This window comes from Loxodonta africana, chromosome 18 (assembly GCF_030014295.1).
Source record: "Loxodonta africana isolate mLoxAfr1 chromosome 18, mLoxAfr1.hap2, whole genome shotgun sequence".
Classification (NCBI taxonomy): Eukaryota; Metazoa; Chordata; class Mammalia; order Proboscidea; family Elephantidae; genus Loxodonta; species Loxodonta africana.
Genome location: NC_087359.1, coordinates 50,727,544 through 50,996,161, shown reverse-complemented (window position 1 = coordinate 50,996,161; position 268,618 = coordinate 50,727,544). Strand labels below are relative to the sequence as shown.

The 268,618-nt window shown below is 40.2% G+C and overlaps 2 protein-coding genes across 9 annotated transcripts; one reads left to right on the top strand and one right to left on the bottom strand.

Moving 5' to 3' along the window:
• The first annotated feature begins 37,019 nt into the window (after nucleotides 1–37,019).
• Nucleotides 37,020–45,124, top strand: CA4 (carbonic anhydrase 4). Its single transcript, XM_003414364.4, has 8 exons — nucleotides 37,020–37,159; nucleotides 40,948–41,001; nucleotides 41,887–42,042; nucleotides 42,745–42,890; nucleotides 42,977–43,075; nucleotides 43,356–43,419; nucleotides 43,612–43,778; nucleotides 44,749–45,124. The coding sequence occupies exons 1-8, from the start codon at nucleotides 37,102–37,104 to the stop codon at nucleotides 44,938–44,940; spliced, it is 936 nt and encodes a 311-aa protein (XP_003414412.1). The 5' UTR covers nucleotides 37,020–37,101; the 3' UTR covers nucleotides 44,941–45,124.
• Nucleotides 45,125–62,951: 17,827 nt separating this feature from the next.
• USP32 (ubiquitin specific peptidase 32) lies at nucleotides 62,952–268,414 on the bottom strand. Of its 8 annotated transcripts, none has more exons than XM_023553508.2 (35): nucleotides 268,266–268,413; nucleotides 221,647–221,774; nucleotides 193,756–193,914; nucleotides 180,953–181,058; nucleotides 177,489–177,607; nucleotides 170,610–170,769; nucleotides 154,175–154,306; nucleotides 152,439–152,546; nucleotides 150,674–150,789; nucleotides 149,318–149,380; nucleotides 146,183–146,266; nucleotides 136,037–136,098; nucleotides 124,985–125,087; nucleotides 114,576–114,771; nucleotides 112,167–112,342; nucleotides 111,326–111,466; nucleotides 108,711–108,870; nucleotides 102,755–102,909; nucleotides 100,933–101,014; nucleotides 99,824–99,898; nucleotides 99,158–99,296; nucleotides 98,772–98,877; nucleotides 97,239–97,412; nucleotides 96,305–96,479; nucleotides 94,459–94,610; nucleotides 92,273–92,384; nucleotides 90,942–91,153; nucleotides 84,366–84,550; nucleotides 79,116–79,202; nucleotides 78,099–78,219; nucleotides 72,249–72,440; nucleotides 68,317–68,605; nucleotides 66,717–67,141; nucleotides 65,666–65,758; nucleotides 62,952–65,188 (listed from the first exon to the last, which is right to left on the bottom strand). In XM_023553508.2, the coding sequence occupies exons 1-35, from the start codon at nucleotides 268,321–268,323 to the stop codon at nucleotides 65,015–65,017; spliced, it is 5,019 nt and encodes a 1,672-aa protein (XP_023409276.1). In that variant the 5' UTR covers nucleotides 268,324–268,413; the 3' UTR covers nucleotides 62,952–65,014. The 8 variants fall into 8 exon arrangements, with proteins under 8 accessions (XP_023409276.1, XP_023409277.1, XP_023409278.1 ...); XM_023553509.2 differs by having other exon boundaries at nucleotides 108,753–108,870; XM_023553510.2 differs by lacking the exon at nucleotides 268,266–268,413 and adding an exon at nucleotides 239,299–239,397.
• Between the last annotated feature and the right edge of the window lie 204 nt (nucleotides 268,415–268,618).

The following is a 268,618-nucleotide window of genomic DNA, read 5'->3' as shown; positions in this document are numbered from 1 at the left end:
TCCAAATTCAGGGTGTCAGCTTCAGGGGACGGCTTTCTCTATGTTGGCTCTGAAGGAAGATTCCTTGGCATCAATCTTCCCCTGGTCGAGGGGCTTCTCAGGCACAGGGACCCCAGGTCCAAAGGACATGCTCTGCTCCCAGTGCTGCTTTCTTGGTGGTATGAGGTCCCCAACTCTCTGCTTGCTTCCCTTTCCTTTATATCTCAAGAGATGGCCTCAAGACACAATCCAATCTTCTAGATTGAGTCCTGTCTCACTAACACAACTGCTGCCCATCCTCCCTCATTAACTTCATAGAGGCAGGATTTACAACATGTAAGAAAATCACAGTACGGGGAATCATGGCCCAGCCCAATTGATACACATATTTTTGGGGGAACATAATTCAATCCATGACACCAGGGAGGTGAGAATACGTATGCACTTAAAGTTCCCCTGCCTGTTCTCTGATGTGGGGTCACAACAGTGGTAGGATCGGTTCCATCAACATATTCTCTTGCATGTAATAGGTTGAGAGCATCAGTCCCATTTTATACATAAAGAAATGGAGGATCAGAGAGGGGACAAGAGTTAGCCAAGGCCAGCCAGTGAGTAGATGCAGAGACTGCACCTGAACTCTGGGGTTCTGCCTCCAAGATTATCGCTGTCCTTTTTTGGCTGCCCAGAATATACAATATGCAAACATTGTGGCCTTCAAATGTTTACCCACCTGGACATGATTTCTTTAGTTGGAAAGGGAACAGAGTAATAGAATTGGAAAAAACAACTAAAACAGCAAAAGACATGGTACCAAATACAATGCATTTGAGAGAACAAGCTATCGACAAATACAATACTCAGTTCTCTGGAGGTGGGATTAATTTCAAAAATATTCACAGGAGATGCCAAAATACTTAGCCAGCAGGTCTGAAGAAGTGAAGCGAGTGGCAGAGCCAGTATTTAGATTTGGTTCGGTCTGATGGCCTACCCTTCCTACTCTAGCTGGACAGTCAGATACTCAGGGGGGAAACAGCGTAGAGGCTGGAAAGAACTAAATCTGTGGATCAGGCTGGAGGCTTCTCCTGGCTCACCTAGATGCACAATCTGGCAAAACCCAAGATCGGTAGATCAGACAGCAGACCTTTGGCTCACAGGCCAAGGAGGCAACGAATCCTAAGATTGGCCGGTAAGCTGCTAGCTCAAGTTCCAAGAACCAGAGGTCAGATGAGGATCCAGAGCAAGCAAAAGCCAGTGAGCTTTGCCAGAGTCCACATATATTGGACACAGGCCACACCACAAGGAAACTCCCCTTCAACTGATTGGCTGCTCACAGCAGATCTCATCATGAGATGATTACATTATATCAGATCTCATTATGGAGGTGATTACACCATTACGTAGCTGCCAAACTACATCATAATTGCCAAACCACTGAGAATCATGGCCCAGCCAAGTTGACACACAACCTTAACCATCATAGCCTCCATGAACAACTATCTCCTTTACCATGAGACCAAAAGAACTGGATGGTGACCAGCTACCATTACTGAACATTTTGATCAAAGATTCTACAGAAGAATCCTGATCAAAAGGGTAAAAAATGTAGAACAGAATTTCAAATTCTCATGGAATCCAGAATTTCTGGAGCCATGGAGGCTGAATGAACCTCTGAAATGATTGCCCTAAGATAATCTTTAAACCTTAAGCCAAAAATAGCTCTGGAATCTTCTTAAATCCAAACAATCGCTTATATGAAATAACAAGAATAGCTAGTAAAGAATGTCTGCCTTGAGCATTGTGTTCTTTTAAGAACTATCTATATGGGATCAAATAGACAACAGCAACTCAAAAGATTAGATTGGAACCTTAAGGGCAGTGAATTTATGTTAATGGAGGAGGAACAACTCTGAAAAGAAGGGTGAGAATGGTTGCACAAATCGAATGTAAACAGTGTCAATGAATTGTACACGTAGAAACTGTTGAATTGGTGTATATCCTGCTGTGTATATTCTCAACGACAGGAACAAAAAAAATAAATTATTAAAAAAAAAATCCTCACATAACCTCGAATAAGTAGCTGAAAATCCCATATACTGCTGGTAAGAAGGCAAAATGGGATAATCACTCTGGAAAAAATTTTGCAGTTTCTTTAATGTTAAACATTAAAATTTTAATGTTTATTAATGAACATTGAACATTAAAATATTAAACACCACATGATCCAGCCATTCCACACCGGGGTATTTATTTACCCAAGGGAAATGAAAGTATATGTCAATATAAAAGTTTATATAGCTTTATTTCATAGCAGCTTTATTTGAAATAGCCAAAAACTGGAAACAACTCAAATATCAGCGGAACAGAAAAACAAATTGCGGTATATCCATATAATAGGATACTATTCAGCGATAAAAAGGCATGATCTATTGATACTCACAACAACATAGATGACTCTCAAAATAATTATGCTGAGTGAAAGAAGCCAGACAAAAAAAGATAGTATGTATGATTACGTCTATATAAAATGCTAGAGAACACAAACTAATAAACATGACAAAGCATACCATTGATTGCTTAGGAATGTGGAATAGTGATGAGGGGTATTACAAAGGGCCAGGAGGAAAATTTCAAAGCCATGGTATCATGGGTTGAATTGTGTTCCCCAAAAATATGTGTATCAATTTGGCTAGTCCGTGATTCCCAGTATTGTGTGACTGTCCAGCATTTTGTCACCTGATGTGATTTTCCTATGTGTTGTTAATCCTAGCTCTATGATGTTAATGAGATGGGATTAGTGGCAGTTATTTTAATGAGGTAGGACTCAATCTACAAGATCGGATTGTGTCTTAAACCAATCTCTTTTGAGATATAAAAGAGAGAAGCAAGCAGAGCAACAGGAGGACATTATACCACCAAGAAACAAGAACAGAGTGTGTGCTTTGGACCCAGGGTCCCCATGCTGAAAAGCTCCTCAACCAGGGAAGATTGATGACAAGAACCCTCCCCTGGAAAGAGAAAACCTTCCCAGGGAGCTGGTGTCCTGAATTTGGACCTCTCGTCTACTAGAGTGTGAGAGAATAAACTTGTGTTTGTTAAAGCCATCCGCTTGTGGTGTTTCTGTGATAGCAGCACTACATAACCAAGACACACGGATATACGTTTCCACTGTAATAATAATAATGATGGTTTCACAGACACACACGTTGTCTAGTCCTGCTGTAACAGAAGGAGCCCTGGTGGTCAAAGCATGTGAGTGCTGAGTGAAAGGTCAGAGATTCAAACCCCCCGGGGCTCTGGGGGAGGAGGATGTGGCAGTCTGCTTCCGTAGGGATTTACAGCCTCAGAAACCGTGTGGGGTCTCTGAGTCAGAATCGCCTTGAGGCAGTAAGTGTGATTTGGTTGGTGTTATCACAGAAATCCCTTACGTGTCTGTCAGTTTGTCATACTCTGGGGGCTTGCGTGTTGCTGTGATACTGCAGGCTATGCCATCGGTATTCAGATACCAGCAGGGTCACCCATGGTAGACAGGTTTCAGCTGACCTTCCAGACTAAGACACACTAGGAAGAAGGACCTGGCAGTCTACTTCTGAAAAGATTTAGCTGTGAAAACCTTATGAATAGCAGCAGAACATTGTTTGACATAGTGCCAGAAGATGAGCCCCTCAGGGTGGAAGGCACTCAAAAGACGACTGGGGAAGAGCTACCTCCTCAAAGTAGAGTCGACCTTAATGACATGGATGCAGTCAAGCTTTCAGGACCTTCATTTGCTGATGGGGCACGACTCAAAATGAGAAGAAACAGCTGCAAACATCTATTAATGATTGAAACATGGGCTGTACAAAGTATGAATCTAGGAAAATTGGAAATCATCAAAATTCAAATGGAACACATAAACGTTGATATCCTAGGCATTAGTGAGCTGAAATGGACTGGTACTGCCCATTTTGAATCAGGTCATCACATGGTCTACTATGCCAGGTGTCATGGATTGAATCATGCCCCCCCCCGCAAAATGTGTGTATCAATTTGGCTGAGCCATGATTTCCAGCATCGCGTGGTTGTCCTTCATTTCGTGATTGTAATTTTATGTTTAAAAGGATTCGGGTGGGATTGTAACACCACCCTTACCAAGGTCACATCCCCGATCCAATGTGAAGAGAGTTTTCCTGGGCATGGCCTGCACCACCTTTTATCTCTCAAAAGATAAAAGGAAAGGGAAGCAAGCAGAGAATGGGGACCTCGTACCACCAAGAAAGCAGCACCAGGAGCAGACCACGTCCTTTGGACCTGGGGTCCCACACCTGAGAATCTGCTCAACCAGGGGAAGATGAGGATAAGGACCTTCCTTCACAGACGACAGAGAGAGAAAGCCTTCCCCTGGAGTTGATGCCCTGGATTTGGACTTTCAGCCTACTTTACTATGAGGAAATAAATTTCTCTTTGTTAAAGCCATCCACTTGTGATATTTCTGTTATAGCAGCACTAGATGACCAAGACACTGGGAATGACAAATTGAAGAGGAATGGCATTGCATTCATGGTCAAAAAGAACATTTCAAAATCTATCCTGAAGTACAATGCTGTCAGTGGTAGGATAATATCCATATACCTAAAAGGAAGACCACTTAATACGACTATTATTCAAATCTACTCACCAACCACTTAGGCCAACGATGAAGAAATTGAAGATTTTTACCAACTTCTGCAGTCTGAAATTGATCTAACATGCAATCAGGATGCATTGATAATTACTGGTGATTGGAATGTGAAAGCTGGAAACAGAGAAGAAGGATCAGTAGTTGGAAAACATGGCCTTGGTGATAGAAATGATGCCGGAGATCACATGAAAGAATTTTGAAAGACCAATGACTTCTTCATTGCAAATACTTTTTTTCAACAACATAAAGAGTGACTATACACATGGACCTCACCAGATGGAACACACAGGAATCAAATCAACTATGTATGTGTAAAGAAACGATGGAAAAGCTCAGTACCACCAGTCAGAACAAAGCCAGGGGCCAACTGTGGAACAGATCATCAATTGCTCATGTGCAGGTTCAAGCTGAAACTGAAGAAAATCAGAGCAAGTCCACGAGAGCCAAAGTATGACCTTGAGTATGTCCCACCTGAATTTAGAGACCATCTGAAGAATAGATTTGATGCGTTGAACACTAATGACCGATGACCAGGCGAGCTGTGGGATGACATCAAGGACATCATCCATGAAGAGAGCAAGAGGTCATTAAAAAAAACAGGAAAGAAAGAAAAGACTAAAATGGATGTCAGAAGAGACTCTGAAACTTGCTCTTGAATGTCGAATAGCTAAAGCAAAAGGAAGAAATGATGAAGTAAAAGAACTGAACAGAAGATTTCAAAGGGTGGCTCAAGGAGACAAAGTAAAGTCTTATAAAGAGCTGGAGATATAAAACCAAAAGTGAAGAATACGCTCAGCATTTCTCAAGCTGAAAGAACTGAAGAAAAAATTCAAGCCTCGAGTTGCAATACTGAAGGAATCTATGCGGAAGATATTATACAACGCAGGACGCATCAAAAGAAGATGGAAGGAATACACAGAGTCTTTATACCAAAAAGAATTGGTCAACATTCAAAGATTTCAAGATGTAGCGTATGATCAGGAACCAATGGTACTGAAGGAAGAAGGCCAAGCTGCACTGAAGGCATTGGCGAAAAACAAGGCTTCAGGAATTGACGGAATACCAATTGAGATGTTTCAACAAACAGATGAAGCACTGGAAGTGCTCCGTGGTCTATGCCAAAAAAATTGGAAGACAGCTACCTGGCCAAGTGACTGGAAGAAATCCATATTTATTCCTATTCCCAAGAAAGATAATCCAACTGAATGTGGAAATTATTGAACAATATCATTAATATCACATGCAAAGGAAAATTTTGCTGAGGTCATTCAAAAGCAACTGCAGCAATATATTGACAGGGAACTGCCAGAAATTCAGGCCGGATTCAGAAGAGAACGTGGAACCAGGGATATCATTGCTGATGTCAGATGGATCTTGGCTAAAGTGGAGAATACCAGAAAGATGTTTACCTGTGTTTTATTTACTATGCAAAGGCATTTGATTGTGTGGATCATAACAAATTATGGGTAACATTGCAAAGAATGGGAATTTCAGAACATTTAATCGTGCTCATGAGGAACCTTTACATAGATCAAGAGGCAGTTGTTCAGAAAAAACAAGGGGATACTGCGTGGTTTAAAGTCAGGAAGGGTGTGCATCAGGGATGTATCCTTTCATCATACCTATTCAATCTGTATGCCAAACAAATAACCTGAGAAGCTGGACTATATGAAGAAGAACGGGGCATCAGGATTGGTGGAAGACTCATTAACAGCCTACGCTATACAGATGACACAAGCTTGTTTGCTGAAGTGAAGAGGACTTGAAGAACTTACCAATGAAGATCAAAGATCACAGTCTTTAGTATGGACTATGCCTGGACATAATGAAAACAAAAATCCTCACAACTAAGCAACATCATGATACACAGAGAAAAGATTGAAGTTGTCAAGGATTTCATTTTACTTGGATCCACAATCAACACCCATGGAAGCAGCAGTCAAGAAATCAAAAGACACATTGCATTGGGTAAATCTGCTGCAAAAGATCTCTTGAAAGCATTGAAAAACAAAGATGTCACCTTGAAGACTAAGGTGCGCCTGACCCAAGCCATGGTATTTGCAGTCGCATCATATGCATGTGAAAAGTGGACAATGAATAAGGAAGACCGAAGAAGAATTGATGCCTTTGAATTGTGGTATTGGTGAAGAATATTGAATATACCATGGACTGCCAAAAGAATGAACAAATCTGTCTTAGAAGAAGTACAACCAGAATGCTCCTTAGAAGCAAGGATGGCAAGACTACATCTTACATACTTTGGACATGTTGTCAGGAGGGTTCAGTCCCTGGAGAAGGACATCGTGCTTGGTAAAGTACACAGTAAACAAAAAAGAGGAAGACCCTCAGTGAGGTGGATTGACACAATGGCTGCAACAATGGGCTCAAGCACAACGATTGAGGGCATGGCACAGGACCAGGCACTGTTTCGTTCTGTTGTACATAGGGTCACTACGAGTCTGAACTGACTCGATGGCACAAAACAACAACAACAATAATAGATATATTTGGGGCCCTGGTGACACAGTGGTTAAGAGATATGGATGTTAACCAAAAGATGGGCAGTTCAAGTCCACCAGCTGCTCCTTGGAAACTGTATGAGGCAATTCTACTCTGTCCTATAAGGTCAGAATCAGCTCCATGGCAACGGGTTTGGTATAACAGAGTTACCACAAGTGGGTGGCTTTAACAAATAGAAATTTATTTTGTCACAGTTTAGGAGGCTGGAAGTCAGAATTCAGAGCACAACCTCCGGGGGGAAGGCTTTCTCTCTCTATGGGCTCTGAGGGAAGGTCCTTGTCTCTTTTCAGACTCTGTTCCTTGCTCCTTGGCTTCATGTGGCATGGCATCTATCTACAGCCATCTTCCTTCCTTGCTTGTTTAATCTCCTCTTTCCTATCTCAAAACAGATTGATTTAATACAAGCCCTACACTAGTACTGTCCATTAACATAACAAACAAAACTCTATTCCCAAATGGGATCATAACCACAGGTACAGTAGGATTTACAATGCTTTTTTTTTTTTTGAGGGGGGAGGGACACAATGCAATCTATAACACGTGTTAAATTTATCAAATGGTACAGTTTAATTATGTGGTATAATGTATGTCCGTTATCCCTGAATAAAGCTGCTCTGAAAAAATGCTCACATGACCTGCTTATCATGCCTAGATCCGCACTTTATTTGCATATGCATTTACAGTGTTACCACATCACGGGCAAAATCACTTGGGCATTCTCAAAGGAGCAAACAAAAAGAAGGGAGACAGTGAAAAATCGTTTCAAAAGGTGCGGGCAGTCCACACCCCCTCCCATTCCCCGAGCAGGCGCCCTGGCCTGAGCCTGCACTGGTGGCCGGGCCTCGCCGGGCCTCGCCAGTCTCGGCTCCTAGAAGGGCGGGTGGTGACGTCGTGGAACGTGGCGGTGTAGGGCGCCAGAAGCGGCCTCTCCACTGAAACAGCCATAAAATGGCAAAGATCGACAAATTCAGCTCTTTTGGAACTCTGGAGTCTAATCCGAAATTTACACCAAGCCGGGGGCTGCTTAAGAAGAAAACGGGACCTGCATTTCGGTAAGAGAGGGTGGTGACGTTTTCGCCATCTATTATTATCCCCCAGCGCGGCAGCAGCCCAAGTTCCTGGTGCCAGAGGACTAATACTGACCTTGTTCCTAAAATGCTGTGATTGTGGCTTTAGGCCTGTCTGGTGGTTCCCTGAGTGATCAGCACAGAAGCTGACTTAGTTTCACCCCCACCCAGTTCCCCTTCTTAGACTGGAGTGGCTTCCAGGCTGCCGCTGATGAGATTTCAAGTCATGCACATCGCCTGCCCTCGTGGGGCAGGGGCCCACAGACTGGACTAGTAGCTGATAGAATCCGAGGGCCTGAGAACCTGGGAGAGAGTTATTGAGGTAAAAGGACTCAAAAGGGCCACCGCCTAAACTGGCGGAAGTGTGCAGTGTGCATGCCCAGGTCCAAACGTCTGGAAAAGTACTGAGGGGTACCTGGGTTTCCACCTGTGCTAGATCTGTGGGCTCTGGGCAAGCAGAAGGTGAGGGCCCGGGCACAGTCATAGACGGCCTAGCTTCACACCGAGGAGGGTCCCAGCTCAGAGTCAAGCTGCAAAGACCCAGAGAATAATTTTCTCTCTCTGTTTGGCTCTCAGGGTTAAAAGAAATCCGTCAGGTCACCGGCTGACCACTGAGATAACGGAACTCTACTGGCCACACACTACAAGGAATACACCCTTTGCAAAAATACTTTGGAAAGGCCACTAAGCACACAACTAAGCCATGGAGATCCAACAAGAGCAAACCTCAGGGAAAGGGGAGAATCTGATTTCCAGAGTTACCACACTATACTATTCAAAATGCCCTGCTTTCAATGGAGAGTTACAAGGCATGCAAGGAATCAGGAAGGTATGGGCCATACACAGAAAAAAAAATAAATCTACACAAACTGACCCTAGTTTTCAAGGAAGAGTTACAAGGCATGCAAAGAATTGGGGATGGATGGCCCACTCACAGGAAAAAAAAAAATCTACAGAAACAGAGGCCAGCTATTGGAGTATGGACTATGGTCAGACAAAGCCTGGAAACTAGATACTGTAAACATGCTCAAAGAGATACGGGAAAACCTGAATGAGTGGAAAGCTTGGCTGAATGACTAAAGGAAACCAAGGATACACTGAATGAAAGTTAGGAATTCATCAATTAAAAAAAAAAAAAAAAAAGCCATTCCCATCAAGTTGATTCTGATCCACAGCAGCCCTAAAGAACAGAGTAGAACTGCCCCATAGGGTTTCCAAGGAACTGCTGGTGGATTTGAACTGCTGACCTTTTGGTTAGCAGCTGTATCACTTAACCACTGTGCCACCAGGACTCCATCAATAAAGGGATAGATATTATAGAAAGAAACCACATGGAAATTCTGGAGATGAAGAGCAGACTAACTGAAATGAATAATTCACTAGAGAGGTCCAGCAGACAGGCAGAATAAAGATCTTTCCCGCACAGATTACAACAAAACCAGCCTCCCTCCCATCAACACCATCACCATGCCTGCACTAACATCTTAGTGAAGCCCTCCCCAACTCTCCTTTTTGTTTCTAATAATGTCGGCAGAAAGTCAAGGGGAGATTAGGAGGTACTCCTTTTTGTTATTATAAACACCATTTTGCCAATCAGAAAGTACAAATTCACTGCTCCTACCTACATGAGATCTACTCCTTTACCTTTAAAGCTATGGTGCAAACTATTCCTCCTTTGTATAGAGGAACAATAGGTATTCTCTGAAGGAGCTTGGAGTTATAGCCAAGTTTACCAGAACATAATTTAAAAAACACATACATTAAGAGTATGAAAAAGCAAGCCACAGACTGGGAGAAAATATCTGCAAAACATGTATCTGTGAAAGGTCTTGTGTCCAAGATATTCAAAGAACCCTTAAAAACTAAAATAAGAAAACAACCAAATTACAAAATGGGAAAAAGATCTGAACAGACACCTCACCAGACACACAGATGGTAAATAAGCATATGAAGAAAGCTCAACATCATGTCATTATGGAATTGCAAATTAAAACAACAATGACAGGGGGGCAGGGCCAAGATCGCGGAGTAGTCACACACTTCCGGCGATCCCTCTTACAACAAAGAACCCCCCAAAAAGTGAAGCGATTATATTTATGACACACGAGGAGCTCTGAACATCAAAGGCAAAGTTAGAAAACGGACTGAGTGGCCAGGGAAGGGAGAGATGGTTCAGAAGCAGAGAGGAGCTCCTAGACCTGAACTGCCAGGAACCCTCAGGCACCACTCCCAGAAGCGACTGCAGTGGGCTGGCGATAGCATTCCGACCGAAGTTTCCTCAGGAAGAAACAGCCAACCACACAGCCTACTCATCGCTGGAACCAGAGAGCTGCTCTCTCAGCAAAAGCTAACTACTTGTGTATATTCTACCGTGCCCCCAGCCACCAAGCCAGCTTCAGTGGCTGTTGATTTCCGTAGGCACAAGATATGCCATGCTGAGCACCATGAGCCATTCTCCTGGCCTTGGAGAAGGAATAAATTCAAAACTGGGGGAAAAGATAATCTGACAGATCCACTAAGCAGGGAAGCTCAGGGCAGAATTGACTCCTGTCCAGGCATAAATAGCCCATGGACTCTGAATACCTTCCCACCCTGCACGGACCTGTGTGGACCTATTTCAGGAGAATAGGCCCTTGTTAGCAGACTGCAACTGTTTCAGCTGTGCGGTGGAGAGGTGGGTGTTTGATGTTTGACACCACTTTGCCTATTATACGGGCCTCACTTACCCACATCAGGGGCCTAAGGACTGGTGGCTCCACTCACATCACCCAGCCACCTGTGACAGGGGTCCAAGGATAACTGGTACCTCTCTTTAAAACCAAAAGGTTTGGGTGCCCATGATCCATCTGCAGAACCCACTCACCTGTGTGCTCTAAGGAACAGGGACACGCTTTCCTCACAGACACTCGAGGGACGGTTTTCAGCCCCCTGCCTTGTTGAAAGCATGACCCCTGCTGCAATCAGATACCTGGATATACACCAGTCACCCCTGCCCCTCTAAGACTGTAGGACAGAGCCTGTACCACACACTTGATGATCAACTACCTGGACACGTGAGCTGAATCCATACAAGGAAAGTGAATGGACTCCTAGGCTCATATACCTGATAACAGCTCTAGCCATCTGGTGACAGGACATTAGAGCTTCAAAGGCAAAAATAATCAAGCTAGCTCATACAAGCAACCTATCTGGGCATATCAAAACAACAAAGCAAGAAGCTAGGCTACAGTAAGCACACATAAACTAATAACGATAACTTATAGATGGCTCAGAGATAAGAGTCAATATCAAATCACATAAAGCAGCAGACCATGATTGCTTCAACAAGCTCTCAAAACAAAGAATCAAGGGATCTTCTGGGTGAAGGTACCTTTCTGGAATTACCAGATGCAGAATACAAAAGATTAATATATAGAACTCTTCAACATATCAGGAACGAGATCAGGCAATACACAGAACAAGCCAAGGAACACACAGATAAAGCAGCTGAAGAAATTAAAAAGGTTTTTCAAGAATAAAATGAAAAATTTAATAAGCTGGAACAATCCATAGAGAGACAGCAATCAGAAATTCAGAAGATTAACAATAAAATTACAGAATTAGACAACTCAATAGAAAGTCAGAAGAGCAGAATTGTGGAAGTGGAAGCCAGAATTAGTGAGACTGAAGATAAAACACTTGGCACCAATAAATTTGAAGAAAAATCAGATAAAAGAATTTAAAAAAATGAAGAAACCCTAAGAATCATGTGGGACTCTATCAAGAGAAATAACCTATGAGTGATTGGAGTACCAGAACAGGGAGGGATAACAGAAAATACAGAGAGAATTGTTGAAGATTTGTCGGCTGAAAACATCCCTGATATTGTGAAAGATGAGAAGATATCTATTCAAGATGCTCATCAAACTCCACATAAGATAGATCTTAAAAGAAAGTCACCAAGACATATTATAATTATACTTACCAAAACCAAAGATAAAGAGAGAATTTCAAGAGCAACTAGGGATAAATAAAAAGTCACCTACAAAGGGGAGTCAATAAGAATAAGCTCAGACTGCTCAGCAGAAACCATGCAGGCAAGAAGGGAATGGGATGACATATATATATATGTATATATAAAGTACCTACGGGAAAAAATTGCCAGCCAAGAATCATCTATCCAGCAAAACTGTCTGTCAAATATGAAGGTGAAATTAGGACATTTCCAGATAACAGAAGTTTAGGGAATTCATAAAAACCAAATCAAAACTACATAAAATACTAAAGGGAGTTCTCTGGTTAGAAAATCAATAATATCAGATTAGAACACAGGACAGAGCAGCCAGATGTCAACCCAGATAAGAAAATCACAAAAATAAATCAAGATTTTAAAAAACGCTCAAAACAGGGAAACAGCAATGTCATTATGTAAAAGAAGACAATATTAAAACAATAAAGAGGGACTAAGAAATGTAGTCATAAATCTTTCATACAGAGAGGAAGACAAGGCAATATAAAGAAATATGTTAGGTTTAAACTTAGACAAATAAGGGTACATATTAAGGTAACCACAAAAGAGACTAACAATCCTACTCATCAAAATAAAATACAAGAAAAAAATAGATACTCAGCAGAAACAAAATCAACTACAATGAATAAGAGGAAAAGGCAATATACAAAGATAAGCTACTCAGCACAAAAAATTAAGTGGGAAAAAGAAACTGTCAACAACACACAAAAAAAGACATCAAAATGACAGCACTAAACTCATAAAAAAAATGGGCAAAGGATATGAACAGACACTTCACTAAAGATGACATTCAGGGAGCTAAAAGATATATAAAGAAATGCTTACCATCATTAGCCATTAGAGAAATGCAAATTAAAACTACAATGAGATTCCATCTCACTCCAACAAGGCTGGCACTAATCAAAAGAACACAAAATAATAAATGTTGGAGAGGTTGTGGAGAGACTAGAACACTTATACACTGCTGGTGGGAATGTAAAATGATACAAACACTTTCAATTTGGCACTTCCTTAAAGAGCTAGCAATAAAACTACCTTACGATCCAGCAATCCCACTCCTTGGAATATATCCTAGAGAAATAAGAGCCTTTACACGAACCGATATATGCACACCTATGTTTATTGCAGCACTGTTTACAACAGCAAAAAGATGGAAGCAACCAAGACGCCCATCAACAGATGGATGGATATATAAATTATGGTATATTCACACAATGGAATACTATGCATTAATAAAGAACAATGATGAATCCGTGAAACATTTTATAACATGGAGGAATCTGGAAGACGTTCTGCTGAGTGAAATCAGTCAGCTGCAAAAGGACAAACATTGTATGAGACCACTATTATAAGAACTCAAGAAATACTTTAAGCAGAGAAGAAAATATTGTTTGATGGTTATGAGAGTGGGGAGGGAGGAAGGGAGAGGGGTATTCACTAATTAGATAGTAGACAAGAGCTATTTTAGGTGAAGAGAAAGACAACACACACTACAGGAGAGGTCAGCACAACTGGACTAAACCAAAAGCAAAGAAGTTTCCTGAATAAATTGAACGCTTCCAAGGCCAGCATAACAGGGGTGGAGGTTTGGGGACAACGGTTTCAGAGGACATCTAGGTCAACTGGCATAGTAAAATCTATTAAGAAAACATTCTGCAGACCACTTTGGAGAGTGGTGTCTGGGGTTTTAAACACTAGTAAGCGGCCATCTAAGATGCGTCAATTGGTCTCAACCCACCTAGAGCAAAGGAGAATGAAGAACACCAAAGACAGAAGGTAATTATGAGCCCAAGAGACAAAAAGGGCCACATAAAACAGAGACTACATCAGCCTGAGACCAGAAGAACTAGACGGTGCCCGGCTATAACAGATGACTGCCCTGACAGGGAACACAACACAGAACCCCTGAGGGAGCAGGAGAGCAGTGGGATGCAGACCTCAAATTCTCCTAAAAAGACCAGACTTAATGGTCTGAGACTAGAAGGTCACCAGAGGTCATGGTTCCCGGGCCTTCTGTTAGCCCAAGACAGGAACCATTCCCAAAGCCTGCTCTTCAGACAGGGATTGGATTGGACTATGGGAAAGAAAATGATACTGGTGAGGATAAACTTCTTGGATCAAGTAGACACATGAGACTGTGTGGGCAGCTCCTGTCTGGATGGGAGATGAGAGGGCAGAGGGGGTCAGAAGCTGGCCGAATGGACGTGAAAATAGAGAGTGGAGAGAAGGAGTGTGCTGTCTCATTAAGGGGAGAGCAACTAGGAGTATATAGCAAGGTGTATATAAATTTTGGTATGAGGTATCCCTACACATCTATTAGAATGGCTAAAACTGAAACACTGACAACACCAAATGCTGAGGAGGATGTGGAGAAACAGGAAGTCTCATCCATTGCTGGTGGGAATGCAAAATAGTACAGCCTCTTTGGAAGACAGTCTGGCAGTTTCTTACGAAGCTAAACATAGGCTTACCATATGATCCAGTAATCCTGCACCTATATAGTTACCCATCAAACCCATTGCCATCGAGGCCATCTCAACTCATCAACCCTATAGGACAGAGTACAACTGCCCTGTAGAGTTTCCAAGGAGCAGCTGGTGGATTAGATGTGCCAACCTTTTGGTTAGCAACAACTGTGCCACCAGTCCTTACTTACCCAAGGGAGTTGAAAACATGTCTACACAAAAACCTGCACAGGAATGTTTATAGCATTCCTTTACTCATAATTGCCAACATTTGGATAAACTGGTATGCAATGGAATATTAATCAGCAATAAAGATAAATGAGTTATCAAGCTGCAAAAAGACAGGGGTGAATGCTAAGTGAAAGAAGCCAGCCTAAGATAGCTACATACTGTATGATTCCAACTACATGGTGTTGCAGAATAGATAAAACTGTACTAAAAAGGTTAGTCTGTTGGCAGGGGGAGAAAGAAGGGATAAATAGATAAAGCACAGCGCCTTTTTAGGAGAGTGAAACTATCCTGCATTGATATTGCAATGGTGGATACATGACATCATGCATTTTTCAAAAGCTATAGAATTGTAAACTCTAAACTATGGACTTTAGTTAGTGAATCAACATGTGTCCAACATTTGTAGCAAGTATAGCACAGGAATGCAAGGTCTGCAAGATAGTGTAATGGATACATGAAATGCATTTGTCAAAAAGCTGAAGAGGGGAGAGTATATGGGAACTACTTTCTGTGCAATGTTTCTATAAACCTAAAACTGCTCTAAAAATTAGTCTATTTAAAAAAAAATGTGTACTTCTGCAAGCTCGAGGGCACTTTCAGGTGTTTCTTGAAGAAACTGTTGCTGTTCGCGCTGCGTGCAGAACTTACGCTTTATGGAGAAGCACAACATACCCTTCATATTAAAAAAAAAGTGCATTATACTTTTAATCGCTGCTGGTGTCACTTCAGCAACAGGTTACTGAGAGCTCTAATAACACTGGTTTTGCTCCCTTTTCAGTTTCTCTCTGTCTTTTCTAACACTCTTACTAAGATGCCCACAGTTCCCCATGGTGTGAGTTGTCTTTTGCTACAATGAGTTGTAATAAACCCACCTGTTTCAATCACAGGCAGATTCCTGGTTTGTTTGGGCTGGAGGAACTGCCCGCTGATTGGCAGGTCAGGCAGGGGCACAGGAGGAAGGACCTAGAACAAGAGAATGCCAAATGCAGGAGCTCTCATCTTTCTCAAGACCACTGTCTCACAGCAAAGTCTACATTGCCGTGGAAGGAAAAATCTGTATCTGTGTGAGAGGGCTACCGGCAGCACCACTAACCCACCCCAGCCAACGTGACAACAGGAACACATACTTTTTAACAGCCCACCCCGACCCACCGCCCAAAGAGGGCAATACTCAAGAACCAATGCACTAGGTGCTGGATTTTCCCTATGCGAGTGTCCTGGCCAGATCTGCATTTCCAGAAAAATCGCCCTGGCAGCGGCCACACAGTGAAGAGCTACTTACAGTCCTGGTTTTCCAGAAGGGCTTCGCAGGGCTGCAGTGAAAAAAAGGGTGTAGGGGACGTATCCAGGAATCCACCATCCCACCCCAGCCCCGCTTTTAGGAGAGAAGGACCATTTGCAAAATATTTCTTTGCAAGATAAACCAGTAGTTGAAAAACTACTGCTTCAAAATGGAAGCTAGATGTTTTGGTGTGTATATTTTTACAATAAATAAAATTAAAAAACGTTCTCTCAAAAGGGTGCTGGTAAAAATAAAGTGTTTCATCCAAATAGTGAAGAAAAATCAATACGAGGACTAGAGCGGAGGACTAAAAGACTAATAATGAGTTTAATGACAAAGTCAAAAAAACGCTGAAGCCCACGAAGGGCCGGAGGACAGAGGGGCGGGTCCAGATTGGCGGAAAATTTAAAACGCGGACTAGGCAAAGCTAAGTAACCGATATGTTGTGAGGGGTGGGGACGCTCGCTCCTCCAGCCCGTGCCCCGCCTCGGGGGCTCACTACAACGTGTTTGGGCTTCTTCAAGTACATCACGCAGACGACAGCGCTTTTACTGCGCGACCCCCCCAGGTACCTGCTGGAACTGCTGGGTTCCGGGTGCGAGTCCTGGCTTGACAGCTCACCCAACGCGCAGGTCTTCTTTTAAGCTAAGCCCCAAACCAGAGCCAATCAGCGCTCAGCACTGCGCGGCAGGAAAACCAACAGATAGATCCGGCTTGTGTTCAAGACCTAGAAGTGGAGCGTCGATGTACTCGATCGGCGGACGGACCAGGCCCAGGCGCATTACTGAGTGTGCTGAGTGCAGTGATTGCTTCGTGAGTCGGGTTTCCTTAGCATGGTAGGAGGTTGTCCTGGAGCAGCTGAAGTCGCGAAAGAACACTGTTTATTCCTCGTCCTGTCTCTCCCTCGTGCTGTTGCCTGTGACAAGTCATCTATTCTCTCGGGGTCTGTTGCTTCACCTAAATAAAAAGGAATGTATGGTTTGAAAAATGAATGAGTGGTACTAACCTATCTAAGCCTCTCTAAAGCGCCTGGTTTATCCGGGTCCTGGAAAATCAGGATCACTGCCAGTGTCTCCGTCTTGTGTCAGTGGTCTTCCCTAAGCAGGGTGCTTTGCCCGCAGTAACCTGCACTCCAGACTGGCGCCTCTCAGCTCGGGACACCGTCGCTGAGGAAACCGAGGCATGGGAAAAATAAGGCTTGTTCACTGAAAAATATTTCTTGTGCTCCTGCTATGTGTCTGACACTGTGCCGGCGCTGAGTCCTCAAGGAGAAACAGAGGCGGCTTTCCATAGACCTGGACGCCCCTCTGACACCCAGCCCAGGCACCAGCCCACTGTCATCCACAGATCTACAAAGGAGCTAGTGCAGAGCAGAGGCTCCAGCAGAAGTGAGCTGTCTTCTCCTGACCCCCCTACTCAGAAAGGACTGTGGAAGTTTGGGGAGCCCCTTCCAGTACTGTGAGCTGACTGGAAGGCACCTGACCACCCTCTGCAAATGTCCTTTATTCCCCAGCCCTGCTGCTCAGCTGGAGCTCTTTTGCAGAGATTTGTCTTGAGATGACCAGGGAAGACCTGTTCCACTGGCCCTGAGGCCCCATCAAAAAAATGTCTGCTTGGTCAGAAGAAGCATCTGAAGTAGACTGCCTTGGTTCCCGTCCTGAATTTCCCCTTTCCAACTGTGTAATCTGGGCTAGTGATTTAACCTCTCCCATCCCCATTATTTGGAAACCCTGGTGGCCTAGAGATTAAGAGTTACACTGCTAGCCAAAAGGTTGGCAGTTCAAATCCACCAGGCACTCCTTGGAAACCCTATAGATCAGTTCTACTCTGTCCTATAGGGTCGCTATAGGGTCGCTTTGAGTCAGAATCGACTCGATGGCAGTGGGTTTTAATGGAGCCCCAGTGTTTAATGAGCATCTTCACAGCACACACCTCATAGATTATTGAAAGCATTAATTGAGATGATGCGTATAACTCGCTTACCTCATGCCCAGCAGAGACATTTAGTAGGTGAGCAATAACTGGGAGCTACTGTTATTATTCTATATCATGATGATATTCAGCAGAGGAGGGCCTCCCCTCCCAGGCTAGGCTCCAGCCCTTGGTGAGAAGGTGCCCACTTCATGCCTTCTCCTGCCCCTGTTCCTCCTCTTCTGCCATCAGGGAAAGGGAGTAGGGTGGGAGAAGAAGTAAAGCCCAAAGGTGCCAGTGAAGTTTGCTGGTTAAATGGTATAATGAATACTAGGCACCAACTAGGCTCATGAAACCAGGGGCCTTGAACAGGATTTGACATGGAAAATGTTCCTTGGGAGGTGATTTCCAGCAGCTGGGCTGGTCCTGACAGAGGCAAAACCAAAGGATTCAGACTCAAATTGGGCCTTAGTGCCCTGGGCTGCCCTTCATCCCTCACTTGGCTTTTCCGCCTGCCCTGGGCTCACAGAGGGGGCAGAAAGAGGGTATGGGAACCATCCTGGGTGTGTGTATGGGGGAGGGGTATTGCCCTGCACACTGCTTAGCATGATGGTCCTCAACGTCATCCCCAGATGCTCAAGGTCATGAGTTTCTTCTGGCTCATGGTGGTCATGTGTAGATGCCCAGACTGGCAATCATTTAATTTGGTGTTGTTACTCTGGGCTTCAGGAAAACCCTTTCCTGGCAGCCCTCTGCTGTACTCACTCTATTTCCCCCATTCTGCCAGGCTTGCTAAAAATATTTGGATTCACATTCTTCCCCAGCAACAGCATGGCACAGCTGTGGATCAGCTACTGCAGGGAGACACTAATGCAGCCTCCTGCTCCTCACTGAATGCTGTTCTTGTGCTTGTGAATGTCAGGGCAGCCAAGTGGTGGCATGTTGTCCCTCAGGCCACAGGTGCCTCCTGTCCCAGCAAGAGGATTATGCTGCTGAGGGCAGGACAACCAGAGCTGTTTGGATCTGACCCAGGGCCCCCATTAACATCTCCTTGATGGATGAAGTGGGGCACAAGAGACAGGGAGAAGGTGTTACAATGAGTTGAGTTGGCCATTGGGCTTTCTCTGGGGGCCTGTCTCATGCCCTCTTTGTGCTTCTGACTCCTGATCTGCCTAATGTGATTGCTAGTACCCACTATTTCTGCCTGTCAGGGTCGCTATGAAACTCAGGGCGATGTTTGTTCCTAATCTGGTGCCACGGGGGCCACAGTGTGGGGCCTGTGGTTGCCTTCCCACTTCTGTCCCACACAGTGTCCCCTCAGTGGGCTAAGCAGTGCACCCATCTCCAGACATGCACCCAGGGTGCACTGCAAGCAGCCCCTTTCTGGGCCAGGACAAGCTTTGCCATGAACCCAGTTTCCTTGTGGTGCCCTACTCAGGATCCATGTGGATCCACGTTGCAGGCCTGGCAGCAAAGGTCAAGGCAAAGGTGTACCTGGCCCTGGGCGGGGGCGGGGGGTGAGGTGTGAGGGCAAGTCTTGGAGAGCTCTGAGATTCAGTGCTGTGCTGCCTGTTGGGGGCAGCTGCAGGAACGATGGTGTTGCAGTGTGGGAACCCAGGTTCTGTGGTTGGCAGATCTGTGTGCCCTGAGCAAGTTGCTTCTCCTCTCTGAGCCCCAAATTCCACTTCTGTAAAGTGGGGTACGGTATGAAGTGAGATGCCTTTCTTTATTACTCATACATTGTAGTTTCCAACCATGCATTCTTTACCTCGTTCTGAGCACCCTCCCATAATCTAGGATCACCAACTGGGTTCCACCTGGCTGAGATCTCTGCCAATATAGGCTTGACCTCCCCAGAAATGGCCCGTGTTAGACCTGGTCTGTAGGCTTCTGTTTTTGTAAGAGACCAGCTTCTGTCTTGGACTTGGGCTCTGCCCAGCTCTCCCTTCCTGGGGGTTCCTGTCCCTGGCATCTGGGCGGCAAGAATAGAAGCCTGCAGGCAGCCCTCGGCGGCAGCTCAGCCCATGCTCATCTGCTGCTCTCCACTCTGCCTATTGGAGCCAATATCATCAAACGGGATAAATTGGACATGGTTGCTGCTGCAGTCCCTGTGCCAGATGCTGTTTGCTACAGACTCCAGAGATAATTCACAGGAGAAGCCTTTGGTCCAGAACTGGGCCCCGGTTGTGACCATGGTATCCAAGTTCAAGATGGGTCTGGTGGCACTGACATGAGGTGCTTATGTTCACTCTTTGATCCCACAAGTTTTATTCTGTCCAGGCTGTGTTTCAGGCTCACTGCTGGTTAGGGGGAGGAGGAAAAATAGTAAACAAATTAGATATGGTTTTAGATCTCATGGCATTTATATGGCAGTTATATGACAGACGTGTGAAACATGCAAATAGACTCTCAGTTGTAACTGATCCCAAGGGGCTGTGGGTTACACACAGGGAAGGCCCCTCACCTCTGCTGATGGGGTGGTCATTAGAATGCACCAGTTAAAAGGCCATCTCTCAGATTACCTCACAAATTCTAACTTGGGTCCGAGTAGATTTGTGGCATGTCCAATATCCCATGCTATGTCCTTTTTTTGAGCCTTTGCACATGCTGTTCACCTGGAATGTTCTTTACCCACTGCCCCTTCTTCTAATCTCAGCTTATTATCAGCTCCTGTAGGAGGACCTCTCAGGACACCAAGACTCAATTAGCACCCTGTGTCTGCTCTGGCATCAGCCCCAGGCACACCTGCTGTGACCCATTAGGCTCTGAGCTTTGAGAGAGCAGAGACAGCTCCTGTTGTGGTCCCTAGCACAGATTCTGGGACACAGGAGGGACTTAATAATAGTAGACAGTGCCTGAAGGAATGGCAGGGGCATCTTGAAGTTGTTCTGTCTTAGAAAGATTGCACGGAGGGTTGATGGTGAAAGGGCACAAGACCAGAGGCAGGACCAGTCAGCTGGAAGGGCCACAGGGCCACGTGGAGAAGCAGGTGGGGAGCATTTGGAAGTCGGCAAAAGAGTGAGCCTAGGGCCCTTCACAGTGAGAGCCTTCTATGGTCATTGAGTGAGGGAATCCCAAAGGCACATGAGGATCCTATCAAGGGGTCCACAATCTCAAGGCTGGAAGGGCCCGTGTCTGATCAGTCACCAAGCCCCCAGTTCAACCTAGTCTGTGCCTGAGCTGTGTTCTCTCCCCTCTGCAGGCTTCCATGGGCCATCTCCTGCAGGTCCTGCACCACACCACATCCCACTACATACTCCGCACCAAGTCCAACAGCCAGGACCATGAGGAGTAATAAACATTGGGTCCTGGCCTCTCTGCACAGCGACTAGGCTGGCCACAGCCCTGGCCTGATGAGGTACCGAGGCCTGACACTCTAGAGAGCTTTTCTCCCCTGTTGTGGGAGGAATGCCAAGTATGGTGGTACAGTCTGTGCTCTGCACAAGGGCCTAACCAATGAAACCATTGTGAGCTTCAACCCAGCCTGCCCCTAGGAAGAGGTTCCTTTTCCAAGTAGCAGAAAGGCCCCTTATCAAACTATTTACAGGGTCTGTGTCTGACTGGAGGGGGCAAGTTCTCTGCCATAGGCAATCCCAAAAAGAAAGGCCATACACATTACCAGTTGCTCCCATTTCCCCCCAACACCACCACCCCAAGGCAATCAGTAATTTACTTTTTGTCTCTATGGGTTTGCCTATTCTGGATGTTTCATGTAAATGGAACCTTAAAACATATGGTCTTTTGCGACTGACTTTCAAGGTCCATCCATGTTGTAGCATTTGTCAGTACTTCATACTTTTGTATGATTAAATAATATTCCATTCTATGGACATGCCACCACCTTTTACGTATCCACTCATCAGTTGATGGACATTTCAGTTGTTCCCACTCTTTTGCTGTTACGCATAATGCTGCTGGGAGCATTCATATACAGGTTTTTTGTGTGGGGATATGTTTTCATTTCTCTTGTGCATATACCCAGGAGTGGAATGCTGGGTTATACGGTAACTCTATGATTAACCTTTTGAGGAACTGCCAGCAGTATTTGTGCTTCCAGGATAGGTCACCCGGACAATGGTGTAACAACACAGTGATGCTCTGTCATCTCCAACGAACAGTTCTGCTCAGTTTGCACCCTTCCCAGGCATCTGCCCCATGCATGTCTTGGGACCAATCCACACTCATCATCTCAGGGCAGGCATAACCAACAGATTGATCCTGCTGGTCTTCAAGACCTAGGAAGTAGAGCATGGTTGCACTTGATCTGCACCTGGCCCAGGACTGGGGGCCTGGGGTTAAATTTGGGAACAGAGTTTGCTGGCTGTTTCCTGGGTAGTTGGATGACTGAGTTCTGGGAGTGGAAAGTGTTAGAAAAACTCTGATGTTGGCCCTGCCCATACCTCCTTATGTGACTTGAGACAAGTCACAGCACCTCTCTGAGTAGTAGCCCAGTGGTGCAATGGATTACTTAATATGGCCCTTTTAACCATAGCATTTGTAACTCTCAAATGATCAGGCGTAAGCATGCTAATAAAGTATATGGAACCCTAATGAGGGGATTGGTCCATTTTACCATCCTGCTAGCCTTAAAATGAGACATCCCAGAGGCAGTAAGAGAGGATCTCACCACCACCAAGAAAGAAGAGCCAGTAGTGGAGCACATCCTTTAGACCCAGGATCTCTGCACTGAGAAGCTCCTGGAACCAGGAGATGGAGAGAGAGCTGTAACACTGAGGGTGGTGAGAAGTGGTGGTAGAGACACAGCAGCAGGAGAGACCACCAGGAGATGGCGCATTGGGCTTCCCGGCCCAGGAAGTGAGAAAACTGAGCACCTTTGGGCAGGAGGCTTGCTTGAGGAGTAGGGTGCCTCTGGGCACTTAGTGGAGCTAGGTTTGCTAACCCACAGAGCTAGAGCTGAATGCCTTCAGGCTGAGGCTTACTGGTGGAGTGGGGGGGTCCTCAGGCACTTATCAGCAGAGTTAAAAGAGCTTTGTAACACTTGACCAAGCAGGGCAGAGGCCGAAGGCTGAAGAGTGACCTGCCTGTGGGAATGTCTGAGAACAGGCTGTTCTGATGGAAGAGCTGTATTCTGAGCATGTCTAAACATGAACTGTAACCTGTTACTTCCCTAATAAACCCCATAATTGTTCTGTGTGGCCATTGCAATGAATTATCAAACTCAGCAAAGAAGTAGAGAGTGCCGTGGGAGGGATGGTTGGTGTCAGAATTGGTAAAAGTGGTGAAGAGAGGAGATATATCTGACCTCCACCTCACAGGAATCAGCCTTGGGCTGTTGATCTTGATTCTCCTTCCTCCTTGTGAAGTTAGAGGAGGTCAGACACCCCCACCACACAATTTTTACAAGCCCAAACTGTGAAACAAAATTCAGAATTACTGGAGATCCTGGGGTTCCCCCTGCCCACATCATTTGAATAATACTGCCAATACTGGTGTTGCATTCATCGTCAAAAAGAACGTTTCAAGATCTATCCTGAAGTACGACACTGTCAGTGATAGGATAATATCCATACGCCTACCAGGGAGACCAGTTTATACAACTATTATTCAAATTTATGCACCAACCACTAGGGCCAAAGACGAAGAAATAGAAAATTTTTATCAGCTGCAGCAGTCTGAAATTGATCGAACATGCAATCAAGATGCATTAATTAATTACTGGCGATTGGAATGCGAAAGTTGGAAACAAAGAAGAAGGATCAGTAGCTGGAAAATATGGCCTTGGTGATAGAAACAATGTCGGAGATCGAATGATAGAATTTCGTAAGACCAACGACTTCTTCACCAGCATAAACGGCGACTATACACATGGACCTCACCAGATGGAACACACAGAAATCAAATGGACTACATCTGTGGAAAGAGATGATGGAAAAGCTCAATATCATCAGTCAGAACAAGGCCAGGGACTGACTGTGGAACAGACCATCAATTGCTCATATGCAAGTTCAAGCTGAAACTGAAGAAAATCAGAGCAAGTCCATGAGAGCCAAAATATGACCTTGAGTACATCCCACCTGAATTTAGAGACCATCTGAAGAACAGATTTGATGCATTGAACACCAGTGACAAAAGACCAGAGGAGTTGTGGAATGACATCAAGGACATCATACATGAAGAAAACAAGAGGTCATTGAAAAGACAGGAAAGAGAGAAAAGACCAAGACGGATGTCAGAGGAGACTCTGAAACTTGGTCTTGAACATCGGGCAGCTAAAGCAAAAGGAAGAATTGATGAAGTAAAAGAACTGAACAGAAGATTTCAAAGGGCGTCTCGAGAAGACAAAGTAAAGTATTATAATGACATGTGCAAAGAGCTGTAGATGGAAAACCAAAAGGGAAGACCACACTCGGGGTTTCTCAAGCTGAAAGAACTGAAGAAAAAATTCAAGCCTTGAGTTGCAGTAGTGAAGGATTCTATGGGGGAAATATTAAACAACACAGGAAACATCAAAAGAAGATGGAAGGAATACACAGAGTCATTATACCAGAAAGAATTAGTCAGTGTTCAGCCATTTCAAGAGGTGGAATATGATCAGGAACCTATGGTACTGAAGGAAGAAGTCCAAGCTGCTCTGAAGGCATTGGCGAAAAACAAGGCTCCAGGAACTGATGGAATATCAGTTGAGATGTTTCAACAAATAGATGCAGCACTGGAGGTGCTCACTCATCTATGCCAAGAAATATGGAAGACACCTTCCTGGCCAACTGACTGGAAGAGATCCATATTTATGCCTATTCCCAAGAAAGGTGATCCAACTGAATGTGGAAATTATGGAACAATATCGCATGCAAGCTAAATTTTGCTGAAGATCATTCAAAAATGGCTGCAGCAGTATATCGACAGGGAACTGCCAGATTCAGAAGAGGACGTGGAACCCGGGATATCATTGCTGATGTCAGATGGATCCTGGCTGAAAGCAGAGAATACCAGAAGGATGTTTACCTGCGTTTTATTGACTATGCAAAGTCATTCGACTGTGTGGCTCGTAACAAATTATGGGTAACATTGAGAATAATGGGAATTCCAGAACACTTAATTGTGCTCATGAGGAACCTTTACATAGATCAAGAGGCAGTTGTTCAGACAGAACAAGGGGGTACTGATTGATTTAAAGTCAGGAAAGGTGTGCGTCAGGGTTGTATTCTTTCACCATACCTATTTAATCGGTATGCTGAGCAAATAATCCAAGAAGCTGGACTATATGAAGAAGAATGGGGCATCAGGATTGGGGGAAGACTTATTAACAACCTGCATTATGCCAATGACACAACCTTGCCTGCTGAAAGTGAGGAGGACTTGAAGCACTTACTAATGAAGATCACAGACCACAGCCTTCAGTATGGATTACACCTCAACATAAAGAAAACAAAAATCCTCTCAACTGGACCAATGAGCAACATTATGATAAACAGAGAAAAGATTGAAGTTGTCAAGGATTTCATTTTACTTGGATCCACAATCAACACCCATGGAAGCAGCAGTCAAGAAATCAAAAGACACATCACATTGGGTAAATCTGCTGCAAAGGACCTCTTTAAAGTGTTGAAGAGTAAAGATGTCACCTTGAAGACTAAGGTGCGTCTGACCCAAGCCATGGTATTTTCAGTCGCATCATATGCATGTGAAAGCTGGACAATGAATAAGGAAGACCGAAGGAGAATTGATGCCTTTGAATTGTGATATTGGTGAAGAATATTGAATATACCATGGACTCCCAAAAGAATGAACAAATCTGTCTTAGAAGAAGTACAACCAGAATGCTCCTTAGAAGCAAGGATGGCGAGACTGCATCTTACATACTTTGGACATGTTGTCAGGAGGGATCAATCTCTGGAGAAGGACATCATGGTTGGCAGAGTACAGGCTCAGAAGAAAAGAGGAAGACCCTCAACGAGGTGGATTGACACAGTGGCTACAACAATGAGCTCAAGCATAACAACAATTGTGAGGATGGCTCAGGACTGGGCAGTATTTTGTTCCGTTGTGCATAGGGTCGCTGTGAGTTGGAACTGACTCGACGGCACCTAACAACAACAACAACAACATACATTCTGCAACTGGAAAAACTTAGATCTGTACCAGCAGCTGGGTAATGGTACAGTCATCTCACCAAGGTGAACCCTTGGAGATACTGAGCCAGAGGCCAGCAGAAACCTACCTTTCTGCCCAGCTTTCCAAAGCCCAGGTCACCCATGATGATTAAAGCAAGATAAGGCTAGTTCATCACGAAATATTCATGGAACTCCTACTGTGTGCCTAGTACCGCTGCTGGAGAAGCCAGCGTGGTCTCTGCTCAGGGCCTCGGGTTGTGGGGGACTGAATAGGGCGGAGACAAGAGATCCACTGAGTGATGTGCGCCAGGAAGTTGCAGAACCTGGGCTGAGGGCCCTGAACTGGAGGTGTTGGGATTGGGACTGTTCAGGCCCAAGGGGGCATACAGCCGGATCTGTGGCTTGACCAGGAAGGGAGGGGAAAGGTGTTCCAGGTAGATGGAATCAGAAATCCCTCGGAAACTGAAAGAATGAGAAGGTGAAACTTGACACCTGGCCCCAAGAGCTGCCTGTGGAGTGAGTGAGGCTGGAGATGGGCTGGACAGGTGGGATGTGACAGGCCTTGAATGTGAGCTCAGTAGATGATGCATTATATATAGACAGAGTAAGGCTTTAACGGGAGCCCTAAGCCACATCATGGGCTGGGAGGGGCGGCCCCACGTGTCCGAGGTTCCTAAACCAGTACACTTGATTGCCCAGGGTCTTCAATTGCCCCTGTCCCCAAAGAGCCTCCCCCTCTGTCTTTGTTCCATCATTCCCGGGCCGTGCTTGGACATTGGTGCACCATGAGGCACTGGGGACCACAGGGCAGTGGGTGCCCAGGACAAGCAGCAGTTATGGTGTGCACAATCCTGGATTGCAGTCTTGGTTTAAAGCCCTCCGGAATGTGTGACTTAGAAGGTTCTGTACCTTCTCGGAGTTCCCGCATCTATTAGAATAAATATCAGAGCCTACTGTTCTGGCTGTTGTGAGGCTCAGAGGACACTGTGTGTAAAAGGCTACAAAGGAACATTTACATGGTTCCTAGAAACCATCCATAACCTCTGCGTCACCATGTCAGCACAGCCAAACTGTTCTGACTCCTTTCCTTCAAACTGCCCTCCTGCACTTCCCTGTCCCCTCAAACCCAAAACCCCAAACATGTTGCCATCCAGGTGTTCTTTGAAGGCCCGGGTGGTCAGGGCGAATGCAGGGCAGTAGCCCTCGGTTGGCCTCAGCCGCAGCCCTTCCACCGGCCCAGTGGGAGATAGGAGTGAGAACAGGTCAGGGGCAGAGGGCATGGCATAGGTAGCTACCCAGCTCAGGACCCTGCCTGGGCTCTGTGAGGGCCAGTGGCCCCAGTGCCTACAGTTAAAATTGAGGAAGTAAAACATACAATGGGACTTCAAAGAATGAAGAATCGTCAATGATTAAGATGATGTAGATCAAGCAGTCAACGATTCAAAGGAGGAAAGTGAGCTCTTGGCTTCCGGGCCTCAATGAGATGAGTATTCTTATCCCCCGTACCCCTTTCACAAATGACAATCTGAGGGTACAAAGCAACCCCCAGCACCCCCCCCCAAAAGAAAACCCACTGCGGTCCAATGAATCCCGACTCAGCAATCTCATAGGACAGAGTAGAATGGCCTCACAGGTTTTCCTAGGCTGTAATCTTCATGGAAGCCGACTGCCACATCTTTCTGCCGCGGAGAGGCTGGTGGATTAGCAGCCCAGCGCTTAATCACGGTGCCACAGGGGTTCCTCCTATTCCCTCAAAGGTGCCCTTATTCTGGCTTTTAACTCGGGTCGGGATTTGAGGTTGCGGTGGCAAGCCTGGGCCTGTAGGTGCCTGAGAATGGGTCGCAATAAGCTCTGGCACCAGCATGCACACTGGAATTGCATGCGAACCGGAAACTGCCTCAAGGGGCGTCACCCTGGCTTCGCTTTCAGCCCCCGGCTCTGCAGTCCTGGGATAAAAGCCTCCCCAGGTTAGCTCAGCCCCGGCTTCCTCCTTCCTTTTGTTGCCACCCCAAGCTGGGCCTCCACCTCCTGAGCACAGGCTCCAAGCCCTACACAAGCTCCGATCCTCAATATCCGGGCCGGAGCTTGGGCTCAGCCCCCACAGCCCCTCCACCTCCTTTCCCTGGGTAACGCCAGCGGTGGAGTGGTGACCGCCCCTATTGGCCTGCTGCTGCCGCCTCTAGGGTGCTGTCCATACCGTGGTGCTGAAGCTCCCCACGCCCCTTCCGCCTCCTACGAGGAGGCTCATCACTCCCTGCAGCCTCCATTCAGGATCCCGCCTAGACTCCAGGGCGCGTCCACAGTCGCCCAATAACCCGCAGGGATCATCGCCCGCCTCAACAGTTCAGAAAACCGCTGATCTGAACTGGGAGCTCCTGGGAGAAGGCTCAGCAAAGGCCGGTGACTTGCTCAAACCCGCAGTGTGGGAGAAGTGGGCAGCACTCGAATCCCAGGCTCCACCCTGGCACTGGTAGGAATTCACGCATTATGGACATAGTCCTGCCCACTCCCGACCTGTCATATGAGCTGTGTGGGGAGTCTGGGCCCGAAGAAAGATTTCCTCAGTTTTTAGGGACTCAACCACCTTCCACAGGCCTGCGTGGTGGTTAAGCGTTGGGTTGCTAACCAAAAAGTAAGCAGTTCAAATCCACCAGCTGCTCCTTGGAAACCCTATGGGGAGGCTCTACTCTGTCCTACAGGGGCGCTATGAGTCGGAATCGACTCGATGGCAACGGTTTTGGGTTTTTTGGTCCACTCTAGGTGGCCCCCAGCTAGTGTGAAAGTCTCCATCCCTTGCTTCCCAGAATCCTAGCAAGGTGTGCGGTTCAGCTATTCCCAATGAAGGGTACCACAACTTCGGGTCCAGCTTTTTACTCCTGAGGGTGTAGATGACTAGGTTGCCCAGCAAGCTGAGTGATTGTAACCACAGTAATGATGGGAAGCACGAAGGAGCCGGGTACACCTCCTCGGAGCAGGAAATAGTCCAGCAAAGACAGCCCAGACGCACAATGGACGGCCAGAAGGCGGCTCTTACGCGCTAGGCCGATTTCTGGAAGAGGCCCGCCGCCCCTTGGCTCCCTCCATGCCCCCGCACAGCGCCCTAGGGAGGCCCAGGGTCTCCTCGCTACTCCTTATGGTCAGCCCCGGGCGCCACGCAAGACTCGGAGGGACACCAGACAGTAGGGGCAGAAGGGTCTGCTGAGCTCGGCTGCCGGTTAGGCGCCCTCCAGCACGTTCCAGGCGAGCCTAGTCGGCGCTCAGGTCGACGCGGCGCACAGCGAGCAGAGCCGCGGGGGACCGAGCGACACGAACGCGGATGTCCCCCCAGCGCCGGAAAGAGCAGGCGGAGCTCGGGAGGCCCAGGCGCGGCCCGCACCTCTAACTCTGCCAGGCTACAGGAGTGACCTTCGAGGGCACAGGGGCGGCAGTGGGGCGGTCCCGTGGACTGTGCGCAAGCGAGCTTGGACCCTTTCCTGCGAGGAAACCAGAACCTGTGCTAGCCAAGGGCTCCACAAGAGGCTGATGGTCCACAGGTTTTCCGGAGGCTCCCAACCTTTGCCTGCTCCTGGTCAGCTCTGGGAGGGAGGAGAGCCAACCAGAAGCCAACCCCCTACCCACCACCACCCAGTACGTGCTAGAAAATGAAAATGCGAAGCTCCGTTTTCAAAAATTAGTAAGGCTTTCCAGACGGCGACAGCAGAGCATTAAACCAAGTGAGGGGTCCTTCTTAGTGCAGCCCCTGTGCTACTACACACGCCTTACACCCAGAAGCCGTTCCCACTCGTCCCACACTTGGGGGACTTTGGGGTTACTTACTGTTAGAGGTTGAATTATGTCCCCCCAAAATGCATTGTGAAGCCTAACCTCTATGCCAGTGGTTATAATCCCACTTGGGAATGGGTTGTTTTGTTACATTAATGAGGCAGGGTTAGTGTAGGGTGAGTGTATCTTGAGTCAGTCTCTTCCAAGATATAAAAGAGATTAAATCCAAGCTAGCAGAGGTGAGACAGGGGAAGAGAGATGCCAAGCACATGAAGATCGCCCAGGAGCAGGAGCTCAGAAGAGACAAGGACCTTCTTCCAGAGCCCACAGAGAAAGAAAGCCTTCCCCTAGAGCCAGCACCCTGAATTTGGACTTCTAGCCTCCTGAACTGTGAGAAAATAAATTTCTGTTAGTTAAAGCCATCCACATGTGGTATTTGTTATTGCAGCACTAGATGACTAAGACACCGTATGGAGAGCCACTGCCCACACCTTCCCCAGTTGCCACAATAAGAGAGGGGGCAAGGCAGGAGGTGAGCTGTCTTTCTGCAGCTTTTTAACACCCCACACCTCCCTAGGGCATAGGGAAACCAGGGCCACACCTGGAGAAGGAAGTGGCTAGGATGGGTGTTTAAGGGACCTGCTACTTCATTCGCATCTGTTTGCCTCAGTTTCCCCTCTGGTATCTAAGAGAGACTAGTTCAGATGTTAAAATGAGGTTGCCCATGATAGTGTCTGGGAACTCAGCTAAAGGAAGCTGAAGGTTCTGGGTACCGGGTGTGGACCTAGGGAGCTGGTTTTCAACTCCCTGAATGCCATTTCACTGTTGTTAAATGATGCCCCACTCCCTAACTGAAAAAGAAACTCTAGGCAAGGATAGACTGATCTACAGTTACACAGGGGAAAGAAATCCCAAACTGTAAAGTCCTGAACGGTTGGAAGGGCAAGGACAGCAGAGGGCGCTGTTGTTACGCAAACACACTTGAGGTTTTTAGTTGAGGTGGATTCCTACTTGTGGAAACCCACTGCCCTTGAGTTGATTCCAACTCATAGTGACCCTATAGGACAGAGCAAAACTGCCCCATAGAGTTTCCAAGAAGCACCTGGTGGATTCGAACTGCTGACCTTTTGGTTAGCAGCCATAGCACTTAACCACTATGCCACCAGGGCTTCCTTCCTACTCATGGAGACCCCATATGTGCAGAGTAGGATTGCTCCATAAAAAAAAAAAAAGCTCCATAGGATTTTCAAAAGCAGATGGCCAGATCTGTCTTCCGAGGGACCTCTGGGTCAGCTCGAACTGCCAACCTTTCGGCTAGTAGTTGGGCATTTTAACCACTAGCACCACCCAGGGACTCCTACTCAAGGAGGAGGCACCCACAAAATGTTTTTTTTCTCATACCCTCCTAACCCCACCAATCCACCCAGAAACCACACCCCCAACACACACACACACACACACACACACACCACACACACATTCTACCTTATAGACACATCAGAGGTCAAGTGTCGGGACTCCAGACTGGGATTCTCTAACTGGCCTCTGTGGGTCCCTTGGAGTGGGGAGGTTTCTCACAAAACTTCAACCTTAACCACCTCCCCCAAATCCATTTGTATGAGCCTGTGGTAGCTCTCCTAGGTGAGGAGCTGGGAAGAGGAACTGGGACCCCAGGTTTCCTTCCGCCTCCTGTGGCCCTGTTCCTCAGTGGGAAGATGTTGACTGCAGTGTTATTTATAATGGAAATTAAACAGGGAAATGGCTAAGTAAATGATGACACAGTCCTGGGAATACCATGGAGCCATAAAAAGACAGTTGTGAAGACTATGCAGTAACATGGACTTATGTTAACACTGAAATGTGAAGGTTAAAAAGCAGGACACTAAATTTTTCACTAAGTCAATAGTGTGTTTTGCATACCGATAATGACTGAAAGGGAACAGAATAAATAGATGGATTAAGGTGGGGCAGGTGATTATTTATTTTTAAAGATTTTTCCCTTAAAAATATGTCAAATTATGAAATGGTTTGCTGGTGGGAGTTTTTTTTTGTGTGTGTGTGTGATTTTTCCCCCTCCTTCTTTTTGAAAGGAACCCCTGTGGTATAGTGGTTAAGAGCTACGGCTGCTAACCAAAAGGTCAGCAGTTTGAATCCACCAGGTGATCCTTGAAAACACTAAGGGGCAGTTCTGCTCTGATCTATAGGGTCCCTATAAGTCAGAATCGACTTGACTGCAGTGGGTTTGGGGGTTTTTTTTCTTTTAATTTTCAGTGAGCAGGTATTATTTGGATAATCAGGAGAAATGAAGTTAAACACAAACACACACCTGAAAGTGATCCTTCCCTTAATGTTGCCACAATGTTAAGGAGGGGAATGTTCCCTTCTCTATAACTGCCCACCAGATTTCGCCCTCCTCATCCTCTTTAGACGTCCCTCCACCACAAAACTAGAATGTAAGTGAGTACACTTGGAAAAGCCACAGAAGCTCTGGTCTCAGCCTCCTGCTGGTAAGCCTGGGTTCCTGTGGCTGAGACACTGGGAGGGGAGGAGACAGTCCTGGGGGGAGTTTTCCTGAACTTTCTGCGGGGGAGAAACAACATATGTCATCTCCATCACTGGATTCTTTCACACTTCTGTTGTTATTTCAAAATGTTCTGGACAGAAGGTTCACCACCCCCTCCACCAAGGAGACCCCTACCCTGCCCCAGTGACAGTCTCCAGTTCTCTCTCTGCCCTCCTCTCTTCACTCTCCCAGGATTCTCTCCACAGTCTGGGGAAATAGGGTAGGCATAAAGAGGAGGGAAGGGGAACTGCAGCCTCCATGGGCGCTGGCAGAGAGGCAGCTTTATTGTCTTTGCTCCTGTGTGGCAGAGATCCAGGTTGGGAAGTGGTGAAGCCCAGGCTGTTGACTAAGCCTTGTTCTGCGTGTGGGTTTAATCTCAACAGACACTCAGGGGCAGGAAAGCTGGGAGTCTCTGCAAATCTTTCCTTGAATTATCTGCTAATCAGAGGAGATTCTGAAGGTGCAGAAGGCAAGGACAGATGGAAGCTGGGACTCCCAATGCAAGGAGGTGTGTGTGTGTGTGTGTGTGCGTGCAGGGATGAGATGGCATAGCAAGAAACCATAGTTTGAATCCCAGCCCTGCTCTCTCCCTGCTGGGCAACTTGGGCGAGTCGCTGCCCTCTCTGGACTTCAGCTTCCACTTTTGTATCTCAGAGTAATTGAGCTAAAAGATCTTTGTCCCCTTCTGGGGTCGAGTGACCCTCTCTGAGGATGTTTCTTTGCCTGTAAAACTGGGATCCTGATTTCTACAACCCCACTCCCAAGGAAGGATCAGGCCAACCTCCTAATTGCAAAAAACAAGTTCTGTTTGTCTGACCCCACATACCTCTCCAGTCTCTCATCTCTCCACACTGCTGCCTCTCACTTGATGCTCCTGCACACCCACCTCTGTGCTTTTCTCATTATTTCCTCTGCCTGGATCACTCTTCTTCTTTGGTTAATATTACTTGTTTTTTAAGACTCAGCTCAGACCTCCTCTCCTCCAGGAAGCCTTCCCCAAAGTCTTGCCACTTGCTGGGTTAGGTGCCGCTCCTGTGGGCTCCCGGTCCTTAACAGTTAATAATCATAGCTGAGGTTTATGGAGCACTTAGTAAGTGCCTGACCCTCTATCAGGCCCTTTACACAGCTCACCTAATGGAATCCTAACCATCACTACGTGAGTGAGGTACTGTCTTTATCGTCATTTTCCTTATGAGGACACTGAGGCTGAGGGAGGTGAAGGGACTTGTCCCAGTGTTGGGATTAGAATGCGAACCCAGGGCAGCATTTCTCCAATCTGCCTGATACTCCATCTGCTCGTCCCACCTCCTGGACATCTGGCATGGCAGTTTTCTGTTTAGGACTACGTATTAGACATTTCCCTGAGCTGTGAGCACCAGGAATGCAGGCTCTCGCCTCCCTCGTGCCTCTGTTGCTGTTGTTGTTATTACCTGCCATTGAGCTGCCCTCCAACTCATGGTGACCTCCTGTACAACAGAATGAAACGCTGCCCAGTCCTGGGTCATTCCCTAGATCAGTTGCAGACTGGACCATTGTGATCCAAAGGCTTGTGCCTCTACTCCGCACATGCCACAGTCCCAGGAGGGACTAAATCTGAATCTCACATTTTCAGATCTATGCAATTTGGGTTCCCTTGGGCTCCCCTGTGCTCCTCAGCCTTCCCTACCCCTTCCGAGGTCTCGGGGGCCCAGAAAGAGCCTAGGATGGGCCAGAACCCCTCTCTGGGCCTAGCCCAGTGGCCCCTCCCACCGATGCTACATCCATGTCTCCCTACAGTTAGGTTTCATGTCTGGTTAGAGACTATGGTCACACGTGCTACTGTGCCACAACTTGGGCCAACCCTCTTCAGGCTTCAGCTCGCTAAATCCTTACAGAAACTCATAAGGGAGAGAGGGGTACCAATCCCACTTTACCGATGAGGGAAGCCAGGGCCTGGCTAACATCACAGAGCAAGTGAGTGGAGTCAGTAGTGCGCCCAGGATTGTTTGATGTCAAACCTTTTAGCTTCACCACTGCCCCCTTTCTGTTCTGGACAGGGTAGAGTGAGAAGCCTCAGAGAACAGAATTGTGATTCATCTCCTAGTCTGCCGTGGGCCAGCAGTTGCATCAGTTGTGAAAGTTTGGGCTGGGCAGGTCTTGGATCACAGCAGGTTCCCAATAACTGTTTATCAGGCAAGATCAGCAGGGCAGGGATAATCCTCCCCCATTTTATAGCTGAGGAAGTTGCAATCAGAGAGGAATAGGAAGGTTGCTCAAGTTCACTCCTGAGTCAGGGGCAGAGCTGGGACTTGAACTCAGGACCTTTGAAGGCCCCATGCCAACAAACAGGAAGGAGACTGCTGGGCCTGGCTTTCCCAGTCAGGTCGCCTGGGTGGGCAGCTTTATGGGCCTGTAAGTCACTGGGACATGCCAGTGCCCATCCCTGCTCTAATACCTTCTGGGGAAGCTGGGCTCAGGGTGGCCTACCAGTGGCAGGTGACAGGTTTATGGCAGGCCAGGAGTGAGATCAGGGCTGGGAGATAAGGCTGGGAATGTTAAAACCAGGAGTGGAGGCCCCACCTTGTGCAGCCATGGGGTCAGTGATGGCAGGTAGAGCTGGAGCTACTTCCTGACTGCCCTCATGGCAAATTCACAGCCTCTGTGGTACGTGATGAAGGTGCATCTGCATGAGAACATGCACCCCAACCCCCCTCACCTGGTGCCTCAGAGGAGACACCCTGGTGTGGCCTGGTTTTCCCATCTTGCTGGCCCCCATGACACCCGGTGTAGATAGGGGTGCTGATGGCAGAGGTGAAGAGTCGCTGGGGGAGAGCGCTCCCTCCTACTTTCCCAGCCCCTGAAGGGGCCCCAATGCAATGGACTTTGAAGCAGGCCCAAAGGTCACTGATCAATACCCCCTTGGACCCACCAAGGGATTTCAAGCCTCTCCCCTACCTGTCAGGGGGGGAATTTGTGGTCACAGGGATCCTCTGGAGTACTCGCCATTCCAGGAACTGACTTCCTTCCCGCCCCATACCCCAGCCCTGAAAGGTACATTTTTACAGCCCTATTTAGGAACACAAATCCACTCCCCAGACAAGCCCATTGACTGCTATAGTCTCAGGCTGATAATTAAATTAGACGCCAATGCAGACAATAGCCTGGTGTGGATGCCCCGTCCCCTCCCAGTCTCTCTGTAGGATCAAAGTGGTTCCTTGAGGCTGTGTGATCCTGGGCCAGGAGGAAGGGTCAACCAGGACTCTAAGGAGGAAGCCCCTTTGCCTGGATTGTTCTGGGGGAGGCGATCCCCTTCAGTGGTCCCTAGCCCAGGTTCAAAGTCCAGTGGGGGCTGAGAGGTTGGCAGCGGATGGGGAAGTGGTAGACCAGAAAACCGGGGCTTCCTGTTGATGGAGGGGGCCCAGGCTTCTCCCCCGAACCTGATCTGAGCTTTCCAAACTTACACGGAAGCCCCCACTGCATGTGGGAGAGAAGGTAACTGCAGCCACAATGTAGCCTAGGGCACTGTGATAGGGGACACAGCCAGGAGAGGGAGCATCCCTCCTGAGACAAGGGACAGCTCCCTCCCCACTAGACCCCTAGCCCCATATTCCCCTGTGCTGGGGTCTCCCTCAAGGGAACTTTTCTTTAGACCCCTGTGGAGATGCTGGCAGGTGGAGAGAACTAGGGGTCCATTCAGACCCTGGCCTCTTCTCTTCCCATCTCACCTCCAAGGGCTGGGGGCTCTCAAAAGGACGCAGCCCCTCCCTGAGTCCCTTTGCAGTCCATTTCTCAACTCTACCCCTCCAACATCCTCCTCACCCCCCCCCGCCCCGCCCATCACATAAACACAAGTTCAGCGATTTAAGAGCCGCTTTGCTCTGTGTTGGAAGAGGGGTCTTTGGTCCACTTAGAAATTACCTTTGGAGCAGCCTGGGGCGGGGGGCGGGGGTAAACAGAAAAAAGAGATGAGACCCAGAGAATCAGTGAGCACTGCCTGAGAGACACAGTGAGGAGACCTCCTTCTGGGGCCACCGATTCAACAAACCCCATTGAACATTCTTCAGCTGCCTCTTCCCTTCAAGGCTCTGACCACCGCCCACCCCTCATCTCGTGCCAATTCCGAGGCTCGGCCCGCTGCTCCCGTACCGGTCCCGGGCCACAGAAGCCTTCTCCGAGGGCTGCCCGGAGGGAAGTGAGAGCGCTCTTCAGTGGTCGGCACCCAGACAGTAAGGGCTGAAACCCAAGGACCCCGCCTCCGATGTGGGTTAAGCACCTTGCGACGTCGCTTCCCCGTTTCCAATCCAGGAATCAGGGTGGAGGCGGGGAGGGCGCAACTTCTGAGCGTAAAGGACGCAGAGCGGGTGCGGGGTCTCTGGCACCGGGCCAAGAGGTGGCGGGCGGAGGATTTCAGATCAGGGACAGGACGAGGGGAGGGCAGGGGAGGCGCCTCTAGGGGGAGGAGCCGCCACCCGCATACCGTTGTCGGGGCTCCCTCCGGTCTCGGATCCGCTATAAAATCCTAGCCGGCATGACGGCGGCACTCCCGGCGGTCTCCTCCGTGTGCGATCCTCGGCTTGGCCTCGGCTTCTTTGCCTCCGCGCAGGATGCGGCTGCTGTTCGCTCTCCTGGCCCTGGCCGCGGCCCGGCCCTTGGCCCGCGCAGGTGAGCGCCCGCCCAGCGCCCGGTGCCCGTCGGGGACCCCTCTGCGCCCCTCGCCCCGCGCCACCTGCCGAAGCCGCTCCGGTGGGCGGCCAGAGTGCGCTGCTGCGCGTCGGTGCGCTGGCTGGGTGTGCGCACCCGGGGCGGTAAAGGGTGCGGGCGCAGGGGGCCGTGCGCGAGCTTGTGTGCACACACGCGTGTCCCTTGCGGGTGCATGGGTGTGTGGGTACGTCTGTGCGCGGCGGCGGGGTACAAGCGTGGCACAGCATCGCTCGGGGAGGGGAGCGTGCGGGTCTGTGGTAAGGATGTTCCTCTGACCCTCCTCGACGCATGCCTCCGTTTCTAGTCCTAGTCCTCCCGCAGTCTGTCATTGGGTCTCCGTCGGTCCTAACCAGGGCTCAGTCCTGGGTGGCTGCTCCCGGCGCAGAGCAAGGGCCGCTAATTGGGTGTGGCGGGGTCCTGGTATTCCCGCTTCGCGCCGGGGTTCCTTGTCCCAGGGCCTGCCAGCTCCCCTTCCCAAGCTCCCAGCGCTGTAGGGGAGCCTGGCGGGGGGCACCCCGGACCCGAGGTCCTGGGTGAGCCGGTCTTTCCAGCTAGGGTGATTTTCGTTTAAAGATTAATGGTGAGACTGAGCTCTTAATTATTCGCTTAGGTGGGAGGTGGCAGGAAAGGAGTGTTAATATTTGATAAGGAGCTGAAGGCTGTGTGTGCGGCTGGACACAGGGCCCAGGGAGGCACCTTCTCCTCTACCCCACAGAGACCAGCTCCTTCGCAGGAAGCTCGACGGACCCTTTCGACGGTTCCCAGCCCGGCCATCCGTCGAAGGGACTGGGGTCTCCAGGTTCCTGGGCCACCCCAGCCAAGCCTTCTCTCCAAGTTAGGTGCTTGAAGTCACGGAGTGAGGAGTGAGGGTGTGTGCCTCTTTTCAGGAAGGACTTAGCTTGCTGGCTGGGGGATTGAGGGGCATCTCTGGCAGCAACTCTGGGGGCCCTTCCCAGGGGAGGAGGAAAGAGAAAAGGCAAGAAGTGAAAGAATTTCATTTGCAGGGCTGAATGTTTGAAACCTCCTAAGCAGCTGAGCTTAGTAGAAAGAGAAACACTTTGAGAAAAGAGAAATGCTTTGCGATTAAGTAGGCTGCTTTGTAGCTGTGGAACAACAACAAAAAAAAATTTGTTTTTCCCCCCACTGGTAGTACCCCCCTCCACCCCGCCCCAGCACAATTATGGGGTTTATTGGGGGAAGAAACATTACAATTGAAGATCATGAATGACTCAGGATATAGTTATCCCATCAGGACAGCTTTTTCTCAGCAGTGCCTGCCCCCAGGCCTCTCTCTGGCCCTCAGGCCCCTAGGCCTCCTGGCCTCAACACGGCTCTGCTTGGACCTTGGCTTGAATTCAAGACCTATGAGTAACCCTGCTCCTTCCCAAGTCCTCTTGGAGGTGGCCTGGGCCAGTGGACTAGTAAGTTCCAAAAGGGTGGCCCTCCACTGAGCAAGTACAGGAGCCTGGGGTGCTTGGTGCCCCTGCCACCCTTTGCCTGAGAACCAGCCCCCACCCTCACCGCATGGTCATAGACCTGGTCCCGGCCTTGGCCTCAGCCTCATCAACATTAAGTGTTCCTGGTTCCTGCCTCCTGAAGAGAGTAGTTACAAGAGTGTTCAGCTAAGCGGGCCAAAAGTCTCTGTGATTAAGACAGTGGATCAGAGGTCACCACTACAAACCCAGGAGCCAGAGCCAGAGTCAGGGAAGAGCAAATTCCTAAGAGAAGCACTGTCTGGGCCAGAAGGACTCCCGAGAGGCTGACAGGGGAATCCACCCTTTAGAGCTGTCCCCTGAGAACTCCCTTTCCCTGGAATAGCTTATCCTCAGGCCTCCAGTCCCAAGGAGGGGCCAGCTGGACCAGGGAGGCCCCTTTGGCCTTCAAGGCCTCAGAGGGGTGGGGACACAGGAGGGTTATAACAAAGAACCTCTCCTGGGTACACATGACCTCTCCTCCATCATCTCCTTGAGCACTGGCCTGGGAGTTCTGTGGGACAGGGATTATCAGTGCTCCTCTGATTGAGGAGGAGCGTGAGGCTCAGAGAAGTTAATTGACTTTCCTGGAGATATTAAGCAAGAGGCAGAGCCAGGGCTGAAAGCCAGGCGAATGAACTCCACCTTAGGTGTTTCAAGGAAGGGGCCTGGATGGAAATTTACCGTTGCCCTTTGCAGAGTTGACTCACAGGGGGGTCCCCCCTGATGTAGCAGCTCCCAGGGGCTGCAGAGCCCTGCCAGGGCAGGGGGTGGACTGGCACGGGGAAGATGCTGCTGCAGGGCTGTCCATCTCTGAAGAAGGCTGTGCTGGCCGCTGGCCAGGTAGATGAAGTATTTGATTCAGAGCTGGGAAACTCCAAAATCCAAGGTGGCTCGGGGGGCCCAGAAAGTGAGAGGCCCATTTCCTGTGGCTGCTTGCTGTCCTGCTCGCTCACCGTCCTGCTCTGCTTGATCTTCTGTCCTAGAGAGCCCCACCCCCACCCCAACAAGAGGCTGACCTTCCCAGGGCTCTCTCCTCACCTGTCTTCACTCCAGGAACCCCTGAAGATCCAGGCCTGAGAGAAGGTTGGAGTTGGAGGTGGGGGGCAGCCCTGGACAAGGGAGGGAGCAGAGAAATGCACTAGAAACCTCAGCCAGGCTGAGCTGGGAGCTGTGTTTTTCTTAGGAATGTTCTTTCCTGAGTTCTTTCCAAACCACTTCATTCTCTGCCCCTCCTGGGTTTTGGCCTTCTGGCTACCAGATGGAGGCGGGTGGGGGGGCGGTGGGAGGGAGCGGGAAGAAGCCTTCGATGAGACTTCAGTAGGGGCCAGGCTGCCTTCTTCTGGAAATGCTCTATACCATTTAATCCATGCCACAGCCCTATGAGGTGGATATTACTAGTCCCATTTTACAGGTGATAAAACTGAGGCTCAGACAGAGTAAATGATTTGCCCCCAGACTCACAGCTCCTAAGTGGCCCAGCCAGGATTCCCAGCCCTGGGTCAAATGTTTTGTCCACTCAACTGGTGGAGTCTTTTTCAGAGATACTGGCTTCTACTGGCCTGAGGCAGAGCCAGGATTAGAACCCAAGTCTGTCTGGCCCCAAAGCCCAGGACTACAGGGTGGTGGGGGCGGAAGGAGGACAGGGGTAAAGGTCTGGTTGCCTTCCTCGCTGTGAGAGGTTAGCCAAGAATGGGTCTTAGTCACACAAGGTGAGGAGGTGTTCCAGGGCAGGGCTGCCTAATCTCCTCCATCATCTCGAATCAACTCTGGGAAGGCAGCCAGGCTGAAGCTGTAGGTTCCACTGTCCTAGGAGGGGAGCTCTGCCAGTCTCCTCCTCCCGTTTCAGCAGAGCCTCCCCTCCTGAACTGGGGTGAGAGGAGGCAGGACAGGAGCAGGAGGGTGATGACCAGTCCATGGAGAGAGCCCAACCAGCCCTGTGTTAGAGCTGACCAGTCTCAGAGCACCTGCCCCTGAGGACTGGCAGCTGCTTTGCTCTGCTTTATCCAAGATGATTTGGCTGCCTCTATCACCTCTTTCCTCCATCCCTACACTTTCTTCTTAAATCTCCTTCCCTTGGGCTCTCAGTCCCAGACCCCAGGAAGGCTCCATTCCCAACCCAAGGGAGGGCCTGACATCAGGAATTTTCCCAGCCTCTGATACACACACACACACACACATAGCGGTGTGCACGCACACAGTTCACATGGGTTCATGAAGCACAGATACACACCAAAACGTGTGCACAGGCCTCACCTCTTCCACTCTCTGCTTCAGAGTCACACTGGTGCTACGAGATTCAAGCCAAGGCCTCCAATTACACCTGCTTGGGTGAGTACCCTCAGCCCTGGGGACAGGGCTTTCTGCATAGGGGGTACTGTCGGGCTGAGATGGAGACCCAAAGATGGAGGGAAAGATAAGGGGCGATGGTGGCCCCTGAGCCAGATACAGGTCCCCCTACAGACACACACACAAACACATGTACACACACACTCTCCTGGTGCTCAGGGAACGGGCGATGCAGACTGACCTGAGTCTTCCCTGGCACTTCTTGGAATAGCAGCAGCAGCATCAAAGGGAGAAACACATTTCAGCCCAGCAGAGACACTTTGCAGTTTATAATATTTCTCACAAACAAAATAAAACAAAAAACTCTCAGTTCTGTTCCAGTGACCCTACTTGTAGGTGAACCTGGGAGGTCATCTTTTGCACTTTTCACTCAAATGCAGACCAGGTCCATTGCCCCAACCTCGCTCTGAGGGCTCTGCTGGAGGGTCCGGTGGTGCACAGAGCCCACGTGTGCTGCCTGTGGAAGGGCTGCCACAGCGGCTTCCAAAGCCCTCTCTCCTTCACCTCCTCCAATCTTCACAGCCTCCCTGAGAAACAGGAATCACTGATTCCCATTTTACACAAGAGGAAACCAGGGCTCAGAGAGGTGCAGTGATGTGTCCAGCATCTCTTGGCTGTCCCTGGTCCCAGAGCTCACAGTCACCAATTGACTGCCCTGTTCCCAGCCTGTCCCACACTCAGCCTGACCCACACACGTGTGTCTGTGGAGGAGGAGAGAGACCCAGGGAGGGTGAGGGCCTTCCAGCCATTCCTAGACCTTGCCCGTGTAAGAGCTGGGTGCTTGGGCCTGACCTCAGCAGGGCCAAGGAGGCCAAACCTCAGTGCCAGAGACCCCCTACCCTCAGCATGCCCTCTCTCCCTGCTCAGCGCCGAACCGATGGGGTGAATACTGCCAGAGCAGCCATCAGTCCCCCATCGACATTGTCACCAGCAAGGTGCAGGTGAACCACAGCCTGGGGCCCTTCTCCTTCTCTGGCTATGACAAGAAGCATGAGTGGACTGTCCAAAACAATGGGCACACAGGTGGGTCACAGGTGACCAGGTGGGAGATCCAGGAGGGCATGGGTACTGGGCCCGGGGACCCTCTAAGAGCCCTGAGGACAGGGAGGGGAGAACTCCTCCTGAGAAGGCGCACCAGGCCCAGTTCCACATGTGTGGCGGGGAGAGGTGCGGGAAATAGGGTTTCGGAGAGGAGGGAACGTGCTAGCAGTTTTCATCAGACCAGCCTGTGCTGGGGGAGGGTCAGCATTCCAGAAAGAACAACACGTGCAAACGCGTGGAGGCGTGAAACAGCTTGGGGTGTTCAGGGAACTGCAAATGGTTCCATATGGATGAAGGACAGAGTGTGGAGCTGGGAGGGGCCAGAGCTAAGGCCCAGGGTCAGCTGGGCTGGGGCCCAGGGCAGGTCACCCGGCCTGAGGAGTTTGGACATTACCCTGAGGACACCTGGGCACCATGGAGAGGGTTGAAGCAGGGGAGGGCCCAGGGCCCAATGGTGGGTTTGGGGTTGTGGGGGATGTGCAGGAGAGGGGAGACAGGCAGTGAGGCCAGGAAGGAGGCCAGGGGAAGGGTCTGGGGCTGTACCACCCTGTCTCTGAGACCCTCCCTGAGCGCAAGAAGGGTGGGAGCTACCAGAGAAAGTCCTGCCTGGGTGGGTGTGAGGGGGGCTGGGAGAGTCTGAGGGGAGATGGGTGCGAGGACCATCCCCCCTTCCTCTCCCCCCAGTGATGGTGTTGCTGGGGGATGAGGCCACAGTTGCAGGAGGAGGACTAGCCACCCGCTACCGGGCCAAGCAGCTGCACCTGCACTGGTCTGAGGTGCTGGATGAGGGGTCGGAGCACAGCCTTGATGGGGACCGCTTTGCCATGGAGGTGAGGCCCCTTCCCAGGGTCTGTGCCTACCTGGGCTCTGGGTGATCCAGCCCCTCAAGGGTCCTTTCTCCACCCCCCGCCACCAGATACACATAGTACATGAGAAAGAGAATGGGATATTGAGGAACAAGAAAGAGGCCCAGGACCCCAAAGATGAGATCGCAGTGCTGGCCTTCCTGGTGCAGGTGAGGCCCTTCCCCTCCGTTTCCAGGGAACCAGAGTTTGAGGCTGCTTCTTAGGGACCCAGAGACCTGGAACTCCAGCAAGGCAGGAGGGGGCTGGAGAGGTCCTGGGGTCCCCTTTGTTTCTCTGTGCCTTGTACACCCCCAGGCCATTTGGGGAGCCCAGAGCCTCAGGGCCTCAATCTCAGAATTGCACACCCCACCTCCTGATCAGGAGAATGAACTGTAGGTCACCATGGGCTCCCCACAAGCCCCTCTCAAGCCCCCTTTGCTCCCATTCCAGGCTGGATCTGAGAATGATGGCTTCCAGCCCCTGGTGGAGGCGCTGGCTGATATCCCCAAACCTGGTGAGACGGGATGGGGAGGAGGGGGGGCCCTGAGGGTGGTGGGAGAGGACTTCTTCCTACAAAGGAAGGAGGGCAAGGGTGAGTGGGCAGCCTGGGCTTTCAGGGCGAAGTGTATGTGTAGGGGGGGGGGTGTCAGAGCCACAGAAACCCCCTCCCTGTCACTGACAGGATCTTCTGTTCCCCCGCCCCCAGACATGAGGACCACAATAAAGAAGAGCAGCAGCCTTCTGGACCTGCTCCCCAAGGAGGAGAAACTGAGGCACTATTTCCGCTACCTGGGCTCGCTCACCACGCCGGGCTGCGATGAGAAGGTCGTCTGGACTGTGTTCATGGAGCCCATTCAGCTTGACAAAGACCAGGTACACAGGGCCCAGGGTGTAGCCTCCCACTTCCTAGCTCCCCAGAAATTGTCCCTCTGGATCCTCCGTAGAGGTCTTCTGGGCCCAGGGTGGGGATGAGGGGCCCAGGGTGGGGATGAGGGGCCCAGGGAGCTGAGATCAATGGTTCAATCCCTGAGGAGACAGATAAGAAACGTCCCAGCAGTTCTGCCCTGGTATTGAGGGTTGGAGGGGAGGCACACGGGAGGCTGTGGCTGGGGGTGGTCAGAAAAGGCCTCCAACAGGAAGTAGGTGGGAGTCCACCAGGTAAGGATGGGAGTCACTGTCCTAGGGAGAGAGGCCAGCATAGGGGATGCTAGGGATGGCCAGAAGCAGCTGAGAGAGGGCCAGAGGGCTGCAGTAGGAAGATAGTGCATTCATTCAACAAATTCTAATTGAGTCCCTGGGTGCTGGGCTATGGGAACATGGCAGTGAACCCAAAGGCCGCACACCTCACAGCACTTTCATTCTACAACAGTGGTTCTCAAAGTGTGGTCCCCGGACCACTGGTGTCAGCATCATCTGAGAATTTGCTAGAAATGTGAATTCTTGGGCTGTACCCCAGACCTTTTTTTTTTTTACCCCAGACCTACTGAGTCAGAAACTGTGGGGGTGGAGCCCAGCAATCTGGGGCCAAGGCCCCCCAAGTGATTCTGATGCACACTCGATTTGAGAGGCACTGTTTTCTAGTAATGGCAGTGATAGTGGTAGTAAATGTCAGCCCTCAAAACTGTGAGCTGTGTGTCCACTCTGCTTAGAGAAGCTGAGGGTCACTGAACCCCCTGCCAGGGTCAAGCACTTTTTCTTTTCATCTGCACGACAACGTGGAAAGGGAGGGTTCTGAGCTCTTGTTTACTAGTGAGGCTCAGAGAGGGGAAGTGACTGGCCTGAGGTCACCCAGCAGGGAGCCCAGCTGCACCTGCTCCCTGGCTGAGTGCTGGCCCTTCTGCAGATCCTGGCATTCTCCCAGAAGCTGTACTACGACAAGGCCCAGAAACTGAGGATGACGGACAATGTCAGGCCCCTGCAGCGCCCGAGCCATCGCCAGGTGTTCAAGTCCCAGGCCGCGGGACCACTGTTGCCCTTGGCACTGCCTGCCCTGCTGGCCGCCACGCTCTCCCTGATGGCCGGCTTCCTCCACTGAGGACTCATTTCTGGACACTTGACCTCTGATCCTAGCCTTTCAAGGGCTTGGGCCTCTGTTCCTCATTTCTTGGCATAGACTTTGGGGATGATTAAAATATGGTTATATTTTTGGAGAAACCTTTCTCAGGCCTGTTTTCAGTTTCTTGCAAGTACTGCTGCCCTGTTCCCCTTGCCATCCTTGTAACAGGGCAGGGCCCCTAAGGCCTGGTGCTTTCTTCCAAGCAGGAGCCACCAGGTGCCCCCACCCGTGCCTACACCCCACTCCCTCCTACCCTCATGTCAGAGAGATTTGGAAGGCACCTGGGAGCGCCAAAGGAGCAAAAGCCACAGGTGTTCCAATGCAGTCTCTTCATTCTCTGGGCGGGGCGGGGCGGGGGCGGGGAACTGAGGTTCAGAAAGGAGAGACAGGATGGAGACCATACAGTGAGGCTACGGCAGAGCTGACTGAGACCCCAGCCCAATGCTTTCTCCTCTGCACTGGGGTGGGGGTGTGTGAGGGTGCCACCTAAGAGAGGTTCATTTATTTGCTCAAATATTTCTTGAGGTCAGGGAAGGCCTTGGTGCATCCCAGCAGACTTGAGGGAGGTGGGGGGTACTTGGAGAAAGAGCACCCCAGGTGAGGACAGGAGGACGCTGCTGGAGGGACAGCAGGGGGCCAGAGGAGGGAGGGTAGGCGGGAAGGGAAGGAGGCAGTGAGTCAGAAGGTCAGGTTGTGCAGGGCCTCAGAGGCTGCTGGGGGCTAACAGGTCATACTGCTGCCTTGTGCAGCAGGGACTGGAGCAGGGAAGGCAGAAGCAGGGGAATAGCTCGGAGACTACTACAGTCATCTAGGAATGGAATTTGCTGGTAGGTCAGAAATGGGATGTGAGAGAGAGCAGTTGAGGCTGAAGCCAAGGCGTTTTGGCCTGAGCGCTCGGGACTTGTCAGATGGTGAGGCCAGGTCCAAAAACCCCAGGGGAGAAAGGGCCAGACTGTGTGGGGCAGGGGGCACCCTCAGGCCAGGGCTGGAATGTGAAGGAGCCTTGAGAAGTAGGGAGGGGGCAAAGGATGGGACCAGGTCTCTGGCTCAGTGTGAGGACAACCTCTTCTAACAGGCTCAACTGTCTCAAGCTGGTGAGCTTCCCCACAGGGAGGTGTGCAAGCCAGGCAAGTCCTCTGACCAAGAGGTTCCATTACCCAATTCTGCTTACCGTTGGTGGTAAGAGGGGAGCTGGTTGGTAGAGGTGACCGCTAAGCTTCTCCTACCCTGATACCCTTGGAACCCCCGGCCACTCCCAGCTAAGCCTGGGGAGAGGGAATAGGGCAGTTCCCCCTTCCCTTTTGTGACCAAGGATAAGCATGCTCCAGTCTCCAACAATGACCACACAGCTGTCCCCAGCAGGGGTGGGGGTGGGACACTGCTGTCTCCATGACAACAGCAGGCAGTCTGTGTCAGCTGTGGGGGTGTGGACACTGAACCTGTTCTCACTTCTTTCCCACGCAGCCTGGGGGGGACTTAAGCTGCTGCCCTTTCAAGGTTCAGGGCTCTCAGGAGGTCAGAACTGGCCCCCTCCCTCCCCACTTGACACCCTAGTCCCTACCCTCAGGCATCTTTCAGTGAACAACATGGCACAGAACCAGGAAGTACAACTCTTTGTAGAAGACTGAGACGGTGTCTTTTTTGGGGAGTCCCTGGCCTCTTCAACCATCAGCAGAAGGCCCATGACCCTCCCCCAGCCTCCCTGACCCTGCAGTAATAGACCTAGGCAGTAGGGGCTGGAATGGGCACTGCTTGCCCAGGGCCAGGGCTCAGGCCTCCTCCCTGTGTTCTGCCTGCCTTGCCTCCCAGCCGGAGCAGGCACTGCCAGCATCCGGCTCTCAGCAGGGCCACCCTGGGGCCCATCGTCCAGGGCCCAGCACAGCTGCTAGTCCCACGGCCCCTCCCTCTCCCTGAACTGCACCCCTCACCACGGATGGGCATTTCCTGTATTTGTGTTCATTTTTCTTGGTAAACCCCACTCCCTCCATGCTGCCCCCATGATCCTCAGCAGTCTCCCTATTCGGGAAAAGATGGTTCTAAGTTCCTTGTGCCAGCCTGACGTGGCTTCTGAGATAAGTCTCTCAGGAGGGTTAGGGCGCTGCCAATGGCCTTTTATTCACAGAGGGCCCAAGCTGGCCCCTTGAGGCCCACATCCATTCACTTCTGATGTTCCTTGGGTCACTGCATTGGGTGTGCACACGTGCGTGCGCACACACACACACTCACACAGAGTACCGCAGCTGACCGGGCCGGAGCAGAAACAGTGGCTGGCAGTTTGGGCCGGACCTGACTTCTCTGAGGCTCACTTGCTCTATTCTTGCAGGCTGCCAGCACAGAGTGTGATTCCTGTTTGTTGAATGCCTACTGTGTGCTGGGCAGGGGCAGTGCCTTTTCTTTCATCTTCACTATAACCCTGTAAGCCAGTTGCTATTGCCTGGACTCCAACTGTTATGGATTGAATTGTGTCCCCCAAATATATGTGTTGCAAATCCTACCCCTATACCTGTGGTTATAATCCCATTTGGGAATGGGTTTTCTTTGTTATGATAAGAGGTCATATCAGTGTAGGGTGTATTTTAAACCTGTCATCTTTGAGACATAAAAAAAGCCAATCAGGCGCAAAGAAGCAAGCAGACATGGGGGGAGATAGATGCCAGGCCGTGTGAAGATCACCAAGGAGCCAAGAAATAGAAGCTGAAAAGAGACAAGAACCTTCGCCAGAGCCAACAGAAAGTCTTCCCCTAGAGCCAGTACCCTGAATTTAGACTTCGAGCTTTCTAAACTGTGACAAAATAAATTTCTGTGTTAAAGCCACCCACTTGTGGTATTTCTGCTATAGCAGCACTGGATAACTCAGACATCAACTCATGGCAACCCCACGTGTGTCAGAGTAGAACTGTGCTCCGTAGGGTTTTCAATGGCTGATTTTTCAGGCCTTTCTTCTGAAGTGCTCCTGAGTAGAACTGAACTTCCAAACTTTCAGTTAGCCTTCTAGCACGTTACTCATTTGCACCACCCAGGGACTCCACAACATTATAAGGACAGTATTATTTCTCCCGTTGTATGGATGAGGAAGCTGAGGCTAAGAGAGGAGCTAAGGGACCCATCAGAACGTGGGTCACATCACACCTCCTTGGCTCCCACTGCCAGCTTTCTCCCTTGAGAATCATTCCAAGGAGACAGACATCTATGACCGGGGCAGGGTGGGGTCTGCAATACCCTGTCCCACCCTGTCTCTGCTGGCTGCTGTCTGTCTCTGATGGGCCAGCGAGATTTGGCATCCGGGTGGGAGCCAGAGGCTAAAAATACTCCCCTGTGTTTAGATGATTCTTGGAAAATAAACTTCCCCATCTTGGCTCTTGGTTTGTACACTTGCTGGCCCGGCTTCCTGTGGCTCTGATATGACTGTGTAGGGGTGTGTGTGTGGTGGGAAGGAAGGAGAGGGACCCAGGGCTCCCTCCCACCCTGGGAGCCCGAGGAAGGATCTGTAGGGCTCTGAGTAGGAGCAGTAGAGGCGGGAGTTGTGGGGCAGGGGCTGAGGAACAGAGGGGGAGGGTGTGGCCGAGCCTGGTGGGGTGTGTGCGCACACACACACACATGCACATGTATAGGCTGCTGTGTCACAAAACGCCGGGGGTCAACTACGCAAAGACAACACTGCAAATGGTGCCCAGGTGGGGTATGACCCAGAGGCCCTCAGCTCATGTGTGTGTTGGGGGTGGGAAGAGGCAGGGAAGCTGGATGTCCTGCTGGCATCTTTCATTCTATCAACAGAGGCTCTGTTCCCCTGCTGGGCCTCGGTTTATCCACCTGCAAAATGGGCTAAGCTTGGCCCTCCCATCTTCAGTGAACTAGCTGTCCCCAGGCTCCTGGGGTGACCTCAGGCGGAAGGCCAGCCTATCTCTGTGGGTGGGGTGGTGTCCTGCACCTCGCAGTGCACACCGCCAAGCGGTTATGCTTGTTTATCTGATTGGGGACAAAAGCACCATCTCCTTTAGGGATGCAGGGGATGTCACAGTTCCAAGTGGTCCTGGGGAGGGGCTTCCTCTGGAGGAGGGCTACAGGACAGACAAGTCACAAGGCAGTTCCTTCCGCAGAGCCCTGGCCTGGGCCAGCCTGCACACTGTGGGGGCCCGCCAGGCTGTTCCATGTTTCAGCTGCTTCCAGGCCTGGGAGGTCAGGGAGAGGCCCAGAGGAGCAAGGAGCAGGGAGGGGACATGACCACAAAATCTGGAGCAAGATTTGGTCTTTCAACAAACATTTATTATTTTTTCTGTGTCCGGGATGAAAGATTTAGGAAGGAAAGACCCAGTCTGAGCCCTGAAAGATGCCCCAGTGAAGGGCAGGGTGCTGGGCATGATAGTACCAGGTCCATAAAATACAGGCTGTGAGACGGGTGCGGACAGGTGGGTAGCATGGGCCCCAGAGTCCCACAGGCCTGGGTTTGAGTCCTCCTTCTGCTGCTGACTAGCAAGGTGCCCTTGGTTATTTAGTCCACCTTCCTGAGCCCTAGTTTCTTCATCGGTAAAATGGAGATGATGACAGCATTTAGCTCATAGGACTGCTGTAAAGATGAACCAAGATACTTGGCCAAGAGGACAGGTTCCACACTTTGTAGCTATTATTATGGCTGTATTTATTAGAGAGAGCTTTGAAGAATGGCTAGGGCCTGCAGACTGGGAGAAAGTGGCTGCTTGCAGGGATGGGAGTAGGGAATGTTGGGTGGGGGGTGGAATTTTAGGAAGTGGGGCACTGGCTTACCTCTTCATAAGGAGCAGATGTGTGGTGTGTGGTGGGGTGGCAGTCCTGCTCCTGTCCAGGAGAAACTGCAAGAGCCTATGTGAGGCCCACCTCTCTGCTCAGACACCCAGGGACATGCCCCAGCACTCTGTCCCCAGCCACATACATAGCAGCGGCTGAGGCAGACCTCTCAGCTAATCTTTGCCCAGAGTTGCTTAAGGTCACTCAGAACCTCAGGGGCAGCAAAGGGGACCAGCTGGGGCTTAGGGGCTACTCTGAAACTCCCACATCCCCCCCTGCCTTGTTGGGTGGGGGTCAGGGTTGAGGCCAGGCTGAACCCACCTTTCTGGAAGAAAAGCTTCCCCCAGCCAGGGACCTGCCTTCTTCCTTGCTGTGGGGGATTGATTGAGCTGGGGATCAGTTTCCCATTTCACTTTCCTCTAGCCCTTGCCCTCCCCCTTCCCAAAGAGCCAGAGGATTACCAAGTGTGTCCTCTGTTGCGTCCATCTCTACATCACAGGCTCCGTCTTTGGCTCTGTCTGCCAGTAGGACTCTCCTGTCTGGATTTACTGCAGGCTTCCCTCAAATCATTTTTTAGTATAAGTATATCCAAAATAGTACATGGGACATACTTATAATACTAAGAAATTACTTGTTTATTTGAAGTGTAAATTTACCTGGTATCCTGTACTTTTATCCACTAGGTCTGGTGACCCTACCTTCATCCCACCTACCTCAGGGAAACTGAGGCTTACAGAGAAGGATGGACAAGAGAATGGGACAGATGGACTGAGAGTGCCACAACCACTTCCTCCTTTCAGCCATCAGAATCCTCTCTCCTCTTCCCACCGGCTGCACACTCCTTCTAGGAACTGATAGCAGATGGGTCAAGGGGCAGCAGTGGTCCAGGGGTTTTGCATTCCAGGTGATTTTGGAACTGGGCTCCCTCCCGGCATGCCTCAGAGAGGGCATTGGAGCTGGTCCTTCTGCCTGTGGACTTTCTTCCCACAGTTATCCAGTGACCCATGAGAGGGCCAAAAAACAAAACAACACAAAAACCAAATCCATTGCCGTCGATTCCAACTCATAGTGACCCTATAGGACAGGGTAGAACTGCCTCATAGGGTTTTCAAGGAGTGGCTAGTGGATTTGAACTGCCAACCTTACGGTTAGCGGCCGGAGCGCCTAACCACTGCGCCACCAGGGGAAATCTCTTATTTCTTCTCCCTTGGTCTCTGCCTGCCCTCTGCCTCATTGAGCTAGAGGCTCCAGGGCTCCCTTCCTGGATCCCAGCTCCCACTCAGTGTCTCAGCCACATTGCGGAAGGGTACCCCTGGGCAGCACCTGGCTGCAATTCTTGGGAGGAGTTAAGAGGGGCCTGATGCCAGGGTTTTATTTACAAACGGAGGAGGGATTCAAGAGGTTCAGGGGGTGGAGCACCCTGTTCACGTCATAGGTGGGCACGCAGGAAGGGCGGGATCCGGATACCAGAAGGGAGCTGAGCCCCATCTGTCCAAATTAGGCCTCTTCCTCTGATCTCCCTGGTCTACTTAACTACCCTTAACTATCATTATTTGCTCACTTACTATGTTATGCCAGGCCCTGTGCTAGGTACTTTACACCCATTATCTCATTTAGTCCTGACAACAACCTTTAGAACATAAGCTCCCACTAAAGCAGACCCCCAGAGCAGCAGGGATTTTGCCCTGTTTTGTTCACTGCTTGTGGTGGACACTGAGCAAGGAGCCCCCTGTCCCAGCTGCTGTGAGTGCTGTTGGAGTGAGACTCCTTCAGTTGTCAGCCTCTCCAGGGAGACAGAGCCTCCCCACTCGAGGTCACGCTCCTTTCTGGGGCAGCCCACAGCCTGTGACTGATTGATGTAGGGTATAAAGGTCTGGACACAATGGGCCAACTCCAAAGAGCCCCTCCACACTCAGACCTTCCTGTGGCGTCAGTCAAGGTTATCATTGGACCTGTGTAGCAGTCTGATTTCTCTTTCTTCTCAGTCTTGCTTCCTTCTCCACCCTTCCACAGTGTTAGTCCTCAAGACACTCCCTAATAAACATCTTGGGCACTAAGTTTCATCTGCTTCTTGGGGAACCCAGCCTGTGAACACATAGTTCAGCACAGAGCACACAGTAGGCCTTAATCAGTATGGTTGATTGGAAGAACATGCGGTAGACATTGGCATTACCTTCTCTACCCATATAATAGTATGATAATAACAGCTAATATTTACTAAGATAAAACTATTTGAAAAGCTTTATGTCTCATTTAATCCTCAGAATAAGCTTCTGGGAAGTTTTCTCTCTATTTTTCTCTTCATTGTCAGGTGAGGAAATGCAATATCCAGGACCCACGGCCAGCAAGTAGTAGAGCCAGAATTTGAACCCAGACAGTTTGAAGCCCAAGCCTACTCTCTTAAAATCACTATGTTCTGTCACTTTTCCAAGAGAAACTGAGGCTTAGAGAAGGAACTTGTCCCTTGCCAGCTAATGAGTGACTGAAATGAAAACCGAACCCAGATCTTCAGTCCCCGCAGTTCTTGTTGCTTCCTAAGCCAAGTGCTGTGGGTCTGAAATTATCTCTTGGGAGTCCCCACTTAGAAGGAAACTTGGATGAAGAAATCACCAAGGCAGCCCAGAAATGCTGGGAACACATGCTGTTCCCCAGACCGGCATGCTCTCTCTCTGCCCCGTTCATCTCTTCTGTCATGATTCCTCTCATAAAGCCTACACGCCAGCCAAGACGCGGCTTAAAAACGACTTCCTCTTCAAAGCCTTCTATGACCACTGCTCCCTGCTAAGGTCCAGCAGAGAGGGGCTGGGGGAACAAGTCTTAGTCATCAGGGTATGGAAGGGCCCACGCCAAGGATGATCACGCAGAAGGGGGCAGGCAGCAAATGTTTGCAGGATGAATGAATAAAAGGAAAAACAACAGCTAAGAGCAGAGTTACCAGGCACAATTCCAGGGCTGGGACTAAATATTTACCTTGCCCATTGGACAGTCCTGGGAGAGAAGTCTGGTTTTCCAAGCTTTATTTATGCCATCTTTCCTTCAGTGACTGACACAATCAACCTGGTTTTGTTACAGTTTGAACAGCTGTTTCCACATGTGGGGCCTGGGTGTATGAGGTGCTTGATCCTTGGTGTCCGCTGTTCCCCAGGCTCCATGTGTCCTCTTCAGGGAATCTACTTCCCAATCCTTGGGTCCTTGGTGACTTTGCCTCTCCATACTCTGGGCCTGGCCAGGCCAGGCCAGGCCACACTCTCCATGAGGATGTAGATCAAATTGGGGTTTCACTCTAGGTAAAGCCATGGGGTTCATTACCCTATTGGGTTTGGAGGGTGATGGGATGGAATTGCCAGGTCAATGCTATCAGTGGCTGCAGCACCCTGGGAGACACCTCCCTTGAAGGAAAGGGGTTAGGCATGACCCACTGGGCCCAAGTAAAGCTTCAGAACTGTAGTGGGGGACGAACTTAGAATTCAGAGTGGAACCTGTCACTCAGCCTCTAGGATTCTCACATACGGGGTCATAAGGAGGACAGAAGTGGCGTATAAAAACCAAACCAAAAAACCCACTGCCGTCGAATTGATTCCGACTCATAGGCATATAAAAACGGAAAGAGCTATTTCACCAAAACACTAGCATGCGGGGGACAAGCTGCTCTGCTTTGGGGACACTCTAGTGGAGTGTAAGGAGTGCTGAATAACTCTGGACCCTGGTGCCCAGTCTGGGGGGCGATGTCTAGAGGAAGCAGTGGAGGCACTGTTGGATAAGGGGTACCCAGTAGATCAGGTGGTCCTGCCCAGCAGATAGACATGGCAGCTGAAAGGACTAGTTTAAGAGTATGTTTCAGCTACCCTCTGCAGGCTGCCATCAATATTTACAGGGAGGGTAAGAGCAAGGTCCAGTGAAACTTGAGTCATTACACTGAGAGACTCCTCGCTGATCTTGAGCCTGCTGTGGCCAGGACAGTGCAGCCAACATAGGAGAAGCTGTTTCACGGAGACACTACTTGTAATTTGGTGGTGGTTCAGGGAGTTGGGCCGAGGCTGGCTTGTGCTCTAGGCAAGGGAAGCTTTCTTCAAATTACACATGATTACAGAGGAAATGTTTCATCCAAGGCTTTGTCAGGAGGGGTGCCCATCAGCCACTTTCACAGAGGTATTATCTGGGCATTGTGACAGGTCCTTGAGAGACTTCAACATTTCTGTTCAAATCAGTTATGGAGTTTAAATTTTCCTCCAAGTTTGCACTGCTTTGGTGGTACAGTGGTTAAGAACGTGGCTGCTAACCAAAAGGTTGGCAGTTCGAATCCGTCAGTTGCTCCTTGGAAACCCTATGAGGCAGTTCTACTCTGTCTTATAGGGTCGCTTTGAGTCGGAATTGACTTGATGGCAATGGGTTTGGTGTTTTTGGTTTCTTTTCCTCCTTCCCTCCTTCCTCTCCCTCTCTTCCTTTTCTCTGTCTGTTTCTGTCTCTGATATACATCAGTTTTGAATTGAGGCCTAGCATTTCCATTACCATCAAAAGGGAGAGATGAGAAAACCAAAGTTGGGCTCATAAACAGAGGGAAAAGACAATGGGCTGCCTCTTTGGGGCTCACCACAGTCAGGACTGAATGGAAGGATGGGAGGGACACAGGCAGCTGGGGAGTTGCAGGCAGCTGGGGAGTTGCAGGCAGCTGGGGAGTTGCAGGCAGCTGGGGAGTCTGTCTGCTCCATAATGGGCCTGCGATGGCGGCTGGATGGACATGTGTTATTTGGTTTAGAGCCCAGGCTGCCGGGGTGCAACCACCTGGAATATGAGATCAGGCTCTATTGTTCTTCCTCCCTTCCTAGGAAAGGCCAGGAAGGAAAAGGCTGCTGCTAAAGGGAGGTGGCTTTGTCCTCAGTGGATTAAGCATCATCATGTAGCCCCTGGTTTGGCGGGGGGGCCGGTGGGAGCACAAGAATCTCATGGCTGTTGGGGCTGGTGGCAGCCTTCCCAAGAACAGTTCAATAAACCTTGTCTTTCGGATCCCATCTCTGGAACTATCATATCCTTGCTTCCCTTAAATACCTGATAAGATATTGTCAGACACTCCAACATCCAGTTTGGAGCTGGAGACCTTGACCTGACCCAGAGTCTTTTCTTTCTCCCTCCATAGCCCCTCCTCCCCCTCTACTCCCCATTTCCTCCCTCTGTCTAGCATCTAAGATCCCTGGGTCATCAGAAGTGAGGAGAACAAGCCTAGGATGTTAGTCTCCATCCTGAGTCACTGGGTGGCTCTCTATTTGTGGCTCTCTATTTGCATCTGAGGGTTGCTCATCTTCCAGGAAGAGAAGGAGGAGCTGGAGGAGCTGGAGGAGACCTCACACGCAGCTTTCAAGAAACTCTGCTTCCTCTCCTATTGTCAAGGATTGAATTGTGTTCCCCTAAAATGTGTCACCTTGGCTAGGACATGATTCCCAGTACTGTGTGGTTGTTCTCCCTTTTGTGATCTGATGTAATTGTTCTATGTATTGTAAATCCTAACCTCTGCCTGTGATTAATGAGGCATGATTAGGTTATGTTTGTTATGTTAATGAGGCAGGATTAGAGTGATGTGCAACACCTTTACTCAGGTCACAGCCCTGATTAGATGTAAGGGGAGTTCCCCTGGGGAGTGGCCTGCCTCACCTTTTATCTTACAAGAGATACAAGGAGAGAGAAGTGAGGAGAGAGGGACCTAATTACTATCAAGACAGAAGAGCTGGGAGTGGAGTGCATCCTTTGGACCTGGAGTCCCTGCTATGAGAACCTCCTAGACCCAGGAGAAGATTGATGCCATGACACATGGAGATCTTCAAGGAACATCGAGTCCATGGATATTGAGACAAGCATCTTCCCCCAGAACCAACAGAGAAAGAAAGCCTTCCCCTAGAGCTGGCACCCTGAGTTCGGGGCTTCTAGTCTCCTAAACTGTGAGGGAGTAAATTTCTGTTTGTTAAAGCCACCCAATTGTGGTATTTCTGTTACATTAGCACTAGATAACTAAGACATCTATGTAATAGTAATACTTTGCATTTGCACAGCTGTTATTGGTTGCTAAGGGTTTCATATTCACTTTCTCATTCAGTGCTTATCTCAACACTATAAGGTAGTCAGGGTCATAATGATCACTCCCTTGTCAAGGACAGGTCACTGAGGCACAGGGTGATCGTCTTGCCTAGAGGTGCCAAGTGATGGATCACAGACTCCAGTTTGGAGAGGGATGGGATGGTACACGAGAAGCCAGATTAATCGGGTTTGAATCCAGCTCTGAAATATCCCATTTGGGTGACACCTTGGGCAAGTGACTTAACCTCATTGAGTCTCAGTGTCCTCATCTATAAAAATGGATGATAATGCATCCCTCGTAGAGCTGTGGTGAGACTAAATAATGAATGAAACATGCATAGCATGGCGTCTGGCAAATAGATGTCCATCAAATATCTAAGTACTTACCCAATTAGTGAAGAGGACTTGAAGCACTTACTGATGAAAATTAAAGACCACAGCCTTCAGTATGGATTACACCTTAACATAAAGAAAACAAAAATTCTCACAACTGGACCAATAAGCAACTTCATGATAAATGGAGAAAACATTGAAGTTGTCAAGGATTTCATTGTACTTGGATCCACAATCAATATCCATGGAAGCAGGAGTCAAGAAATCAAATGATACATTGCATTGGGCAAATCTGTTGCAAAAGACCTCTTTAAAGTGTTAAAAAGCAAAGAAGTTACTTTAAGGACTAAGGTGCGCCTGACCCAAGCCATGGTGTTTCCAATCGCCTCATACGCATGTGAAAGCTGGACGATGAACAAGGAAGACCGAAGAGGAATCGATGCCTTTGAATTATGGTGTTGGTGAAGAATACTGACTATACCACATACTTCCAGAAGAACGAACAAATCTGTCTTGGAAGAAGTACAGCCCGATCACTCATTAGAAGCAAGGATGGCAACACTACATCTCACATACTTGGGACATGTTACCTGGAGGAGCCAGTCCCTGGAGAAGAACATCATGCTTGGTAAAGTAGAGGGTCAGCGAAAGACATTAAGATCCTCAATGAGATGGATCGACACAATGGCTGCAAGAATGGGCTCAAACATAACAATTCTGAGGATGGCGCAGGACCAGGCAGTGCTTCATTCTGTTGTACATAGGGCCTCTATGAGTCAGAACCAGCTCAACAGCACCTAACAACAACAGTCCAGCTTTTCTTCCAGTTCCAAGCTCAGGACTATCCTTTACACCAAATAGTAGGTGTCAATGAACATTTGATGGATAAGTGAAAAGCTCAGCCCTCTCCCTTTCCCCACCTCTCCCAAAGTGAGAGGATATTTATTTGCAGCTCTAAGTCACAGGGAGCTCTGCAAACCAGGAGCGGAAGCAGCAACTCTTTCCAGCTAGTACAACAGTGAAAGGTCATAGGCCCCGGGGCTGGCTCCCTATAGAGGCCCAGCCCCTGGGACAGAGGCCAGGGAGTGGGGCTGGCCACTGCAGGCACTGCCAGCGGTCTCTGCAGGCAGCGAGAGTGACTGGCCCTCACCCTGCTTGGCTGGCTTTCTCCCCCTGCCCAGATGTACTGAGAATAGCAAAATGGCCTCTGGAAAGGCTCACCCTGCTGCCACTGATTTCCAGCAGACCAAATGAGTTCTCCTACCAAGTCCTCCTGCTGGGAACATTCTCTGGGATCTCCTCAGGTGCTGCTGCATGACGGACTTTCTGACCGCTTTGAGGTGAAAGGCATTTTAGAGGACATCTGATCCAGAACACTCAGAGGTTGCTCAGACAGCAGCCCACCCTCCACCTTACTTCAACCTGAGTGACTCCAGCCTCATCATCTGCTTCAGCTACTGGTCATTCAGGTAAAATGTGGTTGAAGAAAGGACCTGGTCCTGATGTTTCAAAATAAAAATTGAAGACCACTGACCTAACGCAACCCCCCCACCCCTTATTAACAAGGGGAACTTAGAGGAGGCAAGTGATCTGCTCAAGGACATACAATTCTGCAAAGTGCAGAACAAGCACTGCAGACTTGACTTCTAGTCCATTGCTTCCCATGGCATCAGCTAAGATGACTGCCTTGAACTTAGGGCTATAGCATCCTCTGAAAATGAGCAGGGCGCCCTCCCCTGCCTGATCTATAATCCCAGCATGCCATAGGGTTAAGCCATCCGCAGCAGAAGATCCTGTTATGGAGAACTGAAGGGTGGCACCAAAAAACCCTCAAGGCAGCAGAGAAATTCCTCCAATGGTCTTAGATGCCTCCACGGGTCAGGCAGGCTCACTCTCTTATCTGGCCCTGTCCTTTGTTCTCTTCCTCACACCCATGGGTGAGGGGGCTCCTCCCTCCAGCATGCCTTCTCTCTTCCCAGAACCCTTGTTTTCCTCTCACCTCTTGCCCAATTCTTTTCTCTCTTATTTTGACTTTCTTTTAGCGCTTTGGAGCCCTGGCGGCATAGTGGTTGAGCACTACGGCTTGCTGTGGCTGTTAACCAAAAGGTTGGCAGTTCAAATCCACCCACTGCTCCTTGGAGATCCTATGGAGCAATTCTACTCTGTCCTATAGGGTCACTATGAGTCAGAATTGACTCAATCGCAATGGGCTTGGTTTTTGAGCACTTTAAGCCTAGTATCCATTTGTGAGTTCCTCCTGGGCCTGTAGTAAGGTTCGAAGTTCTCTCCAGCAAAAGTAGATGTGTATTTATGAAAATGCAAAGTTAAATTACAGCAAACGAGTTTACCTTATAATAAAAATAAAATGGCATAAACCAGATTAGTGTGGAGTTATACAAACAGTATGAAAACGTTTTACAACCCTAACAAAATACTTGCAATATATATGCACTATAATTTTTTTTTTTTTTTTATATAACTGGTCTGACCTTCAAAGGCCTTCAGAATATGGTTCCTGCTTGCTTGTTATCTTCTACTATGTGCCTCAGGCACCTTCAGCTCAAAGAGGCCTACACTACCTGGAATGCACCACCTGGATCCAGCCTCTGCTCCTTTGCTGTCTGTGCACCTGCCTAGACTGTTCTGCCTGCTTCTGACAGTATAATCCTGATCTTGCTTCACGGCCCAGCTCACTTTTCCATTTGGCTTTCTGTAAGTACTTCATCAGCAGCCTACAGCCTAATGTCCTCAGTCAGCACTACATCAGAGACAATAATGTCTGGGGGCTTTGGGTTAATTACTCTCACTCCTTCTCATGTATGTGCATATGCATATCGTCTTTCCCTAATTAGACTGGAGGTAATGATGCCTCCTCGTGTTCACTCCCTGGAGCGGCGGTTTCCATAAATGACCAATCTGCAGGCCAGTGCAGTCTGGCTGCTAAAGAATCTCCCTGAGGGACTGATTAAAATGTATATTCTTGGATTGCATGGGAAAGGGTGATCCCATAAATTTGGGTGATAATAGGCACTGAACCTGGAACATAATAGGTGTTCAAATAATAGCTTTTATCCCCTACTTAGGCAAAGAGAACACTGGTATAACGTGGCAATGATGGGTGAAGTTCTAGAATCAGCATTTTTCAGAAGCTCCTCATTGATTTTGATGATGCTGATGGATTGCCAGGTTGGGAATCACTGCCCCCAAAGAACCTAACCCAGAGCTCTGTCCATAGTAACCCACTGCTGTCGAGTCAATTCCAACTCATAACAACCCTATAGGACAGAGTAGAACTGCCCCGTAGGGTTTTCAAATCTGTAAATCTTTACTGATGCAGACTGCCACATCTTTCTCCCAGGGAGCAGCCGGTAGGTTTGAACCAGTACCTTTTAGTTAGCAGCCGAGCACTTAAGCACTGCACCACCAAGGCTCCTTTCTGTACACAGTAGGTGCTCACATGTTGTTAGCTGTATAGCTCTGGATTGGTAATGAACTTGATCATAACTGATTGTCATACCTGTTTTCTGTTTTATACTACTATCTAATAGGTGCCAAGCTCTGTTTAAATGGATTATCTATTCCTTACAATCACCTTTTGAAGTAATTGGTATTCTCACTGGTCATGAGAAATCTGAGGATCTAAGGAACTTACTTTAGTTCCCAGCTGTCATAACAACAGCACTAGAATCTAACCTCCGGCTTAATGGGCTCAAAGTCCACAACCTTTCTAATTAGCAGAGGGCATGAACTGGTGACTTATTCGCAATATCCAGCTTGGCCAGTGCAATGTTTAAAAAAATTGCCCACATTTCAAAATTGGATATTTTGCATTAACATCTGGATTTCTGGCTTCTCTTGAGGTAAAAAAAAAAATCATTTAACACCAGGGCACAGACTTTTGTATGGCAGTGGTCAGATGGAGCTTTTATGCGGTGCCCTAGAGTTCACTGTAGTCCCCGCCACGCCCCATTCATACCCAGGCTGGACTTGCTCCTCTGACTTTGGTTTCTAACCTAGTCCCTTAGGCCCCTGAGTTTCTGATTCCTGCACCCTTATCTACTGTCTCGCTTCCCATTGCTCAGGAAGTTTGGCAAACCTAAAGATGGCCTCTTTTTGTTGCTCTGTCCTGTATGTTGCTCTGATCATAGAGGTGTGTGCGTTTCTGACTCTAATTTCATTAGTAAGGACCCTGCTGTACATCACTAAGAAAAACTGGGATCCCTACTTCCCAAGCTATACCCTTTGCCATCGATTTGATTCCGACTCATAGTGACCCTATAGGACAGAGTATAACTGCCCCATAGAGTTTGCAAGGCTGTAAATCTTTACTGAAGCTGACTGCTACATCTTTCTCCAGGTGGAGAAGCCCGGCTGGACGGTTCAAACTGCTGACCTTTTGGCTAGAAGCTGAGTGTTTAATCACTGCACCACCAAGGCTATACAATTCTAGTAATGTGCTATATTCAACTTCCACAAAAGCTGTAAAAAATGTGGCAAATGATCTACTTGCTCCATTTCTATGGTGTTGTCTCCAAGTAAAAAAAGAAACCATAGTGAACAACGCCACCAAGTGGTAAACCAGAGAGGCTAGAATGCTGAAGGGGCCTCTCTCAACTTACAGGCAGGGACATTTGGAAACTATAAACAAAATGCTTGCTCTTCTCTATAAGCTGGTTCTCTTCAAGGGTCTTTAAAAAAAAAGCTTTATTTTTGATGACTTTTTGGATGCTTTTTCTGTTTGTTCCTTTCCTTAAACAAGCTGCCACTGCTGCTGATTTAACACATTTCATTTTATCCACTATTCCTTATTTCTGGAAAACGTTACGTATGCCCCGAACCAAAATCGAAACCCATTGACATCGAGTCGATTCCAACTCAAAGCGATCCTACAGGACAGGGTAGAACTGCCCCATAGGTCTCCAAGGCTATAAATCTTTACAAAAGCAGACTGCCACATCTTCCTCCCTCGGAGAAGCTAGTGGGTACAAACCGCTGACCTTTTGGTTAGCAGCCAAATGTTTTAACCACTTCATCACCAGGGCCCCCTAAATATAAGTATTAAAAAACCCACTGCCATCGAGTCAATTCCGATTCATAGCAACCCTATAGGACAGAGCAGAACTGCCCTGTAGAGTTTCCAAGGAGTGCCTGGCGGATTTGAACTGCCAACCCTTTGGTTAGCAGCCATAACACTTAACCACTACACCACCAGAGTTTCCAAATATAAGTACAGAGCTATTAAATTATTGTAATGCCAGTGCCGCAAAGGGGTTAAAAAAAAAAAAAAAAAAATAAAAACTCTCTCCACAACAAGATTGAATCTCACGGAGTAAGATTTCACACTCACTGAGTACTTACCAGGACCTGTGCCAGGCATTTATATACTCCATTTACTTCTGGGTTTGAACCACAGACCTTTTGGTTAGCAGCCGCGTGCTTAACCACCAGGGCTCCTCTTTAAAAGCCTAAGACGTAGGTATTCTGATTGTATAGGTAAACCAACAGGGACTGAAGGTGAAGGACCCACAGCTCTAAATCTTGGTCTCTTCCCAACACACCAGCTGCCTCTTTAGAGACCTCCTGGAAAGATAACTAGGGACATCTTGGTTTCTCAGCACCCCCCTAGAAGCCCAGGGTCATTTCAAGGCATTATACAAATGAAAGCTTCTTCTTTATCTTACCTCCTAATTTGTATAAAAACGATTGTAGGGCCAATAGATGTATTTACAACAACACAAGAGAGTAGCTGCTGAGACTGCTTATGTACATCCAAACACCTCATGGTATCTTCCTTGGTTTGGAGGTTTATGGCCTTGGTTTCATGGAACATCTCAGTTAACTGACCTAATAAGGTGTTTAGTGCTTCTGCTCTACCTCCTAGTTCCTTGTATAGTGCCTGGGGTCTTAAAAGCTTGCAAGGGACCATCCAAGGTACAACAATTAGTCTCTATTCACCTGGAACAACAGAGGAAAAATGAGAGACAGGAATAGGAGGAAAAATTGGAATGTGTAGCTAATTGCTTCCATGAACAACTTCTTCCTTTGCCAGGAGACCAGGAGAGCTGGATGGTGCCCAGCTACCATTACTGAACATTTTGATGAGAGATTATATAGAAGAATCCTGATCAAAAGGGAAAAAACAAAGAACAGAATTTCAAATTCTCATGGCATCCAGACTTTCTGGAGCCATGGAGGCTAAATGAACCCCTGAAACTATTGTCCTGAGATAATCTTTAAACCTTAAACCAAAAATATCCCCTGAAGTCTTCTTAAAACCAAACAATAGTTTAGCTTAACTAGTAAACAATGCCTACTCTGAACATCCTGCTCTTTTAAGTGCTATTTATATGGAATCAAATGACAACAGCAACTGGAAAGATTTGGTAGGAACTTTAGAGGGCAGTGAGCTTATGTTAATGGCGGAGGAACAACCCAGAAAAAGAAGGTGAGAATGGTTGCATAACTCGAAGAATGTAATCAATGTCCCTGAGTTGTACATGTAGAAACTTCTGAATTGTTGTGTTTTTGCTATGTATATTCTCAACAACAACAAAATAAATTAAAAAAACAAAACTATTGTAGAACCTCTTCTGCCAATTCTTACTTTACCACCTGCTCTCCACCCTTCTCCCCACTTCAATGTCGCCTTCCAAATAATTTCCTAACAGGGGTGTCAGCTGGGTTTAAATCAAATCACCTGGTCATTCCGGGTATCTTCTTCTACCTTTAAAACATTATCCAGCCCCTCGGAGATGGAGTATTGACTCTGCAGGTCAGACAGGCATTATTCAAGGAGGAGGATCAGACCAGGATCACACAGACAAGGACAGAAGAATCTGACATTTTGTGTTTACTTGAGCAGAGAGAAAACAGAGCACATGGGTGCATCCACAGTATTTAATTTGTTTGGATAATAGTTACAGATAAACGGTACACTCCATATACAATTACCAATACTTTTTTATACAGTTCATATTTCCGTACACCAACACTATTTTATTTACACTCTATTTATGTACATTAACGTCTTTCTAAAGTCAGTGCATTGTCAACAAGTTTTATACAGTAATTTACAAGGCGAATGTAGTTAATAGTTAAGTTAATAAAATTTCTGCTAATTCATGAATTAAAAAAAAATTAATTACAACCAATATAACAAACACAGATGAAACAACATTAGTAGATTGTGCTACCTGCTTAAATAAAACATATGTAAGGAAATTATTTAAAATCTTCCACTTTTTCATGGGACTTGTCTCGGTAGGAATGGACAGATTTTGTACACTAAAAATCCTGAAATGGTAAAGTCTGCATTTCCTCTGACTTCATCACATTATACCATTTAGGCCACTCCTTCCTACTTGCAATAATAGTCTTCCTCTGAAAAGGGTTTCAACTTAGGTAGCCATTTAAGACAACCTTTCCCAACGCTCTGAGAAGAACTGGATAGTAACCGACCTCAGATATCAAAACACAAATGCTTAAATACATTGGTACCTACTACCTACGAAGAAGGAAGGCTAATGGAATCTAGCAATTAAGAAGAATCAACTTCCAGGGTCCAACTGAATAAAAAAAGACCAAAAAACAAAACTATTTACTTCAAACATAAGTTTAAAAAAAAAATCAGGAAAATTAAAAAGAAAAAAGCCTGAAATAAATAACGTTTATATCTTTGTTCCAGTCTTGAATAATCAAAGGAAAATATGAAGTAAGCAAAGAAACAAATTTTGATGCCCACTGCTGTGAAATTAACAAAAAAGGACATGTAAACAAAACGAAACTTTATTTCCTGAAACCACCAATTTCACTAAAAATCCATAGGAACTATCAATGTTTGGGGTGTGTTTTGTTTTTGAATTTAGTATGATGGGAAATACCTCAATTAAGTTAATTTATAGCCCTTACAGCCATCAAAGAAGAACAAGTTTTTAAAAGCTCATTTGCATGTATTCTCTTCTTTTTTAAAGTGCAAAACAAAAAACCACTAATAGTGAAACACCATCTAGCTCTGACGCAGCTTTTCTGCCCAGAAGCTCTTTGTGCAACACGTGCGTGGGAACATGTAACAAACACTGCCACACTTGACAGCTGGGGTTACATTTGAGTACACTTTAAGTGTCCTAAAAGTAAGATTTCTCTACTTGAAAGGATCTCCCAGGAGACTTTTCCTTTCTACAGGGTCTCTCTGCCAAGGCCCCAAGTAGCGAGCACACAGCTCTTAAAGAGATTCCTCCCGTTCACACTGACCACTGTGTGCCTCTGCCACCAATGACTTGGCTGTGTCTCAAACACAACAACAAAAACAAAAAGCAAGACAGACATAGAAACAGCGGGAAAATGGTCTGAAAAATAAGCCTAAAAATCTGTGTCCACGTCCTAAGAATCATTTGCACATCTTCATGATCTTGCTTTCCTTGTCTTGTCAATAAAGTGGAATAAAACTTCAGGAAGAAGGAGGTAGCATATCATGTCGTCCCCAGACAACACTACAATGGTTTGTTTTTTACTTTGACTCCAAGGAAATCCTTAGTATTCTGTTATGATTATTGGTAAACTCTATACTCACTACATGTTTGTTTGTATCTGGACAAGCACAATTTAGCTCTTATTTGGTCCCAGGTGGCTGGTGCCAAACCTTTTTGTTTACAGGCTAATGGTGGGCTCTGCCTGAAAGTTCTCTACCAGACAGCTTGTGTGAGACACTTCAAAACAAAGTTACTATTATTGTTATGTTAACTGCTATTTTAACTAGGATTTTTATTTTGTGCTTCAGGGTCACAGGATAAAATAATTACCTTTAGCTTGCCTTTCAGTGACGCTTTTGCCAAATGTCAGCTACAGGGAGTCATCTCCCTCACCACCAGCCTGTCTAGCAGCCAGAGTGGTAGCTTTACTGCAACACACAGTACTTTTTGTAATCGGACTCGAAGTCTTCGTCCATGCTGCTCGTGTCTGCCATCTTTTTGCCATCAATCTTTGGAAGAAATTGTGCATAGTCTATCCTCTGCTGCTCATAGAAAAGAATGTAGGCAGAGTCGGTGTCAATTTCATCGGGGTGAAGTTCCTGAAGGGGCGAGAAAAGCCTTCAACAAAAAATTTATCACCACTTGGGCTCTTAATCCTTCCTGGGGTGGCAGGAGACCAATCCTCTCTAGATACTAAACCTGGCTGCTTCCAATCAGCTTAATATTTTAGTCTTTAATATCTGCCCCGAAAGTAAGCCTACTTATTCTCAATGTTCATTTTGGGGGGAAAATATTCTAACAGACAAGTCAAAAGAATGAAAAAACAAAACAAAAAACCCCATCAAATTTCAAAAGCTCAAAAGACAGCAACTTTTTCTCATTAATTCCTTTTATTCACAACTCAATATTTTCATTCCCTACTCTGCATATTGTTGTTGTTTCTTTAAAGGCATCTATATATTGATAGTAACAGAAACACCTATTTCCTATTTAGGAAAAAGTCCATCATTCCAACAAATGCCCCCCAGGTCTGCTGATATCACCATTTCTAACTTTCAAAGATTGAGGATATTTACCTTACAGCTGCTGTCATTGTAACAGTACCACTTGCTATTTGGGTTTTTGGCATAAGTGACATAATGGCCCCCACCCAGAATTCCTGAATGGCACTGCAAGAGAGAAGAAAGTGGACGTGTGTTAGCAGTTAACATTACCACGGCTGTGGCACAGCCCTGCGATCTTAGCGGGAGAATAATGATCATTTAGGTGGTTAAGAAAAAACGCTTTGGAACCATCTATAAACAAACAAACAAAAGTAGAATTCAAAAAGGCAGAAACTCCAAGTCTTGTGTGAATGAACCACTATTTTAAAGTAGTAAATTATTTTTAGAAATAAAAAATCCGTTCAAAAAGAAAGTTGCTGTTGATTCCAACTCATGGTGACCCCATGTGTGTCAGAGTGGAACTGTGCTCCACGGAATTTTTTTAATGTCGGATTTTCCGGAAGTAGATGGCCAGGCCTTTCTTCCTAGGCACCTCTGGGTAGACTCAAACCTCCAACATTTTGTTTAGCAGCGGAGTGTGTTAACCGTTTTCACTACACAGGCACCCTCAAAAGTTCTTTAGGAGCACACAATTATGAATGACTTGAACCTGTGACTCTAGTTATAATAAACATCTGGTCTTTGCTTCGAATAGTTACGTTCTCTTGTGTTTCCTTAGCTTTTCTCATGCTGTTGCCTCTGTCTGGGCCCGTCGTCCTTCCCCCATCCCTTCTCCGACTGGTTAATTCTTACTTATCCTTCAGAACTAAGCTCTAATGTCCATTCCTCTTGGGTTCCTAGACTAGGTTAATGTCTTCCTGTGACCCCACACAGGCGTTGTGCTTTCTTCTATCATGGTTCTAATTCTGATGAACTCTGACTGATTACATGGCCATCCCCTCACCACACTCTTTGGATTCTATCCAGAAGGCCAAGATATCTACTGTTAACTTTGTCTATCACCAAGCTCAACGACTAGAAATTAAGCATGCCCTGAATAAATAAATGCTTGTTGAATAAATGAAGACAAATGAATAAACCACTGAAAAGTACCACTCTGAAAACCAAACAACAAACTACTTACCGAAATTGCATATAGATTATAAATAGGCTTAACACGAATATCTTCTCTTTGGTCATCGGTGCTGTCTTCCTCACTGTGGTTTTCAGGCTGACCATTGCTGTAGCCGTTGCCACATGCCTCATGCTCATAAAGGAATCCATTGGCCAATGTTACCTCATGGTCCTGAGGGGTGACCAGCTCGGGCTGACTGCCCCCCAGCATGTGCCCTCGGCTCAAGGCATCAGTCAGCTCACAAACTTGTCCAGCCCCATTTTCTTTGCTGGCATCCAAGTTCTCCTTACTACTTGATAGTTTGTTTTTGCTGCCAATCTGGGGCAGCCGGAGCCTCCCTTTGCTCCTCCCCAAAGTCCGTGGGCTGCTGTTAGGGCTGCTGTTTTTGCTGGAGGGGCAGCTGGTTCCACTTTTTCTTGATGAAGAAGGTGAACCTGTGGAAAGGAAGAGAAGATTCATAAATCCAAACGTCACAAGTTAAACCCGTCACCAAATGCTAATTTTGGATCCAATTTCCTAAGTGTACACATAAAGATAAAGATAGGGGAATAGAGATTGGCTATTCTTTAGTTCCTACTATGTTAGCCTGTAAGTTACATTACTGTCTTCCTCAATGCCAAGTCCCTACAGGCAGCAGTGTCCTGAAAATATAAAGTACCACAGACGTAGAAAATAACAAAGGTGATTTATGTCAGGTTCAGTTAAAAAAATTATTATTAGGCTAAGGATTTTTATAAACATATATTCCTCTTCTTTGTGAAATATTAGACAAAAAATATGACCACCATTTATTAAGCATGTAATACTGTTAGGCACAGCACCTGGACCTCTTATGTGTTACTTTGACCTCTCATAACAATCCTGCAAGGTAGTGGTTCTTAAACTTATTGGTCATAGTTCCCTACCCACTTTTATATCCTTAAAAATTGTTGAGGACCCCTAGAACTTTTGTCTATGTGGGTTATATCTACCAATATTTACCATATTAGAAATCAAAACTAAGGAATTTTCGACACGTAAGAATCCACAAGCACGTATTTCATTGTCAAAGCGATAGCAGTATCATGTCGTCTCTGCCTCCACAGTACCCTTGTCAAAGAATGATAGTGAAAAAGTCAAATAATTTCTTAGTATTTCTATGAAAACACTTGTCAAAGAATGATAATGAAAAAGTCAAATAGTTTCTTAGTATTTCTGTGAAAACATTCTTGACCCTCCAGACATCCTACATAATTTCTTATGGTAAATAATGATAGATGGAACCCACATCAACAAAATGGTCTCTGCTGTAAGGGAACAAGAATGACAACTACCACTGATGCTTACTATGTGCCAGTGTTTCACCCATGATGCATCAAATCCTCACACTCTGTAAACCTGGTATTATCTCCCATTTCCAGATGAGAAAGCTGATTTAGGATGGCTGCATCTCTTGCTAAAAGTCACGCAGCACAAATCCAGATAGGCTGAGTTCCAGATAGGTCCCTTCCATTTCATTAAGCTGTTGCTCCAGGACGGAGGACAGAGGGAAATATGTGGGCTACGGGGGCCCCAGGAAAGCCCCCGCTCAGGGTGCTGGCTTGACCCTTTAGGCCCGCAGCCTCCTCACCTTTCGGGCTACTGATGATGTTTGCGCTGAGCGAAGACGGGCTCTTGGTCAGGAGCACATCCTCTTCCCCAGCCGAGTTCTGGGCATCGGCTTTCTTCACTTCTTCTGTTGGAAGCCGTGGCTCACAGAGGTTGTCCCCCTGGGGTGTGAGTGCTTTCCGGTGGCAGAGAGCTGGGTCCCTCGGTACCAAAAAAGCACTAGGGTCAAAACTTTCACGAGGAAATTTAACAATTTTCTGGGACTTTATCCACCGGCCATTCACAAACTGAAATCGTTTAAGGTGAATAATCTGGAGAAGGTAGAAAACACCTGCGTTAAAGGGTTGCAAAGACACAATATTTATATTTTAAAAAACTGGTTTAATACATATGAATGTTCAAGATTATGTAACACTGACTCTTCATTATTCTTTTAAGATCTCAAAAATGTGATTTTTATAAATATCTTTATTTTATGCTTTGGGTGCTGGTTGCAAGTATATAATTGTCAAAGCTCCTCAAACTGAATATTTAAAATCCATGCATTTAATTGTATATTAATTATACTTCAATTAAAAAAAAAAAGTTTTCCCCCTCCCCACCTGCCTTGCCCCCAGTCTGCCCCTGCCCTCTTTTTCCCTCCCCTGCCAGTTTCCATTTTTGGGAGCTAGCTAATCAATGTTATTAATTTCTTGTGCATCCTTTCTTGGGAAGTTGTTCTGGCCTAAGGAAGAAAAACCTAAATTCACAGTCTCAAAGAGTGGTAGTAAGAAAGCATGAATAAGAAAATACATACAAGCTCTGGTTACCAGTACTTTATAGTTGCACCTGATATAATACAGCCACCCTTAAGGAGAAAGCTTTCTCAAATATCTCCTAACTGAATGAAGCTACAAGATTTTCTATCTCAGGTATGCTATACCCAGATTGTAGACGAGTGGTCTTAAGGCAGAATTCATATATGAGTTTCACAGAATTCTCTGGAAGCTGCATGAAGAAGGAAAAACCTACATTCACAGTTTTTCTCACAGGATAGTGGAATGAAGACATGAATGAATGCTTTGTGCTGGGTCATGAATCTAGCCAATATCTAGCGAGGATGCAAGTTGTTCTTAGGTGCCATTGAGTTGGTTCTGACTCACAGCGACCTTATGTACAAAGGAAGGAAACCCTGCCCAGTCCTCCACCATCCTCACAATCATTGCTATGTTTCAGTCCCACTGTGTCAATCTATCTGGTCGAGGGTCTTCCTCTTTTTTCGCTGACCCTCTACTTCACCAGGGACTGGTCTCTCTTGGTAACATGTCAAAGTATGTGAGACGAAGTCTCGCCATTCTCACTTCTAAGGAGCATTCTGGCTGTACATCTTCCAAAATATGTTCGTTTTTCTTTGCCAACACTAAAATTCAAAGGCATTCAATTCTTCTTTGGTGTTCCTTATTCATTGTCCAGCTTTCATACGTATATGAGGCAACTGAAAATACCATGGCTTGGGTCAGGTGCACATTAGTCCTCAAAGTGACATCTTTGCTTTTTAACACTTTAAAGAGGTCTTTTGCAGGAGATTTGCCCAATGCAATATGTTGTTTGATTTCTTGACTGCTGCTTCCATGGGTGCTGATTGTGGATCCAAGTAAAATGAAATCCTTGACAACATCAATCTCTTCTCTGTTTATCATGATGTTGCTTATTGGCCCTGTTGTGAGGATTTCTTTTTTCTTTATGTTGAGGTGTAATCCACACTGAAGGCTGTAGTCTTTGATCTTCATCAATAAGTGCTTCAAGTCCTCCTCACTTTCAGCAAGCAAGGTTGTGTCATCTACATATCACAGGCTGCTAATGAGTCTTCCTCCAATCCTGATGCCGCATTCTTCTTTGTATAGTCCAGCTTCTTGGATTATTTGCTCAGCATACAGACTGAATAAGAATGGTAAAAGAATACAACCCTGATGCACACCTTTTCTGATTTTAAGCCATATGCCATCTCCTTGCTCTGTTTGAACGATTGTTTCTTGGTCTGTGTACAGGTTCTACATGAGCACAATTAAGTGTTCTGGAATTCCCATTCTCAGAAATATTATCCAGAATTTGTTATGATCCACACAATAGATTGCCTGGTATTCTCTGCTTTCAGCCAAGATCCACCTGACATCAGCAATGACATCCCTCACTCTATGTCTTCTTCTGAATTTGGTTTCAATTTTTGGCAGTTCCCTGTCAATGTACTGCCACAATTGTTTTTGAATTAACTTTAGCAAAATTTTACTTGTGTGTGGTATTAATGATATTGTTTGATAATATCCACATTCTGCTGGATCACCTTTCTTTGGAATGAGTGCAAGTATGGATCTCTTCAGTTCATTTCCAAATTTCTTGGCATAGATGAGTGAGGGCTTCCACCATTGCATCCATCTGTTGAAACATTTTCAATTGGTATTCCAGCAACTCCTGGAGCCATGCTTTTCACCAATGCCTTCAGTGCAGCTTGGATGTCTTCCTTCAGTAGCATCAGTTCTTAATCTTAATCTTAACCTCCTGAAATGGTTGAACATTGATCAATTTTTTTAGTACAGTGACTCTGTGTGTTCCTTCCAGGTGAAGATGCCCAGGGTAGGGGTGGGGGGTGGGGGGCCGGGGAATAGGAGAGCTAATTGGCAGAAGTGAAATGAAGTGACAGGGCAGAATAACCCAAGAGCAGGTCCAAATTTAACATCTAGGCCTCTAAGAATAGGAAGACTTGGTAATACAAGCCAACAGGAGAGTCTCCTAATCCATGAAGGAGCAGGCAGAAGTAAATCAAATCCACAAGCACACATAAGGCCCAGCACACTTGTGTGCATGTACACACAACATTACACTCGGTAGTGTACGAGTGACCATGTGACCAAGAGTGGTAGGTGTTGGGGGTCTAGCCTCAACTATCCTTTTACTGCCTCCTGGCATGGATTGAATTATGTTCCCCCTCAAAAGTGTGTATCAGTTTGGCTGGGTCATGATTCTCTGTATTGTCTGATTTTCCTGTATGTTGTAAATCCTGCCTCTATGATGTCAATGAGCGAGGATGAGTGGCAGTTGTCTCAGTGAGGCAGGACTCCATCAACAAGATTGGATTGTGTTTTGAGGCAATCTCTTGAGATATAGAATAAAGAAGCGAGCAGAGACAGGGGGACCTCATACACCAAGCAAGCAGTGCCGGGAGCAGAACACGTCCTTTGGACCTGGGGTCCCTATGCAAGGAAGCTCATAGTCTGGGGGAAGATTGATGAGACGGCAATCAGAGAGAGAAAGCCTTCCCCTGGAGCTGACACCCTGAATTTGGACTTTTAGCCTACTTCACTGTAAGAAAATAAACTTCTCTTTGTTAAAGCCATCCACTTGTGGTATTTCTATTACAGCAGCACTAGATAACTAAGAAACTCCCTAAGGCCCTGGAGCCCTGGTGGTGCAGTGGTTTAAAGCTTGCCTGCTAACCAAGATGTTGGCAGTTCAAATCCACCAGTCACTCCTTGGAAACCTTATGGAATAGTTCTACAATGTCCCATAGGGTCACTACGAGTTGGAATCGACTTGATGGCAACAGTTTTTTTTGGATTTGAAGCTCCGCCTAAAGCTTCCTCTATCCATACAGCCAGGGGAGCTTTCAATCTCTCCTGAAATTCAAATTCACCAGATTGTACCACTTGTGGTACTTCTCACATATTGTGCTGAATTAGTTACTGGTCTATATGACTTTTCTCTTCTTCTGGGCTATAAGCAGTTTAGAAACAGGAACTACCAAATATTTGTAGAACAATTCACCTCTGTGCCCACTATAAAATCTTTGTATGGAAAAAATGTTTTAAACATTGCAGCAGGGAGGGTCTTATACTCAAAAATAACAAAAGTTTCTATTAGTTCAAGGCTTCATTCCTTTATGCCAGACTCCTGCTCTCTCAGAGGTGGGCTGTCACATACCAGGATAGGGGGAAGCCTCCAGAGATCCAGTTTCTTGGTTGCCAAGCAGTGGGTTTTACACTTCGAGCAGTAGTACATCTCGTTTTCCCCCAGCTCCTCCTCGCTGGTGAAAGCACGGAGACAGCTGTCCAGGTTGATGGGCTCGGCTTGCGCTCGCCGACTCTGCTCCACACTCTCATGCTCATCCAGGACCTGCAGGCAGGGGACAGGAGGAATAGGGCGGGGGGCGGGCGGGGAGACTTTTAAAACGGGTACCTGGCTGTGTCTCGACCTCTTACCTTTATCTTACTCTACATGAGGGGAGGAAAAAAATATATATATAAAACCCAAAATGGAGTCTCTGAGTATATATAGCATCTGCACATTTATTCATAAATATCACATCAATAACATAATGGAAAAAATTTCTGAATGTGTCAAAATGACACAAAAACAAATAAGGAACTGCTTGTTTATTTCACAATTTTGAAATCCTAAAATAGAAACCAGAAAGACAGAGTATTGTTAGTATGCTGCAGACTCTACAGAGGCCAGGAGAAATACGCTGAAACACAGATGCCAGGTCTGGATTAAATAAGGAAGGTGTAGAGACAAGCTCGTCATGAGAAGACAACACACCAGAGCATTAAGTCCCACAGGATACAACTCATTTGTACAGTGAGATCATGTAGCACAGTTATCAGAACATCACTGTCTGCCTCCTGCCTCATGGGGCCTTTTGGTGATCCGAGATGACAAAAAAGGAAGCAAGTTCACAGAGGGCATGCTGCTTTTGTTAAGTCTCCTAATACCAGCACAAAATTTTGGGGGTCCTGTTAACCAGCATGCTAGGCTCTGGAGCAAAGAGAGGTAAGCATAAAAAGGAGGGACAGCAGGAGGGGTCAGGAGTGTAGGGATGTGTGTTGTGGGTGCTGGAGGTGGGGAGAGGGAGAGAATGAGGGACCCAGAATACAATAGAGAAGGAAAAAATTTTCCCTCCCCCATTCCTGGCTGCTACATAACAAGCAAGCAGGAACGAGGAAGTTGGAACTCTTCTGTCTCTATAATGTATGGGAAGGTGGGGGAGTTGGTCTACAAGCCCAACAATGACTACCTCTCTCTTTCTGGCAAAGGTCACATGCCATCCATCATCCCACTGTCCTAGTTACTCCTCCCTTCCACAGGCAATTTCACCCTTGTTTCCCTTCCTGGAACACAGGATGGGAACATTGGGCTGCCTAGATCACACAGGCATAAACCCAGTACCCAGTGCCGTCACACAGGCATAGTTCCCAAAGTTCAGACTGGAAGAGGCACGTGAGGTGAGACTTTTCCCTAGAGATGATGGCTGAGTCACAGGCTGTCACATGACTCTATAAACTATCACGGTTGGGGTTGATCATGCAATTAAAGTTTTAGCATTGCATCATCATCCATTTTAAAGAATGTTTTTAAAAAGTAGAACTTAGAGGAAATTTTCTTTTTTTTTTTTTAAAGAAAATGACCCGGACTTGACCTTAGGTCACTTCTTCTCTGAACATAAATTCTTTAATAACAAGATACTAACTTTCATCACCTTTTTTGAGCTGGTCACCCAAGGGAAAACCTAACATGCTTCCAAAGAAAACATGCTGTATCACAGTAGCTGGAATGAGTAACTACTTGTTAAAAAAAGGTGTATCAGATAATGCAGTGTCTCTTTTCTCACAGCCAGTTAAACATTCTATTATCTTTACCAGGAAGGATTTATGGCCAACCAAAAATTACAGTAAGCTCGTGAAGAATGCTTATTTTATTGACTATATTTTCTGTGGACACAGGCTATAGAGCTAGATGGAGAGAGGGAGGAAGGACGACTGATACTAGTCCATATTTGTGAACTAACAGTAATTTTTACTTATTGATAAAATTTCCCTAAATGATAAAGACTCCTTTTACCTGTTGGGATTCATCTCAGATCCTCTACTATTGTTCAAATAGTCTAAATTACTTATAGGTGCTCTCTTCCTTCCCCCCACGAAAGATGTTTACCTGTGTTTGATTGACTATGCAAAGGCATTCGACTGTGTGGATCATAATTATGGATAACATTACAAAGAATGGGAATTCCAGAACACTTAATTGTGCTCATGCAGAACATGTACACAGATCAAGAGGCAGTCGCTCAAACAGAACAAGGGGATACTGAGCGGTTTAAAGTCAGGAAAGGTGTGTGTCAGGGTTGTATCCTTTCACCGTACTTATTCAATCTGTACGCTGAGCAAATAATCCCAGAAGCCAGACTATATGAGGAATGAGGCATCAGGATTGGAGGAAGACTCATTAACAATCTGTGTTATGCAGATGACACAACCTTGCTTGCTGAAAGTGAAGAGGACTTGAAACACGTACTGATGAAAATCAAAGACTACAGCCTTCAATGTGGATTACACCTCAACATAAAGAAAAAAGAAATCCTCACAACTGGACCAATGAGCAACATCATGATAAACTGAGAAAAGACTGACGTTGTCAAGGAGTTCATTTTACTTGGACCCACAATCAACAGCCATGGAAGCAGCAGTCAAGGAATCAAACGATGCATTGCATTGGGCAAATCTGCTGCAAAGGACCTCTTCAAAGTGTTGAAAGGCCAAGGTGTCATCTTGAAGACTAAGGTGCTCCTGACCCAAGCCATGGTGTTTTTAATTGCCTCACATGCACGAGAAGGCTGGACAATGAACTAGACCAAAGTTGAATTGATGCCTTTGAATTACGGTGCTGGTGGAGAATACTGAATATTGAATGTTCCATGGCCAACCACAAATTACAGTAAGAACGAACAAATCTGTCTGGGAAGAAATACAGCCAGATGCTCCTTAGAAGTAAGGATGGCGAAACTATGTCTCACATACTTTGGACATGTTATCAGGAGGTATCAGTCCCTGGAGACGGACATCATGCTTGGCAAACTAGAGGGAAAGCCCTCAAAGAGATGGATTGACACAGTCGCTGCAACAGTAGGCTCAGACATAACAAGGGTTGTGAGGATGGCCCAGGACTGGGCAGTGTTTCGTTCTGTTGTACATGGGGTCGCTATCAGTCGGAACCGACTCCACAGCACGTAACGACAACTTGTTTGCTTTTCCTCCATGCTGCTTTAACAGCTCACCCTTAACACAAAACATATGGAATAAAGGAGTAGCTTTTACATATTATAAGCCTATTAAAAAAAAGAAGGAGCTGTAAGAAGTCATCTAGGTCAATTTTCTGTTGAGGAATGTGAGGTCCAGACAAAGAGTAATTGCTGACTAGTTTTTTTTTTTTTCCTCCCATTTACCAAATGAAGTGTTCAGGTAGAAATTTTGGAAAGCAGAGAAAAATGTAAAAAAGCAGGGAAATCCTTTATATTCTTAGAGGCAACTACTGTCAAAATATTGGCAGGTTTTCTCCTGTCCTATTCCTAAATAGTATTTTTTTTCTTTTTAATTTGAAGAGATGCTTTCAGTATATGCAATTTTGTATCTTGCTTTTTCAAAAATGTCACATATCATAATTATCTTCCCATGTATGTCTGTAAAAACGCCGTCATTCTCAATGACTATAATGTTTTATCCAATGACTATACCATGCTTTATTTAACCATTTCTCTAATAGGGGACAAATATAAATTGATTTTAATTTTTCACTATCCTAAAAAATGTTATGATGAGTATTTCTCTGCATATTACGAAGTATTTTCCTTGGATGAATTTCTACAAGGGAAATCACTGGAATAAAAGATATAAAGTATATGGGCAATAATTTTAATTCTGAATCAGTGTGTTTCCTTTGTCTACGTGACTTGCCAGACACATGCAGAAGCCACATGTAGGACGAGAACAGATGAGTCATGTGGCCCTACTCCCCAGCAAGGCAGGATATCTCAGTGGCACTTGGTTTCCATGGTACCCTAAGTGTATCACTGAAACTGGATGTGGGGCAAGACTTAACTGGTCACGTAACCCCTTCTTCCTATAAGCAGGATGTCCTCCAGAGCATTTCAGACTGCACACAGGGCTTGTTAAAAAGGGAAAGAAACTTCCAGAGATAATTTTTTTGTATCTGACAGGAGTGTCTTGTCAGAATAATGTCCTATCAGATTTTGTGTTTCCAAAGACTTAGGAATTTTTCTATCAGTTGCCAAAATCTCTCCTCATCCCAAAGGATGCGTGGCTAAGGTTACTGAATTACTTTGCTATAATGAGCATGACCTGTGGGGACATCAACTTCTCTTCAGCTTCCTTTAGCTTTTGCCCAATGATCTTTCATTTGGGAACTATCCACAATTATACTTATTGTTGGCTAGTGAGGGCTGCCAGGAAACTCAGGGTGAGTGGGGCATATTTAGGGATCTCAAGGTAGTTCAAGGTCATAGCCCCTGTATTGCTTCTTGTTGGGACAAGGATAAGTTTAAAAAAAAAAAAAAATTAAGTGGGGAAACTGACAAAGCTATCTTGACACAACTGCTGGCAGTTAAAGGAAGTTACACCCAGAATGATGTGCAGCTTATAGCTTTGAGTAGTTAAGACAGGGAAATTGGTAGTTTCCTCACTCCTCAACAGCACAAAAAAGACAGAGAAGTCAATTACCATCACTAACCTGCCTAAAAGGCAGTAACCTAACCTAAAGGGAAAGCTTTAAGAAATAGTGACGGACATGAGACCACGTGGGCAGCTCCTGTCTGGCGGGGAGATGAGAAGACAGAGGGGGACAGGAGCTGGTTGAATGGACATGGGGAACACAGGGTGGAGAGGAGGAGTGTGCTGTCACATTAGGCAGAGAGCAACTAGGGTTACATAGCAAGGTGTGTACAAGTTTTTGTATGAGAGACTGACTTGATTTGTAAACTTCCACTTAAAAAAAAAAAAACAAAACCACTACCGTTGAGAAAAAAAGAAATAGTGATGGCAAGGACATCATGCTTGGCAAAGTACAGGGTCACTGGAAAAGAGGAAGACCTTCAACAAGGTGGACTGACACAGTGGCTGCAACAATGAGCTCAAGCATAACAGCAAGTGTAAGGATGGCACAGCACGGGGCAGTGTTTCGTTCTGTTGTACACAGGGTCGCTGTGAGTCGAAACCGACCTGACGGCACCTAACAGCAACAGTGACAGCAACTTGCAACAATCAAGTGCATAAAATGCAAAAATCACTACAATTCCTCATGTTACTTATGAAACTTCTTTGATTCTGTTGCATTTGCTATTCCATCAGATTTTTCATATATCTGTCTACAAGCTACCTCATCAATCTACTCTTCAAATAATATATGGTTGATTGAAAACTGCCTAAGGCAAACATTTTTAGTATGGAGTTACTATTCTTTTTGAAATAATATTTTCAAATTTTAAAAACTGCTCTGGTCAGAGAGTGGGAATAGATGAATGACCAGTGTAAACAACAACTATGGAGGCCTACTCTTCGATGTCCAGTCTTAAAACATTCCAGTCCTTTTACTAACTTCTCTGATCACTATACCCATTAAAGATAATAAGTATAACACTGGGATGTTTTTAAACTAAGTAGTTGTGGTTACCAAATGCTGTAGCTTCATTGATATCTAATGAACAGGCAGAGAGAGATTTCCTGCTTGATATGCCATGGCCAGAGAATTATACCCAGGATCTTGTTTCTAGATTTATTTTATTTAAATGCCTCAATACAATTGACTCTAGGAGTGGGAAAACTGAAAAAAAAAAAACAAAACAGCAGTCCTGTCAGTATATTAAGTGCCATAGAGAATGCCAATGCATGTTTTTCTGAGTCTATTTAAATTTCTAAAACAGAAATAGCATGATACACTTAAACATATAAAATCCACCATCTTATGGTAGCCCTGAGTGCTTACCCGTTCTTGTGATGTCTGATAGCGGAGGTGAAGGGCTGTGGGGTCCCAATCCACAGCAATGTAGGCATTTCCAATGAAAGCTCTGTCATCCCCACAATCAATTTTACAGCCTCTGCAAAATCTAAAGAGGAAAAAAAGGTTTATTGAAGAAGAAATAATTATGAAAGACTCTACATGTATTTTCTTTATCAGTAATATGCTCCTATCCTGCGTCTCTACTTCCTTGGGCTTCACGATGGGCTTCTAGCTTCAGAGTCTGATAAGTGGACAAATATTAATAATTATTAATATTTCAGGGAATCATGCTGATAATTATCATTTCTCAAGTCTTTGGTTTTTCAAAGCTCTTGGTAGCCACTTGTTAAGCCACATGAAGATGTGAGCTTTCTGGCAAATAAATGATATGAGAATTGGACATTTGAGATACCACAGATCTGAAGAAATTCTAAATTCAATTATTTAATGCTCTGAGGCAGGCAATTTATCTGGTATTACTAACACTTATTTCCTTGTTTGAAAAGTTGCACGTTAAATAAATGTATACAAAAATCCATGGTGCTGACGCGGGTGGGTAGAAAAACCATGACAAAGCCATGGTTCCAATGTATACTTTAGACTCAGTTTGTAAGTCTGTGATTTCTTTTCTCTAAAGGCTGACTTTAGTATTGTCAGGCATTTTCCCCGCTAGAACAGACTTCCAGCAAGGTCTAGTATGCAGACTATATTCTATTGGGCTCAGAATTGCCAAAGCGATTTATTTTTAAGGAGCTGAAGATACAGAATAAGAACTATTGATCAAAAACTATGAATTTGGTATAAACTGTAGAGTTTATTAAACCAGCTAGGTCTCAAAAGCAAAATCTAGCTATTGACCTCACAACAAAGAGAGGAATGGGTAATTCCTAAGTTTATTTCAACCTTCTCACTCTTTGCTAGTTTCAAACCTGGAAACCTTATTAAAAAGGTACTTTATCCGAAGCTGCAATTCCACTATAAGTTTTCTTTTGGTCACTTTACCTATACCATGGGCACCAAGCACAGGAGTTCCCATCTTTCTGCACGACTCGTAGAGTGAATGGATATTGATAGCCCATACTGTCATCACTGAAACAGAAGAGAACATACACCAAATAGCATAAGAAGCATTTCTGGCTTGGGGTCCAACTCCTTTTCATCTTGCAGGAACATTTGTCACAGCAGTACGCTTAGGCTGACTGTTCAACGTGACTTATCCTAATCCATTAGTTGCGGCCCTGTACCAACCGCACTCTGGACTCCCACGCTGTATTCCTGCTTACAGCAGCGTGGACGTACTAGGCGGCCAGATGCCCCTAAATGAGTCCATGTGGTCCATGCAAATTTTACAATATAGGTCAATCATGCAGTCATACATCAATTATCTTTCAGCCCTTACGATATTAGGAGATTTAATTCACATTAAACTAAAATAATTACACCTTTCCATGACAAGAACATTGACACACCACTGAAGGCTGAAAAGTCTTAACAGTCTATTGAGGAGCTGACCAATTGTATATATAGAAGCCTTCCTTAATCAGAATCCTGGATGTGGTACCAGCTAGGTACCCCTTTTCCCTGTGCTTTAACTACTCAAAGCTATAAGCTACACACCATTCTGGAAATAACTTCCTTTAACTGTCAATGATTATTGTCAAGACAGACTTTTTTTTTTAACTCATCCTTGTCCCAATAAGAAGCAGTACAAGGAATATGATGTAAGAGTAGTATACTGTTCATTTGGGACTTGGTAGTGGCAATTATATGGCTGCCGAAATTAATGAAACCATGATAAGGATTCATTGTAAGAAAATGAGTATCTTGTTGAAAGATGGGAGTTCCCATTTTTCTGTGCAACTCAGAGAGTAAATTGATATTGATGGCCCATACTGTCTAGTATCATGTTCAAACATAAATGAAGGATAAGTGAAGAATCAAAAGAAAAGTAAAGGGACAAAATGAGCAGATAGCGCTCCTGAAGGGAACTAAGTCGCACTTCTCTTCTCGACATTTCCTTTGCCTTTTTGCTCTAACTAAAGCCTGGCTTTGCGGAGGACCCTGCTTTCCTTACAGCCTCTTCAGTGATACTTATTCTCATACATTCCATACATCCTAGAACCTGGAGGTGATACAGGTCTCCTCCTTACTCCTCTCTTTGGCACGCCTAGGTGATTTTTATTTCCTTCATTCTAAAAAAATGTGACTTCTTTGTAGCTTGTGCTACTCAGTATTAACACTACTATTCCTCTTTAGTAAGTGCATCTCTTCCTTATTGACTAAAGATTTTAGCACTTGGTTCACTGTTCTATCAATTCTGTTTTCTTGTTGACCTCAAGAGCAATGTAATTAATTCAACAATACCTTGGCCTCTTCATTTCCAACAATAATTTCCTCCACCCCATCTAAGCCACCCTCTCTAAGGATCATACTCTAGGCTTTGTCAGCACAAACTTTACTACCTCCAAAATCTCAATTCTAAGTATCCTGCCTTTGTAACGACCATCTCCTGACTTTTCATATCACTTACTCTAGTATCACTACTATAACAATTCCTTGACCCAATTGAAATCTCGAATCACTACCCTCAAATCTTTACTTTGCTCCTTCCTCCTGTTCCTCAAAATAATTACTCTATTGCATAAACCTTAATTCCAGAAATGTGTCCATTTAATCTAAAATTTCAAATTTACTGATATAAACATTCACAATATAAAGAATTTTACAATGAACCCCCACGTATTCATCACTCAACTCATTTGATTTATATCCTTAGCCACTTCCACTAGATTCTTTGCTTTTTAAAATGTTTTATTGCAGTAAATATATTTAAAAGAAAAACCAAACCCAGTGCCATCAAGTCGATTCCGACTCAGAATGACCCTATAGGACAGAGTAGAACTGCCCCACGGAGTTTCCAAGGAGCGCCTGGCAGATTTGAACTGCTGACCCTTTGGTTAGCAGCCACAGCACTTAACCACTATGCCACCAGGCCAAAAATTGCCATTTTAACCATTTTTAAGTGTACAATTCCATGACATTAATTATATTCACTGTGTTGTACAACCATCACCACTACCCATTTCCAAAAGTTTTTCATCATCCTAAACAGAAACTCATACCCCTTCAGCTATACTCCCACTTTCTCCTGCCCCTAGTCCCTGGTAACCACTAATAAGCTTTTGTTCTTATGCATTTGCCTAGTCTAGATATTTCATATCTAGAAACAGAGACCAGGCTCCCTCTCTGGGAGAGTGGGTTGATGCCACTTAAAGATGGTCACACTGGACTAAGCTAAAAGCAAAGAAGTTTCCAGAATAAACTGAACGCTTCGAAGGCCAGTGTAGCAGGGGCAGGCGTTTGGGAACCACAGTTTTGGGGAACATCTAAGTCAACTGGCATAATAAAATCTATTAAGAAACCATTCTGCATCCCACTTTGGAGAGTGGCATATGGGGTCTTAAATGCTAGCAAGCAGCCATCTAAGATGCATCAATGGGTCTCAACACACCTGGAGCAAAGGAGAATGAAGAACACCAAAGACACAAGGTAATTATGAGCCCAAGAGACAGAGAGGACCACATGAACCAGAAACTACATCAGCCTGAGGCCAGAAGAACTAGACGGTGCCTGGTACAAGTGATGACTGCCATGACAGGGAACATAACAAAGAACCCCTGACAGAGTAGGAGAGCAGTGGGATGTAGACCCCAAATTCTCCTAAAAAGACCAGACTTAATGGTCTAACTGAGACTGGAAGGACCCCAGAGGTCATGATCCCCAGACTTTCTGTTGGCTCAAGACAGGAACCATTCCCAAAGCCAACTCTTCAGACAGGGATTGGACTGGACAATGGGATAGAAAACGATACTGGTAAAGAGTGGGCTTCTTGGATCAAGTAGACACATGAGACTATGTTGGCATCTCCCGTCTGGAGGGGAGATGAGAGGGCAGAGGGGGTCAGGAGCTGGCCAAATGGACACAAAAATAGAGAGTGGAGGGAAGGCGTGTGTTGTCTCATTAGGGGGAGAGCAGTTAGGAGTACATAGCAAGGCGTACATAAATTTTTGTATGAGAGACTGACTTGATTTGTAAACCTTCACTTAAAGCACACACACATACACACAAAAACACATGCAAACGTGGACCCAGAAAAGAAAAAAAAAAAAAAAATGGCCACACTGAGTTGAGGAAGGGATGGGGCGCAAGTGAATAGAAAACCAGAGCTTTCCTACTGTTTATATGTCACATTTTTCTGGTTCCCAGAGTTTTGACAAAATTGGTTCTGCCAGTTTCTGCTTTTTTTTGGGGGGGGGGATATTTTGTGTTGAGGGGGGAGGTCGTGCAGCTGCTCATGCCATCTTGCTCCAGGCCCCTACTAGGTTATTTTGAAGGAAATCACAGACATTAGTATCATTTCATCCATAAATATTTCAGCGTGTATCTCTAAAAGATAAGCTGTTGCTATCTTTTTAATGTCTGTAGGACCATTCTCTTTTTAACCCACTCCGTCCTCCATGCCTTCACCTATAGCATTCCACTAAAAGAGCTTTGCAAAGGTCACTGAAGGCTGCCATTTTACAGAATCCAGTAGTTAATTACCATTCTTTTTCTTCATCAGTAGTATATGAAACAGCTGATCACTCTTTCCTTGAAACATTTCTTTTACTTAGCTTTCTGGAACACTACTTACTCCTGGTTTTCCTCTTACATCACTGGCTGCTTATTCTCAAACTCCTGTTTTGCCTCCTCCTCCTCTTCTCAACCTCTAAATGTTGGAATGCCACAAGAATTAGATCTTGGGCATCTTCTCTATCTAACTCTTCCTCTCTAAGTGACATCATTTGGTCTCATGGTTTTAAATACCAACTATTTGTTGATGACAAGTATATTTATATCTCCATCAAGGAACACTCAGGTGTATTTCCTACTCGGATATATAATAAACCCATTGCTGTCGTGTCAATTTTGACTCGTAGTGACCCTATAGATAGCGTAGAACTGCCCCATAGGGTTTCCAATGAGTTCCAATGATTCGAACTGCTGACCTTCTGGTTAGCGGCCAGGCTCTTCACCACTGCGTTTTAGATATATAGTAGGTATGCTGAATTTAACTTGATTCCTGTCATCTCTTGCCAAAACCTGTTCCTTCTCCAGTCTTTCTCATTTCATTAAATGGTAACTGCCATTCACCAATAACTGCTGAGGCTGAAAATCTAGCTTGAACTCCTTTTTCCCTCATAATCCACATCTAATACATAAAGCTTCATCTAGAAGTCTTTTAATTCACTCAGACTTTCACTTCGAATTTAATCTGGCTCAGTTGTCATCTGTACTAAACACATTTACCAACTAAATGGCTCATTTATTACTTGCAGTTTTCCCTTAACATTTATTTACCTTCAGTCTTATCCTAATCATCAAAAGACCCTGCACCATAACAAACAGCCATCAGCAGAGAGAACTTTTTTACTCAGTCAACAAAGAAGCAGAACTCTCACTTGCATCATGATAATAAGAAAACAATCTTTAATTCAACTGAGATATAAATGAGCCATCAGATCCCAACACTGGAAGAGGGAATAGAAAGAAAACAGAAGATGCTTATTTTCTTTACCCAGGCTTAATAAAATTATTCTATGTTAAAATGACATAGCTGGAAACAATCCAACTGAATCATTTGTTACAGAATGAGAATTTTCAGAGTTCATATATAGATAAGCACACTGTTGCTCCCATCCTGAATTTCAGAGAACTACGGAGACCTGCTGGTGCAGTGGTTAAGTGTTATGGCTGCTAACCAAAAGGTCGGCAGTTCACATCCACCAGCTGCTCTTTGGAAACCCTATGGGGCAGTTCTACTCTGTCGTATAGGGTCACTTATAAGTCAGAATCGACTGAACAGCAACACTTTTTTTTTTTTAAATGATGATACAAATTTCCTGATGAAATCAAATCCTCTCCTTTTGCAATAAAAGAAGATGAAGATACTACCTGAAATATTAACAGGAGGGATTTAGGCAAGAAATTAGAGAATGGAAGGATTGTTGGACACTAGATGGTCTAGGTGACTAATGGAAACTGTATATTCTCTCCTACTCAAAATATCAAATCAAATGGTTGAACTGGTCTGTTCTCTAGATGGTTCTTAAAGGAGTAATTAACTTGACATGGAATCACACAGAATGCACATAAATTATTACCCTTCTAGAGTTTGGAAACTATAAGTTTAGGTTGATCTCTTGAACTCACCAATCCTGAGCATGGTTACTAGCTTCCTGAGGTGGGAGCGGGCTGGCTAACCGAGATACTTGAATCCAAACCGCATCATACAGGTCTTTCTTCCGGGTATGCACAGTACACGGAACTATCAGTGGCATTCCAAAGAGGCTGGGGCGATTCTTCTGAGATGACAGGAAATAAAGTTCTGTCCTCATCTATATGTACAAACAAAGAGAAGAGAGAGCTGAGAAAACAGGCCTCTGACTCCTCCATTTCCTTTTGCTAAGACTGCCAATGACACACATCATTACCATTTTCAAATTAGTCACGACCACACTCTTCTTTTATGAAACCATCCTTATGAGTATGAAGAGAATGGCTATTCAAAGTGGAGTCACTGAAAGGCTGAGGTACTGCCAATTTTAGAGTTGTTGCCTATTCAACAAACTTGGTTTTCAGCATTTTGTATTTTCAAACTACAATTTTCTCTGACAAACATTTCTCACACACTGAATCACATGTAAAAACTAATAATACTTTAATACATCAAGTCCCTTAAATAATTAAAACCGTATCTCTAGAAAATATGCCGTAAATAAAAAACTCCCTCAAAATGCACTTTGCTCAGAATGAGTATCCCAAACTTCTGGGGATTGTGAAATCCTGGTATTTAGTTTCATAATGTTATTCACTTTCCTGAAAGCAGCTAAGCAGCTTTACTCCTTTTTGTTTTTTAAATACATGATAGAATAAAAGTAAGTTAAAATTTTAAAATATTTGCTTTGAGTATGTTAAGGTGATTTATATGATATTCTTTAATATAAAGATACTACATAGAATTAGCTTGGAAATGGCTGCTGCATAAAACCGAAGTTTAGTATAATAGAAAAATTGGTGGGAGTTTGGGACTGCTCAAAAAGCTCCTGAACACTTGGACATTTCTTTATAAAAAGTTTGGTCTTCTGTAGTAGTTAGAAAGGCTAAGTAAACCAACAACGTATAAACTCACTAGGGGATGACTAGTTTCTAAGTGGAAAGATCCTTCTTTAGTTCAGATTCTCAAACATTTGATTTTGTCATTATACATTCAAGCTTAGCTAAATACATGATTTTAAAACCCATTTCAGTGTAACAATTCTGTAAAAAATTAAAAACTTAGATTTAGTTCTTCTCTCCTTAAACCTCCACTTTTCCTCCACTACAATTCTTAACATTTGTTAAGAATTGACTTACTTTACTAATTTATAAATGAGACCATTTGGGAACCACACCCATCTCTCTCCTCTATTCTTCTCAATATATCTCTTTTCTGATCCCACACAATTTTCATTCTTTTGAAGGTAACTTTTCTCAGGGCCAGGCAGCCCATACCTGCTCACTTCCTCAAAAGATGATGCTCCCAGTTCTATCTCACCAGGAATTTTCCTTTTGTCCTCTTCTAATGACATTTTCTCTCATCTGAAAAAAACTCACTTGACCTAAACATGCCAAATTCTTGCTGTATTTCTTTACTTGGTTACATTGCTAAGCTTTGTCAGTTTTCTTTCTTTTCGACTTCTGTGACCCATGTAATCACTTTTTTCTTTCTTGAAACTGACTTGCCATTTAGCTGCTGTGTCAATCCATTATTTCTCCCTTTACCTCTCTGAGTATTCTTGCCTATGTTGCCTTGCTTTGTTCCTTTCTTTTTCTACCTTTCAGAGAGAAGTAGAAGGAAAATAAAATGCGTTCGAAATAACTGAACCATAAGGTCAAAAGGGTCTGAAAGAAGAAATCAGCAATGAAAATGAATTCAAGTAGTATTTTGAAAGAAGAAATTAAAAGCACAGTGATATACTGAATATGGAGTTTTGAAAGGAAAACAAAACAAAACTAAGAGCGCTCTCAGCTTTCGGCCGCTGGCATGGAAGAATGGTGTTGTCTTTCATAGAAATAATGGGGAAAGGGAGTTGACTTGGGATAGACATACAGTAAAATCAATTTTAGGCATTCCCAAATACGACTGGCTAGTTCATGCAGGAATCTGGAAATAGGGGACTGGCTAAAAAGTGCAAATTCAAGATGACAATATGGCTTTATGGTTTAATAATTAGAAAACTGTATATAATGCTTAACTTACCTAGTATTTTATATACAATATAATACTTCACGTACATCATAACTAAGAGTTGTTTTCTAAGAAAGATCTCAAAAAACACACTTGAGTGCTTATTATACAATCTGATAATGCTTGGTAAGAAACAGCTGGAGAAATGCATGACTCTCCCAGTTATTTTCGCTGATGGGACCACATGAAGCTGTGCTTAAGGGCAATTCCAACTCACAGACATATCCTTGGTTCTCTAGGCTGTCACCTCATACCACCCTGGAACATCGTCTATATGGTCAAAATATCACTTTACATCAAGGGCTACTAATTCAAAGGGGGAAAAGTATATTTCAAAGAATTATCATAAAGGAAATAGCTGTGTAATCATCACTCAGTTCCAGAAACAGAATACTACCAGCACTCCGAGAACCTCCCTTTTGCTTCCTCCCAAGGGTAACTATTATCCTCATTTTTATGGTAATCACTTCCTTGCTTTTAGTTGCAGTTCCATAGCCTATGCACACATACTTATTCTTCCTGTTTTTGAAGTTTATATAAATAGAATCACATAATTCGTTTTCTTTTGTGTCTGTTCTTTTTCCCCCCTCAGCATGTGTTTATGAGATTAATTTATGTTGGGACTAACTATAATTTCATTGCTGTACGACATTCCGTTGTATGAATATATCACAACTGTCTTATCCTTTCTACCATTAATGGCCATTGGTATTTTCAGTTTTGGGCTATTACAGATAATGTTGCTATGAACATTCCTATACTTATCTCCTGGTGTACATATCTGTTGGGTGGATACTTAAGAGCGGAATTGCTTATCTTTAACTAGAAAACTGTCTTCCAAAGTAGCTCTATCAATTTACATTCTCATAAGAGTTCCCGATGCTTACCAACACTATCAGTCTACTTAATACTACGCAGTGATATCTTAATGTGGTTTTTATTTACATTTCTCTGATTACTAGTGAGGGTGATCACTTTTCTACAAGATTATGGGCTTTTTGAATATCTATTTTGTGAAGTGCCTATTCAAACATCTGGACCATTTTTTTTTTTTAAAGTGAATTGTTTTCTTCTTAATGACTTAACAGGAGCTCTTTGTATTTTCTGGATTGAGCCCTTTTTGTTGGTAATAAGTTACAAAAATCTTCTATTCTGAGGCTTGCCTTTTTACTTTCTTAATGTTGTCTTTCGATGGAACTAAAATTCTTAATTTTAATAAAGTTTATCAATCTCTTCCCTTTACACTTAGTGCTTTTTCTGTCCAATTTAAGTAGTCTTCCCTTCACTAAGGTCATAAATATATTAATCTTTATTATCTTCCAGGGGCTGTTTTATTGTGTTACTTTTCATATTTACTTATACAATCAACCTGGAATTGATTTTTGTATGGTGAGAGGTAGGTGTCAAGTTTCATATGGATACCCAATTGTTGCAGCACCATTTACTGAAAAAGCTAACTTTCCCTCACTGTTCTGCAATACCATCTTTGTTATAAATCATACTTGTTTCTATGTTCTTTACTTTATTCCACTGGCTTGTCTTTTCTTGCATTACTACCTATTGTCTTCAGTATCATAGCTTTATATGATAAATCTTGATATGCAGTAGATCAATTCCTCATGCTTTAATTCAAGAGTTTTTGTTATTCTTGGTGCTTTGTACTTTCACATAATAGGATCAGCTTATCAAGTTACATGCATGTACACACAGACACACAAGCACATACACACACAGTTGGCATTTTTTATTGGGATTATGCACTGAATCTATAGGTCATTTTGTGGAGAACTGTTATCTTTAAAATACTGAGTCTTCTAATCCATGAACATGGTTTATTTCTTAAAATATCTGAGTCCTCTTTAATTTCTATCAACACTATTTTATTGTTTCCTGTATAGATCTCTTATACATCATTTGTTAAGTTTATTCCTAGATACTTGATTTTTTTGATATTATGATAAACGGTACCTGTAATAGGTTGAATGGTGACCCCCCGCCCCCGCCAAAAGATATGTCTACATCCTAATCCCTGAAACTTGTGAATGTGACCTTACTTGGAAAAAGAATCTTTACGATGCAATTAAATGATGACCTCAAGGTGAGATCATCCTGGATTATCTGGGAAGACTGTAAATCCAATGGGAAGTGGAAGTGTCCTTGTAAGAGAAAGGCAGAGGGAAAAGGAAAAGAAGGCCATGTGGAGATGGGACTGGAGTTATGCAGCCTCAACAAGGAATAGGTGGAACCACCAGAAGCTAAAGAGGCGAGGAAGGATTCTCCCCCTAGATCCTTCAGAGGGAGCATGGTCCTGCCAACTCCGTAAATTCGGGCTTCTAGTGTCAAGAACAGTGAGAAAATGAATTTCTGTGACTGCGGTGCAATGAATTACTAAATATGGCCCGTCAAGCCGTGGTCTTTGTGACTCACACACAATGACTGAGTGGGACTATGCAAACAAGGTATATGGAACCTGTGATGGTTGGGGTTATGTATCCACTTGGCTGGGCCACGGTTCCCAGTACTGTGTAGTTGTCCACCATTTTACGTGTTGTGGATCCTGACCTTTACACGTTGATGAGGCAAGATTAGTGTAAGGTGTATACTGGGTCATACATAGCCTTGCTGGTTGTGGCCTGCATCTAAGATGCATGTGTGTGTTCTGGTGAGGCACTCTCTCCCTGCATCTGCAGCCTCCCACGTTCAGTTTGTGATCAGCTGACCTCCCCAGAGGCTTGCTGTCTGACCTGCCGATTCTGGGATTTGCTGGCCTCCACAGCCCCTTGTGCCGGTGGCCTAGTGTGTGACCTGATTCATTAGCTTCTACAGCCTTGGAAGCCAGGTGCCTGTGGTCTGAACTGCCGGTTATCAGTTCCTGCAGCCATGTGAGTTGGGGGAAGCCTACGCCTGACCCACGAACTTGGGACTTGCCAGCCTCCACAACTGGCTAAGCCATTTCCTATATGTAGTTCATGAGTTCTGTGAGACTTTGCAGCAAATTAGGGAATCCAAAGACAGGAGGGAGAGTGCTGAGGGGAGAGGGAGTAGCTGATGTTAGAGATGATGGAGTGGTACAGCAGCTTGGAAAAGCTGGACATTTGGGACATCTTTAACCTCTGCCTCATAGGAACCAGCTTTGTGCTGATCCTTATAAAAGAAATTATTCGTTTAGTGACTTCAGCTAACACCAGCCCTAGAAATTAATACAATCCCCTTTTTATCTTTTAACAATTTCAATTTCTCTTGTTGCTGTTCTATAATTAATGTACTTGATTTCTGTATATTGATCTTATATTCAGCATCTTTACTAAACTCAGTTCATCTGCTTTTTCAATGAGCAAGGCACAATACATTTTATACCAGGAAAAAAAAACGGGAATAAAATTTAAAGAAAGAAACCAGAAAAATTCACCAACAAAATATGATAGAAAACAGAAGACAAAGACTGAGGAGAAGAGTAAGCAAAGCCCAAGAGGGAAAAAGAGAAGAGACGACAGTCAAGCTTGGTATCTTCTGTGATGTCAGGTTAAACTGTCTTGGTCAGATTCTGATGTTTGTTTTAATCATCACTGAAAGTTATAACTTGGACACCCTGGAAATTAGAAAGCTGGAGAAAATTTTGAACAGAGGTAGGGGTGACTAATGAATCTTAAAAATTATCTAGCAGCCCTACTCCCTTATTTTATAAAATTAGGAAACTGAGGCTGAAAAAGCTCAATCAGCTATCTAGTGGCAGAATTAGAACTAAAGCAGGTTGCTCAATTCCTAGTCCAGTGCTATTTCTACTCTACCAAATTGCCATTTACATAGATTATCTCTTTAACAATTATCCACTGATTGGTTTTTCATATCTTCCATTGTTTTTATCAAAGAATCAGCCTTTAATGTAATAGCCACATAATAGTCTACCAAGGGAAGAATTATACACAGCTTGTCTTGCCCAAGAACATTCTTGTGTCCTCAAAAAAAAAAAAGTACCTTCTCCAAAGGCAGCACATTTATATGGCAGAGAAGACGTACTTGCCTACACGAACATATGGCGTTGGTAGGTGCTGTCAAGTTGATTTTTACTCATAGTGACCCCATGTTGCAGATTAGAACTGCCCCATAGGATTTTCTAGGCTGCCATGTTTATGGTAGAAGATTGCCAGGTCTTTCTCCCATGGAGTTGCTAGGTGGGTTTGAACCGCCAACCTTTCGGTTAGCAGCTGAGTGTTCAACCATTGTGCCAACAGGGCTCCTTACATGAACATATAGGAGACACAAGCTTCTTAAAGAAAGTAATACTCTGATGCATCAGCTATGCTACTGTGTCTAAATATGACTTAGGAATGTCCTTTCATACACAGGCCATCATGTATGATACTAAATCCTGGCTGCAATCACTTACATTACCATATGCAAACTTAAATTCAGTGAAGATGTTGGAAAGACAGAAAATGACTATAGCCCACAAATGAGACTGGCAAGACCAGCAGTAACTTGGCTAATGTACAACTAACCATTTTTCGGTGGACTGCAATGATGTAGCCTGTAAAGGGGTTGTCAGGAAGAGATGGCATATGACCATTCACCATTCCATTTGTGAAGTTCTTCTCAGTTCCACACGGCACGACAGTGTTTGGCATTCCATTGGGGATGAATATTGGTCGGGGCAAGTCTCCATTGGTAGTTAGGGTGAACATTCCATTTGTAGATGGGGAAGAGGAGAAATCTATAAATTCAAAGGTAAATACAGTACTATAAGCGCTTCAGATACCTTTATCTTGACTCTTTTCTCAAGTACCCTGGGGATCCAAACCAGTGGTAGTACAGTCCCTTTGAACAGAAAGCAGGCAGAAACCATAACTCAAATAATAATTCTAGGTTGACTGGAAGAATTTCTTTTTTCTTTTTTTTTTTGGAGAAGATTTCAATGTCAGGTTTTACCTCAACTCAGACTGAACAAATAACAAAGCAAGAGTATCTGCTAGAAACTGTAAGCAGAGTTTTGTAAAAACACCTGTATCAGCACCATGTTGCAGCACATAAAGAGTTCTAATCTGCTCCATACAATATGGTAGCTTTGAGCCAGATGTTGCTTTTTACTTTAAAATTAAATTAAAAAATTATTTCCTCAGTCTCACCAGCCACATTTCAAGTGCTCAACAGCCTATATTACTAGTGGCTACCATATTGGGCAATACAGATTACAGAAAATTTCCATCAGTGCAGAAAGTTCTATCGCACAGTGTTGCTCTAAACCTAAAGCAACAGTAAATCATTGACCAATCCACAATTAGTCTGACCTACTAACTACCATTAGTCTACCTACTAAGTGCCAATTAGAAAGGTGTCTAAAGACTTAAGAGAGGGTTCACCATCTGGAGACTCCTTCTCTATGAAGTCCTTTATAGTTGGGGAGTAAGCTTAATTGTAAGCAGTATAAAGAGGAATGGACAAAGCATATTAATAGCTCAAAGACTCACTGAATTACCATATTAAATCACATGTAATATTAGATAAACAAATTCCTGCTTAGCTATATTCATGCTTGTGTTTTCTGATAGTATGTTCCTCTCATATCATCTGCTGCCGTGTTAGTTAGAGATCTGAATTCCAGTGGTAGATTACCTAATAACTAGTTACGTAATAGTCACTTGGGTACTTTGGATTTTAGGTTTCTCATCCATACAATGAGAAACTTGAGGCGAATGATCACTACTGTTTCCTTCTAGCTCAAACATTCTTTTGCTTTAATATCCTCGGCCTAAACAAATATAAACACTATGGCAACTCTCAGACCACTTTCTAAAGCTGAGTTTATGAGGAGAAGCTTTTAGTTCTATCTTACCTGTCTGTATTGGACTAGAAGCTGAAATGGGAGATCCAGGGATGGGAATCTCAAATGCACATAGGAATCCACTCACTGAGAGTCGTATTTTTTGGTTGTCCTGAGGGAAGTTCTATAAAAAAAGAAGCAAGATGAGAAAGGGGAGATGTTTCAGATAAAATCGAAAATCATCTCTCTGACATATCTGAAGCAAACGTCTTAGTTGCTCAGTAGAACAAACAAGATGATTGAATAATTTTTCTCACACTAACTAAAAGATGGTTGACAAAATAACCGAAAAATAACCTCATTGCCAAAACAAAACAAATAAACAAAAAACACCATCATTCCTTTCCATAGGCAGGAGATATGTTGTATATAATTGACTTTTTAAGTTTTGTCCTTTTCTTCAAGCATTTAAACCCAAAACCCTTAGAGATGTCACGTCTTTGCATTTCATATGAAAAAAGTATCAACGAGGTGCAAGTTTGTTCAGAAACTTTGAAGATAAATACAAATGATAGCAATGGTAGGAGCTCAAATTAGGGTAGGTATATATATATATATATATTTTTATATTTATTAGGTTGTGTCAATTTGTTTTTATTCACTAATTTCCTAGTGTGTTCAAAGGCCAAATATACATAAATATTCACACACACACACACACAAAAATACTCAAAAACTCACATTTATTAACTACAGTGTTGTTGTTAGGTGCCATCGAGTTAGGTCACTCATAGTGACCCAACATAAAACAGAACGAAACACACTGCTCGGTCCTGCACCATCCTCATAACTGTTGGTATGCTTGAGCCCACTGTTATAGTCACTGTGCCAATCTATCTTGTCAAGGGCCTACCTCTTCTTCGCCAACCCTTTACTTTACCAAGCATGATGTCCTCCTCCAGGGACTGGTCTCTCCTGATAACATGTCCAAAGTACGTGAGACAAAGTCTTGCCATCCTTACTTCTAAGGAGCATTCTGGCTGTACTTCTAACAAGACAAATTTGTTCATTCTTCTGGCAGTTCATGGTATATTCAATATTCTTCACCAACAACATAATCCAAACGCATCAATCCTTTTTCGATCTTCCTTATTCACTGTCCAGCTTTCAGAAGCATATGAGGTGACTGAAAATACCATGGCTTGGGTCAGATACACTTTAGTCCTCAAAGTGACATTTTAGCTTTTTAACACTTTAAAGAGGTCTTTTGCAGCAGATTTGCCCAATGCAGTATGTCATTTGATTTCTTGACTGCTGCTTCCATGGGCATTGATCGTAGGTCCAAGTAAAGTGAAATCCTTGACGACCTCAATATTTTCTCTGTTTATCATGATTTGTAACTACATAAAATACCCTAAACTAGGAAGAATTTTATTACAGTGGTGATACACAAGGGCACTCAGGTGTGGCAGCAGCAGTCTCTGGGGGAAACCTACACTGGAGTGGCGCAAGTAGGTCACTCCATATAGGCAGCTGTGGGCTTAGGTATTCCCTTCTTGAAAAATACCACCATCATTATGACATCTTTATTCTAGTAGATTCGGAATAGACTTGATGACAATGGGGTTTTTTTTTTTTTTTTTTTTGGTTATTCTAGTTGATAACCCTTTCTGGATTGGAAAATTTGGTAAATCTTTTTTATTGTATTTGATCATCTCAACTGCCTCCTACACATGTGAAAGCTGGACAATGAATAAGGACGACTGAAGAAAAATTGATGTTTTTGAATTACGGTGTTGGTGAAGAATGCTGAATATAACAGGGACTGCCAGAAGAACAAAGAAATCTGTCTAAAAAAGTAGTACAGCCAGGATGCTCCTTAGAAGTGAGAATAACGATACTTCGTCTCACATGCTTTCAACATACTATCAGGAGGCACCAGTCGTTGGAGAAGAACATCATGCTTGCTAAAGTAGAGGGTCAGCAAAAAGGAGGAAGGTTCTCCACAAGATGGACTGACATCATGGCTGCAACAATGGGGTCAAACAAAGCAACGATTGTGAGGATGGCACAGGACTGGGCAATGTTTCATTCTGTTGTACACAGGGTCACTATGAGCTGGAAACGACTCGACATCACCTAACAACATTATCTCCCTTGGTCATTTAATTAATTCTACTAATGTTTTAAGGATAGAGAAAACTATGATCTTTGAAGGATGGAATCGAGGGTTTCCTTGTCAGAGGTGTCAGTATTACCTTTATGTTGGAACTATGCACTTCTGCAAGAAGAATTTGGTCTGATTTAAGTCCACAGAGATCACTCAGCTGTTTTTTTAAACCTGTGTACTTTTCATCCATATTCAATCTTAGTCCATATCGTACAGGGGTAGTACCATCTAGCTTAATAACTGTGAACAGAAAAAAGCTTTTATCAGTAAAATGCAAGTTTCACTGAAAGCCTTCCACTGTAAGCAGATTTATCAGATTTACAAATAGCGAACATTTCAGCCAGGACTGTTATTTTATACATAAAATGCTATAATAGATGGTATTCAGGGTTACTACTGAGTGAATTTTTTTTTTTTAATAATTTTTATTGTGCTTTAAGTGAAAGTTTACAAATCAAGTCAGTCTCTCACACAAAAACCCATATACACCTTGCTACACACTCTCTCCCTCCACTCTCTCTTTTCATGGAAGTGAATATTTTTTGATGTTCATCTGGTATAAAAATATGAGTGGCTTGGCAAGTTTTTTTTTTTTTTAAACTGAGGTGAAATGCATATACGATTAATCATTTTAAAATGTACAATTCAATGGTATTTACTATATCCATGATGTCATGGAACCACCACCTCTTTCTAGTTTCAAAACTTTTTCTCCAACCCCAGAAAAACACCTCACACTCATTAAGTAATCACTCCTCATCATCCCTTCCTCCAAGCCCCTGGCAACCACTGATCTGCCTTCTGTCTATAGGGATTTGCCAATTCTGGATATTTCATACAAAAGGAATCAAAGAATATGCGACCTTTTGTGTCTGGCTTCTTTCACTTAGCATTAATGTTTCCAAGGTTAATCCAAGTTGTAGCATGTAGCAGGACTTCATTCCTTTTTATGGCTGAGTAATATTACATTGTACGTATATACTACAATTTGTTTATCCATTCATCAGTTGATGGACATTCGGGCTGTTTCCATCTTTGGCTGCTATAAGCATTCAAGCACAAGTTTATGTGTAGACATATGTTTTCATTTCTCTTGAATATATACTTGGGAGTGGAACTGCTGGGTCATACGGTAATTATATCTTTAACTTTTTGAGGAACCACAGTGGCTGTATCATTTTATGTTCCACCAGCAATGGACATGTGTTCCTATTTCTCCAAGTCCTCTCCAACACTTATTTTTCTTTTTTGTTTTTACAGGCATCCTAATGGATGTGAAGTGATAACTCATTGTGGTTTTGACTGCATTTCCTTAATGACCAATGACTTTGCAAGATTTTAAAAAGAGTTTCTGGCACGCTTGAAACTAAAAGATGAATCAGTGGGTGCAAAAATGAGCCCACGTTATAAAACCTCATGCACACTGAAATATACCTATATTTGAGATTAGGGTTTCCTCCTAAGATATTAAAGACTGATTGTTCCCTATATTCTATGTATTGTAGAAAAGGCAAATTAGGTCATACAATAAAATATCAATTCTCTTTTGTCGAGCCTTGGATTGCCCATTTTTGTCAGACAGAGGCTTGAATATCCCAAATCTTTAAAGCCTCGAATCATGCTTGAAGCTAGATTGCTAGATTATAACATGCTGACTACTGATCTTTACGAGACCTCATTGCAAACAAATACGCTTTGCTGTTGAGTCAATATCCGATTCATAGCGACCCTATAGGACAGAGTAGAACTGCCCCATAGAGTTTCCAAGGAGCACCTGGTGGATTCGAACTGCCAACTTTTTGGTTAGCAGCCGTAGCACTTAACCACTATGCCACCAGGGTTTCCTGTAAACAAACAGCTATACTTAACTCAAGCTGCTTAAATAAGGTAAAAGACAATGGAGTCAAATAATTTTTCAGAACTTTGTAGCCCACCTGTAATTTCTAAGTGCATATAACTATCCATTGGTAGTGGCAAAGACAAAAAATTGAAAGGGTCAAATCGCACACTTATATGCCCACATGTCTTGCATTTGACTTGGGATCTTAGCTGCCCATGGAACAAATCCACAACAATTGATCTATTCCTTCTCAGATGGTTGTCCCAGGCCTAGCAAGGAAAAAGATCAAAAAAAAAATTTTTTTTTTTTTCAAAATTCAAAAGATAAGCATTTCTACACAAATTCAAAGAACTTGGTTAAATATATTACATTTAAATATTAAGAGCTTAATCTTGAAAAGATAAAAGTTCTCTGCCTAAAAATTTACAGTTCAGATGTGTAATTTATAATGTACAGTCTACTGAGATATTAAAGAAAACCAGCTACTGAATAGAATGTGATTTTTTCTCCTCAGTGTACTGTTGTTCTTGGCTGCCATCAAGTCGCCCCAACTCATAGTGACCCCCACCACGCCCAATGTAACAAAATGATGCTGGTCCAGTGGCATTCCCAGGACCAGTTCTGTTCAATCTAGCAAATAATAAATTTGGATGCAAAATTGCATTTTTTCTTTGTTTTTACCACGGTAACAATGATGAGTATTAAAGTTCTTTGTCCATTAAAAAGTAGATATAAAAAAGTGTCTACGTGCCCCGGTAGGCATTACTTTAGCAATTACGGGTACTCTGGAAGTTACACTGGATAGTTATTCCTGCATTCCCTCCCACAAAGTTTACAATGTGAAATGGTAACATTTTTCTATTTTCACTAAAGCTGCTTGTTTTGGCATTACTGTACAAGAATGAAGCAAGGGAATATAAATTCTTTTGCTTTCACAGTAAAATTCTGATCACAGGAAAGTTGCTAAACTCACTTGTGGCTAGAAAAATTAATCTATTGCTTACAGTAGTAACTCAAAACTGACAAACCTCTGCAGCTACTTCCCAGTCTGGTCGGCCATCACTGTCCTTCAGTTCCACATACGGCTTCTCATGGACTCTGTTAAGATCTTCATGAAGACCATCCAAGAGAAAAGCCAGAAGTTCTTGGGAGTCTTGCTGCTGGAAGCCATTAAACCTGGGAGCATATTTTGCTATGGTCCACTGTAAAAATGAAGAGTCAAATTCATTACTCCCTACCCCATAAAATTAGAATGAACATGCCCCATAATTCAAGCAGAGGCATTTAAAGAAAGTAAACAGTAATAGTATTTGCCTGCTTCTATTTCAAAAAATATATTTTGGATAATTATGAAATCTTTCTCATCTTAATCTCAAAATGACAAAGAAAAAAAAATTTTTTTTTTTTGGCCGATACTAAGTGGTCCCAGTTCAGTATCGTATCACAAATGGAGTTCTTTAGGCACACAGATATTAAAGATAGAAATATCAAAATAGGGTTTGCTCACACACATTGAAAGACTTCCTGTTCTATGCAATATTTTCTGTCATAGTTGACTTTTCTGGTCTTTTTACATTGCAACTTTTATTATTAGAGGCAGAATAGCCTAGTGTTGAACTGTGATGACTTGCTTACTAGCTTATAACCTTGGCCAAGCTACTTAACTGCTCTGTGCCTTAGTTTCCTGAGCTGTAAAATAGAGATAACATTGCCTTACATTATAGGGCTATTTAGAGGAGTAAATGAGTTACTGTAGTTTTATGCAAAGAGCTCGTGGCTTCTATGTTTGTTGGCCATTCTCACCCAACATTTTTTACATGTTGCCATAAAAAAAAATTAGCATAGTATGCTTATGAAAATACCTTGCCAGGGAGGGCATGGTTGGCAAGTAAACACAGAAGGCACGTGGTATTTGCGAAAAAATATGGTAGTACACATAAAAGTAATTAGAATAGTGTCTAGCAAGTGGTAAACAGTCAAATTGTTAGCTATTATGGTTATTAAATTTTACTGTGAAAAGCTGTTGCCTTATTTTTAGTAAAAATAATCCCAACTTCACTAAAATCTACCACATAGGATACTAATTTTACATTAATATTAATAAAGGTTTACACATATATCCATTAATCACATTCTTTCTTTTTGCTACTTTTTAAATTCTATAGGTAGAACTAATTATCTTAGTAATATTGAAAATTTACTGGGGGTAACTAAACCCTGAGGGTCGGCTTGGAGTTAGAATAGCACTAATAGTGAAGTACTAACAAAGCAAGGCTCACAACACATACAATTAAGATATTTGATAAATTAGTAAAATGAATGACACCTCAAATTTAGACTGTGCCTTTGGTCTCTTCCTGCTCATTACATCTAGAGCAGTATTCTGCATGTATCTGAACAAGCAAAAAAGTATTTGAATCTGGTATCTGTCTAGTGAAGAATCCAAAAACATTTATTAAACTAAAACTAAAAAGCTAAGTATAGAAATCATGTAGAGAAAAGTGATTTCTTGGACAACTGTTTAGGAATTAAATACTTTCATATTATTTTAATCTTCTTACCCGAAGCTTTAATGGTGCAACATTCTTCTGAGTTCCACTCCAAAGTTCCTGGACTAAATCCCCATAGCATTTAGCCATATGCCCTTTCATACCAATGGGATTTGTCCTAGAAGTTTAGGAGGAAAATTTGTTGTCAAAGAGTCTCTTAAATCACAAGCATGTAGGCGGAAATGTCTATCATCCATTTTTTTCACATCAAAATATCTTTTCTTTATAAAACAACAAAGCATCCCTTGGCCTGTATTTCACAGTAAATAGGGCAGGGCAAATTAGATGAGACAAGATTTTTTTTCTCCTCCAGGGTGAAGAAAGAGGAGATTTAGGTGATATTGGGTTCATATCAAAGTCAAAGGAGGTCAGGAGGCCAATGGCTCAAGAAACATTACCTGTTGAGTTCATAAAGATGTCTCCCTGAGATAAAATACCGTGTCAGTGGTTGTGTGTTGCTAACACATTGGATGCTTGAGTTCATGAAGCATGTATTTCCCAGGTTACTCAGACCCGTGGCTCCCTTTTCTGTGGGAACTAGAACAAACAACATGAGGACTGAAGCCCAGCGGTAGAAATACACCATAAAACAAACAGTAACCTGAATTCAATGCAATGATTTTTGTAATAATTTTAATTAGCTAAATGGGGCTAATCTTTCTCTACCTGGTCTTTCAGTGCTAAAGTAGAGAAGGCTTTCCACAGAGTGTCTTTCGGCAATCTTGATAATTCTCGGACATTTGTAATCCTGAAGCAGCAATTAATTGCTTTAACTGCTAACGTATTTTTTAGCATTCAAATAATTCTTCTCTCTTAGTATTATGTCTTTAAAATATATATAAATTAGCTAGTTACAGGGTTAAAAAGGAATTGATTTTATGTATCAATGATTCAAATCTCTAGGTTTATGAACATCAAATTCTGCTTCAAGGAAAAAAAAGGGGGGTTATTAATTTAGAACTAAAAAAAGGTTGTTAACGCTTCAATAGTTGACTTCTATTACAAAACAAAACAGAATAAATCTAAAATCATCTGTTTAAAAAAATAATACACTGGAGACTTACCCTTGTGTCTGTCTATTTTACTACTGTTTGCTATAAAGGACATCTCCTCAGGCCAGCTCATATCTTTGTTGCGAACTAGAAAGGCAGAGATAGTAATCTGTTAACTTCCTAAGCACCCAATTCACACCTACTCAATTGCTTCTGACAAAAAAAGAAAAAAAAGTTATTTCTAAATCAGAAACTGAAAAATATCATGATTTTTGAAACTGGTTCTGATGCCATTTCTCCTGTTTATACTGGGGATTATACGGTCACTTGATTAGAACTAGTAAGTTATTCCTTAAATTGCCTACTTGAAGTAAAATTATACTCAACATTTATTAGAAGTAATTAAAGCACAGGCATAATGGAATTTCTTTAATTTAAAACATCAGAAATATTGCAATTCTTTCTTAAATTGTGGCAACTGTCAGAATAATCTACTCATTTTAATACAAAGGCAATTAGCAACGTTTCCATGGATCTTGATGAGAAAAGACACACACTGAGTTTTCAATGACATCTGTGCTAGTGTGTACATCTATGTGTAAAGATACAAGTAGATCTGTTTGTGAGTGGCCAGTGTTGATGACTAATGAAGGCCTGTGCCATTAAATTTCTAAGCAAGTTGGTCTCTTTAAACTCAAGAGGCAGCTTGAAACTTTTAAAATGTAACAGTGAATTAACTTGTCTTTTTACCCAATGTTACCTCCTCTTGCCAGCTAAAGAAAGTAAACATGTTTTTGTAAGACAATATGTTATTATTAATGATATAAAAATTTTTTTAAAGCTGTTAAAGTATTACGGAGATATGTTCTTAAAAAAACAACACCACTAAATTTTCCTTTTAAAGGCAATCTAAATAGCATATAGGACTACTTAATGGTTCAATGGGTTTTTTTAATACGAGGAACATGATGATCAAATAATAGTTGCCTTGATTATTGATGTTGGCAAATATCAGCAACTGCATTGGTATCTGGTTGCCCACAGTTGGGTCACACTCAAAAGCAAAATGAAATAAAACTCACTGTAAGAGTGAAGAAGATAATGATAATAACTAGTCAGTAACTAGATCTTTACAGTCTTTCCCTAAAAATCTAATACAGCTGCATGCTTCCATCTTGTACCTTCAATTACCAAATGCTGTTCATCCTGGATTTTCAAGTATTCCAATCTATGATCCTCATCGTCCAGAAGAGTAAGGTAATTCTGTAAGGAGAAGGAAATGTTTATGCTAACTTGATGAGTAAGCTTGAAATATGGAAATAAAATGAACGATAAAAGCTTCCTTGCAGATACATAACTCATGTCTCAGAAATCTGGCGTATAGTTGGTTCAGAGATATTTATAATTTAGGTGGCAAAATGAGAAAAGACAATGCATACTTCATAAACATATATTCTATGACCCCAAAACAAAAGTTATATAGAATTATATGGAATTCGCCACATATCAAATCAAAATTCACTGAGATTTAGATTTTATGACGGCTTGCAGAAAATAAATTTTCTCTTGTATCTAGTACGAAATACAGTACATGTGCTAAATGGAACTTGATGACTTACTAGGAATTGAGAATGTCATGCAGTAGAATTCTGTGTTTTGTTTACATTCATCTTGTCAAAAGCGCCTACAAAATTAATTCACCTAATTCTCGCAACTACCCTGAAGTAGAAACTATTATTTCCCTCATTTTACTCTTGAGGAAAGTGAGGCACATAGAAGTTAAACGACTTGCCCTTGGTTACACAACTAACAAGTAGCCAAGTCAGGATTTGAACTCTGGAAGTGTGGCTATAGGAGTTATGGTCTTAACTATTATACTGTACTGACTCTCAGTGGTGACTAAAGGAAAAGGAGAAGAAAGAAGGCATCAGGAAAGAGAGACCTGATTAAAACTACTCTTATGATCAATCTAACAGTATAATCTATATTGAATATATTAGGAATAATACGTATTAGCAACTTAACAGCATTGCCTCTGAAGAGAATGGAGGATAAGGGTCAGATGATGGGAGGGAAGAATTTTGCACTATATATTTTTGTATTGCTTGACTTTTTTTAACATGGGCACAAGTTACCTGGAAACAAATCCCAAATAAATCTATTTAGTTATTAAAAGAAAGAAAAGATATTTGTCATTACTTAAGAATATAGTAATAATCTCTGTAAGACTGTAGTGTCCTTACCTAGACTTTCTTGAACCATGGACGGTGGATGAATCCCTGAAACTATTGCCCTGAGTTAACCTTTAAACCTTAAACCAAAAATATTCCCTGAAGTCATCTTCAAAACAAACAACAGTTTAGCTTAACTAGTTACAAAGGAAACCCTGGTGGTGTAGTGGTTTAAGAGTATGGCTGCTAACCAAAATGCTGGCAGCTCGAATCCATCAGGCGCTCCTTGGAAACTCTATGGGGCAGTTCTACTCTGTCCTATAGGATCATTAGAAGTCAGAATTGACTCAATGGCAATGTGTTTGGTTTTGGGTTTCTTTTTTTTTTTGAGCATTATGCTCTTTAAGAACTATCTATGGGGATCAAATTGACAACAGCAACACAAAAGATTAGACAGGAACCCTAGGGGGCAGGGAGTTTACGTTAATTGATAATGGTTGTACAACCTAAAGAATGTAATCAATGTCACTAAATTTTACATGTAGAAACTGTTGAATTTGTGTATGTTTTGCTGTGTATATTCTCAACAACAAAATAAATAAAATTTAGAAGGAAAAAAATAAAAAGTTTATACACTGTCCTTGACCAACTGTTATTGTGGGTCTCAAGTGACAAATATCTATACGTATACATACAGTAATCTACAAGTTGAAGTTTTCATTGAGATCCTAGACACGGTTTTTAGCATAATTATGGTAGACAAAAACCCCATACTCATGAAACATGGATTTAACACCTGATCAGGGCTTGGCCTGACTGAGATGCCTCTTACCTCACTGTTGTATAACCACAGGCGCATATCTTCCTCTTTGATGCGCAGCCTCTGAGATAGATATTCGTGGATTTCCTTGATGGTCTGCATTCGACTAAAACAGCCTGTATAGGCTAACACCCGCTTTAAAGGAGCATTCGGAGAGGGTACATTCCCTATGGTCATAGTAATCACAATAAGGAAAAAGGCAGATGTAAAAAATTATGCATCCTTTTCAGCAATGAGGATCATATTATTTTAGGAAATAATGATGACAAATGGGAATTACAGGTTTAATAACTTTATAAATTAAGAGTACCATAAAGTTTTTAAAATGAAGTCAGGAGACCGAGTTTCTTAGAGGTAGATCGACAGTCTAAACTCTGGAAGGAAAAGCAACAAAAACCCAAAGGCTCAAGTAACTAGCAGTATTTGGATTCCAAGAAATGTGGGTATGTGTTGGCAAATATCAACAATAGGCATTGGTACCTGGTTGTCCACAGTTGGGCCATGCTCAAGAGCAAAGTGAAATAAAACTCTGTAAGAGTAGAGATGATAAAATGGGATTGAATTTGAATTCCAGTTCGGTAACTGGATTCCCCTGATCCACTTTCTTAACAAACTGTCTTTGAATTACTAATCTCATCCCTCTCACTCATTAAATGGCCCAATTACCTGGCACATTGGTACAATTACACAAGAAAGAAAACTTTACTTCAAATTCTAAGTAGGCATAGACTCTAGATGACTAAAGAGAGCTTTAAAGTGAAGCCAAGACGCTTCCCATGATAAAAAATTTGCCCTGTTGAAAGATCATGAGAGGAAAAAAAAAATCACACGGCCTGTCTGCCGAATAAGATGACAACACACATGACCTTGAATTCCTGAAGGGTTTGTTATGGAATGAATTATGCCTTCTCAAAATATGAGCTGTAAATTCTAATTTCTATGCCTGTGGTTACAGTCCCATTCAGGAATGGGTTGCCTGTGTTAATGAGGCAAGATTAAAGTAGGGTGTATCTTCAGTCAATCTCTTTTGAAATATAAAAGAGATTAAACAACCTGAGAGAGAGAGAGAGATGGGGTGAGATAGATGCCAAGACACATGGAGATCTCCAAGAAACCAGGATGCAGAAGTTGAAGAGACAAGCACCTTCCTCCAGAGCTGACAGAGAGAGAAGGCCTTCCCCTAGAGTTGGCGTTCTGAATTTGGACTTCTAGCCTCCTAAACTGTGAGAAAATAAATTTGTTTGTTAAAGCCATTCACTTGTGGTATTTCTGTTATAGTAGCATTAGATAACTGATACGGAATTTGGTACTGGAAGAGTGGGGTGCTGCTCTAACAGATACCTACAATGTACAAGCAGTTTTAAACTGCGTAATGGTTAGAGGCTGGAAGAGTTTTAAGGTGCCTTTTTTTTTAATAGTAAAAGCCTCTGACTCACAGCAATCCTACAGGACAGAGCAGAGCTACCCCACAGGGCTTCCAAGGAGTCATCAGTGGATTTGACCATCGACCTTTTGGTTAGCAGCAGTATCTCTTACTTAACACTGTGCCACCAGGGCTCCTGGCAATGGGGTTTTGTTTGTTTTTTGATAACAGTAAAGGTCTGGGTTGCCTTGAAGAGACTGTGGGTAGAATTATGGATGTCAAAGTCAATTCTGGTGAGGGCTCAGAAGAAAGTGAGCAGAACTATAGAGAAAGTCTGTATCATCTTAGAGAATACATATGGTGCCAACAAAAGAATGTTGCTAGAAATGTGGACGTTAAATGTTCTTTGGGTGAGGTTTTAAAAGAAAGCAATGAATATGTGCTTGGACAACAGAAGAAGGGCAATGCTTTTTATGCAGTGGCAAAGAACTTGCCCGAATTATGTTCAAATGTTTGGTGAAAGGTGGACTTGCAAGTGATGAACCTGGATACCTGTCTGATGAGATTTCTAAGCAAGATCTTAAAGAGGCCATACGATTTCTCTTTGCTGCTTATAGTAAAACGATATAGGAAAGAGATGGACTTAAAGATGAACTTTGCAAAATGAAAACTTAAGAAGATTTAGAAAAATTCTGTTGTACAAGCTAAGGAAACATATCCTAGAATGTTCACCAGGGACGTGGCTACACAATCTTTTTGTTAAAGAGAGTAAGCCTGTGGACTGATGAATCTAACCAACTACCACAGCAGAAAACCCATTAGCTTAGACTGAAGGGGATGGAGAAAGAACAAAAGGAAAGAACGCTGTCTGTCTCTCAGAATTCAATAGGCAGGAAACAGACCAAAGGAGTTACATCTGTTGTAGAAAAGAAAAGAAGAGGACCATTTCTAGAGCAGCTTAGGGACCAGCAGAACTGTTGGAAGGAACATGGGAAGCAGGGTCTTCTTGGTTTCAAAGGGTGGAGCCACAACCTCCTAGGTTTCAAAGAGTTAGATTTTTGCCAACTTGGTTCTGGAGTGTGGGGCTGCCATTAGGCGTGCCAGGGGATGAGACTGCCGTCCAAAGCTGAGGGGATGGGACTGCCATACCTAAGGGGCAGAAGAACAGGGACTGCTAGAGCTGAGGGCGTGGGGTCGCCACTCAGCTGGACTAGGAGAATGGGGCTGCCTACAGCTGGGAGCAGAGTTGCCATCCCAGAGGGCCTGAAAGGTGGAGCTGAAGCCCAGGGCCAAGGGGCCTCCATCCAGAATCCAAGGGGTGTGGTCAATACGCAGAGTCTGGAGTAGGGGGCCATTGCTCAGATGGTCTCAGAGAAGGGAGAATAATTTTCAAGTCCTGAGAGCTAATGTAATTTGTTTTGCTGGGTTTTGGGCTTGGTTGGTGTCTGTTATCCCTTCTTTCCCTCCAATTTCTCCCATTTGTAATAGAAACATCTGTTCCTCCATTATACTTTGGAAACAGATAGCTTGTACTCTAGATTTCACAAGTTCACAGATGAAGAGGAATTTTGCCCCAGGATGGAATATGCCTAAAGTCTCAACCACATTTGATTTAGATGCTTCAGAAGATGAGATTTTTGGACTTGGAGTTAAGACATTTGGGATGATGTGATGGGGTGAATGTGTTTTGCATGTGGCAAAGACATGCGTTTTTAAGTGCCAAAGAGTGGAATGTTATAGACTGATTTCTGTCCCCCCAAAATATGTGCTGTAAATCCAAACCTCTATGCCTGTGGTTACAATCCCACTTGTTACGTTAATGAGACAGGATTAGTGTAGGGTATATTTTGAGTCAATCTCTTTTGAGACATAAAACAGATTAAACCCAAGCTAGCAGAGTGAGAAATGAGGTAAGACAGGTGCCAAGACACATGGAGATCTCCAAGGAACCAGGAAGCAGAAGCTGAAGAGACAAGAACCTTCCTTCAGAGCCATCAGGGAAAGAAAGCCTTGACCTTGAGCCGGTGCTCTGAATTTGGACTTCTAGGCCCCTAAACTGTGAGAAAATAAATTTGTTTGTTAAAGCCATTCACTTGCGGTATTTCTGTTGTAGAAGCACCAGATAACTAAGACAGGGTTCAAGGTAGAAACCCAAACAGTGGCAGTACAGGGCAGAGTGAATATAGAAGAAAGAATGTATCAAGGCTAACCACATAATTCAATAGAGGACGGAGATAAATTGACAACAGATTATGAAAATCAAAGACAGTTGCTAAAAAAAACTTGCTAAACCCTGGTTAACTATTCAGCCAAAAATCCAGACCAAAGCTGTGGTTTAAATGGTCATTTCTGCCTATGGGAGATATTTTTTTGAGTAACCCAAAACAAAAATATAAACTTAACATATTAGTATAATTCCTTTAGTGTACAATTACATATTGTAGGTAGTTTCCCACCCATTCAATGGTTACATTAGCTTTTTTCCTCCCATTAAATGTGCTTTTAGTGAGCTTCACTTATTAAACAAGGCTGAGAAATGTACTGGCATCATCTGCTTTTTTCAGAACATGTAAAAAGAATTCACTCACCTAAGATGGGCTGAAAACTCATCTATGGAACAATGACTTCTGTAGCCTTCTCTATAGAAAAGGCTATATCTAAGTCATTTTAGCTGTGGCAAAGTTTGTATATCTGCCACTTCAAAAGGAATAAAACAGTCTTACAGTAAACAGCTGTAACAAGTGGAGTAATGAGAAAGATGAACACTATATTATAGCAGAACAAATCCAAACCATGATCAATTTTTAAACACACAGCAAAGCAAATCTTTTACTATCAGCAAGCAAAGGATAATTCCCTAAAAGAAAACAAAAGAGCAAATTTCTCCAGTTACAAATCAGAAGATTAGTTATAAGATTACAGCAAGAAAGCATATTTTTGTAAACTTCAAAATGATTAATGATTGATTTCACAACTAATTAGTAAGAAATAAAATTTCAAATTAAGAATAAATTTGGTGCATCAGAGCTACCCAGGTCTAGGATTGAGAAGCACCTGCAAGTGTAGCATCCACATCAATCTCTATTGTCTGAAGCCACATAAGAAAACGTATTTGAGCTCTATAGAGTTTTTACAGCAAAGCTCATTAAGCAGGCGGCCACTTATTACACATAATTTTGTGCTTTCAAACAGCACCAACAAATCTAGTGGAATTTACAGAAGCAGCAAAAATCTAGGATCAGCACAAGAGTTATGAAGGATACTTACTAAAAGCGCAACAACACATCTTGCCTCTCATGTTATCTTACAAAGAGAATTGAAAAAGACATGCTATGGATGCCATGAAGTCAAGGCTAACATATTTAATGGAAAATTAAATCAAGAATGTTTGATAGAGATTCTATTTCATCGATGTAATTTTATTTGTTCCTTTATTTGGACATTTTCCCCAAATACAAAGTTTGGTTAGGGAGAGGGCACTGCTCTGCTCTAATTCTTACCAAGTAATACCTGAAAGAATCTTTATATAGTATCTGCATATAACCTTAAGGACGATATACAACTAACTCTACTCAATTTTAAAGGAGAGATGGTACTTATAGGGTTGGCATATTAAGTCGTATTAATTATGTAATACACTGGTGTTGTTAACACAAAGTCTGAGACTTTGTATAAATGGATGTACTCATTATTTACTTCTGAAGAAAAAATTGCAAGGCAAAAGCACAGAGCAAGTTCTGCCCACAAATAACATTTACCTTATAGAAAAATTAAAGGGGAAATTTTTGCTTGTTATACAGTAAAATGGGAACTTAATTATATGTCATTTTGATAGTCTTGGTGTTTTTCAAAGCAAATGTATCACTTTCAATTTAAAAAATATACTCTTCAATCTGTATTATCTGACTCTTACAAAGCCTCCTTTGACCTAGCTTGAGAAATGTATTACATTTTGAAAAAACAAACAACAACAACCTCCCCCCCCTCCACCGAAAGTCCCAAAAAACTGACACCTATCATTTTGGCCTGAAGTACTGTACCCCTTTGCTGCCACCACCTGACTAGGCATAACGCAGTGATCAATAGGATAATTTACCTTATAGCAAAACCTCTGCTGTTATTAGGCTGTTATTTATCAATCTAAGGGTAAGCAGAAGGCCACAGGCACAACGATTTATTTTGAATAGGATTGGAATGATTCATTTCATCCTTGTACTCAGAGATAAGAACTGCCAAAGGAATTATTTCTTATGAACTTCAGCGGAGTTGAAAAGACCAGCCAATGACTAGCACACTACAACTTAGGCCTAGCAAACACTTAGAGTGGCTTGTCTCAAAGAAATAATGTAAAATCTTTCTCTATTGATTCTCTCTGAGTGTTTACAAACCAGAAAAGGAAACAACCCTCCTGAGTCTGCTCTTGCCTCTCTCCCAGCCATTCTTGCGCATGACCATAGATCTAAGCCCCACCAGGGATTTACTGATTCTGCTTGAAAGCAGACGGCAATCGGTATTAGTACAGTGGCACCAGATGTTGAGCAACTTGGTTTGCCCTTCTTTTTTTTTAAGGAAATGCACGGTATTCTTGCTGCATTCTTAAGTTACCTCTCGGTAAATGCTGAGGAAACATTCTCAGGCTCATCATACCCATATTCACCCAGATGTTAGACTGCTGTGTCCGAGTGGCAGGCTGCTGTCTCAGGAAAAGAAGATAGCGAGGAAATAATTCCAGCTCTGGGATGTCTGTCTTGCTATTCTTGATCACCTGATGTTTTAAAAGACAAAAAGTAACCACCCTAAAAGAAAAAAAACTTTCAATTTAAAAAAAAAAAAAACTTCTAAAAGATTTATCTTTAAACTAAAATGTTGAAGAGGTTCACTACCTATAAAAAATAGATTACTTATATTCACAGATTTAAGTTACATGGGCTTGAGTACTCTCAGGGTCCTGATGATGGATGTATCTTCCAAGATTGGAAACCGTGGTCATTTTCTCCCTTTTCATTCAGAAGTGAGTAACACCAACATTAAGGAAAAAATCTTAAATGTTATCTATAATTCTACTATCCTCAAACCATAACTCTTTTCACTTTTATATTTCTCATGTATATAGATGACTGTCTTTTTAAGGATGAATTCTCAGACTAGAACTACAAGTCAAAAAGTATGAAAGTATTTGTCGTATTTCCACGCAAAGTGTAGCCATTTACAATATTCCCAGTAATGTATGAGAACTACCTTCATAAAACCTTATCAAAGAACGTTATTTAAAAACATTAAAAAAATCCTATTTTTTTAATGCACAGAGAGAGCAATATAAATGTGCTTCCATTTTTATTTCTTATATTAGCAGTGAGGATAAAAATATTTCCAGATAAAAATTTACTATTAAAAAAAAATTTAATACTTATGTTCTACTTGTATAATTAGTTTGTTCATATAGCTGTATCTATATCCTTTTTGTCTGTGATTAAAACAACTAAATTAGGCGTACAAAACTAGACTTACATTGTTGGAACAGAATTTTTCCCTCCAAATTACCTGCTTTCCAGCCCCCAGACAAAGGGAGACATTTCTTACCAAAATATTGCTTTATGGGTTTTAAAAGTAGCATATTGCCAATTTAGAATTCCAAAAGGATATCAGGGTTAGAACTCTTTAAAACAGAAAATCTACACAATCTTTATCAGCCTCAAGTGATTAGGCATCTACTTTATTTCCCTTTGCCCTAGTAAACAATATTTTCTGTAAGAGAACATTTTTAATATCAAGAAGGGGCAGTAAAGAAACAAAAAAAATGCTACAAACCTCTTAAGATTATTCTGCACATTCCAATATGCTATGCTATGGCACTCGAAAGCCTCCATTTGGGAGCTTTATCAACGCCTACTTAAATCACCCACTATTATTACCTACTTAAATGGTAAGCAGTAAAAGGAGCTCTCCCTGACACCCTCCTCAAAGACGCCTGGAAGGAACAAAATCTATCATCTCTCCTAGATAGGCGCTGACAGCTGCAAAGCCAATGGTAATTTCTTACGACTCCAGTTTAAGTGTGACTTTGGAAGAGATAAGTAATTCAGCATTTGTAGTTGTCAGAGTACTTAATAAAATATCTCTGGCAGAATCTAAACTGATAATGAAGTACTTTTTATGATATAATATATTTTGCTTTTCAAGATAATAAGTGATCTAATAAGCAAATTACAGTTGGGGATTGGTTAATAAACTATGATTTATGTACAAAAGCATGTGTTTATGTACGGATGTGTAGGATTCTTTTGAAGCCAACAAACCCTCAGTTCCTCATTTCTACTTAGGCAAAATTTTTAAATACGTAAAATTGTTAATAATTCCAAATCAGTATCAAAGTTACACCAGAAGTCTTTATATCAGACTTTTACTTTTTGGAAGTTACCTAGTTTACTTTATCTCATCTATGGAAAACCTTCCTGGTATGAGAAAGTCATAGCTGGGCTATTTTACAAAAAAGGAGAGTATTTCTTAATATACCAAAATAATTTCATTATAAGGTATTTCACTGCACTGACAATGTAAAAAAATGAGGCACAACAAACGATGCTATACAGTTAACTTACTAATATTTCAGTATTAGATATTCCAAGTCCAAATCATCTTAGAGCACTTTACCCTAAATGACTTATCCTAGTCTTGGCAACAAATCAGAATTCACCAAGTTTGAATTCCTGTTGTCATATATTGTGATCTTTTATATACACCTCCTTCAATAAGACAAACCACAAAAAGCCACAAAAGTAATCTCTGCACTACCCTCCCACATTCACTCAACTTTTTGGCACTGGGTCTTGGGCTTTCTCACCAGCCTAAGACCTCCATTATCCTAGATGATGTCTGTGTTTATGTGGATGGCACATTTAACAGCCCAGCCTCAGAATTCCTTGATTTCCTTTAGTCCAGTGACCATTTTCTCCCCTCCATCTTGGCCGCCCACTCCCACTGGCACATCATTGTATAGCTGGTACCCAAAACAGTGCTCCATAAATGTTTAATGAATGAATGAATTAACAAATGTGAAGGAACCTAAAATAATTTGAACAGAGACTGAGTACTCTGCTACCAGAAGGAAACACTTGACTTGTGGATAGTTAAACTCATATAGAAAAGTAATAGAAGCCCTCATCAATGACTGTTCTACACGTAAATGAGGAATATGAAGAAGCATCATGGGCTATACTTACAGGTCTAGGTAGGGCCAGGTTTGCGCCGTACCAGTGATAAAGTGCTCTCCACACAGGTTCTGGGACCATTTCATAATCTCTTCCGTGGATTAGCTGTGGAGTTCGTTTTAATCGTCCTCCTTCAAGTGTTAGTGACGTAGCCTTACAAGGAATGGAATGTAAACATTAATTTTTAATATTAGGGAGTCTCTTGTGTTTTAACAAAACCTACAGACATGGGAGAGCAAATGCGTTAAGTCACTGACCAGTTCCATGTTGCTGGAAAAAACTAATTTTCTAAAAGAGATTTTTATTTTTGACTTTCAAAGTAAACTATTAAGAGAGGGAACTCAAGGCAAATCACTTGTAAAAATCACCGTAATATTTGGAAATAGTAAGATTAGCTTTTACAGACTTCTTTCAAATGATAAAAAGAAATACTTTGGAAAAAAATTTTCCATATACATGTGAAACCACATTTTTATAGTAGCTGGTGGCGTAGTGGTTCAGAGCTACGGCTGCTAACCAAAAGGTCAGCAGTTCAAACCTACCTGGCGTTTCTTGGAAACCTAACGGGGCAGTTCTACTCTGTCCTATAGGGTTGCTATGAGTCAGAATCGACTTGACGGCAATGGATTTGGTTTGGTTTGGGTCCTAGGTAAGAACAGCAGTATTTCCAAGGATCACTAGACTATTTCTATACTCAATTATAAAACATTCTCACAGAAATGTACTATGTAAAGAGATTTCAGTCCATAACAGGTTAATTAAATGAATCACTAGCTTTTTGCTATGTGCTAAAACTTTTGGAATGACAATTATTCAAAAGGAATGATTTTAAGTTAGATGTCAAATTATTTACCTTTACTGGTTCTTGAGTTACTAATGGCTGGTTATCAATAGCCCCTGGTTTCTGAGGATTGAGGTGCAGCAAAATATTCCCATTAGATCCTAGCAAACACTGGTTGTTATTGTCAGAAGTGTTATTTTGTCGAGTAAAGCATATGTCTGCCCCCGGTGTAGCAGAATACAGAAAGCCTATAAAGAAAAAAAGGATGGAATCTCTTATTTTTAGTTAATATACACAAACAGCCTTGAAGCTGTGAACTCACTTTCCATGTATCAAGTGAATGCTATTATTCTGGTGGCATATCAGTATGTTCCTAGATCCTGACGAATGTGTAGAGGCAGGAAATACAACGTATGTTTTTCTGGACAATACGTGGCATGGCATTAGATAGAATAAAAGTTTTTAATACTGTTACCAAATAAACATTTGGCCAATGTCCTAGAATATTTAATAATTCATGATGAGGACAACACTATCCTCTGATAGCAAGGTAAGAGATGTGGCCAAGTAGCTGGGCTCTCACATGGTCTCCCTTAATTTTTCTCTTCCATCTGCAAACACATTCTAAATGCTCTTGATAGGTAATGGAAATAGGGAGTCCCTAAACTAAACAGAAGGAGCTAAAAAAAAAAAAACTCCAATAGCAGAACTCTAAGAGGAAGAAATTGTTCTCAGTGTATCTATTTGAAAGGGAGGCATGATCATCACAACAGACAAAGTCACACAGAAAAATGATTAATGATGGCTTAGAGTAGTAAACCTTGATGGTATTTTAAGGCATCAACTATGTATTAATTTTATCAATCACATTCTAACTTTCTACCTGTAGCACTGCTAAGCCTGTGGGTAACATATGATGAGTACATATCAAAAAGAACCTTAGAAAGGGTTAAGAAATAATCTTGGTGTTAAAGCTGATCAGGGCATTTCTAGGACTGCTAAATGGTCTCTGTAATGTCAGGTAGGGGAAAACAGGCAGTAAGTTCTACAAAGAGAAGTTTTGTAGAAAAAATGTTAGTTCTATCTGCTTTGCCTATTCCCTCTACAGAAGAGAGGATTTCAAAAACAAAACAACAGGGTACAGGGTCCTGCCACTGTGTTAGCAGGATAATAGAGATCAACTCAGTTCAGTTGGGGCACAGCAACAAACATTTTCCACATAAGTGTGGAACCACTAAGTTTTAGGTAAATACCAACGGCAGACGGAAATAATGGGAGTCATCATGAATTCTTTTTCAGTATTTTAACAAAATAATTCCAATTGTGGCCAGAAATGTCACAAGAATCTGATGTGAGGGTACATTGTTTTTCCTTTTTTTTATTGTACTTCAGATGGTTACAGAACAAATTACCTTTTCATTAAACAGTTCGTACACATATTGTATTATGACACTGGTTAACAACCCTACAACATGTCAACATTCTCCCTTCTTGACCTTGGATTTCCTATTACCAGCTTTTCTGTCCCCCTCCTGCCTTCTAGTCCTTGCCCCTGGGCTGATGTGTCCCTTAAGTCTTGTTTTGTTTTATGGGCCTTTCCAATCATTGCATGAAGGGTGAACCTCAGGAGTGATGTCATTACTGAACTAAAAGGATGTCCGGGGGCCATATACTTGGGGTTTCTTCAGTCTGTCAGGCCAGTAAGTCTGATCTTTTTTTGTGAGTTAGAATTTTGTTCTACGTTTTTCTCCAGCTCTGTGTGGGATCCTCTATTGTGATCCCTATCAGAGCAGTCAGTGGTGGTAGCCGGGCGCCATCTCATTATACTGGACTGACTCAGTCTGGTGGATACCATGTAGTTGTGGTCCATTAGTCCTTTGGACTAATCTTTCCCTTGTGTCTTTAGTTTTCTTCATTCTCTCTTGCTCCCGAAGGGGTGAGACCAATGGAGTATCTTAGATGACTGCTCACAGGCTTTTAAGACCCCAGATGCTGCTCACCAAAGTAGAATGTAGAGCATTTTCTTTTTAACTATGTTATTCCAATTGCGCTATGTGTTCCCCGAGACCATGGTCCTCACAGCTGATGTGAGGATACATTTAATCCAATGAGGGTGTGCTTATACTTAGGAGTCTTGAAGGTGGGATACTGATTTGCTCAAAAATTGTCTCCCCAAATCTAAATTTATCGACAAATTTAACAGCAAAATGGAGAGATGTGGTTTGATCAATGAAAAATATTTTCAAATGGAGAGACTAATGAAGTAGAATAAAAAAATAAATTTCTCTTTGTAAAGTTGCTAATAACATTAAAGAATATTTTAATATATAGTCAGTACCTACAAGTGACGGTTTCACTCAAAACTTATTTACGTGAATGAAAGCCTGTTGCCCAATATCCCATCCACCATCCTGTCTCCCACAGTATACTCCCTTAAGAACTGACCCTGACTAAGCTTCACGGGAAACAAGTCATACTTACTGCTGCCAGCAGATTCTGAGGCTTCAGATGCAGTAGAAATGTTGTCTGAAAATTTCTCCTCTGTGGTGTTCAGGTAAGTGAGGCTGCCACCCCCGACTCTATCTTCACTCTGCTCCAAAGCATGGACTGTTGTTCCAAATGAGTATTTCCTTCCACTCAGCAGTGATGACGGCTCGATAACAACAGGGTTGGTGTCCTAAAAATCATGACATCATATAAAATAAAAAGTAAAACCTAATAATCCAACAACTACGTAACCTTCAAAAATGAATCCTAAAATTATCTATTATCTCTAACCCTGCTGTGGTTGGCTATAGCCACTTAAAAACATTTTAGTATATAACTAAATTTGAATCTCTTAAAGGAGGAAGGGTGTATATACAAATAAAATTGGTAAGATAAACGGAACAGATTGTGAAGGACTCTGTTACATAAACTAACTGAGCCTTCACTCTGCTGAAAATAGGAAACCATGGAAGACTTTTTTGATACTGAAAGGTTAAATACCATATGCACTCAGATTCCACCATTTAACAGTAACTATAGCATTACAAACTATGTTGTTGTTGTTAGATACCATCGAGTTGATTCCAGAACCATAGCAACCTATGCACAAGAGAATGAAACTCTGCCCAGTCCCGTGTCATCCTCACAATCATCGTTATGCTTGAGTCCATTGCTGCAGCCACTGTATCAATCCATCTCGTTGAGGGTCTTCCTCTTTTTCTCTGACCTCGACTTTACCAAGCATGATGCCTTTCTCCAGGGACTGGTCCCTCCCGACAACATGTCCAAAGTATGTGAGATGAAGTCTTGCCATCCTTGCTCCTAATGAGCATCCTGGTTGTACTTCTTCCAAGACAAATTTGTTCATTCTTCTTGCACTCCATGGTATATTCAATATTCTTCACCAACACCATAATTCAAAGGCATCAATTCTCCTTCAGTCTTCCTTACTCATTGTGCAGCTTTCGTGTGCATATGAGGTAAATGAAAACACTATGACTTGGGTCAGGCACACCCTAGTCCTTAAAAAGGGTCTTTGCTTTTGAATACTTTAAAGAGGTCTTTTGCAGATTTGCTCAATGTATTATTTCATTTCTTGATTACTGCTTCCAGGTGTATTGATTGTGGATCCAAGTAAAATGAAATCCTTGACAACTTCAATGTTTTCTCCATTTATCATGTTGTTGCTTATTGGTTCAGGTGTGAGGATTTTTGTTTTCTTTAGGTTGAGGAGTAATCCATACTGAAGGCTGTGGTCTTTGATCTTCATCAGTAAGTGCTTCAGGTTCTCATCACTTTCAGCAAGCAAGGTTGTGTCATCTGCATACCACAGATTGTTAATAATCTTTCTCCAGTGCTGATGCTGCGTTCTTCTTTATATACTCTAGTTTCTTGGATTATTTGCTCAGCATACAGACTGAATAAGTATGGGGAAAGGATATAACGCTGGCACAAACCTTTCTTGACTTTAAACCATGCAGTATTCCCTGATTTTGTTCAAATGACTGCCTCTTGGTCTATGTACAGGTTCCTCAGGAGCACAATTAAGTGTTCTGGAATTTCCATTCTTCGCAATGTTATCGATAATTTGTTATGAGTCACATAGTCGAATGCCTCTGCATAGTTAACAAAGCACAGGGAAACATCTTTCTGGTACAGAACTATAATTTCTTGTGACTGTAAAGATATATATAAATGTAAAAGATGAGTGGAGTATATTGTTCAAGTTATGGGCAGGGCTATGTATTTGAATCTTACCTCCATCACTTACCAGCTATGTGACCTTGCACAACAGCTAAACTTCTTATCCTCAGTTTCTTCATGGGTAATAATTGGGATAATATTAGTATCTACCTCAGAGGGTTCTTGTGAAGATTACATGAGTGATGTATGTGAAGTGACTGGCGTTCAATAAATGTGGTTATCATTATGGTTGCTGTTAAATAGATATACCATATTTGAAACACAGCATATTGGTTTTTTGTTTTTTTTTCTTTCACTTATTTTATTGATATAATTTTTCTGTGAGAGGCTTTTAAACAGAAACAGCATAATTCAATTTTTGTGTTAAAAAAACAACTCTAGTGCACTGTGTAGCAACTGGAAATTGGGACATAAGTTAGAAAACTCCTATAATAATTCGTGCAAGACATGATCAGGTCCTAAACCAAGGTAGAGCCAGAAATGAGACGGGGAGAAGTGTATGGATTCAAGGAGGTGAAAAATTTGACAACTGTATGAAAGAGGAACAAGGATAATTCCAAGAAAGAACATGAAGACCTGGCTTAGAAGACTGTATGAAAGTAAATGCCTTTACAAGATAGGGTATATGGGTGAATGGGGTTGATTTGGGAATTAGTTTATTTTGGGAAAGGAGCCATGGCGACGCAGTGGTTAACCGCTTGGCTGCTAACTGGAAGGTTGGCAGTTGGAACCCACCAACAGCCCCATGGGAGAAAGATTTGCTGGTCTGCTTCTGAAAGATTACAGCCTTGAAAGCCCTATGTCCTATACAAAGTCACTATGAGTTGGAATCAGCTCGACAGCAATGTGTTTTCTATTCTGGAATATTCTGGTTTGAGATATCTAGACATTTTAATCTAGTGCTTAGGACAGAGAAAGGCTGGATATAAAGATTTGGGGCTAGTCTGACTTCTCGAAGCACATGAAAATAGTACTTTATAGGCATATGTAGAGTTAAGAAGAGAGCAATATTTACAAGATAGGTAGTACAAAAATTCTGGGAGGATATAGAGTCTGAATGATGAGAGAGGCAGAGAAAAAGCAGGAGACTATGAAGCCGCAGAAGCAGAGATCTCTAGCTTAAAATTATTTTCTAGATAGATAAGACTTGAGAAGAAGAAGGAGACAAGGCACTATGAGAACGTGTATTTGTGAGTGTTTTGAAGACAGAAGAGATCAGAATATTTGTGACTGATGGTAAACAGAAAGACTAAAAAGGAACCAATCTGCTGAAAAATATCTCATAGGCATCTGAGGAAATAGATAATACTATGGGTAGAATAAATCAGTGGCATTTAATAAACACTGACGTGAACTTTAATACTTAAAACCGATCAATGAAAGTGGGTCTTGAAGGTACTACTTACAAAGAAGTAACTAAAACTTGAGTAAAACATCAAATTTAAAAGACAACCTCTAAGTCACAGCATAGCAACAGCATAGTTTATGCTGATTCTTTTAATGCAATTATAGTATCTAAAGTTAATCAATATAAGGGGACAATGTATCAACATTTTATTAGACGTTTTTTCTTCTTTGATGTATAAACCTGTTAGATATTATCAATCCCTGGATCCTTTAAAAATCAGCTCTGGAGAACTCCTGAGGGAGCAAGAGAGCAGTGGGATGCAGACCCCAAATTCTCATAAGACCAGACTTAATGGTCTGACTGACACTAGAAGGACCCCAGTGGTCATGGCCCCCAGACCTTCTGTTGGCCCAGGACAGGAACCATTCCCAAAGCCAACTCTTCAGACATGGATTGGACTGGACAATGGGTTGGAGAGGGATGCTGGTGAGGAGTGAGCTTCTCGGATCAGGTGGACGCTTGAGACTATGTTGGCACCTCCTGCCTGGAGGGGAGATGGGAGGGTGGAGGGGGTTAGAAGCTGGCGAAATGGACACGAAAAGAGAGAGTGGAGGGAGAAAGCGGGCTGTCTCATTAGGGGGAGAGTAATTGGGAGTGTATAGCAAGGTGTATATGGGTTTTTGTGTGAGAGACTGACTTGATTTGTAAACTTTCACTTAAAGCACAATAAAAATTATTACAAAAAAAAAATCAGCTCTGGATAAATTCCAGTCCCTTTAATTGAAAGTGCAACAAGAAGAATTAGAGTAAAACCTAGGCGTCTGGCCACATACCAATTAACTTTACTGGATTTGAATTTTTAAAAAGCAACATAGGCTTACTGTGAAAACATCAAAGGATTCAGAAGTATAAAAAGTCACACTTTTTATTCCAAATGTCAGCATCTTCTGTTAAGTATTAACTTTCCTAAAGTGTGGGAGAAGCACCAGATAATTTTGGATATTGTTGTAGTTGTAGTTAAGTACCGACCATTGAGTTCCGATTCATAGTGACCCTATGTACAACGGAACAAAACACTGCCACCTGGTCATGTGCCAGCCTCACAACTGTTACTATGCTTGAACCCACTGTTGAAACCACTGTATCAATTCACCTCATTGAGGGCCTTCAGTGCAGCTTGGACTTTCTCCCTCAGTACCATCGGTTCTTGATCATATGCTATGTCCTGAAATGGTTGAACACTACCCAATTCTTTTTGGTAAAATGACTGTATTTTCCTTCCACCTTATTTTGGCGCTTCCTGCGTCGCTCGATATTTTGCCCATAGAATCCTTTAATATTGCAATTCAAGGCTTAATTTTTTTCTTCAGTTCTTTCAGAGAAATGTCCATTGTGTTCTTCCCTTTGGTTTTCTAATTCCAAGTCTTTGCACATTTCATAATACTTTGTCTTCTTAAAGTATCTTTTGAAATCTGTTCAGCTCTTTTACTTCATCATTTCTTTCATTTGCTTTAGCTACTCAATGTTCAAGAGCAAATTTTAGAGTCTCTTCTGACATCCATTTTGGCCTTTTTTTCTTTCCTGTCTTTTTAATGACCTTTTACTTTCATCGTGTATGATATTCTTGATGCCATCCCACAACTCATCTGGTTTTCAGTCATTAGTGTTCAATGTGTCAAATCTATCCTTGAGATGGTCTCTAAATTCAGGTGGGATATACTGAAGGTTGTACTTTGGTTCTCATGGACCTGTTCTAATTTTCTTCAGCTTCAACTTGATCGTGCATATGACCAACTGATGGTCTGTTCCACAGTTGGCCCCTGGCCTTGTTCTGACTGATGATACTGAGCTTTTCCATCATCTCTTTCCACAGATGTAGTCAATTTGACTTCTGTGTTTTCCATCTGGTGAGGTCCACGTGTATAGTCACCATTTATGTTGTTGAAAAAAAGGTATTCCCAACAAATAGGTCATTTGTGTTGAAAAATTCTAACATTCAATCTCCAGTGTCATTTCTATCACCATGGCCATATTTTCCAACTACTGATCCTTGTTTCCAACTTTCGTATTCCAACCACAAGTAATTATCATTGCATCTTGGCTGCATGTTTGACCAATTTCAGACCGCAGAAGTTGATAAAAATCTTCAATTTCTTCATCTTTGACATTAGTAGTTTGTGCGTAAACTTCAATAATAGTTGTATTAACTGATCTTCCTTGTAGGTGTATAGATTTTATTCTATCACTGACAGCATTGTACTTCAGGATAGATAGATCTTGAAATGCTCTTTTTGACAATGACTGCAACACCATCTCTCTTCTATTTGTCATTCCTGGCATAGTAGACCATATGACTGTGTGATTCAAAATGGCCACCACCAGTCCATTTTAGCTCACTAATGCTTAGGATTTTGATCTTTATGCGTTCAATATAGTTTCTGATGATTTCCAATTTTCCTAGATTCATACCGTGTACATTCCACACTCCAATTATTAATGGATGCTTACAGTTGTTTCTTCTCATTTTGAGTTGTGCCAAAATGGGTATTAAATAGCTCTAATTCACAGTGAAACAGGTACTACCCATTCAATTGTTTTCAATCCTCTGATTATTTCAAGGAGAGCATCTCAGTTTGGTGACAATGTGTTGAGATAACACTTGATATGCAAGTCTAAGACTTGAAAGTTTATTTTAAAAAAATAGATTTTTTTTTTTGAGTAGTTTTAAGTTTATAGAAAAATTGTACTGTAATTTACAGGAAATTTTTCTTTAAAATTTTTCTCTGAGTTTGGCATTTAACAGAATTTCAAGAAGAAATATTTGTAATTGTACCTTAAATACTTTAATGTGCTTAAAAGTCTTATATAGTGCCTATGTTTCTAAACAAAATTACATGAAGCCATTTCTATAATATTATTGCTTATTCTGAGGAGCTTAGTCCACAGGTTGACTCTATAGGTATCACTGCCAAGAAAATAACATAAAAATGTTATCAGGCATTAAATTTGTTGAGTTTTAAAATAATTTAGCAATAGAATGACTGTAATAGCTTTTCTGAGGCTGCAGTCTATATGGTTCTTTGCCCCCATAGACTGCATCTTATGTTTTTAACATGACACAGTGAGTGATATCACTAGATCTGGAGAATATGGGGATACGGATGACTTTTATTCACTTCTTCCCCAATACTCCAAATGAGAGTGGTCTTCTGCCTTTGGATTTCTTTTTTATTCTAAGAGTCTGTTGCTCTCATTGTCCTGCACTGCCTGAAACTGGTACCACTACTCAGGTTCTTTCTTCTTCCTGCTCTTCTGCCTTATTTTTCTAGTCATTCCTTCTGGCTTTCAGTGAAATAATATACCTTTTCAGTCAATTTATCATGACTTTCCTTCTATATGTTGAACCAAACAATCGTAGGCATATATATAAATATGTGTGTGTGTATACATATATATAGAAATATATATATATGATGTATGTGTGTGTATATATATATGTAGGTAGATGTATAGATACATATAGATCTATATAGTCAGTGGGTATTCTGACTCTGTTGTTTGGTTCTGGCTGTTCTAGGAAAATTTTTTTTCCTAAACACACAAAGATCTTGTCTTGTTTTTATTGACTCTGGGTCTGAGTCTGAAACTATCTGAAACATCATAGAAGCTTGCGTTTTCAGGAAGGTAGGTCACAAAGTAGGTAAGGTCTCACCAATGGTTAAACCAAAAATCTGACCAAAAATCCAAAGTAGACTATGTGCCACTTTAATAACAAGAGAATTTTATGATTCCTTCTGAGTTATATGAACAGTTTATGATATTCAAAAGTAAGCATCAGCATTCACTTTTTTCTCTATCAATGATGGTGCTACTTTTTTTTTTACGCCTTATACACATACATGCTACGAGTATTAATGATCTTAACAACTAATAGTTATGACAATTTTATATTTCTTTAGTCTGTAATTCTGGTTTTGGAAAAATGGAAGGTAGCATAGAATAATGGAAGAAGTACTCAGCTAGAAATCAGAAGACTTGAGCTCTGGAGTTCTAGATCAGGTAATGAAGTAACTGCCGAATACAACTTCAGGCAATTATAAAACCTAAACGGACCTCAGAGGCTTCATTCGTAAATTCAGAGAAGAGAGAGGTGCTTTAAAGTGCTTTGTAGTTCTAAAATCACATAACTAAACAGTTAAGTCTGTATGCTGTGTTAACAGCAGCTACCTCACAGTTCTCAAAGGAAAGACACATATATAAATATAATATGATGATGATAAACAGAAAAAAAAATGTCAATTTTTCTTTTAAAATGCAGTAGGTGTCAAAGTTGCCACGTATACTGGGGAAAAAAAACCACACCCCCTGCTGTCGAGTTGATTCCAACTCATAGCAACCCTATAGAACAGAGTAGAACTGTCCCACAGAGTTTCCAAGGAATGCCTGCAGGATTTGAACTGCTGACCTTTATGGTTAGCAGCCATAGCTCTTAACCACTATGCCACCAGGGGTTCCGTATACTGGAAAGGTAAATTTAAATCACTAACTGATTACTGCTGCTGCTATGACTGCTGCCGTCGATTCCGACTCATACCTCTAATCTTACATAGGGCTTCTATTTGCCAGGCACTGGACCAAGCGGTTCAAACATATAAACTCATTTAATCCTGACAACAATTCTTTTGAAACAGGTACTATTATTAACACTATTGTTCTTATGAGGAAACGGAGGTAGGGAAAGGACAAGGAACTTGCTGAGAGTCAGAGAGCAAGTGGCAGGGCCGGGACCCCAATCCAGGATATCTGGCTTCAGAGTCCAGACTCTAAACTGCCTCCTCATACTAAAAGCTATACACTTACTGAGTATTTAGCTATGTGACAAATACTGCTCTAAAACATTGAATCTGTATTAATTCATTTAATCTGCTAACACCCTAGAAGGGAGCTCACTATTATTACTCTCATATTATATGTGGAGAAAACAAGGCCGAGAATGCCACTTAAAGTTATTTGCATTTAAAAGGAAGCTACCTTTTATTTAGTAAAGAACATTTTTCCAATTAATACATATCTTCAGAAAGGACTGCTACTATTCCATCTTATTAAATAAGGTGCCACAAGTTGCTGCTTACTTCCCTTCCACATGAACTTGTACTCTCTTCCCACGTTTTTCACAATAGTGAGCCTTCATTTTAAAGTATACTTTAAAGTCTCTATTTGACAGATACATACTAGACAATAATAAGGATTACAGAGCAGGGAGAGAGATATGACTCTTCAGGACAGCTTCCTCTCTCTACCTCTCTCCCTTACTGTCCTCTCCTAATTTCTCTAATGCACAGAAGGTTTACGGCAGGTTCATGTCCTCGGCCGTGCACTTCTACCTGTTCATAAGGCACACAATGCTAAGAGCGTGACTTCTATCAAATTCCTAAAGGAAAAAAAAAAGTAATACTTCAAAGAACACAAGACTAAATTAGGTGATCCTTTGAGTCTGTAGTCAGTAAGACGTTAGTAAGTACTCATTCTAAGGCAGAAAAAAGAATAACAGACCATAAAAGTGTTCCGAAATAAAGACTGTGACGCTTTACCCCACTATACTCATTTTCTACTTACAATGTACTTGAAATTATTTGCCTGCTTTTACTCCTTAGTGACACCAAAGTCCAAGATTTCCAATTAACAAATTTTACATGTGAAATCACTACTAAACTCGCGAAAGGAAGAAAGAATCAGGCAGAACAATGAGGTAAAGTAGATAATGTAAACAAGCTCTCTATCAATCTTTCGATAATAAGCAATGATAGAAAAGGACATATAGGAAAAACTATGAATCAAATTATTAGAATTTTAGTGATAATCTAACAACAAGTCTATACATCAACTGACTTGCCCAACAATGGAGATATTTGATTCCTGGCATTTTTAGATTTCTAATTCTGAAAACAATTTGTTTTATATATGTCTCCAGAATATTAAGTAATGAGATTGTCCTCTTTAACTCTTTATTTGGCCAATGGTAAATTATCTTTTAGCAATTCTGAACTAACGTTAGCTCTGAAATTCAGAACTAATATCAGCTCTGAAATTAACTTTCTAAATAGGTCATTAATACTTCTTACCAAAGGGTCCTGAACTTTTTTTTTTTAATTTTTATTGTGCTTTAAGTGAAAGTTTACAAACCAAGTCAATCTCTCATACAAAAACCTATATACCCCTTGCTATATACTCCTAGTTGCTCTCCCCCTTATGAGAGAGCACACCCCTTCCTTCCGCTCTCTATTTTCGTGTCCATTTGGCCAGCTTCTGATCCCTCTGCCCTCTCTTTTCCAGACAGGAGCTGCCCACATAGTCTCATGTGTCTACTTGATCCAAGAAGCCCACTCTTCACCAGTATCATTCTCTATCCCATAGTCCAGTCCAATCCCTGTCTGAAGAATTGGCTTTGGGAATGGTTCCTCTCTTGGGCTAACGGAAGGTCTAGGGACCATGACCTCCGGGGTCCTTCTAGTCTCAGTCAGACCATTAAGTCTGGTCTTTTTTACAAGAATTTGAGGTTTGCATCCCACTGCTCTCCTGCTCCCTCAGGGGTTCTCTGTTGTGTTCCCTATCAGGGGCATCATGGGTTGTAGCTGGGCACCCTCTAGTTCTTCTGGTCTCAGGCTGATGTTGTCCCTGGTTTATACGGCCCTTTCTGAGGGTCTTCAACTTTTTGATGGAAAAAGTTGAACTAATGAAAGATAATGTGAATGACGTGGTTGAATGAATGTGGGCTTTAAAGTCAATCCTTACATTTGATCTTAGATCTTTCACCCTAAAAAAGATATTTCAATGTACTTTTTCTCTTAGCATCAGGTTCCTCACATGTACAATGAATGTAATACCATCTTCCTCACAGGGATGTTCTGGGGATTAAATGAGACATGTAAGGGGCATAACGGGGCCCTGGTGGTACAGTGGTTAAGCGTTTGGCTGCTAACCAAAAGGTCGGCAGTTCGAATCCACCAGCTGCTCCTTGGAAAACCTATGGGGCAGTTCTACTCTGTCCTGTAGGGTTGCTATGAGTCAGAATCAACTTGATGACAATGGGTTTGGTTTTTTATTTTGGAAGGTGGATGACATATACAGGCACCACCATCCCAAATATTATCTTCCACACAGGATTGTTGCAAGGGAAGACAATTTATATATCTAAGTGTGACCACAAAGCAAGTATCCAATAAATATTCATTACCTTCCCCTTCAATAAGTCTTTACCTCCAGTGGAGCATTTTATTAATGGCCAGTGGTCATGCAAAATCTGATGGAGCTGAGAAATTCCATGAAAAATATAAACAGGAATCTTACTTACATATTTGACATATTCTTTCCACTGTTGCCACCACTGCATGGAGATGATGAACCAATTGTGTCCTGGTTGCAGACCATATCTGCTCTCTCGTTCTAACCATCCTCTGTACATACAAAAGAAAGTCAATACATTGAAGGAAGTTGTGTAAAGTCAGTCAGACACGAGAGGGCAAATAATGATGCGACTTATATGAAATAGCGATAATGCAAATGCACAGAGACAAAAGTTTATTAGTGGTTACCAGGGGCTGGGGGAAGGCAAAAATTGGGACTTATGACTTAAGGGGCACCAAGTTTCTGTTTAGGGGGATGAAAAACATTTGAAAATGGATAGTCATGTTGGTTATACAACACAGAGAATGTAGTATCACTAAATTGTACAGTTGATTTTTTTTCTAAATTGTACAGTTGATGGTTATAATGGCAAAATGTTTTGTTATATATATTTTACTACAATAAAACTTAAAAAAAGGAAAAAGTGTAACTACTCAAGAAAAAAAAGCAATGTGAAACAGATGACCACAATACCCATAAATTATCATTAAGATTCTTTACAAAGGAAAAATATGAAACAAATAGAAGCATTCAGAGTCTGTCGTGGTACAATTAGTAAAATATTATTTCCTTTGATAAACCAGTTTCAAGGGTCCTAAGACCATTATCACTCATCACAATGATTTTTTTTTTTACATAGCTTTATTGGAGAATAATTTACAGGCCATGAAACCTACCTGTTTCAAGTGTACAGGTCATTGATTTTTCATAAATTTCCAAATGCGTGCCACCAGCACCAAAATACAGTTTTAGAACATTTCCATTACCCCAAAAAGACATTTCATGCCATTTGTAGTTAATCTCTGTTACTGCCCTCAGCCCCAGGAAACCACTACTCTAGATTCTGTCTCTATAGATTTTCCTTTTTAAAAACATTTCATATAAATAAAATAATACAATGATTTTGAAATTCATCTATGCTGTAGCTGATATCAGTAGTTGGTACTTTTTTTTTTTTAAATAATTTTTATTGAGCTTTAAGTGAACGTTTACAAATCAAGTCAGTCTGTCACATATAAGCCTATATACACCTTACTCCATACGCCCACTTACTCTCCCCCTAATGAGTCAGCCCTTCCAGTCTCTCCTTTTGTGGCAATTTTGCCAGTTTCTAACCCTCTCTACCCTCCTATCTCCCCTCCAGACAGGAAATGCCAACACAGTCTCAAGTGTCCACCTGATACAAGTAGCTCACTCTTCATCAACATCTCTCTCCAACCCATTGTCCAGTCCCTTCCATGTCTGATGAGTTGTCTTCGGGAATGGTTCCTGTCCTGGGCCAACAGAAGGTTTGGGAACCATGACTGCCGGGATTCCTCTAGTCTCAGTCAGACCATTAAGTCTGGTCTTTTTATGAGAATTTGGGGTCTGCATCCCACTATTCTCCTGCTCCCTCAGGGGTTCTCTGTTGTGCTCCCTGTCAGGGCAGTCATCGGTTGTGGCCGGGCACCAACTAGTTCTTCTGGTCTCAGGATGATGTAAGTCTCTGGTTTATGTGGCCCTTTCTGTCTCTTGGGCTCATAGTTATCGTGCGACCTTGGTGTTCTTCATTCTCCTTTGATCCAGGTGGGTTGAGACCAATTGATGCATCTTAGATGGCCGCTTGTTAGCATTTAAGACCCCAGACGCCACATTTCAAAGTGGGATGCAGAATGTTTTTATAATAGTATTATTTTGCCAATTGACTTAGAAGTCCCCTTAAGCCATAGTCCCCAAACCCCCGCCCTTGTTCCGCTGACCTTTGAAGCATTCAGTTTATCCCGGAAACTTCTTTGCTTTTGGTCCAGTCCAGTTGAGCTGACCTTCCGTGTATTGAGTATAGTCCTTTTCTTTACCTAAAGTAGTTCTTATCTACTAACTAATCAGTAAATAACCCTCTCCTACCCTCCCTCCCCCCTCATAACCACAAAAGTATGTGCTCTTCTCAGTTTGTACTATTTCTCAAGATCTTATAATAGTGGTCTTATACAATATTTGTCCTTTGGCCTCTGACTCATTTCACTCAGCATAATGCCTTCCAGGTTCCTCCATGTTATGAAATGTTTCACAGATTCGTCACTGTTCTTTATCGATGCGTAGTATTCCACTGTGTAAATATACCACAATTTATTTAACCATTCATCCGTTGATGGACAGCTTGGTTGCTTCCAGCTTTTTGCTATCGTAAACAGAGCTGCAATAAACATGGGAGTGCATATACCTGTTCGTGTGAAGGCTCTTATTTCTCTAGGGTATATTCCCAGGAGTGGGATTTCTGGGTTGTATGGTAGTTCTATTTCTAACTGTTTAAGAAAACGCCAGACAGATTTCCAAAGTGGTTGTACCATTTTACATTCCCACCAGCAGTGTATAAGAGTCCCAATCTCTCTGCAGCCTCTCCAACATTTATTATTTTGTGTTTTTTGGATTAATGCCAGCCTTGTTGGAGGAATCTCATCATAGTTTTAATTTGCATTTCTCTAATGGCTAATGATCGAGAGCATTTTCTCAGGTATCTGTTAGCTGCCTGAATATCTTCTTTAGTGAAGTGTGTGTTCATATCCTTTGCCCACTTCTTGATTGGGCTGTTTTTCTCTTTTTGTGGTTGAGTTTTAACAGAATCATAGAGATTTTAGAGATCAGGTGCTGGTCGGAGATGTCATAGCTGAAAATCCTTCCCAATCTGTACGTGGCCTTTTTACTCTTTTGGTGAAGTCTTTAGATGAGCATAGGTGTTTGATTTTTAGGAGCTCCCAGTTATCTGGTTTCTCTTTGTCATTTTTGGTAATATTTTGTATTCTGTTTATGCCTTGTATTAGGGCTCCTAAAGTTGTCCCTATTTTTTGTTCCATGATCTTTATTGTTTTAGTCTTTATGTTTAGGTCTTTGATCCACTTGGAGTTAGTTTTTGTGCATGGTGTGAGGTATCGGTCCTGTTTCATTTTTTTGCAAATGGATATCCAGTTATGCCAGCACCATTTGTTAAAGAGACTATCTTTTCCCCAATTAACTGACACTGGGCCTTTGTCAAATATCAGCTGCTCATATGTGGATGGATTTATACCTGGGTTCTCAATTCTGTTCCATTGGTCTATGTGCCTGTTGTTGTACCAGTACCAGGCTGTTTTGACTACTGTGGCTGTATAAATAGGTTCTAAAATCAGGTAGAGTGAGGCCTCCCACTTTCTTCTTCTTTTTCAAAAATGCTTTACTTATCCGAGGCTTCTTTCCCTTCCATATGAAGTTGGTGATTTGTTTCTCCATCACATTAAAAAATGTCATTGGAATTTGGATCGGAAGTGCATTGTATGTATAGATGGCTTTTGGTAGAATAGACATTTTTACTATGTTAAGTCTTCCTATCCATGAGCAAGGTATGTTTTTCCACTTAAGTAGGTCCTTTTTAGTTTCTTGTAGTAGTACTTTGTAGTTTTCTTTGTACAGGTCTTTTACAACTTTGGTAAAATTTATTCCTAAGTATTTTATCTTCTTGGGGGCTACTGTGAATGGTATTGATTTGGTGATTTCCTCTTCGATGTTCTTTTTGTTGATGTAGAGGAATCCAAGTGATTTTTGTATGTTTATCTTATAACCTGAGACTCTGCCAAACTCTTCTATTAGTTTCAGTAGTTTTCTGGAGGATTCCTTAGGGTTTTCTGTGTATAAGATCATGCCATCTGCAAATAGAGATAATTTTACTTCCTCCTTGCCAGTCCGGATGCCCTTTATTTCTTTGTCTAGCCTAATTGCTCTGGCTAGGACCTCTAGCACAATGTTGAATAAGAGTGGTGATAAAGGGCATCCTTGTCTGGTTCCCATTCTCAAGGGAACTGCTTTCAGGCTCTCTCCATTTAGAGTGATGTTGGCTGTTGGCTTTGTATAGATGCTCTTTATTATGTTGAGGAATTTTCCTTCAATTCCTATTTTGCTGGGAGTTTTTATCATGAATGGGTGTTGGACTTTGTCAAATGCCTTTTCTGCATCAATTGATAAGATCATGTGGTTTCTGTCTTTCGTTTTCTTTAAATGGTGGATTACATTAATGGTTTTTCTAATATTAAACCAGACTTGCATACCTGGTATAAATCCCACTTGGTCGTGGTGCATTATTTTTTTGATATGTTGTTGAATTCTATTGGCTAGAATTTTGTTGAGGATTTTTGCGCCTATGTTCATGAGGGATATAGGTCTGTAATTTTCTTTTTTTGTGATGTCTTTACCTGGTTTTGGTATCAGGGAGATGGTGGCTTCATAGAATGAGTTAGGTAGTATTCCGTCATTTTCTATGCTTTGAAATACCTTTAGTAGTAGTGGTGTTAACTCTTCTCTGAAAGTTTGGTAGAACTCTGCAGTAAAGCCGTCCGGGCCGGGGCTTTTTTTTGTTGGGAGTTTTTTTGATTACCGTTTCAATCTCTTCTTCTGTTATGGGTCTATTTAGTTGTTCTACTTCTGTTTGTGTTAGTTTAGGTAGAAAAAAAATTTTTTTCTTTTAGGTAACTAGTGTTTTTCTAGGAATTCATCCATTTCTTCAAAGTTTGCAAATTTGTTAGAGTACAATTTTTCGTAATAATCTGATATGATTCTTTTAATTTCAGTTGGGTCTGTTGTGATGTGGCCCATCTCATTTCTTATTCGGGTTATTTGTTTCCTTTCCTGTATTTCTTTAGTCAGTCTGGCCAATGGTTTATCAATTTTTTTAATTCTTTCAAAGAACGAGCTTTTGGCTTTGTTAATTCTTTCAATTGTTTTTCTGTTCTCTAATTCATTTAGCTCAGCTCCAATTTTTATTATTTGTTTTCTTCTGGTACCTGATGGATTCTTTTGTTGCTCACTTTCTATTTGTTCAAGTTGTAGGGACAGTTCTCTGATTTTGGCTCTTTCTTCTTTTTGTATGTGTGCATTTATCGATATAAATTGACCTCTGAGCACTGCTTTTGCTGTGTCCCAGAGGTTTTGATAGGAAGCGTTTTCATTCTCATTGCATTCTATGAATTTCTTTATCCTCTCCTTAATGTCTTCTATAACCCAGTCTTTTTTCAGGAGGGTATTGTTCAGTTTCCAAGTATTTGATTTCTTTTCCCTAATTTTTCTGTTATTGATTTCCACTTTTATGGCCTTATGGTCTGAGAAGATGCTTTGTAATATTTCGATGTTTTGGATTCTGCAAAGGTTTGTTTTATGACCTAATATGTGGTGTATTCTAGAGAACGTTCCATGTGCGCTAGAAAAAAAAGTATACTTTGCAGCAGCTCGGTGGAGTGTTCTGTATAAGTCAATGAGGTCAAGTTGGCTGACTGTAGCAATTAGGTCTTCCATGTCTCTATTGAGCTTCTTACTGGATGTCCTGTCCTTCTCCGAAAGTGGTGTGTTGAAGTCTCCTACTATAATTGTGGAGGTGTCTATCTCACTTTTCGGTTCTGTTAAAATTTGTTTTATGTATCTTGCAGCCCTGTCATTGGGTGTATAAATATTTAATATGGTTATATCTTCCTGGTCAATTGTCCCTTTAATCATTATGTAGTGTCCTTCTTTATCCTTTGTGGTGGATTTAACTTTAAAGTCTATCTTGTCAGAAATTAATATTGCTACTCCTGCTCTTTTTTGCTTACTGTTTGCTTGATATATTTTTTTCCATCCTTTGAGTTTTAGTTTGTTTGTGTCTCTAAGTCTAAGGTGTGTCTCTTGTAGGCAGCATATAGATGGACCGTGTTTCTTTATCCAGTCTGAGACTCTCTGTCTCTTTATGGGTGCGTTCAGTCCATTTACATTCAGCGTAATTATAGATAAGTATGTGTTTAGTGCTATCATTTTGATGCCTTTTTATGTTTGTTGTTGACAATTTCATTTTTCCACTTACTTTTTTGTGCTGAGACGTTTTTCTTTGTAAATTGTGTGTTCCTCATTTTCATAGTATTTGACTTTATGTATGCTGAGTTGTTATGTTTTTCTTGGTTTTTATTTTGAGTTATGGAGTTGTTATACCTCTTTGTGGTTATCTTAATATTTACCCCTATTTTTCTAAGTAAAAACCTAACTTGCATTGTCCTATATCACCTCGTATCCCTCTCCATATGGCAGTTCTATGCCACCTGTATTTAGTCCCTCTTTTTGATTATTGTGATCTTTTACATATTGACTTCAATGATTCCCTGTTTTGAGCGTTATTTTCTTTTTAAAATTAATCTTAATTTGTTTTTGTGATTTCTCTATTGGAGTTGATATCAGGATGTTCTGTTCTGTGACCTTGTGTTGTGCTGGTATCTGATATTATTGGTTTTCTGACCAATTTCCTTTAGTATTTCTTGTAGCTTTGGTTTGGTTTTAAAATTCTCTAAGCTTGTGTTTATCTGTAAATGTCTTAATTTCGCCTTCATATTTCAGAGAGTTTTGCTGGATGTATGATCCTTGGTTGGCAGTTTTTCTCCTTCAGTGCTCTATATATGTCATCCCATTGCCTTCTTGCCTGCATGGTTTCTGCTGAGTAGTCTGAACTTATTCTTATTGATTTTCCTTTGTAGGAGATCTTTCTTTTATCCCTGGCTGCTTTTAAAATTTCCTCTTTATCTTTGATTTGGGCAAGTTTGATGATAATATGTCTTGGTGATTTTCTTTTTGGCTCAATCTTAAATGGGGTTCGATGAGCCTCTTGGATAGATATCCTTTCGTCTTTCATGATGTCAGGGAAGTTTTCTGCCAACAGATCTTCAACTATTCTCTCTGTGTTTTGTGATATCCCTCCCTGTTCTGGGACTCCAATCACACACAAGTTATTCTTCTTGATAGAGTCCCACATGATTCTTAGGGTTTCTTCATTTTTTAAAATTCTTTTATCTGATTTTTTTTCAGCTGTATTGGTGTCAATTCCCTAGTCCTCCAGATTTTCCACTCTGCATTCCAACTGCTCAAGTCTGCTTCTCTGACTTGCTATTGCGTTGTCTAATTCTGTAATTTTATTGTTAACCTTTTGGATTTCTGAATGCTGTCTCTCTATGGATTCTTGCAACTTATTAATTTTTCCACTATGTTCTTAAATAATCTTTTTGAGTTCTTCAACTGCTTTATCAGTGTGTTCCTTGGCTTTTTCTGTAGATTGCCTTATTTCATTTCTGAGGTCATCCCTGATTTCTTGAAGCATTCTGTGAATTAGTTTTTTATATTCTGTATCTGGCAATTCCAGGATTGTATCTTCATTTGGGAAAGATTTTGATTCTTTAATATGGGGAGTTGTAGAAGCAATCATGGTCTGCTTCTTTATGTGGTTTGATATCGACTGCTGTCTCCGAGCCATCACTAAGATATTGTAGTGATTTATCCTATATTTGCTCACTGAGTCTTACCTTGTTTTGTTTTCTTTCAATATATGTAGATGGGCTACTAGATTGCATCTTGATTGTTGTAGCCCTTGAATCACTTATGTCCTATTACCAGCTGGTTTGGGCTGTTACCAGATATGTAAGCCTAAGAGTCCATTCACTATTCTTAAGTAGAATCTGACTTTGTGTCACCAAGTGTGTGGTGCAGACTGTCACCTATCCACCTAGAGAAGTAGTGGTGATAGTTGTGTGTACCAGATTCTAGTAGCAGCAGGGTTTCACACTCCGGGGGTGGGGGGCAGGATGCTGACAGGCTTCCCCCAAGTGCCAGTGAGGTAGGTGTGTCTCTATTCCTAAAGCACGTTGGTGGGTGGGCTCTGCAGCTGTACCTTAGGCCCCCAATGCAAGTACCTCTACAGATTGGTAGGTGTCACCCTCCTTAGACCCCTAAGGCCGGAGGCTAGGTGGTCTGGAGGGAGCTTCAGCCCTCAGTTCCCTGTTGTCGGTCAGTGTGGGCTCTGTTGAATACGCAGAGATATCAGACCTGGGAAACTTGTCTTTCCAGTAATCTGCTAAAACATTTATAGTCAGATCCCTATCAGAAATGCCTTTGCATTATAATAGCCACCTTGTTCCCTATAGGGATGAAAGCCCAAGACTGTGGATCACATATGCTTGGCTGGAGCTGGTTCTGTGTTTTTAGTCCAGTTAGGGAAGGATTTTTGGTCCCTGGGTTTTTTGTAGCTGCTTCTCTCAGGCCAGGAGAATGGGTTAGGAAAAGACCAAAAGAAAAGAAAGAAAAACCGCAGGGCAGTTCGCTGTCTGGCTCAGGAAATTCCAATGTTAATGAAGCCGCCTGGGAAGGGGAGGGGAGGGTTCAGATAAATAGGAGAGAGGAGGACCCCAGAATATAGCCAAAGTTACTTATCTTGCTTGGGATGACTGTTTTATCTGAGATTCCCGAGAAGGGCATCCACTGTGTGCGCTGGCTGGGTAGAGATTGCCCCCGAGGGTCAGGCCACGTCCTGTGCTTGCGCTGTCTCAGAAGCTGTGGTTAGTTCCTCCGCTCCCAGTTCAAAGCCCCGCGCCAAGATCCCCGGCTGGGATGCCGCACTCTCGGCTCCAAAACCAGTCACTGCCTCCCGGTGACTTCTCCTCCTGTCAGCCGCATCGCTGCACTGCCTGCGTGCACTGGCTGGGCTTCCCCCTAGGTCAATTATGGGGGATAGGGCTGCGTCCTGTGTTTGCGCCATCACAGGATGCCATGCTCAGCTCCCCTGCGCCCAGTCCAAAGCCCGGCGCCAAGGTTTTCTGACTGGGATCCTGGCTCCAGGCTCTGAAAACAGTTGCTGCTTCCCCGTGGTTGTTCGTTCTCAGTCTCTGTCACTCAGGTCAAGTCTTTAGATCTGTGTTTGATGGTCAGGGTTCGTAGATTGTCATATATGTGATCGATTCACTTGTTTTTCCAAGTCTTTGTTGCAAGAGGGATCCGAGGTAGCTTCTACCTAGTCAGCCATCTTGGCCCGCCTCTCTAGTTGGTACTTTTTAATTACTGAATAGTATTTCATTTTATTGGTATCCCACATTTTGTCTATCCAGGCAACAGCTGATGAACATTTGGATCGCTTCCACGTTTTGACTATTGTGAATAACACTTCTGTGAACATTGGTGTACAAGTTTTTGTACAGATGTATGTTTTCACGTCTCTTGAGTAGATGCCTAGGAGTGAACTGCTAGGACGTATGGCAAATTTCCATCCCCTATTTGTCAGTTTGTTGTACTGTAGTGGCTTGCATGCTGAAGAAAGGCCTGGTCATCTACTTCCAAAAATCAGCCAATGAAAACCTTATAGATTACAACAGTCTAGTCTATAACCAATCACGGGGATGGCACAGGACTGCGCAACATTTCGTTCTATTGTGTATGGAGTCACCGTGAATTGGGGGCCTACTCGATGGCAGATAACAGCAAATTAACAATTGAATTGTATCTATAAAAGTCTGTAGACCTAGTAACCCAGGTATTTCACCCCAAGTACTTTATCCTAAGCAAATCCTTAAGAATAGGCACACAAACTTTACTACAAAATTGCTCAATCATATTTATATTAATAAAAATAGAGGTAATAACGGGATGAACACGGTGTACTAGTCAGTGATTCAAAACTCTGTTATACCTGTGAAAAGCTGAACTGGCAAAAGTTGTGTGATAGATATATTTACAACAACAACAAAAAAGAGTAGCTTCTGAGGCTGCTTTTGTACAACCAAAAACCTCACAGTTGGTTTGGAGGTTTAGGTCATGGTTTCAGGAGACATCCCAGTTAACTGGCCCAATAACATGTTTAGTGCTTCTGTTCTACATGCTACTTCATTACATAGTGCCTGGGGTCTTAGGAGCTTGAAAGCAGCCATCCGAGGAACGACAATTGGTCACTATTTGCCTGGAGCAATAGAGGAAGAAGGAGAGTCAGCAAAAGAAGGAGGATACGGAACATGTGGCTGATTGCCTCCATGAACAACTGCTTCCTTTACCATGAGACCAGAAGAACTGGATGGTGCCCAGCTACCATTACTGAACATTTTGATCAAAGATTCTATAGAAGAATCCTAATCAAAAGGGGGAAAATGCAGAACGAGTTCAAATTCTCATGGCCTCTGGACTTTCTGGAGCCATGGGGGCTGGATGAACCCTGGAAACTAGTCCCTTGAGATAATCTTTAAAACATAAGTCAAAAATATCCCCTGAAGTCTTCTTAAAATCAAACAAAAATTTAGTTTAACTAGCAAAGAATGTCTGCCTTGAGCATTATGCTCTTTTAACAGCTGGTTATATGCCAACAAATTGACAATAGCAGGAACTTCAGGAGGCGGTAAGTTTATGTTAATAGGGGAGGAACAATTTAGAAAAAAAAAGGGGGGGTGAAAATGGTTGCACAACTTGAAGAATGTAATCAATGTCACTGAATTGTACATGTAGAAATGGCTGAATTGGTGTATGTTTTGCTGTGCATATTCTCAACAACAACAAAACTGGAGGGAGGGAAAATGTAAAATTTACTGAATACGTTTCTGCTGAATAAATCTCTAAGGGCAATATGCGTAAAAAAATATGTTATAGATGGCTTTTACTAATATATAAAAGCATTTTACATGATCTGGAGTGAAAAAAGAAGCAAGAAATAAAGCAGTATTTCTGAATATTTCCATTTTTGCTAAATTCTATTGTACTCATGCATATGTGTGAATATAAAAAAAAAGTCAACAGCAATTATGTGTTAATACAGGTATTTGTGGGATTACAGGTATTTTTTGTGTAGCTCTACTTTCTAATTTTTCTATAATAAGAATTTTAAAAAAATATTTCACTGAGATTTTGGTGAAAGTTTACACAGCAAGTTAGGCATGAATTGTTTTTGTAGTAAAGAAAAATTGTTATCTTTTACATGTAAAAAATTTAAATTTAGTATTCAGTGCAATTTTAATATTAAATGCAACTTAAATTCTAAATTAATCCATGCCCTTGGCTAGAAATGTGCTTTAACAAAAACATTTCAATGTGTAATTATTTTGAGAAAATGGGTTTTACTACAATGATTACAATGAAATGGGATATGCTCTCACTTTAGTAACTAATATATTTCAGGGGTTAGAAATTTCAATTATATAATGAAAAAGATACAGTTAGAGTTGAACTACAAACTTACCTAATAATTTGTCCTTCCTCTTCTGGAGTAGCTGGTCTTAACCCTAGAACTATGTGACACACCTAGGAAAAAAATAATAAACTTTATTGACTGGTAGCACTGACTAGACTGCATAATAATTCACTTTTTTTACATGAGATCTACTTTCTAAATGAGAACTTGCATTAGCAAGAGTTTTCAACTGATGGATTATTAGTAAGTATTTTAAATGTTTTTTTTTTTTTTTAATGATCCACTTAAGCAAAATTTTAACTTTAGTTTTTATGTTTTGTTTTGTTACTAAACAAACCACTGCAATGGAGGCAAACTTCTATACCTGTATATGGGACAGGAAAAAAAGAAAAAACCAAGCACTTTTCAGAATATTTCAGTAATACTCAGTATCTTAATGTAATATTTTGACAGAGGATATTATTTTCCTTCCTGAAATCTAAAAAGTCTATCATGCCACTTGAAAAGGAATGTGAAGGGGATACGAAGAGGATACAGTAGATGAGAAAATCTGAACATGACTCAAATTAAGGAAATGGTTGCTACTAATGCTGAACATGCTTTTTAAAGCTTCTTGTCCCCTCACTTGTTTACCTTCCCTAAAGACCATCACAAAAGGCTTGACACGTTTTTCAACATTTTATCATGAAAATTTTCAAACATACAGAAAAGCTGAAAGAATTTTATAGTGAATGCTCATATAATCACCACCTAGATTTTAACATTAATATGTTACTATACCTGCATCTATCTCTCAACTCACTCATCAATCCATCTTATTTTCTGAATGCATTTCAAAGTACTCGCCATTTTGAATAGGACAATCATATAGTCTACTATGCTGGGAATGACAACTTGAAGAGGAATGGTGTTGCATTCATCATCAAAAAGAATGTTTCAAGATCTACCCTGAAGTACGGCACTGTCAGTGATAGGATAATATCCATATGCCTACAAGAAGACCAGTTAATATGACTATTATTCAAATTTATGCACCAACCACTAGGGCCAAAGATGAAGAAACAGAAGATTTTTATCAGCTGCTGCAGTCTGAAATTGATCAAACATGCAATCAAGATGCATTGATAATTACTGGCGATTAGAATGCCTAAGTTGGAAACAAAGAAGAAGGATCAGCAGTTGGAAAATATGACTTTGGTGACAGAAACAATATCAGAGACTGAATGATAGAATTTTGCAAGACCAACGACTTGTTCACTGCAGATACCTTCTTTGACCAACATACATGGCGACTGTACACATGTGCCTCACCAGATAGAACACACAGAAATCAAATTGACTACATCTGTGGAAAGAGACGATGGAAAAGTTCAATATCATCAGTCAGAACAAGGCCAGGGGCCGACTGTGGAACAGACCATCAATTGCTCATATGCAAGTTCAAGCCTAAACTGAAGAAAATCAGAGCAAGTCCACGAGAGCCAAAATATGACCTTGAGTACCTCCCACCTGAATTTAGAGACCATCTGAAGAAAAGATTTGACGCACTGAACACTAGTGACTGAAGACCAGACGAGCTGTGGAATGACATCAAGGATATCATAAATGAAGAAAGCAAGAGGTCACTGAAAAGGCAAGAAAGAAAGTAAAGACCAAGATGGATATCAGAGAAGACTCTGAAACTCGCTCTCGAACGTCGAGCAGCTAAAGCAAAAGGAAGAATTGATAAAGTAAAAGAACTGAACAGAAGATTTCAAAGGGCCTCTCGAGAAGACAAAGTATTATAATGACATGTGCAAACAGCTGGAGATGGAAAACCAAAAGGGAAGAACACGCTTGGTGTTTCTCAAGCTGAAAGAACTGAAGAAAAAATTCAAACCTTGAGTTGCAAAAGTGAAGGATCTATGGGGAAAATATTAAATGACGCAGGAAGCATCAAAAGAAGATGGAAGGAATACACAGAGTCATTATACCAAAAAGAATTAGTCAATGTTCAAGCATTTCAAGAGCTGGCATATGATCAGGAACCGATGGTACTGAAGGAAGAAGTCCAAGCTGCTCTGAAGGCACTGGCGAAAAACAAGGCTCCAGGAATTGATGGAATATCAGCTGAGATGTTTCAACAAACAGATGCAGCACTGGAAGCACTCACTTGTCTATGCCAAGAAATATGGAAGACAGCTTCCTGGCCAACTGACTGGAAGAGATCCCTATTTATGCCTATTCCCAAGAAAGGTGGTCCAATCAAATGTGCAAACTATAGAACAATATCATTAATACCCCATGCAAGCAAAATTCTGCTGAAGATCATTCAAAACTGGCTGCAGCAGTATATTGACAGGGAACTGCCAGAAATTCAGGCCGGTTTCAGAAGAGGACGTGGAACCAGGGATATCATTGCTGATGTCAGATGGATCCTGGCTGAAAGCAGAGAATACCAGAAGGATGTTCACCTGTGTTTTATTGACTATGCAAAGGCATTCGACTGTGTGGATCATAACAAACTATGGATAACATTGCAAAGAACGGGAATTCTAGAACACTTAATTGTGCTCATGAGGAACCTTTACATGGATCAAGAGGCAGTTGTTTGGACAGAACAAGGGGATGCTGATTGGTTTAATCTCAGGAAAGGTGTGCATCAGCGTTGTATTCTTTCACCATACCTATTCAATCTGTATGCTGAGCAAATAATATGAGAAGCTGGACTATATGAAGAGCAGGGCACCAGGATTGGAGGAAGACTCATTAACAACCTGCATTATGCAGATGACACAACCTTGCTTGCTGAAAGTGAGGAGGACTTGAAGCACTTACTAATGAAGATCATAGACCACAACCTTCAGTATGGATTATACCTCAACATAAAGAAAACAAAAATCCTCACAACTGGACCAATGAGCAACATCGTGATAAATGGAGAACAGATTGAAGTTGTCAAGGATTTCATTTTACTTGGATCCACAATCCACAGCCATGGAAGTAGCAGTCAAGAAATCAAAAGATGCATTGCAGTGGGTAAATCTGCTGCAAAGGACCTCTTTAAAGTGTTGAAGAGCAAAGATGTCACTTTGAAGACTAAGGTGCGCCTGACCCAAGCCATGGTATTTTCAATTGCATCATATGCATGTGAAAGCTGGACAATGAAGAAGGAAGACTGAAGAAGAACTGACGTCTTTGAATTGTGGTGCTGGCGAAGAATATTGAATATACCATGGACTGCCAAAAGAACGAACAAATCTGTCTTGGAAGAAGTACAACCAGAATGCTCCTTAGAAGCAAGGATGGCGAGGCTGCATCTTACATACTTTGGACACGCTGTCAGGAGAGATCAGTCCCTGGAGAAGGACCTCATGCTTGGCAAAGTACAGGGTCAGTGGAAAAGAGGAAGACCCTCAACGAGGTGGACTGACACAATGGCTGCAACAATGAGCTCAAGCGTAACAACGACTGTAAGGATGGCGCAGGACTGGGCAGTGTTTAGTTCTGTTGTGCATAGGGTCGCTATGAGTCAGAACTCACTTGCCGGCACCTAACAACAACAACAACATTTCAAAGTAAATTGTAGACACTAGTACAGCCTTTCTCAATTACATCAGCATTACATCATTAAGTAGGTTCAATATCTGTTTACAGGTTTGTTTACCTTTTGAGGTAAATTTACATAACAATGAAATGTACAGATAACGTTTTTGAGAGTCATCCATGTTATGATTATCAGTAGCTCATTCCTCTTTACTGATGAATAGTATTCCACTGTTTGAATATACTACAGTTTGTTTATCCACTGTCCTACTGAACAGACCATCAATTGCACTTTATGCAAGTTTAAGTTGAAACTGAAGAAAATTAGAACAAGTTCACGAGAGCCAAAGTATGACCTTGAGTACCTCCCACCTGAATTTAGAGACTATCTCAAGAACTGATTTGACACATTGAACACTAATGACCGAAGACCAGATGTGGAAAGACATCATACATTTTAGAAAGCAAAAAAAAAAACCAAACCCAGTGCCATTGAGTCGATTCTGACTCATAAAGCAACAGGTCATTAAAAAGACAGGAAAGAAAAAAAAAAAAAAAAAAGGCCAAAATGGATGTCAGAAGAGACTCTGCAACTTGCTCTTGAATGCTGAGCAGCTAAAACAAAAGGAAGAAATGATGAAGTAAAAGAGCTGAACAGAAGATTTCAAAGGCCGGCTCAAGAAAACAAGGTAAAGTATTATAATGACATGTGCAAAGAGCCGGAGATAGAAAACCAAAAGGCAAGAACACACTTGCCATTTCTCAAGCTGAAAAAAACTGAAGAAAAAATTCAAGCCTCGAGTTGCAATAGTGAAAGATTCTACAGGGAAAATATTAAACAATGCAGGAAGCATCAAAAGAAGATGGAAGGAGTACAGAGTCACTACATCAAAAAGAATCGGCGGATGTTCAACCATTTCAGGAGGTAGCATATGATCAGGAACAAATGCTACTGAAGGATGAAGTCCAAGCTGCACTGAAGGCATTGGAGAAAAACAAGGCTCCAGGAATTGACAGAATACAAAGTGAGATGTTTCAACCAATAGATGCAGCGCTGGAAGTGCTCACATGTCTATGCCAAGAAATTTGGAAGACAGCTACCTGGCCAACTGACTGGAAGTGATCCATATTTATGCCTATTCCCAAGAAAGGTGATTCAGTTGAATGTGGAAATTATTGAACAATATCATTAATATCACACACAAGTAAAATGCTGAAGACCATTCAAAAGAAGCTACAGCAGTATATGGACAGGGAACATCAGAAATTCAAGCTGGATTCAGAAGAGGATGTGGAACCAGGGATATCACTGCTGATGTCAGATGGATCCTGGCTGAAAGCAGAGAATACCAGAAAGATGTTTACCTGTGTTTCATTGGCTATGCAAAGGCATTCGACTGTGTGAATCATAAAAAATTATGGATAACATTGTGAAGTACAGGAACTCCAGAGCTCTTAACTGTGCTCATGAGGAACCTGTACACAGATCAAGAGGCAGTTGTTCGCACAGAACAAGGGGATACTGTGTGGTTTAAAGTCAGGAAAGGTATGTGTGAGGGTTGTATCCTTTCACCATACCTATTCAATCTGTATAGCTAAGCAAATAATCTGAGAAGCTGGACTATATGAAGAAGAACGGGGCATCAGGATTGGAGAAAGACTTGTGAGCAACCTGTGTTATGCAGATGTCACAAAACTTCCTGAAAGTGAAGAGGACTTGAAGCACTTACTGATGAAGATTAAGACCACAGCCTTCAGCACAGATTACTCCTCAACATAAAAACAAAAATCTTCATGACTGGACCAATGAGCAACATCATGATAAACGGAGAAAGGGCTGAAGTTGTCAAGGATTTCATTTTACTTGAATCTACAACAGTCAAGAAATCAAAAGAGGCATTGCATTGGGCATATCTGCTGCAAAAGACCTCTTTTAATGTGTTGAAAAGCCAAGATGTCACCCTGAAGACTAAGGTGTGCCTGACCCAAGCCGTGCTGTTTTCAGTTGCCTCATATGCATGCGAAAGAGGGACAATGAATAACGAAGACCAGAGAAGAATTAACACCTTTGAATTGTGGTGCTGGCAAAGAATACTGAATATACCACTGACTGCCAAGAGGACAAACAAATCTGTCTTAGAAGAAGTACAACCAGAATGCTCCTTAGAAGCAAGGATGGCAAGATTACGTCTCAAATACTGTGAATGTGTTATCAGGAGGGATCAGTCCCTGAAGAAGGACATCATGCTTGGTAAAGCAGACGGTCAGGGAAAAAGAGGAAAACGCTTAACGAGATGGATTGACATGCTGGAACAATGGGCTCAAGCATAACAAGGACTGTGAAGATGGCACAGGACTGGGCAGTGTTTCATTCTGTTGTACACGGGTTTGCTATGAGTCAGAACCGATTTGATAGTACCCAACAACACCGATAGACACTGGGCTTTTGATACCTGTTTTTTGGTAAGCAAACTTAAAAAAAAAATTGAAATATAATAAAAGTGTACAAATCCTAAACATACAGCTCAATGACTTTCCACAAAGTCAACACATCTATATAAGCATCACCCAGTCAAGAAATAGAATGCTACTAGCTCAGTCAAGAAATAGACCATTACTAGCTTCCCAGAGAAGCCCTGGTGGTGCAATGGTTAGGCCTCTGATGCGAACCAAAAGTTTGCCAGTTTGAATCCACCAGCTGCTCCTTGGAAACCCTATGGGGCAGTTCTACTCTGTCCTATGGGGTTGCTATAAGTCGGAACCAACTTGATGGCACGTAACAATGCCAGCTTCCCAGAAACCCCATTTTGTGACCCTTCCCAGGCGGTACTGCACACCTTCAAAGTATTCACTGCCTTGAATTCTACCATCATAGATTTTGAACTTTTGGGTCTGGCATCTTCCACTCAATATTATGTTTTGTAATATTCACCCATGCTGCTTTGTGTAGCATTAGTTTATTCATTTTCATTGCAAGAAAGTATACCACTGTATGCATATCCATCTCCTGTTGATATAGGTATTTGGGCTATTTTCTATCTTTGGCTATTAACAAATAGTCCTTAAAAGAACATACTACTATGTCTTTTGGTGCACATATGCACAAGTTTCTTCAGGGGTAGACTTTATGGCTCACAGGATATGTATATGGTCAACTTTCGTAAATATTGCCAAACAATTTTCCAAAGTGGTTCTACCAATTTATATTCCCACAGGCAATGTACAAGAGTTCCAGGTGCTCATTGTCTTACCAACATATAATAATACATAACCACACTGCTGGGTGTCTAATAGTATTTCAAGTGTGGTTTTAATATATATTTCCATGATGACTAATGAGGTTAGTCCATTTTCATAAATTTATTAGCTATTTTGATATTCTCTTTTGTGAAATATCTTTTGAGCACTTTTATACTGTGATTCTGTTTTTTTCTTAATGATTTTTGTTGTCTGTATGCTTGGTGGCACAGTGGTTGCCAGTTTGAATCCACCAGCTGCTCCTTGGGAACGCTATGGGGCAGCTCTACTCTGTCCTGTGGGATCACTATGAGTCGGAATCAACTCTACAGCAGTGGGTTTGGTTTGGTTTTTGGTATGCCCTAGATACAAGTCTTTTGTTGGATATAGGAACTGAAGATATCTTCTTCCATTCTGTGGCTTTTCACTCTTAATGGTGTCTTGGATATAAAGAACTTCTAATATAAAGAAGTTCTTAATTTTAATGAAGTTCAACTTAACAATCTTTTCATTTATGATGAGTGCTTTCTGTGTTCTATTTAAGAATTCTTTGTGACCTCAAAGTTAGTTAGGTATCTTCCTACATTATTTTCTAGAAGCTTTACTTTTTTACCTTTCATATTTATATCTTTAATCTACCTGGAATTAACTTTTGTGTATGGTTTGGGGTAGAAATAATGATTCTTTTTTTTTTTTTTTTTCCCCACACAGATACCAACTGACCCAGCACCATTTAGTGAAAAGACCATCCCTTACTCCTTTTCTTCTGTACTGCAATATCATCTTTGTTATAAATCAAAGATCACGTATGGGTAGGTATGTTTAAGGACTCTCTATTCTGTTCCACTGGTCTAATTTAATGCAAATATCACACTGTCTTAATTGTCACTTTATAATAAGTCACAGTATCTGGTAACGTAAGTCCTCTAGCTTTGATCTTCTTCCATATTACCTTGACTATTTTTGGCCCTTTGCACATCTATACACATTTAGAATCAGCTTGTAAAGTTCCACAAAAACATGCAAGCAACAATAACGACAAAAACAAGCCTCTCGGGATTCTGATTGTGATTGCACCAAAGCTACAAGTCAACTTAAACAGAAGTGACATCTTTACAATACTGAGCCTTCCAATCCATGAATGTGGATTACTCCCTCTGTATTGGTTTTCTACAGCTGCTGTTAACAAATTACCACAAATTTAGTGGCTTAAAAAACACAAATTTATTATCTTACAGTTTCTGTAGGTCAGAAGTTGAACATAAGTCTCAATGGAGTAAAATCAAGGTCAGCCAAGCTACGTTTCCTCCTGGAGGCTCTAGGGGAGAATGATTTCTTGCCTTTTCCAGCTTCTAGAGACCACCCATATTCCTTGGCTCATGGCCCTTTCTCTTCAAAGCCAGCGATGTTGTATCTCTTTAACCTTTTTTCTGGTGTCACCCCTCTCTCTCTCTGACCACAGCCAGGAAAGGTTCTCCACTTATAAGGGCTACTGTGATCAGTATGACTCTACCTGGATAATCTCCCCATCTCAGGATCTTTAACCTAGTACATCTGCAAAGTCCCTTTTGCTATGTAAGGTAACATATTCACAGGTTCTGGGGATTAGGGTTTTTTTTTTTTGGTGGGGGCATTATTTTGCCTACCACACCCTTTAACACTTCACACTTTCTGACAAGTGCAGAGAGAGAAAACCCTGATTATGTTTGGCACACTTCCTCAGCTAAATATTAAGCACAGAGCTTACAAAAAAGCAGTGAAGACAGGGACTGTTTTCAGAATTTTAATTCTATTGACACTTCCACATGCCAGACTTAAATACCCAAAACACACAACCAAGGGTAGGATCTTGGCAAACAAAATAAGAGGATAATTCAATCTTCAATCAGTAAAGCTACCAGCTAACTCTACTAACGTTAAGACAAATACAAACAATAAAACAACTTAATGTAACCATCTGCTTATGCATATATTAAACCAGTATATAGTTTTAAAAGCCAATCTGAATATGAGATAAAGCATGTATAGGAAAATGTAATGATAAAATCTAGGTAGTGGGTATATGAGTATTCACTGTAAAAATCCTTTGGCTTTTCACACAGAAGCAAGTCTCAAATATATGCCTGTACATCACAAGTTAGAATCAGACAAAAATAGTGCTACTTCAAGTCCCTGACAAGAATGAGAAAATGGGGAAGGCAATATGAAAAATCAAACTACCATGCCACGTAAGAGCTAAAAAATGATTCAGAAATAAACTTAGGTGATCAAATGTTGGTATATTTAATATAAAAGACAAAATTAATAATAGGAAAAGAGCCTACAGAACCTATTAGTAAGGATGTTACCTAAATGAGATGAAATTAGCTGCTCAAGTTCTACTTTACCAAGCAATTCAGGTCACTTTAAAGTGATGATTTATGTAATTTTTGTACATATTTTATAAAGCTATCAACTTGAATCCCTGCTAGAAACTGATAGTGAAGCAATCAATTGCTTTAAATGAACATTTTAAGTTTACTACATTACATACGTTTTAAGTATGCAATAATTAGTCATTAGCTGTCAGAAAGAGACTGATTTTTAAGTTATTTTAACATAGCTGTCACAGACTAGCTATTTATTTAAAATGGAAGATCATGATAGATGTAAAGATACCAAACTATTCTGATCTTCACAAGAGGGCTTTTATAAGGGAAGGAAAATAAAATAAGGGGAAACTAAAACATCACTATTAAATAAATTTAAATATTTATAAAGAACTATGAAAAATGTAAAACAAATTATTCTTCAAAAATAGAGCAAGGAAACTACAGTAAAATAGTTAAAATCTGGCAAGCACTATGACTTAGTGTTTACTCCTGGCAGCTTTTCTTCCCTCTTCCCCTCAATCTTTCCTAGACCTTCCAAAGAATAAAAACTAAGAAACAGCCTTGTAGCTAAAACTCCTAACTGGAGAGATTGTACACTTTGAAAAATTTATAGTTGACTTTTTATGTTATCCTTCTGCTCACACTGCCTACTTAGTTAGGACAGGCCTTTTAAAAAGATAACAATGAAGAAAAATAGCAAATTATCATAGTTTTCGCAATTTAAAATTGTTCTCTATATGTCTACATGCTGCTCTACCATGAGTTATAAGATAAACAAACATAATCAGCTACATTTTGCTTTCCTATTTTCCATGTCATGATTTTGAGAAGCTTCAGCAGGCACTCATGCTATATCTTACCACCTTTCAGGTGGTATACAGAATAAAGCTGCGCTCTCTTTTTAATTATATGGGGTTTTGCAGCCCAGCAATGAGCTAATGTTAAGTAAATAAGATCGAGCTGAGACAGAGATGTCGTAGCTCTAGCTCCTATATAACAGAAACCGTGCAGGACTACTGGTACTACTACCGCCTGGACCTGTCATTTATTATCAACGTACCTGGAAAAGGAGATTCAAAAATTCATTGGCAAGAACATTTTTCACACTCCAGATCTGATAGTCTTCCAGAGTAAGGTGGCCCATCTAAAAGAGAGAAAACGTTCATAAAGATCTTGTGTTAAGAATGCCCTCATTTTTTATAGCATTGGAATCAATGCTGGTTGATTGAACTTATATTAGTCATTTCTCTAAAAGCAAACCAATAATTTTCAGTAGCTGCTATACGTTTATCTGAAAAAGTAGGCCAGCTAGCACAAGTTTAAAAATGACAAAACTTTTACAAGTGCTATCTGTAACTCTGTTAAAGCAGTTAATGGTAATGGGGATAATGTATCATCAACAATCTCCTTTCTCCAATAAGACATGGGAAATAACTCAAAATAGCTTCTGCTTCAAGGGTTACCTATGGAAAACCACTAGAGGCTCTGGGTAGGCAAAAAGGAGTATTTAATAATTTTGAGGAGTCCCTGCGTGGTGCCAACAGTTAATGTGCTCGGCTGCTAACCAAAAGGTCGGAGGCTCAAGTCTACTCAGAGATGCCTTGGAAGAAACGCCTGGTGATCTATTTCTGAAAAATCAACCACTGAAAATCCTATGGAGCACAGTTCCACTATAACTCATACAGGCCGCCATGAGATGGAGTCAACTAAATGGCAACTGGTATTGGTTAATCATTCTGAAACCAAAAATCAGAGTTTCTGAATCATGCTCTTTCATCCTAATACTAGGAAACCCTGGTGGCGCAGTGGCTAAGTGCTATGGCTGCTAACCAAAAGGCTGGCAGTTCAAATCCACCAGGCATTCCTAGGAAACTAAGGGGCAGTTCTACTCTGTCCTACGGGGTCACTATGAGTCAGAATTGACTCATTGGTAATGGGTATGGTATGGTATATCTAATACTTGTCAAAGAAGGATATTCTGGCAACATTATCACACTTCTTAGAGATTTGACAGAATCTAACGCACTGGGTTTTTTAATGAATATTTATATCATGTTTTCCTAAAATACAACTGAACATTACTTTTATAAACTGAGTAACGTGACATTTTTGTAGTGTCAAGATGTATCAAAAATTGCATATAGAAGCCAATATACTTTTCTCGCCAGGCAAAAATAAAACCAAATGTTTTTACTTCATGTGCTCAATCATTACCTAACAATCCTAGATGAATAATAATGTTCTTAGCTTTTACTATTTAATGATAACAATGATGTTCTCTTAACATTATTTACCCTCATTTTCTTTTATGTCTCAAATATGATGGCAGTGTGCACTATTAACAAGGAAAATTACAGGAAGACATTTTTTAAAAGAAAAAAAGCTGACTTGTAGGAAAAAAGTTGCATTATAATCAAACAAGTGAGATGCGAGGGATTTAGTAGTTAAAAAAATCTTCCAAATGACAGGTGTAGAAACAAACTAAAGAGAATGGAAGAGAAACAAAAGCTCCAATTTCTTCATTTTTTTTCTTTACACAAATAAATAAGTGCACTTTCAAAAAGCAGAAGGCAGAAAGAGGGAGCAGGTAAGCCACTTTAGACTATGACTAACATTGGATTATACTATCTTTCTCATCATGGTCACTGTTTAAAATTGTTTGGTTCACCTATAACAAAGAGGAAGTACTATGAGGAGTTTTTTTCAAATACAGCATGAGAAATTGAAAACACCTGGATGCATAACGCATGATGCCCAAAAAGAGCTCTCTGACTTGGGGGCTTGTTCATTTCATACTACCATGTTATCAGAACTCTCAATTACTTCCATAACCACCCATCTTTAGTATTCCTCTTGCCTTTGAAAATAGCTCTTTGACCATAGCAATACGATTTAAAAGATACAGGAATAAATCATGGCATACTCATAATGGAACACTAAATTTTTTTTTTTTTTTATGCAGAGGCTGAAAAGACTGAAATCAAATCTCTACATATGTTATTTTATACTCAGCACATACTAAAAACCAAACCAAACCAGCTGCTATCCAGTTGATTCTGACTCATAGAGACCCTATAGGACAGAACAGAATTGCCCCGTCACAGAGCAGTTGGTGGATTTGAACTGCTGATCTTTTGGTTAGCAGCCAAGCTCTTAACCACAGCGCAGCTAGGGCTCCACCCAGCACATACCCACTGCCTTCGAGTCGATTCCGGCTCATAGCAACCCTATAGGACAGAGTAGAACCACCCCAGAGGGTTTCCAAGGAGCGCTTGGTGGATTTGAACTGCCGATCTCGTTTGGCAGCCATAGTACTTAACTACTACGCCACCAGGGTTTCCGACCTAGCACATGGAACGTGCTTAATAAATAATCGTGAAATTTAGAAAAATGCTGATTTATTGTTAAAAGAAAAAAAAGCTACAGAATGGCTTATATAGTATTATTCAGTTTTTAAAACATAAAACACAGAATAGAAGCAAATTTATCCGACCATTGATACAGTATATCCCTTTGTTCCTCCATATTCAGAACAATATTTAATTCTATTATTCTAATTTAATTCATAAAAAAACCAGAGGATCTGCAGCACTGCCATGTAATGTTTATACCTCAGGCATAGGTGGTAAAGAGGAATGTGTGCCATATAGCTTAATGGCAGATGAGCTCTGGTAAAGTTCTATGGAATTTTACACTGAACAATCAGGACTAAAATTCGAGGAGCTAAAGATATCCTTATGCTCCCTCCCAGTTAATCCCTCAACCCATAAAATCACTATTCTTTTATTACCTTTTGTGAGTTTCGTCTGTCCTTGAAAGTTCATATAAATGGAATCATACAGTATGTATACCTTTGTGTCATTTCTTTCACTCAATATAATGTTAGCCTTTATCGGAACTTATTAAGATGCGATAAATAAATTATAAATTATAGCTATCCAGGGTTATGTCTATTTCTTATAAAATGATTACAATAGGCTTATGGTACTTTTATATATCTTACTTTTAATAAAGTTATTTAAAGATGGGATGGATTATCTTCAGAGACAATGCGGAGGCATTTTAATCACAGGCCCAGACAAGTACCTGGTGAATATGATGCAGAAGACATTCAAGCACTCATACAAGCTACACACCCCAACTCAGAGTGCGTGGTATTTTTAGAAAAGGATAAACTAGTCCTAGCTAGACTCACCTTTGTGGTGTCATGTGTATTCAATATGCCTTCTACAATGTCAGATAGATCCGTGTGTAATTCCTTTAAAAACAGCAACCCAGAGGAGTAATTAGAAAAGAGTGAATGGATAACATTTTTATTTTATTATTTAGTGGCTAATGTGTACTGTATTTTGGTCAAGTTCCTTCCCCACCCCTAAATTACCATAAATAGATTCTTATATTTGCTTAAAAAAAAAAAATTAAGGGGGAGGGGAAATCACTAACTAGACAGTAGACAAGGATCTACTTCAGTGAAGCGAAGGACAACATACAATACAGGGAAAGTCAGCACAATGGGACCAAAGCAAAAGCAAAGAAGTTTCCTGGACACATTCAAACACTCTGAGGGACAGAGTTGCTCGGGCTGGGGCCCATAGTTTTGAGGGACATCTAGGTCAACTGGCATAATATAGTTTATTAAGAAAATGTTCTACATCCCACTTTGGTGAGTGGCGTCTAGGGTCTTAAAAGCCTGTGAGTGTCCATCTAAGATACACCAATTGGTTCCATCCCACTCTGAGCAAAGGAGAATGAAGAAAACCAAAGATACAAGGAAAATACTCCCCAAAGGACTAATGAACCAAATGAACCTGAGACTCCACCAGCCTGAGACCAGAAGAACTAGATGGTGCCTGGCTATCACCAATGATCACCTTGACAGGAAACACAACAGAGAGTCCCAGACAGAGCAGGAGAAAAACGTAGAACACAACTCAAATTCACACAGAAAGACCAGACTTAATGGTCTGACACAGACTGCAGGAAACCCTGAAATTATGGCCCCTGGACACACTGTTAACCCAGAACTGCAACTATTCCTGAAGCCCACTCTTCAGACAAAGATTAGATAGGACTATAAAACAAAAAATAATACACATGAGGAATGTGCTTCTTAATTCAATAAGACATACGAGACCAAATGGGCAGCTCCTGTCCAAAAGCAGAATGAGAAGGCAGAAAGGGACAGGAAATGGTCGAATGGACACAGGGAACCTGGGATGGAAAGGGGAAGTGTGCTGTCACATTGTGGGGGTTGCAACTCATGTCACAAAACAGTATGTGCATAATTTTTTGAATGAGAAATTTTTTTTTAAATCAGGACAGTTTTGTTTCGTTCTTACTTTATACAGTAAGTTTAATTTATTAAATTTTCTAAGCCAAAATGAATTAAATTCTTCTCAATTTTGCATCAATAACTATGAACATTTTAAATAACATAATACAGTAACAAAAAGCAATAAAAAATCCTTTTTTCCTTTTTAAAAAAAAATTCTCCAGTCTATTTTCCTACTGGGAATTTACATGCAACAAGATGCATACACTTAGAACTTACAGGGATATCATCAGTGCGGTTGTCCTTCCAGACCTCTAAAAGGGCAACGACCATGTCTCTCAGTTCAACCCTGGAGAGAACTCCATCACGGTCAACATCAAACACCTTGAAGCAAACTAAGAAAAAAAACAAAACAAGACTCTTACAGAGGGAAGTTATTTTTGTATGCTGAAGTACCATACATTTGCTGGAAGCTGCCTCAGTATAACTACTTACTTTCGTAAGCGAGTATATTCTGGATTAAGTTCTCACCTTGGGCAGACTATAATACGTCATTAAGTCCTCTGAGCTTGCAGGATTTTCTGCACATACTTCATAGATTGATCTCTCTAAATCATGATCCAGGTTGGGGTGCCCTATCCTTCAGCTAAATCTAGAGCTAAATTACTTGCAAACCAGAAAGAAAGGGCCATGTCACCACATAAAATATATTACAACAAATCACAGGTTTTGAGGACGTAATCCAAACCCTTAAATTTATTTCTAACATTTAAAAATGATCACTGCAGAGATTTTTCTTGTAATGCTGGAAATATTCCATCTACATTAAGAATCAATAACAATAAGCTGGTGTAAAGATAGCCTGCTTTGCCTCTCCAATACAAGTAATGTACACTCAATTGTTTGTATAGATCAATTTCAGTTCTTCAGTGAAGTTCATATACAACATGCTAAGAATTACAAAATCAGCATTTTGCTAATTAACTCCAAGTGAATCACTCTAGCTTGTTAACTTCCATTAGTCCATCAGTAAAAAAGAAACTGAAAAAATAAAAAATTTGTAAAGGACAGTAATTAACCTCAGTTGAGAAGCAGAGATGTCAGTCTCCTTATTTAACATTAGAGCTTTAATGAAAACAATCGCGTTGGTTAAATATGGCTCAAGGTTAAATGCTGCATTAAGTTTTACTTTATATCAAGGTTAATATTTAAATAAGATTTAATAATCTATCATAAAGCCAAATAGGAGTAATGCCATATAATCAGGGAATTAGAAAAGAAATCTCAATGTATAAGATTAAAAAATTATCTATTTCACGTAATCCCACGATAGAATAATTACACTATTAAATCAACTGAGTGTATCATAGTACAATATTACTAAGATCAAAATATCAATTAATGCTTCTGAAATAGGCAACATTTGTGAAGATGTATTTTTGAAAGACACCAAGATAATGCCCTTAATAAATATATTTGAATTAGGCTCTAATTAAATGCAAACTACTCCATTTTCTCAAATATTGCTTAGATTTAGTAATATACTTATCCTTAAAAATTATGCTATAATAACATTTTAGCTAGGTTAAAAATATCATTTTAATGTTTACTAAAATTGTGCATTCATTGTAAATTTCATTTGCCAATAAAATATTAAAATATGCAAGTGACAGAAAATGAGTTATATATCAAATTATGCAAGACACAAAATTCTCCAAATAGGCTCCCAGAAAATATTTCCTAAAGACTAAAAATTTTCAAATCCATCATGGCTGATTTGGTTTTATTTATCATGAATTTCAGATTCATCAGGAGAATCAACACTGTTATTTATAGTAAAGATCCCAGACTACTCCACAGTGAAAAAGAACAGATGACTGATTCCTTAGACTGACCTTAGTAAAAGCTCAACATGAGATACTATTTGTCAACCTGACAAAGTTACGAAAATTCAAGCCTGAATCCACAATAATTATACATGTATAAATGCTGATTTTCTCTTTGCATAGTTTGCAATTTGTGAGACAATGTTTAATACACTTACATTTTTGTCTTTCAGCCAGGGGTCCCCTGCAACAGGCTGATAACCCACAAGATATCTCCTTAAAATCTATGTGATTGTCACGATTTTCATCAAAAGCATTAAACAAACCTGTAAAATAGGGAAGAGACAACATAAACTACGCCCAAAAAACTTCCTAATATTAATACTAACATGCCTGTGAAAGGAAGTATAACTCCTTTTCACAAACTGGCTGAATAAAAAAGAATGTTAATCAGTCGTTCCCACCGTCTCAGGAAGTATGGCTTTCTTTTTTCTCTTGGCATAATTATAATTGAGACTTAGCATGCTTGCAAAAAAATATATCACTATCCTTTAGTGTCTGGTTATATCTGTCTTTATCTTAAATTAATTCTAATTTTTAAAATGGCTATAATATATAAAAAAATAAAAATTGATAAATAAAAGAATACTGAAAGATACACTGTGATGTTATCTTTCATGCTACAAAGCTCCTTCATGAAGCAGAGAAAAATAACACAATGTATTACGAGAGAAAGAGATTCTCTACCATAATGACTTCTTTGTACTTGTTAATTTTTTGCACATGAGTATGTTAAATCCCAGAGATGAAGGGGAATTTATAGATAATTTAATCCTGTGGTTTTTAAATTAAAAAAAAAAAAACAAAAAACTGATTTTCTTTTCCCAAATGAAATGATTATCAATTTCTAACTCTGAAAAGGTAAAAACACAACTGCACTGCTGGTGTTGGTAGTGGCCGATGCCCAATCTGCTCTGGCTTCCCTGACAAGTACTTCTGAAGTACCCCAGGAATCTGAAGGATACGGATTGTGCGTTCCAAGGATCTAATGCAGGGTATTCAATTTAAAGATTAGAAAACTAAAGCTCAGAGGATACCAACTGGAATCAGAACCCAGGTATTCAGATTCTAAATACGGCTTTTGTGTTATCACCTGCAATTACACACTATTCTTTATTTTAAAAAAAAAAAAAAGCAATTAAGAAGTTTACCGCTAGACGGGACCTCAGAAATGATTTAGTCCAATGGTTTTTAAACCTCTTCTGTGGGGGAAGGATATAGCATTGATTCCTTCTTATGTAAAACAGAAAAAAAGTGGAGGCACTCTAGCTGAGGAACAGGTAGGGTTGTATGTGGAAACCTGGAGTTCTGCCCATTCAGTAATCACCACCCAAATCCCTGCACCAGCTACTGAGGCACCTCATTGGAACACAATTTTATAGCACTGACTTAGTCAAACTCATTTTGACCAAGATATTAAGGTGCAGAAAGCTAAACTGATTTATGAAAGGTTGCTGTTGCTGCTGTTGTATGTTCTCCAGCCAATTCTGACTCATAGTGACCCTGTAGGACAGAGTAGAACTGCCTCACAGGGTTTTCTAAACTGTAATCTTAACAGGAGTAGATCACCAAGTCTTTTCTCCCACAGAGCTGCTGGTAGGTTTGAATCCCGGACCTTTTGGGTAGCAGCCAAGTACTTAACCACTGTGCCACCAAGGCTCCTTTATGCAACGTTACACAGGTATAATGTGAAGGCCTAGAGTAGAATACAATCTTAATTCCCCTTTTAGTTTTTCTCCACTCCACTCCACTCCACTATTTGCAACAAACTTGCAAGCCTACAGCAGTGTTACCTTTAAAATGCATTGGTTAGTGTTAGAATGTGGTTAGATATAAGAGATGAGCTCAGGCGTGTTTACCAATAAACATTTGTAGAAAATGGAGTAATTCCTACCTTCACTCAGAGATGGACGAATAGGTGGTGAAACCAATGGGCCAAATGTCTCTAAATCAAATCGTCCAGTCCGGGATTGTGCCTTCAGCAACCAGTAGCGTTTCTCCAGATCAATGATGTCTGATTCCTCCACTGAGAATCAAATCAAACACGATTCTAAAATCTCAGACCTCTCTTCTGGGAAATTAGCTCATCTTGATAATGTAACTTCTAAGGATATATTTTAATTTCATGATTCAATAGCAAAAAATAATCACTACCCCCCCCAAAAACTCTGAAAACAAAATACACTATCTAAAAAGGTAAGAAAATTAAATCCAAATAAACAAAAAAGTAAAAGGCTTTAAAGTCAGAAAAAAAATCTGTAATGTTCCATTAAGTAGGCTGCTTAAATCCAACATGTAAAATAATATACAACCAAGTTGTTTCCTTTAGGCTTCCCACACCACATTAACAGAAGAAATGATGATGTAAAAGAGCTGAACAGAAGACTTCAAAGGGCAGATCAAGAAGACAAAGTAAAATATTATAATGACATATGCAAGGACCTGGAGTTAGAAAATCAAAAGGGAGGAACGCATTCAACATTTCTCAAGGTGGAAGAAAAAACTCAAGCCTCGAGTTGCGATACTGAAGAATTCTATGGGCAAAATACTGAATGACACAGGAAACATCAAAAGAAGATGGAAGGAATATACAGAGCCTTTGGACCAAAAGCAATCGGTTGATGTTCAACCATTTCAGGAGGTAACATATGACCAAGAACCAACTGTATTAAAGGAAGACGTCCAAGCTATACTGAAGGCATTGGAGAAAAACAAGGCTCTAGGAATTCAGATGTTTCAACAAATGAATGCTCTACTGTAAGCACTCACTTGTCTACGCCAAGAAATTTTGGAAGACAGCTACCTGGTCAACCAACTGGAAGTGATCTATATTTGTGCCCATTCCAGAGAAAGGTGATCCAAGAGAATGCAGAAATTATTGAATAATATCATTAATACCACAGAAGTAAAATTCTGATGAAAATAATTCAGAAATGGTTGCAGCAGTACACCGAGACAGGGAACTGCCAGAAATTCAAACCAGATTCAGGAGAGGGTGTAGAGCAAAGGATATCATTACTGATGGCAGATGGATCTTGGCTGAAAGCAGAGAATACCAGAAAGATGTTTACTTGTGTTTTGTTGACTATGCAAAGGCATTCAACTGTGTGGATCATAACAAATTATCGATTACATTGCGAAGAATGGGGATTCTAGAACACTTAACTGTGCTCATGAGAAAACTGTACTTAGACCAAGAGGCAGTTGTTCTAAGAAAACAAGGGGATACCACGTGGTTTAAAGTCAAGAAAGGTGTGCGTCGGGGTTGTATTCTTTCACCATACTTATTCAATCTGTATGCTATACAGATAATCTAAGAAACTAGACTATTTCAAGATGAGCATGGCATCAGGATCCCGGGAAGACTCATTAACAACCTGTGATACACTGATTATACAACCTTGCTTGGTGAAAGCGAAGAGAACTTGAAGCACATGCTGGTGAAGATCTGACTACAGCTTTCAGTATGGATAATATCTCAACATAAAGAAAACAAAAATACTCACAACTGGACCAATAAGCAACATTATGATAAACAGAGCAAACACTGAAATTGCCAAGGATTTCGTTTTACTTGGATCCATAATCAACGCCCATGGAAGCAGAAGTCAAGAAATCAGAAGATGTATTACATTGGCCAAATCTGCTGCAAAAGAGTTCTTTAAAGTGTTTAGAAACAAAGATGTCACTTTGAGGATTAAGGTGCACCTGATCCAAGCCATGGCATTTTCAATTGCCTCACATGCGTGAGAAAGTGGAACAATGAATAAGGAAGACCAAAGAAGAATTGATACCTTTGAATTACGGTGCTGGCAAAGAATACTGAGGCGCAGGACCAGGCAGCGTTTCGTTCTGTCGTATACAGAGTCGCTATGAGTTGGAACTGACTATACGGCACCTAATGCCAACAACTGACAAAACAGTAATGGGCTGTCTGTTTTTGTTGTTTAACAACACCACCACCACGTTGTCTGTACTCAGTGTAGGTAATTTTCGATCTTTATTTTCGATGTAAAGTTTCTGTGTACATCTTCTCTTCCTAATAGACCGTAAACATCGTAACAGCAGGATCAAATGTTTGATTCATTCTGTCAATATGATGACTCACTTAAACATTCAATACTTATTAAATAAATGCAAAAAAAAGGTAAAAAAGTGTTACAAATAAGAATGTTAATAAATGACAAAGCAGATGCATTAGTATTCAAAATGTGATAGGCAATACGGAAATCAGGATTCAGTTACTAATTTGATTTGGGGGGCGGCAGTCTGTGAGAAAGGAGCCCTGGTGGTGCAATGGTTAAGTGCTTGACTGCTAACAGAAAGGTTAACCAGAACCCAGTGCCGTCGAGTGAGTAGGAATCGTAAGGTTGGTGATTTGAATATAGCCAGTGGCTCCGTGGGAGAAAGACCTGGCAACCTACTTCCATAAAGATTTAAAAAAAAAAAATTTTTTTTTTTTTTTACTCCCATAAAGATTACAGCCTAGAAAATCCTATGGGGCAGTTCTACTCTGTCACACAGGGTCACTATGAGTCAAAATCAACTCAGCAACACCTACAAACAACATTTAAGTTAGTAAAAAAAAAAAAAATCTATTTTAATTAAATCACTTATGAGTTCTTCTCAGAATATCAAAAGGAAAAGCATATTTTAAAAAATAAATATTTTATATACATAGTATATTTATAGGAAGTACTCATGAAGGAGCATTAATTCTACTTTGAGCTAGTTAGTCACCGTCACTGAAAAACAAATGTTTTTGTGGTAACCAGAAAAACTACAAAGGAGGTAAGCAAACTGAATACACTGGATCCATGCCACTTTTGTCCAGACTATCCTAGCTTTAAGAAAACTGGACACTTACATGAAAATACACAAAAAGAACAAGAATAAAATGTGAGAAGTGGTAAGCAAAACAGGTTTATGGCAAATGTTTCTGAGCTGAGTTTACAAACTCCCATTTTTAAAATACTCTTTGAATGCAATCATTCAACCTCATTGTGTGTTGCAATGAGAGAACAAACCAATAATAATGTGATACAAAACAATGAGCTGTCTCAGAACTCTTATCTTACTACTGTTTCGTCCACTTTCTAATTGTCACTTATTGAAATAAAAAATATAAAATGTATGTCCTTTGCAAAGTTTGAAAAAATACCGTTAAGTGGGCAATTTAGCAATAAAAAAATAATGCACAAACAACATACTTTTTTGTTTGGTTTTAGTTTTTAAACCTTGCTTTCAGGATTCAGGATTTCTTCCATCTCTTTCCTACTAACTCATTCATGGTAATAAATACACGTGACATCCAGCACAAGATTCACTTCCTTAAATAAAAAAACAAAACATCTTCCCATCTCACCTCCCACCACCCCCCCAAAAAAGTAAAAACAAAATATTTACCAACCTCTTTCTAATTAGGTCATTCTTTTATTTTGCCTATCTTTAGCTTTCAACACACAGGCTACGCCTAAACCAATCACTAGTTAATGCCCTTACCAGCGAATTCAGTATTTTCACATCTTTGTGAATTCCACGGATTCTTCTAAGTCATTTAAGGAATCCCCTACAGTTGTACTTTCCGTGCTAAAGCCGAGGAATATGGCTTCCCAGTAAAAGGTCCATGACCCAGCACTGAGAACAGAAAGGCCCTATGGCTGGAGAGCCAAGGATGGCTAACACTGGAGAATGGCTAACCTTGGAAAACCAGTTGTGAAGGAGCGGAAGGATCAGCAGAAAAACACCAAAGAAAGAAAAGTTCCTAGCACCAATGATTGGATTTGTGATCAAAAAGAAAACAACATGCATTCAAACTTAATCTATTCCTTTGCTGCTTTACTTTTTGGGGAAAATCTACTCCCTCAGCAAGAAAATTCAGATACGGCAAAGACGATATGTGCATTTGTACTGTATTTGTAAAGAAAGGACCATAATCATGAAAAGCGGTGAAAAAAAAGAAAACATATATCCCACCGACTTCCATAAAATTTTTTAAAAGAAATTATCTTCCTTTTGTTTGTCCTTCAAGGGACTCTCAGCACTTAAGTTTCTCTGTCTTACCCTACTCTGGCAGTCATTATGTCTAAAACCTCAGAGTGGGGTTTGTACTTAAAGAATGTGGTAAATTCTACTGAAAGCAAAAAATCCTGCACTGGGAATACAGAATTTTGCACATATTATCACACTCCAGAAGAACTGAGAGTCTTAGAAATAAACAATTCTCCTATAGTAGAAAGAAAGTTCATGAGAAAGACTACATCGGTCATAGCTGAAAACAAGAAAGACCTGGGGTCAAGTACACTGACTCCAAGTAGTCCCCATTTTACCGAGAATACGCTCCTGAAAAGTTCTTAACTTAGCCAACCCTAGATAGTCTTTCTACCACTCATCTGTCAGTTGTGGTACTGTGGTAGCTTGGACATTGTTGTGATGCTGGAAGCTATGCCACCGGTATTTCAAGTATCAGGAGGGTCACCCACGGTGGACAGGTTTCAGCACAGTTTCCCAACTAGGGCAGACTGAGAAGAAGGACCTGGTAATCCACTTCTGAAAAGATTGGCCAGTAAAAACCTTATAGATAGCAGCGGAACACAGTAGATTGACATAGTGGCTGCAACAATGGGCTCAAACATAGCAGTGATTGTGAGGATGGCGCCGGACTGGGCATTGTTTCATTCTGTCGTATGTGGGGTCACAATGAATTGGAACTGGCTTGATGGCACCTAACAACAACTGAACAGTCTTAATGATCCATGGAACCAATGAAGACGGATTCTAACAGCAATATCAAGTTACCTTACATTTTTCTTTTCAGCATTTAAAAGGAACTAATTACTTACTAATTATATTACTAAGGGTAATTATAAACAACTGAGTGATAAGGTTAACATATTTCAAGTTAAAAAATAGAAATCTGTTTTGTTACACATACATTTAGCACAAATTAAAAAGAAAAGGCAATCAACTTTCATTATCTTTACTAGGCTTCTATATTAATTATCTATGTCACTTTAACCTTGGGAAGGAGCAAGAGAAATTAGCACCTGTTATTTTATTAGCATTTAGTGAACTCACTAAACCAAACATTATTTCTCCATATCACAGACCAAAGTTTCTCAACCTTGACACTACAGACATTTTGGATCAAGTAATTTTTTTTTGCAGGGGTGAAAATAATCCCGTTTATTGCAGGATGTGTAGCAGCAATACCTGATCTCTATCCACTAGATGCCAGTGGCAGCCTCCTAGCTGTAACAGCCAAAAAATGTCTCCAGACACTGTCAAATGTTCCCTGGGAGACAAAATCGTCCTCAGTTGAAAACCTTTGCCACAGACACATTTATAAAAGATGCTGGGAAGTGATCTGTAAAAGAACTTATTTTCATAATGTCTACAAAATATATCCATTTGTACTGATTAGAATGCTAAATAAATTAACATTAGAAAATAAACCTTCCAAGGCATCAAAAGCTCAATACTATACTGAATTTTAGATTTGTTTCATCCATTTTAAACGAAATCACTACTGAAAACAACTTAGACATAATTCTGAGGATCTGAGTGCTATTATAACTGGATCTGTGATCAGAAAAACCAGTATTTTTCAGTAAACCACTGACAGAAGTAAATCAAAGACTAAAAATTAAGTCACTAAAATCTTAACAATACAGGTTGTGAACAATAAAGATTTTTAAGCTTATAGTATTTTCATTTCTAATGTAATTACAAAAACGTTCCTTTATCAAAGGAGACTGATACACCTGACTCATATTTGTACTGTGACCTTTTATGTAAGAAGTTTTAAACATGTTCTTTATATTATTCCTCTGTTCAATTATCAAAATAAAGTATAAATGTAACTTACTTATTTGAAATGCTATTTTAATTCTGCAAATAGAGGGGAAACAAAACATGGGTAGTAGAAATTATTAAATCGTTTCTAAAGCCTTTGATATGCTTTCTTATACCTGTGTATTAACCTTAATAATAAAAGTAATTTTATAATTTCATTATTGAATATCTGGAAAACACAGAAAGGGAATCTGTATCACAACTAATGCTACCATCCTAAAACAACCATTAATATTTTTGTCAGTCTTTTTAAAACATGTTACACCTAAAAATAGCTTGATTTAAAATTGTATTACTTAATGCACTTATTACATTAATAACACATTTTATTGCATGAAAAATACTGAAAATGTCAGTAACCAAAAAGAGAAAAAAGAAAACATATAATTGCATGTTTTTGCCTACCTGTAATTATAATATTACTTATATTTAATTGAATGTGATCTGGGTTATTTGGGAAGCTAATTTTTATTTTTTTTTCATTGTACTTTATTGAAAAGTCTACAGAGCAAATTTGTTTCTCATTAAACAATACACAAATTATTTTTTAACACTGGGGGAAGCTTATATTTAACACTTTGACTCATTCTATTCTCTGAACCACTGCATGATGTACAATCTCAGTTCACAGTTTTAAATAACAGGTTAAATTCATTTTTTAAAATTTGCAGCAAAATAATCAGAACTATGATAATAAAGACAAAATTTTCATACAGGAGTAAAAAACTGCGCCATTTTTTTTTTTTGTTGTTGTTTTTTAACCAAATAACTAATTTACTACACTGCAACCTCCTGATGAGTCAACATTTATGAAAAGGTCAATTACTTTGGAATTGGAACTAATTTTTTTACAAATATGCAAAACTTCTACTTAAGCATAATGCTTTCCATTTTTTAAAACTGAAGTATCTACTTCAGATACTCAGTTAATGTGAATGTATTTAAAAGGAGTATTTAAAAATTTTAACAATAGAAAGAAGAATCACAGGAGTCTGAGATATAAATTGAGACAGTGTTTCTGTCTACTATCCCTATATAAGATATCTATCCCTGGCATTTATGACTTAAAAAAAGGAAGTGAAGAAGAAAGGAAGGGAAGAAAGAAAGAAAGGAGAAAGGGAAAAGAGAAACCTCTTCTATTCCTCCAGAGAAACGTTAGCTTTCGCAAATTCTAAACTTTCTTTCAAGTAGAAGCATATAAAAAAATCTTACTCCAAAACAAAAGGACAGAAAGCATGCTCTCACTTCTATACTACTGTACACTGAGCATACAATAGATGCTTAATAAGTACTTCTGATTATTTGGTGCCTATATAATACACTAAATTAGAACACACAGAAAAGCCTTATCAACTCCCTCCCAATTTTTTTTAACATTGAAAACTAAATTTATTAATCTCCTTAGTGGAGGTAGAAATGTGGAAACATATGGAAAATATTTAGAAGAAAGAAAATTCAATAGGTCTTGGTCACCAATTAAAACCATGCTTTAGAGCTGGCTTTTAAGTTTGTCTGATCTATTCATTTTCTGGATATGGACAGCAAATTCCTCAACTGAACATTTGTCAAAAGCAAGCTAAAGTCAGTTATATACACGATATTATTAGTACCCAGACATCGTACATGAACTGGCAGCTGAATTGCTGGAGAAAGGAAATTCAACTAATCTTATTTTCACTTACAGCTAATTATTCCAGTAGTTACTCTATTTGCAATTTGTAAATCAATACCAAAACTTTACTAGGCAAATAGGAATGAATTTATCACCCACCTACAGGTGTAATTTTTTCTGGTTCACAACAGCAGCATACCATATTCCTGACATCCTAAATAGTTCTTGGCCTGTACCTTGCGCCATCCTAATCAAGTTCGACCTCACCAGAGGCTCCAGCTGCAGAAACAGCCCTTTAATGCCAGAGTTGGGTCCTCATCAAAAAAAGCCAGGCACAATATCCAAGTATTTTCATACACACACATAGAGTTCTGTAACATTTTTGAGGAAACAGCCAGCTCTCAAAAGCAATGACCTTCTGAGATCTACTTAAAACAGCGGTAAGCCTTACATTATCACCACCAGATAAGAGGATAATGAGGGAGGGACGTGAAGACTTACTAGGTTGTTTATGTCCCAATTTTGCCTCCTCTAAGTCATGTGATCTTTGGAAGACTTTTTAACTTCTCACAGCCTCAGTTTCCTCATTTTTAAAATGGAGGTACAGCGAACCTCCAAGATGGGCCAAGGATTAAATGAGATGATGCAGACAGAGTACAGTGCCTCTCACAGTAAGTGCTCAATCTGCATGTGGTAAGTTACAACTTTCCACAGGGCAAAGTATTTTTGGAAAAAAGTACAGAAGCTGTGGCCAAAGACCATTTAATATTCTGCAAACATTTAGTAAAAACATTAATACTACCTGCCTGCCTTTGTGCTAAAAACTAGGGATATGATCATGAACAATACAACTATGTTTAGAGTCTAGAAGAAGTGAAAATTGCTCATTTTAATCCAGTGTGGAAAGTATAATGAAGGCATAAAACCAAACCCATTGCTGTCTAGTTGATTCCAACTCATAGTGACCCTACAGGACAGCAGAACTGCCCCATAGGGTTTCCAAGGAGCAGCTGGTGTATTCGAACTGCTGACCTTTTGGTTAGCAGCCGCAGCTCTTAACCACTGCACCACCAGGGTTCCAATGAAGGGATAGAATAGGGTTTCCTGGGAGTACATAAGATATTAGACCCCTGTGGTCTTGATATTTAAAGAGATACATGAAGAGCATCTATGAGTTGACCACGGAAGCAAGAGAAGAATATTAAAAGCAGAGGCAAAACAGTGTGTACAATGTTTGGAGGCAAGATAGGTAACAACGGCACAGAAAAAAAAAAAAGGGGGGCTATGTGTTATGGTGTTATGCTTCAATTCAAAAACTAGGAAAAGGATAACCTAGAAAAGAATTTATATCACAGGCCCAAGATACAACAAGGAAGAGCATTACTTTCTAGTGACAAAAAAAAGGGTGTTAAAGATGACAGTTCAATCTAGAACTAGTATGCATTCCAGTTAGAATATAGGTATTTCAAAGGTTAGCACGCAAATGAGGAGCCTTCAGATTCAAGCAGAGAGTAGCTGGACTGTGCTTGGCTTTTACTATCCATGTGCAATAACAGAGATGGGATACACAGACTTTATTCTGTGAAATGTTGATTAAAACTAACTACATTTTGAATTTATAGTCTGTCTCTCCAAACTCCAACACTATGTGGTGCTAAACATCTATGGACAAAACAGATGGTTAGAACAAGCCAAAATGACTAGGGTTTGGTCTTTGGAAGTAGAATCTTCTCTCAGACATCGCTCTCTCTCTCTCTCTCTCTCTCTCTCTCACACGCACACACTCACACACACACACACACTCTCTCTCTCTCTCACACACACACACACACACACAGCAATAACACCTGTACCAGTCTATTCCAAACGTATTTAGGATCTCTATATATGTTCTCTGAATACGGAACCAAAAGAGCATCCCCACAAGCATATTCTCTCTCTGTCACTAAAAACTGTTTATACAGATAAAAAAAATTTTTTAGGAAATTAAATTGTAGGTATTTAAATAGCAAATTATGATAGAAAAAATATAACAGCCCTGGTAAAAATTTGGTTAGTATCTATGAAAGCATTAAAAACTTGAACTCTGGGCTAAAATTCTAACTCAATTTCTTAAGTTTAAATAAAAGGTAACAATAGCTTGAATTTGCAATTTTGAAAGATGTACTTACCATGACAAAATATACATTCTTCAGTAATTCAAAGAAGTTAATTATTCTAACTCTGTATTGAATATAAACAGCCCCCCAGTCTTCGTTTGTGATTTACATAAAATGGAACAAAATTTGATTAAATACGGCAGTGTGTTCAACTCACTGTGACTTCAAATTTTACTTTATAATTCTGTGTGAAAAACTAATTAAAGGCATCTACACTGTAACATAAATGTTATTTACTAGTGAAAATTTGTAATTCTTTTTTGTTTCCTAGATACCTTGGCTCATTACACAAATTTAAATGGAGTCGCTGATGCTTTAAAATAAACATTTTCTGTCTATGTCTAAATCAGTTAATAACACTCTCTATCACAGCAAGCTTCCACATTCCTGACACATTATTTTAAAAGTTTAATGTACCAAATATTATTTGAGTGGAAGATCCTGCAAAGACCATCAATAGTGAATTGTGTGGCCAGAAGTTGAGTAAGAAGTCGTAGATAACAGATAAATCAGAATGTAAACCTGCCCATGTCAGAATTTCTGTGAAAACTTAGCAGTAATTCTGACTTTGTGGTAGCGCTTTCAGAGTAAGGCCTACTAATAAAGTAGCTGCTTTCCCAAGCCAGTAGCAATTCAGTTGTTTGTAACACTAGTTTATTGTTGGTTATTTTACCTTTATAAATTGTAATATAAAAGCAAACAAACCGGTAAGAAGAACTTTTTTTCCCATACATCTGGGCAAGTGATTTTTTTTTTACTGGCCAACAGCCCTTTATTAGAAAATTGCTTGATCCAGAAACAATTTCTCTCTGGACACAGTGGGGTGAAGCCCACTGATATTCACAAGCCAAATGTTGACTTAGGAGTTAAAACTGGAGCCATTATTCCCTGTCTTTGAGTATAAAGAATATGAACTAGCTGGAGATGGACTCATAAGGACTCACAACGACATACCAACTGAGCCCCGAGGTGTAAAAACAACAGCTAGGACAATCTTGGAAAACGTCTTTCAGAGACCTTTTACACTCCTATCTTTTTCTATTAAACTTAGTAAAAAGTAAGAATTGTTGGACCAATGAAGACCACCGGATTGTTATTAAAGAAACTTGTACCAATGATTATTAAGAAAAGACAATTCAAAATGTAGAATCATAGGGATTTATCAGATTTTAGCCAATCTGTGAAAAGGTGAAACTTTTAGTGATTTTACCCATTTGTAATGTCAATACATACTGATGATTCTGTAACCTTCCTTGGACTCAGACAGACATAGCTCTGGTAGATGCTTGCCCATTTCTCACTTTTGCCTCTTTGAACATAGGCTAAATAAAATCTTTCTTTTTGCTTTACTATAACTTTGTGGTAATTTTGCCCTGGGACAATGTCCATATTTTGAGTCTTTTCAAAGACACGTGATCTCTTTTACTCCTTACAATAACCTTATAAAGTAAGTTTTGTCATTGTCCCTGGTTTACAGACGAGGAAAAAAGTTCTAAGAGGTTAAATTGTCCACAGCTACATGAATAGTAGGACCAGTCTGACTCTGTGTTTCTCAAAATGTAGCTCATGGCCCATCTATCTCAGAATTACCCTGGATGTCTGCTTAGGTATAAGAGTCATGGCAACCCTATAGGACAGAGTAGAACTGCCCCATAGAGTTTCCAAGGAGCGCCTGGTGGATTCAAACTGCCAACCTTCTGGTTAGCAGCCATAGCACTTAACCACTATGCCACCAGGGTTTCCAGTGTAAGAGTCCTAGGGCCCACCAAATAAATCTTTGCAGACCAAAAAAAAAAAATCAAACTCACTGCCATCGAGTCGATTCCGACTCACAGCAACCCTATAGGACAGAGTAGAACTGCCCCGTAGAGTTTCCAAGGAGCGCCTGGCAGATTCGAACTGCCAACCTCTATGGTTAACAGCCGTAGCACTGAACCACTACGCCACCAGGGTTTCCAATCTTTGCAGACAGAGCCGGAAACCTGCACTTTTAATATCCTTGCCAAATAACTCTAATGCCCAACAAAGGCTAGTAATTACCACTATACTATAGCGGTCTTATAGTTAATTAGTTTTTTATTTTTGAGTATTTCACTTACAAGAAACAAGGATATGACATAATTCAATTAAGATGTTAAAAAGATAATTAGCAAATAAATATGTTATAAATAATTGAGAAAACATAAACCATAGTATTTCTTCAGGCTTTTGTAACAGACTACTGACTTATTTCTCTGGCAACCAGGGAAATCATGGAATAGATAAAATTATTAGATCAGGTGGATAATTTCCTTGTATTTAAAGAATGCTGATCCTTAACTTAATGCTAATTGATTTTCTACATCTCACATCATCTAGCTAACCAAAAGTTTTAAAATGAAGATTTTAAAATACCTAACCTTGAAACCTTCAGCGGTTCCTTAAATTTATAAATATTATAATTCATTTCCCTCTAAAATGAAAACATGGTCTGTCTTCATGTAAACATTCACATACTATGAAATTGTTAAACCTTATTCAAACACAATGATTTTCTCCTTGGTATAGATTTAGTCCTACGATCCTAAACAACATACACGTGCTCTGCAATTCTGAGAAAATCAAATGCTTAAATCGGTATTTACAATGTATACTACTAGTGGTTGAAAATTTTTCAATTCAGTTCAAACAAGTAACATGCACTGAGTCCACTGTGCTAAGAAAAACTCAAAGATGAACAGGACACGAGTCTTGTCCTCAAGGGACTGATAACTTCTAGAGGGAAACAAAGCCATTTCCAACTGATTCTAAGATACGGCAAAAAGCACGTTAATTGCTATAATTGAAATATAAAGTGTTGTAGGATTGCAAATGGAAAAGTAATTAATTCAGATGGAGAAGGCATGACAGAGGAGACACCATCTGAGCTGGCCTTTGGTGACAAAGGGGTATTTCAATTGGCACAAGTTGAAAGATGGCATGCATCCTTAAATAAAGGAGGATTAGGAGCAACGGTATATAGGGTAGTTAAAGAAGTTCATGGTGTAGTAATGGAATATCAACTACTCCTCTATAGTTGAAGCAGAGAACGTTATGTGAGGACAAATGAGTATAGAAAATTAAGTCAAGTTTTAGGATACTATGAGACTTTAAAGCCATGTTAAGGGGTTTGGACTTTGTTCTGTAGACAATGAGAACCCTCAAAGGGTGAGGTAATTACATGAGTACATTTAAAAAATATATAAACTTAGAAAATTAACACTGTTCTTCATTCTTTCCTATCATTAAGGGGCTGTAAGACAAATACAGAAACTACTGCAATGATGGTAACAGGAAAGAAAGAGAGATGCAAGAAACCTGGCTGAGTTAAGATTGATAAGTCAAGGGTAACCTCAAGTTGGATAACTAGAATTATAAATACTATCAGCCAAGATGGAAAACACAGGAGGAAAAATGTATTTGCTTTTTTTTAAAAAAACATTTGGTGGGGTTGAGGCAGGGAAGATGAATTTGGTTTTAGATATGATGAGATAAGGTGTTTGAATATATATCAAGGAGACATTTGTTAAAATGAATATGCAGTTTGAGAGATACCTCAAAACCAGAAAAGTTCATCTAGGTATCACCTGAATAGATATGAAGGTAACGGAAGCAGTGGAAATGGTTGTGATGAAGAAAGAGGCCACATCATCCAAAAATAAAACAGAGCTAAGGGCTGACCCTTGAAAAATAACTTATACTTAAAAAAGTAGACAGAAGAAGGAGAGCAGTAAGAGAAATTCAAAAGAAATAATAAGAAAACCAGGAAACTACAATGTTGCAAAAGCCAAAGGAGAAGTTTCAAGAAAACTGAATGGTCGATAGTACTAAAATGCCACATAGAGGTTAGCAGGTACAATGAATCTAAGAGAACATTCAGTTTAGATATCAGAAGGTCATTACTGTAGGTGAAACAATGGACTTACATCAATATTTGCTTTACATAATTTAAGATAAAGGTATTTTAGTTTTTAGATACTATTAAAAATCTGAAAAAGTCCCTAAATTGATAGAAAACAAAAAAGACAAGAGAATTTTCATGATAAAAATGGAGTCATATGATGGGTTGACATTTTTGACATTTTGAAAATTATTTAACTGATTAAATTTAAATAGGTCTATAATCTAAAAACACAGTGCTTTCAAAAATAGGCAATAGGCAGCATTTGCATTTGCAAGGTATATCACAACTAATTTAAGCAACAAGCCATTCAAGGAAAGTCACCAATATTAGCAGAAAAATAATCTATCGTACAATCACAAATGAAAGCCAAAGCTCAGCAGAATATCTATATGACTGTCAATTTCAATATTAAGCTGGGTAGAGTTTACACTGAGTAGAAAACAGTTTCTCTATTTCTTATGCAAAAGAACAAAAGGAAAGGTTTTCTTATCTAAAATAAGGACAAGGGCACTGAAAAGTAGTAGAATCAAGTTCATTGCCTATTCACGCCAGAATTTATTAGTCAGAGCTTCTGGTAACAACAGAATAAAAAAGGAGGGGAAGAGGAGGAGGTGTAGATAGAGTGTAGTTAGCATCCAAGTCATAAGTCATAGACAGTAATAAATATAAATAGCATTTGACGCCCAAACTCTACAAATACTTATTTAAGGCTTGGCACAGGGCAAGAAAGAAAGATGAATAATACAGACTGTCTGAAAGGATCTTATGATTTGGGAGAGATGACATGCTGTACAAATAAACAGAATGCTATAAATAAATACAAGGATGAAAGTGATAAGTTCATACAAGAAGGGTACAGATAGGGTATTATGAGAGTTCAGAAGAAAGAAAAGTGATCTCTGATAGGAGGGCAGAAAACGTTTCATGAAAAAAAAAGGTGGCATGTGATTTAACTCTTCAAGAATGACTAGGATTTAACAGGTAGAAGCAAAGGGAAGAGCATTCCAGTGTCAGGAAGAAGCATAGGCAAAAGCAGAGTACAGGTAGTTTTCTGTAACCATATGAAAGCTGAACAGTAAAAGTTAACACTTAGCCTTGTGTAGTGGGCGGAATAATGTCTCCCCAAAACTCATGTCCGTCTGGAACCTCAGAATGGGGCCATATTTAGAAATTGAGTCTTTTAAATGTAATTGGTTAAGGATCTTGAGGTTAAACCACCCTGCACTTGGGGTGGACTCTAAATCCAATAGCAACATCATGATAAGTGGAGAAAAGACTGAAGTTGTCAAAGATTTCATTTTACTTGAATCTACAATCAACACCCACGGAAGCAGCAGTCAAGAAATCAAATAACGGATTACATTGGGCAAATACGCTGCAAAAGACCCTTTTAAAATGTTAAAAATCAAAGATGCCACTTTGAAGACTAAGCTGCATCTGACCCAAGACATGGTATTTTCAATTGCCTCATATTCATGCAGAAGCTGGACAATGAATAAGGAAGACCAAAGAACTGCTGCCTTTGAATTACGGTGTTGGTGAAGAATATTGAATATACCATGGACTGCCAGAAGAATGAATAAATATGTCTTGTTAGAGTATAGCCAGGATGCTCCTTAGAAGCAAGGATGGCAAGACTTCATCTCATGAACGTTCATGTTATCAGGAGGGATCAGTCCCCAGAAAAAGACACGATTGTTGGTAAACAAGAGGGTCAGCAAAAGAGAGGAAGACCTCAATGAGATGGACTGACACAGTGGCTGCAATGATGTGTTCAAGCATAGCAATGGCTATGACGGTGGGTAGGATCAGGCAGTGTTTCGTTCTGTTGAACATAGGGTCACTGAGTTGGAACTGACTCTATTGACACCTAACAGCAACTAAATCCAATGACTGGTGTCCTTATAAGAGGAGAGAACAAAGAAACACAGAGAGAAAAAGGTCAGGTGAAGATGGAGGCAGAGACTGAAGTTATGCTGCCACAGACGAAGGAACACATTTGCTCACCAGTAGCTGGAAAAGGGCAAGGAAGGATTCTTCCCTAGAGCCTTCAGAGAGAGCATGGCCCTTCTGACACTTTCGTTTCAGACTTTCAGATTTCAGAAGTGTGAGAGAATAATTTTCTCTTGCTTTAAGCAACCAAGTTCATGGTAACTTGTTACAACAGCCCTCAGAAACTAATGCAGCTTGGTTTAGGTCAATAAATAGACGATTACGTGTTCCATAAGGAGCCCTGGTGGATCAATGGTTAAATGCTCGGCTGCTAACCAAAAGGTCAGCAGTTTGAGTTCACCAGCTGCTCTGCAGGAGAAAGATATGGCAATCTGCTTCTGTAAAGATTACGGGCTAGGAAACCTTATGGGGCAGTTCTCCTCTGTCATACATGGTTGCTATGAGTCAGAATTGACTCAACAGCATGTATTCCATGGAATCTCTGGGTAGTGCAAAATGGTTAATGCACTTGGCTGCTAACTGAAAGGCTGGAGGTTTGAATCCACCCAGAGGCACCTAGGAAGAAAGGTCTGGCAATCCACTTCCAAAAAACCAGCCATTAAAAACTCTATGGAGCACAGTTCTACTCTGTCACACATGGGGTCACCATGAGTTGGAAACAACTTGACGGTAACTGGTCTGGTTTTTTATGTATTCCATGCTCAGGCATTTCATTTTATTATACTTTGGAAGAAAAAATAAATAAAGTTCTTCTTTATAGCCATATTCCCATATTACTGGGCAACTGCATTGAAAAGTAAACAGAAAACAATGAAATATCATTACTTACAGTGTGTGACTCCAGCCAGAGTTTGGTAGAAAGTGGGAGTGTCGCTATCATCAGTGAGGGTAACATACACGCCTCCAGACAGAAGCCAACGAGAGAAGGTAAAAGCATCTTTGTTTAGAAGAAGCCAATTTCTAAACTTTTCATAGTTAACCTTTTCACCCTAATATTAAAACAAGAAAACACAAGTTTAGTCAAATTTAAGGTATCTTACTTAGAATCTAATAACTTGAAATTTGCAATCAGTTGACATACACCTTTCTGCTATCTAGATTACCTAAACAACTCTACATGGTGTGTACTTGGAAAGCAAACTGTTCTCAAGAATAATTGCACTTCAGAACTCCCATTTGTATAAAATCTATCTAACTGAAAATTACTTAATTCATTAAAGCAGTATGTTTTCACTAATTGGCCATACTTTATTTGCTAAGGTAGGTCCTGAAATCAGTAAATTGTATTTCTTTCAATATCTAATAAATCCAGTTTTTCACTTGCCTCATGCCTCTTCTTCACCACTCCCCAATCTGTCTGAATTAGCATATGTTAATTAAATCTGCATGGGTTTACAATGCTCTTTTAAATTGCATTGGCTAATTAAATTTACTGAGTAGACAATCAGGATGCCAGAATGCATCAATGGAAACATTTATTCACAAGCCAACTAGTGTACAAAAAGAAGCCAAGTACCCTTTTACTTCTCTGCTTTCTTTCTAGGTCTTTATCTTGCTGAATCTCTGGAGAAAAAAGTATTCAGGCTGAAGGGACACATCAATTGCCTCCCCTAAAAATGTGTGTCAACTTGGCCAGGCCATGATTCCCAGTATTGTGTGACTATCCACCATTTTGTCATCTGATGTGATTTTCCTATGTGTTCTAAATCCTACCTCTATGATGTTAATAAAGTGGGATTAGTGGCAGTTATGGTTAATAAGGCAGGACAATCTACAGGATTAGGTTGTGTCTTAAATCAATCTCTTTTGAGATATAAAAGAGAGATGGGAGCAGAGAGACAGGGGGACCTCATACCACCAAGAAACAAGAGCCAGGAGAACAGCACATCCTTTGGACCCAGAGTCCCTGCGCTGAGAAACTTGTCAACCTGGGAAGACTGATGACAAGGACCTTCCTGTAGAACCAACAGAGAAAGCCTTCCCCAGAGCTGGTGCCCTGAATTTGAACTTCTAGCCTCCTAGACTGTGAGGGAATAAATTTCTCTTTGTTAAAGCCACTCACTTGTGGCATTTCTGTTACAGCAGCACTAGATGACTAAGGTACTGCCCAAATCACTCTCTTTGCCTAGTAGATAAGAAGAGACCCTAGGTTGAGTGAGAGCGGGATTTTCTTTTCTTTTTCCTTTATTGTGCTTTAAGTGAAAGTCACAGCTCAAGTTAGTTTCTCATACACAAGTTTAAACACACTGTTACATGACCCTAGTTGCTATCCCTATAATATGTCAGCATACTGCTTTCCACCTGGATTTCCTGTGTCCATTCAACCAGCTCCTGTCCCTTTCTGCCTTCTCATCTCGCCTCCGGGCAGGAGCTACCCATTTAGTCTCACGTATCTACTTGAACTAAGAAGCACACTCTTCATTGGTATCATTTTATGTATCATAGTCCAGTCTAATCTTTGTCTGAAGAGTTGGCTTCGGGGATGGCTTTAGTTCTGACTGTCCTGACAGGGAACACAACAGGGGGTCCCTGACAGAGCAGGAAAACAGTGGGATGCAGAGCCAGATGCTTCTATGAGAAAAAGAATCAACCCACAAGGAAACACAATGAAGAATGACATTCAGGAGCCTAGAAACTCTAATCCTGACAGAAATCGTATAGGATACAAATAACTAATAATCCAAAGGAAGCATGGTAAAGAATAAAAAAGAAAGTATTAAAAATATTTTGGACAATTTCTATATTGTTTTGTAGCAATCTATTCAATATCAGCAATATGCTTAGCCTCGTAGTTTCAGAACAGTGCAATCCAAACAACTGAGGCAAGACTGACGGTCTTGTTTTTTCTCAATGGAAGAATTGGGCATTTAGATTTGTGGCAGGGACATGTGAGGACACTGCCAACATGTTTAGAGATCAGGGATCATACTCATATTCTTTCTCTACCCCACATTTAGTCTAGAAAGGGTTAGTGGTATAAATTCCCCACATTGTATATTTTTTACATGGTAACATCTCTGACATTGAGATAAGTACAATAAATACTTATTTTTTTAAAATGACAAAATTTTTTAAACTCAAATATCACTATGCAAATCAACTAAGGAGTCATCCCCACCCCCAGTCTAACCTTTCTAGCAGAGATCAGGCCTTGATTGTGTACGGAGGTCCTGGGATAGCTCAAGGCCTGTTAGTGATGTATTTATATATCTACGATGTAATGCAATCTCCTGGCAACCCAACTACTGCTTCAGTTTACTCCAGGATCACCTGTAGGTCTACTTCTGAATATTTTAGTTTTTAGTTGTATGGTCCTGTCTTTTCACAGTCCTACTTACTCTTGACCGAATGCTGGACTTTGTGTAAAGAACAAAACAAAATAATAAACTGTGGAGATTCCAGATATTATCATTTACCAGAGAGGTTCACTCTGATCTCTGCTAGAAAGATCAGACTGGGGGTAGGGATGGCGACCTTATTCCAAACAGGTCTGGGCCTGGCAGGTCCTTATCTCCTCAGCCCTGAGAGACTACATGAAAACTTTGATCTGATTTTCAGAGGTTAAGGTTTTTAACCTCTTGCACTGTACAGCTTCAGAATTCTGCAAATATCTTGAGGGAAAAAAGACGCATGTGCCTGAGGCCATTCAGGTCTTCAGTTTTGTCACTCCAGGCCTGTACAGCTGCCAAAAACTCTGCTGGTTTCCCCCAACAAAGACCCGAGCCAAGAGCCACTCCAGGATTCTCAGTGTCTGGCCAGACCCAGATCAGTAAGCGCCCCCAGGAAATACAGCTGCAGATCAGCATCAGTTCACAGCCCTTTGCATATACCTCCAAAAACGGAGAATTACACCCTTTAAAACTTAACAGCTTTACTGACGTATAGTTCACCAGATTTAAGTGTATAATTCAAAGCCTTTTAGTAAATTTACAGAGTTAGGCAACCATTACCACAATCCAGTTTCACAACCTTTCTATCACCCTAAAAGATCCCTCACACACCTTCTCACCCGTAGACCCAGGCAATACTAAACCGTTTTCTGTCTTTATAAATTTGCTTTTTCTGGGTACTTCGTAAAAATGAAATCATACACTTACATATAATCTTTATTCACTTAGCATAATATTTTTATGTTAAACCATGTTGTAGCAGGTATCAGTAGTTTGCTCCTTTTTATTGCTGAATAGTATTCCATGTGTATTGAATATGCTACATTTTGTTTACCCATTCATCTGTTAATGGATATTTGGATTTTTGGCTATTATAAATAATGCCACGAACATTCACGTACAAGTCTTTGTGTGGATACATGTTTTCATGTGTCTGGAGCAGATACCTAAAAGTGGAATTGCTAGGTCACATGGTAAGTTTAATTTCTTAAGAAACCACCAGTCCTTTACCAAATATGTGTTTTACAAATATTTTCTCCCAGGTTGTGGTTAGTCTTTTCATTTTCTTAATATATTCTTATGATGACCAGAAGTTTTTTATTTTGATGAAGTTCAATATATCAGTTTTTTGTTTTGTTTCTTTTATGGTTTGTGCTTTTTGTGTTTTGCCTAAGAAGTCTTTGCTAAATCCAAGGTCGCAAAGATTTTCTGTTTTAGTCTATAAATTTTATAGTAGTACGTTTTACACATGGTCTATGGTACATTTTCAATTAATTTTGGTATATGGTATGTGATATAGGTCAAGGTCTAGCCTTCTGCATATACATGTTCTAGCACTATTTTTTTGAAAAAGCTTATTCAATAGATCATATATGTATGAGTCTATTTCTGGACTATGTGATTCTCCCATATTGATTCACCTATCTATCTTCTCCCTAATACCGCTCTCTCTTGGTTACTATAGGGTCGTTATGGGTCAGAATCGACTCGATGGCAACGGGTTTGGTTTTTGGTTTTCTTGGTTAGTATAGCATTATAGCAAGTCTTGAAATCAGGTTGTGGGAGCCCTTCAATTTTATTCTTCTTTTTTCACAATTGTTTTGGCTTTTTTACATCCTATGCTTTTCTATTTCAATTAAAAAAACAGCTTTTCAATTTCTACAAAGAAGCCTGCTGGGGTTTTAGGATTATGTTGAATCTATGTATCATTTTGGGAAGAACTGACACCTAACAACATTGAGTAACAATACTATTGTTAAGACTAACTCTCCTAAACAGGAAAAAATTAAATGCACACACACACACACGTGTATGTATACATGCATGTGTTTATGCTAAAACTTCAGGAATTACAACCTGGCAATTACGAGAGTGAAATATCTTTATACAAGAGAATATGAAATAAACCACATTCTCTTTCTAAAGTTTAGGAAATCACCACAGATTTTTACTAAACACCAAAGTCTTATAAATGGTCTAAATATTTTTAAATTTAAACATACTTCAATACAAGCAATATTATTATTACATATCATACAAATATATTCTATATAACACAGTCTTATATAATTTATAATTTTGCATAAACAATAACATGTTATCGTACCTTATGCAGTTAATGTCATTGTAAAAAAATGCCTCTGACTTATTGTAAACAGGCAAAATTTAATACTTCCTCCTTTATTATATTTTAAGTGAAACATCTTAAAATATAGTTATATTTTTTATAGCCGTATGAGGAGACAGCGAAAAGTCAATAATCTATTACCATAGTATCTAATACTTTGAAAAAGGTATACATTTTGTATAATATTAAAAGCAGGAAAAAGGGCCCTGCTTTTTTTTAGGTGGTGACAGCCTAGTCTATAAGTACATTTACGAACACTGTAATAATCAGCTAGAGATCAAAGGTCAAAAAAGGCACTGTGGTCTACCTTTTTTAAACTTCTACTACCAAAATAGTTAATAGAACTATCAAGATACTAAACTTTCAAATACCATTCAAAAGAATAGTCTGTGAAGGAGAATCAAATGATTAAACTAGAAGCAATAAGCAGGCTCAGATGATAGATTGATGCATACAGTACAAAATTAATTGACTTTTTAAAGTAATGACATTAGTTCCTTTATTACTACATTGCTTTTGTATTCAGAAGGAAAAGGACATTTTGCATGATTCAGTTTAGTTATTTGTCCTTACCTCATAAGAATATAAGGAAAATTGATCTTCATTACTATCATGAGATTACTGTTATGATCTAACAATCCTACACCCAGTTAAAAAAAATCATAATCCCTCAGATACATACTAAATTGTATCCTTCTTACCTCTACATTAGAGAAATCTATTTCCAAAGAGTTAACCCTCAATTATGTGTGTCGTTTTCCCATTTTGAAGATTAACCACGCTACTGAATTATAGTGTTAATTAGCCAGCATGTTCTGGGCCAATTCATTTGTGTATTTAAGGAATACAAACTCATTGTAATTTTAATTTAACAGAATATAATAAAGAAAATAAGACAACAGATATATAAAATACATTCCAAATTGAGAGAGAAATCATTTAGGGACTACACCACTAACCCTTTTCCATGAGTATCGGAAAAATTTCACTAACACTTTTCCATGAGTATCGGAAAAATTAGATCATACATAGGCAAGATTTCATTAAAGTATACTCTTTTAATAAGAAAGGCTGTGAATAACAAGGCTATTTGCCTTACAAGTCAAGGACTATAAAAACAATGATTTGATGATCTGGTTTTCATTTGATAATCCAGGTAGAGTTTTACTGAATCTACACAAAAGCAAAATGTTAAAATTTCACATAAATGTTTGTTTGTACCCACTGAAGATTTTGTGAACTGTAATTACGTTCAGGGCAACAAGTAGGAGTGTTTCATCCTACAAGAAGCAAGCTGCCATGTTGTCAGAGGGCATCCTTCAGGAGCTAAAAGTAGATCCTGGTTGAAAGCCAGTAAGAAAGCTGGACCTCAATCCTATAAACTCAAGGAACTGAATTCTGCCTACAACCAGTAAGCCTGGTAGAGGACCTTGAACCTCAGATGAGACCGAATGCCCTTGATCAAAATCTTGTGAGACCCTGAGTAGAGGATTCTGTTGAACCCTATCCAAACTCCTGACCCAGGGAAACTGTGAGATAATACATATGTGTTGCTTTGGGCCTCTTAGTTCATGGTAATTTGTTACACAACATAGGAAATTAATACAGGTGGCTTGCAGTAAGGAAAAAATGTATGTTTTACATAGTTTAACTTTTAAAAAAGGTTAGATTGTTAGAACAATGCAGAAAAACTTATGTAGCTTATAACTTAGCCAAATAAAAGCAGTAATTATAACCTCTAAGTCCCCCAAATCTCTTGAGCCCCAGAGCCTTAAGATGTGTTGAGGCTAGAGCTTGATGGGGCTGAGAGGATGGAGGACCTAGATGGAAGATTCAGTATCTCGACAACTGACATGACAGTACTTTAGGGACCACCCTATAGTTAGAAGTAGCTGTGTATGTGTGTGTTGGTTGGTTTGGGTGAGGATTTGGGAATGTTTCATTATACTGTAAGTACAGACAGTTGCCTTTACAGTTGAATTGAAATTTTTCAGATTCACAAATACAGCAGTAATGAGACTCATGAGCCCCTGAGCATAGCACATAAATAGCTGAAACTACAAATATTAAAGAGAAAAATGACAAGAATATGCTACACATAAACATTTATTCATCATAGCTAAACTCATTAGACAACCAAGAATTCATACTTTGCCAAAAGAAGGGATGAAATGTAAATTTTTAAATATACCTCAGAGAAACACTTCCTAAGTGTTTCTGGGACTTTACCATCCACCACATGGAGCATTCTTTCCATTTCTTCTCGAACAACATAGCTCCCAGATTCACTTGAAAAAAGACTAAAAATGTCTATGAGAAAGAAAGAGAGAATAAATGAATCTTATCATAGATTACATATACTCTAGTAGAAATAGGAAAGGAACAGGAAGTTAACAATTACTGAAGGATTACTAGCACCAAGTACTTTATACATGTTATTTTATTTTATTTCTCAAAATAACCTGGCAATGCTAATTAAAACAGCAAGGTAATATCTCTTTGAACATATCAGATTTACAAAAACATTTAGGTGTGACAATACCAAGAGTCACAAAGATATAGAGAAATGGGACCTCTTTTACACTGCTATTGGGAGTATAAATTAGCTTAACCAATTTTGACAGCAATTTACCAATATTTAGTAAAAGTGAAGATGTATGACCCAGCAACCCCACTTCAAGGCAGTTCCACTTCTAACCTTGAGAAACTCTCATACATGGACACAAGGCACAAGGATGCTCACTGAAACACTGTTTGTAATAGCAAAATTATAAAAAAAAAAAAAAAAAGATGCATTTCTATTAACAAGAAAACTGGTAAACTGAGATATACACACAGTGGAATACCATACAGCAGTTAAAGCAAAGAACCTTCAACTGTGTGTGTCAGGAAGGATAAATGTCAAAAACTAATATTGAGGGAAAAAACAAATTGCAAAATAAGCAGTATAATAGGATAACCCACTGCCGTCGAGTCGATTCCGACTCACAGCAACATAATAGGATACTATGTATTAAGAAGTTTAAAACCTGCAAAACAGTTGAAGATATGCTTAAGGGTACAGAAAGATATCATAAATATATAAAAACCTGCATGAGGAGTAACAAATGACCGAATTCATGAGAGTAATTAACTCTATTAAGGGAAGAACAGGAATGGGACCAAGAGGGGGATACAGAGAGTGCTTCACCTGTAGCTATAATATTTTATTTCTTAAAAAACAAGATCTGGTACACGAGACTAGATGGGCAGCTCCAGTCTGGAGGTGAGATGAGAAGGCAGGAAGGGAAAGGAGCTGGTTGGATGAGCACGGGAAATCTGGGGTGGACAGGAAGAATGCATAGTCACATTACAGGGGTAGCAACTAGGGTCACATAATAACGTGTTTATAAATTTTCATAGGAGAAACTAACTTGAGCTGTAAACTTTTACCTAAAGCAAAATTAAAAACAAAAACAAGATCTGGAACAGATATGACGTTAAGTAATGATAAAGATGGGTGAAGGTATATATTATATATTTTTTTGAAATACTGTAAAACAAAAATGAATGAACTTTAAAACTACACATTTGTCCCTGTGACAAGAAATTTTGTTATTTTAAATTACTAGCTGCCTGGACTAAACCAAAAGCAAAGAAGTTTCCTGAATAAACGGAATGCTTCAAAGGCCAGCGTAGCAGGGACAGGGGTTTGGGGACCATGGTTTCAGGGGACATCTAAGTCAACTGGCATAATAAAATCTATTAAGAAAACATTCTGCATCCCACTTTGAAGAGTGGCGTCTGGGGGCTTACACGCTAGCAAGCAGCCATCTGAAAGGGCCACATCAGCCTGAGACCAGAAGACCTAGACAGTGCCCAGCTACAACCGATGACCGCCCTGACAGGGAACACAACAAAGAACCCCTGAGGGAGCAGGAGAGCAGTGGGATGTAGACCCTAAATTCTTGTAAAAAGACCAGACTTAATGGCCTGACTGAGGCTAGAAGGACCCCAGTGGTCAGGGCCCCCAGACCTTCTTTTGGTCCAGGAGAGGGACCATTCCCAAAGCCAACTATTCAGACATGGATTCGACTAGACAATGGGTTGCAGAGGGATGCTGGTGAGGAGTGAGCTTCTTGGATCACGTGGGCACTTGAGACTATGTTAGCATCTCCTGCCTGGAGGGGAGAAGAGAGGGTAGAGGGGGTTAGAAGCTGGTGAAATGGACCTGAAAAGAGAGAGTGGAGGGAGGGAGCAGGCTGTCTCATTAGGGGGAGAGTAATTGGAAGTATGTAGCAAGAAGTATATGGGTTTTTGCGTGAGAGACTGACTCGATTTGTAAACTTTCACTTAAAACATAATAAAAATTAAAAAAATAGAAGTAAATTACTAGCGGCCTACATGTGCTGCTGGGGGAATGCTAATTTGGAAAAACCAGGATCACATTTTAATTCCAATATATAAAAACAAGTTTATAAATATGTTCATTAGGTATATTAATTACCTTGATTTAATGGGTACATTTTTTTGTGTGTGTGTGTCAATACACATCAAAGTGTACATATTATTTTAGGTAAATTATACCTTGATTTAAAAAAAAATTTTTTTTTTAAAAGGACAGTTTAGATCCAGGAGGAAGAGCAAGGACTCTGAGAGATTTAGAAGAAGCAGTCACATGGCAGATTAGAAAAGGAAGGAAGAAAAGAGAAAGATCTAACATCCAAAGGCTAAGAATAAAAATTTACGCATTTTTGGAGCAAAATGTTATACTCTGTGTAATATAAATCTAAAATGTACAATTCAGTGGTTTTTAGTATAGTCACTGAGTTGTGCAACCATCAGTAGTACCTAATTTCAGAACATTTCCAACCTAAAAAGAAACCCCATACCCAAAAGCAGTCACTACCCATTCTTCCCTCCCTGCTCAAACCCTGGGAACCACTAATCTACTTTCTGTCTCTACGAATTTACCTATTCTTGACATTTCATATAAATGGAATCATGCAATGTGTGGCCTTTTTGTGACTGGCTTCTCTCACTTAGTATCACATTTTTAATGTATATCATGTTGCAGTATGTATCGACACGTCAACCTTTTGAGTAATATTCAATTTGAGTAATATTCCATTGTATGGCCATAACACACTTGTTTAATCATTCATTAGCTGACATACATTTGGATTGTTTCCATTTTTTTTTACTATTATGAATAATGCTGCTATGAACACTTGGGTACACACTTTTGTGTGAACATATGTTTTCAATTTTCTTGGGTATATACCTAGTAGTAGAATTGGTGGGTCATATGGTAAGGTAACCCTATGTTTAACAGTTTGAAGAGCCGCCAAACTGTTTTTGAATGCAGCTGCAGCATTTTACAATCCCACCAGCAATATATAAGTTCAAATTTCTCCTCACCCTCAGTAACATTCGTTACTGTCTTTTTTATTATAGCCATCCTAGTGGGTGTGAAGTGGTATCTATCGTTGCAATTCTAATTGCATTCCCCAATGACTAATTATGTTAAACATTTTGTCAGGTGCTTATTGGCCACTTGTACATCTTCTTTGGAGAAATATCTGTTCGAATTCTTTACTAGTCATCAGAACTTTATGGTAAATTATTTTGCACATGGCTGTGGTATTATCATCTTGAGATAATAAAAGTACTTACACTTTGCTTTCTCTTCATCTCTGCCTCTTGTAAGGAGGACGAGTCCAACTATTAAGTTATTGAAGTGCAGCCCTTTGGCTGTTCCACCAAAAGAACAATAAATCACCTAGGGGAAAGCGATAAAGCCAGCCTTAAAAAATGTTCACAGTTGTTGAAGAATTTGAGGCTGATCACCTTTAACAAATCTTATTTCCATCTGCAGACAAGGCCCTGGTAAACCTTAGTGAAATGAAGCTAAGTTCCTCCCTCTTTTTCTTCTTTTGCACCCTGTTAGTGCACTCAGCCAAGAATATAGTACATCTAACATACATACATCAAACACATATCACTGGCTCATACAACGAAATATTAATTCTTTTTCTTTAGAGTACTTATCAAGGTCCAGCAGGATAAAGGTTTTCTTCAGTAGCCCCAATAATGGGATAAGGACTTTGTGCAATAACAGAACTTCCTCCAACCTTTGTAAACTTGTATGCATCATTTGACTGGAAGTCAAGTCATCTTCTAATTGAATGCTCAGAAATACTAAGAGATTCTAAAAGTATTTTATTACACTCTCAGAAACAAGTAAGTATGATGGTGATCAGAAAAAAAGAACAGACAGGCACAGGAAAGGGGCAGCACAATCACAAATTCATTCATCCATGCAACAATTCTTTATTCAGTGCCTAGTATTTACAAGACAGAATTTTATTATCAATAAAACTCATGGTTAAAGAATATTTCAAGAAATGAAACTCACATGGCCAATATGAAAACCAAGAATATATATTCATTAAATGATATTTATAGCTATATTTAATAACAGTGACCAAACCCATTGCTGTCAAGTTGATTCCAACTCATAGCGACCCTGTAGGACAGAAGAGAACTGCCTCATAACGTTTCTAAGGATCGGCTGGTAGATTCAAACTGCTGATTGTCTCGTTAGTGTCATTGATAGCTCAACCTAGCAAAAACTAGCCAAAGGAGGAGGCTTCAGATGATACCTACATTGAACAGAATATAAAAAACACATTTTGTGGAATAACTATGTTTGGTTATTCCCTTGCTGGGAGAAGGTAACAGGAAAAAAAAAAAAACCCTCTATCCCAGGGGAAGGGGAAGGAAAACATCATGGCCCTAGACCTTTAGAGACACCCGATTGCTGTGGGAGAGGGAGGATCACTGAGAAAGCCTCACTCTAAGGCCCAGAGACACGCTGCCTGACCAAAACTGATGGAGAAATAGGGTAACTGAGAATGTTCTCCTCCCCAGTATTCCTACCTCATGGCCCCACCGTACCAGCAAGCACTGAGGATAAATGACAGCAGTTTACTGCTAGGAAAGAGCATGGAGAGAGATCCTCTTGGAGGTATAGTAACAAAGGCAAGATAAGATAAAAAGCTGAGGTTAGAGCAAACACTGAAAAAAATCCTCTGGCAAACCAGCCCCACCCTAAGAAAATGGTAACACTACATTGGAATTTGCAGCCTTTTTTTTTTTAGTGTACTGAGGGTAACTATTGCAACGATAAGATGCAAACGCAGGTCAACTACTGAATAGGCTGACTCAACCCCACGTGCTAAAGGTCTAACCAAGCATAAATACTATTTAGCTAAGCCTCTACTCTACCATCTTATACAAAACACCTATCTTTCAACCGCAAATTACAAAGAAGAAGGGAAAAAAAAATACTGTTAAGAGACAAAGGAAAAACACAGTATCAAAGTTGGCGAATGCTTTGGAATGGCTCAATAGTAAACTCAACAGAGCAGGAGTAAGAGATTGCCGAATTTGAAACACAGAAAAAGAAAGAGTGGGGGTTAAAAAAAAAAACAGAAAACCCAAGAGCTGTAGGAAAATATCAAATGATTTAACATACTTATAACTGAAATCCTAGAAAGGGAAGAAAATAGGACAGAAGAAACATCTGAAGAGATAAATGCTGAGATTTTTCCAAATAATAAAAGAGACAAAATCACAGATCAAAGGAGCTCAGAGAACAGCAGGCAGGATATATCACAGCCCCTCTCCCCCCCCAAAATAAAAACAACAACAACTAGACAAATTATATAAAAATACTCAAAACCAAAGAAAAAATTCTGAAGACAGTTTGAGAGAAACAAAGGTTACAGCGACTTCTCATCAGAAACTATGTAAGACAGAAGACAGTGCAGTGATACACTTAAACTACTGAAAGAAAAAAAATTCAACAATTTTTTTGAATGACCTAGAAAACCTATTCTTATGTATTTAACCAAAGAATCTATATCTAGCAAAAAAAATTTTTTCAAAAAGGAAGAAAAAATAGACTTTTCCAGGGAAAATATAAGCAGAAGTCATTATCAGTAAACCAATACTACAAAAAAAAAAAAAAATTCTTCAGGCCAAAAGAAACATGATACCATATAGATACTTATACCTACACAAAGAAATAAGTGCTAGAAATGGCATAAATGAAAATATAAAATGTAGTTGTTGTTTCTTTATTTTCAATTACTCTAAAAGAGAGCTGGTTATCTAAAGCAATAACAGTAGGAATGTATTACGTATTTATAAAAAATTTTTTTTTATAGCATATAAAAAAGTAAAACACATGAAAACAATAGCACAGAAGATGAGAGAAAGGAACCAGAAGTGTACTATTGTACATTACATGAGAAATGGTATAATATTACACTATATAATATTTAAATATTATTATTTGATGAAGATTTGTTAATTTCAAATGCATACTGTAAATCCTATGGCAACCACTGAAAATTTTTAAGAACGATAAAAAATAAAGCAATACTGAAGATAAAATGAGATCACACACACAAATATGCTCAATTCAAAAGAAGACAGGAAAAAAGCAATGCGGTTGGATTCATATCCTGCACCATATACAAAAGTGAACTCTAAATGGATTGATCATTGGCCTAAATGTAAAACCTGTATCTATGAAGCTTTTAGGAAAAAGGCACGGGAGACAGTATTTGTGACCTCTGCGTAAGGCAAAGATTTCTTAGCTATGATACCAAAAGCAGGATCCATTAAAAAAAAATGGTTTTTTCTAAAATAAACTGAGCTTCATCAAAATCAAGAACTTCTGCTCTCTGAAAGATACTGTTATGGGAATGAAAAGACGTGTAGAAAATATGTGAAAAACACACATCTGTAAAAGGACTTATATCAGAACTTTCAGGAACTAAACTATAAAATAACCCAGTTTTAAAATGGGCAAAAGATTGGCACAGACACTTCACCAAAGAAGACATATAGAGAGCAAATGAGCACATGAAAAAGTGTTCAGGATCATTAGTTATTAGGGAATTGAAAAAACCACAAGGACATACTAACTTACAATAATAAGAATAGCTTTTAAGAAGACTGGTAATGCCATGTCCAGAGCCACTGGGACTTTCAAACATTGTTGGTAGGAATGCAAATGACACAGCTGTTTGGCAAAGAAGTTGTCAGTTTCTTATAAAGTTAACTATAAACTTACTCTGTGACCCACAAAGCCTACTCCTATATATTTAACCAATTGAAGTGAAAACTTATATTTAAAAAAAAAAATGAATATTTACAGCAGCCTTATTTACAACTGCCAAAAACTGAAAACAACCCAAATGTCCATCTACTGGTGAATGGATAAAAAAACCATGGTACACACCTATAATGGAATACTACCCAGCAATAAAAAAGAATGACACATACAATAAAAAGATGAATCAGAAATGTATTATGCTAAGTGAAAGAAGCCTGATTCCAAAGGCTACATAAAGACAACCCAACTGAAAATGAGCAAAGGACTTAAACAGACCTTTCTCCAATTAAGATACACAAAATGGCCAAAATAAGTACAGGAAAAGATGCTCAATTTAGTGACATGGGAAATGCAAATCAAAACCCCATGAGATACCACTTCGCCCTCACGAGGATGACTGGTATCAGAAAAATGGAAAATGATAAGTGTTGGACAGGATGTGGAGAAACTGGAAACCTCCTCCATTGTTGGAAGGGTTGTAAAATGGTACAGCCTCTGCAAAAAAGTTTGACAGTTTTTCAAAAAGTTAAACACAGAATTGCCATATGACCCGGCACTGTTTTTCCTAGATACAGACACAAAACACTTGAAAGCAGGAACTCAAACAGATATTTGTACACCAATGTTCACTGCAACACTATTCACAATAGCCCAAAGGTGGAAACAACCCAAGAGTCCCAGGCAGGGCGGGAGAAAAATTTAGAACGGAACCCAAATTCATGTAAAAGGAACAGCCTTAATGGTCTGATAGAGACTGGAGGAATCCCTGAAACTATGGCCCCTGGACGAACTGTTAACCCAGAACTGAAACCATTCCCTAAGTCCATCCTTCAGACAAAGATTAGACAGGACTATGAAACAAAAACAATACACATGAGGAATGTGATTTTTAGTTCATTCAGAGATAACAGACCAAATGGACAGCTCCTGTCCAAAAGCAGGATAAGAAGGCAGGAAGGGACACAAACTGGTCAAATGGACACAGGGAACTCGGGGTGGAAAAGGGGAGTGTGCTGTCACATTGTGGGGATTTCAACGAGTATCACAAAACAATACGTATATAAAAATTTGTATGAGAAATTAACTTGAGCTGTAAACTTTCAACTAAAACACAATTAAAAAAAATTGGAAACAATATGGTGATTGTTTCACAACATGGTGAACATAATTAATGTCACTGAATTGTACACACAAAAATGGCTAAATGGCAAGTGTTTTGTTATTTCACCATTGTTACGGATTATGTCCTCCAAAAATATGTGTCAACTTGGCAAGGCCATGATTCCCAGTATTGTGTGATTATCCACCATTTTGTCATCTGATATAATTTTCTTATGTGTTGTAAATTCTACCTCTATGATGTTAATGAGGCAGGATTAGAGGCAGTTATGTTAATGACGCAGGACTCAATCTACAAGATTAGGTTGCTTTTTTGAGACACAAAAGAGAGAACTGACCAAAGAGACAGGGGGACCTCCTACCACCAAGAAAGTCAAGCCACAAGCAGAGCACATCTTTTGGACCTGGGGTCCCTGTGCTGAGAAGCCCCTAGCCCAGGGGAAGACTGATGACAAGGACCTTCTCCCAGAACCAACAGAGAGAGAAAGCCTTCCCCTAGAGCCGGCACCCTCAATTTGGAGGTCTGGCCTCCTAAACTGTGAGAGAATAAATTTCTCTTTGTTAAAGCCATCCATTTGTGGTATTTCTGTTATAGCAGCACTAGATAACTAAGATAACCACAATAAATTTTTTTAAAAAAAGGAAAAAATTATTCTTATCCCACAGGCCATACAAAAACAAGTGGTGGGCTGCAGTTTGTGAACTCCTATAATTTTAAACTACAGACTTCAGGTTTACTTAAAAAAAAAAAACTGTGCTGTCTTGGTTTCCCATAACTTTTTTTTTTTTATTAAGCTTCAAGTGAACATTTACAAATCCAATCAGTCTGTCACATACAAGTTTACATACATCTTACTCCGTACTCCCACTTGCTCTCCCCCTGTTGAGTCGGCCCTTTCAGTCTCTCCCATAACTTTTTAACGGTTAATATTTTACTCAATGCAAGGTAACCGAAGTTTCAACTTTTTAATACTTCGATGTGTTTCTCTACCTTCAATAAATGATGTAATATTTGCAGTGGGGGTAAAACACACACACACACACACACACAACGAGGCACACACTAAACCAAAACCAAACCAAACCCAGTGCTGTTGAGTTGATTCCGACCCATAGCGACCCTATAGAACAGAGTAGCCCAGAGCCCAATAGAACAGAGTAGAACTGCCCAACAGAGTTTCCAAGGAGCGGATTTGAACTGCCAACGCTTTGGTTAGCAGCCATAGCACTTAACCACTACGCCACCAGGGTTTTCTATACACCCACTAGAATGACTAAAATGAAAAAAATACAACATCAAGTGTTGACAAAGAAAAGAGCAACTGGAATTCTCATACACTGCTGGCAAACCACTCTGGAAACCAGTTTGAATATTTATTATAAAGTTAAACACACACTTACCAAATACCTGAGCAAATCCACTTCTAGGCATTTTTCCAAGATAAATTAAAACACATGTTCAAAAAAACATTTTTAAAAGATTGTTCATAGCAGCTGCATGTGTAAGAGTGCTAAACTGGAAATATCCCAATGTCCATCAACTAGTAAATTAATAATCAAACTGTGGTACATCCATACAATGGAAAACTACTGAGTAATAAAACAAATGAACTACTGATACACACAAGGACATGGATAAATCTCAAAAACTTTATGCTGAGAGAAAGAAGCCAGACACAAAAGAATACATACTGTAAGATTTCATTACATAAAATTCTAGGGCAGGCAAAACTAATCTATAGGGACAAAAAGCAGTTCCCCGGTTGCCTGGAGTCAGACTGGGAAGGGGCACAAGGGAACTTTTTGGAATGACAAAAAGGTTCTATATTTTGATTGGGATGAAAACCATCAGGGGTACAAAACGTGTCAAAGCTCAAACTGTTGAATTAAAATGGCTGTATTTTTACGGTATGTAAATTAAATTATACCTCTATAAAGTTTATTTTAAAAGTTAAAAAAAGTAAAAAATGGAATCAAAGGTTTCTTCTAAGTTACTAGTACTTTTAGTTTAAAAACATGAGGAACTTCCGCAAACTTGGAATCTATTCATCACTGTCAACTAATAATAAACACTGGATTGTTCTATACAGCTGTTCTCCATGTCAGTTTAGAAATTGTAAGGGAACAAACGATTAAACCCACTCCCATGAGCCTATTAAATTTTTAGAAAGCAGCTCTGAATTTTCCCACTTTAGAAAACCTCGCCTAATTCAGCTCAAAACCTTAAAATAACCTCTCTGAAATCCCCAAGTCTAGGAAAATAATTAAGATACATTGGAGAGTGGGGGTGTTGTGGGAAAGGTACAGGGGGTTTCAAGCGTATAGGCAATGCTTTATATCTTAGGCTGAGTAATGGATATACAGGTGTTTGTGTTTTTTCTTTACTTTTTTTGGTAGCTCCTAAATATTGCAATAAAGCTTTTAAGTACCTCCATACATTGCATAACAAATATTTGTTGAATGAGTGCACTGTTAAGAAAAAATGCATTCCACTGTACCATTCAGCGAACAAACAACAAAATACGTTTGCTGACAACACCAGTCTCATTTTGACCAACCTCCTAGCAAGGTCTCCTATTTCATCTTTAAACTTTGTATAAAAATAGTATCTACTGTAAGAAAAAAAAGACTAGAGATTCACTGGACATATTATACACTGAAGGCATGCTGAAAAACAGGCTCCAGGAATTGATAGGATACCAACTGAGATGTTTCAACAAACAGATGCAGTGCTCACTTGTCTATGCTAAGAAATTTGGAAGGCAGCTACCTGACCAACTGATTGAAAGAGATCCATATTTGTACCAATTCCAAAGAAAAGTGATTCAACAAAATGCAGAAATTATTGAACAATATCATTAATGTTATCATTAATACCACACACAATTAAAATTTTGCTGAGGATCATTCAAAAGTGCTTGCAGCAGTACATCAGCAGGGAACTGCCAGTAATTCAAGTCAGATTCAGAAGAGGATGCGGAACGAGATATATCACTGCCAATGTCAGATGGATCACGGCTGAAGACAGAGAATGCCAGAAAGATGTTTGTTTTATTGACTATGCTAAAGCATTCAACTGTGTGGATTATAATCAATTATGGATAACATTCTGAAGAATGGGAATTCCAGAACACTTAATTGTGCTCATGAGGAAACAGTACTTAGACCAAGAGGCAGTTGTTCAAACAGAACGAGGGGATATGTGTGGTTAAAAGGTGTGCGTCACAGCTGCGTCCTTTCACCATACTTATTCAATACGTATGCTGAGCAAATAATCTGAGAACCTGGACTACACGAAGAACAGGGCATCAGGTTGGAGGAAGACTTAACAACCTGCATTATGCAGATAACACAACCGTACTGGCTGAAAGGGAAGAGAACTTGAAGCATCTAATGATGAAGATCAAACACCACAGCCTTCTATATGGATTACATCTTCATATAAAGAAAACAAAAATTCTCACAATTGGACCAATAAGCAACATTAGGATAATTGGAGAAAAGATTGAAGTTGTCAAGGATTTCATTTTACTTGGATCCACAATCAACATCTGTGGAAGCAGCAGTCAAGAAATCAAAAGACACATTGCACTGGGCAAATCTGCTGCAAAACACCTCTCTTTTAAGTGTTAAAAAGCAAAGATGTCACTGTAAGGACTAAGATGCGCCTGACCCAAGCCATGGTGTTTTTAATTGCCTCGTATACATGCGAAAGCTGGACAATGAATAAAAAAGACCAAAAAAGAATCGATGCCTTTGAATTATGACGTTGGCAAAGAATATTGATTGACTTTACTATGAACTGCCAAAAGAACCAACAAATAAATCTATCTTGGAAGAAGTACAGCCAGAATGCTCATAGGATGGCAAGACTTCATCTCACATAGTTTGGACCAGTCCCTGGCGAAGGACATCATACATGGTAGAGAGGCAGTGAAAAAGGGAAAGACCTTCAATGAGATGGACTGACACAGTGGCTGCAACAATGGGCTTAACAACAATTGTGAGGATGGCGCAGGACCGGGCAGCGTTTTCTTCTGTCATACGCAGGGTCTCTGTGAGTAGGAACTGACTCAACAGCACATAATAACAACTTTAATGGTCAAAACACAATAGGATCCTGGAATTTTCTTTCTTAATATTTTATTTTATTTTTGTTGAAAACATACATAGCAAAACCCATTCCATTCCACATTGGTTAGGTTTTTTCACATTGTGTCAATATTCTCATTATTTCTGTTCTAGGTGTTTCATTTCCATTTACTTTAAATTCCCTGTGCCCCACAACCTTCCCATCTGTGCTTTAAAGTGGATCCTGGACAACCCTTGAAGTTCCTGAAGTCTGTTCCAGTCTTCTGAATGTGAGCCCATTTCAGTGTTACAATCAGACCTGGCAGTACTCTGAGATTCTTCCTGTATTCCTTATAACCTCCCACTACTTAAGGAGACTTAAGTGATTCCCTGTTTCTTAGAATCAAAAGAAGTGATAATATTTTGTCAATATTAATGTTATCTTAAAGGAAAGCTGATGACGTTAAAATATACAAAGTACATATAGTTATTTGGGAGTTTGACTAGGTACTTCTAAAAATTCTGTATGTTTTATTTTTTACCTGTTTCTCCTCGCTCCCAACAAAAACGTTAAGTTCCGTGAAGGACAGAAATTTGATCTGATTGTTTACTGCCATATCTCCAACACCCACTATTCCTATTTATATCAATATTAGGAAAATGCATATTCAAAAGTAATTATAATAGACAAGTAAATTATTTGTTTATTCCTCAAGTAGACCATTTAAGATCAGATTTATACAGACATTACTTGCTTTTACTTCAAATGATTTTAAAGCTTAGATAGAGATTTAGCAAAATTAATTTTAGACCTGGGTTAATTTTACGTTTCAGATTCTCTTCTAACAGTGAGATGGAGCTTTATTTTTGGAAGAACAAACAGTCTACAGAACTGGCAAAAGGTCAGCTTCATAAATCCTTTGTATACCATAATATAAGAAATAACTTTAACTCCAAATGAATAAAACAATCTCCTAATCTGCGACTGTTTTAACACTTTCCTTTCTCTACTCCTCTGACAGAGGGCTCTGTTCAAACCTTTAAGCAAGTGAGTATTTTATTCAAATACGTCCTTTCCCTCAAAGAGATCACATACAAGAAGTAGGAAACCAATCCAAAACTACCCTAGAAGTTGCCAAAAAATTAGATTCCATGTTACAACAAACATTATGTTCTGCAAGTTAAAAATGGTACATTCACAAATCAACTACTTAAGGTAAATGTATTCTGACCTTGATTTTAGGCAAATATTTGACATAATATGAAGAAATGTCACTGAATAATTATAGTAAAGGCCATGCCAATTTGATCGATGAATCATAAACATAAAAAGTGTTGATTAGAAATTCCATAGCTGACTTAGAGAGAAAGTTCTAAGGGAGTGCCAACTGGAATCTGTTGTTGATCATGACTGTTAAACATTTTTTAATCAATTTGAATTATGACATAAAAGTCATGTGTATCAATTTTGTCAATAAAGCTGGGAGGAATGGCTAATAAAATAAGTAAGAGAATTAAGAGGCAAATTCATCTTAGGTTGGGACACTAGGCTAAAGGCAACAAGATTAAATGTAATGTAGTTAAATTGCAGTTTTCTTAAAAGCTCAATACACATACAAGGATATGAGAACAAGACCAAGCTTGGAAATTTTAGTCCATAAAGCTATGACCTTTCCCCTTGTCTAAGTTAATAAAATTTTATGCTGTATGGTAGTGATTAAAGAACTAAATAGTCTCCTGCTGTTTACTAATCTAATTCTATTTAGAGAACAGCATGGGATTAACCAATACACATGTTAACTATGGTTAAGAAGCTGCAGGGGAAAAAAGACTTGCTAATGTCCTCAGAAGGGAAGGATCTAGTTCTCCAGTTTAACCAGCTGAATCCCATCTGTCAGAGATAGCAGATTTCCAGTGAGGGGTCTAGGTGAGACAGGCAAACTTTGGAAAACCCAGTGGCTTCTAATTTCATCCCCATCTCCAAAGTCAGAAAATGAGGCTGTGACTAGGTCAGGCGAATATTCAGAAATGTTTAATGCCTCCAAAACTGAACAGGGATGGAACACTGAAGAGTTTTTTCTTCACTGAATTCATGAGGTCCTACATCTCTTTCAAGCTGATCTGCCACAGCAATTTATGACACCCAGCACTTAGCAAGACACAACAACTTAAACACTATAAGGCAAGTGTTGAGCAGAGAAGACTTCTGAGTGAAAAAAAATGACCGCTTTTAAAATAGTTACAGGTGAAATGCTAAGACTTAGATAAAAATAATTCAAATAATAAACGTGAGTATAATAAATACTTGGGACAGAAAGTACTTTCTGTTTTTTTTTTTTAATTAGAAACAATCCTATTGAAGGAATAAAGCCAGGATTATTTTTAACATGTCTGGCAAACTTTGAGAGTCATATTACGCTAAATAATAAGATATTTTTAATTCCCCCAAAAATGTAACACATAAAAATTATTAAAAGATTATTAGAAGTCAAGGAGCCTAAGTGGCATAGAAGTTAATAGCTATGGCTGCTAACCAAAAAGGTGGCAGTTCGAATCCGCCAGCTACTTCTTGGAAACCCTATTGGGCAGTTCCACTCTGTTCTACAGGGCTGCTATGAGTCAGAATCAACTCGATAGCAATGGGTTTGGTTTGATTTGGTTTTGCCTTCTAATACCAAAGACCCGTTGCCGTCAAGTTGATTCTGACTCATAAGGACCCTGTAGGACAGAGCAGAGCTGCCCCATAGGGTTTCCAAGGAGCTGCTGGTAGATTCAAACTGCTGACCTTTTGGTTAGAAGCTGCAGGGGGGAAAAAAATTATTTTATTTTATTTTTTTAAGAAAACGGCAATGATGGTTATGTATGAATGTATGTCACAAACTGTTTAAAATGAAAAGACTCTAGTAATACAAACTGCAATGAAGTAGTAATCTAATTGCAACATGGATTCCCACTCCACAGCTAGATTTTAAGTTACTTCAGTACATCAAATAGGTCTGTGGTAGCCCCAACACTGCTGCTGGTAGTGTGCTTCCAAAAAAGGCTGATACAGGTACTTAAGTCAAAACTATGTACTCATTTCACATCTAATCAAAGTATCGAAAGAAGTAATAAAAGAGCCCTATAAATAGAAAAAAAAAAAAAAAAACTAGTGCCACAGGTGGTATTAATTCTGAGTAAGCTCATTTCTAAAGAGAGTATTTTAAAGGATCTCCTGGTGCCTCAGTACAGTTTTACAGAAAAAGAACAGATTTTAGAGGCAAGTTACTTAACAGCTCTGAGCCTTGAGTTTTTTCATTTGTAAAATAGGGATAATACTACATGGCATTTATGAGAATTAAATGTAGTAACATCTGTAAAGTTCATAGCTTCGAGTCTAGTATACAATAGTTGTTAAATAAATGTCTCTATCCAGTCATGAAGTCTTCCATACTCTATTTCATTAAGAATGAAGAATCTTTATATTCTTATAAGCTAAATACAGCTAATGTCTAGTTTAAAATAAAAAGGGAATTATGTATCATTACTCTAAATCAAGCTTTTGCTACAGACTTGGTTAAGTGACTTTGGACATATCAAGTCACTTTTCTGGGCTAGCTTCCTCAACCGTAAAATGGAGTTACTTTAGATTAAACAACGTCTAAAGAAAGGCCCTTCTGAACACGTACATTATAAGTTTATAAACATGTGCAGTAGCATAGTGTTTAAGACAGTGGACTCTGTAATTTGATCGGGTAACCAAAGTCTTATAACATGTTTGATAACACAGTTGATGTTCAACCATTTCAGGAGGTAGCATATGATAAAGAACTGCTGGTAGTGAAGGAAGTCCAAGCTGAGCTGAAGACATTGGTGAAAAACAAGGCTCCAGGAAATTGTTGGAATACCAACTGAGATGCTTCAACAGATGTAATGCTGGAAGAGATTACCTGTCTATTCAAGAAATTTAGAAGACAGCTACCTGGTCAACCAACATGAAGAGATCCACATTCATGCTCACTGCAAAGAAACACGATCAAACCAAATGCAGAAGTTATCAAACAATATCATTAATGTCACATACTAGCAAAATTTTGCTGAAGCTAATTAAAAAACCTACCACTTGTCTGTCACTTTGTCGTACTGTGGTGGCTTGCATGTTGCAGTGATGCTGGAAGATATGCCACAGATATTTCGAATAACAGAACGGTTGCCCGTGGTGGACAGGTTTCAGCGAAGCTTCCAGACTAATTGGGAAGAAGGGCCTGGTGATATATTTCTGAAAAAAAATGGCTAGTGAAACATTATGGATAGCAGGAGATCACTGTCTGATGCAGTGCCAGAAGACGAGTCTTTCAGGTTGGAAAGCACTTAAAATACAACAGGAAAGAGCTATCTCTTCAAAAGACCTCAATGATGTGGATGGAGTAAAGCTTTCAGGACATTCATTGGCTGATGTGGAACAGCTCAAAATGAGGAGAAACAGCTGCAACATCGATTAGTAACTGAAACTTGGAATGTACTAGGCATGGCTTCAAACTGGTTTATTCTGGTTCAAATCTCTGCTGAGAATTTGCATTTCCACCCCAAATACACTGAATCATAATCTACATTTTAACAAGATCCCCAAGTGATTCTTACATATAATAAATTTTGAGAACTACTGCTCTACTTGTGGTTCTCAAAACTGGTCCCTAACCAGCAGCCTTAGCGTTCCTTGGGAACATGTTAGGAATGCAAATTCTCAGCAAGGGTGTAACCAGAACCAATTCCAAGCCCTGGTATGAAGTATGAAACAAGGAAAACTGGAAGTTGTCAAAAATGAAATGGAATGCTTGAAGATTGATATCCTAGGCATTAGTGAGCGGAAATGGACCGGTACTGGCCATTTTTAATGGGACAATTATATGGTCTGCTAAGCCAGGAATGACTATTTGAAACATTCATCGTCAAAAAGAACATTTCAAGATCCATCCTGAAGAACAACACTGGGAGTGATAGAATAATATCCATATACCTATAAGGCCAGATAATATGACTATTATTCAAATTTACACACCAACCACTAATGCCAAAGATGAAGAAACTGAAGACTTTTAGGAGCTACTGCAGTCTGAAATTGAAGAAACATGCAATCAGGATGCATTGATAATTACTAATGATTGGAATGCAAAAGTTGGAAACAAAGAAAAAGGATCAGTAGCTGGAAAATATGGCCTTGGTGACAGAAACAATGGAAGAGATCGCATATACAATTTTGCAAGACCAACAACCTATTCAATGGAAATATGTATTTTCAACAACAGTGACTATACATGTGGATTTCGCTGGATGGAATACAGACGAATCAAATCATCTACATCTGTGGAAAGAGGTGATTGAGAAGTTCCATATCATCAGGCAGAACAACTCAGGGGCTGACTGAGTAAACAGACCATCAATTGCTGATATGCATCATATCCAAGTTCAAGTTGACACTGTGGAAAATTTTTTTTAAAGCCCACAAGAGTCAAAGTACGGCCTTGAATATATACCACCTGAATATAGACCCCATCACAAGAATAGATCTGACAAAGACCAGGCGACTTGTGGAATGACACCACGGACATGATTCATGAAGAAGGCAAAAAGGTCATTAAAAATCAGGAAAGAAGGAAAAGGCCAAAATGGAAGAAATGATGAAATAAAAGAGCTGAACAGATGATTTCAAAGGGCAGTTCAAGAGGACAAAGTATTACAAAGAAATGTGCAAAGACGTGGAGTTAGAAAATCAAAGGGAAGAACACACTAGACATTTTTTCAAGCTGAAAGAACTAAAGAAAAGATTCAAGCCTTGAGTGGCCATATTGAAGGATTCTATGGGCGAAATACTTCAAAAAAGATAGAAGGAATACACTCTACCAAAAAAAAATTGGTTGATGTTCAACCATTTCAGGAGGCAGCATATGATCAAGAACCAACAGAACTGAAGGAGGAAATCCAAGCTGCGCTGAATGAACCGGCAAAAAACAAGGCTCCAGGAATTGATGGAATACCAACTGAGATATTTCAACAAACGGATACAACACCGGAAGCGCTCACTTGTCTAAGCCAAGAAATCTGGAAGACTGCTACATGGCCAACCAACTGGAAGAGATCCGTATTTCTGCCCATTCCAAAGAAAGGTGATCAAACAGAATGTGGAAAATTATCATACAATATCATACTTAAGTAAAATTATGCTGAAGGTAATTAAAAAATGGTTGTAGTAACACATCAAAACGGAACTGCCAAAATGGACATGTTATGAGGAGGGACAAGTCTCTGGAAAAGGGCATCAGGTTTGCTAGAGGGTCAGCAAAAAAGAGGAAGATCCTCAGTGAGATGCGATGAGCCAGTGACTGCAATAATGGGCTCAAAACATAGAGATGACTGTGAGGATGGCGCAGGAAGAGGCAGTGTTTTGTTATGTTGTACACAGGGTCGCTAAGAGTTGGAATTGACTCGACAGGATCCAACAACAACAACAATTAAAAAAACAACTGCAACCATACATTGACAGGGAACCACCAGAAGTTCAAGCCAGATTCATAAAGAGGATGTGGAATGAGGGTTATAACTGTGGATGTCAATGGGATCTTGGCCGAAAGCAGAGGATACCAGAAAAGAGGTTTACCTGTGTTTTAAGAACTGCACAAAGGCATTCTACAGTGTGGATCATAACAAATTATGGATAACGTTACTAAGAACGGGAATTATAGAACAACTTAATTGTGCTCATGCAGAACCTTGATGGATGAATTGATGGAACCTTGAACCAAGATAGATCAGGAGGCAATCATCCCAACAGAACAAGGGAATACTGTATGGTTAAAGTTTGGTAAAAGGTGTGCCGCAGGGTTTTATCCTTTTGCTTTACTTATTTAATCTGCATGCTGAACAAATACTTGTGAAATTGAATTATATGAAGAACACAGCATGAGGACTAGGAGGAAGACTCATAACCTACACTATGCAGATGATGCAACCTTGCTTGCTGAAAATGAAGACGTGAAACACCTACTGATGAAGGCCAGTATGGATTACATATGAACCTGAAGAAAACAAAAATTCTCACAACTGGACTAATAAACAACATTTGATAAATGGAGAAAGAACTGAAGTTGTTGACAATTTCACTTGTATCAACCATCAATATCCATGGAAGCAGCAGTCAAGAAATCAAACAAGTATTGCAATGGGCAAATCTGCTGCAAAACACCTCTTCAAAGTTTTAAGAAACAAAGATGTGACTTTGATGACTAAGGTGTTACGTCCAACCAAGCCATGGTCTATTTCAGTTGCCTCAAAGCCAAAGTTGGATAGTAAAAAAGGAAGACGGAAGAACTGATGTGTTCAAATCGTGGTGTTGGCCAAGAACACTGAACATACCATGGACTACCAAAAGAATGAACAAACCAGTCTTAGAAGAAATACAACTAGAACGCGCCTCAGAAGCAAAGATGGCGAGATTTCACCTTGCTTACCTTGGACACATCATGAGGAAAGACCAATCACTAGAAAAGGACATCATGTTTAGTAAAGCTGAGGGTCAGTGAAAACGAGGGAAACTGTCAGTGAGATGGGTTGACACAACAGCCACAACAATGGACTCAAACATACATGATCTAAAGATGGCAAAAAGGACCTGGCAATGTTTCGTTCTATTATACAAAAGGTCCTCGTGAGTCGGAGCTGACCTGATGGCAGCTAACAACAACAACTTGTATATCATGATGATAGCCGTATTACTTAATAGCAAAATATTTATAAGCTTAAAGCATAATGTACTCATTATAGAGGGAGGAGTAGAAATGCACACACAATAGTTGGTCTGGTCTTGCCATTTATGTTTTTAAATAAATAATACACCATGAGAGACGTATTCAAATGGCAGAGAATTGGTTATATGAATATGACACTTAATTTGTTGAATCATTTCTCTGAAAAATTAAGTTTTGTCGATAATTTCCAAGCCTAAACCTATTAAAAAGCATCATGCTAGACATAGCTTTCAAATTTTTCTACGAATATACTCTTTGATTTAGAAAAAAAGAAGATAAGCATTTTCTTAGTTTTTAATTACAAAAGTATAAGCCACTGCATGGTACACTTCTCTGCCCTCTGGCACCTAAGAGGTATTCTGCCAACAAAATCATTCATTTCAGGCTTGACCCATCATGTAAGCTAACTAATCCAGTCAAGTTTGTGGCCTCATAAAACTCCCTACAGAGCTCAAAGGCTGACTACAGAGTCAAATGAAACCTAAGCCAAAGGCAACGTTAAAATAACTCACAAGGAGTTCTGGTTATTAAGAAACAAAACAATCTTTCCCAATTTACAGACTATATAAATCTGTATTTTGTTGAAATCACTGTTTAGAATACAGAACATGCTTTCCCTCATAATTGATGATCAGATTTCCCTGGCTAACCCACAGAATTTTACCTAAATTATAACATGTTGAAATACTGAGTAATTAACAGTAAAGATTTTAAAAGCATACTTTATAAATACATGTATTTAATCTGTATTATGAACTAAATAAACTCGGGGACAAACATGTGAAGGCAGTCATCATTTACAGAATATTGTTTCTAGGGGGAAATGTGTGCACCATGTGGTGAAAACGTAACAAAAAAGACAATGTGAATATGTCTCTGCTTTTCTCCCCTTCCTCTCCTGGTCCAGCCCCATCCTCTAGATTAATGGGCAGACAAAAGTAAGCTAAAGAAACAGAGTGACCATGTAAGGGAGAGAGAGGGGGCATTATTAGGTCCCTACACTCCAGTCCAAAGAAAGGTGATCCAACAGAATGCAGAAATTATCCAACAGTATCATAAATACCACATGCAAGTAAAATTTTGTTGAAGATAATTCAAAAGTGGTTGCAGCAGTACATTGACAGGGAACTGCCAGAAACTCAAGCCAGATTCTGAAGATGTGGAACAAGGAATACAACTGCTGATGTCAGATGGATCTCGGCTGTGTGTTATTGATTACGCAAAGGCATTCGGCTATGTGGATCATAACAAATTATGGATAACAATTTCAAAGAATGGGAATTCCAGAACACTTAAATGTGTTCATGAGAAACCTGTACATAAACCAAGAGGCAGTTGTTACAACACAACAAGGAGATACCGCGTGGTTTTAAATCAGGAAAAGTGTGTGGCAGGGTTGTATCCTTTCACCATATTTACTTAATCTGTATGCTGAGCAAATAATCGGAGAAGCTGGACTATATGAAGAAGAATGGGGCATCGGGATTGGGGGAAGACTCATTAACAACGCGATACGAAGATGACACAGCCTTGCTGGATGAAAGTAAGAGGACTTGAAGCACTTACTGATGAAGACCAAAGACTACAGTCTTCAGTCTGGATTATACCTCAACATAAAGAAAACAAAAATCCTAGACAACTGGACCAATAAGCAACATCATGGTAAATCGAGAAAGGACTGAAGTTATCAAGGATTTCGTTTTACATGGAACGACAATCAACACCCACGGAAGCGGCAGTCAAGAAATCAGACGATATGTTGCATTGGGCAAATCTGCTGCAAAAAACCTCTTTAAAGTGTGAAAAAGCAAAGACAACCTGAAACACCTACTGATGAAGGTCAGTATGGATTATACCTGAACGTGAAGAAAACAGAAACGTGAGGACTAAGGTGCACTGGCCCAAGCCACGGTGTTTTCAATCATGTCACATGCATGCAAAAGCTGGACAATGAGTAAGGAAGACCGAACAATAATTGGATGCCTTTGAATTATGGTATTGGCGAAGAATACTGAATATACCATGGCCTGCCAGAAGAACAAACAAATCTGTCTTGGAAGAAGTACAGCCAGAATGCTCCTTAGAAGCGAGGATGGTGATGCTTGGCTTCATGTACTTTGGACACATTATCAGAGGGACCAGTCCCTGGAGAAAGATATAGTGTCTGGTAAAGTAGAGGGTCAGTGAAAACAAGGAACAATATAGACTGACGAAGTGGCTGCAATAATGAGCTCAAATATAGCAATGATTATGAGGATGGTGCACGACCAGGCACTGTTTCGTTCTGCTGTACACAGGGTTACTATGAGTTGGAACCACTCTGACAGCACCTAACAATAACAACACATCCCAGAACTGTCCTTGACTACATGCCTGCCCCAAATCATATTCCCTGAACCATTCCTTTGCTATTTTACTTCCAAGAATGGGTCAACCGAGCAAGTAGACACATAAGACTATGTTGGCATCTCCAATCTGGAGGGGAGATGAGAGGGCAGAGGGGGTCAGTAGCTGGCCAAATGGACACGAAAGCAGAGAGTGGAGGGAAGGACTGTGCTGTCTCATCTTAACGGGAGAGCAATTAGGAGTATATAGCAAGGTGTATATAAATTTTTGTATGAGAGACTGACTTGATTTGTAAACTTTCACTTAAAGCACAATAAAAAAAAAAAAAAAAGAATGGATCAACCAAGCATGTGAAAACCTGTCTCATTTCCAGGAATTCTGTTCAAGTCAAGAAGAAATACGGCAGTTGAGCATTAGGGGCACTCCTTCTGTACATACACACATTGGCTACTGGCCATAACACACCTGGAAGGAAGTCAGCAGTGTAAGCAGAGAATGGCAGTGATGTGCTGTCTGCAGAGGGTGCTTTGAGGCTACCTTTAACAGGATGTGGGTTCTAAAATGCTATTCTGAAAAATGGTCTTAACTCTGTGCCAAAACATTCTTCTCTTACTTGTTCTACCAGTAACCAAAGGTACACAGTTACCAACTAAAGAGCGCCCCTGGGATATCTCTTATCATCAAGTATGTTTGAGAAACTGTACACTAACTCAATCACACATTCATTGTAAAAAGAAATTCCCCAGAGTTAGAGAGTTTTAAACTCCAGGGTAACAAAGTGTTTTAGAAGCCCAAGGAAACTGTTAAAAGGGCAAAAAAAAAAAAAAAAAAAAAAAAAATGGAGTAAATACCCCAATTCATATTTGTAAAATTTTTTTTTACTCTGATAGAATACATCTCTAAAGAGGTACAGTATTTGTTCTTAAAGGTTTAATTTTACTTTTTTTATTGTGCTTTAAGTGAAAGTTTACAATTCAAGTCAGTTTCTCATACAAAAACTTATACACACATTGTTATGTGACCCTAGTTGCTCTCCCTATAATATGAAAGCGCTCTCCTCCTCTCCACCCTGTATGTCCCATGTCCATTCAACCAGCTCCAGTCCCTTTCTGCCTTCTCATCTCGCCTCCAGACAGGAGCTGCCCACATAGTCTCATGTGTCTACTTGAGCTAAGAAGCACACTCCTCTAAAGAGGTACAATATTACAGTAAGATTCCTTCTTTCTGGGAAACTATGCGGCTGGGGGAATGGGTGGGAGGGAGACTTTTCCTTGTCTGCTCTTTTGTTCTTTTTTAAATTCTGAATCATAAGAATGTATCCTATATTAAAAAGTATAGAAAGAGAGAAAGAAAGGAAAAAAACATGCATTTCCCAACTGCGCTCACAAGCCTCAGGATACTGACAGAGACCTAACTCAGGCAGAGGCTGAAGTCATCATCACCACACACAAGAGTTTTCTAACTCACCAAACAAGACAATGCCATGGCATTGTATGCAAAAGAAAAAGGAAGATAAATCAATTTGCGGGCACCAAACTGCAGATGAGTTTTCAATGGAACCTAGTGGTCGAGAACTCTGGAATCCAGAAGACCTGGGTTCAAATCCTAGCTCTGCTACTTAGGGGTCATATGTCTTTGGATAAATTACATAACCTCGGGTTGTTCAATTAGAAAATGAGATTAATCTTAGAACCTACACCTCACATGAGGTGGTAGAATTAAATGAGATAATTTATATAAAATGCTTAGCATAATGTCAGGCACATGGTAAATAACTCCATAAATGCTAGTTATTACCATCAACAGTAGGACACAACACAGAACAACACCTAATATGGTTTTGACAATTTGGATTTAATTCCTGGACCTCCACATTAGCTTTAAGAGGTGGCCAAGTAACCTAATATTCTTAGGCCCCACTTCCTTTTTTTTGTTTTAATTTTTATTGCGCTTTAAGTGAAAATTTACAAATCAAGCCAGTCTCTCATACAAAAATTTATATACACCTTGCCATATACTTCAAATTGCTCTCCCCCATGATGAGATGGCACACTCCTTCCCTCCACTCTCTATTTTTGTGTACATTTGGCCACCTTCTGACCCCCTCTGCTCTCTCATCTCTCCTCCAGTCAGGAGATGCCAACATAGTCTCATGCGTCTACTTGATCCAAGAAGCTCACTCCTCACCAGTATCATTTTTTATCCCATAGTACAGCCCAATCCCTGTCTGAAGAGTTGGCTTTGGGAATGGCTCCTGTCTTGGGCTAACAGAAGGTCTGGGGACCATGACCTCAGGGTCCTTCTAGTCTCAGTCAGACCATTAAGTCTGGTTTCTTTATGAGAATTTGGGGTCTGCATCCCACTGCTCTCCTGATCCCTCAGGGGCTCAAGCCCCACTTTCTTTTCCTCATTAATAAAATTCAGGTAATAACACTCATATCTGCCTCACAACAAATGGCATATAACTTTAATGATTTATGTCAGATAAAAGTTCATGAATTCACCAGCAAACACAATCTTAACCATGTGCTCAAAGTTAACATCCTCATTAATGAAATGAACCAACTACATGTGGTTGTTCGAAGGGCTAAATTATATACTTGCAAAGCATCTAATAAAGTGACCAGCATATAACATTAATAATAACCAAAGCCCTCACAGTGATACAGTACCTCTGAGGGAAAGGTTTGGTTTCAAAATAAACTGCTTTTATTTGCACCTACCATAACATTTGCAAACTGTGCAGAGATTATTGTAAGTTTTAGGTTCAGCTGGAATTATTCATAGAGGACAAAACTAACAACCCTGGCCATTATAGCATGATGCTCTCAAATGACCTAATGGGAAACAGACTAATGATAATTAAACACGTCAGGGAGTATCTCTTTGGAATTCAAGCATATTAAATAGATATCCTATCATCCTTCAAAGAAATAAACTTATGAAGGCTTAAAGTGGTTCCCAGGGATTATTGCAAAAATAATGCTAAATTTATAAAGGGAGAAAAGACAACCAAAATTAGCAACAGAGACTATTTCTCAGTTCAAAAAACTCTTCAATACACAGCTTTCAAAATACTGGTAAAATAAACTGCTCATCTCTTTTCACAAGTATCTGGACAAACAAAAGGATCCTCAAATACACCTGGCATGAAGGACTCCAAATCTCGGGAACAAAAGGGTACTGTGACAAGTGCCCCAAACCACACCTAATCAGGATCAGGAACCAGTGACTTTGTTGGAAGCACAGTGACAAATGGATAGCAGCAAACCATAGTGCACCAGGATTCCATTCTGTGACTTCTACCAAACAAGGAAATCCAAAGGCTTTCGAGCTATCCAGTTTCCTGACTTCACCTTCAGAATACATTTTACATTATTCTTCTTACTGCTTCCTAGAGAAAAGATCTGGGAGGGTAACAAACAGATCAATCTTTCTACACTTTTTACATTTTACCACTAAAAATGGGAATTTTAATTTTAAAAGAGAAATTAGACTTAAGTTTACCTCTTCTCCCAAAATTCTACTTTTTATCCTGAACAATGAAGCTGGGCAAAATATTTTTTCTGCCCAGCTAAAGGTCAAATCCAATTACAAACAAGGTACAATGTTAATCTCAAATGCAGAAAAAGGTGAGTTTCAACAATAAAGTAAACTAAAAATTTTCTGTTAACATTGTTTGTACCAGATAATAGGACAGATCAGACGAAAATAGTCTATGATTATCACAAAGTTATGAAAATTGATTTTAAAGAGCAAGAGGATTAAGTGAAGAGGGGGAAACGTAAGTTTTACTGCTTAATTTTCTTAACTTTTTATTTTGAGACAATTATAGTCTCACAAGAAGTTGCAACAACACTACAAAGAGATTCTGTGTGTCCATCACCCAGTCTTCTCCAATGGTAACAGCTTATATAACTACAGTATTTTATCAAAACCAGGAAATCAACACTGGCCAACAGACCATATTCACAGAATATTCCAACATAATTAGAGAAGTTCTCTGCCACTTTTAAAAAATGATCATCTTTCTTCCAGTGTGCAGTAACACTGGAAGAAATGTTCATCATTTCCTCTGAAAGCCTCATCAGCAGCACATTTAATGTCTACATTCCTAGCAACATTCTGTTCATGATGATAGGAGCTTTCCCTCACAGCTCTCAATTCTTTATGAGCCCTCATGGAACTGCCCTTAATGTCTGTAATTCTACCTACAGTGTTGAAGGCAAGCTAGGCTTTTACCATCAAACACATCAAAATTCCTCCATCCGCTACCCATTACTCAATTCCAAAGCCCTTTTCACATTTTAAGTGTTTGTTAGAGCAGCACCATTACTCTCTTGACAACAAATCCTATCTTAGTTACACAGCGCTGCTGTAACACAAATACCACAAGCATGTGGCTTTAAAGGATATAAATTTATTTTCTCACAGTTTTGGAGGCTACGAGTCCCAACTGGCCATGCTGATGCCTTCCTTGATGACTGCCCCAGGCATTCCTTGGTTCCCTGGCATTTCTAGGCTTGTAGATAATTGTCATATGGCCTCTGTCTTCCCTATGTGTGTATCTCTGTGTCTATTCTTGTCTTTTTAGAACTCAGAGTGATCAGGTTTGGGATTTACCCTACACTGGCGTGATCTCATTAAAAAAACAAAACAAAAAAAACCCTATTTCCAAATGGGATCACATTCACAGGTACAAGGGCCAGAAATTCAACAATATTTTTGAGGGGCACAATTCAATCCATACCAGCTTCAAAATAGAATAACATAAAGTTCAATCTTAGAAATTTAGCTCAAAAATGAGAAAAATTTTAACTTAGCCAATTTCTTTTTTTTTAAGCCAGGGAAAACAGACAAATAACAAGTTCATCTTATACATATATATACTGTTGGAGTTTTGCAGGGGGTTAGGTTTTTTCCCGACTTTCACTTATATAACACAGTGACTTTGATCTGAGCTAAAATTAAAGTGAAGTTCTAATTCACATATATGATAAAATGAGTTTATTTATCCAAAATTTTTTTTTAATGTCCAGAGCTTTATTCATCTTAAATGCCAGATTAAAATTAAAACAAAACAATAACACCCTGTCATAGGTTAGTGATTGCTAACCTAGCAGATTCAAATTTCTAGTTGCTTGCCAAATTGGTACTGGCATATCAAACTCTCAGGATGTTCTTTTAAATTCATCTTTAGAGGTCATTTCTGAACGTCAATTTAAGTGTTCCTCTTTGTATTATCTTCTTGGGTTGCAATAATAAAGCTGTACTTTTGGAAATAATTCTAAAACCTGTGCTCTAATCACCTACCTATCAAGGAGTGAAAAAGCATAAGCAAAAGTAGAGTAGGTCCGGTTAGGGGTCTGTGAATAAGTCAGCATGGTTAGAGCAACAGGTTAACCCCATGTAGAATATAATAATAGCGGAACAGTTTGAAGTAGAGATTTGTTTTTCTTCCAAAGGAACAGTGACCAAGGAAAAAACTTATTTAAAAACAAGAAATAACCTAACACTTTACAACTAACAACAACAAAAAAAAGGAACACAAAAGTATTCATAAAGCTAAGAAAGTAATAAAAATTATACCTTGGGAGAATGAAGAAAACTAAAGATTTGAGGGAAAGATAAGTACAATGGACTAATAGACCATGAGACTGAGTCCAGTACAACTAGATGGTGTCCGGATACCACCATGGCTGCTCTAACAGGGATCACATTGGATGGTCCCAGAAAGAGTTGGAGTAAATGTAGAACAAAATTCTAACTAACAAAAAAAGACCAGACTTACTGGCCTGACAGAGGCTGCAGGAACCCCCAGAGTATGGCCCCCGGACACCCTTTCAATTCAGTAATGAAGTTACTCCTGAGGTTCACCCTTCATCCAAAGATTAGACAGGTGCATAAAACAAAACGAGATTAAAGGGGCACACCAACCCAGGGGCAAGGACTAGAAGGTAGGAGGAGAAGGAAAGCTGGTAATAGGGAACCCAAGGTTGAGAAGGGAGTGTTGACATGTCATGGGGTCATTAACCAATGTGACAAAACAATATGTGTACTGTTTAAGGAGAAGCTAGTTAGTTCTGTAAACCCTCATCTAAAGAAAAATTAAAATAAAAATTACACCTCACATAACAAATATACATTTAGCATTTACGTGCTCGGCATTAAATGGAGTAAGAACAGTGATGAAAAGACACAAATAGGTTAAATTGGTTTTTCTTGGTAGCAAAGCTTTGCAGAGTTTTAATCTAAAACAGTATATATCTTCCATTTCATCTGTGTAATTCATTTCCTTACTCTTCATCTTCTTCACAATATTAATAACTCTCTTGATTTTCAAGGAAGGCTTATTTTCTTAGATTTTTGTAAGTCCTATGTGATGGAGAATTATTTGATCTAGTGGTATATCATTCCTATTTCTTAAACGTAAAAGGTACAGTAAGCAAGGCTCTTCTGGGGACTATCTTCACAGTCAAAAACTATCTTACCTTGACAAGGAACTGGCAAACTAAGGTTATTAGCTTGATTTGCCCTTCCAAACTAACACCAGACAAAACCTATCCTAAACTCATGCCACCTCATGTCCTTACCCATCACCTTCAGCACCTTCTATTGACCTAGGCACTAAACCACTCATGCGTAAGTGAATATGACATAGGTAAAGGAATATTACATGACTCCAATTATGAAAAGTGGGAAAACCAAAGCGTAACTCAACAGCTTGTGTGACAGTGATAAACATTATGTCAATTCAACAGCTGAGTTTTATTATGTTAAGTTACAGAGACAACTGGAATACTCATTACAGAACAAAAGAGGACAGGTTCATGTTTCTTTAATAGGAATCACCAGCATTAGAACAATGTCACCCACCAACAAATTTTCAGAGAGTAATCACTGTTGAAAGTCTCCAACTGAGACTGTTAAGAATACACAAGTTATATAAGTTATTTCCAGTAGTCAAGGAAGCAATTTCTCTAATTAAATAAAAATATTTTCAGATAGAAGAATAATAAACCTGGCATTTTAGAAACTGCACACTGATTACCACAATTCCCCAGAGGCATGCCACATGCAGGTTATTTTAAACTCAGACCATCTCTGCAATTAGAAAGTACACCAACATTCCTACGACAGTATAAACTAGTATAAGCCCTTTGGGGAAAGACTCTGACAATATCTACAGAGTCATAAAAAAAAGTTGATTATCTTCTGACCCGGTAATTATGCTCTCCACTAAAAAAAAAAAAAAATCATTTATGGAAAAAGCTATATACAAAAACACGTTAATCACCACAAATAATTGCAAATCATCCTACCATTAGGTAAATTATGATATGTAATTATTAAAAATTACTTACAAACATCATGAAAAAGTAGCAGATATCTAATTTATGACTTTTATATTAAAAAGTAATAAATACAAGAATTAAAAATGGAATAATTCTAGTCCCTATGTATGAAAACATAAACTCAAATCTCTTCACAGTTCTTTTCTTATCTCCATGGAATTCTACTAAGCTATTATCTTTTGGAAACCCTGGCGGCGTAGTGGTTAAGTGCTATGGCTGCTGATCAAAGGGTCGGCAGTTCAAATCCGCCAGGCGCTCCTTGAAAACTCTATGGGGCAGTTCTATCCTGTCCTATAGGGTCGCTATGAGTCAGAATCGACTCGAGGGCACTGGGTTTGGTTTGGTTTTATCATCTTTTATCACATAGTCATTCTCCCTGACTATTCCCCTGCAGATACTGATCCCTCTGCCCCCTCAGGCCTGAATTTCTACCCTACCCCATTTTGGGCTCCAGATATTTTATTTCATTATCATACGTACTGTCTTTCTAATTCCCTACTCTGATAATTCAGTGCCTACTAAATAAAGCATATGTTTTTCTGCTGCTTTTACCTAACAAAGAGTTTGAACCAATACATGAATAGAAAGAGGAACAAGCACACATCTGATCAGGCTTTCCCCTCACACAATCCATAATATGTAGTTTCAAGAAAGGCATTATACGTGGGATCTAAACATACCTTGTCCCATCAGGTCTTTCACATCTTCTTTGACTGCCTAGTAACAGCTAATACTACTAAAAAAAACTAGCTAACATTTACTGAGATCTTTGTGCCAAGCTCTGTTCTAAGCACTTATTACTCATGTAATTACTCATGTAATCCTAATAACAACTCTATGAGGGTAAATACAGGCAGGAATACAAATGCCCAGGGAGGTTAGCTCACCCAAGGGAACCGGGTAAGTGGTAGTAAGGATGTGAACCAAGGCAGAAGGGCTTCAGAGCCTCTCAGCCATAATGCAATATTCTCACCCTGCACACTTTCAGTGTATACGTGGTATTCCAGGAGCACATCATGACTGAATCCCACTTCCAACTCTTCTAATTTCAGTCAAGCTGGTTATATACCTAAATTTCTACCACACTTGTAATAAAAGGTTTAGAGCTTCTTTTGCCTCAGAAATTAAGGCTCACTTTTCCAAATGGTTTAAGTATTCTTCTTGAAATATTAAAAAAGTATACCTAATTTAATATTTTATAAAGTTTTAAGGGTAAGTGAAGCACAGTAAACTGCACATATTTAGATTGCACAATTTGATCTGTTTTGTCATACGTATATACCCCTAAGACCAACACATTGCACACTCAAAATGAATGACAAACATTTTTACCACCTTAAAAGTTTCCTTATGTCCCTGTGTAACCTAGCCTTCCTTTTCTGCCTTCCTCCTCCTCTATCTGTAACACCACCAGGGCTTTCTTTCCCTATAAATTAGTTTGCACTTCATACGAATGAAACCATAAGCATGTCCTCTACTTTTGCATGGCTTCTCTCACTCAAGATAATGATTTTGAGATTCATTCAAGTTGTTACATCAATAGGTCTTCCTTTTTATTTCTGAGTGATCAATTTTATGTTTTTACAAAAGAGTCAAAAAGATTCTCATGAAAACATCTCACTATTCATGATGAATAAAACTGAAATTTTAAATACACTTCTATTTTAAAAGGGAGAATACCAAAAATACACTGCCCAGTGAAAAAACCTATTTTATTAGTACCATCAACTTCAAGAAAAAATAAAGACTTCAGTTATCTAGCTTTAGCAGCTAGAAACATAGGGGAATATTTAATTAAAACATACTTCCATGGACTAATTTAAAAATGTATATTACTGAGAAATGTTAACTAATATGAGGAGAAAACACAGTGTTGAGTTTCTTGTATATATTCTAACTCATTCATTATACACTATTTTTTTTATTAACTTTTATTGAGCTTCAAGTGAATGTTTACAAATCAAGTCAAACTGTCACATATAAGTTTACATACACCTTACTCCGTACTTGCTCCCACTTGCTCTCCCCCGAATGAGTCAGCCCTTCCAGTCTCTCCTTTCGTGACAATTTTGCCAGCTTCCAACTCTCTCTACCCTCCCATCCCCCCTCCAGACAGGAGATGCCAACACAGTCTCAAGTGTCCACCTGATACAAATAGCTCACTCTTCATCAGCATCTCTTTCCTACTCTCTGTCCAGTCCCTTTCATGCCTGATGAGTTGTCTTCGGGAATGGTTCCTGTCCTGGGCCAACAGAAGGTTTGGGGACCATGACCGCCGCGATTCCTCTAGTCTCAGTCAGACCATTAAGTATGGTCTTTTTATGAGAATTTGGGGTCTGCATCCCACTGATCTCCTGCTCCCTCAGGGGTTCTCTGTTGTGCTCCCTGTCAGAGCAGTCATTGGTTGTGGCCGGGCACCAACTAGTTCTTCTGGTCTCAGGATGATGTAGGTCTCTGGTTCATGTGGCCCTTTCTGTCTCTTGGGCTCTTAGTTATCGTGTGACCTTGGTGTTCTTCATTCTCCTTTGATCCAGGTGGGTTGAGACCAATTGATGCATCTTAGATGGCCGCTCGTTAGCATTTAAGACCCCAGACGCCACATTTCAAAGTGGGATGCAGAATGTTTTCATAATACAATTATTTTGCCAATTGACTTAGAAGTCCCCTTAAACCATGGTCCCCAAACCCCTGCCCTTGCTCCGCTGACCTTTGAAGCATTCAGTTTATCCCGGAAACTTCTTTGCTTTTGGTCCAGTCCAGCTGAGCTGACCTTCCATGTATTGAGTATTGTCCTTCCCTTCACCTAAAGCAGTTCTTATCTACTAACTAATCAGTAAAAAAACCCTCTCCCAACCTCCCTCCCTCCCCCCCTCGTAACCACAAAAGTATGTGTTCTTCTCAGTTTATACTATTTCCAAGGTATTACACACTATTTTTTAAATTAATTTCAAAGACTTTTATGCATTCACAAAAAACCCATCATAGGCATTTATAACAAATATCTAGTTTAGATAATGGGAATAAATGAATGACACTCACTAAACAAAAATACTGTTAAAAAAGGATAGACAACACTAAGGACTTCCTTTTTAGCCAGAAGATTTAAATGATTTTCAGTAAGTAATTTTCTATCCTATTCTAGTTTGCATGAACTAGTGTGTTGCTGTTTCTTCGTGCCAGTTACTCCTGAGAATACATTCTTGAAAATCCCAAAACTGACTGAAATGTTCTTTAATTATAAAATTAATCCTAAAATCATAATTTTTTATATAAAATCTGCATAGATTTACTTGTGAATCTATAATGTATGTAGTTACACTGCTTATACATTACACACATCAGTATTTCAAACTACAATGTATATAGTATAATGTAAGCCATATTAAGGGCTAACAATTTTTTACAGTCTATCATTTTCACAATAGCATAATCTCTGGAACAACACCTCAGATCCTCAGAAAGGTGCTCCAGGATGTTCTTATAACTTAAAGGAGAGATGGACAGGAAAAGGCTTATCCCAAAGCTTCGAATATAAGTGATTCTAAAACAAATTTTTTCTTGCTCATACTTTCAATCAGCTGATCCAAAACAATAAAGCATCAAGGGATTACATTTAGAAGAATTAAGAAAAAATACACATTATTTATGACTTACGACAAAAATAGTCCTACCTTTTCATCTAAATATTGGATATAATAACTAATACAAGTCAAAGAAGATAGTCCTAAAATAATTTGTTCATTCAACAACTATTTATTAGGTAACTACTACATGCAACACACTACATAAAAGTTTCATTTCTATGACAAACAGAAATTCATTAAGTAGGCACTCAATAAAACATACCTATATTTATTCCAGCTATGGTCATGGAGGATGGGAGAAAAAGACGACTCCAGATGCCTTCCCCACCAAATTCATCCACACTTAATAAACAAATGTTTGTTGCTTTCTCTTGCATTTAGAATTCTTCTAAGATGAATTTTACAACTTCTGTGGTCAAACTCAGCTAAACTTCATCAAGTAAATTTCAGCAGATTTTAACACTACCAATTGTAAATGAAATCAACTTTGTTTTATCATATACATAACAATTAAAAAACATGATTTTGAGCAGAAGTGTCTTATCAAGACTGTGTTGAACAGCATACCAATTATTTTTATCATCTACTACACCAATCATGTCAGTAGCTCGGTTAATACACCTCGGATACAAAATAACTGATTATGTGTAAGCTATTTTTAAAGAGTATTTTTTAGCACCAATAAAAGTGAATAACTTTTTAAACATGTGGCATACTACTTAGAAAATTCATAAATTATGTACTTGATTTAACCACTACTCATTTGTCAGTCTGTCCTACTGTGGTGTCTTGTGTTTTGCTATGATGCTGGAAGCTATGTCCCGGCATTTCAAATACCTGCAGGGGTAGCCACGGTGGACAGGTTTCGGTAGAGCTTCCCATCTGAGTGGGAAGGACCTGGCAACCCATTTCTGAAACAACTGGCCAGTGAAATCTTACAGATAGCAGCAGATCACTGTCTGATATAGTGCCAGAATACAAGCCCCTCAAGTGGGAAGCACTCAAAATAGGACTGGGGAAGAGCTGTTGCCTCAAAGTAGAGATGACCTTAATTACATGGATGGAGTCAAGCTTACAGGACCTTCACTTGCTGATGTGGCATGACTCATAATGAGACGAAACAGCTGCAAACATCCATTAATAATCAGAACTTGGAATGTACAAAGTATGAATCCAGGAAAATTGGAAGTCATCAAAAACAAAATAGAATGCTCAAAGATCAACACCCTAGACATTGGAGAATGGAAAAGGACTAGTATTGGCCATTTTGAATCCTACAATCATAAGGTCTACTATGCTGGGAATGACACATTGAAGAGGAATGGTGTCACATCCACTGTCAAAAAGAACATTTCAAGATCTATCCTGAAGTACAGTGCTATCTAGTAATAGGATAATATCCATATTCCTACAAGGAAGATCAGTTAATAAGACTACTATTCAAATTTATGCACCATTAACTAAGACCAAAGATGAAGAAAATGAAGATTTTTACCAACTTCTGCAGCCCAAACTTGATTAACCATGCAAACAAGATGCACTGCTAATCACTGGTGATTGGAATGCAAAAGCTAGAAACAAAGAACAAGAATCATTTTTGGAAAATATGGCCTTGGTGACAGAAACAACACTAGAGATCACGTGATAGAATTTTGTAAGACCAACGACTTATTCATTGCAAACACCTTTCTTCAACAACATAAACTGCGACTATACGTGTGGACCTTGCCAGATGGGTTACACAGGAATCAAATCAAATATATCTGCATAAACAACGGACAAGCTCAGTATCATCAGTCTGAGTAAGACCAGGGGTCAACTGTGGAACATATCATCAATTGCTCATATCCACGTTCAAGTTGAGGAAAATTAAAACAAGTCCATGAGAGTCAAAATACGACCTTGATTTATATTCCACTTGAATTTGGAGACCATCTCAAGAATAAATCATTAGTGACGCACTGAACACTACTGACCAAAGACCACACGAGTTGTGGGGTGATATCAAGTACATCATATATGAAGAAGATCATTAAAAAGACAGGAAAGAAAGAACAGACCAAAATGGGTGTCAGAAGAGACTCTGAAACTTGCTCTTGAATGTAGAGTAGCTAAAGCCAATGGAAGAAATGATGGAGTAAAAGAGCCGACAGAAGATTTCAAATGGCAGCTTGAAAAGACCAAGTAATGTAACAAAATGTGCAAAGACCTGGAGTTAGAAAACCAAAAGGGAAGAACATGCTTGGCATTTCTCAAGCTGGAAGAAAATATTCAAGCCTCAAGTTGCGATACTGAAGGATTCTGTGAGTAAAACATGGAACGACACGGGAAACATCAAAAGAAAATGGAAGGAATATACAGAGTCACTGTAGCAAAAAGAACTGGTCGATATTCAGCCACTTCAGGAGGTAGCATATGATCAAGAACCAACAGTACTGAAGGAAGACGTTCAAGCTGCACTGACTCACTGGCAAAAAAACAAGGCTCTAGGAATTGATGGAATACCTATTGAGATGTTTCAACAAACTGATTCAACACTGGAAGCACTCATTCATCTGTGCCAACAAAGTTGGAAGACTGGAAGAGATCCACATTTGTGCCCCTTCAAAAAAAAGGCGATCCAATGGAATGTGGAAACTATCTAATAAGGTTATTAATATTATATGAAAGTAAAATTTTGCTGAAGATAATTAAAAAACGGTTGCAGCAATACATCCACAGGGAACTGCCAGAAACTCAAGCCAGATCCAGAAGAGGCTGTGGAACAAGGGATACTATTGGCTGAAGGAGGAGAATACCAGAAAGATGTTTGCCTGTGTTTTGCTGACTATGCAAAGGCATTCGACTATGTGGATTGTAACAAATTATGGGTAACATTGCAAAGAATGGGAATTCCAGAACACTTAATTGTCCTCATGCAGAACCTGTAGACGGACCAAAAGGCAGTAGTTCAAATAGAATGAGGGGACACTACGTGGTTTAAAATCAGGAAAGGTGTCTGTCAGGGTTGTTTCCTTTCACCATACTTACTCAACCTATGGAAAACGTGGTGGCGTACTGGTTAAGTGCTATGGCTGCTAACCAAAACATCGGCATTTCAAATCAACCAGGCGCTCCTTGGAAACCCTATGGGGCAGTTCTACTCTGTCCTATATGGTCGCTATGAGTTGGAATCGACTCAACGGCAATGGATTTGGTTTTTCTGGCTTTATTCAATCTGTATGTTGAGCACATAATCTGAGAAGCTGGACTATATGAAGAAGAATGTGGTATCAGGATCGGAGGAAGGCTCATTAACAACCTACATTATGCAGATGACACAACCTTGCTTCCTGGAACTGAAGAGGGCTTGAAGCATTTACTGATGAAGATCAAGGACTATGGCCTATAGATTAGAACTCAGCATAAAGAAAACAAAAATCCTAACAATTGGACCAATATGCAACATCATGATACAGAGAAAAGACTGAAGCTGTCAAGGATTTCATTTTACTTGGATCCACAAATTGATACCCATGGAAGCAGCAATCAAGAAATCAAACGACAAACTACACTGGGCAAATCTGCTGCAAAAGACCTCTTTGAAGTGTTAAAAAGCAAAGATGTTACTTTGAGGACTAGCGTGTGCCTGACCCAAGCCATGGTATTTTCAATCGCCTCACATGGATATTAAAGCTGGACATGAATAAAGAACTGATGCATTTGAACTACAGTGACAACAAAGAATATCGCATACACCATGGACTTCCAGAAGAATGAACAGTTATGTCTTGGAAAATGTACAGCCAAAATCCTTCTTAGAAGAGAGGAGAGTGAGACTTTGTCTCACATACTTTGGACATGTTATCAGGAGGTACCAGTCCCTGGAAAAGGACATCATTCTTGGTAAAGTAGAGAGAGAGGGTCAGTGAAAAAGAAGACCTTCAGTGTGATGGATGGACACAAGTGCTGCAACAATGGTCTCAAACAGAGCTCAACTGAGAATGGCTCAGGATCAGACAGTGTTTTGCTCTATTGTGCATGGGGTCGCTATGAGTCAGAACTGACTCAATGGCACCTAACAACACCTACTACTTGATATAATGTTTAATCAGAGTTCACCTGCCCCATTATGCTTAATGACATGTCAGCTCTTCTACTATAAACTCTTTTTCAGTAGTTTATGAAGCTGTTTAAAAATCACTCTAGTTAGCCTAGATTTATGGCAGCTAAGAGCCATAAAGAAAATAATGCACATTTTTAAAAGTCCATATAGAGTTGTACAATTAGATAGTGACTACACTCTAGTGTATCATCTTCATCTTAGAGAACTCTAGAAATTCTTTTTCTCCTGCTTTACAAACAGAAACATAAAGACACTAAAATTTTAAAAAATCAGCATGAATATTACATAATTGTAGCATGAACAAAAGGAGATGCAGTTAAAATAAAGACTAGTGAATATTCTACAGGTTCTAATTACAGAAAAAGATTTCAAACCCATATTATGCTGGGTATACTCCCGTCAGCTATCATGTCACATTCAGGATTTACTGTAGTAAATGAATATGTTAGCTGCTTTTCTCTGGTTAATATAAATACCTTCATTATCTTAGTACGTTGCAATGGTCAATGATCAATAGCATCATGGGCTAACAATCAATGACTAGAGTTGTCTAGAAAGTTATTAACCCACGATGCTAGTAAATCCAACATAAAAGGATTTAATCAATAGCACAGATCAACTAACATTAAAAAAGGAAAACAAACACAAATCGCTATTCTATGGTCAGACAGTCCCCTTAAACCTAGACAATCATCTAGTAAATGCATAACTCCTAGTCCCAGTGGGCATCTAAATGCAATATGAATAGCTCAGCAGAAATGCACCAGCACTAACGGAAAAAGATCCTACTAATCAGCTTGTTTGTTTTCACGTGCTGATCACTATGTCTGAAAACAGTCCAGCCTCTAAGACTGTTTTTATTTGAAATGTGCATTTTCCTTTAATTTGGAAAAAGGTTAAGTGTTCAAAGATTCCAAAGCTAGCAAAGCTAAATGACTTTTCAGAGTACGGTCTCCTGCTCATTGTCCTGGTCATCCTTTCAATAGTATTTTTCAAAACAGTAGAATAACTAAAAACAAAACATTAATAAATCAAATATTCACTAAGTTTTACACTCTATGCACCACACTCTGGGGTACATTTTTTAAAAGTCATAAAGTCTGCCCACCAAAAATCATAATTTAGTCTATAAAAGTCATGAAGTCCACCCACCAACATTTACATGAAACAATTAGTGAACAAGCTATTATCTAACACAGTGCTGTGCTACTTGGTACACATCCAGGTTTTAGTGCTTGTAGGAGTTACGGATGGGAGAAAAATAATGTAGACTAAAGTTGTCAGAGGCAGCTTTATGAAGGAAGGGTGAAGTGGTGTGTGTGTGTGCGTGTGCGTGTGCGTGTGCGTGTGTAGTGGCCAGTTATCTAGAATTGAAATCAATCCTAGAATAGTGATTTAAGAGTTTCCAGTTAAAAGAAACAGTTAATGGGTAGCTTCTACGAATCTGGAGCCCTGGCAGCACAGCAGTTAAGAGCACTGCTGCTAACCAAAAGGTTGGCATCCACCAGCCCCTCCTTGCAAACCCTATGGGGCAGTTCTACTCTGTCCTATAGGGTCGCTATGAGTCGGAATCAACTTGACAACAGGTTTGGTTGTTTTTTTCTGGACTACGAATTCACTTGCGTAGCAGGTTTTTTAAATGGTAAAAACCAATCCTACTGAATATGAAAACAAATAGGAAACAATTACAAATTAATACTACACGGAAGTTTTTTGTTATTAGATTTCTTAGGGGTGTGGGGGGGGGAGAAGAGTGACACCCTAAAGAAAATATAAACATTGGATTATTAAGAGTTAGTGTCTTTGGTGCAAAAACGTATAATTTCAAGTGTAACACATCTTTCATTTCTTTTCCATTTACTTTGTTTTCCCAATCCCCTCAAAGTTTTCTGTTTACTTAATATTTTATCTAAATAATGCAAAATTACTATTTTAAGCAAGATCAGAAATACATCAAAATGCTAATTACACTAATCTGTCCTCTAAGCAATAAGTCTAATGAATTTGATGCTTAACTTCTGGAAATTATAAACTGCCATATGAGTTCTTATTCCTCATCCGCAATAGCCTCTGTCTTGAATTTATGATAGCAAATCTATAGTTCAGAGAAAGTAGAAAATGGAAATTCAGTTCATTCCTAGATAAATCTCTCTTTTGCTCTAACAATATAAAGCTACTTTCTTCTAGAAAATAATTTAGATATTTACATTGCTTCCTTACTTAATATATCGTGAATTTATTGGTCTTTTAAGTTCATCACTGACGTTCCAAAAATATCCTTCCTCATTCTTGAAAAATACATGCTATTACTTCCACTATTAAAAAAAACATTGATTAGCTCGGGAATAAAGTTCTCTCCCCACCTACCATTGGCAGCTTAAGTGATTTCTGAAGCTTTCAGGTACTGACATTAAAAAATGCTATTGTGCATCAAAATATTAATTTCAGAATCTCACCAAGAGTAGGTGGCCCTCTTTTCCCAGATTTAAGGCCCAAACTCTCTGTCAGATTTTAAGAAAGGCCTCACAAAGGTCATATACTGTGGAATGGTTACTTCCTCAGCTTTGCAACTAATTGCCTTGTTTAGAAATCCCATCATTTAACTTGATTTCCCTCCAGCTGTAGACTACAGATCCTTCATTCTGATTCTACCCACCCATTAAGGCTAGTTGAAGCTTCAAAACTACCTGTTCAGATATATACTTCCATTTTATTTAAAATGTAGCATTTTCCCCTTCAGAAATAATTTTGTGCTCTGCAAATATGAGTTATACCCATAAATTCTCTCCATTTTTCAAATACACACAAAAGCTAATTAAGTCTATCTACTGACCTGCCTATCTTGGAAGGATGCCTGATGACTCTACACTGAAAGAAGTCTTAAGCTCATTTTATATGAATGCTGAAACTGTTCCAAAACTGAGCTTAATGGAGCTCACTCATCCTTTGAGATTACTGTATGAGAAACTGTACAGACTTCCTTTCCTAAGAAAATACCAAAGATTAATTAAAGATAGAAGTACTTTGTTCTTCACAGCATTTTAGAATTTATACAATATTTATGTACTAATCAATATCCACATACTAATATTATCCTTTCTCACTTAAAATAAGCCTAAGTCAATAAATAACAAAGCAAAAGAAGTTTAACATCTTCTTTAAAAGCATTTATAAAATTTCTATTTATGTTTAATGCTGTGCTAGAGTTTACACAAGAAAGCCGTTAAACAGAGTGAAAGTGAAACTTGAAATTATCACAGTGGATTTTACAATTTAAAATTAATATTGTTCTTATAAGACAATTACATCAATAATTCTATCCAGTGATGACTCTTAACAGATGGTCCAAGCAGTTTTGGGTAAAATGAAATTTATAAAATTGATGCTGCAGGGAGTTCCACTTCCACCTTGGATATAGAAAGCTGGGAAGTGTCATTTCTAACTTAACAAGAAAAAGCCATATAAACTATCACAACTGTTCTCGAGCCCGTCAGAAAGCTGAGGTCTCAAGGCAACCAAGTAGCCTGAAATCAAAGGAAGGACAGAACCTACCAAAAAGAGAAGGGATGCACGGACTGCCTTACCAATAACTGAGCATGAGAGGAAGACAGCAGTTGCCTAACGAGCGATTAAGAAAAAAATCAGCTAAAATTTTGGCAAATGCTGAAAATGTGCTAAAACACAAACCAAACTCGTTGTGTCAACTCAATTCTGACTGATAGTGACCCTATGGAGAAAAAAGAACACACTAAAAGCTGTGGGATAATATCGAAATTGTCTGATACGGGTGCTAGTTGATTCCAGAAGGAAAAGACGGAAAGGGGAAGAAAAGGTATTTGAAAAAATGGCTGAGAAACTTCCAAAAATAATAAAATATAAACAACCATAGAAACGAGGTCAGAGAACCCTAAAAGGGATAAAAGTTATGAAAGTATATGTGGGTGTGTCTTCTTTTATTAACAGCTTTGTTAAGATATAATTCACATACTATACCATTCATTCACATAAAGTCTACAATTCAATGGTATTTCGTATTCACAGAGTTGTGTAACCATCTTCCAATCTAATTTAAGAGCATTTCATCATCCCAAAAAGAAGCCCTGTACCCAGTCACTTCACATTTCTCCCTCCTTTTCCCCCTCAGACCTAGGCAACCACTAATCTATTTTCTGTCTCTACAGATTTGGCTATTCTGGCCATTTCATACAAATCAAATCATACAATATGTGGTCTTTTGTGTCTGGCTTCTCTGACTTATCATAATGTTTTCAAGGTTCATCCATGCTGTGGCACATATCATAACTTCATTCCTATTAATTAGCATACAATTTTTCATTGTTTGGATATATTACATTTTGTTCAGTTGATGGATATTTGACCTGTAGACTGAAAACTACAAAACACCGTTGAAAGAAAATAAAGATGTAGATAAATACAGACAGTCCAATTTCATGGATCAGAAGATAATATTATTAAAATGGCAACACTCCCAAATTAATCTACAGATTCAATGCAATCCCTCTCAAAATCCCAGCTGCCTTTTTTGCAGAAATCGACAAGTTGATCGTAAAATTTATATGGAAATACAAGGGACTCAAAATAGCCAAAACAATTTTGAAAAAGAACGAAGTTGGAAGACTTATACTTCTTGATTTCAAAACTTACTACAAAGCTACAGGAATCAAAACAGTGTGGTACTGGCACAAAGAGAGACATACAGATCAATGGAAAAAAAAATGATAGTCCAGAAATAAGCCCTTACATTCATTGTCAATTGATTTTTGACAAAGTTGATTAAGATAATTCAATGAGGAAAGAAGAGTCTTTTCAACAAATGGTGCCGGGACAATTCAAGATCCACATTCAAAAGAATGAAGTTAGACACCTCACATCATACACCAAAATTAACTCAAAACGGATGAGATCTAAATGTAAGAGCTAAAAACTATAAAGCTTTTTTTAGAGAAAAGCAGCAGTAAATCTTTGTGACCTTGCATCAGGCAATGGTTTCTTAGGCCCAACACCAAAAGCACAAACCATTAAAAAATAAATAAACTGAACATCATCAAAATTAAAAAACTTTATGCTTCAAAGGACACCATCAAGAAAATGAAAAAACAATGCACAGAATGGTAGAAACTATTTGTAAATCATATATCTTATAAGGGACTTGTATCTAGACTACATAAAAAAACTCCTGCAACTCAGTAATGAAAAGACAACTCAACTGAAAAATACCAAGAATCTAAATGAATATCCGTGAATTGGTATATACATGTGGACACATAAAAAGATACAGGTCAATGAGAGCAGTGTGGTTCCATGGTAGACTTCTCGCCTTCCACATGGGAGACCCAGGTTCGATTCCCAGACAATTCACCTCAAGAGAAACCACCACTCATCTGTAAGTGGATGCTTGTGTGTTGCAATGAACAGGTGTAGCAGAGCTTCCATATTAAAACAAACTAGGAAGAAAGGCCTGGTGATCTACTTCTGAAAATCAGCCAATGAAAACACTATGTATTATAATGGTCTGATACCATTGTGCATGGGGTCAACCACGAGTAGGGCCAACTCTGCTCCATGACACTTAACAACAACATGTATAGATACACACGCAAAAAGAGATGGGTCAGATAATCTGACCTAAATTCCCAGCAACATAAATTACAGTAGGCCTGACAGTTTTGACTGTAAGAAAGGAGCAGAGAGGAGAAAAGCTAAAGTTAGGACATATTTGAATTTGGAAATATCTCTCATGAATTAGTATAGAGTTAGTTTTAGTCCCTTCCTCTAACCGGCAACTTACATACATACCATATTATATTAATAATTATATCCTAAAATAAAAAATGCTAAATTCTAAGCTTTTATATTATACTAGCACTTAAAGACAAAAAGATTAAAAGAAAATCAGAAGATAAATTTTACTAAAACAGGGAATTCAATAAATAATCTTAGGATAAATGCTACCTGGGTTTTTTATCATAAAAATAGCAGAAAATGAAAGTACATAATTTTACAAAACAGTATATGTAAGAGAAATAACAACATATATCCTTCCCCCCCAAAAAACTCAAAACACAAAACAGCAACAACAAATGTAATCTCTATACTACATAAACCGCAAGGTTTAAAAGAACACAACACAGGTTAAAAACAGAAATTGTCATTAATTAGAAATGGCAAATTAAGGTCTATATATAACATACCAAGCTTAAAATTCCTACTGTAACATTCACTGTTTTACTCATTTTAGTCTCATTTTACATTTAAAATGACACAATGCATATACGTATATGTAACTATAAAAGTCTTACTATTTTTAGAAAGAAAATTACTTATATCAACTTAGCATATTTTATCTCTACCTAAAAATTTTCATAGAATTTAAATGAGCCTTTAGGAATTCCAGTAGTTAGTGTTTCATTTATAACATTTAATTTTATATAATCAGCTAGGTTTTATTTTATGCAAGGGTTTTCTTTAACACAAAATTTATAAAACATACTCCCAATACAAAAATGGTATGTCAGAGAGATGAAGTCTGTAAGAATAAGAAGTCAGCCATACAAATGGTCCTGTAATTGCACTCAGTGGCTATTAAAGGTCAGAAGTACAGGAGAATTACAGCTCTGCAGTACTCCAATTTGGCCTCTAAGAACACAGCCATACTGACATCTAAAACAAGACCCGTTTACCTCCTGGGTAAGGAAAAAAGCTGTGGGGAAGATTAAATCTGTTAAGGCCAGGAGGCCCCTCAAGAGTTCAGGCTGGTGGATAACTATCTCAAAGGAAAACATGAGTTATAAAGATTACCTCAGCAACTTTTGGAGGTACTCCATCCCCAAGCACTTCCCTGATGAAGCAGTGCTGGCCCATGTAATAGGAGAGTCCACAGGTTCTCTTGAAGGCATCTTTCAGTCGTTTCAGCTCTACATCTGTAACTGCAATTCAGAAATAGAACACACGTAAAAACCCAGGAGAGAAAAGAAGACAACTCTCACAATCTTTAGACTTTTTTCAAACCAATTCCTAAGAAAAACTGGCAAATACTCTCTTTTCAGATAAGTTAAAAAAAAAAAAAAATCCAAAGGTATTTTCTTGTCATAACTCTAATATTTTCAAATCTGATCTACAAAATATGAAAATTCTTGACCTGTTATTCTCAAAAGACAGATCTTTAAACTACCCATACAAATTTTAGGCAGGGGCAAGAAAGAGGTAACAAAGGCTTCAAATCAGCAAATAGGCCAATTGGCATTTGATTCTGGCACTGATGTTTTCAGCAGCAATATGCTCACTTCCTTCAGGATAAAATTTATATTATCTGTAGTCCTTGAGCACACATCCATCCATGTAGAGGATACTCCCCAAATTTAGCTTAGATTTTGCCACCATTTAAAAAGAAAATAATCTATAAATAGATTATACTAACAATCTAAAAATTTTAGACACCTATCACCAAAAATAAAATTACTAAGCCACTACCTTATTTTAGGCATTGAAGACTAGAAACTGTAAAAAACAATCTCTTCCTACAAGGACAGAGAAATAAATACCCCTTAATATTATAAGGAGCCCGGGTGGCACAGTGGTTAAGAGTTGGCAGTTCAGGTTCACCAGCTGCTCCTTGGAAATCCTATGGGGCAGTTCTACTCTGTCCTATAGGGCTGCTATAAGTCAGAACCGACTCAACAGTAACGAGTTTGGTTTAGTTTTCCTTTTTTTAAATATTATATGGTTAGTGCAATGATCACAGTGGAGGTACAGAAAGGGTACCTTAGACCCATGGTGGGGAAACAGAGAAGGCTTCTGGAAGGAGAGGATGATTACATAAAATCTTAAGGGATAAACCAAGCAAAAAGAAAAAAGACAAGTGCATGCCTGGCAGAGAGAATATTTTGTTCAGAAGTTCAATGATCCTCAGGGTGAATGGAGAACTCTATATTATTAGAGCAAAATAAGTAAGGCAGAGAGTAGTAAATGATAAACCTAGAGAGCCAGTGTGACCAAGTCACAGAGATTCTCTTCTGTCATAATAAGGAATTTGGGCTTAATGTTGGAAGGGACACACAGTCAGATACAATTCATATAGCTCCGTCTAGCAGCAGTGAAGAGAACAGAATTGAGGTGGGAAAAAACAGAAGCAATAACTAGAACCGCTACTACAAGAGGAAAAACCCAAAAAAACCCAAACCCACTGCCTTCGAGTCGATTCTGACTCATAGCAACCCTATAAGGAGGAGCCAAAACTGGGAACAATCTAGGAAGAAAAGTCAACAGAACTTGAAGCTTGCCTGGGAATAGAAGCGATCTAAAATAACACCCAGGTTTCTATTCTGGGAAACTGAAAGGATGGTGGTATTATGTGAACAGGGAACGTAGGAAAAACAATAAGTCAGTAAGAAAAGATGATAAACTCCATTTTGGACATACTGAATATGAGGAACCTTAAGTATTCACTGGGTTTTGGGGATTATAAGTGGAAAGCTTAGGAGAAGTTTGATGGGAGTCATCAGCCTACAGGTGGCAATTAAAACCATGAGTAAGAAACACAATAAGAAACAAAACTGAAAGAAACCAATGCTTATAGTGTGTGCAGAGGAGGAAAAAAATGCTCAAAAGAAACTAATAAGAAATAGAAGGAGAGACGGAGAAAAAAAGAGAATGTGGTCTCCAAGAGCCAGGAAGACGGAACTAATGGACAGTCTCAAGTAAAACAGAAAGGACCAGCAAGATAAAGACTTAGGAGTGCCTGGCACATAGCGAATCACTCAATACATGTTTATGATAAGGAGGGAGGGTTGATGGGTTCAACAACATGTAGGGCAATGATAAAACAATAAGATCCAATACTTGAGTAAGTAGCTAGAGAAAAGTGTGAACACGAGGTGCTTACTTCATTAAAAACTGGAATTACAGTATTAACATCTCCAATATACTAACTTGATTTTTCTTTCTTTTTAGAACACAAATGTGAAAAATAGAACAGTCATGTGTGATAAATTACAGTAATGGAGAAGATACGACTTCAACTACTGGAAAACCTATTTCTTCAAAATGTCTAATTTTCATTAATGGCTTTTCTAATAAATTAGGTTGCTCACAGTCTAGCAGAGAAGAAAAAAAATCAACCATTAGAATATACTATGATAGTTTCATGCACTGTTGATTACAGATTATTTGAAGAACTGTTTGATAATATGTTTAAAAAAATAGCAGTCTCATGATCAAGGAATGTATTCATTTATAGTGGAAGGAAACGTACATATAAACAAGCTTTTTAAAACATTTATAAAAAGCAAACAATGTCCACCAGCAGAGAACAGGTTGAATAAGCTATAGTATACTCTCAAAATAGAATATCAGACTAAAATGTTCAATAGATCCATTTTTACTGAAAATAGAGTATTTTTACTTACTCAAAATCTATAGAAAAAGAATACATAAAAGTGTTCATTTGTAAAAATTTTTTGAATTTTCTGAAACTGAAAATTTTAAAAATAAACTTAGGAAAGAAAGAAAAATAGAACCAGGTCTAATAAGTTTTAAGGTAAGACACCATACTATCAATGTAGTTATTTTAATTTTAGAAAGAAAATGTGCAGTTTTAGCAAAAATATGGAAAACTGAACACATGAATTTTTTTTCTCCTCTCTCTCAAGACCTCACTAAAACTACAACAATAAAAAAAGAATATAAACTCACAAGGACAAAGAAAATAAAAAAAGAGAGGACTGATGACCTAAGAGACAATTTTCTTTGTAGAGGACATTAAGAGTCTGCAGGACTGGTGACTGATCTAAAGAAGCTAAAGAGAGTTGAAACCTCAGCACCAGGAGTTGAGAAATGCAAACAAGAAGCAATCCAATTCATTCTGTCCAGAGCTCCAAAAAGGCTCAGGAACTGACAGTACTAATAACCGCAAAAGGCAGAGGGGGTAAGAGGAGGGGCTAAAAGAAAGAGATGGGTTGAAAGTCTATATAAAGAATGGTTAGACTGGACTGGACCAAAAGCAAAGAAGTTTCCGGGATAAACTGAATGCTTCAGAGGTCAGCGGAGCAAGGGCGGGGGGTTGGGGACTATGGCTTAAGGGGACTTCTAAGTCAACTGGCAAAATAATGCTATTATGAAAACATTCTGCATCCCACTTTGAAATGTGGCATCTGGGGTCTTAAATGCTAACAAGCGGCCATCTAAGATGCATCAATTGGTCTCAATCCACCTGGATCAAAGGAGAATGAAGAACACCAAGGTCACACGATAACTAAGAGCCCAAGAGACAGAAAGGCCACATGAACTAGAGACTTACATCATCCTGAGACCAGAAGAACTGGATGGTGCCTGGCTACAACCGATGACTGCCCTGGCAGGGAGCACATCAGAGAACCCCTGAGGGAGCAGGAGATCAGTGGGAGGCAGATTCCAAATTCTCACAAAAAGACCATACTTAATGGTCTGACTGAGACTAGAGGAATCCCGGTGGTCATGGTCCCCAAACCTTCTGTTGGCCCAGGACAGGAACCATTCCAGAAGACGACTCAGCAGGCATGAAAGGGACTGGACAGTAGGTAGGAGAGAGATGCTGATGAAGAGTGAGCTAATGATATCAGGTGGACACTTGAGACTGTGTTGGCATCTCCTGTCTGGAGGGGGGATGGGAGGATAGAGAGAGTTGGAAGCTGGCAAAATTGTCACAAAAGGAGAGACTGGAAGGGCTGACTCATTAGGGGGAGAGCAAGTGGCAGAACGGAGTAAGGTGTATATAAACTTATATGTGACAGCCTGACTTGTTTTTGTAAACGTTCACTTGAAGCTCAATAAAAGTTAATATAAATAAATAAATAAATAAATGGCAGTGTGGCACTTTCTTATAAAGTTAATACACAATTACTTTATAACCCAGGAATTTCACTCCTTGTTATTTAGCAAGAGAAATGAAAATATTGTACAGAAATGCACACAGCAACTTTATTAATAACCAAAAAACCAGAAACTCCTTTTTCGCCTATGAACAGATGAATAATTTGTGAAATACCCGTACAATGGGATATTACTCAGCAATAAAAATGAAGAAACAATCCAGTGCAATGGGTTTCTCTTATATACAGCCTTTCTGGCCTAGGCTTTATAATACTGCCAAAATGATTGGCTGGGCCACAACCTTGAAGGGATTGATTAGTCTACTATGCAAATAGCACGTGAAAAACCACCCAAATAGGGTTACATGTAATACATGCAAGCTGCGCTTATGAAAAATTGTTGTTGTTACAACTAATTACAGGGATATTTTAATTAAAAAAATAGTAAATTTCTGCTGAAACGCTGCACAAAAATTTTATAGTCATTTTGTAATTTTTTTTTCCCGTGCTTTAGGTGAAAGGGTACAGAGCAAATTCGCTTCTCATTAAACAATTAATACACATATTGTTTTGTGACACTGGTTGCCAACCCCTTGACGTCTCAACGCTCTCCGCTTCTCGATCCCGGGTTCCCCATTTCCATTTGTACAGCTTTCCTGTCCCTCCTGTCTTTTCATCCCTGCCCTGGAACTGTCGCGCCTGCTTAGTCTCGTATACATGGTTGAACTACATGTGTTACTGTTTGTTTCACATGCCTCAGACAGTCATTTTGGTATCATCCCCTCTGACAGTGTCACTTAGTGCAGTCTGCACCCCGTGACCTCTAGTGACACCACTGCCCCTAGCTGTTTTAAAATTGTACTTTTGGCTGATTTTCTACAACAAATACTTATTAAATGTCTACTGTATGTCAGGCAGGGTCAAGATTAGTAATATCGAATTCTAAAATTTCAAAACTTAATAGGACAGATAGGCACATAATGAAATAACTGAAATACCAGGTAGTAAATGTCAAAGTGGAGGTACTGAGCTGATGATCAAGAAAGTCGTTTAAGAGGTAGTAACTCTTGACTTGGGGTTTAAAGAAAGAGTAGAGTCCCTGTAGTGTGTAAATGGTTAATGTGCTCAACTGCTTGCTAATCAAAAGGCTGGAGGTTCGAGTCTACCCAGAGGCACCTCAGAAGAAAGGCCTGGCAATCTACTTCTGGAAAATCAGGGCTTGAAAGCCTATGGAGCACAATTCTACTCTGACACACATGGGGTAACCATGAGTCAGAATGGACTGGATGGTAACCGAAAGTGGTTCACCTGGCAAGAAACGGCAGAAAGCTTTTCTATTCCATGAAGGCAAAGCACATAGAAAAGCATAAATTAGCACGGGTAATCAGGAAACTCCAAGTAGTTTGATATAAATGGGGTATAAGGTGCAAGAGGCAGGACTAGAGGAAATGAAGTTGATAACTGGCAGACATAACAGACCCTTGACTTTATTCAAGGTGATAATGTTCCTAACTAAAAGACTTTATTTCCCAGCTTTCCTTGCAACTAGTGATAGCCAATGAAATGTAACAGAAGTTGCCAGGGAGAACTTTCAAGAAGGTTCCTTAAAAGGTGAAGACAGCTGGCAAATAATATCTTTTTGCCTTGTCCCTTCTTCCCACCTGGAACTCAGAAACTATGCTTCCAGCAACCATTTTATACTATGAGTGAGCCTGAATTAAAAGCCGTGTATTAAGGTTGGTGAAGTCGAAAAACAAGTCGTGATGACCACGGAACTGTCATACAACTCCTGGATATCCTATCTCCAGGCCTCTGTCTTATTTATGAGAAGTCCTGGTGGCTCAGTGGTTAAGCATTTGGCCACTAACCAAACGGTTGGCGGTTCAAACCCACTGTAACGGAATTTGAATATTTTGCTTTATATTTACATTTCTACCGTACCAACAATAAATAGGTCAAGTCCTCCTTTCTGATTTGGATAGAGAAGCTAAAGAGCTTAGGCAGGGTCATATGAAGAGATTAGAATTCATTGTTCCTGAAAGGAAAACTAAAGTACATGCTTTTAATAACCCCACAAAACAAACATATGAGAAGGAAGAAAAAAGCCAGCATAATGCTCACTGCTGTCTCTAAAGTCTGTTTTTCTTGTCTGTACTAGTAGTTCTCAACCTTTTTTCTGCAGATGGATGTTTGCATTCCTGTGGGCATTCTCTGAACTCTATACCCTTTTATTTCCATTCAAGAAATCATATGCATGCGACTGTGAAATGCATAAGCTTTAATTCATTTTTGTAAAGGTAAGATTTTCATAAGACTGGTGTTCTGTGGAAACCCTGGTGACGTAGTGGTTAAGTGTTACAGCTGCTAACCAAAGGATCGGCAGTTCGAATCCGCCAGGCACTCCTTGGAAACTCTGTGGGGCAGTTCTACTCTGTCCTATAGGGTCGCTATGAGTCGGAATCAATTCGATGGCACTGGGTTTGGTTTGGTTTTGGTTTTGGTGTTCTGTATTCCTGTTACTTATACTGTAACTTCTTCAAATGTAACATTTAACTCTTATTTCTCCAAGTAGATATTAAGTCCCTCAAGAGTGGGGACCAAGTGTTCTATTTCTTCATCTCTCCCACAGAGCCAAGGTGGTGTTATGCATTTAGATTTTTGCTAAAGCATGAGAAATTGCTATCTTTAACAGTTTGGTTCCAAAGGCATTAATGAGAATTTAGTAACACATGGTTCAGAGGATAAAATTAGAGGTAAACACTGGGAAATATGCACTTTTGCTGCCAAAGTAAGCTAAGAATTTACAAACAGGTGACAAGAAGAAGATGCCGAACGTAGCAAAGAAATCACAATGAACATTAATTTATAAATGGGCTTTGGCAGAGCTGAACTGAATTTACCCACCAAAAGCCCCTCTGGCAGACTCCTTATAGCAAAAACCGCTTCAGGTAGATGATAAAGGCAACCCAGGTGGAACACCTCAGGCAAGAGGCAGCCTACAACCAGCAAGTTGTTTGTGACTTTGTAGAGAACACAACACTTTCAGACTTTCAGAAAATAACTAGGACTAAACGGTGTCTTAAGATTTTGTCTCTGACAAAAACGAAACAAAGTTGAAGGTTTATACCTTGACTCGTATTCATAAACTTAATTAAGTGGCACAGTACTAGAAATTCTGAAACTGGCCTACACTTGTTCTATAAACTAAAGAATCCCTAATAATACAAAAGGATTCAATTCCTTCAAAGCAGACTTTCATTTTATGATGTTAAATTGGTTAATATGTATTGTAAGAGTTAACCAAAAAACATATGAAGAAATTAACTCTAAGTAAAATAATATAAAGAAAAATTTTTAAATGAGTATGCATTTATTATTTTACAAAGATTAAAGGACTTCTGAGAACCTCAGTTTTATAAAGTACTTCCATGAGGCAGGAAAGGAGATTCCAATTTTCATAACTAAGGCCAAAAGATTGATTTGCTAATCAGGGACAATGCTAACACTATAATTACTGACTTTGACCCCTAAGCAATACTATTCTCAAGAAAATAGCTCATAGGACTTCAGATAATGTTCATATAAACTGTCTCTGTGGTAGATAATTATTTTTTTAATGGAAGATATACACCTATAGTTGACCCTGTGAACCCAAAATATAAGCCCCATTATTATAGCTTAAATTGAATTAAGTTTTCTACCCATTCTGAATTCAGTCCATCGAAATATAAAAAGGAAGTGAGATCATTAAAATTTCCAGGCTAAGATCCCTGATGAACCAAAAAAATAGTCATTGCCAGATTTAAAAGCATTCGTTCACCCACTACCTTGCTTCTGAACATCTTCATGTCATCGGTAATGATGTGTAAGTATTAGACTCCTTTCTTATCTTCCTCTAAAGCATATATTACAAAGATAGAAAGCCTAATTGAAGGACAGAAAAATGGCTTAATGAGCACTTCATAAAAAAGGATATTCGAATGTCCAATAAACATGAAAATGTGTTCAATCTCATTAGTAATCAAGGAAATGCAAATTAATAACATACCACCAGACAGCTATTACAATGGCTGAAATCAAAAAGGCTGAGACTTTATCAACAAAGTAAAAAGAGAACCCAAAAATTGGGAACAAAAATCTGAGGAACCATATTATCAGCTAAAGGCCTAATATCCAAAATACTCACAAAAATTCTATAAGTTAACAACAAAAAAAAAAACCTAATCAAAAAATGGGCAAAGGACTTGAACAGCTCACCAAAGAAGATATCCAAATGGCTAACAAGTACATGAACAGATGTTCAACATCATTAGCCATTAAAGAGATGCAAATCGAAGCCATAATGAGGTATCACCTTACCCCCATTAGAATGGCAATGATCAAAAAAAAAAAACTGAAAACAACAGGTGTTGGGGAGGTTGGAGAAACTGGAACCCTCATCCATTGCTGGTGGGAATGTAAAATGGTATAGCCACTGTAAAAACCAGTTTGGTGGTTCATCAAAAAGTTGAACACAGAACTACAATCAAAAAAAAAAAAAAATTTGACTCAGTAATCCCAATCCTAGGTATATACCCAGACGAAGTGAAAGTAGGAATGCAAACAGAAAACTGTATGCCACAGTACACTGCAGCACTTTTCACAACAGCCAAAAGGTGGAAAAAACCAAAATGTCTATCAGCAAATAAATGGATTAAAAAATGTGGCACATACCGTATTTTGTGCAAATAATGCACGCCCTCTGCATTTGTTTGCCAGCCATGCCCTGTCCTTCCCCCGCTCCCCCTCCATGAGACACCCTTGCAAGCGTTACCACTCCAATTCTTATATGCTGCAGTAAAAAAAAAAAAAAATAGCATCTTTACAAAAATACCTCAAGGCAGGAGGGAGCAACCTGGCATGTTATTTGTGTTAAAATACAGTACATACAATGGACTATTATGCAGCTATGAAGAGAAATTAAGTTCTGATGCATGCCACGATATAGATGAACCTTGAAAACTTTATGCTGAGCAAGATAAGTCACTCGCAAAAAGATAAATACTGTATGATCTCACTTATGTGAAATAAGCAACTATATAGACACCAAAGATTATTAATGATTATCAAGGATAGAAAGGAGGGGGAAGAGGGAGTTTTTGTTTGGGTGGCATTGAGTTTGTGTTAATGGTGGTGGAATGTTTTGAAAAGGACAGCAGTAATGATGGCACACGAAAAATGTAATCAATATCATTTTACTGTAAATGTGGAAGTTGTACTGGCAAATGTTTTGGTGTGTATATTTTCACACAAACACACAAAAAAGACTGAGAAAACCAAAATGCTGGCAATGATACAGAAGAACTGAAACTTTTATTCATTGCTAATGGGAATGTAATACAGTACATCTGCTTTGGAAAAGGGTTTAGCAGTTTCTTTTAAACATACCCCTACCCTTTGACCTAGCAATTTCACTCCTCAGTATTTACGTAATAGAAACGAAAATATATGATCCAGAAAGACCTCAACATAAATGTTCACAACTTCATTTATAATAGCCAAAAACAGAAAATGATCCAAACGTCCATGAAGATATGCACAGATTTTTAAACGTTCACATTATAGATACTATTCAGCAATAAGAAAAAAGCTATAGATACACGTAACAACATGGATAATGCTCACAGACATTAATTATATAGAGCAAAAGAAGGCTGACACAAAAGAGTAAACAAATACTGTGGGATTTTATTTATGTTCAGTAGAACATGCAAAACTAATCAAAGGTGACAAAAATAAGAGTACTGGTTACCTCTGAAGGTGAGGGAGATTTACTGGGAAGGGATACATGTGCACTTTCTTGGATGACAGAAATATTCCGTATGTTGTCAAAACTCACTGACAGTAAGACGTGCTTTTATTGTGTAAAATTTTCTTGGGAGGGAGAAGGGTGGGGAGGAGACTTTAAGGAGGTTTGACTTCTGGAATGGTGTAGTAAAAGTCTCTGAAAATCCATCCCTCCATAAAAACAATAAGAATACAGATTAAAAACTGTGAAATTCAACTTTTTCAGAGCACTAGAAATCAACTAAAGGCTTGCAATGATCCAAGGAGCCTTATGTAAGAAAAGCGGTTGAATCTCTGTAAAAACAGCGATATTTGCGGTGCTTTGCCAAGCTCCATTCCCATCTCCCTCTCCCTAGCTCTGCAGTATCCCTTGAAAACCAACAACGTCCCAACTCACAATAGCTGTGAAAACCAGCAGCCACTGAGGGAAGCAGAAAGGTCTGCAGCTTCCTAAGAGCCCCATCCCCAGAGAGTTCTCAATATTTGACCTGTCAGGTAGCGTCCTAAAGAACACCTTCTCAGGGACTGTGTTTAAACTCACTCTGTACAAACGGCACTATCCCCAGAGCGTTCATTAAAAACAATCAGCGGCAACTATTTAACCTTGCAACTGCATGAGACAGCATTACTTCCTGGGCTGACAAGAAAAAAAAAGGCCAAAACTGAAAAAGAAAAACTGAGAAATTGGAGGCCTAGAGGCGGCTTTGAAAAGCTCCAACATACAGAATCTACTTGATGGCAACTGGTTGTATTTTCTGTTGTATAAAGATGGTAATAAATGCTTCACAGAAACATGAAAACATGTTGTAAAATAATGATAAATAATCAAAGATGATTAAAATTACACAAAAATTATACACAGTGGATGATTAAGTACACACAAAAAAAAGTGGCTTTTGTATTGGGTGGCAATTAGAGGTAATTTTTTAATTACTTTTTAATGACACAACTAATAAGTGAATGCATTCTTTAAGTTTAAACGGTACACACAAATAAGGCTAAGACCTAAAAACCACCACCAAATCCTACTAACCTCCTCTCTCCTGTCCCACTCCCTCCCACCATCTTCCCCCAACACTTCCCCAAGAGATAATCAATGTTTGTCTTTCGGGTCTTTTTTCATGCTTTTTTAAGCTGTACCCATAGAAACCTACAGTAATATCATATTACCCACCCACTGCCATTAAGTTGATTCCGACTCATAGTGACCCTGTAGGACAGGATAGAACTGCCCAATGGGGTTTTCAAGGCTATTAATCCTTACGGAAGAAGACTGCCACATCTTTCTTCCTCAGAGCAGCTGGTAGGTTTGAAACGCCAACCTTTTGGTGCGCAGCCGAGCATTTTAACCACTGTGCCAGCAGGGCTCCTTAGTATCACATTACACATATCATAATGCAACTTGTTCTTATTACATATAGATCTAGCTCATTCCTTTATGTGCTACATGTAGTTGTTGTTATGTGCTCTCAAGTCTGTTCCAACTCATAGTGACCCTATGTACAACAGAACGAAAACATGACCCGGTTCTGCACCATCCTCACAATCTTTGCTATGCTTGAGCCCATTGTTGCAGCCACTGTGTCAATCCACCTCATTAAGGGTCTTCCTCTTTTTCACTGACTCTTTACTTTACCAAACATGAGGATGTCCTTTTGGAGGGACTAATCCCTCCTGATAACACGTCCAAAGTACATGAGATGCAGTCTTGCCATCCCTTCCTTCTAAGAAGCATTCTGGCGGTACTTCTTCCAAAACAGATTTTGTTCCTTCTTTTGGCAGTCCGTGGTATATTCATTCTTTGCCATCACCATAATCGAAAGGTGTCAGTTCTTCTTTGGTCTTATTTATTATCCAGCTTCACATGCATATGAGGCTATTGAAAACACCATGGCTGGGGTCAGTCGCACATTAGTCTTCAAGGTGACATCTTTGCTTTTTAACACTTTAAAGGGGTTTTTTCCAACAGATTTGCCCAACACAATGTGTCATTTGACTACTAATTCCGTGGGTGTTGACTGTGAATCCAAGTAAAACGAAATCTTGGACAATTTTAATCTTTTCTCCATTTATCATGATGTTGCTTATTGGTCCAGTTGTGAGGATTTTTGTTTTCTTTATGTTGAGGTGTAATCCATACTGTAGGCTATGGTTTTTGATCTTCATCTGTATGTGCTTCAAGTCCTCTTCACTTTCAGCAAGCAAGGTTGTGTCATCTGCATAACTCAGTTGTTAATGAGTCTTCCTCCAATCCTGATGCCCCATTCTTCTTCACGTAGTTCAGCTTCTCAGTTGCTCGGTATACAGGCTGAATAAGTATGGTGGAAGGATACAACCCTGATGCACACCTTTCCTGAATTTAAACCACACAGTACCCCCTTGTTCTGTTCCAATGACTGCCTCTTGATCTATGTACAGGTTCTTCGTAAACACAATTAAATGTTAGGACAATCATACAGTCTCCTATGCTGGGAAGGACAAATTGAAGAGGAACGGCATCATATTCATAGTTAAAAAGAATATTTCAAGGCCTATCCTGAAGTACAATGCTGTCACTTATAGAATAATATCCACACACCTACAAGGAAGACCAGTTAATATGACTATTATTCAAGTTTACGCACCAACCACTAAGGCCAAAGATGAAGAAACTGAAGATTTTTACTGAAATTGATCAAACATGCAATCAGGATGCACTGATAATTACTGGTGACTGAAATGCGAAAGTTGGGAACAAAGAAGGATCAGTAGTTGGAAAATATAGCCTTGGTGATAGAAATGATGCTGGAGATCGCATGGTGGAGTTTTGCAAAACCAGTGAATCCTCTGTTGCAAATACCTTTTTTGAACAACATAAATGGTGAGTATACATGTGGACCTCGCCAGGCAGAATACACAGGAATCAAATTGACTACATCTGTGGAAAGAGACAATGAGAAAGTTCAATATCATCCATCAGTCAGAACAGGGCCAGGGGCCGACTGCGGAACAGACCATCGATTGCTCATATGCAAGTTCGAGTTGAAGCTGAAGAAAATTAGAACAAGTCAACGAGAGCCAAAGTACGACCTTGAGTATATTCCACCTGGATTTAGAGATCATCCAAGAACAGATTTGATGCGTTGAACATTAATGACTAAAGACCAGATGAGTTGTGGAATGACATCAAGGACATCATACATAAAGAAAGCAAGAGGTCACTAAAAAGACAGGAAAGAAAGAAAAGACCAAAACGGATGTCAGAAGAGACTCTGAAACTTGCTCTCGAACGTACAGTAGCTAAAGTGAATGGAAGAAATGATGAAGTAAAACAGCTGAACAGATTTCAGAGGGCGGCTCAAGAAGACTAAGTACAGTATTATAATGACAAGTACAAAGACCTGGAGTTAGAAAACCAAAAAGCAAAAACATGCTCGGCATTTCTCAAGCTGAAAGAACTGAAGAAAAAACTAAAGCCTCGAGTTGCAACATTGAAGGATTCTACAGGGACAATATTAAATGATGCAGGAAGCATCAAAAGAAGATGGAAGGATACACAGAGTCACTATACCAAAAACAACTGGCTTGCATTCAACCATTTCAGGAGGTACCATATGATCAGGAACCAAAGGTACTGAAGGAAGAGGTCCAAGCTGCACTGAAGGTGTTGGCAAAAAACATGGCTCCAGGAACTGACAGAATACCAATTGTTTCAATAAATGCATACAGCAATGGAAGTGCTCACTGGTCTATGCCAAGAAATTTGGAAGATGGCTACCTGGCCAACCAACTGGAAGAGACCCATATTTATCCTTATTCCAAAGAAAGGCGATCCAACCGAATGCGGAAATTATTGAACAATATCAATAGCACACGCAATGAAATTTTGCCGAAGATCACTCAAAAGTAGTTGCAGCATTACATTGAGAAGGAACTGCCAGAAATTCAAGCCAGATTCAGAAGGCGTGGAGTCACAGATATCATTACTAACGTTGGATGGATTCTGGCTAAAAGCACAGAATGCCAGAAAGATGTTTACCTGTGTTTTATTGACTATGTGAAGGCATCCGACTATGTAGATTATAACAAACTATGGATAACATTGCAAAGATGGGAATTCCAGAACACTTAATTGTGCTCATGAGGAACCTGTACATGTGCTACACGGTACTCCATTATAAAACAATACCACAGATCATCTAGCTATTTACTTATTATTAGACATTTAAACTGTTTCCCGTTTTTTCCCTCATACAAACACTTGCAATGAAAAATCACATACATGCATCCTTGGATATATATGTGAGTAGCTCACTAATAAGCACTAGGTTATGCACATTTTTGTTTTAAAAGATATTGCCAAAGTTCCTTCCAAGTGGCTCTACCAATTTATATTCCCACATGGTGGTTTTTCCTAACCTTTTACTTACTGTTATTTATTTAGTCACATTAATTCTAAAAAAATTCTAAAAGAATCTATGTTGCATAGCCCATCTAAGGCTAGCTGTTTAAATTATAGAGAAAAATAAATCTCCACTTCTTCTGTTATTTAGAAGGTATAAATCTGGGCTCTCAGCTATTGCGTCCTACATCCTAGTTTATATCCCTGAGCAAACGACCTGTAATTCAAAGTAGAAAATAGTGTGGCAATATATATAACGTTTGACCTTAGTGCTCAAATATGTAGTGTTGGCAATATTGCCATCCATGTGTGGTATATGCCTGGAAACTAAAAGTGGATCCAGCCATCTCTTATATTATATCCAAACAAAGTTGTTCTTGGCTTTACCACAACACACTTGGTTACTGCAGCCTGTACAATGGATTGTGGCTCCATATCTTCACTTTACAGACTGCCAGTGTCTGTAATCAAAATGAACCACCCTATCTTTGAGAGCATCAGGTTGGCCCAACTGCCACTACTTCTGTTCCCCAGCATCCCAAAGCTTTTCTGGACTGCATAAAAATTTGAAATAGTCTAAGAAAATTCTGCTGCTTCTTTCCTATAACCAACCAACCAGCCCACTGCCATTGAGTCAATTCCGACACATAGCGACCCTACAGGACAGAGCAGAACTGCCCCATAGGGCTTCCAAGGAGCGCCTGGTGGATTCGAACTGCTGACCTTTTAGTTAGCAGCCGCAGCTCTTAACCACTACGCTACCACAGTGTCCAGTTAACAAGAATAAAAATGTGGGGGGAAACTGTAAAATGGAATCTATGTGCTGGACAACAAAGGTACTTTCGTAACAACTTATAAATTTCGAGCACAAACAGAGAAACAGGTACAAGTTTTCTTCTATTAAGAATGACACTTTGCATTCCAAAACATTCCAAATATAATGCTATAACGTTAACTTCAAATAATTTCTGGGAATAATGTATTTTAGAAAACTGCCCACAAGAATAAAACATATATCAAAAAAGACACTACTTAATGTATGATCACAGGAAACTCACTGTAAACTTAAACACTGCCTACCCAGACACTGCAGGAGAGTCTTAAAAACATCATGGGGAGAATGTCCTTAAGTATTCATTAGCTTTTTTTCCCCATACTATAACAAAATGACTATTTAACATATGTTGACGACAAGTTTTCTAGTTCATTCACTTCCAGCAATCTCTCAAATCAAACACACAATTTATCATTCTCCTGGTTCATAAACTTCTGAAGCTACCACCAACACGGCACTCATTAGTTCCTCTACATTAAAATGTATATTCCCATGTATCCTCCTTTCCACCAACGGGAAAAAAAAATCAGCCAAAAGACAACTACCTTAGTTTTACACAAATAACGCACACATGAGACTATGTTGGCATCTCCTGTCTGGAGGGGAGATGAGAGGGCAGAGGGGGCCAGAAGCTCCGGGAATGGACATGAGGAGAGAGAGTGGAGTGAAGAACTGTGCTATCTCATTAGAGGGAGAGCAATTAGGAGTGTATAGCAAGGTGTATGTAAATTTTTGTATGAGAAACCGACCTGATTTGTTAACTTTCACTTAAAGCACAATAAAACTTAATTAAAAAAAGAAAAATCTCAGTGTAGCAAAACGATTTCTAAAAAAAGAAAGATCCAACCTAACCCTGTAGATTGAGTCCTGCCTCATTAACATGACTAACTCTAATCCCACCTCATTAACATCATAAAAAAAACAAAAGCCAAACCCATTGCAGCTGAGTAGATTCCGATTCTAAGTGACCCTATAAGACAGAGTAGAACTGCCCCATAGAGTTTCCAAGAAGAGCCTGGTGGATTCGAACTGCTGACCTTTCGGTTAGCAGCCATAGCTCTTAACCACTACACCACCAGGGTTTCCCGTTAACATCATAAAAAAAAAAAAAAAAAATCATAGAGGTTAGGATTTACAACTCATGATAATTATATCACATCACAAAATGATAGACAACCACACAATACTGGAAATCACAGCCCAGCCAAGTTAACACACATTTTTGGGGGACCCAATTCAATCCATGACACCCCATTAGGTATTTTTATAAACGCTGCTATGACAATTATTTTTTATATGTTGCTGTAAAAAAAAATTAACATAGGGTGCTTACGAAAATACCTCATGGGGGAAGCAGTTAGCAAACGTAGAAGTTGAACGTTATTTGCATAAAAATACGGCAGTAGCCCAATTCCCTTTGCATATCTAACCAAAAAGTAATGGCAGGTTGTCATTAGTGCCTTTAACCTATTAAATAAAATTAATTTTAAATGTTGCATCTAACCTAGCATTTTACTCTTTAAAAAAGCACTCTCACAGGCACTATCTCATAAGATTTTTACAAGATAAGGATAGTCTTATATGGTAAGGACAACACATCTCTGTGCTGGTGTTTTTTTATTTTTGTGTATCTATTTCTAGGAGTCGCTGGGTGGCACAAATGGTTAAGCACTCTTAAGTGCTCGACTACTAGCCAGAAGGTTGGTGGTTTGAACCCACCATGGGCATCTCAGAAGACAGGCTTGGCAATCTGCTTTGAAAATCCTGTGGAATAGTCCTACTCTGCACACGTGGGGTTGCCATGAGCTGGAATTGACTCAAAAAAAAGACAACTAAAAACAACATTTATTTCTACATTCAAAGAAATTGAGGCTTACAGAACATCAGTGTCTTACAAAGTTCATAATACTAAATTGTAGGGTCAGAAATTTCAAAAGAAGAGAGAGAGAATGCTTACACACAAGTTTTCAGATTTCCTAAAGGAACCAGCAATGATTCTCTCTCACCCTCCAAAAAAATTTGCTATGCCAATTATATTTAGTATCCATGAATTTAAAATAATTCCTTATTCCCATTCTATTTCCCTGTAAGAGCAGTCTTTTACAACATAATAAAGACCAATATAATATTTCCTAAACTCTTTTTTCAGAAACTTCATTGTTCACTAGTTTATGCTTTCAGAAAAGTCCGATCCTCTCAGTGAGATTCACCTTTCATACACAAGTCAAACTTTTTATTTTAGGCTGCCATTTGTAAAGAAAACCGCTACTAATGACATATATTTACATCTTCATTAAATGATTACAGAATTAGGTCAACTCTTCTTCATTTTACTATTAATACTAGCTAAGCTCCTAATATTTCCAAGTCGAAAGTTAATTCCTTGTGCCTTCTACTTAAGAGATCAAGAAATTTTTCCTACAGTTCTATGAGAATTCACCCATCTTTAAGTGTCACTGAGATAAAGGCACTACAAAAAAAATCGTAGAAGAAAACAAATTAATAAAATTTGGAACTGTTCTTCTGCTTGCTATGCAGAATAGAAATAAGTAGGATTTCATTACCCTTCTTGGCAAACTGGTGAAAAAAAATACATCTCTCTTCTCAATGTTGCTGTCATTTAGAAAGAAAGACTGCTGAAAACAAATTGGTGGCTCGGCAACCTACGAAATGACAAGAAAAATGGCCATTTTCAATACCATTAAGTGTTAACATATAACTTCAGACGAACCTTCATACAGTATTCCATCTGATACCAAAAGCAATTCTGAAAAAATTATACAAATGTGGCAGGGGTGAAGTGCATCCTCTGGACCTGGGATCCCCACATTAAGAAGCTCCTGGTACCAGGAGATCAAGAGATAGCTGTAACACCGAAGACTGCAAGAAGTCCTGGCAGGGAGATGGAGGCAGGAGACGGGCAGGCAGTAGGCTTCCGGACCCAAGGAGTGAGAAAGCTGAGCGCCATCGGGCAGGAGGCTTGCTGGCAGAGTACGATGCTTCCAGATACTTGGTGGAGCTAGGTTTGCCAATCCACAGAGCTAGAGCTGGGTGCCTCCAGGCTGAGGTTTACTGGCAGAGTGGGGTGCCTCGGACATGTATTCACAGAGCTAAAAGAACTTTGTAACACTTGTCTGAGCAGGAGAGAGGCTGAGGGGTCAGACAGAGATGCACCCCTTGGGCACGGATGAGAAGAGGCTGTCCTGATCAAAGAACTGTATCCTGAGTGTTCCTAAACCTGAATTATAACCTGTTATTTGTCCAATAAACCCCATAATCATAAAATACATATATATACACACACACATATACACACACCAAAAACCAAACCTATTGCCATCGAGTCAATTCTGACTCATAGCGACCTTATAGGACAGAGTAGAACTGCCCCCATAGAGTCTCCAAGGAGCAGCTGGTGGATTCGAACTGCTGACCTTTTGGTTAGCAGTTGTAGCACTTAACAACTACACCACTGTGGTTTCCAATATATATATACACACACATATATGTAAAATTATGTAGTCAGGTGTGAACACTTCCAAATACTTTAAAGAAATTCACATATGTATATTATCAAACTGAGTTTTTGCTCTATATTTTCCCAAGAGTATTTTACTTATACGATTATAAAGTGCATACCAAGCCTAGTAATGACAAATGTTTTGATCTAAATTTTTTTAATTAAAATTATAATAAAATCTCACAGCTTCAAGTTTTTGTAGAAAGGTTTCGTGCACCATAGGTACTTAATTTTTATCACTATATTAGATACTGTTACTGCCTTGACTCAGTGGCACCCAACAGCAACAGTTCCCTGATAACCTCAGATTTTCCAGTAGCAATGACACATATTCTTTGTTTTCTAAACTCTCAACTACAACCTTCAGACAGGAGCCTAATTATAAAACTATTGGCATAGATGGCGACATAGTTCACTCACCAGCACGGAAAAAAGTCACTACAAAGCCATTAAAAATTTAGATAGAGGAACAGAATTACTACCAGTTTATTGTTTGAAGAAAAATGGAAGTTATTTCAACAAGTAGAAGTTAATTTTGTTTAAGTAAAGAAAATGTTCGTTGTTTTATAGTCTTTCTTATCAACCAAGCTCTAATTATTTAATCTAATTTTATACGTGAGTTTATTTCTTTAAAAATGACTGAATTTTATAGCTGAATTTAACTGTCAAGGCAATTAATCTGTAACTAAAAAATTACCTTCCCTGTAATCATTCACTCAATATTTCCCCAAGGAATACTTGTCCTAGTTATATGCAAAAATTTTATTACTTTTTTCATTACACTGTGACTTCATGGTAATGGTTATGAAGTCGTCAGGAAACTAATTACTAAAAGGATTCATTCATAGAGAAGGTCAGTTTTACAAACGAAATTTTATACATAATTTTATGAAAATTCCAAGAATAATGCCACAGAATATATACAAGGTAAACAAAGCTAACATAAGAAGTTTGGTCTTAAAACTTGTTTTTCCTTTTACCTCTAATCCAAACTTCTGTAAAGGGTCAGTTTCAGAAAGACATGAGAAATAAATCCATTTTTTAATTAATAATAGTTCTAGTACTCTGGCATTTGAAGCCAAAATGAAATGTACTTTCAGGAAAAATATAATTTAGTCAGATTTGTTAAGAGTATCCTATTGATTCTTCACTACTATAATTATAAAAATAATTTTTTTCATTTAAATCAACTGTTAAAAATTGTAGTACCATTTTTCTCGCAGAAAAAGAAACACACTGCTATTATTAAAAAAAATAAAGTGGCTAAGAATCAAGCCCACTTGTTAAAAGAACCCCATATACTTCAAAGAAGTGCATAGACAAGAACACAAAACAAACTCAAGAGCTGAAAGCAAGTGAAAATCAACCAACCAAGTTCAGCCTGATTCACAAAACACAACTCCATCCTTCCTGCTGCAAGAGAAACACAGCATTGAAAGATAAAGCGTACTTCACACTGACCTTGCAGCGCTGTGTATTTAATGTACATAAATTAAAAAAAAAAAAAGCTTTCTGACAGAAGATACAAAAACATCAGATTGCTTTTCATTCTGACAAATGAAAAAAGAAGGAGGGGAATTCTATTGTTTTGTTGTTGTCAGTTCTCATCGAGTCAGTTTGGACTCACGGCCACCCCATGTGCGCAGGGGACAACTGCTCCATAAGGCTTGCCAGGCTCTGACCTTCCAGAAGTAGACTGCCAGGCCTGCCTTCCAAGAATCCTCTTAGTGGGTTTGAGCCACCAACCTTTCAGTTAGTAGTTGAACACTTTAGCCTGTTGCTTTAGTAAGTAAGAAATCCTGACGTAAAGACTGAAAGGAGCTCTCTATTAGAAAAACATATTTTTGCCGAAAGGCCTTGGTTCCAAAGAAACAAGGCTACTAGTTGTATAACCATTACCAGAAAACCAACCAAACCCACTGCCGCTGAGTCGATTCTGACTCATATTAACCCTACAGAGCACAGTAGAGCTGCCCCGCAGGGTTTCCAAGGATGGCTGGTAGATTTGAACTGCTGACCTTTCAGCAGCCGAGCTCTCAATCACTGTGCCACTAGGGCTCCATAGAACCATTAAGAGGGAAAAAAAGCCGTAGGAAAAATATATTTTAAACCGAGGTCCTAGCTAAAAAACAAACAAAAAAACCTACTAAAACCAAGATTGAATCTGACAATCAAAAAAATAAATAAACAAAATAAATCTAGTTTATTCTTTTTTACTGCTCATAGTAAACACTTCAAAATTGTCAGCAATTTCCTGATAACCATATATGGTTCTATAAACAATCTCAAGATGGCAACATTCTGAAGTTTTCTTTCATAAAAGCAAAAGTGTGCAAACGTTTCTCAAACAACCAAAGCAGAACAAAATAATTAAAAATAAGGAAGTCAGGACTTCATATGATGCAATGCAAGTTTCTCTAGAGAAAATACACAAATATCTGGAAGAAGACTACATAACAATTTATGAAGCAGAATAGGAGCTATTATACAACTTTAAAAAAATTTTTTTTAAACTGAGAATAGAAATGATTCCCTGGCTCATTCTGGATTAACCACTCAGCAGCTATAAATAAGGGGCGGAGGGACGACACATACATTCAGATCTTAACTTCTTACCACACTCCAAAATAAATTTCAGGTGATATAAAATAACTTGAATACTCAAAATATGAAGTCATAAATTAGACTCAGTTATTTTCCAAACATATGTAAGAATAAAACTGTGAAACTTCAGAAGTGATTAAAGAAAAAAACAGCTGGCAGATTTGACTATACACAAATTTAAAATTAACATTAAGAACGATAACATTAATTGCAGCAGCAATTAAAAGGTAAACTGGAGAAAATATTTGTAGTAAAATGTCAAATGTTTAATATCCAAGGTACTTGTTATAAGGAGTTCTACAAACTGATATAAAAAAAAAAAAGCTTAAGAACAAAATACGTTGACAAACAAAAGCAAAGGACAAGAAGACAAATAATGAGGAAATACAAATACCAAAATACAAGGAAATGTTCTACCTTGACACTAACCAAAAATATACAAACTAAAACAAGCTGTCATTTTAGACTATTGAATTAGCAAGGAAACTTTGCAAATTATAATACGAAATGCTGGTATATATTTAACAAAATCAATATGCATGTATCACTTTCAGAAAATGATGTGAATCAAAAGATTTTTATTTCTGGGAATCTATTCTAAGACAATAATCTTTAAAAAGGGGAGGACTTTCAGGCATAATCCCAAAATACAAAGAAACCAGGATAGGAGATAACACTAAGAAAACTCTGGAAGCTTAGAAAGCAGATGGACACATATGAAAGGACTTGGTAGACAGACTCAAGAAAGCCTAATCCTAAACTAGCAACCAGGAAATGTGAGCTTTATACATGCAAGAATCCCATAAATGCTCAGGAATTAGTGGGACCAGGGTACCTCTACAGGGGTAGGAGACTAGGGGTTAAAAAAGGTCACTTGTGCTACTGGCTAAATGCTGTTTCAGAAGCAGTGACGTTCCAGAGAAGCCCTCTCCCACTGCACACAGCCTAGCTAACCATCTGGCGAAAGACTATTAGTTTACTGTCTGGAATACATGAAACAATTCTCTGGACATCGGACATAACTGAGGTTAGCTAAGCCATTCTAAAAACAGAGGTACTGAATAAACACGTGCATGGAGAATGTAGAGACATCCCCCCACTTGCTCCTCTGAGCTTCCAGACTCTGGCAGCCAGGCCTTTACCCTCCAGAGAGAGGACGTTAAGGAGACTTCTCTGCTGAGCATCTTTGTTGTGGAACTCCCTCCCTCTTCCCACCCACCTCCAAGACAGTATCTTTAGGTCTTTCTTTATAGACTGGTCAGAAAATATGGAATACAGGTAACAAAAGATCTATACAGAAGAATCTCCAGGGTTAAGCGTGAAGGCAGTTTCAAGGATCACAACTGTGGACCAGATGAGATCAAAAGTGAGTGATAGGTTCACTGCGGAGCAAGTGAGAAGGGCAATGAGACATCAGAGGAAACTGATAGTCTTGAGAGGACACTTGAGCAAGTGGCAGTTTAAGGTTGAATTAATGATAAATACTTGAATACACCAAGCAAACAAAACCATGACAATTATTCACTCCAGAAAAACAAAAAGTGCTAGAAAAGTAATCATAGCTTCCTACATAATTTCAGCTGTGAATCATATGTACATGGTCATAATAAGGTAAACACTGAATATTTAACCAAAATTACCATATAACTATCCCAGCAGGCCATCACTCATCTGTCAGACTGAGACTAGGAAGAAGTACTGGCTATCTACTTCTAAAATGAAACCTGCAAAGACCTGGAGTTAGAAAACAAAAAGTCAAGAATATGCTTGGCATTTCTCAACTTGAAAGAACTGAAGAAAAAATTCAAGCCTCGAGTTGCAATTTTGAAGGATTCTATTCTATAGGCAAAATACTGAATGATCCATGAAGCATCAAAAGAAGACGCGAGGAACAAACAGAGTCACTGGACCGAAAAGAATTGGTGGAGGTTCAACCACCTCAGGAGGTAGCATATAATCAAGAACCGATGGACTTTAAGGAAGAAGTCCAAGCTACACTGAAGGCAGTGGGCAAAAAAGGAAGCTCTAGGAATTTATGGAATATCAAGAGTATCAATTGAGATGTTTCAAACAAATGGATGCAACACTAGAAGGGCTCATTCATCTATGCCAAGAAATGTGGAAGACAGCTATCTGAACAACTGACTGGAAGAGATTCATATTTGTATCCATTCCAAAGAAGGGTGATCCAGCAGAAAGCAGAAATTATCAAACAATATCATTAATATCACGCCCAAGTAAAATTTTGCTGAAGATAATTTGAAAATGGTTGCAGCAGTACATCCACAAGGCACTGCCAGAAATTCAAGCCGGATTCAGAAGAGGACGTGGAACGAGGGATATCACTGCTGATGTCCGATGGATCTTGGCTGAAAACAGAGAATACCAGAAAGATGTTTACCAGTGTTGTATTGACTATGCAAAAGCATTCGACTGTGTGAATCATTAACAAATTATGGATAACACTGCAAAAAATGGGAATTCCAGAACACTTAATTGTGCTCATGAGGAACCTGTACATAGACCGAGAGGCAATCATTCAAACAGAACAAGGGAAATACCACGTGGTTTAAAATCAGGAAAGGTGTGTGTCAGGGTTGTATCTTTTCACTATATTTACTCAATCTGTATGCTGAGCAAATTATCCGAGAATCTTGACTATATGAAGAAGAACAGGGCATCTGGATTGGAGGAAACCTATTAACAGCCTGCAATATACAGATAACACAACCTTGCCTACCGAAAGTGACGAGGATTTAAGCACTTATAGATGAAGATCAAAGACTACAGCCTTCGGTATAGGTTATGCCTCAACATAAAGAAAACAAAAATCCTCACAACTGGACCAAAAAGCAGTATCATGATAAATGGAGGGAATACTGAAGTTACCAAGGATTTCATTTTACTTGGATTCACAATCAACATCTGTGGAAGCAGCAGTCAAGAGATGAAACGACTCATTGCACTAGGCAAATGTGCTGCAAAATCCTCTTCAAAGCTTTAGAAAGCAAAGATGTTTTGAGGACTAAGGTGTGCCTGACCGAAGCCACAGCATTTTCAATCACCTCATATGCATGTGAAAGCTGAACAATCAATAAGGAAGACTGAGGAAGAACTGATGCCTTTGAATTAAGGTGTTGGCATGGAATACTGAATATACCATGGACTGCTACAATAATGAACAAATTTGCCTTGGAAGAAGTACAGCCAGGATGCTCCTTAGAAGTCGAGGATGGAGAGACTTCATCTCATTTATTTTGGACATGTTATTACAATGGACCAGTCCCTGGAGAAGGACATCATGCTTAGTAAAGAAGAGGGTCAGGGAAAAAGAGGAAGACCTTCAACAAGATGGACTGACACCATGACTGCTACAACGGGCTCAAACATAACAATGACTGTGAGGATGCCGCAGGACTGGGCAGCGTCACGTTCTGTTGTACACAGGGTCGCTATGAGTCGGAAATGACTAAACAGCACTAACAACAACACAGTGGCAGGATGAGGTAATAGGGAAAGGGGAAGTGTGTGGCTCTGGGGAAAGGAGGGGGAAGAAAGCTAAATTCTCATGCTCAGAAGTGGGAAGTCAACGGATAACATCTAAAACTGAAAAATCAGTACCAAATAAGCAACAGTCGACTAAAAGAATATAAAGTGGTCTCCTCTAGGGAGGGAAAAAGGCCAGGGAAGACTAGGAAACGGCCTCTTTTGTAACAAATCTTGTACAAACTATTCAAATCATTAAACTATATGCATGTATAACTTGACAAAAGCAAACATAAAAAAGATACTAAATTGTATTACGTTATGAGTAAAACAATATAAAAATTTTGAGAAAAGTAAAAGCAAATTAGCTGCGCTAGCATGATGGGATCGTTAGTGATGTTTTGTCCCTTTATTTTCCTATTTCTCAGTAATGTTATATTGCTTTTATAATTTTCAAACAAGTTTTACAAAAGTGCTCTTGGTTGGTAGTCGACACTCCTGTATGCCTTTGCTTATAATGCTCTCTCTCTGTGTATACCACCCTATTTCTACCGATGCCACCTGAACGATACCTAATCCTCTTTTAAGATTAGGCTGAAATGTCACCTCCCCTTTCCATTCACCCCCAGATATAAAATGACTGCTCTTTCCTTTATGCCTCAGCTGTACCTTAAATGGATAATAAACTAGTACCATGTTTGTCTTGGTGTCCCCCAGCACTTACACAGAGCCTAAAATATCACACACTTGTTTAAAAAAAAAAACAAAACCCCATTGCTATCAAGTCCATTTCAACTCATAGCAACCCTATAAGACAGTATAACTGCCCCACAGGATTTCCAAGCAGTGGCTGGCAGATTTGACCTGCCAACCTTTTGGTTAGCAGCCAAATTCTTAACCACCGTGGCACCAGGGCTCCAGAAACATCATAACCCCCTGCCCCCCACGCAAAAAAACCAAACCCACTGCCATCAAGTCGAATTCCGACTCATAGCTACCCTATATCGGACAGAGAAGAATTGCCCCATAGGGGTTCCAAGGTTGTAATCTTTACAGAAGCAGACTGCCATATTTTTCTCCTGCAGAGCAGCTGGTGGGTTTGAACCGCCAACCTTTCAGTTAGCAGCCGAGCACTTAACCACTGTGTAACCAGGGCTCCCTATGAAACTGCATAGGCACTTAATAAATATTTAATTCATCATTAAATCATTTATTTATCCCAATAACCATAAGAAATTTAATGCTTTTGTCAAATCAAAGCATAGCCCATACATTTTTTAAAAGGGGAAAAAAAAGCAAAAGAACTAATACACACACAAAATCCTTCTAAAAAGGAAGTATGATTTCTTATTATTAAATTTCACCTTTTTTACTTTAATACTCTTAAAATAATCTACTTGTATCTTCTCTGTAGAATTCAGATTGGCTAAGTATTATTCAAATCTTTACTAGAAACTTATCCAGATTACCTTAAGGATAACTTCAAAAGGCCTTAAATCCTTCAAAAATTTTGGATGGTGACACCAACAAATAGCCTCAACTTTTCTGCTGCCCAAAATATTTTGTCAAACTTTTAAAAAATGAAGGGAATAAATTAAAAAAGCTGCTGAAAAGTTCTCAAAACATAAATCAATTTTCATGAAACAACTGGCTACAAAACACACAAAAGCATTTAAACAATATTAACCTAAAAAAATTTGCAAAAACTTTACAGGCAACAGACTTTTCTTTTGGAATACCAAAAGAAGTGGAACTCCTTATTACATCTAAATTTGAAAGCAGCACATGAAGAGGCCTAAAATACATACTTTTTCATAATAAGAAAAATTGTTTTAAAAATACAATCAAGTTTTTTAAGAAAACTACAGATACACAAGGAGAAAAAATCACCTTCAACTCTACCACAAAGAGAAACCTGTTAATTAATGTTTGGCAATATATTCTTCCAATATGCTTTCTTTACATATATGTTATTTTTATAAGAGCAAGATCATACAGTACATTATTTCACAATATTTTCTCCACTATATGATACCATGAGGAAACCCTGGTGGCACAGTGGTTAAGTGCTACGGCTGCTAACCAAAGGGTCAGCAGTTTGAATTGGCCAGGCGCCCCCTGGAATCTCTGTGGGGCAGTTCTACTCTGTCCTATACGATCACTATGAGTCGGAATCGACTCAATGGCACTGGTTTTTTTTTTTTTTTTTTTAATGATACTGTGAACAGCTTTCTTCGTTACTAAGTATTCTTCTACAGTACTAGTTTTAATGAGTATATGACAGTCTATGATAATGAGTATAAAAAAAAAAACCCAAACCCGTTGCCGTCAAGTCGATTCCGACTCATAGCAAACCTATAGGACAAAGCAGAACTGCCCCATAGAGGTTCCAAGGAGCGCCTGGTGCACTTAACCACTACACCATCAGGGGTTCCCTGATAATGAGTATAGTATATGACATAGTCACTGTATGTTTGTTAATTTATTTTACTAAACTCTTACAATAGATAGTCTTACAACAAAATCTTTTTGGTAAAAGAAGTTAATGTCTTTGCTAATCAGTTCCACAGGGTAAATAAGAAACTAAAAAATCTAGTCCTAAAAATCACAGCAAATAACACCCCACACATGGTCTATATTAAAGGCAGAAAGTTTGCAGAAAAAGGATCCCTGGTGGCACAATGGTTAAGCGCTTGGCTACTAATCAAATGGTTGGCAATTTGAACCCTTCCAGCCACTTCTCAGGAAAAGGCCTGGCGATCTGCTCCCCTAAGGATTACAGCCTAGAAAACCCTATGGAGCAGTTCTACTCTGTCACATGGGGTCGCTATGAGTTGAAAAGACTCAGTGGCATCTAATGACAAGAAGTTTGCAGAATTAATTAAGTACAAGAAAAAAATGAGATTATATAGCAAAGCCTCATATTATTTTCTCTACAAACCACATACACATTCTTAAGAAATCAACTCCTTGTCAAAATATGTATCTCATGAACAATTAGAGCAACTAAGGTTAATTTTTTTAATAAAAGGACAGTCCTCACTTCACATGGTTATAATATGCATGAATTTCAGTTATCAGTTTAATGTTGAGTAAGTAACATCTGTTACCACCTCCAGGAGAGGAGTCCCACCACAAGGAAGACAGCAAAGAGCATAATTCCTGTCACCAGGAGTAGCAGCCCTAGGATGTCAACCCACTCCATAGTTTGCAGGTGTCAGGAAAATATGACTCACACGGGAACTAGATGGAAAAATGCTTTACTCACACAGATAATAGAGCAAGATCAGCTTCAACAGTGAGCTTCGTCCCCCATAGCCAAAAACAGGTCTCATTCCACAGCCAATGCAGGGAGATGGTCTGGCCGTACCTGTCTTGTGTTACAGGCGAAGGAGCCTGTTCCCTCCCCACTAGGAAAAGATACAGAAGTGGGGTTGCCCAGATGTCATATTATGCATACACTTAGCTAAACAATTCTTGGGAATGATGACATGTGCTCTGGCCTAAGGGGAGAGATGTGCTAACAGGCTACCAGCTGTAATGGGATGTGTTTTGGGTCAAGACTTCCAAGGCAGGCAAGCTAGCCCACACTCACATTCCGTCCAAGAAGCCAGGCCAATACACATGGTCCTAAACACAAGGTTTATTCATGGGTAACAGGGAAAGGTGGCAGGCTGTGCTCGGACTCCTCTTCCGCAGTTAAATAACACGAGTTCCCCAAAACAGGTCAAATTTCATTCACCACATTATATTAACTGTGAATAAGTGCAAACTTTGCTGCTAGCTCTTCACAGTACACATAATAGATGTGTATCATCATCGATGACTAATCATGTTTCTTCTTTCAAAGTCTGCTGGTGATTGGTCACTGTGCATCTGTTCGTCAGTGTATGTATAGAGAACAAACGTGTAGTAGTCATGTCATATTTTATGAAAATAGATCATCAAAAAAGGGGACTATCCAACAAAGATGAAAATACATCAATGAAATGAAGTGATAATGCTAAATTCGAGTCCAACACAAACTGACATTTAGAAGAAATACCTAACCATGGGAATGTTGATACTGCCACTGTTCAAGTTACTCTAGATACCTAGCCAGAGGACTTAATGAAAGACGCATTTCCCAGCATAAATGAGGAAAATGGTTGTGATGAAAAGAATGACAATGTCCCAGAAGAAGGGATGCCAGCAAAAAATTTTACAGTAAAGGAACTCACAGAGATATTCCACAATACTGAACGCACAAAAGATAAAACGCTGGAAGCGGAAGCTAATCCAGATTTAGAAAGAACTTACGACAATTTATCAACGCATAGAAAAGATGCTCACCCTGTATCATAAATTATACAAGAAGGCAAGCACTATTCAAACGATTCTTGTTAAGTTTTTAACAGTGAAATAAAACACTTTAACTATAATACTTTAAATTACAGTATACTAAATATGTTAGTTTCACTATTTTTTTAAACTTCCTGACACATCCATAACTAACAATAAGATAGATTTTAATGTTTTGACAAAAGCTTTCAAAGGTCAAATAACTGAAATTCTCCCATTGATTAGTAATCCCTTTTAACTATTATAGAGCATTTAAAAGAACATCTATAATGCACCATAAATCATGTAACACAATGTCAGAATTTGCATTCTTGACGAAACACATACGTACACACTCATGAAGTATACAAATAACACATACATGGCTTTGGTTAACTTTTTCTTTCCTTTCCTATTTTTAATGTAGTAGAGCTGAGTAAGCTGAGTAGATCCTATAAATAAATCCAGAGTTTATAATTACCTTTATCCTGATAACTTTAGTAGAGGCAATATGGCAGAAAGTTACAGAAATAAGTCTAATAGGCCAATCAGAGTTGAGATGTGAAATCTAAGCACAAAATGAGAGCAGGACAAAAGTGAAAAGGAATAAATACAAATGTTGACCTGTCATTTTAAATTTTTCCAACAAATCTTTAACTTCTAAAGTAACTTGGAAAGACAAGATAATTCATATCTTCCAACGCATACAATCAAAAAACAGTAAATCAGAATATGCCTAAGACTTTCATTATCACTCAATTTTTTGATAATTACAACCTGACTTTTTTTTTTTTAAATGAAAAGTAACAACTTCTAAAAGATGAATAAAATCTGATTTCTTCCTTGGAGTACAGTATTTTAACTCCACTGAGCTCAATGTTAAACAGTAATGCTTAACACAATGTTAAAACATGAATCACCAAATAAAGCCATCAAATAACTTCAGAAATTTGGAAACAAAAATTTCATATGAACACACTGGTGCATCAGTCTTCAGTCTAGAATAAAAGTTTTCTCTAATATGAAGTTGTCAAAAACCAATGCCAAGAGACAAAAACTGCTGGAAGTAAGAGTTATTAGATAAATCGTTGACAACTTCTAAGAAAAATGCACAAAGAGCACTTCCACATAAAATTCTGATATGCAAAGGACTACATCTGAGAGATTACAGACCTAAAAGAAACCTCTTACAACCAGTATTTACCACCCCCTTTTAAACTCATCTATTAATCTATAATAAAACAGATCTATATGTGCCCATTAAGATATACATTTTGAGAACCTGCCTCCAGATAGAAAGTTAAAAAACACAGACAGGTCTTTCTTTAAAAGGAAGCCTAAAAGCAAAAAATTTGAAAGCATATAAATGTCTTCTGCATTACTACGGCAACGGTTACGGGCATTACTGAGCACCGTCTTAACTGGTCTCTATGACAGGCGCACATATAACACATAAGCCCTAAACCCTTGTAGCAACTGGATTAACGAAGGCTAAATTCTAGAATTTCATGAGGATACATATATTGCTCATACTTAGGGAAGAGGCTACCTGCTGTCATTTACCTAGCGATCTGCAATAAGAGAGACTGGCCTTTTTTAACGTTCCCCAGCGAATATCCTGGCTTTCCACCTGGCTGTGATTTCATAATAAAATTTGGCTTTCTTGAGCTTTCACTACAGGCAGTACTGCTTTTACAGGTTGTCGCTAGCTTTTAATTCACCCACAGGCTGTGTGGACTATTTGGAAAATATTGCCAAAGGCGTCTTTCTTGTAGGAGGTTTTCTGGGTGTAGGGATTAGGGTTCTTTCTACTCTGGTTTTCTGCTGCTGCAGGGTCAGTCTTTCAGGGATTTGTGGTTATCTCCTCTGCACAACCTGTAACACTACTTAAATTCTAAACTATTTACCTGAGCTTGTGAATATCAGACCAAAATTTACATGAAAAGTTTCAGAAGTCCCTTACAATGATCCTAATAAAACATATAGCTGAAAATACTGCTAATGAGCAGGCAATATTCCTACTACAGTCAGAAATCATAATCCAGAGCAATTTTTTGCTTTCTCTCATATATATGTATATGAAAAAGCTGTGTGTATATTTGTGTGTGTGCAAATAGCTTTATATATACTTAACAATATATATATTCTATATTTTTAAATAGCTTTATAGAGAGCTTTTAGAACGGGCTTTATAACAATGCAAATGTCAAATCGCCCCTGGGATAAATTAAGGAAAATAGATTAAAAAAAAAAACTATTAGAAGACAATTGTGATAAACGTGGACATTTTAAAAAGTAGAAAACTCCACCTGTAGCATTTTCACACACATAGGGAAATGCATCAACGTCTACGATATCCCAGGTACAGTGACTCAAAAATACGAAAATACACAGGAACAGTCTACCCTTCCAACTTAGCTTATCCCTGCCAGGATCACAAGTCACCAGTGAAGTGTGGAGGATTCTGGTACATTTTAAAATCTTCAAACTGACACAAACACATAAAATAAGCAAAAATCTCTAAATTTGAGTGTAGCCCACAATTGTCTATCTTCTAATAAATTCTTCTAACACAAATAGAACTGCAATGCAATGCGTTTTTCTTAGACTTGTAAGTGTAGCATTCAGTCACATTCCTATACACTTGGAAACTGAGAATTAGAGCTGTGAACCACATTCTTTTAAGCCTTCAAAAGAAGACACCAATGAAAATAAAAAGGTATCTCTTACAAGAAAACTAAAGAGATAACTGTTAAGAAAAAGCAACACATTATAATAAAAAGAGAACAATGACTATAACCATATGGTTCTCTCAATCGGCTAGCATATGCTGAACACCCACCCGAAACCCATTGATGCAGAGTCGATTCCAACTCATAGCGACCCTATAAGACAGAGTAGGACTGCCCCATAGAGTTTCCCAGGCTGTAAATCTTTTTTTTTTTTTTTTTAAATTGTGCTTTAGGTGAAAGTATACAAATCAAGTCAGTCTCTCATACAAAAAGCCATACACACTCCACAGTGCACTCCCACAGCTGCTCTCCCCTTAATGAGACAGCACATTCCTCCTCTCCCTCCGTATCCGCCATGTGCATTCAACCAGCTCCTGTACCCCTCTCCTCATCTCGCTACCAGACAGGAGTCACCCGCATAGTCTCACGTGCCTACTTGAGCCATGAAGATCACTCCTCACCAGCATCATTGCCTATCTTATAGCCCAGGCCAAGCCTTGTCGTAGAGTTGGTTTTGAGAATGGTTCCAATCTTGAGCTATGAAAGGGTCCAGGGACCATGGCCGTCAGGGTCCCTCCAGTCTCAATCAGACCATTACCAGGCTGTAAATCTTTATGGAAGCAGACTGCCAAATCTTTCTCCCAGGGAGCCACTGAGTGGGTTCAAACTGACCACCTTTCAGTTAGCAGCGAGCATTTAACCACGGTGCCACCATGGCTCCTTGCTCTTTCATTGAATACCTACTCTGTGCTTAAAACAGTACAAAACAGTTAAAAAGAAAAAAAAAAAGGTTCTTCCTCTCAACAAGCTTGCATCCTAGCAGGGAGATCAAATTAACACACAAAACAATACCATATATAGGATACAAATTAATACAAAGGATACAAATTAATAGCCACAGGAGTTCAAAGAAGATTATAAGTACTGGATAATCCAGGAAAGTCTCAGATAAGGTGGTAAGATTTGGGTAAAGTCTAGAAAGATAGGAAGAATCAAATGAGAATGCTGAACCCTTCATAATGTAGCCTCATCGTCCCTTCCCAACACCTTGCACAATATAAATTAGAATAGATGAAAGCAGAGAAAAATCACTCCAGATAAGAGAAATCATAAAAAGGTGAAGTGAGAAGAACAAATCAATTAGCCCACCGAATACTCATTGTGGAGAAAAGGTGACTTAAAATTTTAAAGGAAGAGTACATACACTTCTTTGTCAGTTTGTCTTATAGTGTTGGTGTGTGTGCTGTTGATGCTGGAAGCTATGCCACTGGTTTTTAAAATACCACCAGGGACACCCATGGTGGACAGGGTTCAGCGGAGCTTCCAGACTGAGAGAGACTAGGAGGAAAGGCCTGGTGATTTACTTCCGGAAATTAGTCAATGAAAACCCTATGGCTCCCAACAGAATACTGTCTGACATAATGCTAGATGATGAGCCACCTAGGTTGGAAGGCATTCAAAATACACAGTGGCCACAACAGTGGACTTCAGCGTACCAATGATTGTGAAGATGGTGCAGACCGGTCAACATTTAGTTCTGTTGTACCTGGGGTCACCATGAGTCACAGTCAACTCAACAGCGGTTAGCAACAACAAATGGATCAAATTATGTAAATCATATGAAAAAAAGGTTCCAAAAATTGCATGCAATTTTGACATGACTTTCCCATGCCCCTTATTCACACCAGTAAAGTAGTCCCTGTTTAAGCACATCAGCCCAGGGGCAAGGACTAGAAGGCAGGAGGGGACAGGAAAGCTGGTTAAAGGGAGCCACAACAACGAAGGTTTGTAAACAGCAGGAGGGTGAGAGAAAGCAGGAGCAATGTCAGGGAAGGCTTCTGAGAGGACCTGACACCTGGACTGAGTCTTCACGGATGAGGATCTGGGATCTGCCAAGTCAGACAGTTCAGGGGGAAAGGTGCCTTCCAATTCATTGATGTGCATGTACTTCATGCCAGGCACTATGCCAGCTTCTGGAAATAAAAATAATACCATGGCCCTGATTTTAAGACACTAGTAATCTTGTCAGGAATTTGCTTCACAGAGAAGATGCTTAAAATTTGGTCCTTAAAAATGGGTTCCCCATGTATACACACAGGAATAAATACTGTATGATGTGATTTATACAAATTTCAAAAATAGGCAAAACTAGTCCTTGGTGATAGAAGGCCAAGAGTGGTTACCTTTGAGGAGAAGTACTGACTAGAAGGGGAGAGAGGAGGGAGCCTGCTGGTATGCTAGAAATGTTCTATAACCCGAGTTGTGTAGTGGTTACTCAGAAGCACACCTAAAAACCCATCAAGCGGACCATTAAGACTTATGCACTTTACCTAATTATATCTCAGTAAAATAAAAATATATGTACAACAAATCCTTCATATATCAAAAAAAAAAAAAAAAGTAATGAGTTCTGTCTCCCACCCTGCCCTGGGTAAAGTGGCAAGGCAGTGGAGAAGTAGAACATTCCAAGACCTAGGAAGCAGCATTTGCAAAGGCACAGAGTGTTCAGGAGGGGACCAAATCACAGAAAACCTTGGTTTACCAAGTTAAAAAGATTAACTTCAAATCATGGGATGTGGGTACCTTCCACTGGAGGGCATGAGTAAAACGACCAGATGTGCATTTCGGGAAGATCCTCTGGTGGAAATAATGGGTTGGAGGGGTAGAAGACTAACAGTCCGAGGGGCAGATGAAGGCCTTTTCCAGGGCTGTGACTGTGAAGATGGAGAAGAAACAGACAAGAAGGTAGCACCAAAGGGACACTGTGATCAATCAAATGTGAACAAAGTTAAGAAGGGAAGAGTCTCAGCCGATGACCAGGCTTCTGGCTTGTGGCAATGGGTATGAATCACAGATACGCAATATATAAGCAGAGAGGTGGAAAAAAGTTGCATTTAGTTTTGTACTCTACTGAAATAATACAAAAAATAGGCTCCACTCAAAATGGAACATTTTTCTATGAGACTTTATTTACTGCCAAGTAGTCATTCAGTTGATGTCCTATTTCATTATTTAAATATATTTGCTTGGCAATCTTCCGTCAACTTCAATTTAATCTCTATGAGCTGGCAATATAAAATGCTTCCACCATTAGAAAATTGCTCCTTACTCCACCTCTAAGCCTAAAAAGAATAAGCATTTCGTCCTTCCCATACTTACCTGTAAAGAGGTATTCTCAAATCAGCATCTCTGACGAAGAATAACATCTGGTTTGTAGACCTCCATTCAGTTCAAGCTTTTACTTACGGATGCTTCCACGAACTTACAAACCTCTAAACCAAATTTATTAACTAAACAACTGTTACAAATCCACCACAGCTTCCTACCACGGCTGTTCACTAATAACTTCTAAAACCATGTTTAAAGCAGAACCAAAAATGACATAATGACATGTTTAATACAACTAATCATATTTTAAAATAATGCATTAGAATATACATATAAATTTAAGTATGTTCACACACACATATCCTAAATCAAATTTCCCCTAAAAGTTCAATCTAGTTTTTAGAAAAAAAATTGCTTTGATACCCAATTCACTCATTCAACTCATTCGATGAATAGTTATTTAGTAGCTAATAACTGGCAGGCACTGTGCAAGTGTGGGGGATATAGCAGTAAACAAAACAGACTTGCCCCTACATGGAGTTTTATAGTCTGTGGTAGATGATCCTGAAAACTGCATTCTAGGGTAATGTCTTACCCACCTCCATGTCACCCACCCATCCCAGTCTCCTACTGTAGGCTTAAGTCAGGACCCACAAGACCAGAGATCAAACATAGGGATTATTAAAAAGGAACCTTCAGAAAAACTACTTAGCAAAAGAAATAGAACCTGTTAGAAAGAAAGAGCAGTTGTAAAAATTATTTTAAAATAATTCTCCAAAATGACTCAAGAGTGATGGTCTCAAGAATTTAACCTTCCATGTATGCTTTTTGAGGAAGCTTTCAAAGAATGTGTTCCACCAAAATGGAGGAGTAAATCAAGAAAGAGGTAACAAGAGATCCAACACAGAGCTAAAGGGAATCTTCAGGATAGTGATGAAGTAAGATTCCAGGACTACTGTTACTCTCAAAGTACAAGGACAATCAGGACAGACTGGAACAGGCCAAAAGGCTCTAGGAAATGATTTCTCTAAGATGATGAAATGAGTGAACACCTGATGTATCTGAACATATGGAGTAGATTTAAACAACTGGTAAGAGCATTCGGGTTGAATTATAGCAAATAAGAAACCTAAACATACAAAAGACAATTATTTTTTTTTTAATTTGGGGAAAGTCAAGTATACAGGAAAAGTGATTCTAATATATTAAATGGCTTAGCTGTGAAGAGCATTTATAAAGGCCTAAGGAAGATGTCACTTTAATGACTAAGGTGTGCCTAACCCAAGCCATTGTCTTTTCAATCACCTCGTATGCATGCAAAAGCTGGACAATGAAAAAGGAAGACAGAAAAATTGATATATTCTAATTGTGGTACTGACAAAGAATACTGAATATACTGCGGAGTACCAAAAGAATGAACAAATCAGTCTCAGAAGAAATACAACCAGAACGCTCCTTAGAAGCAAGGGTGTCAAGATTTTGACTTACTTTGGACACACCATCAGGAAAGATCAGTCACCAGAAAAGGACATTATGTTTGGTAATGTAGAGGGTCAGTGAAAATGGGGGAAATCTTCAGTGAGATGGATTGACACAATAGCTACAACAATGGTCTCAAAACATACTAACGATCGTGAAAACGGCACAGGACAGGACAACATTTCATTCTAAGGTCGCCATGAGTTAGAGGCAACTCAACAGCAACTAATAACAACCATGACATAGACGCTGAGCACTGATCTAACCCAAAACCAACTCACTGCCACTGAGTGGATTCTGACTCATAGCAACCCTACAGGACTGAGTAGAACTGCCCCACAGGGTTTCTAAGGCTGTAAATCTTTATAGTAGCAACTGCCACATCTTTCCCCCATGCAGCAGCTGGTGGGTTCAAACTGCTGACCTTTCAGTTAGTAGCCGAGCATTTTAGCCACTTTAACCAGGACTCCTTTTGATCTAAACAAAAAGACAAAATATATAAACATACATTTATATATATATGTATGAGAAGAACATGTGTGTTTGGGGGACTGGTGGCAGTATGAAGGAGTTAAATCCTCATCTTCAATAGTGTAAAGCCAATAAATATGCCCTACATGGGAAAAAAAGAAGCAAAAAGTAAGCATATTATTTTGATATAAAGGTAAACCAAATTAATAAAGTGTTGTAAGTATCAGCCTTTGGGTAGTGGAAAATGGTGGGGGAGAGGGGTAGGTAGAGGGCAACTGTTTTTCATAAAAAGCCCTGAAGAACCGTTTGATTCTAAATTCTGTATGCTTACATATATATATATCCCCCACCAGTCTATTAGTTCATCGTACTGTGACGGCCTGTGTGTTGCTATAATGCCGAAAGCCATGTAATCAGTTCTTCAAATACCAGCAGGGTAATCCACAGTAGACAGATTTTGGAGGAACTTCCAAACTAAGACAGACTAGGAAGAAAAGCCTGGCAATCTACTCCTGAAAATTAGTCATCGAAAGCCCTGTGAATCACAATAGAATACTGTCTGACTCCCTTGCTTTGGGCACATCATCAGGAGGAATCAATCACTGGAGGAGGACATCATGTTTGGTGAAGCAGAGGGCCAGTGAGGGTGAGGGCTACCCTTGGTGAAATGGACTGAAATAACAGCTACAGCAATGGACTCCAACATGCCAGCAACCTTGAGGATGATGCAAGAGTGGGCAGTCTTTCATTCTGCTGTACATGGGAGTTGCCATGAATCAGAGTCAATTCGATGGCGCTATCTCTATCTATACATCTGTATCTACCTACCTATCTCATTTTGGTAAAAATAAAAACTAAAAGACTAAGAAAAGTATTAGCCATGGAATGCAAGAAAAAGAATCTTAGACCAAAAACAAAGAAAAAAAAAAAAAAACTAAAGATACTGATAAATTTTAGTTTAAAATCACCTGAATTATTTAGAACCAATGAGAGCTCTGTACACTGAAATGAATTTTATTCTCAACGAAGTCTGTACAATACTTTAAGCAAATAAGTTTCCAACTCGAACTTCACATATGGCAATAGGATGATACGTGTCATCATGGATGAAAAGCACATGAAGATCATTGTACAAAAATAAATCATTTCATGAGCAAAATTATTAAATTTTACCTTTTATCAAATGGCATTAAGTGTACATAAGCACAACACTTACTGCCTTACTAGTCTCTTGATAGCTACTCAAAAAAAAAAAAACCCCAAACCCCTTGTCACGGAATTGATTCGGACTCAAAGCAACCCTACAGGACAGAATAGCGCTGCCCACAGGGTTTCCAAGGAGTAGGTGGTGGATCTGAACTACCGACCTTTTGGTTAGCAGCCGATCTCTTAACCACTGTGCCACCAGGGCTCCAGTAACTACTCAGAAGTTTATATTATTAGGTACCAATTGTAAGCATTTAAAATAAACAAACAAAATTACATACTGCATTTAAGGTTATCACATTTTTAAACTAGCAGTTAAAACTTTTTGCACAAACTTTTCAAAGTTGCTGAAAGGAAAAGAAATTTTGAGATGGATACATTGCTTAGACTCAGTCCCAGTCAGAACTTCATTCTATCTCTATCCCCTCACCCCCCAACCCCGCCCTTGCAAAACATTATGCAAGTTTTTCACATCTCTCCATCAGGTGGAAATAGTTTTCTCTCATTTACACATATAGCTAGCTATCCAATATTCACTGAGTACTTAAAACACATAGGGTACTGCACCTCTCCTGGCACCGGGGATTCATGCCTGACAATAATAAGGGCTATAACCAAACTATGTATTCAGAAAAGTACAATAATGACAGGAGGCTACTTCATACCAAGTGATAAGGGACTGCCTCTTTGAGGCCATATGATCTGGGACCTCAGGTATGACAATGAGCCAAGTATGTAAAAATTTGTAAATGGCCTTTCCAGGCTGAGCAAGAACAGCAAAAGCAAAGGCCTAGAGAGCCAGAAAGGGTTCCAAGAGCAAAAAAGAAGGCTAATGTGGCTAGTATATAGGAAGGAAAGCAGTATGAGACAGGTTAGAACTTTAAGCAGAAGCCAAATCATTTAGGGGCTTGTAGGCCATTATATGGACTACATATTTTGTTCTAAAGTAATTATAAGATTTAAGGAAAGGAGTACGGAGTCCTGGTGGTGTAACAGTTCAGCACCCGTCTGCTAACTAAAAGGTTGGCAGTTCAAACCCACCCATCGGCTCCACAGGAGAAAGATCTGGAGACCTGCTTCCGTAAAGGTTACAGTCTAGGAAACCCTATGGGGTAGTTCTACTCCGTCACATGGGGTCATTATGAGTCGTCATCGACTCGACGGCACCCAATAACAACAAGGAAAGGAGTGACAGGATCTGATTTAAATTTTAAGATTACATCGGCTGCTGTGTGAAACTATTTAGGAAACCACTGTACGGTGTCTTGGCAAGAGATGATGGCAGCTTGGACTAGAGTGGTGGCAGAAGTTAACAGATTGGACTGAATAGCGCACTAACAGGACTTGGTGATAGATTCAAACTGGGGAAGAGATTAGATGGTGAGAAAAAGGGAGAGACTGAGACTGTCTCTAGACTTTTGGCTTTACCAGGTGAGTGGAGGAGTACTGACATTTACCGCCATCGAAAAGACTAGGGGAGGCCTACTGAAATACAAGGGTTCTTTTCCTAATGGAATCTTTCCAGATCCTTTCAGGAGGGAAAGTCATTACTAATAGGCATGAAACCATAGCAAATCTTAAAAGGCTTTTCCACAGGGGTGAGACCCTGAAACAATCTAACTTCTTTATAGAAATGAAAGAGAAGCTGGAGCACTTCCTCCGTAAAACTTCATCTTAGCACAGTTTTGTTTTTTGATGCAGTTCAGTACCAAGGACTCCAAGAACCATATTATAGCAAGGTTCCAAAATAATCAGTTTTCCTAAACCTTCATCGCAAGATATCAATAAACTTGGGATTTCCATAAAACAAAGACAGTCTTATGTTGATGAACATTAAATCTTTAAAAAAGAGGATGGTTAAGGGAAGCCCTTGAACCCTGCTCATCTTTGAATAGCTAGATCTCTGATTATAAATTATAACAGTAAATACCCCAAAGGCTAGTTTCACCAGGCTTGTGTCACTAACTATTCACCTCTGCTCTCCAGGAGCTCTTTACTAATAAATGAGAGGAACAAGTGAACTTACGGTATTGGCATACAGAAGAATGCAGTTGCTCAATTTAAATAAAAGTATCCTGAACCCCAAAAGGCAAAAGCAGAAGCATAAACAATGACAAGCCACGAAAAGAGAAGTCATGCTTCCTGGATACAGTATGAAAAGAACTGTCAGTCTCACCTCAGCCTTTTCAGAACCACTTTCAAACTACCAACTTTTAACTCATGAATAAATCCCTCCACCACTTCAGCCGTTTTACATTAATGCTTCTAACCCAAACTCTCAGCATTAATCTCTAGTGCTCCAAAAACCACAGCAAGAATAATCACTTCCCTAACTTTTCCTCGGATCCTACAATCATTAATTCAAGCACCAAAAATCTTCCCTTTCTCCTGAGAAAACACCTGATTATTTGCTGGTCACTGCATTCCCAACTCTAGGAATCTTTCTGGGAGGGAACTCTGAGCTGTTACTGTGAAGTCCAGCTATCCAAGCACAAAGAGGCACAATGCACAAGAAAAGAAAAACAACTGCTGTCCAGTTGGGTAAGTGGGGAGGTCACTGACCATCGACTGATGTCACCTCATTCTGTTCATCCCCCAAAATTCAGGGTTCATCGGTGTATTTATCTCCTCTTTGTCATTGACACTCCAAATGTATAAATTGGAGAGTATGAAGAACAGCACCTTTGTATTACTTAGGTGACTAATATATATATAAGCAGACTAATTTAAAACTGTCCCTTATTTTCCTTTATAAATAATAAGAGACAGCTAGGTATACTTGCAAAAGGTTTAACAAAAACCTACAATTCTTAACTACATGCTAACAAACTCAGAGGAAGGAAAATAAACGCTTTAATAAGGGAGAACAGTGCATCCCAGAAGACGGCCTGACTGTGAAATTCTGTTTATAGTCATAGAATTATATATTACGCTAAAACAGCTAACATCAAAACATAAAAAACATAGGTAGTACAATATTAATGAAGGTTTAATACTGTGAAACTTGGTGAACAAAATCTTGGTTAGGGAGTCAAGGTTTTAGAGCATCTCAGTTGGTGGGTAAGCAAAATGAAAAGTACTGGAATCTGCAACTATTACATTCTTAATTACTCCACTAGCAGGCACAGCAACCTATAAATGACTGGGAAATTAAATTCTTTCACACAGTTATTGTGCACATACTATGAAATGAGTACAGTGCTAGGGGCATATGAAAATGTGATTACAAGTATGGGTCAGACTGCCTAGATTAAAAAGCCAGTTCCTACTACTTATGAGCTGTGTGACTAGCTTAGATACCTTTTACTCCAAAAAGCTATTGTATACCCATAGGATTCCTATATGGATTCACGGTGGCACAATGGTTAAGCACTCAGCTGCTAACCAGAAGTTGGTGGTTCAAACCCACCAGCTGCTCTGCAGGAGAAAAATCAGGCAATCTGCCTCCGTAAAGATTATAGCCTAGAAAACCCTAATGGGCAGTTCTACTCTGTTACTTGGGGTCACTATGACTAGAAAATCAACTCGATGTCACCTAACAACAGGATTCCTATAAATTCAAGGTGTGCAACAGATAACATCTGTGGTACAAAGAAACCATATAATATACTCTGGCATTAAAAGTTAACAAGTAGTAGGGCTGGTTTTTTAAGTTAACTTCTCTAAGTCTCAGTATCCTATTCTGTAACCTCACAGATTGTTACGAGGATTAAAAATGATAATCCATATAATAAGACTTAAAATATTGTGATAGAGTAAAAATTCAGTAAATATTAGCTAATACAGAATTATTAGGCACTGAAAATATAAATAAGATATTTACAGTTACATGACTTTAATTATTAAAGACTTTACAATTTAGCAGATTCCAGATTTGCCTAGAGACTTAGATGGATTTAGGCATACTCATTTATACCCCAAAAAGGTTGTTACAGACCCACAGTATTCCTATCAATTCAAGGTGTGAGAGAGATCATATGTGTGGGACAAAAAACAACTATGTTATACCCTAGCATTTAAAGATATACAACTAGTAACAAGCAATAAGACTAGGAATCAAAGGTATAATGATCAGAATGACAAACTAAGTAACAATATATAGTAAATATCAAAATTTTTTTAACTTGGGAGGAAGAACAATGCATCTCAAACTCAATTAGCCAAAACAGAATTTATTATCATGTCCCCAAAATCTGTTCTTTATCAGTCACCCAAGATCAAAATAAAACTCATTCTCAATTTTTCCTTTTCTCCATACACCAAGTTTTGTCAACAAGTTTTATCAATTCTACCTCCGATAAAAAAACCTCCTAAATTCACTTTTATCCCCATTGCCTTCTTTCTTACTTTTCACTTAGATTACTGCCTTCTTGCCTCCAGTTACTCCCTTTTTCATTCCACCTTCACAGTGACAGTTATCTTTCTAAAAAGGAAACCTGATCAAGTGACTTTTCCACTTAAAACTTTCAATGAATGGTTTCCCATACCACATTTGATAAAGTTCAAACACCAGAATTTGGCATCAATACCTTTCACATGTGGAATCCAACCTACCATTTTACCTTCAAATCTCCACCACTCTGTCTAAACATTCAGCCCAGCCCATCCCACACCTTACAAGAGAAGCTCCAAGATACTCATCTTTTCAGAACACATTTTTGACTTTCACACATCGAGGCCTTGGTACATATAGTTCCTTCTGCTGAACTCCTGCCCCATCTCTCAAAACCAGTTCAAACTCCACTTCTTCCACAAAACTTCCCAGGTCATCAAACACAAACACACACACACACACACACACACACACACACACAGGACACACTGCATTCCTATAGCACTTCCTTCTTCTATACACTATAGCACATAGTATACTATGTGTTAATTGTTTATAAATAATATACATATATATTGATTTTTAATATATTATGAAAATTATCAAATATACCCAAAACAGGACTATAAATAGAAGTTCTAAGCACTGGTTAAGCGCTTCGCTGCTAACCAAAAGGCCAGCAGTTCAAACCTACCAGTGGCTCTCCAGGAGCAAGATGTGAGACAGTCTGCTTCCGTAAGGATTACAGTCCTGGAAACCCTATGGGGCAGTTCTACCCTGTCCTATAGGGTCCCTGTGAGTCAGAATCCACTCAACAGCAATGGGTAGAATTTTATTCTCACCCTCTATGGATGGTCTTGAATAGCCCTTGAGTGTATACACATCAGTGAGATCACGGATCCAGGCTAGTGAGAGTCTTAGTCTTTTCTCAGAGCCTAGCTCAGCTATTGCGCATTAAGAATTTACCGAATGAACGAACATTCAAAAAGATAAATCCACAACATATTCACATTGATATGTATAGTTTATCACTCGACTTTTTAGTTGAATGTAAGTACCAAATTCTACTTCACCTACTATATTTTATTACCACAATTTAAAAACTAAGAACAATTTTAATTCAGCCAAGTCTTACCAAAAAAAAAAAGAAAGCCTTATAATCCTCAGTTTCCAGAATGAAAGGAAGGAAGGAGGAGCGGGGAAGAAAAATGAATCAAAACATTGAAGAAGATTTTTAAGGTTCCTTAGTGCTCTGAAACGCAACTCATTTTTCATTTAATGTTTTCCTGAATACTAACTATGTTCCAAGGATTTAGAATACATTTTTAGGAATACACAAGCCACAACCTTAAATGCAGTAAGGAGGAGAAGCAAAGAGATGAAGAATATACTGCTAAAATTCTCAGTACCCATGGAACACAGCAGGTAAGGCCTCCTTACAAAACACATGCAATCTAAGTAAGAGTCAAAGCCTTCTAGGCAAGGCTTACTTGTGTTCTACTCAAAATACTTAAGAAAGATAAATAAAACCCAAAAATAAAAGCTACCACTAATATATCTCCCTAAAAAAAAAATTTTTTAAGGTATACTTTCAGAAAAAATGTTAACAGTTATATAACTGACACACGGTGTAGTTAAAACAGTATGTATAACCAATTTTGCTCATTTCTGGAGCTTCTGAAATATACATAAGTCACTATCCTGCCCTTTCACTCAGCTCTAGTAGGTGTTATCTGTCATTAACATAACACTTCATTCCCAAGGCCCCACACTCCACAAGATAAACCGCTTGCAATTCCATATTCGTATATAATATATACTTGCCTTTTTTTATATATATACTGCCTGATTATGGCTAGGCATTATTTAGTGCTCAATAATTTTAAGAAAAGCCAAGGGGGGAGGTATTTCAGTAGTTTATCAAGCTTGTTCAATGATTCACGTAACACACATGGGACTAATGTGTGTTTCTTAAATCCTACCTTTCCTCTTCCCCCATTCAGTTTAGACACTGTAAACACACAGGTGAGAATATGGACAGAGGGTTTAGTATCTATTTAGATCATTCAAGAGCCCAAAAAGTTCCCTTAGGAGTTCTCAAACCACTGTTTAGCTCGATCAAAAAGCTTTATAAACTTCTTCTGTATCCTTACTGAGAGAAATTCTATATAAAAGTTTGATGTTTATGAGAGTAAACAGTATCATGTTTAAGCTGCCACATTTAAAAAAAAAAAATCCTTCTGGTTAACATTTAGAAATGTTATTTTATCAACTTGCTTCCCTCTTTTGCTTTAATTTTCCTCTGCAGCGAAAATAAAATATAAATTCTCTCAAACAATAGTTACAAATAAGGTTTTTTAAATTCACAATTTCATTATCTACATAAAAATTCAAGACAATCTGCCAACTATTAGAATGAGTTCAGCGAAATCCACAGAAACAAAATCAAAATGTAATACAAATAAGCTTTTAACAAATATTTTTCTACCTCTCCAAATACATATGCATTAAAATTCAACAGGCAGACACTTCATAAGAAACTGAACAAAAACTGTCAGTCAGATCAGTTTAAAATGCACCAACTATTAACTTCATTTAGATTTACAAAGGTACGATCTTACAGTTTTTTATGAGATTAAGCAGGCTAGAGTTGGATAAAGGTTTAATTTTAGAATTCCTTAATGTCAGCTACATCACTGATATTCACAACCTCAAACTTAAGAAATTAAACACTTCTGAACCTTAAAGCTGTAAATCTGCTTGACTGATGTCCTGTTTCATGCCATATAAGCCATTGCCTAATTGAGGCCAGACCTGTCAGGCTCCAACAGCATCCCGGAAATGACTAGACTACTAGGGCTGGAAACACATCAAGAATTTGGAATATTTCTCATCTTGAGGCAGGAAAAAAAACTTCAAGTGAGATTGTCCATAAGAACAATTACTGTAGTGTTCCACAAGGAAAAAAAAAAAAAACATAAAAAGCATTTTTTTTTTTATTCTGGTAAATCCACAACCAATACATCTGAATTCCATATTGATTTTCAGGTATTGGCCCACTGAATTTATCCTTCTTTTTCCTACATATGAACAGTTCACTATTAAATTCTCATTTTGAATGTCTGCCTTTCAATCAACTTTTATATTCTTAGATACCAAAACCATCACCGAGAGCATGGCTGGTTTCTTGACTTACAAACCTGTTAACAGTCAATGCCTAGCACCTAATCTGCTTAATGGTCTTCACTTCTTACCAAGCAAATCCACTCAATGTTGAAAATACAAGCACACACAGAAACACACACTCAAATCCCAGTCATGAAATATGAAGTCACATCTGTGCATAAACTGTGCAATAGACACTTTCAGTTAGCGTGTGCTTTAGCGATCACGGACAGCGGTATGACAGTAAGTGGTAGGGGGTTGGGGCTGTTAACATACAGTGCATCAGAGCCAATAGCAGCAGGCCAGGACTGGCAGCAACGCCAGTCTCCAAAGGGAGCTATAACACAATGTCAGAACGCCGGGTTTCCAAATGCCATTTTATAGGGGGGCGGGAGTGAGAACTGGGAACCAAGCGCAATTAAAAGGCTTTGGCCAAGGTCTGAGATGAAACCTAAGACAAGGTCTTGTGGCAACACCAGCTGTCCAGCCTCATCTCACCTCAAACACAACTTAATTTCAGGTCGTTCTTATCAAAGTCAGTCGCTCCAAGGCTGAGGGGAGGCAGAAGTGGAGAGTGATAGTTCCCAAGGGACTGGCAAAGGCCCTCGGCAAAGGCAGAGTCTTCTCAAAACGACAAGGCAAAGAGAAGAGCGCGTTGCAGCTGCCTCCCCTCTCCCTTCTAATCAAGGCTGTTAGGTACGAGCTTAGGATGTTGTTGGAGGTATTTATGAAGGAGTGATATGGAGAAAATGGCAGTAAAGGATGAGGGGGGCTGGAAGGGCTGGAGCCACCCAAGAAATGGGGGAGAGGACCTCCTCGGACACATCCAGGATAACAACGCCACCAGACAGCACGGGTAGTGCCCTGCCAGCGCCTGACAGCATTTCTCTCTGGGAAAGCTTCGCCCCCTTCCATACGATCCAAATTTCCAAACCCTGCTTCCCACCCGACCCCTCTCCCCCAAAATATTCCCCATCGCTGGCCTCTCTCCCTTCCGCCTCCGGCGCCCCCACGCTCTCAACCTCTCCTCCCCTTCCCAGGTCACCCACCCTCTGGACTGCCTGTCGCCGGCCTCCCCGGCAGCTCGCCCAGACCCCTCCCCCTCACCTCTCCTCAGCGCCTCCTCGTAGCTGAGAAATCCGATCCGTGACTCCTTGGCGCCCATGCTCCCCTCATCCCCTCGGCCGGGGGTCGGAGCCTGATCTCGCCCCCACCCCCCTACCGCCTTCTCCTCGGCGTCCCTGGGTGACGGCGTCGGCGTCCCCGGTCCCCTCCTCCTACCCCCACACTAACAAGTGCGGCTACTGCCCCGGCGGCTCCTCCCGGCCGCCACCACCGCCTCCATGCCGAATCACGTGACCCGCTCCCACCCCGCCTCCTTCCCCTCCCTCCTGCTCCGCCCTTCTCTCCCCTCCCCTCCCCTCCCTTCCCTTCCCTTCCCAGTTCACGCCCTCGCCCCT

Coding starts and splice junctions, on each gene's coding strand:
- CA4 (XM_003414364.4), top strand. CDS start 37,102: ATGCGGCTGCTGTTCGCTCTCCTGGCCCTGGCCGCGGCCCGGCCCTTG. Junction 42,043..42,744: donor CCAAAACAATGGGCACACAG/GTGGGTCACAGG, acceptor CTCTCCCCCCAG/TGATGGTGTTGCTGGGGGAT. Junction 42,891..42,976: donor GGGACCGCTTTGCCATGGAG/GTGAGGCCCCTT, acceptor CCCCGCCACCAG/ATACACATAGTACATGAGAA.
- USP32 (XM_023553508.2), bottom strand. CDS start 268,323: ATGGGCGCCAAGGAGTCACGGATCGGATTTCTCAGCTACGAGGAGGCG. Junction 101,015..102,754: donor TGTGGTTATACAACAGTGAG/GTAAGAGGCATC, acceptor TTCTCCTTACAG/AATTACCTTACTCTTCTGGA. Junction 65,189..65,665: donor ACAATGACAGCAGCTGTAAG/GTAAATATCCTC, acceptor TCGCCCCTTCAG/GAACTTCACCCCGATGAAAT.